Below are 288,358 nucleotides of genomic sequence, written 5' to 3'. Positions count from 1 at the left end.
GGAGTACAAAACATTGGTCTAAAGTAGATTTTCCCTTTTGGAACCCTGCCTGCTCTTCTTCTATTACTGCGTTTTCTACAGCCCAGTGCTCTAATTTGCCCAGTAAATATTTGGAGTACAGTTTAGAGACTACATTAAGGAGACTGATTGGTCTAAAATTATTTGGGACAGCTTTAGAGCCTCTTTGATGAATAGGGACTATTATACTTATACCCCAACCCTGAGGTCTTTTCCCATGCTGGTTTATATATGTAAACATTTTGGCAAGCACTGCACACCACCAGGTGGTATTCGACTTAAACAACTGTCCTGGGAGCATGTCTTCACCAGGAGCTTTGTTGCTGGGCAAAGAGGTGATCAAGTCATTTATTTCATCTGGGGTGACTGGGTCCCAGTCAGGGCAAAATGAGAAAGAGAATGAAAGTGTGCTAAAGGATGGCCCAGAAGTGGAATGACTATAAAGAGCTGAGAAGTAGGTTTGCCATTGTGAGGAGGTTATTTGATTGTCTAAGGCACCAGAATAAGTATTGGTTCCCTTTGACACTAATGACCAAAACCTGGCTGTATCTCTTTTCAAAGCTGCTGCACCTAACTCTAACCAAGATTTCCTTAGGTGTTCTTCCTTCTTCTGCTGAAGCAGGATTTTATATTCTCTGCGGAGCAGAACATGGGAAGAAAAGTTTGCTGGAGAATCATCTCACCTCAGTCTCCTTATTGCTCCTGCCAGGATTCGTTTCTGGGAGGCACACTGGGCATCAAACCATCCCTGATATAATTTTCTGTCTGTGCAAGGAGGCTTAGAAGAAGACAAAAAAGGTCTAATTACATTAACAACTTTGTCAAAAATTTCCAAAGGATCGGAGGCAGTAAGGATTTGTTCTAAGAGGTTGGGAGACATTAGAAATAAATTTATCTGTTCTTGTAAATTTCCAGTCCATCGCAACCTTCTCTCACCATGAACAATCACATTTTCCTTGCATGGCATTATTGTTAATGATTTTCTAATTGATAAAGAAAGTGACAGTTGAATTGGCATATGATCACTTTCAGGCCTACTAAGAACTTTAAAATTTTCAAAGAGCAGCAATACTGAGCATGAAAGAACCATATAATCTATCACACTTTTGCCCTTTTGGCCAATGTATGTGTATAGACTTGAGTCCGGGTCTACCTCTGTTCCATTACATATACTGTATACAGGTGATATTTATAAATGAGACCAAAAAAAAAAAGATTTTTCTGGCTTTATTAATCCCTGGATCCTTAGAATTCCTCTCAGGAAGATAATTTAAATTTTCCGCTGTAAGTGCCAATGCATCTCCTATTTTATAGTTATTTCCCCCTATTCTGGCATTCATATCACCTGCTAACAAGATTAGAGGGTCAATATACTGCTCAAAGAGAGTTACAAGATCCTGATCTAATTCTGATAGTGTTAAGTTATCTTCATGCCTCAAATACTGTGGGGGACAATACACATTTATCAAGAGGATTTTAATGCCTGGTGGCCAGAGAACCTGTAGGATTAGGATGTTAGTGCTGAGACCCATATCAAGTTATAGAATTTCTGGATTACTATCGACTGATATTAAAGTTGCCACACCTCCCCATGCCCAGCCTCTAGTTTCCAGTTTGCTGGCGGGTTGTGCATGAGTGGCAAAACCTGGGAGAGAAGGGAAACCCATAGAGGTCACCCAGGTTTCCTGAATAAAGATAATTTCAAATTGAGAACAGAAGTCTTTAAAGTCTTTGTCTAACAATTTGGAAGGCCAGCCTGCAATGTTCCAGGATATGGTTTTAATAAGACATCTGTTAAGACTTGGAAAGAGAGGTAGTCATTTCTGTTCACTTCTTCCAAGTACATTGTCAATACTACTGGCAGAATTTATATTTTTGGGTTTGGAACCAATTTCCTTGCTGGATGGCTGACCATCAGGGGTCTCAGTAAAGGTGCCATAGAGGCCTTATTGGCTGAGATTCCCTGTGTGCTTCCCACCCAAATTTCTCTCAGCCCCCCACCTTGCAGAAAGTAAAGCAAACAAAGAGTAAGCGCAACTCAGGGCTTTCATTCAGGCAAAGGAACCATAAAACGTTCACTTCTTCCATGGGGAATTTGTTCATGATAAACCATTCTTGAAGACAGACTTAAAGATCATCAAAATATAAGCTCTGCTTGTTTCTGTTTTGAGCTCAGAATTTACCCAAAGTACAAAAAAGTCTCAGAAAATAAAACCCTGAGGAAGACCATCTCCCATCAAACAGCCCAGTAAGGATGAGGGATGCTCATTGTGCACTGAATACTGACTGGCTGTTGGGTGAGAGTCGGCAAACCAGAAGAAAAGGGAGATAAATAGTTGCAAAGCTCAAATGGTGAATGCTTTGTTGTTGTAGAAGGTTCTACTTTGCCCCTTTGATGTCTTGCATTATAATGCTAGTTATGTCATACCAGTGCTTATCGAGACAACCATATGCAGACAGCCTTAAAACACTTTAAACTTCTATTTTAGGATGTTCTCAGCCACTGGCAAAGGTGTTGTTCCTCCTTCTCTTCCACAGGAAAGAAAAGAAGCTTGTGGGCTCAGTAAATAATTTTCCGTTTGCCTGGTCATAGCATAACACGGAATGTGGGTTGCATCACCTTTAGGTTGCATCACTTTACCAGACATCAAATGAGAGAAGGGGATGAGCCGTCCTGCAGTGACTAATGAAACAATGTCTGAAAGGGCTCTCTTTTGTACAGCCTTCAATTAGAGAAACCACATTTTCTAGAAACTGCAGCAACATATGATGTATGTGTGTGTGTGTGTACTTTTTAAAAAAACATAACATTTTGCCACTCAAAGAAAAAAAATAACCATGAAAATCAAGAGTGAATCAATATGAATCATCTAACTGTAGACTGTCCAGTAACTATACTTCAAGATAGGTGACACAAACCTTTAGTTTTTTCTCCTCAAAGTTTTAAATTATTTAAAGTCAGTTATCTTTTAATATTAGCATACTGTATATTCAATGGCACTTTAATGCCATTACAGGGGTAGTATTTTGTTTTGGGGTTTGGTCTTGGAGTTTGGTCTTGGAGTTCAAAATGAAGCAGGGCAATGGCTAATAGAGGTTTGTCAAGAGAACAAGCTGGTCATCACAAACACTCTTTTCCAACAACACAAGAGGTGACTCTACACATGGATATCACCAGATGGGCAATACTGAAATCAGATTGATTATATTCTCTGCAGCCAAAGATGGAGAAACTTTATACAGTCAGCAAAAACAAGACCTGGAGCTGCTTGTGGCTCTGATCACCAGCTTCTTATAGCAAAACTCAAATTTAAACTGAAGAAAATAGGAAAAAACACTGGGCTAGTCAGGTGTAATCGAAACCAAATCCCTTATGAATACACAGTGGAAGTGAAGAACAGATTTAAGGAACTAGATTTGGTGGGCAGAATGCTTGACGAACTATGGCTGGAGGCTCGTAACATTGTACAGGAGGCAGCAACAAAAACCATTCCAAAGAAAAGGAAATGCAAGAAAGCAAAGTGGCTGTCCAACGAGGCCTTAGAAATAGCAGAGAAGAGAAGGGAAACAAAATGCGAGGAGATAGGAAAGTTACAGAAAATTGAATGCAGACAATGCTTACAAAGAATAGTAAGGAGAGACAAGGGGGCCTTCTTAAATGAAAAGTGCAAAGAAATAGAGGGAAATAATAGAATGGGAAAAACCAGAGATCTGTTCAAAAAAATTGGAGATATTAAAGGAACATTTTGTGCAAAGATGGACATGATAAAGGACCAAAATACAACAAGGTTGTATATTGTCCTCCAGCTTATTTGACTTCTATGCAGAATACATCATGAGAAAGGCAGGGCTGGATGAATCCCAAGCTGGAATTAAGATTGCCGGAAGAAATATCAACAACCTCAGATATGCAGATGATACCACTCTGCTGGCAGAAAGTGAGGAAGACTTAAAGAACCTCTTAAGGAGGGTGAAAGAGGAGAGTGCCAAAAATGGTAAGAAGCACAACAACAACAAAAACTATTATGGCCACTGGTCCCATCACCTCCTGGGAAATAGAAGGGGAAGATATGGAGGCAGTGACAGATTTTACCTTCTTGAGCTCCATGATCACTGCAGATGGTGACAGCAGCCACAAAATTAAAAGACACCTGCTTCTTGGGAGGAAAGCGATGACAAACCTAGACAGCATCTTGAAAAGCAGTCATTACCTTGCCGACAAAGGTCCGCATAGTCCAAGGTATGGTTTTCTAGTACGGATGTATGGAAGTGAGAGCTGGACGATAAAGAAGGCTGACTGCCGAAGAATTGATCCTTTTGAATTGTGGTGCAAGGAGAACAAACCTATCTATTCTGAGGGAAATCAACCCTCAGTGCTCACTGGAAGAACAGATCCTGAAGCTGAGGCTTCAAGACTTTGGCCATCTCATGAAAAGAGAAGACTCCCTGGAAAAGACCCTGATGTTGGGAAAGTGTGAAGACAGGAGAAGGGGACGACAGAGGACGAGATGGATGGACAGTGTCATTGAAGCTACCAACATGAATTTGACCCAACTCCAGGAGGCAGGGGAAGACAGGAGGGCTTGGTGTGCTCTGGTCCATGGGGTCACGAAGAGTCATACACGACTTAACGACTAAACAACAACAAAAAATAACTTTCCATTATCTCTTTCACAGAACAGTAAGTCTTTAACGTTTTTACTTCCTTATTTTCCACCAAATATTTATTTTCTTCACAATCTTAATAATATCTTTCTTAATTCTTATTTCATATCCATATTAACAATCTGCTTTACTTTGTTTTTTACTTCTGTTGAGAGCAGTTCTGCTTCTAATTTAAGCCTAAGTCACTTGGAACAGGTTTGGAATCTTTCTTCCATTTCTCTTTAAGATAACTCTTTACTTTCCCCCATTAAGATCTGTGCTCCAGTCTACTCTTTCCTTTCAATGAGTCTGTTAGTTTGTCCATTAATATTAGTTCCTGTAATTGTATTAAACAATCCTCCACCGAAGGTTCCTCCTTGTATTTCCATTGTTTTTCCACTTGAATTCTGGCTGCACTTGAATTCTGGCTGTATAAACAATTTTTTGTCTCTTGTCTGGAGTTTAGCTTTACCATATTGAACAAATAAGTTTCAGGTTTCATCTCCATTTTTATTTTTAAATCTATGGTGATTATTTACTTTCGAAAATTTCCTAATAAATTTGCAACCCCACCACATATGATATGGTGCTTCTTTTATTATCTTACATCTCCAGCATTTATCTTTCTCATTTTTCTTCACCTTTGCCAATTTCTCTGGTGTCATATACCATCTATATAACATTTTCATATAATTTTCATATAATTTCAAATCTGTATTTATTAATAGTTTTTGGTTATCATTCCATGCTCTAAACCAATCCTCTGTTTGAATTGTTCTACCTAATTCCTGCATCCATTTTATCATATTTTCTTTAATTACTTCTTGCTCCATATTTCGTTCCAATAATAGTGTATACAACTTTGTGGTTTGGTGGTTTCCTTTTCCCCATGTTATCTTGTCTAGTTCCATAGATTCTTTAACCAATCCTATTAATTTATTATCCATTTTCATTCTTTCTGATAACTGTCTGTGTAGAAACCATCGACATGTTATTCCTACTTGATTTATTTCATGTTTTGTTCTTAATCTTAGTTGTCCATCATCTTCCTCTATAAGTAGATCTTTATATGTAAACCATTTATCATTCTTTATGTCAATTTCCTTTGAGAAAGCTTCATGGGGGGACATCCACATTGGAATCCCACGATAAAATTTCCCTTTATATTTCTCCCATACTCTTATTAATGCTTTTATTATTATATTATTATCAAACGCTTTGTTCACTTTCTTTTTTCCATACCCTAAGTATGCATGCAGTCCATATTTTAAATCTTTGCTTTCTAGTATTAATATTTTTTTTCATCCTCCAGTCTTATCCACTCTCTTAACCATTGTAGTGCTGCTGCCTCATAATATAATTGGAGGTTTGGGAGACCCCATCCTTCTCTTTTCTTGTCATCTTGCAAATATTTCAATTTTATTCTTGGTTTTCTCCCCTGCCAAATAAAATTTGAGAATTGTTTTCTCCACAAATGAAATGGTTTGTTATTTATTATTATCAGGATATTCTGAAATAGGATTACGAATATTGGTAATACCATCATTTTGATAATTGCTCTTCTCCCCATCAATGAGATTTTTAAGTGTTTCCATATTTCTAAATTTTTCTTAATTCCTTTCCCTTTCTTCTCATAATTTTGTTCAAATAAGTCATTTGTCTTTTCAGTTATTGTTATACCCAGGTATCTTACTTTATTCACTGCTTGATAACCTGTCTTAATTTCTAATTCTTTTCTTTTCCTGTCATATTTTTTGTCAGTATATTAGTTTTTCCTTCATTTATAATTAAACCTGCTCATTCTCCAAAGTCATTGATTATTTCATAATACTACATGATGGGTCTTCCAGAAAGATTACCATATCATCCGTGAAGACTCTTACTTTAAAGTGTTGCTTTTCAATTTTTAAACCTTTAACTTGTTTCTCTTTTCTTATTTTCCTTAGTAGTGCCTCCAATGTTATGAACAAATTCCCCGACCTTGAAATGTTGATTTTTGATGATTTGTTGCTCATTCTGTAGAGGAGAAAATGAATTTGTTTGTGTTCATTGTAAAAGTGTGTTAGTAACACGTTACAAAACAGCTAAAGTGAAGGTGGCACTACATGTAAAAGAAGCAAAAGCCTCAGTCCCAACTGAAAGTGATTCATTAAAATCAATGGCTGCTTAAATTACTTGTGATGAAAAAGTACCACTCATTTCTACTCTATCATATATGTCTACTTTGTTTTTGACTATAACTGTGGATTCTGTCCTATGTTTCAGCTCTGTTGTCTAACTTGCCATGGCAAGATCACATTTGGAAGGCTTTCCAACCACTCTGAGAGATCTTGCCTCCAGCATGATATTAGATGCCGAGTGGTTTGTTTCTGTGTTGTGGCTTCGACAACATTTTATGTAAACCTCTTGGCTCTGTGCACAGTTAGTGCCTGTTCCCCTTCATAAAGATAAGTGCACATAGAAAGAAGGTACAAAAGAGCAGACTGTTTCCTTGCATACTGCTTATTTTCAGCTGTCAGTGCCAAATGCCTGGTGGGGAGTCTCCCAAAGGTGTTATAAATGAAGTTCACCAAATACAATGGATTGGTAGCAAGCAGTTCAAAGGAGCAGGCAATTAGAATGAGCTGAGATTGAGCTATAAATCAGAATCCAACCACATTGTCAGTCCAGGCAAGAGATAGTCAGAAAAGAAGTCAAGGAAGCATCAGGGCTGGTTTGCCAGGATATCCATCAGATAGGAATCTTACAAGAAAAGATTACAAAAGATAACAATGTACTGTCCAGTGTCCTTCATGGTGACACAAGGAGGCAAAAGTTCAGGAAACATCATTTGGTTGTCAGTGTGTTGGGTATTCACAAATGGTTTTTTTTTTTCAACCTCCATCTGATCATCTTACACAGGAGCTGTCTTGTGCCCCACTCAGCTTGCATTGGCTCAGCCGACAATGAGGCCCCTTTTGTCAAGGAGACTCCTTATTCACCAGGAGAGTTTTTCTTCAACTGATGCCTTCCATGCAGCCAGACACTGTGCCAGATTGCTTCAAGTCTGGCTTGTTTCTATGTTCAGTTGTGTTGTCTTGCACTGGAAGAAGACTCCATCTCCTCTGCTAATTCCTGCCTCAGGTTCTCTGGTTCTGCAGGAGGAGAGTCTGCAACTCTCTCTGAGGAGGTGAGGTTGTCAGCTGTGACCAGCCCTATCTGGCAAATCACTTCTTGACCTGCCTTGTCTATTCCCCCTGGGCTGTCCTTAAGCCCAAATCATAAGAGCCAAGCAGTTTTATCATGGAACATAAAATATAATTATTTACCAGGCACTCTCATCAGCTTGAAGTTTCATACATTAACAGTATGATGATGGTGATGGTGATGATGATGATGCCACATTTCTCCCAACAAGGGACCCAACGTGGCTCACAACATTAAAACACACACAAAGACCGTAAGTTAAATACTAAAAGACAAATTAAACAATATATGATTTAAAATACAATTAAAAGATTAAAACATGAAAACATAAAAAAGATTAAAATTTCTGCTGACATGGGGTTCAGCATCGACTTTTCATTTTAGAATAAGTTCTCTTATATTCAAAATAACTATAATAAATAGCTCCCTGGAAGCCCGCACTCCTGTCCTGAGATACACTCTAACTGCTTCTTCTGAACTCTCTGGTAACTGTTAACTGTCAAAACCTCTCCTCTCTTGTTTTAAATGTCTCTTGTCTTCTCCGGATTGGTTCTCCTTTCAGCCAATCATATTATTCTTGATGTTGCTGGGTAGAATAAGTGAGAGTTCCATCACAGAAGTCATCTGCTCCTCTGTGTCTTTCATCCCCAGAAACTTGGGGTCTTCCTCTAAAGAAGATTGGTCTAGCAGAGGCAACAGAAAGGACACAAACAACCCATCCAGTGTTACTATTTCTACAAGCCCAGGAAACAAAACAGCATTTATTACCTTCTTCCATTTTGCATGATATAGAAATGCACAGAAAATTAGTCATGTGATATGCATAATCTCTCCAAGACTAGAATCTTGTGGTTAAGGTTTATGGGCGGCGGCGGGGGGGGAATGCTTCCTTTACTGAGTACTGACTTTGTGAAAAAAGCAAAGATTTGCAATTTCTATGAACATACCTCCTAACAGAGACAAGTTGGGAATATCACAACAAAGACATATTTCAACAAACCACAGCATGGCTTGTCTTGACATGCAAACACATTTATATCAAAATACAATGGCATGTTGGTCCAAAGGAGAGAAAACTAATTCTTCAAAACAATAGTCCTGTGGTACCTTTAAAACTAACAAGTTTCTCTATCCCTACCCTTCCTCCCTACATATAAACATTTTTCCTCCCTCCAGCTTCCCCGCGTCTCACTAATGTTAAACACGCGATCTGGGAGGGGGGGAGACGCCACTCCCACCAGTCTGGACCCCAGCCGAACCTCCACCTCCTTTTCACCCCACATCATATATTTATTCACATATATATATCCAAATGCCTTCCCTTTTTTATTTGTTCAATCCCATCTTAATCGGACAATCCAGAGCAATAACAAAACAAAACAAACCAATAACAATAACCAAAACTTCCCCCCCTTTCTTTTTTTTCTTCCTTCTTTTTTTTAGACCCATATATGTGTGCACATACTTGTAAAACACATGCTTATAATTAGAAAAAGGGGAAAAAAACCCCAAAACAAACACACAAGTTCTTTGTTTATTAAAAAAAAAGAAAATAAAAAAGGAAGAGAGATTAAACAAACAAGCAAACAAACAAACAAACAAAAACAAAGTTTTCCCCAAAATTCCCCCCCTTACCAAAAAGAAAAAAGAAAAAAGAAAAAAAGAACAAAAAGAAGAAGAAAAGAGAGAGGAGAAGAGAAAAAAGAAGAAAAAAGGAGGGGAATTGGGGGGGAAAGGAAAAAAGGGGCAATGGGTAGGAGGGAAAAAGGTAGGGAGATTAGGGAGAGAAAAAAAAAAAACAGATTATTCCAGCATCCTATAATGTCTCTTAGTCTCTTCCAATCAAAAAGAAAAAAAAGAAAAAAAATTTAAAAATAAAAAAAAATTCTAATGGTATCTTCTTTTTCAAATTAACTGTCTTTAAAAAAAGGGAAAAGGGGACAATAGGCAGGGGAAAAAAAGAAAGAAAATAGGAGGGGGGGAAAAGCCAGATTATATCAACATCCAATGGTTCCCTTAGTCTCTTCCAATCAAAAAATTTTCAAAAAAAATAAAAAAAATCTTCTGAGGGTATCTTCCAAATCAGCTGTCCTTACAGAGCTACTTGCTTGCTTGTCTCTTGCACACTCTGGTCCCAAATTCCCCAAGCCAATAACAAATGTTTTCCCTCGTCAAAAGAGTGTATTTTGTGTAGGGTTCCATCCTTCCATATTTTCAAAAAAACAGGATAACCCCAGTTGTATCTCTTGCCATTCTTAGTTAGGATTGAAGTAATAGGTTTCATTGTTTTCCTCCATTGAATAGTTTCAGAGCTTAAATCCTGATAGATCTGAACTGGGTCTGATCTGTAAACTAACACTTCAGGTTTTTCTTTAATGACCTTGAGGAACTGATTTTTCTTGTTATAATTGAAAAATTTCACTATTATAGGTCTTCTGTCTCTTTGAGGTTTTCCAACAAAATGAACCCTCTCAATATCTTCCTCAGCCACATGTTGAGAGTTCATCACTGTGTTAATCCAGTCTATTACCTCTTGTTTTAAACTCACTTCTTTCTTGTGACTAAAGTTCATTATTTTAATGTTGTTACGTCTCGCATTGTCTTCAAAATAGATGAGCTTTCTCTTTAGATCATTAATAGATTCCTCTTGTTTTTCAACTTTGCTCTGAAAACCTTGGCCAAGGCTGCCCTGAAAATCTTCCAGTTGTTGTAACCTGCCCTCTGTTTTATTTAAACTTGTCTTAATATCTGTCTTAGAAAGAGGTGAATTTAATTTTTTTAGTTGTTTTTGTTTATGTTTTGGGAATTGCACAAAGGGACCAACTAAGAAGCAAAAGATTGAACAGATATGGGGAAAAACATAAGAGTAGCCACTTTAAATGTGAAAGGCCTAGGAGCTGTATTAAAGAGAAGGAAAATAGAATTATTATTTAAAAAAAAGTAGAGCTGACATTATCTATCTACAAGAGACACATCAATTAAAGGATGGAGTCAATGAATTGAAATTGCAAAATATACATATATATGAAAAAACATTTGGGACATCCAAATCTAGAGGGGTAGCAATATTAATATCTAAACATTGTGAATTTGTAGTAAAAGAAGTAATAAAAGATAGTAATGGCAGATATTTGATAATCCAAGGACAAATGGGGGAAGAAGAATACACATTAGTAAATGTGTATGCACCGAATATGAACCAAGGAGAATTTTACAAACATGTCATTAAAGAAATGGAAAAAGTTAGGAAAGGATATGTGATTATGGCAGGAGATTTCAACATGGTCTTAGATAAGTTGAAAGATAAATCTACACATAAAAAAGATGAATTGCATAAAAGGGATACCCCCCTAAGTAAGATAATAAATACTACCGATCTGAAAGATATATGGAGAGAATTGAAGGGAGATGAAAGGAGGTTTACATATTATTCTGCGGTACATAAAAGTTACTCTAGAATAGATTTTATGTTTATATCACAAAATTTAATTTCAAAAGTAGTAGACACAAATATTAATGTGATAAAGATAACAGACCATGCATTGATGGTGATGGAAATAAAAGTGAAGAAAGATTATAGAGAAGCTAGGAGATGGAGGATAGACTCCAATATTCTTCAACATACAGAGGTGATAGACAAAGTCAAGAAAGAATGGTTGGAAATATGGTCATTTAATGAAGCGGGTGGGAATAAAATAGGCGTGTTATGGGACACCATGAAAGCTATTATGAGAGGAATTGCTATAAGAGAATCTTGTAGATTAAAAAGATTGAGAGAAGGAAATGTAAAAAGGATTGAAGAATCATTAAAGGATTTAGAAACTAAATATTTTATAGATAGAGACAATAAAAAATTATTAGAGATACAAGCTAAAAGAAAGGAATTGGAAAGCTTAGAATTAGAAAAAGTACAGAGGGACCTGATATACACTAAAAGGAATTTTTTTGAACATAGTAATAAAAATTCAAAACTTTTAGCTAGAATGGTTCATACCAAAAGAACAAAAAACAACATTGGTGTGATTAAAGATAAAACAGGAAAAAACTGCAGTTTAATGAAAGAAAAATTAAAGATTATACAAGATTTTTATCAAAATTTATATAAAAGTAATAGTGCATCAAAAGAAGATATAGAAACTTATATTAAAGAAAATGTTAAGAGTGAAATATCAGAGAACGATAAAAAAGACTTAGATAAAGAAATAAAAGAGGAAGAGATTATAGAGATAATTAATAAACTAAAATATGGTAAAACCCCAGGTTTTGATGGATTAGGTTCGGAATACTATAAAACCTTTAAATCAATATTGATCCCTAAATTAAAAGTGCTTTATAATGAAATCTTGGAAGGAGAGAGGATACCAGATTCATGGAAACATTCATTGATAACTCTTATCCCAAAACCTAATAAAGATCTAACAGACCCAAGTTCATATAGGCCTATTTCTTTACTAAATCAGGATGCAAAGATATTTACAGCAATACTTGCAAATAGAATTAATAAATTTATTATAAAATATATCAAAGAGGATCAGAATGGTTTCTTGAAAGGTAGGCAAATGGAAAACTTAACAAGGAGGGTTTTGAATATTATACACAATATAGAAAAAAATAAACTGAAGGCAGGCATTTTATCATTAGATATATTTAAAGCATTTGATTGTGTGGAATGGCCAACATTAAAGACTTTGTTAAAGGGTTGGGGTTTTGGAAAAAAGTTTAGGGGGATAATAGATCAATTATATTTAGAGAATACCTCTGTAGCAATAGTTAATGATGGGATGACAGATTAAATAGCTCTTGGCTGAGGTACTAGGCAAGGTTGTCCTCTCTCTCCAGTTCTGTTTTGCCTGGTTATTGAAATGTTGGCAAATGTAATTAGGAACGATGATTTAATTGAAGGTATAGGAGAAAAGAAGACAAAGATTAATTTATTTGCGGATGATTCCTTATTGACAGTGAAAAACCCGTTAGAATGTATAGATAAAATTAAAACACACTTAGAAAAATTTGGAAAAATAACCTGATTAAACATAAACTGGCAAAAATCTGACTTAATGTTGTTTAATTATAGTAGAATAGAACAAGAAAAGTTTACTGAAAAACATGATTTTAAAATATGTAAAACAATTAAATACTTAGGAATAGATTTAGCGAAAAATATTCAAAAGATAAAGGATTATAATTATAACAAACTAAAGGAAGTAATTAATAAGAAACTACAAGAATATGATAAGTTCAAATTATCTTGGTTTGGAAAGATTGCATTGGTAAAAATGAAAATTTTACCAAAAATTAATTTTCTATTCAGAATGTTACCAATGCAGTTAACAGAGGATGAGTTGAAATATTGGCAAGGAATAGTTAACAAATATTGTAATGAAGGGAAGAAATCTAGAATAAATAAAAAGTATTGGTATAAAACAACAAAAAAAGGTGGTATAGGTTTGCCAAATATAAGAAACTATTATTTAGCTAACCAACTGAGGTTTATTGGTGAAATTATATATAATCCGGAAAGGTTAATTTGGTGGGAAATGGAATCATCAGAATTACAAGGAAATATAGAAAAATATTTATTTGCTAAAGGTAAGAAAGACAAAATAAGTCAAGTTAATAATCCTTTTTTAAAGACACTGTTAAATATATGGTATAAGTATAAAAAGAATTTATGTTCATCATACTCTCCATTTAGATTAGTGACAGAAATAGAAGATTTTCCTACCAATATGAAGGTGTATATGGATTTATTTAAAGAAGAAAAAGTGATTAGACTGAAAGATTGGCTGTATAAAATGAGATCGATAGATCAAATGAAACAAGTATTTCAAAACAAGACTATTTCATGGTTGAACTATGTACAACTGGAAAGATGGACTAAGGAATGGGCAAATAAATATAATAAAGGTAGAGAACACACAAAATTTGAGCAATTTTTACTCTCATATGAGGACATTCAGATGACTGACTCAGTAAAAGGTACAGTGAGTAAAATTTATTCACTTCTTAATTTAGAGGAAGAAGAAAGTGAGAAAGAAGGATTGAAATTGGTGTGGGAACAAGATATTGGGAAAAGAATAAATGAAGAAGAATGGAGGAGGATATGGAAAATGAGGATTTTAAGATTGATGTCAGTAAGAATAAAGGAAAATTTTTTTAAACTTAGTTTAAGATGGTATTTAACACCGGTAAAATTAAACAAAATCAACACCAGTCATCCGAATGTCTGTTGGAAATGTGAGAAAGAAGTTGGTACATACTTTCATATGTGGTGGGAATGTGAAAAGGTACAAAGTTTTTGGAGACAAATTTTTAAAGAATTAAGTTGTATCTGTGGAAAAGATATAGAATGTAAGGCTGAGATTGCTTTGTTATCAATATATGAGAATGTGGAATATGACAAAATGATTAAAGAATTGATAACTAATCTAATAACAGCAGCTAGATTGATTATTGCTAGACAGTGGAAATAAAAGACTGAATTACAAATTGAAGAATGGTATAAAGAAATATGGAATATAGCATTAAATGATAAATTAACTTGTAATTTAAAGATGAAGAAAGGAGAGTTGAAAAAGAATAATTTTTATGTAATATGGGGCAAATTTTTGGAATATGTGTTAATAAGGGGAAAAGGGAGAGCTCCAAATCAAGAATCTATGCAGTTCTGGAGAGGAGGACAATAGAAGAAGAAGAATGAGAAGAAGAAGAAAAAGAAGAATATGGCAAGAGGTCCCGTATATGGTGGTGGGGAACACTGTTATTGTGTTGTAAGTGTATATGTTTTATGTATATGATTTTTTTGTTATAGTTATAAATAAATAAAAAAATATATTAAAAAAAAACTAACAAGTTTCATCTGAAAGATTTCTGCTAAGCATAAATCACGATTTTAACGCCTTGGAGGAAAAGTGACTGTAGCAACTTGACCTTGCTGTTGCCAGGATGTTTATGTTAGCCACCTCTTTAAAAGTTTATGACCGGTGTTAATAATACAACTGTTATTTTCTGTATCTCATTTCATTCTGTCCCATCCCATAACTAATTCCAGTGTTAATATAAACCTGTGACTTGAATGTTGTACCCCATCCATTTGAAGAAGTAGGCTATGTGAAAGCAAACTCATGTCAAACAAACCTTGTTAATGATGCCATAAGATTGTTTTGTTGTATTTGCTGCAGCAGACAAACAAGACAATTTTCTTGGTAATTCTTAATTTTTCATCTATCATCCTTTGTACACAGGGCAAATTCGTCCAGATTTATCTCTTAGGAGTACATCTGAACTGAGACAGAAAATATCTGTATGCTTTTATTTTGGAAAATGTAAGGGACTGGGCTCATATTCTTCCCTACTCCGAATACATTTGTGTGAGCCTGGTGTGGCGGGCACCACGTTCAGGTTGATGATATTCAAACCTTTCTTGTCATACCTATTTCCTCCTTAAATGCACTCCCTTCTCATGCAAGGCTAAAAAGCAAACCAACACTATGTTTGTAGAGGAAAAATTCAAAGGAGGAGTAAACAGTTTCAAGGTAAAGATTAAGCTCCTGCTATCCATGTATAGGGATCCCAATCCATAGCAGATCCAGGCGTGCTTGCTTTGGAATGTGAAGGAAACGAAGGTTTGGCTACAAAAACATGTTGGTGTTTTGGACTATAATAATATTATGAGGCTTACAAATCAGTTTTTCCACAAGATATTTTGGCCTGTGGATTGTGGTGAAGTTCTTCTACTATTGCTAATCTTTGTTTAGTACTGCATATCTGGATCTACCTGCTCAGTTTCTTGATAACCTCTGTATTGAACTGCAGTACAGCTGCATTGCAAGGTTTGAAGACAAGAAATTAAGAGTAGAGTTTCATGAGCTAAGCAAGCTAGTAGATGACTCCTCTTCTATAAAAATCAAGAAGAAGAGTTATTCTTCTCAGAGTCATCTGAGAAGATTCATCGGAGATGTCACGCCTTCAAATAAAAATGTTTGCGTCCATGCATGCATGTTTATCTGAGCATATAGCTTCAGGGTTGGGGATGTCTGTAGGATCAAGTATATTATCCTGGCTGCTGCAAAAATAATTTAAAAGATTTATAACGGGTGGCAAGCTGGCCACATTTCCTTGATTTCTTGTTCAAGTTACTTTGCAGGCAGCAATAACTCAGCTCTGGATGTGTGGAGCCCTTTCTACCCATAAATTTGTTTTAATTGAGATAGAAGTCCTGTTTTGCCGTTGGATTGCGATTACTTGGGAATGGTGCCAAAGGATGTTAATGAGAAGGAATAATGAAAAAGATGAAACAGACATTTCTGTTACTGTGAATTCCTCTAGTTAAAAAATTGAATAATATTCCAGAAAGTAGAAATAAAAATAATAGTAATATAATATTTACTTCAAAGAATACAAACTTTCTCTCTTTTTTGAAAAAAAATACTAGAGAGGTATGCAGTAAAAATACAATAAAGTACTGTACAAAAAAGATGCAGTTGAAAAGCTTATAAATAAAGCAAAAAGCTTATTGATAGAATGTATTTGTAAAGGAATACAAAAGGCTCGTGGGGATGTGGTGGCGCTGCGGGCTAAACCGCAGAAGCCTGTGCTGCAGGGTCAGAAGACCAAGCAGTCGTAAGATCGAATCCACGCGACGGAGTGAGCACCTGTCGCTTTGTCCCAGCTCCCGCCAACCTAGCGGTTTGAAAGCATGCAAATGCAAGTAGATAAATATGGACCACTTCGGTGGGAAGGTAACAGCGTTCCGTGTCTAAGTCGCACTGGCCATGTGACCATGGAAGATTGTCTTCGGACAAACGCTGGCTCTATGGCTTGGAAACAGGGATGAGCACTGCCCCCTAGAGTCGAACACGACTGGACAAAAATTGTCAAGGGGAACCTTTACCTTTACCTTACAAAAGGTTCAAAAAGGTTTTCATATGGAGGTACTGCCAGATGCCTATTTTCCTCCTTAATGGGTTTTCAAGGGAATTTAAAAAGACAGAAGCAGCAGTAGGAAACTACAGTAGGAAAATAGTGACATCTTGAATGGAACTTCTATAAATTTCTGCAAACATTGCAAGATGATTGAATCCTGGTTCTAGGCTCCAGAAACCCAGTATTGGAAGAAGGCAGGATTTCAGCCAATTAATCAAACAAACATACAAAAGCACACCATTTGTTCTCCTCAAAGTAATAGATCAAGTAGGAAGAAGGTAATCAACTCTATGTCTCCTAATGTGGTATTCAGTAAAACTACCTGTATCCTTTCTTCTCCACTGCTGATAGTATCTTCTGACATTATTTTCATTGGGGATTTTTTTTTTTTGATGGAGGAAGGCTAAATCCCTCTCATACAGTACCATGCCTTTGATAAAACCAGATTCCTTCTGGTTGTTCGTTTGAGGAAAAGAGTTTAGGAGACAGCTCATCCACCCAGGATTTGGGAATTAATTTTTCAAAAATGGCTCCCAGAATATCTCAGCAGCATGGCCACTGGCCATGCTGGGAGGGAGATTCTGAAGTTCATAGTATAAAATGGAAATGTTTCCGAACTCTGCCCATACCAAATTTAAAAGGGCTTGGATTTTTGTTTTATTATTGCAGAATGGAAGTTGAGATCTCAATGTTGTATTTAATCAAAAATATTATGGAGTATAACATCAGCACTTGAATGACATTGCTTACTTCTGTAGGAAAGACTATTTAAAGCTGCACAAAGATATAACATTTCCTTATTTTTGCCTTCCAAATATAACCAACTGCTATCAAGACCAATTATGTTTCTGTTTTAAACAATAAAACAATAAAGATGTCCTTTAAATAGACTGATGCATTGCCCACAAAATCCAAATAACCATTAGGGTGTCTGGAGCAACCCCTGTCCTCAAACCACAAACCAGTTGTGAGATTAGTGGCAGGAATGTTTCCTTTAGACAGTGAACTGAGCGGACAATTCAGCATTATAGAAAATTGTTTGCTAGGGCTTCTCATAAAGTCAATGTCAAGCTCCATAAGCAGGATTGATTACTTTTTCCCCCTGTGATTAATTTTAATAAAGTTAAGGTTGGGTTGCTGAATGTATGCTTTTCTGGCTTTGCCACAAATTTTTCTTCATGTTTGTAGTTCATGCTGAATTCAATACTTCTGAGTACTTTTGATCTGGTATTCCTGGCCATAACATTTAGAGCCCATAGTGTAAACTACATGGTGGCACCAGTGAAAATGACACACTGATGAAGCATTGGCCATGGTGGAAACACTGCAGGCTGGGAAAATGAAAGGAATACGATGGTCAACATTCTCAACATGTAGTTTTGGATGTTTTCAGGGTATAGAAGAAAAATACATACCTAATAGAACTGAGTGGGCCAGAAAAGAGACAGGGTATTTTCACCATAGTGTCCAGAGCAGTGAGATATTGCAGCAGAATGGGGATTGCCACTGCACCACCAAATCCAGGATGTGACATTTTGATAGAACTCCACTTCTACCTGCTTGAAAGAGTCCTGGAGCAGCAAAGGGCACTCCATGATTTGGCACTGGAGACTTCACTGATATGGCTGCCCCTGTGGATAGAGAAAAATGAGACATTACAGGACAAGGAGTCTATGTCCTCCAAAGCTTAAGGGTCCTTAGTGGGGAGACAGCCGTCCTTGATCAGGTGATGCCAGTGTTCCAGAGCTTGGTTGGCATGATGGATGGCATTATGAGGGGACAATCTGGGATGGATGGGGAACTCCATAGAGGGAGAAAAACATTTATTCCATTCTGAAATGGTAGCCCCTGTGCAGCAAAGCTAAGGGACCTGCTTTACTACAGGTTTGCATTCTTGTGGAAAGGGGAAGGAGTACATTCTAGTAACCCTTTTGGATCCCTGAATTAAACAGCAGACAATGTATACTAAACAGTGGCAAGAGGAGGAAGGACAATGCCAGCCAACTTTTCATCACATGCACCAGCAGCTAGATAGCATTGAGGGGGTCAGATAGAGCAGAAAAAAAACTACCAGTGTTCATAGCACCACAAACAGCAGTACAAGCAGTTATATTCTAGAGTCAAAGTTCCCCACCCGTACAACAATAGGGCAAGTCTTATCGGGCACTGTCTGTAAATCAGAGGCCTATCTTCCAGAGGCACCACCCCACAGAAAGGGTATGGCAGAGGAAGGGGTTGAGGCATACATGCAGGAGCTCTGCAAGCCAAAAGAGACAAATCTCTTGTCTTAATGAACTGAGAAGGAGTCTGTTAGGGGAGATCTGGCCAAGATGGCTGTGGGACGGCAATCTTGCCCACCAACTAGTATGCTCTGTGAGACAGCGTTCTCTTGGGCAGGGGACATTGTCAATCTACTTCACTCATGCCTGTAAACTGTATCTGTAGGGTAAAAAATCCTTTAAGGTCAACGTACCATTGCTAGACTTCCCTGAAATCCCTTTTAAGTAAGAGAGAATGGCACACCCTGCTTACAGTACTAGGTATGCCATGCCTCAGTCTGCTGCCCCTTTCATTTTTCCATAATCCAAAATTGTGTTCACTCATTCAACTACCCCTTGCTGTTAGCACGATTCCCACCCATCACAGAGTATCTGCTGCTCCAATCTGCCTGCCAGTGCTGCCCAGGGGATTTGGCCACTCCACAATACAACCTGTCTTCTGCTTCCCCAATGCTGTTGGCATTTCCTGCTGGCATTTCTGCTGTTCAGGGTTCAATCGGTATGCCCATTACAAATACTTCCTAATACCTAAGCACTGTTAGCTGTTGATGTGCACTGTGTTTATTCAGTACAATCACTGCGAAGGTGTGAGAGGACACAGGGGAATCCTTTAAAATGTTTTGCCTGTTTTTGTGTGTATGTTTTTAAGGTGAAAATAATGACCATAATGTTGTTGGTTCAGGACCCTGACCCACGAGTAGATTCTTCTCTGCCCCTTTCTACCATCACATCTCTTTCCTTCTCCTGTCTTTCTGAATCATGCTCACCTCTTATTCACTTTCCATCACCACCTACAGTCTACCCATGTCTGTCTGCTTCCTCTCCAAATTAATAACCACAACATCCATTGAAACAGCATTGTTTCTGTCTTCTTTACTGATTTCTTCACCATCATTCATGTCTACTTTACATTTTTACCATCATAAAACTCTTCTACTTTATAAACTTTCTTTAACAAATGGGAGGAGGGGCCGGTCAGGGTCAGATCCACACTCTTCTGACACCTTGTGGGAGCTGCAGCATCCAGCTATAACCTAAGTCTGCTCCCATTGCTACCTTCCTCACACAGGGAAGGTGGGGGAGGAATGATGTCCATGTACATTCAGGTGGCTCTCCAAGCGCTATTTAAGTACATTTTGCTCCCTTTTCCTGTCTTGCTTTAGAGAGCTTGCATGGGGAGTGAGGCCACGGGCCAAGGCCCAATGATGGCACATTAGCTGAGCAGTCAGTGATGTCAGAGGACATGCTAGCTTCTCAGGTGCCAGCAAAGTGGCTCTACTCCCTGCTCATTGTCTCAGACACTCCTTAAAGCACTGGCAATCAGATGGAAAGAAAACAACCACAATCTCCAACCAGCGAAAACAACAGGGGTGAGAAATTGCATGGACTCTCCATTTCAATATTAGCCATGAGTGGAGGGGCCTTGGGGGGGGATCTTTTGAATTTACCTGACCTGGGGTCCCCCTCCCATTTTAATGTTAGCCAGGTCGTTTCTTGGTAAAAACACAAGGTATACCAAGCAGAATCCACAAGCAAACCAAATTTTGCAGTAAGAGTTTCTGTGACTGTTTCCTCCAAAATCAGATGCCTTTGGCAGGCTGAACTGGAGGCAGTGAATTGTGACCAAATGGTGACCTTCCACTTGCTCCCAAGTTTTTGTTGGCATTTTTCTTCTTTGCAACCTGAAACCAACCCTTCAGGATGTTGTGTCAAAGAACACAGAAACCGTCCCAGCCATTCTCTTGATTCCGTCCACAGGGAAAATGCCTTCATGGTTTTCAAATATACCACATCTCTGAAACATGTTTAAAACTCCACCACAATTATATGGCAGTGGGAATAAGAAAGAATAGCAGCAGGATGGCTCTAGTGGGTCAGCGAGAGAACTTGGTATTTTGAGAGAGACAAGCATTGTCCTTCCCATCACTTCAACAATTTAGTCAAATGCAGCAGAACACAAGGAAGGATTACTATTCTCCCCCCGCCCCGCGCTACTTCTGTTTTCTGCTCAGAAAAATCCCCATACACATTTTGAGCATGATGCACAGAAACACCAATGATCAGCCATAACCCCAAAATGACCACATTGCAGTGGAGAGAATAGTAGATCTGGGTTGGAACAAGATATCTGGATCCTCTCAGCTCAGCTGAGTCTGTTCCTTCTTGTCTGCAACAGAGTATTTCTCTTCCTCCCAAAGATCCTTGCATCTAAACAGATAGTAGACACTCCAGTCATGACCCTGAGTTTCCCATTTGGTCCTTTGGGAAACCATGGGATAATGGAGCCAAAGCAGGACTCGGGATAGGGTCAAATGAGGGCCTTTTTTGGGCGGGGTCTAGGCAAGGCAGGACTCCACAGGCAGTACCACATCTACTGTGGAATTTGCTTTAGAATCCCAGGCTTCCTCCTCCTCTGACACTGTCTTCCATAAGTTCACATTGGCTGGAAGCCTTGCAAAGGCTTGTTTTCAAGGGAAGGAAATGGAATCACTCCAATCTATCCCATGTGGAGAAACAACAGGATAAAAATATGTTTTATATCCGCTGAGCTGTGATCTCTGTAATCTTGGGAACTAGACACTGTGCCTTTACTGTGGCATTTTTACTGCTTTTTCCCCCCACAGCCAAACCAAATTATATTTTGTGTCAAGGCAAAAAAAATCTTAAAATATGGTTATCATCATAAACAGATTAATGCAGAATAAAGGGAAAGATTGCACGGGTCAGCCATCTACAAACAGAACTCTGAGAACACTTCATGCTACCTCAGTGTTTGTCATTGGAATGGAATGGGGCCACTCAGGCATCAAGTGATAAGACGCGAAAAGAGCAGGATGAAGCCTACAGCTCTTAATATTCCTTCATTATTGGCATGCTGCCTGGGATCCCTGGAAGGTGAAGATCCAAATGCCTTGGAAAAAACAAATGTTATTTAGCCCTGATAGAAAATGCATGTATAAAACACCCCAAAGTGAACTATTAAAATGCCTATATCCTTCCCTAATGACCTAGTCCTATGGACCACTACAGAACACAGTAGGTTCGGGCCAGCTTCAAGTTTGACAGGGTATCTGGGGGGGGGGGAAACAGTTCCATTTATATTTGTAGAATGCCCTAGTTAAAGTTTACCTGGCACCAGTGCCAGTGGCAAGAATTAATTTTAATGCCCCTGTTAAAGAACCTTGGCCAATCTGCATGGTAACAGCGGAAACAAGGTGCTTGGCTAGGGGATGCAGGTGGCCAGCCTATCCTGGAGAGTCTGAAGGAAGTGGGGACCTGGAGAGCTGAAATGGAAAGTGAAGAAAGAGTGTAACCGAAGAAAGAGGTTGTGTTTGGGAGCTGGGCTGTAACTGAAGAAAAGCTGATGTTGAAATCTGTTTCCCTAGAAGTTATTACTTTGTAATAAAGAGAATATCATTTTTCATTCTGGATTCAAGCCTTTTAAAGGAAAGTTATTTTAGAAGTGACAAGCCTGGGTAGGGGCCGGTCACAGCCCCAAACATAGGATCTCTCTGGACACCAGGGGGAAATTAAAATGGCCACCCACAGTAGGCAGCCCCCCCCCCCCAGTGCATGCTATCAGGTTTTCAGGACCTGACAGCTGCTAAAAGATCAGGGCTTGCATCAGTCCTGCAACGGATCAGGAGTAACCATGCCTATATGAGGAAAGTAGTAGAAAATAACAGAGTCTGGCATCTCCTGATTTGACTCAATATTAGTCAAGCAATATTTTTACATGTCAGTGTGTACCTCCATGTTGAATTAACTGTGTGTCCATTAAACACTATGGTTGTGGTTGGACTTAGCAAAAAAGAGCTCACATATATGCAAGATAACACATCTGTGCCTCATTTCAAGTTTTAGAAAATAGGTCACTGTTTGCAAATCTACTTATCTGCACCTTAACAGTCCCCGCAGGTATCCCTATCTTCAAAAAGGGAAAAGAAGAAGACCCAAATAATTATCGCCCAGTCAGCCTGACATCAATTCCTGGAAAAATTCTAGAGCAGATAATTAAACGGACAGTTTGTTATTACTTAGAAATCAATGCTGTCATCACTAAACGGGTTTCTCAAAAGTCAACACGGGTTTCTCAAAAACAAGTCATGCCAGACTAATCTGATCTCTCTTTTTTTGATAGAGTTACAGGCTTAATAGATGAAGGGAACACTGTGGATGTAGCATATCTTGACTTCAGTAAGGCCTTTGACAAAGTTCCCCATGATATTCTTCCAAGGAAGCTCGTAAAATGTGGGCTAGATGGTGCTACTGTTTGGTGGATTTGTAATCGGTTGACTGACTGAACCCAAAGGATGCTCACCAATGGCTTCTCTTCATGTGGGAGAGAGGTAACTAGTGGGGTGCCTCAGGGTTCTGTTCTGGGCCCTGCGCTTTTCAACATCTTTATCAATGACTTGAATGAAGGAATAGAGAGTATGCTGATTAAATTTGCAGATGATATCAAATTGGGAGGGGTTGCTAATTCCCCAGAGGACAGGATTAAAATTCAAAATGACCTTGACAGATTAGAGTCCTGGGCCAAAACCAACAAAATGAATTTTAACAGGGAGAAACGTAAGGTCCCACACCTAGGCAGAAAAAAAATGAACTGCACAGATATAGGACGGAAGATACTTGGCTAAACAACAGTACCTGTGAAAGGGATCTAGGAGTCTTGGTAGACCACAAACTGAACATGAGTCAGCAGTATGGTGTGGCTGCCAAGAAAGCCAATGCAATTCTTTCTTCCATCAATAGGAGTATAGTGTCTAGTTCGAGGGAAGTGATAGTACCACTCTATTCCGCTTTGGTCACACCTCACCTGGAGTATTGTGTCCAGTTCTGGGCACCTCATTCAAGATGGATGTTGAAACCCTGGAACGTCTACAGAGGAGGGCGACCAAAATGGTCAAAGGTCTGGAAGTCATGTCGTTAGGGAGCTGGGAACGTTTAGCCTTACAAAAAGAAGATTAAGAGGGGACATGATTTGTTGTTGTTTAGTCATTAAGTCATGTCCAACTCTTTGTGACCCCATGGACCAGAGCACACCAGGCTCTCCTGTCTTCCTCTGCCTCCCGGAGTTGGGTCAAAGTCATGTTGATAGCTTTGGTGACACTGTCCAACCATCTCGTCCTCTGTCGTCCCCTTCTCCTCTTGCCCTCAAACTTTCCCAACATTAGGGTCTTTTCCAAGGAATCTTCTCTTCTCATGAGATGGCCAAAGTATTAGAGCCTCAGCTTTGGGATCTGTTCTTCCAGTGAGCATTCGGGGTTGATTTCATTTGAAATGGATAGGTTTGTTCTCCTTGCAGTCCAGGGGACTCTCAATAGTCTCATCCAGCACCACAATTCAAAAGCATCAATTCTTTGGCAGTAAACCTTCTTCATGGTCCAGTTCTCACTTCCATACATCCATACTAGAAAAACCATAGCTTTGATTATGTGGACCTTTGTCGGCAAGGTGAGGTTTCTGCTTTTTAAGATGCTTTCTAGGTTTGTCATCGCTTTCCTCCCAAGAAGCAGGTGTCTTTTAATTTCGTTGCTGCTGTCACTATCTGCAGTGATCATGGAGCCCAAGAAGGTAAAGTCTGTCACTGCCTCCATATCTTCCCCTTCTATTTGCCAGGAGGTGATGGGACCACTGGCCATGATCTTAGGGGTTTTTTTATGTTGAACTTCAGACCATTTTTTGCACTCTCCTCTTTCACCCTCATTAAGAGGTCTTTAATAACTCCTCACTTTCTGCCATCAGAGTGGTATCATCTGTATATCTGAGTTGTTGATATTTCTTCCTGCAATCTTAATTCTGGCTTGGGATTCATCCAGTCCTGCCTTTCGCCTGATGTATTCTGCATATAAGTGAAATAAGCAGGGGGACAATATATAGCCATGTCGTACTCCTTTCCTAATTTTGAACCAATCAGTTGTTCAATATCCAGTTCTAACTGTTGCTTCCTGTCCCACATATAGGTTTCTCAGAGGATAGATAAGGTGGTCAGGCACTCCCATTTCTTTAAGAAATTGCCATAGTTTGTTGTGGTCCACACAGTAAAAGGCTTTTGCGTAGTCAATATGTTTTTCTGGAACTGTCTGGCTTTCTCCATAATCCAGCGCATGTTAGCAACTTGGTCTCTAGTTTCTCTGCCCCTTCAAATCCAGCTTGTACTTCTGGGAGTTCTCGTTCAACAGACTGCTGAAGCCTACCTTGTAGGATTTTGAGCATAACCTTGCTAGTGTGTGAAATGAGTACAATTGTTGGTAGTTGAAGCATTCCTTGGCACTGCCTTTCTTTGGGATTGGGATGTAGACTGATCTTTTCCAGTCGTCTGGCCACTACCGAGTTTTTCAAACTTGCTGGCATATTGAGTGTAGCACCTTAACAGCGTCATCTTCTAAGATTTTAAATAGTTCAGTTGGAGTGCCATCACCTCCACTGACCTTGTTGTTAGCCATGCTTTCTAAGGCCCCTTGACTTCACTCTCCACGATGTCTGGCTCAAGGTCAGCAACCGCACTATCTGGGTTGTCCGGGACATCCAGATCTTTCTGGTATAATTTTTCTGTGTATTCTTGCCACCTCTTCTTGATGTCTTCTGCTTCTGTTAGGTCTCTACCATTTTTGTCCTTTATCATGCCCATCTTTGCACAAAATGTTCCTTTAATATCTCCAATTTTTTTGAACAGATCTCTGGTTTTTCCCTTTCTATTATTTTCCTCTATTTCTTTGCACTCTTCATTTAAGAAGGCCCTTTTGTCTCTCCTTGCTATTCTTTGGAAGTCAGCATTCAATTTTCTGTAACTTTCCCTATTTTCCTTGCATTTCGTTTCCCTTCTCTTCTCTGCTATTTGTAAGGCCTCATTGGACAGCCACTTTGCTTTCTTGCATTTCCTTTTTTGGGGGGGACGGTTTTTGTTGCTGCCTCCTATACAATGTTACGGGCCTCCATCCATAGTTCTCCAGGCACTCTGTCCACCAAATCTAGTTCCTTAAATCTGTTCTTCACTTCCACTGTGTATTCATAAGAAATTTGGTTTAGATTATACCTGACTAGCCCAGTGGTTTTTCCTACTTTCTTCCGTTAAAGCTTGAATTTTGCTATAGGAAGGTAATGATCAGAGCCACAGTCAGCTCCAGGTCTTGTTTTTGCTGACTGTACAGAGCTTCTCATCTTTGGCTGATTTCAATCTGATTTCGGTATTGCCCATCTGATGATGTCCATGTGTAGAGTCGCCTCTTGTGTTGTTGGAAAAGAGTGTTTGTGATGACCAGCTTGTTCTCTTGACAAAATACTATTAGGCTTTGCCCTGCTTCATTTTGAACTCCAAGGCCAAACTTACCTTTTGTTCCTTTTATTTCTTGACTCCGTACTTTAGCATTCCAGTCCCCTAGAATGACAAGAATATCTTTATTTGGTGTCAGTTTTAGAAGTTGTTTTAAGTCTTCATAGAATTGGTCAATTTCAGCCTCTTCAGCATCGGTGGTTGGTGCCTAAACGTGGATTGCTGTGATGCTGAAAGGTCTGCCTGGGATTCGTATTGAAATCATTCTATCATTTTTGAGATTATATCCCAGTACATCTTTTCCCACTCTTTTGTTGGCTACGAGGGTTACTCTATTTCTTCTTAGGGATGCTTGCCCACATTAGTAGATACGATAATCATCTGAGTTGAATTCGCCCATTCCTGTCCATTTTAGTTTACTGACGCCCAGGATGTCAATGTTTATTCTTGTCTTCTCCTGTTTGACCACATCCAGCTTACCAAGGTTCATAGATCTTACATTCCAGGTTGCTATGCAGTATTTTTCTTTGCAGCATTGGACTTTCCTTTCCTTTCCAGGCACATCCACAGCTGAGCATCCTTTCGACTTTGGCCCAACCACTTCATTAGTTCTGGAGCTACTTGTACTTGTCCTCCGCTCTTCCTCAGTAGCATGTTGGACACCTTCTGAGCTGAGGGGCTCATCTTCCAGCATCATATCTATTAGCCTTTTGTTTCTGTTCATGGGATTTTCTTGGCAAAGATACTGGAATGGCTTGCCAGTTCCTGCTCCAGGTGGACTGCGTTTAGTCAGAACTCTCCACTATGACCTCTCCTTCTTGGGTGTCCCTGCACGGCATAGCCCATTGTTCCTCTGAATTACTCAAGCCCCTTCACCACGACAAGGCAGCAATCCATAAAGGATTGCCATGTTTAAATATTTGAAGGGATGTCATGTCAAGTAAGGGACAGGTTTGTTTTCCACCGCTCCAGACACTAGGACAAGGAGCAATGGTTCCAAACTACAGGAAAAGAGATTCCACCTGAATCTCAGGAAGAACTTCTTGACAGTCGGAGCTGGTCGGCAGTGGAATATGCTGCCTCAGAGTGTGAAGGAGTCTCCTTTGGAGGTTTTTAAGCAGAGGCCAGATGGCCATCTGTCGGGAATGCTTTGATGGAGTTCCTGCATGGCAGTGGGTTGGACTTGATGGCCCCTGTGGTCTGTTTGGATTCTGTGATTCTATGATTCTATGATTATGAAAGTTTTCTATGCAATAAGATACAACTAAAGAACTTCATAATTTACGTACCAGTTCCGTTTGCTGAACCTCTTATACTTGGGCTGGCTATATGGCCTCCTCTAGGGAGAACAATCCTCCATTTGAAAAGCGCACTCTTCCTTTTTGATGATGTAGAAGTGGCTCTTCTTGGATGTACACTATTACGTGATAAAGAGGTTTGAGTGTGTCAGTGTAGCCGAGAGCAATGTCGTCAGGAGATCAGACCCCATTATGAGTCTGGACTGCTGGCAAGGTCATCTAAGGCAGAATGGACACAGCTGAGACACCAAAGATGCATCCTGTCTCTTCAAGGATAACAGTCACATCAGCCTAAGAGAATAGAAAGTTCCAATGGTGATGCAGTGGTGGCTACTGGGCAGCAGTGGTAGCTGAATGTAACACTGGTGAACCAGACAATGGCAATGACATTCAATACAGAGACAGTGGGAAACAGTATACTGAAGATCTATGCAGAAGAGGGGAAAAAGATGACAGACTCCTTTGAAGAGGAAGCCTATGAAGAAGAAGCTGCAGTTCTAGAAAGTGAAGTGAAACCTGATGAGAAAGCACTAGGAAGAAATAAATCTTCAGGGGTAAATGGGATACCAATAGAACTACAGTGGTGCCTCGCATTACGATGTTAATTTGTTCCAGCAAAATCGCTGTAGAATGAAAACGTCGTAAAGCGAAATTTAAAAGCCCATAGAAACGCATTAAAAACTGTTTAATGCGTTCCGATGGGCTGGAAACTCACTGTCCAGCGAAGATCCTCCATAGGTCGGCCATTTTCGCTGCCTGTGCAGTGAGGAATCCGTCCCAGAAAACAGCGGGGGGCCATTTTGTTTACCCGGCGGCCATTTTGAAACCACCAATCAGCTGTTAGAAAATCATCGTTTTGCGAAGAATCAGTTCCCGAAGCAGGGAACCGATCATTGCAAAGTGAAATTCCCCCATAGGAAACATTGTAAAGCGATCGCAAAAGTGATCGCAAAATGTTTGTCGTAATGCAGTTTTGTCATTAAACGGAGCGATCGTAAAGCGAGGCACCACTGTATTTCAATCCACGGAGACTGTAGTTGTTAAAATCCTAAGAAAAATGTGTCAACAAATATGGAAAACAAAAAAAATCACCCACAGACTGGAAATATTAAATATACACTCCAGTCCACATGGAAGGAGATGCTAAGGAGTGCAATAACTATGGAGCCATTGTTCTAATTTCCCATGCAAGCAAAGTGATGCTCAAGGTGTTGCAACAAAGGCTTTTACCCTATATGAAGTGAGAAATGTCTGATGTCTAAGCTGGATTTCAAAAAGGAAGAAGTACTGAAGATTATATTGCAAATATTCACTGACCGCTGAAGTGCACCTAAGAGTTTCAGATCAGACTATGCTTCATGGACTACAGCAAAGCCTTTGATTGTGTGGATCATGAGAAACTATGGGTTGCTCTGAAATAAATTAATGTACCTCAGCACTTGATAGTCCAGATGTGCAACCTATATTGTGGACAAAAAGCTACCATTAGGGCAGAATACGGAAAGACAGAATGGTTTCCTATAGACAAAGGCATTAGAGAAGGGTACATTTTATTTCCTTATTTGATCAATCTGTACCCAGAACATATATGGAAAGCCAGACTAGATTCAGATGAAGGAGTGAAAATTGGTGTAAGAAACATCAATAATTGAATATATGCTGATGACACCATCTTACTGGCAGAAAGCAAAAAATGACTTAAAATGAATTCTGGTAAAAATGAAAAAAGAAAGTGCCAAAGCAGGACTGCAGCTGACCATGAAGAACACAAAAATCATGACTACAGAATATCTACACAACTTTGATGTTGACAATGATGGAATTCAAATAATGAAAGATTTTGTATACCTCGGTTTGATCATCAATCCCAATGGAGACTGTAGTCAAGAAATCAGAAGACTGAGACTCAAAAGAGCAGCAATGAAGGAATTAGAAAAAAAAATTATCAAGTGTAAGGATGTGTCATCGGAGCCAAAACCAAGATAATCCACACACTTGTATTCCTAATCACCATGCATGGGTGTGAAAGCTGGACAGTGAAGAAAGGTGACGGGGAAAAATGATTAATTTGAAACATGGTGCTGGAGGAGAGCTCTGCAGATACATTAGACTGTGAAAAAGATGAATAAACAGGACCTAGATCAAGTCAAGCCCGAACTTATCTTTGAAGGCAAAAATGATGATACTGAGGCTGTCATCCTTTGGGCACATCATAAGAAAGTAGGGTTCTCTAAAAAAGAAAGCCACATCCTTGAGTTTATAAGAGCTGAGCAGGGTAGTTGAGAAAAGAACATTCTGAAGAACTCTCATTCATAGGGTTGTCATAATTCGGAGACAACTTGATGGCAAATTACAACCACAGCACGGCCATTTTACTCCGCAGTGAGTTTCCCTGACTGAGCAGGGAAAGTAGAAGCTTCAGTTGGTAAATGTATGTTGGTAAATCAGCCCTCTCTCATTCTTTACTGTAAGTAAAGCGGTTTGGGGCGTGTGTGTGTGTGTGTTTGTGTGTGTGTGTTATTTAGTACAAAAAGACACACTACTTCAGACATAACTACTGATGAATGGCAGGAATGATATGGCACAGGGCATGTCAATTTTCTATGAACTTCAGCTGTGAGGTCAGTCCCAGAGGTGGACTTTCTGAAAACATTATTCAGACCATTCCTCTAAAATAACTAATTGTTGCTGAGCTAGATTTTCAACAAAATGACAGTGACCTCTGTTTAGTCTCTCTTTATGTGGCTAGGTTCTTACCTAGCAATACTCCTGAGATACTGTGAGTAGTAGTGTTTTTCCACTTATTGTAATAATGTCTAATTGTGATATTTGCATATATTAGCATAACTAATCATATGCAAATGCAATACTGTCACATACAGCACTGATGGTACCTGTCTGTCATGGGTTTGGAGGGAAAGTTCCATCCTATGGGGAGTGGAAGGCGGGACATCAGGGGGGAGGAGCTGTACTGTATATATATTTGGAGCTTGTGTGGAGACGTTTAGAAGTAGGAGTTGGAGTCTGTGTGTCAGACTGAGTACAACTGTGTGTCAGTTAGTACATACCTGATAGGTTCAGGTTTCTATTTAGGTAGCCAGAACTGATAGGTTCAGGGTCTGTGCGTTACCTTAAAGGGTTCTGTGGGAACCAATCTGTTATATGTGTGTGTTTGGGGTTATGCCACGTTACATTATCCTATTTACCTGATTCTTTTATGTACCCTGTTTGTTATTTCAATAAACCTTGTTCTTTTGTTTAGTAAAATCCATTCCTGGTCTGTGTGACTCCTTACAGGGAATGGTTGGTGGCAGCATAAGTACATGGTGGCATACTCCAGTAGGTCTGGGGTTGCTACATTGATTGGTGTCCAGCGTGTGGGATACGACTAGTCCAGTTGTCCAGTGGTCCAGCAAAGCCTTGGCAAGTGTGCCCAGAGCAAGGGGGGTCTAGTCAGGGACAATCTGAGGGCGCGTAGGTAATCTTCTAGGCTTACCTCACGGGGAGGTACGCTAGTGGAAGAACGTGCCAACTCAGATTGGGGGGACTAGATTAGGGAGCTCTGAGGCAACCTGTTTTGGCGGGAAAGGGCTGAGGAAAAACTGTGTGAAGTAACAGTGATCTAGCCTGTCTGCTGAGAGGCCTAGCAGAGGGGGTGGATTCTGCCTGGCAACAGTTGCAAGTTGGTGCTGAAGGAACAGCAGCAGTCTATAGAAGGCTGTTTCTGAGGCAAAAGGAAAAAAAGTCGTCGTTTTATTTTGAGGCTTGACTTTTGAAAGCAGCCTGTTCTGGGGGGGGATTATGCCCTTGACTCGAAGCCAGATGGCAGAAATGGGGAAAGTGAGAGAACCACAGGGAGACCAAGGTTCTGAGGAGGAATTTGGCTCAGTGCAGGATGAGAGCGCGGGAGTACTGACCTCAGAACTCAGAAAAATGCTCCTAGCCCAACAGCATGAACTGAGGGTGATGGAAAGAGAGAGAGAGAGGATGGAAAGAGAGAGAGAGAGAATGGAAAGAGAAGGAAGATTGGAGTTAGAAAAAATGGCGTTTGAGCTGAAGAAGCTGGAGATGATGAGTGGAAATAGGAATAACAATAATAATGAGGGGAACCCAGGGAATGGGGAAGGCAGCCTGTCTAAAACTGACCGGAAGAAATTCCCTGTGTACCACAAGGGAGATTGCCCTGAGGTGTTCTTTTCCCTCGTGGAAAGAGCGTTTGTGGACTTCTCAGTAAGGGAAACTGAGAAGATGACTATTATGCGATCTTTGATCAGTGGCAGCCTGGCAGAAGTCTATGCAGAGATGCCAGTGAAACGGATGAAAGACTTCGCTGAGTTTAAAAAACTGGTGTTTGCCCGACATGGGATAAATGCGGAACAGCTGAGGCAAAGATTCAGGTCACTCACAAAAAAACCAGAGCAGACTTTTACCCAAGTGGGGGCCCAACTGGTGAGGTTGCTAGAGAAATGGCTGTCTCAGGAGGGGACAGAGACCTTCCAGCAGCTCAAAGACCTGATAGCGCTGGAACAATTTTATTCAGTCCTGCATGGGGAACTAAAGTTCCATGTGAGGGAGAGGAAACCTAAATTGGTGGCAGAAGCGGCAGAGATCGCAGATTTTATTTCCCAAATAAGGAAGCCCTTAGGTGCTGAGGGGAAATCTGTGGGTAAGCCCAAAGAAACCTACAGCAGGTACTCTCAGGGACCAGGGAAAAACCAGCAAGGGGGAGGGGCCCATGTTGAAGGGAAGCCCTCAGACATGAAACCACCAAGACCTCAGATTTTGGAGGGAAAACCAAAACCAGAGGAGAAAGACTCCAAGTACAGCAGAAAATGTTATTTCTGTCAAGGAAAGGGCCATCTAATCTCAGAGTGTGAGAAATTAAAGCAGCTAAAGGGAAATTTGCCTCATGATTTGAGTGGAACCAAGCCAAAAGCTGTGTTCTGTGTCCAGACAGAGCAAAGCTCCTTGCCACTGAGGGAGCCTGTTGCCATGGCGACTCAATCTGGACCAGTTACATCTGCTGACCAGGCTGAGGAAAATGGTCCTCTTGTGGAGGTCAAGCGCTGCTTACTAGTGAGGACAGATTCACAATTGTTTGAGACCGCAGGGGTGGACGTAGGAATACTTGACCATCAGTATAGGGGGCTAAGGGATACTTGTTCCCAGGTGACCCTGTGCCATCCAGACCTTATTCCTAGGAGGTATATAATCCCAAATGAGAGCTTGAAGGTGGCAGGGATTGAGGGGCAGGTGATCTCACTGCCAGTAGCTGAGGTACCTGTGTGCTTTCAAGGCTGGAGGGGAGTTTGGCGGCTAGCGATTTCATCGACTCTGCCAGCAGCCGTGCTCGTGGGAAATGACCTGGCTGAACATGTGAAACGGGTGCTAGTGATTACACGCTCACAAGCTACCACGGGGACAGTTCAGGGGGGTACTGAAGAGCCCGAGGTTGAAGCAGATGAGGGTAGTCCCGAAGCCGTGGCAGAAACCTTAGCCACGGACAGCAAATTTGGCCAAGAGCAAAAGGCAGACGCCACTCTCCGAAAGTGTTTTGAAAGGGTGACAGACACCCAGCTAACACCTGAAACCCCAGCGAGATTTCGCGAGGAAAAGGGAATTTTATATAGAGAGACCCTGAGGAATATCTCAAAAGGGGGAGATGGGATCAGAAGTCAGCTAGTGGTACCTGAAAAGTATCGCCCCATGATCTTACAAAGGGGGCACTCTGACATGTTTGCTGCGCACTTAGGGGTGAACAAAACACAGCAGAGAATCACACAAAATTTTTACTGGCCTGAAATAGGGAAGCAGATCAAGGAGTTCTGTAAACAATGTGATGTGTGTCAGAGGCAGGGGAATAACCGTGACAGGACCAAAGCGAAGTTGTGCCCTTTGCCTGTGATTGACACCCCGTTCAAATGTATAGGAGTGGATATTGTGGGACCTTTGCCCAAGGCCACAAAGAGGGGGAACCGGTTCATTCTCACCATTGTGGACCATGCCACGAGGTACCCCGAAGCCATTCCCTTGACTAACATCGAAACTAACACAGTGGCAGATGCCTTGGTGGGGTATACGTCCAGGATGGGATTTGCCTCAGAAATAATCACAGATTTGGGCACATCGTTTACATCAAAGCTCATGAAACGGTTATGGCAAATCTGTGGAATTAAACACAAGGAAACCACTGCCTATCACCCCAAAAGTAATGGGTTAACGGAGAAGTTCAATGGGACTCTGATGCGCATGATTAGGGCTTACTTGGCAGAGAATCCAAATAATTGGGACCAGAAGCTGCAATCCCTTTTGTTTGCTTATCGATCAGTGCCTCAAGCCAGTACCGGGTTCAGTCCGTTTGAACTTTTGTTTGGGAGAAAAGTGAAAGGTCCACTTGATTTAATCAAACAGAATTGGGAGCAGATCACCCAGGATGACCCACAAGATGTTGTGACGTATATAGACACTTTAATAAATGACCTGAAGAGAAACCTAGAGCTAGCAGCAGAAAACCTGCAAGCTCAGAAGGTCAGACAGAAAACCTGGTATGACCAGAAAGTCAGGGAGAGGCACTCTAACCCAGGGGAGGAAGTGCTTTGGCTTAGGCCCTGCAAAGAGAACAAACTGCAGCTGGGTAGCCCAGAAATAAAATACTTGGGTCACATAGTAGGGGGAGGAGTGATCAAACCCCTAGAGGCCAAGATAGAAGCCGTTCGTGATTGGCCCAGACCCAACACCAAGAAAAAAGTCAAATCATTTCTTGGGTTGGTGGGCTACTACAGAAAGTTCATCCCGAGGTTTAGCGAGATAGCGACTCCGCTGACCGATCTGACGCGGAAGAAGACTGATGACCGCATCCCGTGGACCAGCGACTGTGAGGAGGCGTTCCAGAGGTTGAAGCAGGCGCTCATCCATTATCCAGTGCTGCGTGCTCCCAACTTCGATCGGGAGTTCATCATCTACACCGATGCGTCTAACAGCGGGGCAGGAGCAGTTCTTTGCCAGGAGGATGAGAATGGTGACCAGCATCCAGTGTCCTACCTGAGTAGGAAACTCCAGAAAGGTGAGAGACATTTGGCAACCGTGGAAAAGGAGTGCCTGGCCATAGTATACGCGATTCAGAAGGCCAAACCTTACATCTGGGGGAGACATTTTGTTCTGTGCACTGACCACTCACTACTGCAGTGGTTAAAGACAATGAAAACCCATAATAGTAAACTTATGAGGTGGGCTTTAAACCTGCAAGATTTTGACTTTGAAGTGAAGGTGGTCAGAGGGTCAATGAACTGTGTCGCTGACGCCTTGTCAAGAAGACCCGACGAGTGAAGACGGCGAAGAAAGGATGGACTATGTATATTTTGGTGACCAAAAGTTAAATGTACCTGTTTAGTGAACAGGCTTGGTTTGTATTAATAAAGGTAACTTAATGTATTGCAAATGTTAATGTTTAAATGCATAATTGAGATGTTTGACCTAGAGTGAGTAAGTATGGTATTGTGTTATAATGTATAACTGTTTTGTGTTATGATCCTGGTTGTTTTTTTGGAGAAAAGCACTTTAGCTTTTCCCCTGCAAAACAACTTATAAAGAGGGGAGGTGTCACATACAGCACTGATGGTACCTGTCTGTCATGGGTTTGGAGGGAAAGTTCCATCCTATGGGGAGTGGAAGGCGGGACATCAGGGGGGAGGAGCTGTACTGTATATATATTTGGAGCTTGTGTGGAGACGTTTAGAAGTAGGAGTTGGAGTCTGTGTGTCAGACTGAGTACAACTGTGTGTCAGTTAGTACATACCTGATAGGTTCAGGTTTCTATTTAGGTAGCCAGAACTGATAGGTTCAGGGTCTGTGCGTTACCTTAAAGGGTTCTGTGGGAACCAATCTGTTATATGTGTGTGTTTGGGGTTATGCCACGTTACATTATCCTATTTACCTGATTCTTTTATGTACCCTGTTTGTTATTTCAATAAACCTTGTTCTTTTGTTTAGTAAAATCCATTCCTGGTCTGTGTGACTCCTTACAGGGAATGGTTGGTGGCAGCATAAGTACATGGTGGCATACTCCAGTAGGTCTGGGGTTGCTACAAATACAAAATTGAATAATGTCTTTCCTTTTGGTGTTTGTTGTCCTCCTTGTCTTCCTTTTGGCAATGGAAGACTGGCCACCCAATCTATTCCCCCGCGTCAACCCTCATTATCCAATCTTCTCAATGTACAAGAAGCCATAGAACCGTCTTCCTTGAGCTTGACCTGCTTGCTTTTCAATCCCTACAGGCAAGTTTTGTCTCTTTCCCCTTACTGCCTTTCCCAGAATCATCCAGTATTCCCAGCTGGGGAAGATTTTACTGCCAGATCACTTGGAAACTACATGTTACATTTACCACATTAACATCAAAATAATCACTTTTTGCATTAGCAATACGGCCAATATATTATTTCTGAAAAATCACCATCACTAGCCTTGTGCACCATAATTTATGGAACAGGATTTCAGCCATTATTTTAAGAAAAGATTTTCAAAAGATTTGATGCATTTCTCCCATTTAATGCAAAAATAAAGATGTTAACATTAACAGGTTTACTCTAATGTTCTGTTTGCAATCTCTGCAATTCAGACATGGCTAATCCGCCCTGATACCTTCACTGACCTTGCTCTGACTGCTTCTATTGCTCCTTTTATGTTTCCCCAGACTTTATTTTCAAGAAAAATTTTCACACTTTGGGAAAACAACCACTTAATTTTATTAACAGCTGTGACAAACAACTGTGGTTTGCCAATGTGCTGTTAAAAAAGCAAACAGATGTCTGGGGAAATCTCTGGGGGTGTCTCCATGCTGCAGACTTAAACTGATGCATTTGGGAGATGCCGATGAAACACTTTGTTTATTTCTGAGGCTGAAACTCTGTTTGCAGAGGTTTTGAGCTGACAGGGGAATCATGTGCCACTTCTTCAGTCCCTTCCATTTTTAAGCAGCAGCAATTGAACCAAAATGTGCTGAAGAAAAACCTAACCTCAGACAAAATATTTACTTTTTTTGTAGTCCAGTGCTACAAAACCACACAGGAGTGATGTGGCCAGATTCACATATGAAAGCCTTTGACCTCTGACCACATTTCACTTCCTTGGTCTGTGGTGATGCCAGTTAGTAGAGCAGGTTTTTTTTTAAGCAGATGAGTGAAAGGTTACTGTATTTTTGAATAAAGCAAAGTCAGCAGCAAACTGCCGTTTTCAGTTTTAGTGTAGGTGTTTTAGTGTAGTTTGTGAGAATCTGGGAAATAAGGACATATGAGCTCAATACTAGATATACCATGGCATTACACGTTTGGTAATCTTGAGTACAGTAAATGGGCTTATTACTATAGTTTAACTCAGACACTAGACAATGCTTTGGTAATCTATTCAGAAATAAGTCTCTGTGTCCCAAATTCTGTTTCGTGTTTCTTTATATCTATGATAAATTGCATAACTCCCTATGTGGGGCTGACCCAGAGACTGCAATAAGTCCAGAATGCTGCACCCAGACTGGTGTCTGGTATGAGTAAGTTTGACCACATTTCTCTAGTCTTGGCTTGCCTACCTGTTGCATTCCAGGTCAGATTCAAGGTTTTGATGATCACCCATAAAGTCCTTCATGGCTTGGGACCACATTGACGGTCAGAGTGTCTCTTTCCAAGGTCATCTACCTGCTCTACTAGGTCCTCCCAGGCTATGATTGTCCAGGTTGCCACTCCAAGGGAGGCCACCAAGTCATTCACCAGAAGCAGGGCCTTCTTTGTTGTGACATCAGCTCTTTGGAACCAACGGCTGGTGGAGCTGTGCCCAGCTCCCTCCCTCTCAACATTTAAGAGACTCTTAAAAACACTGCTTTATAGAGAGGCCTTTTTCTGGCAACTCTGTTTAATGGACTCCTCTGCATGTTTACATGTCCATGCCTCTTTTTATTTCGCAATCTCTACCTCTTGGTGCTGTTGTTTGAGTGTTCATGCTGTTTTTATTTGACTTTTTAAAATTTTGTTTTAGCCAACTGTAAACCACTGTAAACTAATGGAGCAGCAAACAAAACAAACTCACAAATTTGGCAGATTGCCACTAGTTAACAAGGTGTGGGTCACATTACTAGGTGTGCACCTCTTGAGCAGGTGTCTATTAACAAGAGATAAAGAGCAGGGAAGTTTAGCTAGAGGCAGTGAAAATTGTATTGCTAGGAATATTAAATTGCATTAAACCAGGTCATCGAATCATTGGGAATTTGGTGAGTCCTCTTCTCTCTACATTCCATTGATTTAAACGAGCCTACCCTAGATGTGATATACTTTAGCATAAGTTGCAGTTAAAGTAGGCCCATCTGACTCAGTGGAACGTATGGAGAATTTTATTTACTACCTCTCCATTGATTCAGTGGGCCTACTTTAGTGGAAGCTACAACACTTAGCAACAGGATCTCAATCATTTGTTTTTTCATTCTATTTTATGAAGATTATATTATAAGTCACTTTGGGCCCCAGTTTCTGGAAGAAAAGTGGGATACAAATAAAATAAACAAACAAACAAATTGCATCTGGGGGAAAAAGAGCATTTATTTATGTGGGAGAGGTAGGCCAATAGGTAAGTGAGTGAGGGCAGATAAAGTCCATCTCGACTGGTGAGTGTTTAATGTGGGAAGAAAAAGATCACCTGTGTGGGTGAGAAAGAATAGATGAGGGTTTCTAATTTGTGCAAATGTCTAGCTAGTATTCAGTACTTCAAACAAACAAACAGTAACAGACAAATGACCCCCCTTTTAGATGACCTCTAATATTTATTGTATTTTTGTGAACCTGGGAATTCCCCAACCGTCCTGCTATCTTCCTCTTATGTGTCGTTAGTGTCATAAGGACATAAGCAGGTGCACTGGTGTCTGAACCTCAGAAACAGAGCGGATAATATTTGTCAGACAATAGGTTAGTTGTGGGTGTTCTTACTAGGGCTATCATTTGCAGCAACTGAACTATATTAATAAATATTTTAAAAAATGAGCCATGTGATCAGTTCATAGAACCAGTTGGATAATATCTTTCTTGGATCAAAACATGACAGATAGCTGAGCTTTCTCTAGGAACTCCTCAGAATGCTTTATTAGGAAAGATGATATAACATTTGGAGGTAGGGGGAAAAGCTGAGACGCTCCAAGGCTTTGCCAGATGTAAAGACATGCACATTGTTCTTCAGCGTAATCTCTTGCCAAAGCAAGACAGAGTATCTCATAAAAACAAAACATTCATGACTTAGCAAGTAATCATCCATATTTTAAAGCTGGCTTTATTTTGCCACTAGGGGGAGCAAGCTACAGATATATTTTGCTTCTCCAAGGTTTCTGGAAAATTATTGATGTCAATTTTCTTTGAAAATGTAATCAGTTTCTTGTACATATCTTTTCTACAGCTGTTTAAAATACTACACTATTATAAATCAAAACACAGTTTTCAAGGTTTTTCATAAATCCATGGCTACTGTAACCACTTAGCAACAAAAAAGCAACATGCATCAACACACATGCAACAAAATAAGAAGGCAGGGGTTTATAGAGATCAAGATCTAATGTGACTCTTGGCTAGAATGTTCTTAAGTGCTGTCAGACTGCCTCCAAATTATGGTGATCCTATGAATAAATGACCTCAAAAATGTCCTATCATTAACAGCCTTGTTCAGTCTTGCAAATGTAAGACCACTATCTAGAATAGAACCATTGAAAAGGAAGTGAGTCACAATTAACTTAAATCCCATTTATTTTAATCAGTTTAGGCAAAGCTAACAACAGTTTTGGCCTGTAATTTGCATCTGTTGCTATAACTGTTAAAATCCAACTCCAGCAATAGTAGTAGGCATCCTTCAGTCTCGAAAGACTATGGTAGCGTGCTCTGTATGGGGGACTTGGAACAGCGTCTAGTGTGGCTGAGGAGGCCAATTCGAGAGTTACAATCTCTTCCACACTGAAGACAAATCCAATCTGTCCCCTGTCCAGCTCCCTGGTTTTGCTTCATTTGTGACTTCCTCTTTGCCTCGGCCTGCTGGACAAGGGTCTCTTCAAATTGGGAGAGGCCGTGATGTACCGCCTGCCTCCAGGCTGAACGATCAGATGTCAGAGTTTCCCATCTGTTGAGGTCTATTCCTAAGGCCTTCAGATCCCGCTTGCAGATATCCTTGTATCGCAGCTGTGGTCTCCCTCTGGGGCGATTTCTCTGCACTAATTCTCCATATAGGAGATCCTTTGGAATCCGACCATCAGCCATTCTCACAACGTGCCCAAGCCAGCGTAGACGTTGCTGTTTCAGTAATGTATGCATGCTGAAAATTCCAGCTCGTTCTAGGACTACTCTATTTGGAACTCTCTCCTGCCAGGTGATACCAAAAATCCGTCGGAGGCAATGCATATGGAAGGTGTTCAGCTTCCTCTCCTGCCGGGCACAAAGTGTCCAGGACTCACTGCAGTACAGGAGTGTGCTCAGGACACAAGCTCTATAGACCTGGATCTTGGTATGTGTTGTCAGTTTCTTATTGAGCCATACTCTCTTTGTGAGTCTAGAGAACATGGTAGCTGCTTTCCCAATGCGTTTATCCAGCTCAACGTCTAGAGAGAGGGTGTCAGAGATGGTTGAGCCAAGGTACACAAAGTCATGAACAACCTCCAATTCTTGTGTGGAGATGGTAATAGACGGAGGTGAGTCCACACCCTGGCCCATGACTTGTGTTTTCTTCAGGCTGATTGTTAGTCCAAAGTCTTGGCAGGCCTTGCTGAAACGATTCATGAGTTGTTGGAGGTCTTCAGCAGAGTGGGCAACAATGGCTGCATCGTCTGCAAAGAGGAAGTCCCGCATGCATTTCAGTTGGACTTTGGTCTTCGCTCTCAATCTAGAGAGATTAAAGAGCTTTCCATCTGATCTAGTCCGAAGATAGACACCTTCTGTTGCAGTTCCAAAGGCATGCTTCAGCATGACAGCAAAAAAGATCCCAAAAAGTGTTGGTGCGAGGACACAGCCCTGTTTCACTCCGCTTCGGATGTCAAAGGGATCTGATGTTGAGCTGTCAAAAACTACAGTGCCTTTCATTCCATCGTGGAAGGACCTGATGATGTTAAGGAGACGAGGTGGACATCCAATCTTGGGAAGTATTTTGAAAAGGCCATCCCTGCTAACCAGGTCAAATGCTTTTGTAAGGTCTATGAAGGCCACTAAGAGTGGCTGTTGTTGTTCCCTGCATTTCTCCTGCAGCTGTCGGAGGGAGAATACCATGTCAGTGGTGGATCTATTAGCTCGAAATCCACACTGTGATTCTGGATAGACTCTGTCTGCAAGCACCTGGAGCCTCTTCAGCACAACATGGGCAAGCAGCTTCCCTACAACGCTAAGAAGAGAGATACCACGGTAGTTATTGCAGTCACCCCTGTCACCTTTGTTCTTGTACAATGTGACAATGTTTGCATCCTTCATGTCCTGTGGTACTCCACCTTCCCTCCAGCAGAGACAAAAGATTTCATACAGTTTGGTGATGATGATCTTCTTACCCCATTTCAGCACTTCAAAAGGGATGTTGTCCCTTCCAAGGTGCCTTGCCGGAGGTGAGGGAATCCAAGGCCGCATTTATTTCTGCTAGGGTTGGTTCGCTGTCCAGCTCTTCCAAGACAGGCAGGCACTCAATGTTATTTAATGCTTCTTCGGTTACTACATTCTTTCTGGAATATAGCTCGGAGTAGTGCTGCACCCAGCGTTCCATCTGCTGTGCTCGGTCCTGGATGATCACACCTGTAGCAGACTTCAAGGGAGCAGATTTCTTCTGTAATGGACCTAAGGCCTGCTTGATACCTTCATACATTCCTTTGATGTTACCTGTGTCCGCTGCTATCTGCATCTGAGAGCAGAGCTGAAGCGAATAGTCATTGGAGCATCTCCTGGCAGCCTGTTGGACTTGGCTACGAGCGGCTCGAAGAGCTTGCAGGTTGTACTCGCTAGGACAGGTTTTGTATGCTGTTAGAGCTCTTCTCTTATCCTCAATGGCTGGCATTAACTCCTCCGAATGGGCTTCGAACCAGTCAGCCATCTTTCTGGTCTTCTTCCCAAAGGTGGACAAGGCGGTACATTTACATTAGCTGGACCTGGAAGGGTTTCCTCGAGTGCTTGGGCAAATTCCTTCACTTTTCTTTGATCGTGAGTCTTGTTGATGTCAATACATGGTCTTCCTTCCTTTTTCGTGTGATACAATTTCTTTGTTCGCAGTTTTACTCTACTACACACCAGGGGAGTGATCAGTATCGCAATCAGCACTCTGGTAGCTGCGTGTGATCGTAACACTAGGAAGGCTAGAACGTCTAGTGAGGATCAAATCGAGCTGATGCCAATGCTTGGATCTTGGATGTCTCCAGGAAACTCTGTGTTGCAGCTTCGTATTAAAGAATGTGTTGCTGACACAGAGACCATAATAACAGCAAAAGTCCAGTAAGCGTTGGCCATTTTCGTTCATCTTTCCAATGCCAAAATGTCCTAGACAAGTGGGCCAAGAGTTGTGATCAGCATCAACTCTAGCATTAAAGTCTCCAAGAATGAACAGTGACTCTCTTTCAGGGACTTTTTTGATAGTAGCTGCCAGATCGTCGTAGAATTTGTCTTTCACTTCTGTAGTGGATGACAGTGTTGGTGCATATGCACTAATGAGGGTTACTGGTCCTGCTGATGAGTGGAGCTGCAGAGACAGGATTCTTTCACTCCCCACAGTGGGTGGAACAATGCATCTCAGAAGGGTGTTTCTGACTGCAAAGCCAACACCATACTCCCTGGTCTCATTCGATGGTTTTCCCTGCCAGAAGAATGAGAAGTTTTCTTCTTTGACAGATCCCGAGTCTGGCAGTCTTGTCTCTTGCAGGGCAACAATGTCCATCTGCAGTCTACTCAGTTCCATGTCAATGACAGCTGTCTTGTGCACATCGTCTATTTCTTGCAGGTCGTTAGGAAAGGCGTAGTCAGGAAAGCCAGGGGTCATTGTCCGTACATTCCAGGTGCCCAGCTTTAGGGCAGAAGTTTTCTTATGATTGTTGCATGGTGCACGGTTGTTGATCTGCTTGTCGGGTTTCACCCTAAACCCCACGCACCCCATGAGGTTAACAGACCGTGGCGAGGTAGCACCTTACTGGCTGGGGGCTACCCAGCTTAAGGCGGGCAGTATCTACCTAGTGAGGTGCAATGACCTCTCCCACCGTCAGAAGTAGCCCCTGGTGTCCTGCTCTACGCCAATTGAGCAGAGACTTATAACCGGTAACTGCTACTTCCCGTGTTGTTTCGACTCTGTATGCGAAGCTGGAGTGTCCTCTCCAGAGCACGAAGCCTGGGTAAAATAATATGGAGGATAGGCTGTTACCCAAGCAGCAAATCCCCCCTCTCCACGTCGCTGAAATGGTCCAGTGGAAAGGCAAGAGCCAATACAACTGGTTCCAGCAACGTCGCAGGAGTTGGCAGAATGAAAGAAAATGCCTCCGGGACTCCGGCTCCGGATTTTGCCTCGAGGTTATCTCCTGAAGCCCTTTCCATAAATGGATATAGCCACAAGGCAGTGGAGGTTTAAATTTGGAGTTTTCCTTCTCCTAGATGGGCTGCCTTCCAGGGCTGACGAGCCCCACCTACCCGGCCTGCTCTCTTTTACCAGATTAAGTAAGAGATAGGATTAGGGAACTCCAGCAATACAAAAATTTAAATAGAAGTATAAAGTATCTCATATTACTGGGGGAAAGGATAACTAAATGACTCAAGTGGCTGTCTAGGTGATGAGGCCCCTATTGTCCTGTCTTTTACATTTCATCTACTTTTTAATGCTTTAAATTGAACTTGGACTGAAGGGTCAGTCCACCCAAGAAAAAATTTGCCAGAGGACTGTGGTTCGAAAAGCAGAATACATGGCCATGCAACACATGGATACTGTGAATGAGAGTGGGACAACAATACATGAAAATTGTTTAATTATTGGATTCTTGCTTTCTTTATGGTTATTAGGAATTCACAATACACAAAAATGTACACAGAAGCACTTTGAAGACTGGGTGCTTATTATTTGGGTCATCTGTGAAATCTCACATTTTTCTCACTTCAGTGGAGAGTTGAGTATTAAGTATCTTGATGTCAAAACATGGTATCAGCTATAGGATAAAATTGTGCAGTTACTCAAAGGACGTAAATTTATTCAAACAATGTAACGATAGGTTGAGTGAGATTATGCCTAAATTGGATGCCCTCCTGTTTAGGGGCCAAGTTTGCAATCTGGGTGTTCTTCTGGACCCGTCTCTTCCTAACAGCCATGTTCACATCAGCCTTTAACCAGCTGAGACTCATCAGCCAACTCCTCACTTACCTAGATGAGGGCTCTCTCAGGACAATGGTGCAAATACTGGTCATCTCCCAGATTGACTACTGCAATGCTCTCTACATGGAGCTTCCCTTGACACTGAGCTGGAGACTGCAGTGGGTCTAGAATGTGACAGCTAAACTAGTGACTGGTCCAAGCAAATTTGACCACATCACTTCAGTTCTGGCTCATCTCCACTTGATCTCCCAAATCAAGTTCAAGGTTTTGACACTCATATATAAAGCCCTCCATGGATTGGGGTCAGGTTACTTCTTAGCATCCACCACTTGTTGAATCAAAATTGCATTCTGTAAGCCATTATTGATAGGAGGGGCCATCCAAACAAAAAGTTACAACTTGTGAATGTGTGCTTGAATTAAGAAATTAGGAGAGGAGTGGTAGATAGTATTGTCTTGTTCTGTGCCAAATCTGGAGAAACTTGGACTAGTACTTTTAAACTCCTCATTTTTGTTTTTTAAAAAAGGCTGTCCCCCTCCCATGATCTCATTTTGCTACCAGTTTTCTGTAAATTCTGTAGGTATATCTCAAATGACTATCACTGCTTCCTGAGAAGGAAATTATTCCTGCTACATAATGTTTGAAATTTGAAGTTGATCCAGCTTGTTCTTTAAAATACTGTACACTTGACATTAAAAATGCTTCTTTTACATAAGAAATCTTCCATAAACTCTGGCTGCACATTCTTATTTAAGTATTCCACAGCAGTTGCCCGAGCTTGAGAAAATTAGTGAGTCTCTCTGAGGGGAATGGAGCTTATTTCTGGGCAAAATGGCAGATGAGGGCTTCAGCCTTATCACAGGAACAAGTGCTATTGAGCAAACACACACACACACAGAGGCAGGGAGAGGGAGAGGGAGAGGAAAAAGATAGAGTGAGGGAGTAAGAGAGAGGAGAGCCAAAGGGAGAGAGAAAGGGGGATGGCACCACAAAGAGGGGTCAATATGAACAATATCATATCCATGCAGCTAGAAGGAAAAAGATGCAAAACTTTACATAGCTTTAAAGGCTAATCTGAATGTTGTCTCTTTAGCTTTTTATCAATGGCAAAATCCTCTTGGGTAGCTATGCAAATAGTGTAACTTAGGGAGGCAATTTGTCCCAAGTTCAGAAAAAAGAGGTTACTTACCTGTAACCATAGTTCTAGTGGTCCTCTGTGAATTCGCACAAATGAGTTGTTCTGCGCCTGCGCAGAATGTCTCGGAAGATTCTAGAGCTAAAAGTAGCAATTTAGTGGAATCTTCCCCTATAGACCACCCAAGATTCCCCTCAGTTCCCAAAATGTGTCCGCTGGGCAGAAAAATCATTTAAAAAAAACACCCCGTGACGGACAGAGGGGAGGCTGGGTGGGATGTGTGAATTCACAGAAGACCACTAGAAGAACTATGGTTATAGGTTAGTAACCTCTTTTTCTTCTTCGTGGCCTCTATGAATGCACACAAATGGGTGACTAGCAAGCTTCACTTGCCAGATGGTAGGACGTCACGGTAGGAAGGATGCCAAAACAGCTCTGCCAAATCTAGCGTCACTCCGTGCTCTCACATCTAGACAGTAATATCTCACAAAGGTTGATGGGGTAGACCATGTGGCAGCACGGCAGATGTGTGGTATCTCAATCCCATGCTGGGAGGCAGTAGATGTTGACAACACTCTAGTGGAATGTGCATTCAGATGGTCAGGAGGTGATTTGCCTGACAGTTCGTATGCCAAAGAGATGGCTTGAACAATCCATCTGGAAATGAAGTTTCATCCTTTTCCTCATCTGGCTCAAGTGAGAATGATTCTGGTGCATCGGGAACTGGTGGTCTTTCTCTGTGGGGTACTGGGCATTTAGCTGATGGAATGTCTGAACAATGCACAGCCCACTTTTTCTTCTTTGACACACTCTTTCCAACAGGAAGCACCATGTAGAAGTAACAATTACTGGTATGATCTGTTGACTCTCTTGAAATCATTGGTGCTGCAAAAGGCATAGATTTCCTCTTTCTGTTCAACCCCTAACAAAGATTCATTGCACAAGGATTGCACCATATGTGTGGGGCCCACCTCTTGTCCTGATCTCCAGTTTTGCAGCCAAAATAAAAGCAACAGGCTTCCTTAACCATAGTGGTTATACCATGCCATACCATGAGTACCATACCATAACATGAGTACCATGCTTTTGTGATGCAAAAGGCACTTCATCACAAACATAGCAGAAGTTATTTGTACTGTGCACACAAGTATGAGGCATCTCTTCTCACTTTGGCTAAACAGAAATGTGTCCTTTTGCCAAATCAAACACTGGAAAATAAGAGAGCATGACACTGTGTGATTTTCAGGGCAATTTATTGAGCAGAGTGATGTAAGCTTTATTATGATTGCACCATCCATACCTTCTAGGAATAACATGATGCAATTTATGTCATGTATGGTGGAATACCAGCTTCATTCATTATTTTGCCTGAAAAGCAAGTACTATCCAAACCCAGTCAAAGGTTTATTCACAGATCTAGTCAAAAATGTATTTTAGTCATTTCCTGATTAAAATGAGATCTCTTCCCTTTTAGATTTAGATTAGGCATCCTTCAGTCTCGAGAGACTATGGTAACGTGCTCTGTATGGAGGACTTGGAACAGCGTCTAGTGTGGCTGAGAAGGCTGCTTTTATTCCTGCTAAATTTGGTTCACTCTCGAACTCTTTCAAGACAGGCAGGCACTCAATGTTACAGTGGTGCTTCGCTTAACGATATTAATTCGTTCCAGCGAAATCGCTGTAGTGCAATTAAAAAGCCCATTGAAACACATTGAAAACCGTTCAATGCGTTCCTGAAAAACTCACTGTCCAGCCAAGATCCTCCATAGGGACGGCCATTTTCAGTGCCCGTAAAGTGAGGAATCCATCCAAAAACACAGTGGGGAGCCATTTTGAGCAGCCAGTGGCCATTTTGAAAACCCGATGATCAGCTGTTTTGATCATCGTAATGTGAACAATCGGTTCCCGAAGTAGGGAAAAAAGCGAAAAAAAACCATTTAAAACATTGTCGTGAAGCCGATTCATCGTTATATGGGGTAATCGTTAAGCGGGGTACGACTGTATTTAGTGCCTCTTTGGTTACTACATTCTCTCTGGAATATAGCTCAGAGTAGTGCTGCACCCAGCATTCCATCTGCTGTGCTCGGTCCTGGATGACCATGCCCATAGCAGACTTTAAGGAAGCAGATTTCTTCTGTACAGTGGACCCTCGACATACGCACGGCTCGACGTGTGTACTTTTTGAGGTACGGACTTCTCTGGTCACAAGATTTCCAACTGACATGCGGCCGGAGAATTGACCTATGCGCCAGCAGGGGGAGGCAGGGAAAGGGCCAAATTCAAATTTGGCACTTTCCCCACCTCCCCCTTCCAGTCTGTTGGCCGCAGATCTTGCCCCCGGATGCCTTCCAGGACTTCTCCGCCGCCATGGGAAGCATCTTGGAGCTCCCTGCCACCACCAATTGTGCTTCGAAGGCACTATTGGCGGCAGGGGGGACCTCCGAGATACCTCCCATGGCAGCGGGGAAGGCCTCGGAGGTTCCCCCCTGCTGATGCAGGCTTTCCCAGGGTGGATCAGGCCTACTAGGGGAAGGCTTTCCCCGGTATGCCCGGTCTACTGCCTGGAAAAGCCTGGGGAGTAGACCAGGCCTACCGGGGGGAAGCCCTCCCCTGGTAGGCCTGGCCCACCCTGGGAAAGCCTGTGTTGGTGGGGGCGGAGGACCTCTGAGAGGCCTCCGGCAGCGGTGGCAAAGCCCTTGGAGGCCTCAGGCAGTGGCGATGGCGGCAGCAAGGGACCTCCGAGAGGCCTCCGGCGGCAGCGGGGAAGCCCTCGAAGGCCTCAGGTAGCGGTGTTGGAGGCAGCGGCGAACCCCTGGAAGGCTTCGGACAGGTAAGGTGTCTTTATTTTTTTATGTGTGGGGTTCTCGGGCCTGTTACAGATTATGGGGTTTTCAATGCATTCCTATCAGAAATGAACTCTCGACCTACGGACTTTTCGACCTGCGGCCACCGTTCCAATATGGATTAATTCCGTAGGTTGAGGGTCCACTGTATTGGACCTAAAGCCTGCTTGATACCATCATACATTCCCTTGATGTTACCTGTGTCGGCTGCTATCTGTATCTGAGAGCAGAGCTGAAGCCAATAATCGTTGGAACATCTCCTGGCAGCCTGTTGGACTTTGCTACGAGCAACCTGAAGAGCCTGGAATTTGTACAAACAGGCTTTGTATGCTGCTAGAGATCTCCTCTTATCCTTGGTGGCTGGCATCAACTCCTCCAAATGGGCTTTGAACCAGTCTGCCATCTTTTGATCTTCTTGCTAAATGTGGACAGGTTGGTGTTATAAACAGCGTTCTTGAAACGTTCCCATCGTTCAGGTGCATTTGCATCAGCCAGGTCTGGAGGGGTTTCCTCAAGCACTTAGGCAAGTTCCCCCATTTTTCTTGGATTGCGAGTCTTGCTGATGTCAATACATGGTCTTCCTTTTTCGTGTGATACAATCTCTTTGTTTGCAGTTTTACTCTACTACACACCAGGGAGTGATCAGCATCATGATCAGCACTCTGGTAACTGTGTAATTATAATACTAGGAAGGCTAGAATGTCTAGTGAGGATCAAATCAAGCTGATGCCAATGCTTCAATTTTGGATGTCTCCAGGAAACTCTGTGTTGAGCCTTCGTATTAAAGAACGTGTTGCTGACACAAAGACCATAATAACAGCAAAACTCCAGCAAGCATTGGACATTTTCATTCATCTTTCCAATGCCAAAACGGCCTAGACAAGTAGGCCAAGAATTATGATCAGCACCAACTTTAGCGTTAAAGTCTCCGAGAATGAACAGTGGCTCTCTCTCAAGGATTTTTTTGACAATAGCTGCCAGGCCGTTGTAGAATTTGTCTTTCACTTCTGTTGTGGATGACAGTGTTGGTGCATCTGCACTAATGAGGGTGACTGGTTCCGCTGATGAGTGGAGCTGTAGAGACAGGATTGTTTCACTCCCCACAGTAGCTAGAACAATAGATCTCAGCAGAGCCAAAATAGTTAAAACTAACTATTATTAAGGATAGCTTGGAAGGGCGTAATGGTCTTTTCTACATCAAGAAGGTAGTCCTCTTGTGCTACACTGGATACTATACAGAGGCCGCTCAACTGCACATGAAACTGAGGGTGTGAATCACAATGTATTTTGCAAATTACTGTTCAAGCTTTTGGTATTCTGCACTCTGATCATGTAAAGTATATTTCCATGTTATTTTTCTATAGAAAAATGTAGTAGTCTGGGAAGCTTTAAATGATCCCTCAGACTTGAACTAAATGCAGTTTTTTGGCTTCAACTTACAGTCAGCTTCTGCCTCCTTCCCTATACTTTGCTGAACATGATCTAGCCTTATAGCACATGTGCCACAGCTGGCATGCAGAGCCCTCTGTGGGCACACAAGTCATAAATCACCATCAAGAAACACTTGCCTGTCCTCTGATCCTGGATTTCAGGAAGAACTCTTGGGAACGGAGGGACAACCAAGACTGCCACTGCTGCTACTGCCACAAACACACAGATACACATGCCCAGACGCCAGGCATGGAAACACCCAGCTCCTGCTGCCTGTGCCTTTAAGGACTGCAGCCAGAAGCAGGATGGGGGTGTGTGTTCCGGGCAGGCACTGGAGGTTGTGTGGCCAGAGCAGTGGGACTCTTCAGGACGGTCGTGGTTGGTTTAGTGTTGCAGTTTTGGCTCTCGGGCTCAAAAAGGTTCACCATCACTTATCGATAGGGACATGCAGGTTGAGTGAAGGAGGCAGCAGCATTTTCTCCAGGTTGGCTCCTTATTTTATTTTATTTTTTAACCCGGTCTTTTAAACCTATCTTTTTATACACGGCTATAAATAGCTTTTATCATTTCAGTTTTAGATAGCTTTTAACATCTTTGGTTTTAGACAGCTTTTAAGTTTTTTAGTTTTTAAAATCTTTGAACCTGCTCTTTCTGGAAGAAGAAAAGGAGGGAGTAGCCGGAGACTCTATTCTGTGGATACAAATAACCCAGCTCTTATCAGCGGCCTCGGTAACTTTATGCCTTTGAAGATAAAGGAGCAATAATATTAGGAATACTACTACGAAATATATATTTCTGACCTTGGAAAGAAAGGAACCCAATTACTGGATTATTGGATTTATCCGAATTACAGTGGAAACAAGGAAAAGGAGCTACTTCTCTGTAACAGAACAACACGGCTAAACTAAGAGAACTTGGGGGTTGTGGACTGTTACCAATTTCAGTGGATATTTACATTCTACATTTTTCACAAAATGGAAATACTTGCTCTTACCCTGTCTCCTCCAGTGTTGAGACAGATAAAACGTGGCACTCCAATATCAATTTCACCTGTCTTGGACCTGGGAACCAGCAGGACAGGTGGAGGCAATCATTTTTCTAAAACATCGCAGGCCCAGGTATGTGGCCACAGTGTTTCCAAGCATTCTAGTCCTCCTGGGAACTTTAACACATATAATACCAAACATTGTGTTAAAGTCTACCCTGTTGCCCCAAAGAAACTGAAGCAAACCAAGATAACTGACTTTGTTAGTTCACTGAAACCCTCAAAAATCAACATAGAGAACTTTGTCACTCTTCATATCGATTTATCTGACAGCCTCTTGACAAACTGTCAGTTACTGGAAAGTAGCCAGTTAATAGGCAGCCTGCTAAACAGAACAGTGAATGTAGATTTTGGCAGGTTGAAACTGTCAGATTTTGCTTCAGATCTGGTATTTGGTTCCAATGGTTTGTTGTCACCAGACAACTCTGGGACCCTTAGAGAACAGAAGTTGAACTGTACAAAGGCTGAGATGCCAGAAACTAAAGGCACTACACCAGTAACAGGGGAACAAGATTCTTCTCAATCCTGTAAATTAGTCACCTTGGACTGTGATAAAGCAACTCCACCAAAGGATCCAGGTAGCTGTAGAACACAAGGCTTTTTAGCAGAAATTAGAGACACATTAAAGGAAATAAATCAATCTGTGGCCACCATAGCAGATCATCTGATGGAAAAAAGGTGCTACTTGCAAAAAAAAAAAAAAAAAAAATACAGTAGACCAGCTGAGCCAGAGCCAGGCTGATCATACACGGTGTGTGTCTGATAAAATGATCTATTATAATCTGTCCCCAAAAACTATATACAGAATTGACAAGCTTTCACTAGAAGAGTTACTTCTATGTGTAAGTTCTCAGACAGAGGTTCAGGGAAATCTTATTACCGCTGTGCCACTTAAACCAGACTCTCTAAAACCTTTGTCTGCAACTGTCTCTTCAAGTGCAAAACATTATCCTCCAGGAAAGGATCCCACCAGGATTGGTGGAAAGGCATCTACCCTACACTTAGCGAATGCCAAACCCAAACCTGTGAAGACAAAGGAGGTTCGGAAATGAACATCCAAAAAAAAGAAAGAAAGAAAGAAAGAAAGAAAGAAAGAAAGAAAGAAAGAAAGAAAGAAAGAAAGAAAGAAAGAAAGAAAGAAAGAAAGAAAGAAAGAAAGAAAGAAAGAAAAGAAAAGAAAAGAAAAGAATGAATTTTAAACCTTTATTTAAAGTAATAGAATCAGCAGAGTGTACTGCAAAAGGGAAGGAACTCGGTGTTAATGTCCAGCATGCTGAAAGACAAGCTAAGGACGCCCAGAGAGAGAAACCTAACTCCAGGAGGCCTCTTAAGGATAGTGGCACCGACCAATTTAAGGACACCATAACTTCGGATTTCATCCACTCCTCCAAGCAGAGAGATCAACCCTCCAATAGGGGTTCACAACAGCTACACCCACAGACAAAGAATATTTTATCCACCAACCTACCCAGTGTGGATCCGGATTTGGCTGTAGGTTACCCAATACCTGTCATTATAAGAAATACAGGATTGAATCCAAGATTTAAAAAGAAGAGAAGTAAATGGAATGATGAGACTTTAGGGCAAGCTAACACCTATGGGCTTTTTAAACAGTCCTTCGTCCAAGAAATTGGCTATTACTGCAAGGACTGACATGGTGACAGGAGCAATTCTTTGCAGGTGAAGAACCCATTGGGCCTAGAGCTTGTAGGTGATGGAGAGAAACCCTGTGATGCCAAGCATACTATGACCAATGTCTCGGGAAATGAAGTTAGTATGCAAGCTCATTATAATTCAGTTAGGCCATCTTCTCCCTTTTATTTAGTGCCATCATTAGCTCGTGGCTTGGGTAATGACTCTCTACCTCCTCAGCTATCCGACTTGGAAGATCCCATGTTTTGGCATAAGAGACCCGTAATCAAATTTTTGTCTTGGAATATTGTGGGCTGGCAGACGAAGGCCTCAGATCCTGCCTTCATTGAATGCAGTATATCAGTAATTTTGACATTATTTTACTACAAGAAATGTGGTCTTTAAATGATCCAGTGTTAAATGGTTATGTGGACGCCTCACCCAGTGAACGCCTCACCCAGTGATAGAGGAGGTCGGCCCAAGGGTGGTATGGTCACTTTCTTATCAACAAAGCTACAGGCAACAGTAGTGCCATGGAATTTTTCCAACAGGATAGCTTCTGCCTTGACACTGAAGATTGCTACGTGTTTGTTATTACTTATTAATGTTTATATTCCTCCGCAACAATCTCGTGTGATGACAGATGACTTGTGGGTTAACCTAGAGTACTATATTGAGCATTTAACACAACTGTATTCTGATGCTTCTATAACAGTCGCTGGGGATTGCAATGCCAGGATAGGTACAAATGATGAGACACTTTCTGCACAGTTCAGTGTGACCTTCCTAGAACCTATTCTTCATCCAAATTTTAATCTCAGGCAATTTAAAGATTGTGGCTGTAACTATGCCGGTCTACGCTTGATGTATATGATCAATAATTCAGGTTTATCCCTTTTAAATAGGTGCATAACCGGTGATAGACCTGGTGAATTTACCTTTACCTCTTTAGCAGGTGCTTCCACAATAGATTATGTTTTAGTTTCCAAGGACTTGATGGATTGAATACATGATTTTAACATAGTATATCGTGCAGAAAGCGACCATCTACCTTTGGTTTTAAAGATCTATTTAAATAATTATAATGTGCTTGCGGACCTTGTTTCTATAACACCCATTGCAGCCACTACAAGAGGGGCCCGCATTAAGTGGTCAGAAGAATTAGATGCATCTATGAGACAGCTGCTGTTTTCAGACCCTTATTTATATTTCAGTAATGTAATTAATTCTCTAACCAGTCTTAGAGGCCTATAAACACATGGTACAATGTTTGCAAACTCATCTAACATGTAAAAAGCTAGGCAAACCAACTACTGGTCTTCTCCATGCTGTACAAAACCCTGGTTTGATTTGGAGTGCAAAACAGCTAAAAATGAGTTACTGGTCACCTATAGGACCTACAGAGAACAGAACTTGGCTAGAATTCCAACAGATTGGTTTATGCTTAAGAAGAAGTATAAGGCTCTGGTAAAAAGAAAAAAGCTTCAAGCACAAAAGGAAACCTGGCAATGTTTGATAACTGCATCCAATTTGAAGGACTTGGCTTCCTTCTGGAAGAGAGTAACAAAGGGAATGCTAACTTATACTCCCAAACAAGATTTCTATATATTGCCTAATATATGGGAAGAACATTTTCGAAGTATTTACACAGTCCATTCAGCTAGTACTTTAACTTCTCAGAATGATCTTGATCACATACAGTGGTGCCTCACAAGACGAGCGCCCCGTTTAACGACGAAATCGCATCACGACGAACTTTTTGCGATCGAAAAAGCGAACGCTTTACGATGTTTTAAATGGGATTTTTTTCACTTTGCGATGATCGGTTCCCTGCTTTGGGAACCAATTCTCACAAAACAACGATTTTCGGCCAGCTGATTGGCAGTTTCAAAATGGCCGCCGGGTTAAAAAAAATGGCTCGCCGCTCTTTTCTGGGACGGATTCCTCGCTGCACGGGCAGCGAAAATGGCCGCGCTATGGAGGATCTTCGCTGGACGATGAGTTTCAAGCCCCTAGGAACGCATTAATCGAGTTTTAATGCGTTTCTATGGGCTTTTTTATTTCGCATTATGACGTTTTCATTCTACAGCGATTTCACTGGAATGAATTAACGTCATAATGCAAGGCACCACTGTACCCGAATGGCCCCCAGTCGTTACAAAGGAAATCTTAATGCTAATGAAGCAACTTAAACCAGGCAAGGCTTCTGGAACTGATTATATTCCACCTGACTTTATAATGTCTAACTGACTGGTGGGCTCCAGTACTTGCCTCTATATTCACCTGGATTGACAAGTGTTTTCCTGAGGATTGGGACCTAGCCATTGTAGTCCCAATTTACAAAAGAGCAAATAGAGGGGATCCTGCTAACTATCGACCAATAAGCCTATTAAACACTATTAGTAAACTATATGCAAGGCATTTATTGGATAAATTACTGTACAAGATTGGCTACTTGAGGAGAATATACTTGCAGAGGAACAAGCCAGATTTAGGCTGGGAAGATCCACCATAGACCAGGGTCTCATTCTACACCACCTGGCATCTAAATACTCTGCCCTTAAAGGCGGTGCTTTATATGCAGCCTTCATAGACTTTAAATCTGATTTTTGATCTCATACCAAGGGAATGCTTGTGGTCTAAATTTGAGACCACAAGTATCGATAAACGGCTTCTCCTGTTGATGCGGCGACTTCATTTGCGAGTTCTTTGTAACTCTGCGGGGATCTTATCTAACCAAGTTCCTGTGCTTAATGGAGTGAGACAAGGATGCATAGTAGCCCCCACCTTGTTTAATTTCTATATCAATGGCTTAGTTGGATATTTAAGTAATCCCAAATTTCACCAACCCAAACTTGCCTCTTGTCCAATTTCAGTTCTACTTTATGCTGATGATGCCGTTTTATTGTCAACTATGTGCGTAGGATTTAGAAGACTTCTGAGATCCTTCGCCACCTACTGTAATGAAGAATAACTAATAATTAAGTAATTATTAGCTAAAACCAAGATTATGGTTGTGAGTAGGAGAATAAAGCACAAATGGTCTCTAAATGGACACCCTATAGAGCAAGTAGCATGTTATAAATACCTTGGCATAGTTTTCTTCAGGATCCTGGCTTACTCATGTAAACCAGTAGTTCTTAACCTTTGTTACTCGGATGCTTTTGAACTGCAACTCCCAGAAACCCCAGTCAGCAAAGCAGGTGGTGAAGGCTTCTGGGAGTTGCAGTCCAAAACTCCTGAGTAACCCAAGGTTAAGAACCAGTGATGTAAACCACGCAGCAATGAGTGCCCAGAAAAATACTGGGGCAATAACAAGATTTTTTCATACTGTTGGGGGTAAACATGTACCATTGGTAATACAAGTTTTTAAGGCCAGGATTATTTCACAAATGCTTTATGGTTCTCAACTATTCACTTACACTAATATACAACCTCTGGAGATTGTTCAGACCAAATTTGCAAGAGCCATTCTTGGAGTTCCACATTGTACTTCCAATGTGGCTCTTCGCTTAGAGGTTGGGTTAATATCCATTAAAGCACAGGCTAAAGACCTTATGCTGAAATACTGGCTTCAACTGATTTTTTCATTAGAAGACTTGGCCCCACTGATCCTACTAGATTCCTTTCAGTCGGAGTGGAAGAAGCATATAACTGAAATATTGAAAATTGGCTTTTAATGCGTTCCAAATGGGCCCAAAACTCACCGTTATGCGATGTTCCTCTATAGCGCAGGCATTTTCGTGCCGTCGGTAAGCGAGGGCAGGGCGCGAAAACACTGCGCGTGGCCATTTTGGGTCTTCCAGTGGCCATTTTGGAACCGCCGATCAGCTGATTTTTAAAAAACGCTATGCGAAGATCGGTAATCAGCGATCGCATTAGCGATCCCAAAAAACGGATCGCTATGCAAATTCGTCGTTAAACGGTGCACTCGTTATGCGAGGCACCACTGTATCTGTAAATCTCCTGAGAGATCAGAGGAGGATTATGTCCATTGGCTACTCTCTGACAATACCCCTTATATTACAAATGGCCAATTCTGTGCTACAGCAATGGTTATTTGTAAACAGATGTTTGCGTAGGTGATTTTAGATGGATAATATAATGTTTTTAATATAGCACTGCCTGAGGTTTTACCTATATTAAGGATATATGTTATTAATTGGAAAGACAGGGTTGTTTTATCATATCTAATGGAATTTTATTACCCTGCCTGACTTTACGAAACAATAATTATATGTATCTATTTTATATTGATTTGATTTTACTGGTCTTTGACCGTAATAAAGTATACTACTACTATCACTTATCTAGCCCAATAAAAAGTTCACAACTCAAAACCTTGGTCACAGTTTTGTGACATATTTATTAGCCTAATAAACAAATTAGCCTAAATCCAGTTTTTAGCACCAGATCAATCAGACTTGTGTTACTGTTGGCTTATCAAACTGCCATCAATTCAGAGAGTATGCTCTTGTTGGGACTTGCTATAGGGTTTGGGCCATTACCCAATATAGATTTTTTCCCTTTTTCCCTGAGGCAATATTTACCTTTACCAATGAAGCTCCATACAGGTTTACTCAATAAGCAACACAGCATTCAGTGGGACTTACCTGGATGAAGATGTCTATAGGTTCCTCCTCTTCATATACGTATTTCTATTCACATAATGAGGACCGTTACTTATTTGGGACTTCTCTAAATTCCCCTCCTTTAACTCTGTTGTAACTTCTACACATCATAGGTTTCATTGCCTTTTCAACTGCTTCATCTTTCCTCTTGTCTGTCTACAAATTAATGAGATTGTGCCCCAAGCCTGAACAACAGCCTCCTACTTCAACAGCAACACTAGGATTTTCATCTGCCACTCTAGTCCTTGCTGAGCTCACTCTTGATGTCATAATGATAGTTTTCTGATGTCACACCACAGTCCAAAGCTATGGCAATGAACATTGTCTTCGAATGTCTGTACTGCAGGTCAAAAATATAGTATCTTCAAAATACAAATATGTGGCTTTCAGACAACCATTTGCAGAAACTGATCCTGATACTATATGTGTCGGTGCACTGAACGTTCAATATAGATGACTCGGAAACTGTTATTATCACTGCGTATCAGGATTAGGTCTCACAAAAAAAGAGAAAGACAAATCTATTTTTGAAATGTTCCACTCATACTGCTTCAGACAGAGGTAACAGAAGGCTCTCACCTGATTAAATGCTCCTCCTTAATGACTATTCATTCAATTTACCAGGAGCTGCTGTTGCTGCTACTATTTCTACTCAGTTGCTTCTCAGTACTGCTGGTGCAAAAGATAGCCCAAGGATCAAGCCCAAAAATTAGGAGTCATGTCCTACAATTTATGGGTGAGACAATGTTTGCAAAATCAGATTTTTGAATTTCAGGAAGCAATTTAGCTGTTACTGTATCGGCAATTGTTTTAAATTGGGGGAAAAATCAGAATCAATCTCCTTGTTGAAATTAGTGTAGAGAGGATGGCCTGATCTTGCTTCCACTTTAAATTTCTGCCTTACTGTTTGGTATTTTGCAGTTTTTGTAATTTCTGTACTTTTGAGGTTGTTTGTTGATGGAACTCCCACTTCTACAAGATATGTTTTTCTCTGTTGCTTACCTAGAAGTATAATATATGCTTTGTTAAAATCAGCTGTTTTATTCCTGATAACTTGCTTGTCCTAGTAGTGTAGTTTTGTTTTCTAAAAGTGGTGATGGCTGGAATTTATAACAAGAAGGAAAAGATGTGTGTAATCTGCAAGATTTGGTTACCCACTGAAGGGGGATCTTTCCAATTTGGTTTATACCAGCTCCTATAATTCATTGTTGCTGCTTACCAATAGGGTTCTCTGCATCAATCACATCGTGTTGGATTTTACAGCCCTATCACCATTTTTCCTTTTATTTCTTCAACCTCCTTTTCTTACCGGAAAAGAAAATCTGATCGCCAAACGAAACAGATTAGAAACACATGCCTTTTAATTGTGAGCTGTCGGCGACTTCAGCAGACAAACACCCTAGGGCCAGGCGAACTCCTAGGCGTGTAAACAAACGGTGGGAGAGAGAGCGTGCGCCCCAACAGAATTTTTTTTTTTTTTTGCTGGACTGCAACTCCCAGCATGCCTACCAACTGGTTATGCTGCCCAGAACTGACGGGAGTTGCACTCCAGAAGCATCGGGCCACACTCTCCCATAATTCACTGCGGAGCTTCCTTCTCCGCCCCCTCCCCAATCACTTTTTCTCCCTAACCCTTCCTCTCTTCGCTTGGGCGAACCTGCGACCGCCTGTGGAGCTCCGCCTCCTTAAGAGGCGCTCTTCCTTCTCCTAAGCCCCGCCCCTTGCCTCGCGATGCCGCGACTGGCGCTCCCTGCGGTCGGCCGCTTCGGCGCTGCGTTTGGCCCGCCTCCGCCCGCGACGCCAGTTCGAGGCCGGGCGGGGGCGTTTGGCTGCTGTTAACGGCGGCTGGGACCGTTAGTCAGCGCGTCCGCCTTCCCCCCCCCCGGAGAGCGGAGCGCGTAGCCAGGGTCGCTTGAGGCGAGCTTCTCCCGCCCTTCCGAAAGCGAGCGAGAGCGAAAGCGAGGCGTCCCGGGTAAGCGGCCCATCATCGCCCTTTGTGGGGAGGAGACCAGTCGGGCCCCCGAGAGCGCCCTACCCGCCCCCTTGCTCCGTGTTGAGACCCCTTGTCCGTCGCGGGCCCCTGTTTTGACGTATGTAGAATTGTTTTCCCCCTTCTCTCGCTTCCGTGGGAGGCCTCAAGGGCACGGCCGAGTGTTGTTTGGGACCCTCCCACGCCCCAGGTCATTTCCTCCGGCTTTTCCTTGTCTGTTCTCTCCCGCCCCCGAGGCGAAGGGCCGCAGGAGCCTCGCCCTGTGTAACGTTTTCTGGTCGTGGTCCTCGCCGGCGTCTTCTCTCCCCCGAAGGCAGGAGGAGGGAACGTCTCGAGCTGTTGTGTCAGTGCTGAGGAATCTCGGCTTTTTGGGGGCCATCTTTCTGAAAGTAGCTGAGATGCGACCGGGATAACTGCTGCTTTTTGGCCCCGTGGGAAGCAGAGGGAGCAGGTCACTCACTGCTTGGCTGCAAATAGGACTGCCTACATTACCTTAAGTGGCTGCAAGGCTGCTCTGGGGAACATGAAAAGATGCCTCTGCGAAATGAGTGCCTTCAGTTTCGAAAGTGGTAGCTGTGCTTGACTGGCCATGGTGGCAGCATGGGAAAAAGAAGGGGGGAGAGGCTGGGGAGGGGAAGATAATACAGTATGGTATTATGGAATTTGTGATCTGGTGAATAAAGTAATGGACTAGGGCTCCGGAGACCAGGATTCAAATCCATGTTCAGCCATGGCAGTTCACTGGAGGTGTGGCACTGGTAAAGCCACTTCTTAAATAATGTACAGTGGTGCCTCGCAAGACGAGCGCTTTTACAATGAAATCGCATAACGATGAAGTTTTTGCGATTGCAAAAGTGATTGCAAAATGATGTTTCCTATAGGGGAATTTCGCTTTGCAATGATCGGTTCCCTGCTTCGGGAACCGATTCTCGCAAAACGATGATTTTCCTACAGCTGATCGGCAGTTTCAAAATGGCCGCTGGGTTAAAAAAATGGCTGCCCGCTGTTTTCTGGGGTGGATTCCTCGCTGCACGGGCAGTGAAAATGGCCACACTATGGAGGATCTTTGCTGGATGGTGAGTTTCAAGCCCATAGGAATGTGTTAATTGGGTTTTAATGCGTTTCTATGGGCTTTTAAATTTCGCTTTATGATGTTTTTGTTCTACAGCGATTTCGCTGGAACGAATTAACATCGTAATGCGAGGCACCACTTTCTCAGCTTGAAAGCCCTACCAGGGTTGCTATAAATCAGTTCTGACTTGAGAGCACACACCAGTCAGCCAAAATCTGATCAAAATCTGCTTCTTCAAACACATAGTGCAAATACATGTCCTTTGTATTAATACACCATGAGCAGGTGAGGATATGGTTAATAGATAAAATAATGATAGTCCCATTCCTGCATTAACAAACTATCAAGCTGTTATAGTTACTTGAGATAACTTGCCCTACCAGAGTGAGAAACTCTGTATCAGTTAGATTTGATTCTCACAGGGAGTTCAGAGTATGTCAAGGAAGACAACTGTTTTAAATCCACATGGGCAAATATGTAGTGTGACAAGAAGCATAGACCTCTATTTAGGCTTTTAGAGTTGCATTAGAACTTTTTTTTTCTGCCAGTTTCTGCTTTTGGTAATTTATGCTGGTTATGTCACTCCTGCTGTACTGGCACAGCTCCAGAAAAGCATATTGGCGATTAAGCTTAGTGCACATGCATAGTTCCAGAACGTTATTTAATAATTATATTGTCAAGTTGCTTCTGATTTATGACAGTGCTTTCCAGGATTTTCTACATATAATGTATTCATACATGGTTTACTATTCATTTGTTCTGCGGGCATTCCAGGACTGGTCAGTTTGCTCAAAGCTACACCGACTGGCTCTTCTAGGAAGCACAGTGGAACATTTAACTTCCAAGGGTGGCTTCATTGTAAGGTACACACCTCACTGAGTTATACAGACAGCAACGTTATTCAAGAAAAATAGAAATAAAGTTTGCTTGTTAACAGCGTTCCGAGGTGTGTAACCGGTTGTTTCTTTCTGACATCTTTTACTTTACATAGTCCACTTACTTTACAGAATTTTTAAAAGAAAATGTTTAAGGTGTGAGTCAGTGTAAATATATTTTTGTTACAACTCGTGTTCCTCATAAAGTCAAAGTCCTACTCATAAACATTCGATAGTATACCTAGTGTATGCCAAATGTTGGTTGACATGTGCATGCCAGGTTGGTCTCAGAAATGAGAAAATTAACTCTAGGTAGAATAATCGTGATATTCATGCTATGAAGATGAGGCATAATGTCTAGGCCATATGTTATTCTTTTTGGTTTCTTCATCTGTCTTCCTTATCCTAGCTCTGTTGTTGATTGTCAGGCTGCTGCTTGTTTGAAGTACAGGTAATTGATTAATGAAACCACTACGTAATACTTCTGCATTAAAATGATCATGTTCTCTTCTTTCTCTGGAGAGTTGTTCAAGATCTCGGCTTGTTCTGAAGTTGATAACTGTCATTTTCTGGTTTCAATGAAATAAATGTTGGTTCAAAAGGGAAACATTAGCAGTTGTAGTCATTAGTGATTTTCTAGCTTAATTGTGATCCAGTGAAAGGAGGATGAAAGGAGCTGTATGGTTTGGGTTTTTTGTCCCCCTGCCCTTGATTTTTGTACAGTGGTGCCTCGCTTAACGATTGCCTCACTTAACGAAGAATTCGCTTACCAATGGGTTTCTTTTAGGAATTTTCCGCATCGTTTAACGATGTTCTCTATGGGGGATTTTCACTTAAAGATGTCCGTTTTCATTCATGTAAAAGTGCCTTAAAATGTTTGAAACCTGTTTTAAATGCTTGCAATTGTTAGTCCACCTTGTGCAATGTATGCAAACTTAATTTGGTGGTTTTCTGAGTCTTCGTTAATTTTTGGTGAATTTTTTTCTCTCTCATTGAAAAGCATTACAAAAATTAACGAAGACTCAGAACAACATCAAATTAAGTTTGCATAGGTTTCACGAGGTGGACTAACGATTGCAAGCATTTAAAACAGGTTTCAAACATTTTAAGGCACTTTTACATGAGCGAAAACGGACATCGGAAAGCCATTCAAATGCATTGAGTCGGCTTCAATGCATTTCAATTGGGGAACCGCGTTTCACTCAACGATGTTTCCTATGGTGATTTTCGCTTAAGGACGGCAGTCCGTTCCAATTGGAATGGATTAACCGGTTTTCAATGCATTCCTATGGGAAATGGTGTTTCGCTTAACGATGTTTTCACATAACGATTTTTTAATGGAACCAATTAACATCATTAAGCGAGGCACCACTGTATTTTAGAATGTGTTTTTATGATTTTTGATTTTGTTTCTGTACACTGTCCAAAGTAGCTTGCTAGATGGGTAGTATAAAAATCAAATTAGATAAGTAGGTAGATAGATAGGGAAAGACATAGGCATATTTTGGTTTAATAAGCTGGAATGAACATCTAAACTGAGCCCTTGAATAGTTAGGAATCATAGTGGGTTTTTTTTTTAATTTTCAACTAAAGTGGGTAGTAAAAGTATCTGGATCAGTGTTAGCAGCTGCTGGGAAATTGTGGGAGAAAAATCAGGATGATGCCATAACAGAGTCATTAAATGGTTTAAAGCAGAGTGTCTGCAGCCATTAGAAATAGAGCAAACAATTGTCTGCTCAAATAAAGCAAGATATGTTCAGGTTCTGTGAGCATGCATTTGTATTTTGGTCAGTTCCCCCTCCCCAGCTGAAATGCTACAATTGTTTATTTGTTCTATTGATCATAAACAGAGATGCAGGGAGAGTTTGTGTTTCTGTGTAAAATAGCAGTTCTGTTTCTTAATTTTATAAGGAGATCTTCAACCAGAGTATAGTGGTGCCTCACAAGACGAACGCCTCATGGGACAAAAAAAACGCAAGACGAATGGTTTTTTTATCGCTATGGTGCCTCGCAAGACAGCTTCTTCTATGATCCTGCTTCGCAAGATGATATTTTTTCCGAGACTGATGTCTCGCATTCCTATGGGAAGCTGTTTTTCACAAGACGATTTTTTTTGCAAGACACTGCTTCTCAGGGAACAAATTACATTCATCTTGCGAGGCAGCACTATACAGCAGTGGTCTCCAACCTTGGGCCTCCAGATGTTCTTGGACTTCAACTCCCAGAAATCCTGGGCAGCAGAGGTGGTAGGGAGTTTCTGGGAGTTGTAGTCCAAGAACATCTGGAGGCCCAAGGTTGGGGACCACTGCTATACAGTATAGACTTATTGGAATATGATTTTCTTCTGTGTACATTGCAGACTGTTATTTCCTGTTTTATGTTGATAGTGATTAGGTTTAGATGTCAGAACCACAAAGTTGTGATTCTCTACTGCAGAACAGTCCTAATGATCCCAACATGTAATAGGGAATGAACTGTATTAGATTGGTGGGAAAACATAAAAAATGTTAAACTCAACAATTATTTTCTCATAAAATAAAAATCTGAAATGGGACTAGTTGAGACATTGATAACATAAAAAGAAACAAAAAGATATTTCTTTTTAAGATAATATGGAATTAACTTTCATTACATCCTTGTGTAATTACATTACAGCATTGTGTTGGTCCTAGAAGCTCACTAAGTCATGTTATGGGCACTTACATTTTTATTTATCTTTGGTCATATTATATATTTACAGACTTCACAATATTTGGGGAATACATCAACCATATATGCCACCTCATTTTAGATGGTCTTGTGTCACTTGACTTCAGAACCCAGTGGCTGTGAGTTTGATTCCCCACTGTGGCCGCTAGGAGAAGAGCCGGCCTCTGTAACTTTGGGCAAGCTGTGCAGTAGCAAAGTGCCCCTAGGAGAAAGGAATGGCAAACTGCTTCTGAGTACACAGAAAACTCTGGAAAGAGCCTCCATAAGTCAGAGTAAGATTAGCAGCACACAGTCATTATTGTGTCGCCTCCAAACTGATAGGTGATTGCTTTGTTTTGCTATTAGGGAATAATGATTTATTTTATATATATGATCAAGTGGAGCTCGATTAGTAATTGTCAGATGGACATGACTAAGTGTGGAATTTTCCTTTTGTAGATAAACCTCTATGGATAAGCCTGGTAGTGATGCTGAAAGTGGAAAAAGATTGGTGTAACCGAAGACAGAATGAATCGGCTGCTGGATAATGAAGAAAATTCATTAGGTAGCCGTTTGGGCTCCCATCCTTCTTTACGGGATGTTCATTCCATCAACCCAGCACAGTTAATGGCCAGAATTGAATCCTATGAAAGCAGAGAGAAAAAGGGCATATCTGATGTCCGAAGGACTTTCTGTCTTTTTGTGACCTTTGACCTCTTGTTTGTAACATTGCTGTGGATAATAGAGTTAAATGTGAGTATTTTTTTTTTAAAAAAATATCCTCTGAGAGTTAAAAGGTTCAAGAATAGTGAATTGTCCCAGATATAATTAAGTTAGGTTGCAGTCCTGTGCCTGCTTACTTGGGAGTATGACATATTGGCCAAAATCATGTTGTTTAGGATAGTGAGTTGCACTAGAGTGGGCCCACTGAATCAGTGAGGATTTAATGTGTCACCACCTCTGTAACTTTCATTGATTTGAATGGTCCTACTCTAGTTGGGACTTTAGCATGATACTGTAAATTGTAGTTAGAGAAGGCTTATACGAATACTAGAACTTTTGTAGGAATTGTCTTACTAAATCCCCATTGATTCGGTGGGCCTACTATATTGCAATTTATTGCACTAAAGCAACAAGATTGGACCACTGAAATTAATGGGGATTCTGACTATTTATGTATAATATTGCAATTTTAATGCTTTTAAATTGAACTTTATTTTGGAGCTGCTACTGTAAAATAAGCAGCATTAGTTTCTGTGTATAAAAAACAAAAATAAAAGAACTGTAAGAATTGTCAGCTCTTTTTGCATAAGATGTTTTAAGTCCAAGTGAATGCAGATGAGACAATTTTGTGTTCAACTATGAAGTTTGATTGAAAATACATGAAGATACAGGTTGGACAAAATATAATTCAAACGATGTATTTTTATTTTACTTATCAGGTGTAGATTTAGAGCTGGTACTTGGAAACCAGCAGAATTCTGACCTTGCAGGAGCTATTGTCTTAAGTCTCATTTTAAAAAATTGAATGCAGTTGGAATGTCTAAGAAGGCACTGTGCAGCACATGGAAAACAATATTTTTAAAAAACAGAATAGTGTAAATATTCCTGACTCAGTAAGCTGTCATGTTGACAGAATAGGATGGCAATAATTCTGTGTACATAGAGCCCAGAAATGCACTACCTGATTAGTCAGAGTTAACATTTTCATAGCATTTTAGAGTGTTTAGAGTGTTTTTTTCTGTCACTTTAATAATTTTTACCAGCCAAAAATAGCCTAGGGCTGTCAGGAATTTTAATCAGGGACTCTTCTGCATAGACTTTCAGCACTGTACTACAGTTACAAGATCGGATTGTAATGGTAGGGCTGTTTGTCCAAGTCAGCTGTATAAACAACATTACAGGGGTTGTTTAAACTTTATGGGACATTTCAGACTCCTTTGATTGCTGAATGAACACAGACCTAGATTTACAGTATAGGTGTTCTGTCTTACTATCACCTGAACAGTTGTAGACATTTCTCCCAATTTAAACTTCTTGTTGTGTGGTTTCTCTTAATAAACTAAAAGAAAACAAAACAAAACCAAATACCTCAAAAACACAGACAGAACAGGAAGTGTACCCAGAACTCTCCCCCATTCCCTAAAGTGCTTTAATTTTTCCAACCAGTAAAATGAATTAGGACAAAAAAAAAAAAAATACCATGCCATGCTTCCATTAATCGTGATCAGGGCTTGAAAAATTTTAGAATGTCTCACCTGTCAGTCAAAAATTTCATCAGTCAGCTTGACCGGACTATAGCCTTGCAATTTATGTTAACAAATTAAAACTAGGCACTTGTTCACTTTTATTTCTATTTAACAATGCGTACAAACCAAAATAAATATACCCTCAGACTTGGGTTGCTTTATTACCTGCGTGCCTGTGGGGTCATGAAGCTTGTATTTTGAATGCCTTTCTTTTGAATGACTCCAGCAAAAATAAAATTGAATCAAAAGCGCCCAGCGTCTTAAGGAGCCATGGTTCCCTCCCACCCCAGGATGTGTCCTCATTGGGTTGAAATTGGGAGCAGGGAATTTCCATATTCTCCAGCATGGGACTACTCTACATTCTCCAGCATAGCTATGTATCTATGTGTTGCTCAAACTCTCCTCTCACAAGAAGAGGGCTGTTTTCCTTTTGCAATGGGAGGGGAGAAGGGAGGACTGCAGGATCATTGAGGGAGACACAGAGGGTAAGGAGGCAGGGAGGGAAGGAGGGAGGTGTGGCTCGTCAAGCAGCATTTTTCACTCTTCACAGACAAGTGGATGAGTGCATTTTTCAAGCCCTGATCATGATGCAGCAGAGCTCTTGATTGTCAGTAGGCAGCCCCTGTTCAAATCAAATGGAGAGTTGTTTCTTGGGGAACACTGGAGAGTGGATAGAAAATATCCCATTACAAAAGGTATACAGTAGGATCCCTGTATCCGCAGGATCAGTATCCGTGGTTTCACTCTTCTGATGTATGAAAATTTAAAAATATTAAAAGAAAAAAAAACCTAGAAATACATATTTTCACAATGTATTTATCAGAACTGGCCACTAGAGAAAGCAAGTTATGTGTTCTTGTTGAAGAATATATACCGTTTCCCCAAAAATAAGGCCTAACCTGAAAATAAGGTTAGGTCTTATTTTTGTTTGATTTTTCAAGATGCTTGTAATATAAGCCCTACCCCCCAAATAAGCCCCAGTTAAATGAAACCCTGCCCTCCACCATTGTGCAGTAACCAGAAAAAGATGACATGACTGTATTTGAATAAATGTAGATTGTGGTACATGAAAAAAATAAACATCCCCTAAAAATAAGCCCTAATGCGTTTTTTGGAGCTAAAATTAATACAGTGGGGTCTCTACTTAAGAACTTAATCCGTATTGGAAGGTGGTTCTCAAGTTGAAAAGTTCTTATGTTGAATCTGCATTTCCCATAGGAATGCATTGAAAACCATTTAATCCGTATCTGCTCTTTTCCGTCCATAGAAACTACAGTGGAACCTCTACTTAAGAACTTAATCCGTTTTGGAATGGTGTTCTTAAGTTGAAACGTTCTTAAGTTGAAGCAAAATTTCCCATAGGAATGGACTGAAAACCAATTAATCTGTTCTGGATGGGTTTTTTTTGTTATGTAGAGGTGCGTTCGTACATTGAAGCATTAGTTCCCATAGGAACTAATGCAAAGCTGGTTAATACGTACTCTACCACTAGGGGGAGAATTTTTTTTAATCTAAGATGACCTTAAAAAAAGAGCAGGAAAGGTTTTTTTTCCTGTTCTTATCTTGGATTTCTGTTCTCAAGTAGAAACAAAATTTAGCAAATGGAGCTGTTCTTAAGTTGGATTGTTCTTAAGTAGAGACGTTCTTAAGTAGAGACCCCGCTGTATAAGACCCTGTCTTATTTTCAGGGAAACACAGAAGTATTGTCTCTGGCTTCCTCTATTGACCAGTTCTGGTAATACATGATGAAAATACTCCTTTCTTGATTTTTTTTTCTTTTACCTTGCTGTGTATAGTGTTTGCTATTATCTGTGGTTATCAGCATCCATGGGGAGACTTGGAATCAATCCTCCTTGGATACAGGGATCCTACTACCTTATTTCTGGTCTGATTTCTCAATTAGAATTATCACAGGAATTACAAAAGCCTCTAGAACTCATTCAGCGTAATCTTTAAAAGAAAAACACTCCCCACATCTTTGCATGTCTACTCAGAAATAAGTCCCATTCAATTCAGTGGGGTTTGCTCCTATGAAAATGAGTATAGGATTGTAGCATAAGAAAATAACCAAGGCAGGATCTGGTAAAGTGCTAACCTTACATTTTGCTGTATTATATCATTATTGTAGCTTTTCCTGATGATTGATAAATTGTTTAAAATTCAGATGGCATTGTGCAATGCCATTTTAAATGGCTGCCTTCCCATTTCTGGTAAAAAATGAAATAAACCTGGTAACCATAAGGTTTAAAAACGTCATACTTCATGGTGTATGCCATCCAATTTAAGAAAGTGTTTAGTGTTATGTTAGTTATGATTTGTGTATGTATAAGTTAAATTGCATAACATGGCAGTGAGTTGCCACTTATGAATGGGGTACTTGCTGAGTTATCAGGTGCATGTCCAGTTGCATAAGCATGCATGGGAAATGCAGCTGGTCCCTGCTAGTTTGTGGCAATTCACTGTTTTGAGTTTTGCAATTTAATTTATCAATGTATACATTACCAACAGGATTTTGGTTGTTATATAATAGCTTTAAAAAAGGTCTGATGCTTATTATATAGTAATTTTTATTTAACATGCTGAGAGTTTGTCTAATAATAACTGATAGAAATTTGTTTTTGACAGTAGTGTTGTGTACAGCAAGCCTAAATATATTTCCAGGGCCCAAATATACTTGCTAGTTCCAACTGGAGTAGACACTAAATTAATTGCTAGATGATTGATCCACACTTAAATCCTTTTGCTTTACTTAAGTAAAGTAAATGGGTTATCACCATTTATAACCAAGACCTACTAAATCCAACAAACAAACAAACTGCTAGTCCCAACTATTGTGAATAGAGATGGGGATATTCATATTTGTAAATGAATACAATTATCCCTATCCCAGATGGACCTAATAAGGCCCATTCACTCATGCATCCCGGCACTGTGCAGGTCCCACTCTTCTCACTAGTTGTGCCAGGAGCTCTGCTGTCTCCCTGCTTGGCTGGCCACTCAGCAGCCATGTGGGTAAAATCGTTCTCCCGCCCCCTGCCGGGAGTGGCCAACTGAGAAGGAAGACATTTGTAGCAGAGTTCTTGTTTCATTTTTGTTTTGCATTCCTACACTTTTTTTAAAAGATTCTTTAATTGCACTGGTAAATTCATCAAGTACCTTGCAAGGAGTAATAGAGAGACCATTACAAATATGTATATTATGCTTATGAATGCTCCATTACACATGAGGGTCAAAGTTACCTGACCTCTAGTATTGTGTTCCTCAAACACCAGAGAGAACTTTAACCTATCCTGTGAATTTAAAATCACTGATTTTTACATTATGTCAAAGTTGCTTTAACTCATATGCTGGGCATGCGTATGCTAAAATGCTACTTATGCTGATGCTATCCTAAAATAAACAGTGTAGCAAAGCCCTGAATTAACTCAGTTCTGCAAATTCTCTTATAGTTGCAAGTTGTGTTTCAGATTTTGTTTTGGTGGTAATTCAGCTATGTTGCTGCATGTTCTTGTAGCTCCTAAGTAAGCTTGCTAATGTGTGCAGAGTTTTTATGTAAGACTTTCTATTTTCCCTCATGTCAGGTCTGATCTGTTGTTTGAACCAAATGTAAAAGTCTACCAAGACAGTAACAAAGTAATAAACTGTCTTTTAAATTCTGTAGTAGTTTTATGAGTTGGCTAGCTGGTTTAATGAGATGAAGCACTTAGCTGTGGAGCCATGGGTCAGGGGTTCAGTTCCTCACTCACTCTACCCGTGGGGAAGAGCCAACCTATTTGGTCTTGGGCATACTACACGATCCAAGAGCACCCCCAGAAAAAGGGAATGGTGAACCACCTCTGAGTACAGTGGTGCCTTGCTTATCGACGTTAATCGGTGCAGCAAAAATCGCTGCTAAACGATTTTTAAAAGGCTATAGAAACACATTAAAATGCGTTTACTGCATTCCTATGGGCTTAAAAACTAACCTTATGCGGAAATCCTCCACTGCGGTGGCCATTTCGGTGCCTCTAAAGCGAGGCTAAACAGCGGGTGGCCATTTTGTTTACCCGGCGGCCATTTTGGAACCGCCGATCAGCTGGCCGAAAATGGGGTTTCATTGCTACAGGAGCGATTGCTATGTGAGGCACCACTGTACTTTGTACTTAGAAAAGCCTGGAAAGAGTAATTGTAAGTCAGAATTGACTTAATAGCATGTACAGTGGTGCCTCGCTTAACGAGTGCCCCGTTTAACGAAAAAATCGCATAGTGATGGCAATTTTTCCCCATAGGCACCATTTCCCCCCAGCTGAGCGGCGGGAGCTTTGAAGCCCCGCCGCTCAGCTGGGGGAAAATGTTGGCAGTGGGCTGCGGCCTCGGAAGGACCCCGAAGCCACCGTCCCCTGCCGACAGTTCCCTTCCGAGCTCTCAAAGGGCCCCCTCCGATATTGGAGAAAGCCCTTTGAGAGCTCGGAAGGCTCTCAGCGGCGGCGGGGGAAGGGTACGGGGGTGTCGAAGCCTTGCGGACACCCCCCCACCCTGTCCCCGCCGCCGGCAGCCTCCCCGCGCCGCCTACCTCAGCCGTTCTCGGACGCCTGGAAGTCCGAGAACGGCTGGGGAAAGCGGTGCGGGGAGGCTTCAAGCATCGGGGACAGGGTGGGGGGTGGATCGGGAAGCTTGAAGCCTACTCGCGCCGCTTACCCAGGCTGTTCTCGGACTTCCAGAAGTCCGAGAACGGCCTGGGTAAGCAGCGCAGGTAGGCTTCAAGCCTTCCCGATCCACCCCCACCCTGTCCCCGCCGCCGGCAGCCTCCCCACGCCACCTACCCCGGCCGTTCTCGGACACCTGGAAGTCCGAGAACGGCCTGGGTAAGTGGCGCGGGGAGGCTTCAAGCCTTCCCGATCCACCCCCACCCTGTCCCCGATGCCGGTAGCCTCCCCGCGCCGCCTACCCAGGCCGTTCTCTGACACCTATGTGTCCGAGAACGGCCAGGCTAGGCAGCGCAAGGAGGCTTTAAGCAGCGGGGACAGGGTGGGGGGGATCGGGAAGCTTGAAGCCTACCCGCGCCGCTTACCCAGGCCATTCTCGGACTTCCAGAAGTCCGAGAACGGCATGGGTAAGCGGCGCGGGTAGGCTTCAAGCTTCCCGATCCCCCCCCCACCCTGTCCCCGCCGCTTAAAGGGTAACCGGCGGTTGGTGGGATCTAAGCCCGGGATGCCTGGAAGGCATCCCAGTCTCACCACCCTCCCCCCGCAGCTTGGATCTGAGCCGTGGCGGCTACCCCAGCCATGGCCGGACTCTAGGGAGTCCAACCATGGCTGAGGTAGCCGCCGTGGGTCAGATCCAAGCCGCAGGGGGAGGGAAAAAACCGGATAATCCGTTCCAATTGGAACGGATTAACCGGTTTTCAATGCATTCCTATGGGAAATGGTGCTTCATATAACAATGTTTTCACATAACGTTTTTTTTCGGAACCAATTAACATTGTTATGCGAGGCACCACTGTAATGGTCTTATTCCTCTTATGCTGAAAATTGTAATTTAGATATAGCTTTTTCAGCATATATATATTGAGGTTGTTGTAGGTTTTTCGGGCTGCTTGGCCATGCTCTGAAGGTTGTTCTTCGTAACGTTTCGCCAGTCTCTATGGCCGGCATCTTCAGAGGACAGGAGTCAGAACTCTGTGCTCTGGTGAGGGCATGGACAGAGTTCTTATTCCTGTCCTCTGAAGATGCCGGCCACAGAAACTGGCGAAACGTTAGGAAGAGCAACCTTCAGAGCACGGCCAAACAGCCTGAAAAACCTACAACAACCATGGGATCACGCCCATGAAAGCCTTTGAGATTATTTATATATTGAGGGTTTCTTTTTATATTAAATTGCTTTGGAATGAATGGAGGAGTGAGTGAATGAATTAATTAATATCAAATTTAAACTTTACTATTTTAACAATGTAAAATATAGTATTTATACATTGAGTATGTGACTAGAGGTATGCTTGCCAATTAGTTAACAGGATAATTTTGTCTCTTATTAGGTAAATGGGGGTATTAAGAATACATTAGAAAAAGAGGTCCTTCAATATGACTACCGTTCTTCATACTTCGATATCTTTGTGAGTATTTGCTTCCTATAATTTAATTGCTTTAAAGAAACTTTAACCCTGCTCTTTGCTTGAACCAAGTCAGCTTCACCAATACGAGAATCCCTTAAATACAGTGCTGCCTCGACTTACAACCATAATCCATTCCAGAAAATGGTTGTAAGCTGAAATGGTTGTAAGTCAAATCAGTATTTCCCATTGAAATGCATTGAATCCTGATTAATCAATTCTAGCTGTTTTTTGGATGTATGTAGAGGCGCCGGTTGTAAGTCAAAGCATTTGTTCCCATAGGAACAAATGCAAAAGCAGTTAATCAATCCTCTACCACTAGGGGGAGAATTTTTCTTCTTTTAACCTAAGATGACTCAGGTTAAAAAAAAGGGCAGGAAAGGAGGGAGGGAGGGAAGGAACAATGGGGAAAAGAGGAAAGAAAGAAGGTCATCACTGGGGCACCCAGACCCCTTCGACAAAGGTTTGTGTTAAAAACACAAAAAGAGAGAAGATAGAGAAAGAGAAGACGGGGGGAGGGGAGAAAGAGAGTTTGGAGTCTAAAACACATTTTAAACAAAACACTTTTTAAACCAAACACATTTAAAACCAAACACCTTTTAAACAAAGCACATTTTAAACCAAACACCTTTTAAACCCACCCACCAACACCTTTTAAAACAAAAGAGAGGTCACTTAGCTTCCTGTTCTGTGGCTCCTAGGGTACACAAACCAGCAACCATTATTCCAGTAAATAGACCCCCTCAGCACAAAAAGAGAGCATAGTGAGAGAGAGAAGACTGTAAGCTCTCAACTCTCCTAAGAGAATGCTGAGGCTGGAATAGAGAGGTTCAGAGTCCAGTTGACCCCTATTTAAGTTGAGATGAGTCCTTGTCTCAACCAGGCTGTCCCACTGGCACCCTTTTTCCAAGTCTATTCCCACTTAATAAATCACTGAGAAAACCAAGTTAAAATCATGAGTCTTAGAGTCATCCAGAGCTCTCAAAACTCAGGCAATTACTGGACTCAAAGTAGCTTGATTTGTGGCCTTCAAGAAAAACCAATTAAGTAATGTAGCAGGTTATCTGCTCAAGAGACCAAGCATAAGTTTTTGAGTATTATTGTTTTATTAGAAAAATAAAGAATTAGAGATATTCAGTTTGTTGCAAAGCAACAAAAGTTTGTTGCAAAGCATAGCCGCCTAGAGTGGTCGAAATGACTAGATAGGTGGGGTATAAATACAATAAATAAATAAATAAATAAATAAAAATAGCATTCTAAATCATTTCCATAATCTATTGTAGTTAGAAATCTAGCAAATTCCAGCTACAAAAATTAAAATAAGAAAATTCTACTAGCTAGAAAGGCAGGTAAGGCTAAGCCCCCCTTTCTGTTCTCCTACTATGAACTACATCTTAGCATTGGGAACTCCAAAGTCCATTCAAAACTCAAAAATCCATGGTAACATCCAATAATCCAAAAATGAATCTAAAAAGAGTCTCTCTCTCCCTGTAACATCCTGTCATTTTCTTCACATGCTGGTAACACCTCCTTCTTCACTCTCCACTGACGTAAGCCAATCAGGACGAAGGACTGCCCATCTCTCTCCACCTCCTCTTCTCATGGGATCGCAAGTGTTGTTGACATTCTTCCTCGATGTTATGGCTCAGCTCTTCGTCTTCGGTCTTGGCCAAGCTATCTACATGATAACATTCCTAACTAGCTGCAAGAGAAAACAGCTTGCTTCTAGTAAAATGACACAGACTAAGATGGATTCCTTCTACACCATTCCATTACAAATCCCATTTAGAATTACATTTCAGCTTCAATATCCTAAACCATGACAAAGACAATTTGGGGGGGGGAGACTTGAGCCTAAGTCACATTTTACAGCATGCCAGCCAACACAGATCCTTGCAGAAAATGTTCTGATTTCAAAACAAAACAACTTTGGAGTCAAAACTCCATTTTATAGCATGCCAGCCAACACAGCAGCTCCTCACAGAAAATGTTCTGATTTTAAAACAAAAAAACTTTGGAGTCACATTTTAAACCCACACATTTTAAAACAAAAGAGAGGTCACAGTACATAAACCCTAGGAGCCACAGAATGCAAAAATAAATAAATAAATTTTACATTTTAAAATTACAGTCTAATTTTCACATTTAATTTTAATTTAATATTACAGTCCAGTTTTCACATTTTAAATCCACACTGCAAGACCCATCAGAGCACAGAAACATAACCCCACCTAGCCCAAACCCAAGCTGCAAAAACCCTGTACAGTACAGTAAATACAGTGTATTCACCCAAAACAGGCAGTCTCTCTGTTTTAAAAAAGTCAAAAATCTAAAAAGCAAAAATTAAAAAAACAAACAAAACAAAACACCAGTACATACAGTACAGTGCCAGGTAGTCTGAAGTCTCTCTCAGTATCCCATACACTCTAACCACTGGGGTGAATGAGGTAGCAGACAAGCAGCCTCTTCACTGACCAACAGTTAACTGAAAGTTCAAATTTCCCACTTTCCCCACCTTCCCTTTCTCAGTCGTAAGTCAAAGCTTTGGTCGCAAGTCGAAGTACAATTTTGTGACTGGAGCTGTTTGTAAATCGAAATGGTCATAAGTGGGGCGTTCATAAGTCGAGCCACCACTGTAATACATGTTTAGTCAAAAATATACTGCTACCTCTAATATGCAGACACATATTGGAATTAATTGAGTGTTGTATACAGGAGAGAGGTTTGTTTCTCCAAATATCTATTATTTCTCTTGGTGAGGCAAAAAAAAGTTATATGGTAACAAAATAACACATTTCTCTCCCCCCACCCCCACCCCTTGGCCTTCATATCTGTAACTTATAAGATAGCTGTACTGGGTATTTGAGCAAATTGCAGCAGTATACATCACTTGTTTATGCTTATTTGACAATGTTGACATTAAATAATCCCACTTCTCTTGAAATTTGTGGAAGGAGGACTGTGAACTGAGACATTGTCTAGAGGGGCGGGGTAAAAATCCAATAAATAAATACATAAATAAATAAATTTAGTTCTGGTAGCCAAAAACAGTTTGTAATGCTGTAGTTGTAAGTTTATTTAAAATGTGTCTCATAGACCTATCTTAAAATTTGATATTCCATAATGTTCATGACCACTGTTGCTTGTTAGAAAATCAGGCTCTATCTAAAGTGGTTTGCAGCTTTTGCTGAAGGAAATGAAAACTCTTTTTGGTTGGAGAAAAGTCTCTTGATGTAGCAAACATTAAAAATGGAACCTCTTGTTGAGAAAGGCAAATGAGGAAGGGCCCTAGGAGAGAGGCTGAGGGGCAGGGAGTCAAGGGACTTGGTGGCTGAGAGCAGAGTAAGCTTGTGACTGGAACTAATATAACGCCAGGTTCAGCTTATTGCACTGAAGATTTTTATGACAGCCAAGACTGTGAAGAGGGGAAGTCGTGCATATGTAGAATACTGTCCACATAATGCTTTGGGAAAAGAGAAGTGAAAGAGTGAAGAGGACACAGATATGATTTTAGCTTAATGAATTGTTGCTTCTTGTTGTTGCTTTTACTGCTTTTTAATATGGCTGTATTGACTTTTCTTTCCCATTTATATTCTGTGTAGCTTCTGGCAGTTTTTCGGTTTAAGATCTTGATACTTGCATATGCATTGTGCAGACTGCGACACTGGTGGGCAATAGCAGTAAGTAGCAGACTTTTGAGTTGACTTTTAAGTTGGGGAAAAGTGGTTTTTACATGTTACCTTGTTTGTAGTGTAGTATACACTTTGAAACTCTGCTGCTCCATTTGTATTTACAATGGATAGGTTTATAACATTATGTACCAAATTACAGCATACCTGTTACACTGTGGAATATAAAAGTGAATCTGAAAAGAAATTTGCATTCATAATAATTAACATTTCTTTCAGTTTACAACTGCGGTAACCAGTGCCTTCTTATTAACAAAAGTAATTATCTCAAAGGTATGGATAATCAGTGAATTATAATTTATAATCTTTCAGTGGTACAACTTTTCTGTTGAATTTTCTACATAATGCATATTCTTTCTTCCTCTTCTCACCTTAAGCTGTTATCTCAAGGTGCTTTTGGCTATGTATTGCCCATCATATCTTTCATTCTTGCCTGGATAGAAACCTGGTTCCTAGATTTCAAAGTTTTATCCCAAGAAGCAGAAGAAGAAAATAGTAAGTTTCTTTCTCATATATACTATTGGTCTCAACTACCTTTTGGAAGTTCAGAATACAATAGTTTTTGAGAGATTATGCTACTTTGTGGTTCACAAAATGTAAATGTAATATGACTTTCCTTGAAGTCTAATTGTGCAGGAACTCATGCTTGTGATCTCTTTGTTGAACTATATGCTGATAGTGGTGGAACAATTAGATTATTCCGATTTTCCTTTTAGGACTGCTATTGGTGCAGGATGCGTCTGAGCGAGCTGCACTTCTTCAACCTGGACTCCCTTCTGATGGACAGTTTTATTCCCCCCCTGAATCTGAAGTGGGTAAGTGAAAAATGTGATTTTTCAGAGACCTAGATAGTGGAAGGAACAATTTGATTTGTACTTTTCTCAATTTTGAGGCTGCAAAAAGAAGTCATCTAAAAAAACTGAACCTCAACAATATGTATAAGCTATTTTTAAAGTCAGTATTTATAAATATTGATTCTGTTTTCCATTCATTAGGTCATTGTGGTTTTGTGTTACTAAGAAAAGGTGATACTGGTTGGAAATGTCCAGAAGGTTGTCATGATGGCAAGGAGAAATGCTGCCCTCCAACATTATTTTCCTCAGTACCTTCATGTCTCACATAAAGCCCAGTGGCATTCTCAGCAAATAAAAAGGATAGTTACTACAATCTCGTGGTTGGTTCTGAAGCAGGGGGATACAATAGGGCTGGAGGAACAAGTATCTTTTGTGTATTTTCCTACAGGGCATAGCGGGCTGGGTTTTGGGGGGCATGTGGAACATGCTCGTAATGGAAGAATGTAGAGCATGAACCTTGCAGAGCTGCTGCTGAAGGGCTGGTGATAAGTAGCTTCTTTCTCTCTAAAATAACACAAGAGGAGGGCTGGGAAGGACATGAAAACAGTCTGACACAAACTTTTCTGCAATCTGAAAGGTTAGAAATTCTAAAGCTCTACTCTCCCCTAAGAAGTTCCTCTTAACTAGGAAATCTGAGTATGCTGTCAAGTTCTGCTCCAAAAAGAGCATGTGCAAAGATCTTTATCTTACAGATTTCTGTATGCCTCTCGATTTAACATGGGAGTGTATTTAACTTGATACATGAAAAGTGGAGTGGTCTGTTGAGATTTACACTTTTGAAAACTTCACTGATCTATAGTACTTCCAAGAAAGGAGGAATAGTTTAAAAATAAAAGAATGTGTGGTACAATAAATAGATCGGTTAGAATCTAAATAGCAGTATAAAACTCTATGTTGGAGCAATGTGTCTGTCAGCTTTGAAAATCCTGTTTACCCGCAGAGAAAAGGCATTGAGTTTTTTAAGTTATAAAGTAGTAGTTCCTAAATCTTCTGGTATCAGGCTTAATGTAATACATTTGTTAAATATGTGCCATTGGCATAGAAAAGCTGTTAAAGTGTTGTGTATTATTGTTAGTAACTAGAAGATGTGCAATATGAACTTTGGATTGATTTTACCAAGTTCTGAAGAATTGTGAGAAAATTGTATTTAATTTAATAATGGCATGATTTCTCTTTAGCTCCATCTAATGGTGATGAAAGAATAGAACACATAGAAGAATATAATGCATCATAGAGAGTGGGAATAAACTTTGGGGATATACATCTTTCCAGAAAGGCTTAAAAGTAGTATCACAGGTTGCTTTTAATTTAAAAAACTGCTGTAAATGTTATCAGCATATAGCAAATCATTCAGTTTATTTCCGCTGAGCAGCTGCAGGAAGATGATTTTGAATGAGAAAGGGGGATAGTCCAGTCTGAGGTAATTTCTGCCTTACCGACTGAGGGAATGCGAACTGAGATGTTAAATAAACAAAGGATGCACATCGTTTGTGCATCCTTTGCTTGTCTAATATCTCAGTGCCCCCCCACTGCCATTAACAGTAAAATAGCAAAAGCCTTCCATGTATGGTATTTATTATGTACTCATAAACGAAACAAAAAAGCTTTTGGAATTGGCTTGTAAACAAGTCAGGACAGATAAAAGAAGTGTGTGACTGGAGAGCCACTTTTTGAGCATTTTGAGGAAAATCCAAATCCTTTCCGCTTTTATTTCTTCAAACATTTCATAAACTCCTCTGTGCTTTGATTTGAAGCTTGAGAAAGACAAAAGGAGATATTTCCCAGGCATTTCATCATAAATGTTTTTTTCAGCTGCTAATCAAATTCTTAGAAACGGTGTTCATTATTCTATTGGATTTCATAATTTTCAGCAGTATTAGTCACTATAGATTTTATTCACAAGTAGTTACAATGGCATACACTTTTCATTGTCAGAATTGAAGAAAAAAAATCTCCAGTTTAGGAACAGAAGTCTAGAGCATTTTTTGCAGTGAGGGTTCCAGTGTCACTCTTTTTTGTTGTTGCTCTTTTAAGTTTAATGTCCTTTGGTGCTGAGAGATAATGAATGCAAAAGAGCTGCATGTTCATTAAAACCATTTATCAATATTTCTGGATTATACTAATTGAGAATTGAAGAGGAGAAATGTGGCGTTTGCTGCTCGTGGCCCCTGCCTGACTCCCCAAACCCAGAGCACATGAAGAGAAACCAATACTCCTTTTCACACACTGCCACCAGTTGATCCCTAAATCAACATACTTTACTTATGGAAGGATGAAGGTCCAAACCTCACTGTCTTTTAAATAAATCAAGCTTATTGATTACAGATCTATTGATTATCATTCATAAGTATCTTCTTCAGGTTTGTCTTTAAGCTCGTAATCTCGAGGTTAGATCACTGTAATGCTCTGCATGGGGCTACCTTTGAGATCAATGTGGAAACTCCAAATGGTGCAGAATGCGGCGGCCAGACTTATTAGTGGGGTGAGGAAACATCATCATATCTCCCCCACTTTGTCCGCCTTACATGGGCTGCCCATTCGGTTCCGCATTGATTTCAAAGTTCTAATGATTGCGTATAAAGCCCTAAATGGTTTAGGGCCTCAGTACCTGGCGGAACGCCCCTCCTCCCACCCAAATCTACTGTATCACTCGGTCTAGCCAGGAGGTGAGGCTGAGGAGCCTAATGCCAAGGGAGGCCTGGAAGGGAAAAACAAGAAACCGGGCATTCTCAGCAGTGACTCCTCGCCTTTGGAATGGCCTCCCTTCCAAGATCCGTATGGCCCCTTCGCTAGGCATTTTCAAATGCCAACTGAAAACCTGGCTATTCACGCAAGCCTTCCCTCCAGCCACCTCTTGATTTATTTTGTTCTCTCACCTTGAGTCTTTGTCTATTGATATATTATTTGTACCATATTTTAAATGAATTATTTTATATGCTGTTAGCTGCCCAGAGTAGTTGGTTGACTAAATGGGCGGGGTACAAATTCAATAAATAAATAAATAAATAAAATAAATAACAATCTTCTATTTGATATAACAGTTTTTATTCACTCTTTTCACTAAACACACCTCTCCCAAATACCACACTCTATCTCCCTCTCCACTCGCATCTACCTCTTGACTCCGACAGACTCACTCTGACTCCGCCTCTTTATTACATATCTCTCGGCTCTGCCTCTCGGCAATATTAACCTGCAACATGAATATGCATGACTACTTAACATAATAAAGGTGAACGCTACAAGAAAGATTTCAATTTATGTATTATGCTAAATATTATTCTGACCCTCTTCAAGCTTAATTTATGTTCTATTTTAATCTTTATTTCCCTTTTCAGGATCTGATGAAGAATCTGAAGAAAAACAGGATAGTGAGAAACCAGTTGTACAGTGAATACAGCAGAAACAGGCAAGTTGTTTATGTTTTAAGATTCTTTGGAAATGTTAATTTTGAAGTAATAATAAATCCTAGATTCATACAGAAATGAATGACTGTAATCAAGTTTTCATACCCTCCTATGAAATGCTCTATGATTATGCTGGTTTAGAATGCGCTCTGAGAATTAGATTGTGCATTGCTAAATGTTTCAGCAGTTTGCAAGAGTTAAAATGCTGGTACATGTTAAGCATTTTCATGGCAATGTTTTATTTTTGTGAGCTTTACTTGCTATGCTTTTTGTAAGGATATAGTTTTCAATTGTATTCAAGAAATATATAAGGATGGTTCCATGTAGATACCAGTTTCTCAACAGTATAGTTACTACAACAGCATATCTGTTGTAAAACAGCACTAAGTCTCTGGATCATTTCAGATGGCAGGTATGAGGTTCCTATAGGTGAATGTTCCTCCATACAAAGTAATCCCATGTTCAGAGAAAATGGGTATGTCTGGGAAAAGGCAAGAGTTCTTCTCACTGAAGTTTCCAGTTCCCTGTGTATAGAAGTTTTATTGCTGTCATCTTCTGCTATTAAATATATGTTTGTGGCTTTTTTCAGAGTGGAAGCCAGAATGTTCAGAAGTGGCTATTCTTGGGACTTTAATAATGATGCCAATGGCTCAATTACTGATGGAACTCACGAGAGAATTTATTTATTTATTGATCAAGGGAAATAGCTCCTGTGCTTTGTAATACCTCACCAAGTCTACATCACATCTGTGTATATATGTTGGACTGAATCATGTCTGTTATAAATATGTATTGTCTATTATATATTCAATGACGCTTGAATGAAACTGACTTGTAATGATCAGGAAGCCACTGGAGGGTAGTGTACTTGTAAATCTAACTTACAGATCTCATGCTACATGAAGTAATATAGAGTAAGTCTCTGTTTAATGATGATTTGAACTTGCTATGTGTTGTTAATGCCATTAATTTTACATTTTATTTTTTAACATATCTTTTTTTAAATATGGACTTATGCACTCTTTGTAAATTAAAGGAACACATTAATAAAATGTGGCATTACAAATATGAGTTTAGATTTTCAACATGCATGAGAGGGTTTTTCCTCTTATATATAATTTTAAGTTGTATTTTGCACACAGGCTGGGCTGGGTCTGAGGCCAAATTATAAATTTAATTAATTGGCAACCAACCTATTAACGATGGAATTATGTTAACGTGGTATGTTGTATATTGTTTTGTATAGATATAAGTTAAAAGACTTACAATAGCTTTGAAGGGCAATATCTATTATTTTTTTAAATAGCTGGTGAATAGGTGTGCTTGTGTGTGCACAATGCAGGGTGCATTGTGTTCAATATTTAAATCACAGTTTGATTTTAGCATAATTAATAGATTAGATTCTTAGTTTTTAAACACATACTTGTCGAGATGTTTGCTATAAAATAATGAACGTTCATATATTTGTTTTTACATGGGAAATTATGTTGAACATAACATCTTTTAGACCATAACTGTGCAGGGTTGAGCAACTTGTGACCCTGAACAACATTGTGACCCTGAACTACATTCATCTCAGTAGTAGGTAGAATACTGGAATTCGGAAGGCTTTCTGGTCAGAAAGAACAATAAGCTGGATGGCCTCATCTGTGGAGTAATGTGACTGTGGCTGAGAAATGTTTAAAAGAGAGTTGATTTTGTGATTCTATATTCATCTCTATAATATTGAATTCAGCAGTTGCTAGTCCTTATATATGACACACAGGCATACAGTAGAAAAAAAATGTGGCCCTTTGGGATGAGGTTGGCTTGCATGTCCTAGCAGCCTTAATCTGTGGTGAGAGGCACTGTTAAAATACTTAGCTCATACTTGTGCTTAAGAACAGGTAGCATTAAAGTCTGCACAGATTTTCTTGTTGCCTTCAGGTTGCATCTGACCTATGGTAACTCTAGTAGGATTTTAAAGGTATGTGTAAAATTTAAGGAGTGTTTTACCCACTGCCAACTCCCTAGTGAGTTTCTGTGGTCAAACGAGATCCTGAATGCAGGACTGATTCAGAGTTCTTCACTCAATTGTCCACACCACCATCAGCAGCGGGTACTATTTTTGGGGAAGTGTCTTTCATTTTCAACTGGATGCACAACAGGCAAACATGTTTCACAAATTCTATCATCTACTTATTTTTGTTGTATATGTAAAAAGGTGATAATGATTATAAACAAGCAAGCTTCTTATGGAGCTGATCAAAGGTTTATTTTTGAATGACACAACACAAAAACAATAGTTACATATGACTTTTTGATACAGGATACATATTTTACTTTCAAAGGATTGTTCATGTGCTGCATAAATACGTATAGTGAAAATATAGTGTTCATTCATCTTTACCTAGATTTTTACTTACTCACCCAGCTGGTTAAATTCAGAACGACAATAAAATTACAAATTATAGTCCCCTTTATCAGAATTGTCTCATCCCTAGCTGTAGCTATTGGTAATATAGAGGCGACTGAGCCATGCCTTCTCTTGGTGGTTTAGCAGCTTTGAGTGTCAGTTTGATAATTTCTTTGTCGGTTTCAAATGATAATTTTGCATTATGGATATAGATAGTGTAGCCTAATGGTTTGGCAATGGAGCAGCTAGTTTCCACTTGGAACAGAACTCTTTACTGTAATGCCAGACAAGAGCAAAAGCAAGTGTGAACAATACAACAATGAATGGGTTATATGCTAGTGCATATAATCAGTGGTGGTCAAACAAACCAAGGCCAGAATATGATAGTACCATTCCAGAATGCATTACATACGTAATTTCACATTCCTTTCTACTCTGTTAAGTTGGGAAGCAGAAGCAGATAGAAATATACGCCTAACTGTGTACCACAGTTAAGTGTATAGATCAGCCAGTTTCTGTCTAGCTTTACCTTGAACCTTTCCTCACCTTATCTTCGACATATATACAACTAGTTGGCTCCTTATGCTCTATATACACATACAACACATCTGCAGTTGTGTGTGTATGTATATACTTATATGTATGTATTTATGTATTTTTGAAAATAACATTGAAAAGTTTTGTAATTTTTTTAAACACATTGAAATTAGAATAGTTTGAGCTTAGTACTACAAGATTAATAAATCAAATCTTTTGCAGAGCAACAACTCAATACAATACACTTAGTGCAGAGAAGTTAAGGTTCTGGTATTGAGGCTACTGAGATTTGCAAGGGAAAGGATCAGATTACAGGATCACCATAGCTCTGACAAAGTACAAACAAACCTGTTGCCACGTATATGTGCACAAATAAGGACATTTTCTCCACATACTGCTTCGGAATATGCTAGCTTGTAACTTCTTGCAATCATGCTCATTTGATATGTATCACTCAAGTTTTTTTCTGACGTCAGTCTGTAAACCCTGATGGCTCATCTATAAAAGTGGGCTCCTGTGCATTGGAGAGGTTCAGATGTAGGGACTGAGCTTCCTACAACACTTTTTATGCCTCTTGAACTGAGAATTACTCCAAACGGTGGGTGAAGTTCTCAGGGAAGAGTCCCTTATAAGTAGCAACATCTCTGTATTGAAGCCAGTCACATTCCTTAATGCCTGTTAACCAGCCTGCCTCCTACAAGATAAAGAGAGTTTTTCAGTCTTAACATGAATCCATTACTGTAAAAACCTCACAGATGGTGTGTGTATATTTGTATAGTTTACACATATCAAAGGTTATTTCTTTCTCCACTCATCAAACAGAATGTTTTTAAAGTTTATGCACACTTTCTCTGATATTTTGAGCTAAAATATGTTATGGTACTGCTTTTGATTATTTTAAGTAATAATCCTGTAAGTGATCTGTTTTTGTTTTTATTTCCAGCATTGCCAGTCTAAAATTATCTATGCTATTGCAGGCAGGTATATTTGTGATTGTAAATGTGTTTAAAACATTGCAACCTTTAAGTAACACAAACTATGAATTAATGCAAGCAGTAAAACAGACTTTGAAGAGACTGTTTTAATATGCGGCGAAGTAAATGTGTTTTGCTCTCACCTGATCAGCAGCTGCTTCAGATGGGACTACTAGTACAATATCGCCTCGCACCAAGTTCAGCTCATCACTGTTGGCTGCCTCAAAGTCATGTAGAGCTTCGACCTACGAAGCAGAGAAAGTAGATGGCATTGGATTTGAGCGTATGTTCTCAAACATATGTCCTTTCCTTTTCAGTCCCTTCTCTGTCCATTCCAGAAGATGATGATCGGTGCCTAAAAGCAAGTGTTACTGTATGTGCAGGTCAATACCTGACTAGTGAGTGTGGTCAGGTACAATTAGGCTCACCTTTGGGATACGTGAACGCACCTATCACGTAGCATGACACTTTGCATAGAAATCTCCAGAAGGATAACACACTTCTTACTTGGCTCCATGTTTTTGGATACAGTGGGCACAGAAGAGCTCGGGACAAATTACTTCCAAGATTTCCCAGCTAGTATGACTACTGTAGTCCTTAAAAGTAACCTTTCCAAGATGCAGACTATAGGGAATTTGCCATCCTTTTCTAATCTTGTTATTGCAGACATCTGGTATCTCTTAATAGGTATGCTGTAAGAATGTAGATTGTGTTTTAATCATCATAATTGTCTTACAGTTTTGTACTATTAAAGAGATTTTGCATCTCGCTGATGTAAATTGTGTACCCCCAAAAAAGGGACTATCTGTCTTACGGTCACCTTGATCAACAGGCAGCACTCCACACTTCTTTGCAGGGAAGTTCATCCTCTGGCAGGAAGCAGCACTCAATAGTCAGTCAATTGTTCAATTGGGGAGGACTGCTGTCCCACCAAGATTAAATTGGAACTGCAGAAGGACCCCTTCACCCTTATTCAGTCTAGTCACATTCTACTTTGCCATGAAGCAACTACCAAAGAAAAGGTGGGAACTACAAAGACCAAGGGCCCAAACAGTGGCTCTCTGGAAGACAGCAAACAGTAACTTAAAAGACCACTACCAATCTTTCTCAGATTACTTACCTTACAATTAGTGGACAATCTTTGTTTGTAAAATCAGTTAAAACATTTTAAAAACATTAAAAATGGTAAAATATTACAATACTATTACATAATTATATTCAAAATCACTGTTTAAAAAACATAACCCTGAAACGACTACCATTCCATAATGTCTCACCTTAATGCCTCTATAACAAATCAGTTAAAAGCCAGCCTGTTGAACAAAAGACAAGAGGAAGGGGGGGCAACATGGCTTCTTAAAGGAGTGCATTCCATAATCTAGAAGTAACCACTGAAAAGGCCCTCTCTTGTTTCCTCATTAAATGAATTTGAGAGTGGTAGGAATGAGAAGGCTCCTCCTCAGAATATCTTAAAAACATGAGAGGTGATACACAGTGCTTTGTAGTCTGTGTATGGTGATGCGGCATCAAAGTAAAGTATAAATAATAAATGCTTAAACCTTAAAGAGGAAGCCAGGTGGCATGCAATCATCTGCTGAAACAGGCTGTTCCTCAGAAGATGCAGGCTGGACTTCTTTGATTATTTTTGGCTCATTTGTAGCCTCTAATGGTTCACCAGCTTCAGTGTCCTGAGTGCCAGTATCTTCCACAGCATCTTTAGATTCATTCACTATAACCTCATGATCTTCTCCATCCCCTTCATTGTTTGATGCAGGCTCTATTACCACTGAAGGGATGTTGCTGAGGTTTTCCTTTGGGAGATAAAATGGGAGGAGACAAAAGTTTGAAGGTTTGTTGACATTCTGGAAGAGGATCTCAATCAAATACACCATTGCAGTGCACAAATTCACATGAAGACGGACTGGTTTAACTGTTTCTCTTTCCCAGAGAAACCTGGGAATTACTGTATGTGGTATTGCTGGGATGTTAAAGATAATTTTCAGCTCCTCCTCTAATCGCCGCCACCCCCAGTTATTTTTGGCAACCCCTGCCATCTGAAATTGTCTCAATTTGGTAGGGGTTGGTACAATTACGGTTTCCTATTATTAAAAGGCCAGAATCCTATTGGCAATATGTCTGTGCATTAAATGAAATTGTGTAAGTCACAGCGGTGTCTTGTTATTAGTTAAGGTACCAGTTGCACTCCTGTTGTGCAAAAGGGCATGAGACCAAGAATACAAGCAGCACCTTGTTTATTAGTAGCAATTTGCTGCGACATACATAGTTTCATCCGCACACAGGTACAGTTGTAATAAAAATTATTCAACCCCATTACAAATCAAGTTTATTGTCAAAATTTACAGACTTTCAGCTGCTTGCAATGAAGAAATCAAGCAATTGAAATAGCACAATACGACGAACACATGAAATGCCTGAACTGGCTAGGGGTTGGGTGACTGTCACGTTTGACTTCATGTTAGAAATGTGACTAAGTCAAAAGAGTGGTCCAAAAAGTTACGAGATCATCGCCCTTCACAAGCAAGGAACAGGATAAAAAAAGATAGTGAAGGTACTGAATGTTCTTAGAGATAACATTGGAAGCATAGTTCGCAAGCTCAAAGTTAAAACGAACGGGGGTTACAGTACCTGGAAGAAAGAAGAAATTTAAGCCAGAAAAAGAAAGCTATCAACGGCTACAATGAGATTTTTAAGAAGGCAGGTTGATAAAACTTTTGAGTGACTGCCAAAGCCCTGTAGGAACACTTGGTGGCAACAGGCACTGAGGTTTCTGTTTGTACAGTAAGGCGCATACAGTACTAAACACAGAAAGTTTCCATGCCAGAACTCCCAAGATGTACACCACTGCTGACCCAAAAGCACAAGAAAAGTCTGCTCCAAAATTCTCAAAACCATATAAATAAGCCACAGAAGTTTTGGGATTCTGCTCTGTGGAGTGGATTTTAAAAAATGAACTTTTCTGCCTGATGGATCAGCGGAACAGAGGAACAAGAATGAAGCCTATGCTGGAAAGACCACTCTGCCTACAGTTAAGTATGGTGGGCTGGTGATGCTCGGGCTGCTTTGCATCCTCTGACACTGGAAACCTGCAGTGTGTGGAAGGCAAGATGGATTCATTGAAGTATTAGGAAATCCTAGGAGAAAACATCATGCCTTCTGTGGGGAAGCTGAAACGTGGGCATCTTTGGACCTTCCAACAGGACAATGATCCCAAGCATACCTTAAATTCCACCAAGGCTTGGTTGCAGAAGTAGTCCTGGAAAATTCTACAGTGGCCATTAGTCACCTTACTTGAACCCCATAGAAAATCTCTGGTGGGATTTGAAGAAGGCAGTTGCAGCATACAAACCCAAGAATATTACTGAACTTCAGACCATTGGTCATGAGGAATGGCCTAAGATTCTTCAGGAATGCTACCAGAGCTGGTGGCTGGCTATGCATCTCATTTGCAGCAGGTCATAACAGCAAAAAGGTGCTCTACTAAGTACTAAAGATGCTTGCCATGAAATGATTGAATAATGTTGAGATTGCAGGATTCCAGTTACATTTTCAATTGAATTTGGGGAAACCACTTGAAGCATTAATTGTGTTGAGCTATTTCAATAGCTTTTGTTTGATTTGTTCATTGAAAACAGCTGAAAGTATGTAAAGTTTGACAATAATTCTGATTTGCAATGGGGGTTGAATAATGTTGATTACAGTTGTATATTGCCAATAGGATTATGGTGAAATAAGTTGGGGAGGGGCTGCTCTTGGGCTTTACCTGAGATTCATCTGCCTTTTCTTCAGTGTGAGGTATGTCACTTTCAGCAACAACAGCAGCTACGCTACCTTCAGGTACAGGAGTGACATCAACACCCATTTCTTCAGTAGGACCAATCACAGAATCCATCTGTAACTAAAGAAATTAAAAACAAAAAACAAATATTCTTCATATAGATCCTTTTGGTTATACTCTACATTGCAGCGTGCCAAAAGCTTTTGGAAAGAAAGAGCTTCACACCTCCAAGGCCTGGTGCTGATTCAGTTCTGTGTATTTTGTCTGAGAAGTGAAAGGGTCAGAAAAATTCTAGATCTGCTGGGGAAGGTGAGTAGAAAGGAGCATCAAATAAAGTTTAATGTGTCACAAACTTTCATAGAGCTAAGTCTATTATTAAGCTGAGTGAGGCAGCCACCTCAGCTGGCAAGCAGTGAACAGTAGAGAGGCTTGGCAGGTAACCAGGGAATAAATCTGTTGGTCTATGGTTTTCTTGCACTGCTCAGACTAGCCAGCTACCTTTGGGTGGAGTAAAGGACGTTTCATTGGCAAGTGTTGAAAAAAGATCCAACTTTCTTTGTGCTCAGCTTTCCAGGGTAGGATGGGAGGGGAATCACCTTGGGTTTTTTGTTTTGTTTTTTGTTTTGCTTCAGACAGCAAAACAGCTTGGGGTGGCCCTGCTATCTCTCCCCCCCCCTTTACACAATTTGTCTGACTCTGTGCATTATTTCTTATAGAAAGCTTCTACGTTGAAAACTTGTTTCAATATTAATATAGAGGTTGTCCATTTCTGTATTTTCTGGACTACAGGGTTCTCCAGAAAGTAGCTGAAATATATTTTACTGTTCAGAGATTATCAGGACACTATTATGGGCCATCATCCTCAACCAAGCAATTCTTGGCTGGAGAATACACAAAGCAAAAGGGATGTAACGAATATAATTTTCTTATGAAAAACTGAAAATGCATAAGAATTACAAGAATCTCAAGTCAAAATTTGTTGGTGCTGAAAGCACAAGAAGCTGAATAAAGTGGTTTTGTTGACCACATTTTGCTCATGGGCTGCCAACTGGCTATGCCTGCTTCCTACAAAATGGCAGCACATGAAATGTATCATCTCTTTATCATGCAATTTAGAGACCAAGGCTCCAGCTCAGACAATTGGAAGTTGTATACAATACAGTGGTGCCCCGCAAGATGATGTTAATCTGTTCCATTGAAATCGCTGTTTAGCGAAAACATCGTCTTGCGAAAAGCGTTTCCCCATTGGAATGCATTGAAATCCATGTAATGCGTCCCAATGGGGAAAATAGTTGTTTTGCAAAAATTGCCCATAGGGAAGCCATTTTGCGAGTTGCGGACCTTGCTGTCAAAATCGTCTTGCGCAGCATTGGCCCCGGAAAAAAAAAACAGTCTTGCGAAGCATGGACTGAAACATCGTATAGCGAAAATCACCCATAGGAAACACTTTTGCGAAGCGCAATGGCGATCGCAAAACCTCATTGTCATGCGGATTCGTCATTTTGCGGGGTAATCGTCTTGCGAGGTACCACTGTATTGAGAAATCTGCATATAGAGAAGTATCTCATGCCCATGCAAACCACTTTATATACTGAGTCGATGCCTTAAGGGGAGGGCACAGCCATTTCCTGTGTGTGTCCCCAAAGTAAGGTGCCTCCTTGATATCTGCATACAACAAATACTATAGTAAATATTCAGCATCATATTTATAGAAGACTGTGGTCTGTGAAACTGCAGCAGGTCACTGCATTAATGAATAGGATACTAACCTAGTATTGTCAATTCTGCTTTGGAATACAGGTGTCATGGAACTATATAACTGCCCATAATATTTAGGTACATATGAAAAGAAGTTTGTGATCAGGTGGAAACTAAGAGCACAACCAGCCAAACTAAAACACTCGAGAGAAACAGAAGTTACATGCTCCTGTACTAAATTTTATCAGAATATTAAAGTGCTTTACCCTTGGCTGGAGATTAAAGAAACAAGAATTCAACTCTTCTCCAGATACAATAAAGCATTCTCCCTGCTGCACTTTCTCAACTGTTCATACATACCTCACACGCTTTCTCAGTATGGTCTGGTGTCTCCTCTATCCCTGATTCTATAGCATCCTTGATAAAATCAAAAACATTATTTTAACATTTATGTCAGGCTTTTTATGAGAGAAATACCAGTATTGTTAAAAGAACTGCATGAAAATGGGAAGATGACAGCCAAAACATAATAAGCAAGTGGTCCAGATGGTAGAGAAGCATACTGAAAAGCTGTCATGTCAAAGGCAAAATAATGGAAGCTCTGCAATGAGAAAACAGTACAACATTCATTCATTATGTTACTGATAATGGTAGTTTATGATGTTGCAAGGAAACGTAAGATGTCTGTTTTACAAAAACAGTTTTCTCAGTTATCTTCATATTAATACCATATGTACAAACTGGTAGGGCTTTCTCCTGCTTTTTAATGGAACCTAAAGGCCAGTGACTGCAAAAAGAAAAAATTCAGTGACCTGAACTATACACAGGCATTTATCTGCTGGGAATGGGGACATGGGAAGGCACCACCTTTACAGGTTGCTGTGGGCCATAAAGCATTCCAGAGCTTCATTTGCTGAGTTCAAACATCTGTATTGGACTCTGTAAGAATGTTCTGAAAAGCCTCATATCAGAAGAACTCTGAAAGTTGATTCACAAGTGTTGACAAAGCCCTAAATACAGACCTTTGCATCTGGGAGGGTACACTAAAAATTGTGGGTGTGGTCTGCAGGGTATCCATGCCTGTCACTTGTTTCTACATGCAAGCAACACACTTGATCTCAGCCAAAAGGCTGCTAAAAGTTTCACCCTAGCTCTTTGAAACTGATGCTGTCAACTAATGGTCAAACTAGTCATTAAGGAGACTGCTTATTTCATGTGATTATCTTGTTTCCCCCTCTCAGATTTCTTCAGCGATGCATGCTTCAGCAATCAGATTAGCAAATTAAGCCAGTACATACCTTGCACTGACTGATCACAAAAACAACACACACTAAATACAAGATAAAGACATCTTTCATGACTTGAAAGAGCATCTCTTTTTTAAAAACATGTTAAATGTATCATCTGAAGTAACAAATGTATCATCAACAATCTCAGGAACTAGGAAGCTGTTTATTAAATAATGAATGGAGCTATTTCCATACTTGAATGTATGGTGGCAAACACTTAGGAGCTATGGTCAAAGATTGTGAATACTATAAATGTGTTATGACCCTGAGAGAATTGCTGTAACTAGAGATGAGCACTTTCTGCAATCTGGCAGTTCAGCACAGTGTGGTGGATTGGACCTGCAGGTTATTGCACAGGCTCCCATTCAAAGGAGGCAGAGGCGGGTGGGGCTGCTTCTGAGGAGGCAGACAGCAGGATCCAGGGCACCAGCGCAACACCAGCAGGCCTGATCTGCATTGCGTTGAACCACCAAACCATGGTAAGTTCCCATCTCTAGTTGTAACTTTTGAATTCTAACAGAACACATTCGAACATAAAAGCCAGTATCCATTCAGAACTATCTGTGAAAGCTGCCATGATGAGCTAATGATGTGCTGTTTGTGCATCTAGTTGCTGAGAAGGAATTTCATTGTGTTCAGTGGCGTTTAGTCCCAAGCATGTGCATTAACACTACAGCCCTCGTTATTTGGGATACAGAGGACCCACAGAAAAAACTACATTTCAACCTAATGCTATCGTTTCATTGATTTCAACTGAAAAAAGCTAAGCATGTATCTAGTTTATTCAGTCAAATCATAGGGCTTAGTTAGGCATGGTTGACCTCTGCTTTTTGGAGAAACCCTTAGTCAGCAATCATCCCCAATGTTTTTGGAACACATCTGGAAAACAGCCCATCAAAGTCTGTGCATGAATACAGAAATATATCAGATATTTGAACTGAAGCAATTCTCAGAATTAGGGCTGTAATTCCATCTTTCCAAATTCCAGAAATAACATTCCACAGATTTTACTTAAAGCTAACCTGGGTTTCCATGGTCTTATGCTTGCAAGATCTGAGCACAATGGTTGAGGTTATTATTTCACAGGGTTGCCATAACCTGGAAACAACTTGATGGCACATAACACAAAAATCTTTTTTTTCATGTATAGAACACTGTTATATACTATTTTTAATACAGAACTGTTAAAAAAATCATCGAATACCAGAACTACTAAACTGCAAAGAACCGCTGTTCCTATGGAAACTTCTCACAGATTTATCCTGTTAAAAATTAGTGTTATATAACTACCCCTGCCCCCAACAATTTATGTCAGCAATTCCCTTTCAGAGATGTGACAGCTGAGGCCCTGGGCTATTCTCATTTAATTTCCACATCTGAGTTAATTGCAGAAATACCTCAACAAAACGCATGATCATATGTAGTGCCAACATATTATAAAATACATGTGAAATGCTAGCACCTCCTAAGCCAGACAAGAAAGACTTTATTTCCCAGCACAGATCAGAAAAAGCATCTCTCTAAGTTTGAAGGGGGTGTCTAGGAGCCACCTCTGAGAACTGCTTTGGGTCTGTAGAAGAACAGATGCTTTGCATGTAGAAGGTCCCAAATTCTATCCCTAATATACCCTGATGGGGCAGGGAAAGACTGACATCTAAGAGATGAGTCAACCAATCGCCTGATTCAGTATAAAGCAAAATTGCTATGGTTCCACATGACTGCTACGGAAAGCAAAAGCTCTGCAAATCAACCACCTCTGCGAAAATAGCACTTAAAAACATGCAGTATAGCGGTGCATCACCATGTTATGAGCTTTCCCATCCAAACTCCATTTCAAATGGTAACCATCAAAACTACCTTCAGTAACTTCAGCCTCTATGTGTGGGGTGTGTGGAGGCAGGGAGATCAAGAGACATTGAGTATGTGTGTGTGACAGAGAGAGAGAGAGAGAGAAGTGTGTGCACATGAGAAAGAAGAAAACCCTTTCAGATCAATGACTCTACAAAACATTTCTGATGCTAATACATTTCACCATCATGGAAGGATGAAGCAGAAAGGTTGCTTTAATTCACAAAGGTAAGACAGCAATATTTTGAAGCCAGCTGGAAGCCTTGCCAAGAGCAAACGGATCTAAAGTTGTGAAGTCCACAGGGAATTAAACAACTCCTCTAGAACAAATGAGCAACTTGATCTATATTTGAAGTCCCTTCAGAAGATGACCTTTTAGTCTCTTATGAAAAACATCAAGAGAAATGAAATTCTCTCAAGACTTATTATCTAGTGGGATTACTGTAGTTCAGGGGTCTCAAACTCAATTTACCTGGGGGCCGCTGGAGGCAGAGTCTGGGTGAGGCTGGGCCGCATCAGGTTTTCCGGCAAGCGGAGCAAGAGCCTGAGGAAGCCGGCCAGGAGTTTCCTTAGCCTGGCTGGGGCTCCGAGGAGGAGGAGGAGGGGCATGCGAGCCCTCCTCGCCAGCCATGACCCCCTCCTGCTCCTTCTTCACTACCACCACCAGCAGCAGCAGGATGAAGAAGTGGAGAAGGGAGGGAGCGCCAGCAACCGCCTAGCGGGGGGGAGGGCACAATATAAAATTTTTTAAAACCCTCACAGAATCACCTTGCAAAGGAGAAAAGCCCCCATCGGTACCCATGAAATTAAACATAATGGGGCGCCCCCACAGGTGTTTGCAGGCACGCGCACATGCACAAACACACACACACACATGGAGGTCCAGCAACCTTCCTCTGAGGGCCCCCCCTAAAAAAAAAAGCGCACTCAGCAGCAGCAGCAGCTACCCCCACCACGACAGAGGAGCAAACTTTGCGGGGCGAGCCCTGGCAGCCTCCAGAGCTGAGGTGGCTGAAGCAGGACGAAAAGGAGGAGGAGAAAGCTGGGCTGGTGCTGGGGGTGCCAAGAGAGAGAGAGCCACCACGACGCTTCCCTGGAAGAGATGGTGGCGGCAGCTGCTGTTGGCGGTGCTGTTGGAGGTGCTCTTTGAGGATGGGCCAGGAGTGAGCTCCGCTCTCAGGCATCGCTCAGCAGCAGCTCAGGCACTCGGGGAAAAGGGCTGGCAGTGCACCTCACTCACCAGCTCTCCCCCAAGACAGCGCCTCTTGCGCCCTCCTTCAGGAACTGCAGCCTGCCAGTCGGCAGACAGGTGGGCTGGCTGGCAGACTGCAGTTCCGGATGGAGGGTGCAAGAGGCGCTGTCTTGGAAAAGAGCTGGCGAGCAAGGCGAGTTGTTTTTCTTTTTTTACTCTTGACAGCAGAGGACCTGTGGGCACTTTGGGGGGGCAGGCAAGACGGGGGCCGCAAACTATCATCCAGTGGGCTGCAAATGGCCCCCAGGCTGCATGTTTGAGACCCCTGCGTGCAGTTCAATTGAAAACATTAACTCAGAAGTTGTAGCGAAGCCACACAGACATTAGTAGATACTGACTAAGCACTTTAAGCTTGTAATTTTCACCTGAGCACTTAGTTCTCCAAGGACAGTCAAGCACATACATCCTGAAAATACAACACGTAGCCATGAACAATCACAATGTAATAAAGTCTGGTACAGTTGTTCTAGACCAAAGTCCCATTATTTCAGAAGTTATTCCAAAGTCTCACCACTGAACACCAATTTTCCAGACTAAATTATTCACCCATTTTTCTGCCACTAAGGTTTATGCCATCAGTTACTGCCATCAGTAACAACAAAGGTTGCAATACGATGCACACTTTTCTAAAAGACCCTATTGAACCTATTTACTTAAAGTAGATGTAAGATTGCACTGTTAGGTTGATTCTCTACAAACACTTGTCACAAGGAACAACCTCTAATTATAGTACAGTGGTGCCTCGAATAGTGAGTGCTTCTATTAACGACAAAACCGAATAGCGATGAGTTTTTTGGGGCTTTTTTTCGCTTTGAATAGCGATGTTTCCTATGGGCGATTTTTGAGTAGCAATGGTTTAAACAGCGCTGTGTGCGCTGACAGGTGAGTAGGCGGGCAGGCGGGCTGGCCGGCCCTGTGGCCAAGCCACAGGCGAGCCCTTCCCACCTGCCTCGTCCTCCCCTGGACGCGGGCTGAAATCACGCGGACGGGATGGGGCTGGGCTGCCAAGACCGATACTGGGGGGAATCCCCAGCCACCAGGCTTCTGAGGCGCTGCCGGCGGCAAGACCAGCCAGCCCCTGCTCGGCGTGCTGCTGCCGCTCTTCCCCCCGCCCCACTTGGTGTATGGGCATCCTGGACGGCAAGCTCACTGGCCAACAGTCTGCACCCTTCCCTGCCTCCAGATAAGCGCCGATCGTGTTTGGCTGGCAGCAAGACTAGCCAGCCCCTGCTCGGCACATCGCCGCCGCTCTCCCCCCACCCCACTTGGTGTATGGGCGCCCCTGGCCCTTTCCCGCCTCCAGATAAGTGCCAACTGCACTCGGCCAGTGACGCACGGACCCAAATCATCGAGCTCGGCTGGGGAATAAGAGGCTGGGAGGTGCCTTGGCTGGGCGGCGGAAGGCAAACCAGCGACGCACCCAGCCCGGCTGCCTCTTCGGGCCAGATCCTGCTTTTCGGGAGTGATCCGCCATGACCCCCTTTCAAGCAACAGCTGTTGCAGCTTCCCCGGCACCACCAACTCTTCCCCCTTCTCGGTTTCCCTCCTTTAGATAAAAAAACTCCCCCACTGAGATGCATTGAATAGGTTTCAATGCATTTCAATGGGGGAACCGTGTTTTGAATAGCGATGTTTCCTATGGAGATTTTCCATTAGCGATGGCAATTCATTTCAATTGGAACGGATTAGCCGGCTTTCAATGCATTTCAATGGGAAACCGCATTTCTAATAGCGATGAAATCCAATAGCGATGTTTTTTGCGGAAAGCATTAACATCGCTATTCAAGGCACCACTGTATTTTCTTTACAGTAAAAATACAACTACATTGTGTCCAACAGATCCCCAATGGGTCACCTTTTCAACATGAAGCTATTAATAATCACATCACTCTCAGCCAGAAGTGTGTTCTCTCCATATTAAAAGTCAGAGTCATAATCCCATGGACAACTCATGTTTAGGATGGGGCTGGAATTTAGGAGCCATGCCCAATACTCTTACTGCCCCATGTATGGTCCCTGCAGAGGTGGCTGCTTTGCTAAGACAGGACATTTGTACGCCCTAGTTCTAAAACCCCATGAAGATAAAAATGAACAAAATGGATGAAATGTGACGTGTATAGCAATGTCAAAAGTGTGAGGGCACATGAGCACCAGTCACTCACCACTGCTTCAGATGCTGGCTCATCAGCTGCCTCTACAGGCTGTGCTTCTGGCTCAGTAATAGCAGCCGCAGCCGCCGCAGCGGGTTCACTTGGGGCTTCCTCCGCGTGTAGTTCTAAAGACGGAGCTTCTTCTGCCTCAGCCTTTTTTTTTTTTTTTTTTTTTGGTTTTTAATTATTGGAGGGAGAAGTAAACAAAATAAATCCATTGAAGGACAGTGGAAATTGTGAGACCAGGACTAGGCCAATATTAGAATTCTCTATTAACAGAAAGTGCCCCAAAGAGTTATAAGAAAGAAGAAGAAAGAGTAATTTATGCTTCCTTTGCCGTATATGTACTTCTGCGGTGTGTGTGTGTGTGTGTCTTCCAGAGACAGATGATTCATACTTCCTCTACAAGAAGGTACAGCAGAGATGAGCAAAGTGTGGCCTCCAAGGGCTGTTGGAGCCCTTCTATCCCCCAACTCTAATTTTTTTAAAAAATATATATTAATTTTTATTAAAAAAAATTTACCACCTAAGTTCCTTTAGCCCATGAGGATAGGGGACTGTTTCAAAATGACAGGTTACCCACCTGCAATTGTAGTTCTTCGAGTGGACCTCTGTGATCCACACCCTGGTGAATTGCGCCTGCGCAGAGCCTCATTGGAAGATTCTAGAGCTTCTGCGGTACCAATGAACACATTAGAATATGCCCCTCCCCAGCCATATAAGTACCTTAGTGCCAAGCATCCCCTTTCAGTTGTGTCAAGCGCTGCTTAATAGTAAGCAAACAATGGCGTGACGGGGAGGACAGGCAGGATGTGCGAATCAGAGAGGTCCACTCGAAGAACTACAATTACAAGTGGGTAACCTCTTTGTGGCCTCTGTGAATCACACCCTGGGTGACTAATACGCTGTCTTACCTAGAGGCAGGGTGTCACACCAAGTTAGAGCATAGAATAGCATGTCCAAATGCTGCATCAGACTTCTGCCGGAGGTCAAGTCTATAATGATGGATAAACGTGGACGGCTGTGCCCAAGTGGCAGAGACACAGACGTCTGGAAGCGGTACGCTGTGGAGAAAGGCTGTAGAGGCTGCCACTGCCCTGGTGGAGCGAGGGCGAACCACTCTAAGGACTGGTTGTCGAGCAAGTTGATAAGCCAAATGAATGGTAGAGGCGACCCATCTAGAGGGAGCTTGGGATGGCTTGATGGCCTTTTGTAGGTAGCTGATGGCTTATGAAGAGACGAGAACTGTCTAAAAGATTGGGTACATTGGAGATAAAAGAAAGAGTTCTTCTGACATACAACATACAAGTATGGAGTATTTTTTTTTCTTGGTTTGAAGAAGGTGACGGAAAAAATGAAGGAAGGACAATCAGCTGGGAAAGATTAAATTGACAGACAATTTTGAGGAGGAAAGAAATGTCCATGAATAACTTCACCTTATCAGGAAAAACATTGTAGATAAGGGTAGTCATAGCTTAAAGCTCCCAATTCACTAGCTCGCTGAGCTGAGGTGATGGCTATGAGAAAAGCTGTTTTAAAGGTGAGGAGTCTTAAGTCAGTTGTAGTTAATGGCTCAAAAGGAGCTTTGGTAAGCTGTTTGAAGACGAGAGTTAGTGACCATTGTGGAGAGGGAGGTCGAGTGTCAGAAAATGTTTCATTGTTGGATGTTTGAAGAAGTTTGCTGCTGGAGAATTTGGAGGTTGGTATATTATTGCTGAAAGTTAGACTCTCAAGGATGAGATGGAGAGGCCTTTGGATTTGAGATGTAGGAGGAAGCAGAGAACAGTGGAAAGTGATGGATTGATGGAGGATGATGAGGAAGATTTGGTAAAGGATTGAAATTTCTTCCGTTTGTACAGGTAGGCTTTCCTTGTGGATGGTTTTTTGGCATGACAAAGAACGTTCATTAATGAGGGAGAATCTTCCACGTTGCCAGGTGCAGAACAGGTAAGTCTGGGTGTAGGACTTGGGAGTTGGTCTGTGTGAGAAGGTGTGGCAGGCAGGGGAGATGGTGGATGTCTGATGAGAGACTGTGAAGAACTGGGAACCAAGTCTGTCTCAGCCACCAAGGGGCTATAACAATGGCATTGGTTTTGTCTTGTTGTAGATGGACAACAACTATGTGGAAGAGAGGGAACAGCGGAAAAAGGTAGGTAAGAGTCTTGGGCCAATGGCCAACAAACGCGTCTCCCTGGGAATGTTTTCCTGTTTCTGCTCAGGAGCAATATAGTTGGCATTTCCGATTTGCTCGGGAGGCAAAAAGATTGAGTCGGTGTGCCCCATTTCTGACATAGTTGGCGGAATACTGATTGATCTAGTTCCCACTCATTTTTTTTTAAATTTTATTTTCAAAACTATTGGGTAATGGGGAAGGAATACAAAAGGCAAAGGGCAGTGGGGGGGAATGGAAAAAGGGTTTTGAGAATAAGAAAACATCAAATGCATAATCATTCAATCTTACATATCAAGTATATAAACATCTAATCTATTCATGTTCCAATAAAGGTTCATCTTTCTTCTTCTTTTTCTTCTTCTTCTTTTGACTATTTTGTCTATGTATTAACCTCTTTAGCTTTCAACTTATACGTGTAATACAGCTTAAATCTATGTTATTCCCACAGCATCAGAACACCAAGGCCAATTGTGAAATATATCCCCTCTTTCACCCTCCTTTTTTCTTGAGAATACACTCAGCAGACCCAAAATAATATAAATCCTGCTCTCCCCTCCCCTTTCCTCCCTGTGCTTGTTTTGTTTCTGCGACTCTTTTTTCTTCCATATTTTAAAAGGGGAAACAATATCATTCAAAGTTTGCTTTTCAACCTCAATTTCCTTATCTGCTATCGCTACATCTCTTACTGGGTGGTCCTCCATCCCTTGTATATTATCTGATATCTTCATCAATACAACCGGTTCTGAGATCTCTTTTTGGTGTAATTTAACCTCTGCTACCTTCCCTCCCCTAGAGCCTCCAATCACGTCTTCCATCTGGTCAATATAATAATTTACCTGCATGAATTTTTGCAACAGTGACATCTGAAAAGAGGTTTTCCAGTCTAGCCACCGATCTGTAATTTTCTCAGGGGGAGGTTCCATTTTCTGTTTCCACTATTTTCACTTAAAATTCCCTCTCCCCTTTACCCCAGGACACATCCAATATTTCTAATATTTCACCTTGCAACTATACCATATTAGCAATAAGATAGCAGGTACATTCAAGTAAGAGATGGAATCTAAAACATAAATCTCTCAAGTGTCTTTGTAGTCCAGTCTTTTTACACGTCGCTAATATCTTCAGACCGGTTTCTTCTTTTCCCTTCTTTTCCCTTCTCCAAGTTTGTTTTAACCTTCACCCGGCAAGACTCTATTATTAGAATGTCATTTGTCAAGATCCCAGTTCAGTTCAAACCACATAGCCCCCAGTTCACAGCTCACAGTCCGTTTCTTCCTTTTACTTCCAAAGACTTCCTTCTCCTCCCCCGAACAGGGAGATCCAGCAATCAGAGTCCCGGCAATATATTATCCATGGAAAGCAGAGTCCCACACAGTCTAAAAATATATAACCACAGAGGAAAAGGGGGTCCAAAGTGAACAGCTTGCAATAGAATTTATTTTTTCAAGGCCCGTCAGTTGATTCTTCAAGAGTTATTTTTCCTCCTTTAATGGAGACACGAGCTATTTCTGCCTGGCTGTTCCTTTCGAAATAGCTCGACCTTCAGCTTGGGTAAAGCTGGAATGCTAGGAATGCCGCTCCTTATCTCATTTGGTCATAAATTTGCACACAATCACTTGTTCTTCATTTAATGAGGTTTTTCATAGAACAAGGGCTTCCACTTACTTTGATGTATACTTTCGCCGTGCTTCTGTTTTCTTATTCTCGGCGAACGGAGCTGTCTTTGGCTAGTTGCCAAAAATGGCACCCATCTTCGTCTGTGCTGATGTGAATTTCCAGAAGAAAGACAAATCGAGTTGCTGCCCAATCCTCTAACTTCTGTGGCTCACCAGCTGCTGCAGAAGGGTCTCTCCTGACTCTTCCTTGCCCCCCCCCATTTCTGGAAGGGTCCCAGACCGAAGTGGTTCTAGCTTTCCCCGGGAGCTATTCCCGAGAGCTGCTAGCTTCACCAAGACGAAGCTCCTCCTCCGATCTAGTTCCCACTCATGAGCTTGGGCATTTGTACGGCTGGCTGAGTGAGTCTGCTTGGTCGTTGTCTTAACCAGCAATGTGTAAGGCTGTGAGACAGGTGTGATGTTGCAGACATCACTCCCAGAGGTTGACCGCTAGGTAGAGGAGACCTGAAGAGTGGGTGCCGCCTTGTTTTAGGATATAGTACATTGTCGTAGTGTTGTCGGTGGCAATCTGTACCATTTTTCCTACAAGAAGTTTTCTGAAAGCCTTCCAGGCCTTTATGATGGCTAGTAGCTCCAACTCGTTTATGTGGAGCAGTTTTTCTCTGTGAGACCATTTGGCGTGGACTGTGAGGGATTTGCAATGAACCCCCAAGCTGGTGTGACTGGCGTCAGTAGTGACTTGTATTTGTGGGCGAGGTTGTTGGAACAGTTGCCCGATAGAAAGTTGGCATGGGAATGCCACCATTGAAGGTGAGAGGCCAATTCTGGAGTGACTCTTAGGAGAGTGTGGGGAGAATCTGTTAGTGGATCAAATAGGGCCAGAAACCAGGATTGGAGAGATCTAATGTTGTACAACTGACATCATAGAGGCCATGGTGCCTAGAACGCATTGCACCATTAAGGCAGGTATCAAGGCATGTGGAGTGAAGCTGTGAAGTAAGGTGAAGAGATTTTGTTTCTTTTCTGCAGGGAGGAACGCGCGAGCTCGTGTGGAGTCTATGAGCACGCCTATGTAATGTATTGTCATAGATTTTAATGTGGATTTTTGTTCATTGATAGACTGAGATCGCAAAGAAGGGTGAGCGTGAAACGGGTATTTCATCAAGCTTTGTGATGGGAGTGTGCTACAAGGAGCCAGTCGTTGATATATGGAAAGACAAGAATGTTTTGAAGTCTGAGGTAGGCGGCTACCGGCGCCACGCACCTGGTGAACACTCTTGGAGCTGTTGCAAGGCCGAATGGAAGTCTTTTGAATTGGTATGCTTGTGATCCAAGTTGGAAATGAAGGAATTTTCTGTGTGCGGGATGTATTGCAATATGAAAGTAAGCATCTCTTAGGTCTATGATGTTGAACCAGTCATTTTTTCGAAGTAAAGGAAGAAATGATTCTAGAGTAACCATGCAGAATTTTGTGGTGACAATGTAGTTGCTTAAGAAACCTTCTTCTTGGAAGGTTTCTGCTAGTATCTTTTTACCCTCTGGCAGGGATTCAATAAAGGTGGACACGTTTGTCCCAGAGAAAGCATTTGTAAGCTCCCATAGCGCCTTGATAATTAGCGACTTGCATGGTGAAGGCTGCAGAAGAGTAAAGCCATCTACCCATGGAGTCTATTCGTTGGCTGTCCTTATTTGGTTGTATGAGAGATTGTCAGTGTCAAGCTCTCAATTGAGATGCTTTGACAAATATAGAATTTGGAGCTGATTGTTTTTGGAGGAAAATGGCTCCTGGGTCATGGATTCTATAGAGGTTATCAATCTGCTTGGACATAGTATGGGAGGAAGATGGTTTTGTCCAGGATCTCTGCACAGTACTAAGGAGAGATGGCAACATCAATATGTGTACTGGAGTGGTTGTATTTTTAGAGATCGGATCATACAGATGATTGGCTGGTTCTGTCGATTGTCGGTGGATTTGCAGATCAAGGGATTTAGCCATGTGAATCATAAATTGGGCATAGGTCTGGAAATCCTCTGCCAGTGATGGTGGGTTGGTATCAACAATGGAGAAGTAAGTAATGCCGATGGAGTTTGCAGTCGAGATCCATGGTCAGAGCCATCGAGGTCGCATCTGGAGTCGATGGACTGCAGACTTCAGTGTTGAGAGGCTGAGTTTTGTAGTATTGCCAGTTAAGAGTCTAAAAAGATGGAAACGGCATCAAAAGATGGTGGTTGAGCTTCGATGGACCTCGATTGGTAGGGATAGACCTTGGTGTCGAGCTCAGCATCGTAGCAGTGCCTTGGATTTACTGGAGGACGGGAACTGTGTTGATGTAATGGAATCGAGCATGTGTCCATGGACCAGGATGGATATTGAGGATCGTCAATATCAGAGCTTGTGTCTCTGTGATGTCGAAATGGAGGTTGCTGATGCGATGGCATAGCAGTAGAATAAATGGACGCTGCTGATGTCAAGCATGAAGAGTGATTTCTGTCATCTATTTTAGTAGGAAAGTATCGGGAGGCTGGGCATGCAAAAGCCTCATGTGTGGATGAAATCTGCTCGACGGTTTGAGATTTTCTGGATACCAAGTGGGGAGCAGGTTGAGGTATAGGTACCTCTTGATGATGTGGCTGCTTCGACACCGAAGGTTGTCGAGAAGTAGGCCGACTACTAGATGGTATTATTGAACCAGGTAAAACACCTGGTCGACTAGCTGATCCGTTTGTCAAGTAGAGCACTGGTCGGGGCAAATGGCAACCCAATGCGCATGTTGAGTGTGGGTCTGAACCACACACAATGAAGCGAGCTGTCAAGTTTGTTGATGTTGACAGTTCTGGTTAGGGATCGCTGGGCGATCTGAAGGCATCAAATATGGAACGGTGTCAAACTGTTTGGGATGGGAATCCTCAGGCGATGGAATAACCGAAGGATTGCTGAAAGAAATGGAAGGTTGTGGACTGGGAGGAGAGGATGTTAGTCGGTCGACTCTATCATCCCATTCTGGGGACTAAGAACAGAAGTCTGTCATCATCCTAGGGAGATCTGACTGAAATTGATTCAGAGAGCTGTGGTTGTGGTGGGATGTCTGTAGGCTTAGACTGTTTATCTCATTTAGGAGGAACGGGCTCTGGAGCTGGAGCAGTTTCAGTAGGTCTCTGATGTTTAGAAGTTGTTTTCGAAGTAGAGGACTTTGGTATCGAGGATTTCAATTTGTGTGTCTTCGAGATCTTAAATGATGCAGACGGAGAATCGGAAAGAGCTGGTGTAGCTGATGGACATTGTTTTGATGATTCAGTAACGGCTTTTTCCATCACTTTGGTTTGGGAAGTGGCCCTACAGGGAGGTTGGGCTATTTGAACTGGCTGTAAGGATTGCTCCCAAACTTGGAGTTTTAGGCTCGAGAGACGAGATCGAAGAACTTCACGCTTAAAATTTTTGCAATGGGTACAGGAGGAAGTTTAATGTTGTTCTCCCAAACAGAAAAGGCACTTAGCATGTCCGTTGGAAAGTGCGATCTTATTATCACAGACAACGCAGTGCTTACAGTAAATGGGCCCAAATGGGCCATGAATAGGAGAAATAATAGAGAAAAAAATGATTAAAGGGGGGATGCTGCGGCTGGAGGCCAAGCGAGGGGAAAGGAAAAAAAAAATCTCTGATGATAATGAGTTTAATCTAATAGTATTTTTTTTAAAAAAGATTGATAACAGGAAGGAATCAAGAATACACTTTCTTTCTCTTTCACTCACAGAATTAGAATTATGAAGCTCTCAACGCAGTGGTTGAAAGAAACTGAAAGGGGACACTTGGCACCAAGGTACTTATATGGGTGGGGAGGGGCATATTATAATGTGTTCATTGCTACCGCAGACGCTCTAGAATCTTCCGATGAGGCTCCGCAGAGGCGCAAATCACCCAGGGTGTGAATCACAGAGGCCACAAAGAAGAACAAAAAGTAACTTTGGAGGGAGAAGATGTACAACCACCAGATCTCTGGAAATTGTTCACTCATAAAATACATGTTCTATCTCTGCATAAGCTAAATAGAGAAAGATGTGTAAAACGATTGTCCAAAAATAGGCAAACCTGTGCAGTTCTATGCCAGTGAATTTTGGCAGAGATTGGAATGAATTCTTTCAACTAAAATTTCGGAGTACCTAGAATGATCTTCAGGACCCACCTTTCCCTGAACCTGGGATGCATGAGGGAGGAGCTAGTGCACTCAGAGGCCAATGATAGGCTCCAGTGCATCCATGTCTTAAATAGAAGTAGGAATTTTAAAACTTCTCAGAACTGTGGATGAGTGGAAAAGCATTGTAACATACTCTTTTGTTCTGCTCTGACTATGGCCATAAAGCAGCCAGCTCTGGATTTTTTATGGAAATACTACAACCTGCATTGAAAGCAAAGATTCCAGCCCCAGTTCCAGTGAGGCAAAGTCTTCCTCATTCCCTATCCACCTATTCCCATAGCACAGCAAGGGAAAACACAAGTAACTTGCGCCTTGTCCTTCTGCTGCTCTTACTGTAGAACTTTGCCTGATAGCTGTCACACAAACAAATGGCATATATAGTAGAACAGGCTTGACACACTAGAAGATTAAATTAGCACAAATTTTAAATAGCTGTCAACAAAATGTGAAACTGAATGCACAACTTTAGGATCTTAAATTCAGCAACTTACCAGATATATATATATGTGAAGCTTATTCATAACAGCATCTACAACCCATCTTGTTGATTGTCATTAACTTGCAGTAGCATGAAACATGACTGGCTCAGCTAGTACATGAACACCAGTGTGCCTGTACACCAGGGGTCAGGGAACTTTTTTACATTTTACCCCCCCCCCCAAAAAAATTTATATACACCGACATTACCCCCTTGATTCGAAAGGAAGAAAATCATACATTATTTGAATTAAAAATATTATTGAATCTACACAGGCTGTGTACAGAACTAGCAGGATGCATGAAATTTGATACAGATGTGCACTATTTTTGCTGGAACACATTGCACTCCAGCCATGGTGTGGTATAGGGAGTAGTAAGGTGTCCAACGTGCCTAGCAAGTTGCATTAAATATTTGCTAGCTCACAGAGGATTTAATCATCATCAGTGGCTACCAGTGGTGCTAGCTGTTACATACAGCACTGATGTTACCTGTCTGTCATGGGTTTGGAGGGAAAGTTCCATCCTATGGGGAGTGGAAGGCGGGACATCAGGAGGAGGGGCTGTACTGTATATATATGTGAAGCCTGTGTGGTGAAGAGTAGACGTTGTGCAGCAGACGCAGCAGCAGCTGGGAAGAAGAAGCTGGTGTGGGAGTCTGTGTGTCAGACAGGGTACTACTGTGTGTCAGAGTACCAACCTGATAGGTTCAGGTGTCTGTTGGTTAGCCAGAACTGATAGGTTCAGGGTCTGTGCTTCAAGTTAAGGGTTCTGTGGGAACCAAACTGTATGCATGTATGAATGAGAATAAGCCACGTTACTATATCTTATTCACCTGATCATTTTATTTTCCCTGTGTGTGTTTTAAATAAACCTTATTCTTTTATTTGTTTAAAATCCATCCCTGGTCTGTGTGACTTCTTAAAGGGAATGGTTGGTGGCAGCTTAGTTAACGTGTGGCAGATCCCAGTAGGTCTGGGTTTGTCACATTGATTTCTTCTTCCCAGCTGCTGCTTTGTCTCCTCGCTCTCCCCTCTTTATAAGTTGTTTTGTAGGGGGAAAGCTAAGGTGCTTTTTCCCAAAAAACAACCTGGATAAAACACACAACAACAGTTATACATACCATATCATACTTACTTATACTTACATTCTAAGTTAACCATAGCAATTAGGCATTTAAACATTTACCATATACATTACATCAATTTACCTTTATTCATACAAACCAAATTCAAAAAACAGGTACATTTAACTTTTTGTCATCAATATATATACATAGTCCATGTTCTTTTGCCGTCTTCAATCTTCAGGTCTTCTTGACAAGGCGTCAGTAACACAGTTCACTGACCCTCTGACCACCTTCACTTCAAAGTCATAGTCTTGCAGGTTTAAAGCCCACCTCATAAGTTTGCTATTGTGGGTTTTCATTGTCTTTAACCATTGCAGTGGTGAATGGTCAGTGCACAGAATAAAATGTCTTCCCCAGATGTAAGGCTTGGCCTTCTGGATTGCGTAGACTATGGCCAAACACTCCTTCTCCACGGTTGCCAAATGTCTCTCACCTTTTTGAAGTTTCCTACTCAGGTAGGACACTGGATGCTGGTCACCATTCTCATCCTCCTGGCACAGAACTGCTCCTACCCCGCTGTTAGACGCATCGGTGTAGATGATGAACTCCCGGTCGAAGTCTGGAGCACGCAGCACTGGATACTGGACAAGCGCCTCCTTCAACCTCTGGAACGCCGCCTCACAGTCGCTGGTCCACGGGATGCGGTCATCAGCCTTCTTCCTCATCAGATCGGTCAGCGGAGCCGCAATCTCGCTAAACCTCGGGATGAACTTTCTGTAGTAGCCCACCAACCCAAGAAATGATTTGACTTTTTTCTTGGTGTTGGGTCTGGGCCAATCACGAACTGCTTCTATTTTGGCCTCTAGGGGTTTTATCACTCCTCCCCCTACCATGTGACCCAAGTATTTTCTTTCTGGGCTACCCAGCTGCAGTTTGTTCCCTTTGCAAGGCCTAGGCCAAAGCACTTCCTCCCCTGGGTTAAAGTGCCTCTCCCTGCCTTCCTGGTCATCCCAAGCTTTCTTTCTGACCTTTTGAGCTTGCAGGGTCTCTGTTGCTAGCTCTAGGTTTCTCTTTAGGTCTTTCCTTAAAGAGTCTATATATGTCACAACGTCTTGTGGGTCATCCTGGGTGATCTGCTCCCAATTTTGTTTGATCAAATCAAGGGGCCCTTTCACCCTTCTCCCAAATAAAAGTTCAAATGGACTGAACCCGGTACTGGCTTGTGGCACTGATCGATAAGCAAACAAAAGGGATTGCAGCTTCTGGTCCCAATTGTTCGGATTCTCCGCCAAGTAAGCCCTAATCATGCGCATTAGAGTCCCATTGAACTTCTCAGTTAACCCATTACTTTCAGGATGATAGGCAGTGGTTTCCTTGTGCTTAATTCCACAGATTTGCCATAAGCGTTTCATGAGCTTTGATGTGAACGATGCGCCCAAATCTGTGATTATTTCTGAGGCAAATCCCATCCTGGACATATACCCCACCAAGGCATCTGCCACTGTGTTAGTTTCAATGTTAGTCAAGGGTATGGCTTCAGGGTACCTCGTGGCATGGTCCACAATGGTGAGAATGAACCTGTTCCCCCTCTTTGTGGCCTTGGGCAAAGGTCCCACAATATCCACCCCTATGCATTTGAACGGAGTGTCAATCACAGGCAAAGGGCACAACTTTGCTTTGGTCCTGTCGCGGCTATTCCCCTGCCTTTGACACACATCACATTGTTTACAGAACTCCCTGATCTGCTTCCCTATGTCAGGCCAGTAAAAATTCTGTGTGATTCTCTGCTGTGTTTTGTTCACCCCTAAGTGTGCAGCAAACATGTCAGAGTGCCCCCTTTGTAAGATCATGGGGCGATACTTTTCAGGTACCACCAGCTGACTTCTGATCCCATCTCCCCCTTTTGAGATATTCCTCAGGGTCTCTCTATATAAAATCCCCTTTTTCTCCAGAAATCTCACTGGGGTTTCAGGTGTTAGCTGGGCGTCAGTCACCTGTTCAAAACACTTTTGGAGAGTGGCGTCTGCCTTTTGCTCTTGGCCAAATCGGCTGTCTGTGGTTAAGGTTTCCACCACAGCTTCTGAACTCCCCCCACCTGCTTCCGTCTCTGGCTCATCATTACCCCCCTGAACTGTCCCCGTGGTGGCTTGTGAGCGTGTAATCACTAGCACCCGTTTCACATGTTCAGCCAGGTCATTTCCCACGAGCACGGCTGCTGGCAGAGTCGATGAAATCGCTAGCCGCCAAACTCCCCTCCATCCTTGAAAGTTCACAGGTACCTCCGCTACTGGCAGAGAGATCACCTGCCCCTCAATCCCTGCCACCTTCATGCTCTCATTTGGGATTACATACTCCCTAGGAATAATATCTGGATGGCACAGGGTCACCTGGGAACAAGTGTCCCGCAGCCCCCGATACTGACGGTCAAGAATTCCTACGTCCACCCCTGCTGTCTCAAACAACTGAGAATCTGTTCTCACCAGCAGGCAGCGCTTTACCTCCACAAGAGGACCATTTTCCTCAGCCTGATCAGCAGATGTAACTGTTCCAGATTGAGTAGCCATGGCAACAGGCTCCCTCAGTGACAATGAGCCTTGCTCTTTCTGGACACAGAACACAGCGTTTGGCTTGGTTCCACTCAGATCATGAGGCAAAAAAATCTGCTTCCATTTCTCACACCCTGAGATTAGATGGCCCTTTCCCTGACAGAAATAACATTTTCTGCTGTACTTGGAGTCCTTCTCCTCTGGTTTTGGTTTTCCCTCCAAAATCTGGTTCCTGGACTGGCTCTGCCCAGAGGTTTTATCAACAAAATGGCTGCCCATTTTTGGCAGGCTCTGAACTAACCCTTTGGAGTACTTAGGGTCCCATGTTTCCCTCATGTTTTCTTCAGAATAATTCAGGTTTTGAGGTTGTGCCTTAACCTGTGTGCCTTCTTTTGGTTTCTTTTCCAGCTCCTTTTGCTCAGCCTCAAACTCAGCCCTGATCTGTAAAATTTCTTCCTCAGCCCTAGCTTTTATCTCTTTTACTTTTTCTTCAGTCTTATCTCTGATTTCTTTTAATTTAATGTCTTTTTGCTGATTATATTTTTCAAGATCTTGCTCACTTTGTCTGGCCTGAGCCTCATACTTTTCTCTTTCCGCAATTTCTTCAACTGATAAATTGTTGTTTCTCTTATTGAGGAATGTTAATTCTAATTGTGCCATTCTAATTCTGTGTTTCAGTTCCATCTCTTCTATCCTCATGGCCATTTCCCTTTTCCTGGCATCTGCCTCTGCCTGACTGATTTCAGCTCTTTCTCTGGCCTCCCTTTCCATTCTCTCTATTTCAAATTGCCTCATCCTCAGTTCATGATGTTGGGCTATGAGCATTTTCCTTAGTTCTGGGTTCTGTTCTCCCCTGCTGTCCTCCTGCACTGAGCCAAATTCATCCTCAGAACCTTGGTCAACCTGGGGGTCTTTCACTTCACCCATTTCTGCCACTTGGCTTCGAGTCAAGGGCATAATCCCCCCTCAGAACAGGCTGCTTTAAAAAGTCAAGCCTCAAAATAAAACGACCACCTTTTTTTTTTCTTCTCTTTTGCCTCAGAAGCAGCTTTCCCTATAGAATGCTGCTGTCCTTCAGCACTTAACTTGCAACTGTAGCAAGTTGGAGTCTACCCCCCTCTGCTGGGCCTCTCAGCAGGCAGGCTAGATCACTGTTACTATACAGTTTTGCCTCAGCTTTTTTTCCCGCCAAAACAGGCTGCCTCAGAGCACTCTAATCTAGTCTCCCCAGTTGGCACGTTCTTCCACTAGCGCACCTCCCCGTGAGGTACACCTAGAAGATTACCTACGCGCCTCAGATTGTCCCTGACTAGACCCCCCTTGCTCTGGGCACTCTTGCCAAGGCTTTGCTGGACCACTGGACAACTGGACCAGTCGTATCCCACACGCTGGACACCAATCAATGTGACAAACCCAGACCTACTGGGATCTGCCACACGTTAACTAAGCTGCCACCAACCATTCCCTTTAAGAAGTCACACAGACCAGGGATGGATTTTAAACAAATAAAAGAATAAGGTTTATTTAAAACACACACAGGGAAAATAAAATGATCAGGTGAATAAGATATAGTAACGTGGCTTATTCTCATTCATACATGCATACAGTTTGGTTCCCACAGAACCCTTAACTTGAAGCACAGACCCTGAACCTATCAGTTCTGGCTAACCAACAGACACCTGAACCTATCAGGTTGGTACTCTGACACACAGTAGTACCCTGTCTGACACACAGACTCCCACACCAGCTTCTTCTTCCCAGCTGCTGCTGCGTCTGCTGCACAACGTCTACTCTTCACCACACAGGCTTCACATATATATACAGTACAGCCCCTCCTCCTGATGTCCCGCCTTCCACTCCCCATAGGATGGAACTTTCCCTCCAAACCCATGACAGACAGGTAACATCAGTGCTGTATGTAACACTAGCAATGACATGCTTGCTAGAGACAGCCAACGCAGAATTGGGGAGGGGGCTTTCTCTACCACTTTAATCATTCTATGTGTGGTGTGCAAAAAGGAACAAACCAGGCTAAAGGCCATGTCACCCACCCTGGTGCCACAGCCCAATATCAAAGGACCAGTGTGCTTTTTTATCATCATCAATGGAAAACTCAACTGTGGCCAGAGGACTGGAAAAGATCAGTCTACATCCCAATCCCATATAAGGGCAGTACCAAAGAATGCTCCAACTACTGTACAATTGCACTCATTTGACATGCTAACATGCGCTGGATTATGGAGAAAGCCAGAGAGTTCCAGAAAAACATCTATTTCTGCTTCATTGACTATGCAAAAGCATGGCAGAAAGTGAGGAGGAATTAAAGAACCTCTTAGAAGGAAAGCAATGATAAACCTAGACAGCACCTTAAAAAGCCACCCTTTCCCCCGCCTTAATTCAAGGTTTCTCTTGTTCCTGCCTTTTCTTTTTCATTGTTTTGAGTCAGTCTCTCTCACTCACTCTCTCGCTCTCCCTCACACACACACACACATCCATCCATCCATCCATCCATCCATCCACCCTCCCTTCCTCCATTTCCTCCCTCCATTTTCTACATACATTTAAATAAGCTTGATGAAGTCCTCGGTCTCTTGCACCTTTCTTCCCTCCTTCCCTTGCTTGCTCCTTGATCCTTTCCCTCCTGCTGCTTCTTTGCAGTCATTTCCGGAGGAAGCAGTCATTCAGAAGCTCTGGATTGATTGATTGATTGATTGCTAATACACAGCTGCAACCAATCAAGGAGGCTTATCTCCGATCTAACGGAGGATTTACAAGTGCCCTGCTGCAACCAAGGAAGTAACAGGGAGAGATGGCTTACAATTTGAGGTTTGGCTGCAGAGAGTGGGAGTGGGAGGGAGGGCGTAGCACTCTGCTCATTACCCCAGGATTTTGACTTTTGCCCCATTTGGGCTAATTTACCCCTGTTTCCCAATCTATGCTGTACACAGTCCTGCAAACTGTTTCTTCCATTGGTATGAGACCTGACCATTCTTTTCCCCCAATCTATGCACTATGTATGTCCATGCTCCTCATCTTCCTTGCTCCAAGAGAACAGGGCAGAGGATGGTACACAGAATTCAATGAATGGAACCAAATTTTTCAAAAGTTAACAGAAAAGGTCCCTTTTAACAAACAACATAAAAAACAACTTACCACATTATCTATCACATTCTGTGTTGACTGCATTGAGAATAGTGATGTATCCTAGGAAAGCATACACATATGAAAAAGATACATGGAAGTACATAATGTTAATAAGGGAGAAGGCTGTAAAAATTTACCAAAGTCAAATTACACATTGAATGAAGTGTCTATTACATATTCTTGCATTCTTATGCCATTGTATATGCCACTGTATACTCAAAGTTCTCTAAAGAAGGATACAACTATTTTATGTTGCCTATTTGTTTAGTGTCATATTTGCCTGCTCCTGGTCACCAGATGAAATCTTGGAAGGTTGCTTGATTGCCTTGCTTATTGCAAGTCAAATGAAATCACATTTGGCAGTTCTCACCAAATCAAGTGGACTTTTAAAATTCAATTTGGGCATTGTGGATTGAAATTTTTTTGTTTCAGCATTTCTTAGAGCAGTGGTTCCCAGCCTTGGGTCCTCAGATGTTCTTGAACTAAAACTCTCATAAGCCTTCACCACTAGCTATGCTGGCCAGCATTTCGGGGAGTTGTAATCCAAGAACACCTGGGGGCCAAAGATTGGGAATCACTGTCTTAGAGGTTCAAGTGGACTTAGGAACAGACTACTGTAATGTTAAAGATCTGCCATCAAATCTTACACTCTATGTAATATTGAAATATTGTTTACATTTTTAAAAAAAAACAACCCCTACTTTATGAACTTCATCAGCCTTAATATACTTCTACAGTATTGTTGGTAATACTCTATTAGAAAAAGTGGGTTACATTAAGTTCTGATTATTTTCAGACCAGCCTTTAATGAATGCTCGGATTACATTTTTATTTTTGACATGTGTTTGTTAAACTCTTCCCTTGTCAGCATCCCCAGCTCTCTTGCCTAGGATGACGGGGTAGGATGGGCAGATCTAGCTGAGAGTAGGCCTTCTGCCAGGTACCGAGCTTTTACAACCTTATTGTAGCAACCCCAGACCTACTGGAGTATCCCACCCTGTAGTTATGCTGCCACCAACCATTCGCTCTCCCAAGTCACCCAGACCAGGAATGGATTTTAATAAACAAGAGAACAAGGTTTATTGAAAAAACAAACAGGGTAAATAAAAGGATCAGGTAAATAGGATACTGGAACTTGGTATAGTCCCAATCATACAAATACAACAGATTGGTTCCCACGGAACACTTTAAGGTAACGCACAGACCCTGAACCTATCCGTTCTGGCTACCTAGATAGAAACCTGAACCTATCAGGTATGTACTATCTGACGAACAGTTGTACCCAGTCTGACCCACAGACTCCAACTCCACTTCTCCACGTCAGCTCCCTTACGAAGGACTTCCCCCAAATATATACAGTACAGCTCCTCCCCCCTGATGTCCCGCCTTCCACTCCCCATAGGATGGAACTTTCCCTCCAAACCCATGACAGACAGGTACCATCAGTGCTGTATGTGACACCTCCCCCCTTTATAAGTTGTTTTGCGGGGGAAAAGCTAAAGTGCTTTTCTCCAAAAAAACAACCAGGATCAAAACACATAAACAGTTATACATTATAATACAATCCCATAACCCATACTTACTCACTCTAGGTCAAACATATCACTTATGCATTTATACATTAATATTTGCAATACATTAAGTTACCTTTATTAATACAAACCACGCCTGTTCAATAAACAGATACATTTAACTTTTGGTCACCAATATACACAGTCCATGGTTTCTTCGCCGTCTTCACTCGTCGGGTCTTCTTGACAAGGCGTCAGCAACACAGTTCATTGTCCCTCTGACCACCTTCACTTCAAAGTCAAAATCTTGCAGGTTTAAAGCCCACCTCATAAGTTTACTATTATGTGTTTTCATTGTCTTTAACCACTGCAGTGGTGAGTGGTCAGTGCACAGAACAAAATGTCTTCCCCAGATGTAAGGTTTGGCCTTCTGAATCGCGTATACTATGGCCAGGCACTCCTTTTCCACGGTTGCCAAATGTCTCTCACCTTTCTGGAGTTTCCTACTCAGGTAGGACACTGGATGCTGGTCACCATTTTCATCCTCCTGGCAAAGAACTGCTCCTACCCCGCTGTTAGACGCATCGGTGTAGATGATGAACTCCCGGTCGAAGTCGGGAGCACGCAGCACTGGATGATGGATGAGCGCCTCCTTCAACCTCTGGAACGCCTCCTGTTCTATAAGGTAGTTCAGGTCCGACATCTTGGAAATGACCCTGTATGGTCCTGCCCATTTGAGCTGCAGTTTGTTCTCTTTGCAGGGCCTAAGCCAAAGCACTTCCTCCCCTGGGTTAAAGTGCCTCTCCCTGCCTTTCTGGTCATACCAGGTTTTCTGTCTGACCTTCTGAGCTTGCAGGTTTTCTGCTGCTACCTCTAGGTTTCTCTTCAGGTCATTCATTAAAGTGTCTATATACGTCACAACATCTTGTGGGTCACCCTGGGTGATCTGCTCCCAATTCTGTTTGATTAAATCAAGTGGACCTTTTACTTTTCTCCCAAACAAAAGTTCAAACGGATTGAACCCGGTACTGGCTTGGGGCACTGATCGGTAAGCAAACAAAAGGGATTGCAGCTTCTGGTCCCAATTGTTTGGATTCTCTGCCAAGTAAGCCCTAATCATGCGCATCAGAGTCCCATTGAACTTCTCCGTTAACCCATTACTTTCGGGGTGATAGGCAGTGGTTTCCTTGTGTTTAATTCCACAGATTTGCCATAACCGTTTCATGAGCTTTGATGTAAACGATGTGCCCAAATCTGTGATTATTTCTGAGGCAAATCCCATCCTGGACATATACCCCACCAAGGCATCTGCCACTGTGTTAGTTTCGATGTTAGTCAAGGGAATGGCTTCGGGGTACCTCATGGCATGGTCCACAATGGTGAGAATGAACCGGTTCCCCCTCTTTGTGGCCTTGGGCAAAGGTCCCACAATATCCACTCCTATACATTTGAACGGGGTGTCAATCACAGGCAAAGGGCACAACTTCGCTTTGGTCCTGTCACGGTTATTCCCCTGCCTCTGACACACATCACATTGTTTACAGAACTCCTTGATCTGCTTCCCTATTTCAGGCCAGTAAAAATTTTGTGTGATTCTCTGCTGTGTTTTGTTCACCCCCAAGTGCGCAGCAAACACGTCAGAGTGCCCCCTTTGTAAGATCATGGGGCGATACTTTTCAGGTACCACAAGCTGACTTCTGATCCCATCTCCCCCTTTTGAGACATTCATCAGGGTCTCTCTATATAAAATTCCCTTTTTCTCGTGAAATCTCGCTGGGGTTTCAGGTGTTAGCTGGGTGTCTGTCACCTTTTCAAAACACTTTCGGAGAGTGGCATCTGCCTTTTGCTCTTGGCCAAATTTGCTGTCTGTGGTTAAGGTTTCTGCCACAGCTTCGGGACTACCCTCATCTGCTTCAGCCTCGGGCTCTTCAGTACCCCCCTGAACTGTCCCCGTGGTAGCTTGTGAGCGTGTAATCACTAGCACCCGTTTCACATGTTCAGCCAGGTCATTTCCCACGAGCACGGCTGCTGGCAGAGTCGATGAAATCGTTAGATGCCAAACTCCCCTCCAGCCTTGAAAGCTCACAGGTACCTCAGCTACTGGCAGTGAGATCACCTGCCCCTCAATCCCTGCCACCTTCAGGCTCTCATTTGGGATTATATGCTTCCTAGGAATAATGTCTGGATGGCACAGGGTCACCTGGGAACAAGTATCCCTTAGCCCCCTATACTGATGGTCAAGTATTCCTACGTCCACCCCAGCGGTCTCAAACAATTGCGAATCTGTCCTAACTAGTAAGCAGCGCTTGACCTCCACAAGAGGACCATTTTCCCCAGCCTGATCAGCAGATGTAACTGGTCCAGAGTGAGTAGCCATGGCAACAGGCTCCCTCAGTGGCAAGGAGCTTTGCTCTGTCTGGACACAGAACACAGCTTTTGGCTTGGTTCCACTCAAATCATGAGGCAAATTTCCCTTTAGCTGCTTTAATTTCTCACACTCTGAGATTAGATGGCCCTTTCCTTGACAGAAATAACATTTTCTGCTGTACTTGGAGACTTTCTCATCTGTTTTTGGTTTTCCTTCCAAAATCTGAGGTCTTGGTGGTTTCATGTCAGAGGGCTTCCCTTCAACATGGGCCCCTCCCCCTTGCTGGTTTTTCCCTGGTCCCTGAGAGTACCGGCTGTAGGTTTCTTTGGGCTTACCCAGTTTTCCCCTCAGCACCTAAGGGCTTCCTTATTTGGGAAATAAAATCTGCGATCTCCGCCGCTTCTGTCACAGATTTAGGTTTCCTCTCTCTCACATGGAACTTTAGTTCCCCATGCAGGACTGAATAAAATTGTTCCAGCGCTATCAGGTCTTTGAGCTGCTGGAAGGTCTCTGCTCTAGCAGCCTCACCAGTTGGGCCCCCACTTGGGTAAAAGTCTGCTCTGGTTTTTTTGTGAGTGACCTGAATTTTTGCCTCAGCTGTTCAGCATTTATCCCATGCCGGGCAAACACCAGTTTTTTAAACTCAGCGAAATCTTTCAGCAGTTCCACTGGCATCTCTGCATAGACTTCTGCCAGGCTGCCACTGATTAAAGATCGCATAATGGTCATCTTCTCAGTTTCCCTTACTGAGAAGTCCACAAACGCTCTTTCCACGAGGGAAAAGAACACCTCAGGGCAATCTCCCTTGTTCTACACAGGGAATTTCTTCAAGTCAGTTTTAGACAATTGGCCCACCTCAGAATCTCTATTGTTATTATTGTCCTGGTTCATCATTTCCAATTTTCTTAACTCAAACGCCATCCTCTCTCTCTCCAATCTTTCTTCTCTTTCCATTCTCTCTCTCTCTAATCTTTCTTCTTTTTCCATTTCTAATTGTTTCATCCTAAATTCATGCTGTTGGGCTAGGAGCATTTTTCTGAGTTCTGAGGTCAGTTCTCCCGCGCTCTCATCCTGCACTGAGCCAAATTCCTCCTCAGAACCTTGGTCTCCCTGTGGTTCTCTCACTTCCCCCATTTCTGCCATTTGGCTTCGAGTCAAGGGCATAATCCCCCCAGACCAGGCTGCCTTCAAAAGTCACGCCTCAAAATAAAACGACGACTTTTTTTCCTTTTGCCTCAGAAACAGCCTTCTATAGACTGCTGCTGTCCCTCCAGCACCCACTTGCAACTGTTGCCAGACAGAATTCACCCCCTCTGCTAGGCCTCTCAGCAGACAGGCTAGATCACTGTTACTTCACGCAGCTTTGCCTCAGCCCTTTCCCGCCAAAACGGGTTGCCTCAGAGCTCCCTAATCTAGTCCCCCAATCTGAGTTTGCACGTTCTTCCACTAGCCTACCTCCCCGTGAGGTAAGCCTAGAAGATTACCTACGCGCCCTCAGATTTTCCCTGACTAGACCCCCCTTGCTCTGGGCACACTAGCCAAGGCTTTGCTGGACCACTGGGCAACTGGACCAGTCGTATCCCACCCGCTGGACACCAACAAATGTAGCAACCCCAGACCTACTGGAGTATCCCACCCTGTAGTTATGCTGCCACCAACCATTCGCTCTCCCAAGTCACCCAGACCAGGAATGGATTTTAATAAACAAGAGAACAAGGTTTATTGAAAAAACAAACAGGGTAAATAAAAGGATCAGGTAAATAGGATACTGGAACTTGGTATAGTCCCAATCATACAAATACAACAGATTGGTTCCCACGGAACACTTTAAGGTAACGCACAGACCCTGAACCTATCCGTTCTGGCTACCTAGATAGAAACCTGAACCTATCAGGTATGTACTATCTGACGAACAGTTGTACCCAGTCTGACCCACAGACTCCAACTCCACTTCTCCACGTCAGCTCCCTTACGAAGGACTTCCCCCAAATATATACAGTACAGCTCCTCCCCCCTGATGTCCCGCCTTCCACTCCCCATAGGATGGAACTTTCCCTCCAAACCCATGACAGACAGGTACCATCAGTGCTGTATGTGACACTTATGCTTTATTAACAACATTCCACATGTTATTTATTGTTGATTTGTATAGCAAAAAACACCTTCCTTGGCCAGGTATGTTGTTGGAATTAACAAAGTTTTGTTTATCATGACCTTCAGGTAACAGAGTTGGAAAGATGCTACATGCTGCTGACAGTATTATGGCAAAATAGAGGATGATTAAGTTTAACAGGTTCAGCAGAATACAGATACACACGCGTGCATTTGGGAAATGGTAAAGTAATAGTTGGTTTCAAAGAATAAAGGAGGTAAAGATGCTGTTTCGATTGGCTGTGGTGTTAAGAACTGGGCCTTTTTCCTGAGAACAGATCATACAGTGAGGTTTTGTTGGTGGCTGACAGAAGACAGCAAGCTGTTTAGATAGTAGGAACCTGGGGCTTGATTGCACAAGAAAGCATTGTCTACCCTAGCAGCTTTCCTTGACCAAAGGTAGTTGCTGTTACTTAAAAGAAAAACTGTGTTGAAATGGAGGAAGGTTAAGGTGTGCACGGATCTGTCTCTTTTTCATGACAGTTCCTCCAGCTCTCTAAAAAATACTACACAGAAGGCTGGGATACCCTGCTGTTGTATGGGAGGAGAGGGAAGAGCCTCATATATATAAAAGATAACAAGACCTAGTTGCCATGAAGGGACCACTCATAAAAGGTGCCTCTCTGCCTGGTTATGAGGCTCTTCCCTCTCCTCCCCTACAACAGCAGGGTATCTCAGCCTTCTGTGTAGTATATATATAACACTACTAATATATTAGGGGGTAGGATGGGCAGATCTAGTTGAGAGAATGCGTTCTGCCAAGTACCAAGGTTCCAAATCATTTAAGGCTTTGTTGGTTAAAACCATCACCTTGAAGCCGGCATGGAAACGGATAAGTAACCAGTGTAAGGTAGCCAGGACTGAGGATACATGTTGATATTTATTAGCTCCACCGAGTAACCTGGCCACCATATTCTGGACCTGCTGGAGTTTCTGTATGGGTCCCATAGGTAGCCCTGCATAGACAGCATTACAGTAGTCTATTCTTGAGTCTGTTATTCAGTGTAGCTTGGACAATGTCTGCTCCTATTTTATTATATCTGGCAGTTTTTACAGCAGCAGTGGAGCTACTGTGGCATAATTCTGAGTGTAGAGTAGCATTAGAAGATTCCTCCATGGATGGCAGAAGGCTGGAATGGCCAGCAGTTTATCTTTCACTCTGACTCTCCATAGGGTTAGGCATTATGGTGATTATCTTACATGGATCATGTAATTCACCCTGAGTTTTCCCAACAGCTGCTTCTTTATTTCCATGCCAGGAATGTACTGCACTCTTCACAGGTGTGAATTTATAGGTCTGTCCACCAATACTTTCCTTCATTGACAACTTCCACCATGAAAAGTTATAGCTATAAATGGCAAAAAGAAGACTGGTCGTGCTATGCATTAGCCAGAGAAGGAGCAACTGCAAGGACAGCTAAGCCGCTTTCCACCAGAAATAATGCACAATCCCAATGTCTACTTACTCTGAATTGCAAAACTGATGGAAAGAACACTCTAGCTTGGAGCATCAGTCAGAGGAATAAGGGCTGCTCAGTATTTTGGAGTATGTGTGTGCTGGGGTAGAGGGATTTTTCATGTACGTTGCTTTGGAGATCATTAGATCGAACATATAAAACTCTAAAAGCAAATTTACTAGCAATATAGACTACATTGAGTTTCCTTTGAAGATAGCCCAGAGATCTCAGGTGGCACAGAAGGCTGCTGGTAATAGGAAGACCATAAATGAACACAAGACACTTCTACTGAAACATTTGCATTGATTGCCATAAAGCTATTTGGCAAGGCATTACAAAGCCCTAAAGGGCTCAGGACATAGGCACTTAAAGAACCATGATTTAAGAGCTGTTGAAACTCCACTGGAGGTTCTCCATGTTAGGCATCCACAGGCTATCCCAATGTGGCAGGCCTTTCTCAGTGACAGCACCGCCCTCATGGAATTTTTCATATGCTAGAGATTTGGTCGTCACCCAGAGTCCTATCTCTCAGATGTTAGTTTCTACTTTGGTTTGTTTGTGTTGCTTTTTACTTGTTTTGTATTTCAGAAAACATTTTAAATTCATTATTTTAGATATTTGTAACATAAGCTATGTTTTATGTAGATTAATTTAAAATATGCTACTAATAAAAACATATTCAAATAGATATCAGAAACAGCCTAATTAAACTTAGATTTGTACTAGCTCTATGAAGTCTAGCCTGAAACTGCAAATGATTCATCTTTTATCACATCACCCCCAAATTCTGAACTTCAGTGATCCTCTCTTAGATCTTGACAAGACATGGTTTCTCCAAAATTAAAAAGCAAAACAAAAACCAACTTCTTACCTGTGTGAATCCATTAAAAGCACTGGTTGAGGCCTAAGCAAAATTGGAAATCAGAATAAAATCCTTATTAGTATTACCTTAATATCAAACTTTTGTTTATTAACCACAAAAGCACTTGTTTCAAAAAACTATAAAGATAAATGAAGGGAAAGAATGAACGTTCTGGCAAGCAATGTGACATGACTGAGTACTACTTTAATGGCTACCAAAAAAGAGAGAGAGAAAAATAACAATACAAATTAAGAATTTGAAAAAACTGAGGCACAAATATCATGTTAGAAAACAGAAAATTCAAAGGTAATGTGCTATAGTAAAATTCAGATGGTATGTTCAACAGCCATTTCTTTGTAATCAATCTTGTATATGGTTGAACTATACCAAATCTGGCATGTTTGTATAATCTCTAAAGTTAGCAAACAGGGACAGGGAGGAGAACATAGAAAACACAAGGTTAGATATACATATATATGACCTAAGGCACTCTTGTTTCTAGACTATGCTACACATTGGAGTAGGTACCTCTTCTTTATCAGCCTCTATTTCCTGGTACAACAATCCATATCTCCGGTTAGCAATTTCATCTTCAGATAAATCTGAGCTGTTGGTCTCATTTTCTTTGGGGCTAGTGGAGCTCTCCGTGCTAGCGTTTCTGGAATTTCCCATTTGGAACAGAAACAACGGCCTGCCTATCTCCTTGTTGGGTCCACTGCTGCTAACATTTGCCTGCTCCCCAGATGATCCTTGCCTTAAAGGTGCTTCCTGATTCTGGTGGTTTGGTGGGACACCTACAGCTCCCCAGGATTTATCAAGACCTCCCAAATCTTCTGTAGACCATTTATCATTAAAACCTGACCAGGGATTCTCCATGTTTCCATCCACAAATTCTTGTGTGGGAGGAAAGGGCCAGTTATCAAATCCATTTGCCTGGCTAGAAAACTCCCAGGAATCAGTATTAACTGTTGGATCCCAATTGGCTTGCCAGGGATCTGTTTCCAATGCTTCAGAAACACTATCATTATCGTTAAGTTCCTGGGGCATACAAAATGCTTCGCTGTCTACAAATTTCTCTTCCACATTACCTAGCCAAGAATTATCGAGATTTGCATTAGCAGGCTCAGGCTGCAGAATCATATCCTTTTCAAGGGGGATAAATGTAGATTGAGATTCACCAGCAACATTATTATTTTGAGGGATGTTGTGGCTATGATCTTCAATCTCTTCTGCACCACAGAACTCCTCACCATACACAGAATTTTCAACTTCTCCAGTCGATCTGCCTCTGACAACAAGGTCAGCCAATTCTGTAACATTTGCCATTTCATTTTCATGTGGCCCTTTAATAGTTGTATTTGCAGCAATGGGCAAGTCATCCATGAGCACTGTTCCATGATCCTGAGTCCAAGAACCTAAACTACTCTCCATTTCAAACTCACCATATTCTACAGTCGTACTTATGCTTGCTTCATACCCCAACCCTGTGTTTACTATATCCTCAGTATATCTGCCACCTGTTTTCTGAATCATAGTAGCCTCACTAAATTCTGAACCAGATTCCTCTGGCTGTCTATTATTATATTCTGAATCCTTTATAGTTTCTACATCAGTGCTTTTTATGGTTTCATAATCTGTTTGTGCTAAGTCCTCAAGATGATCTACTTCACTGTAGCCTTTATTGTCACAACATCTCTCTCCAGATTCATCTGTGTAGTCTAGTTCCTTGTGGTTAACATCTCTGGTTTCTACCTTTTCACATGGCTCCACATTTGCCCAGAAAGAGTCTTCGGTTTCCTTTTCCTCCTCTTCTGTCTTTTCCACACTAAATGGGTCATCATCCCAAAAGCTATCAGTTTTTCCTCGAGAGCTTTCAGACAAAGTTTCACCTGCTAATGGCTGGTTATTCTCCACCAGATCTGTGCCAGTGTCCATCATGTGGCTAGAGTCCAGGTATGTTTCCGGGAAAGTGCTTTGATTTTCACAAATAGAGGTTGTCCAGGTTGCACCATCGTCTTGTTTCCCTATATCAGGCCAAGTAGAAGTATCCAGTGCAACAGATGATTCTGCTGAGGTTTGCTCTGCCTGAGGGAAAGGCAAGGGTACACCTGTAGCTCTTTCCTCGCTCTCATTGGCTGCACTACCATCTAGGCTCACATTGAGTGAACCTATATCAGTTTGGGGTTTGTTAACATCTTCTGCTGACCCACTTTCTGGGTTTTCCTCCATGATCAGGTTACACAGTGAAAGACTTTTTGAAGAATCAGGCTTTAGGCAGACAGAAAAGTAAAGAAAAAAACAAGATGAAAAAGATAAAGGTGGTCTTGATGAGAAACACATAATTCAATATTTTACTATGACAATTTTAGTGCAGAAATGAAGCAATTAGCCACATATTGAACTATTTTCAGGAATAGCATATATTTAGAGATAGCACCTATCTATCAGTAGCTTTGCCAGGGTAAATATAGAAGGTCTACTTACCGGCTGCACCAGTTCATTGCTAGTCTGTATAGAAGAAAAGCACATTAGTAAAACAAAAATCATGACAAGAGGCATCATATCATGCTACCAATGTTAAACAATAGCTTCTTTAAGAAGAAATTATCATACTGCTAATTAAGAACATCTAATTACATTAGGCTGAATGTCCTCTTTATTTAAAGGTAGCTTCACAAACATTATTTTACACAGCAATTTGGAAAGTATTTAGAACTACTGTTATTGTTTTGGTCTGGCAGTACCTGCTTCACCTTTGTAAGTTAGCTAGTCCATATAGTATGGCAAAGACTACAATGGTGTTGCACGCGCACACACACACACACACACACACACACACACACACACACACACACACACACACACACACAATTCTCAAAACTTGTACATAAACATCACTGAGATTCAAATGGCCAGTCACCAACAACTTCACTTGAAAAGAAGCATCAAATGTATTTAGATTGAGTGTCCACAGAATTCTGGTGTTCAGTAAGTAGTCCAAGACAGTCTCTGTCTCTCAGCCATGCAGGACTTTTGTGCAGAAGACAATGAAAAATGCCAGTTATGTTACCATCAGCTATTTGAATGAATGGCAGGATACAAAAGGTGATAAATGGCAGTCTAGCCAGCTTATGAATTGTAGCAGAACCTAATGATGACAGTTGATTCAGATAACTGGCTTGACCAAAGAATCAATACACTTGTAACTTTCAAAATGCCTGGTAAAATGAATAGATCCCCTTCAATTAACTGGCTTCCTTGGGGACTTCAATATTCTTCCATATCCCAGGACTTCATGGCACAATAGAGTCCATGGTCCTGTCCCAGGTTCCAGTGGGCCATACACATGAAAAGGGACATATACTGGATCTACATTTCTATACTGAGCAGCTTGTTGGTGATCTCAGTGTTGGAGTGAGGATTCACCTTGTTTCAATGTCTGATCATTTCTGATCAAAGGCAAAATAAAACATAGCCCCCAAGCGTGCAAGAGTGAGGAAACTGTCAGGATGTTCTGTCCCTATAGACTAATGGATTCAATTGGTTTTGCTGATACCCAAGCAGATTCTGGAGTCATGGATATTGTTTTTTAAACATATTATTAATTTTTTAATCTATCTATATTTAATTGTGCTTGTTAAACATTGTGTTACATGGGTTGCTTTCAATCATTTGCTCTTTGCTTCTTGGTGTCTTCTCAGTTGTCTCTTCAAAATCCAGACATTTTTTAAACATTTAAATTGTTCATGTGTGTGTTTTAGTATACAATATTGACTACTTTTATACAAATTTTCTTTATATAATTGTTTAGCTATTTCTATCTCCACATTTTCTATCATGTCGATATCAACATCATATCTAATATATATTCAATAAATACTATTTGTTTTGCCCCATCTTCACATCAACTTACCTTAAAACCCACGTTATGTCTTTACCCTGATTAATTATCCCTTATTTCAGTTTAATTCCCTTTTTTAATATATAAGATATGCCACTTTACAATTCCAGAAGTTAAATACAGTGGTGCCTCGCTTGATGAGGATAATCCGTTCCAGCTAAATCGCAGCAGAGTGAAATCCTCGTCAAGCGAAATAAAAAAGCCCATTGAAATGCATCGAAAACCGGTTCAAAGTGTTCCAATGGGCTAAATACCTCAGTGTCCAGCGGAGATCCTCCATAGGGCGACCATTTTCCATGCCTGTGGAGCGAAAAATTCCTTCCTGAACACAGCAGGGAGCCATTTTGAGCAGCTGGTGGCCATTTTGAAAACCCGTCGATCAGCTGTTTTGATCGTTGTAATGCGAGGAATTGGTTCCCGAAGCAGGGAACTGATCCTCGTAAAGCTGTTTTTGCCCATTAAAACATTGTTTTGCGATCACAAAAACTTCATCGTGAAGAGGATTTATCATCAAGCGGGGTAAGTGTTAAGTGGGGCACCACTGTATATACATTCTTTCAACCATGAGGTCACCTTAATATTTTCCCTTTTTTCATCTTTTCTAAATGATTCCTTCTCTTATTTGAATGTTCCCAATTCTTGTTTCTATCTCCCTAAATATTCTGCTGTCCCTTGTGTAATCTGAAAGCATTTTGTACACTTGATCAATCTCCAATAGATCTTTATGCATTTGATCTATCTCCAATAGGTCTTTCGGGCAATTTTTAATTAATGCTGCTGGTCCCCCCCCCCCCGCAATATTCCCTTAACACAGCTAAGATTCTCCTCGGCTCTCCAGAATTTCCCCCTCTAATTTCCTCCAGTCCTTCCTTCCTTTGGCATACATTGTCCTGAGCCTTCACATTTCTTTGTTTGATATTTTCTGTCTCTTGTTGAATGCAGTCTTTTTTTAGTTCCGTGAACGACTGCATGTCTTGGTTCTGGGATATCACTATTTCTAAGATTGCTTGCAGGGTAGATTTTGTTTCCTCCAAAAATTTACCTTGTTGTGACATTATGTGCTCAGATGTCAGGTACTTGTATTTCAAATGAAAAATGTCTAGTAGCTTAGAGCAGTCAGTCCAGTTCCATCAATAATTGCCTCAGTAGGTTGATCACCTTTAGAGTGAATTGAATCCAGTCTCTGATGTAATTTGGCAGTCCCATTCACTCAATGTTTGTATTAGACTTTCCAGAGTTAATTGTCTATGTTTTGGTCAGTTCTCAGAAGAAGAAAAGGGAAAGACAAAACAGAGTTTCAAATCAGGTTTCCAGGTTTTTTCAAGGTCATGTTTCTAGGCTATTTGCCAACACTGTAAATAGACATTACTCTGAGGGTTGTTTCCAAAAACAAATTTAAGAGGAAGATTTTTTAAGTTTAACACCAAAGTAATACAGAACTTCTTTCCTTGCAGTATAATTGTTTAATTGTCCAATTTATTTTCTTTGCTTCTCTTTGCGTCTCTTTCCCCTTCTCCAGATCCTCCGCTGCTTAATTTAGAGTTGGGGCTAAGAGACCCTCTTTTTCACCTGTTAAAAGGATTATTCCATCCAGGAATAGTTATAGAGTAGTATAATTAAGCTTTTCTATCTCACACAATGTTAACGAAGATGTTTAATTTGGCTGGTTTATTGCTTCTTCTTTGGCTGACTGCCAACAACTTGCAGGCAGGCTTATTCAGCTGCTTGTTTCTGCCTGCTGGTTGATTGGGGAGTTTCCTGGATTAAACATGGGTGACCGCCGTCTGTCCCCCGTGATCAACAGGCTTCTCCCCCATTTCACCACCTCTTGGGGTGGGGGTTAACCCCCTGGGGGGTCCCAAACAGGTTGGAATTCAGCCCAAGAGATGGAGCTCCGTCCTCCTCCTGCTGTCTTGTTACAGCGTCAAGCCGGAAGTCCTGGAGTCCTGGACGTTGAGGTGATAGATGGCCTAGAAAGCCATTGGAACGAGAGACTACTATAGATCACATCATCCCCTAACAGGGAGACCTATGGAAATGAATCCAAATTCTTGGTTTACGGAGGAGCTAGATGAACTGGAAAGTTAAATGCCTAAAATGAAAATGGAGTGAAACCTTGCCCATTTCAGACAAATAACAGTATAATCAATTTAGGTATGTCTATTCAGAAGCAGATGATACTACTCTGATGGCAGAAAGTGAGGAGGAATTAAGGAACCTTGTAATGAGGGTGAAAGAGGAGAGTGCAAAAAATGGTCTGACGTTCAACATAAAAAAACCCTAAGATCATGGCCACTGGTCCCATCATCTCCTGGCAAATAGAAGGGGAAGATATGGAGGCAGTGACTGAATTTAATTTCTTGGGCTCCATGATCACTGCAGATGGTGACAGCAGCCCCAAAATTAAAAGACAACTGCTTACTGGGTGGAAAGTGATGACAAACCTCGACAGCATCTTAAAAAGCAGAGACATCACCTTGACAACAAAAGTCCGAATAGTCAAAGCTATGGTTTTTCCTGTAGTGATGTACGGAAGTGAGACCTAAAGAAAGCTGACCACCGAAGAATTATGCTTTTGAATTGTGGTGCTGGAGGAGACTCTTGAGAGTCCCCTGGACTGCAAGGAGAACAAACCTATCCATTCTAAAGGAAATCAAGTCTGAGTGCTCCCTGGAAGGACAGATCCTGAAGCTGAGGCTCCAGTACTTTGTCCATCTCATGAGAAGACTCCCTGGAAAAGACCCTGATGTTAGGAAAGTGTGAGGGCAATAGGAGAAGGGGACGACAGAGGATGAGATGGTTGGACAGTGTCATCGAAGCTACCAACATGAATTTGACCCAACTCCGGGAGGCAGTGTGAGACAGGAGGGCCTGGCATGCTCTGGTCCATGGGGACAAAGAGTTGGACACGACTAAACGACTAAACAACAACATTAAGAAGCAGCTGCAAATGAGCATATCATATAGGTAGATCTCTAATGGCTCAATAGAACCATTTAAAGCTGTACATGAACTGGTAAATGTAAGATCAAAGTATGTATGGCCTGCAGAGGACCATCAGCAAGGTAATTATGAGCCTGATGAATTTTTTTTATCAGATAATCTCATTAGTGTGGGATGACTTGGACTCTGAACTAAGAGATAGTTCTGAAAGTAGAGAGTCCAAATGCACTGTCTTGTCACTGTTCTGTGGACTGATTCCATTTGCTCCCCTCTGCAGACATTGGTAAGATTATTTGGTGAGTGAAGTCTTTCGCCTATAGTGTAGATCTTTGTCCTTTGTGATTGCTGAAGGCTTGCTTTGGGAAAGTAAGAGACCCTCTGCTGACTCTAATTAATACCTCATTGACAGCACTATCTTCCGAGAAGCTTTACAAACAGTGGTCATACAACCACTCTTATTTTTTGTGCATGACTAAAATGAACACATTCAAATTATTTCTTTAGCACAGAGGCCATAGTAAATTACATAATAGAAACAACACAGCACAATACATTACACTATAAGAAAAATTGTATTAAACTTCTCTCCTGCTTTAAAATTTTAAGATCTAAAACAGATCATACATATCTAAACATAAGCATTTAAATAGTCAGTAACCTTATCTATAAAATAGTAATTCAGTGACAAGAGAACCTAAGTGGCAATAATCAGTTTGGTTAACGGCAGAGGATGTAAACTTTGTTTTTATAAGAATGGGGGAAAATGTGCCATTTGAAATGTGAGAAGCTGCTCTTTATTTGAAAATAACACCCTAAGTTTGTCTTGGTCAGGTCTTCTGGGAAATTGTTCCAAAGTAGATCTCAGTAGTCTTGCATGCTATATCTAGAGGTGCCTTTGTGAAGGTTTTTCTGCAATCAAAGCTCATGTATGACTGTATTTGGAAGGATAATTTCATTCCCCTTTCTTATTTATAGGCACAACCATTGGTAATGACAATTCCGTATCTATGTAAGTGAATAAGATGCCTAGGATGACAGCCCATCAGTCCTGGGAAGTTCTGAGTATATCAAGGGAGTGAGCTTTTCCTCTGGAGCTTTATTGCTCTTGAAATTACCAATTTTAACTCTATAATTACAACTGATGGCTACCTTGGTTGTTGTTTTTTTAAAGGGGGTTACTGCCTTCTCTCCCGAGTGGATAGTATAATAATAATAATAATAATAATAATAATAATAATAATAATAATAATAATAATAATAATAATAATAATAATAATAATAATAATAATAATAATAATTTATTGTCATTGTAAGTATATACACATACAACGAAATTCACAGACACCCAGAGACCAGACACATGCACACACAAAATTCCCCAAACACTCCCCACCCACTAAAAGTCCCCCACTAAAAATACAAACATCTACACCGCAGGCCAAGTAACACAGTCCAACTAATTATTCACTACTGGTGGTCTTTAAGCTCATTATTAATTGCAATTATAGCTCTGGGATAAAAACTATTCAGAAAACGTGTGGTCCGAGTCTTAATTGTTCTATATCTTCTGCCAGATGGTAACAGTTCAAAAAAGTTATAAGCAGGATGGGAAGAGTCTCTCAGGATGCTATGTGATTTCCTTAGACAGCGGAATGTGAAGATGTCATCCAGGGTTGGTAGCTGGAGCCTGATGATATTCTGGGCAATTTTAATGGTTCTCTGTAGAGCTTTTTTGTCCGCTACAGAGCTACTCCCAAACCATGCCAGAATGCCATAGGTTAGGACACTCTCAATGGTGCTACGATAGTAGGACAGAAGTAAATGCTGAGAAATTTAACTTGCCGAGCATTCTCAGGAAATACAGCCTCTTCTGTGCCTTCTTCATTAGCATGTTGGCATTTATAGTCCATGAGAGGTCCTCTGAGATGTAAGTACCCAGAAATTTAAAACTACCAACTCTCTCCACTTCCTCACCGTTTATGTACAGTGGTAAATGTACATTTCTCTTCCTCCTAAAATCAATTATGAGTTCTTTAGTTTTTTTGATGTTAAGTGTGAGATGATTTTCTTTACACCAAAGTATCAACCTTTGTACTTCCTTTCTATAAGCAGACTCATTGTTCTTATTTATGAGCCCCACCACTGTCGTATCATCTGCAAATTTAATAATTGCATTGGTGTTATACAGTGGGGTGCAATCATGTGTGTACAGGGAATAGAGGAAGGGACTTAGCACACAGCCCTGGGGAGCTCCTGTACTTAGTACCAGGGTAGAAGAATGGTGAGATCCCATCCTTACTGACTGTGGCCTATCTGTCAGAAAATCCTTTATCCACCTGCAGATCTCCTGAGGTAATCCCAGGTTGATCATTTTAAAAAACAACCTATTTGGTAGAATGGTATTAAAAGCAGAGCTATAATCCACAAACAACAGCCTTGCATAAGTTCCCTGATGTTCTAAGTGGCTCAATACAGTATGGAACACAATGGACACAGCATCATCAGTAGATCTATTTTTCCTGTATGCAAATTGCCATGGGTCCAAAGAAGGTGGAAGACTAGCCTTAATGTAATCCAGCACCAATCTCTCAAAACATTTCATAACAACAGATGTTAAAGCTACTGGTCTATAATCATTGAGAGATACCACAGCTGACTGCTTGGGGACTGGCACTATAATAGATGTCTTCAGGCAAGTGGGGACTGAACACTGCAACAAGGATATATTGAAAATATCCATAAAAACTCCAGCTAATTCTGCAGCACAGCCCCTAATAACTTGTCCCATGATTCCATCTGGTCCAGCTGCCTTTCGAACGTTAATATTCTGGAAAGCGCGTCTCACATCTGAAATCTGCAGTACTAGTGGTTGTCTGTTGATGGTAGATTCTAGTGATGTATTATAGACAGTAGGTGCTGGAATAATGGTTGTTCCTGTTTCCACCTCAAAACGGCTGAGAAATTGATTTAACTGCTCAGCCAAAAAATCACTGCTGCTACACAGACTGTTTTTGTTACTCTGCCCCGTGATTTGTCGTAGGCCATGCCATACTCGACGAGTGTCAGAACTCTCAAGATGTTGCTCAATTCTCTGGCTGTACATAGCTTTGGCATCCCTAATGCCCCTTTTCAGTTTAGCTCTGGCCTCTCTGTACTGTAGTTCATCACCAGAATGAAAAGCAGCATTTCTGGCTTTTAATAAAAGGTGCACTTCTCTATTTAGCCAAGGCTTGTTATTAGAAAACACTCGTACTTGTCTGGTAGTAGTAACAACATTGATGCAGCTTTTGATATAAAACAGTACTGTCGAGGCATAAGTATCAACATTGTCCTCCTCAAACAGTGCCCAATCAGTGCTCCTAAAGCAATCTTGAAGTTGCTCAGATGCATCCACTGGCCACACTTGTATTTCTCTAATTGATGGTCTGATTCTTTTAACAAGAGGTCTGTATGATGGAATCAAAAAAAGAGATATATGATCTGACTGTCCCAAGCTAGGCAATGGTTTTGTCTTATATCTATGCATGATGTTACTATATACCTGATCCAAGGTATTTTCCCCTCTAGTGGGACAGTCCACATACTGATAAAAGTTAGGGAGGACGGTCTTTAAATTGGCTTGATTGAAATCACCTGCTACCACCAGCACTCCATCTGGGTAGGCCTGCTCCTGTTTGCTGATAGCAATTAACAAACAACTCAAAGCTGTGGTTGTGTTAGCATCAGGAGGTATATATACTGCTGTTATTATAACAACATTGAACTCACGAGGCAGGTAAAAGGGGCGGCATTTCACTGCCAAACACTCCAAATCAGGAGAACAGTGAATGTCCATTATTTTAACATCTGTGCTCCAATTATCGTTTGTGTAAACACAAACCCCTCCACCTCTACTCTTCCCAGATTCAACAGATCTGTCTGCTCGATGTACTCTGCGTCCTTGTAGTTCAATTACCTCCCCTGGGATGGAAGAATCAAGCCATGTCTCTGTAAAGATCATAACGCAACAGTCTCGAATATTTTTCTGTAGGGAGATAGTAGGTTCCAACTCCTCAATCTTGTTGGGTAGAGATCTAACATCAAGAGAGCCTCGTGGCGCAGTGGTTAAAACGCTGTACTGCAGCTAAAACTGTGCTCACGACCTGGGGTTCAAATCCCAGGTAGCCGGCTCAAGGTTGACTCAGCCTTCCATCCTTCCGAGGTCGGTAAAATGAGTACCCAGCTTGCTGGGGGGGGCAATGTGTAGCCTGTATAATTAAAAATTGTAAACCGCCCGGAGAGTGCTTGTAGCGCTATGGGGCGGTATATAAGTCCAATAAATAAATAAATAAATAAATAACATTTGAGACAAAAAGACTTGGCAATGCAGGCTTGTGAGGATTTTTGCCTAACCTCAATCATAGACCGCCCCTGCAACCTCTTTTCTGCTTGCGTTTTCTCTGTGTTCTTTTCTTCCTGACAGGGAGAGCAGGGGGAGTAACCCCTGGATATGCAGGCCGTCTTAAAAGCTCAGCTGGGATGTTGTAAGTTGAGACCGTCGATTCAAAGTTGTAACCTTCTCTGCCAATAGATAATAATTCTTGTCGACTGTAAATTACTTGTGCCTGAGCATGTAGAGTCCATAATAAGGGCTGATCTCTGGAATGCCTAGCCACTGCAAGTGCTTGCGCCCCCATCTTGACCAACTGTCAACTGTCAACATCATTAAATCATTTAAAATAATGTTCTTTCTAACACTTAACAGATATGCTGGAATCAAGATTATGGTGGGCCTTCCTTTCTCTTGTTGCTAGCCATTGTCAAAACCTAAATATAACTTTCTGGGACAAGCCAAAGTGAGTTCCTGGTATGTTTCTTTTTTGAGAAGCTATTTATAATTACTGCAAAGCTTAAAAAAATATCTTGGGTTGGTTCTTAACTTTCCTTATGCCTAAGAGAATTGCTGCTTCATAATTTCACATTTTTAATAAATTCAGCTGTTTGTCTCCTTTTGGGTGCTGATCTTAGTCAAGAAGGGTCTTAGAGCATTAATTAATTTGCTATATAGTGCCAAGTCAGTGCTAATGTCTTGGGATGCCAAAATTTCCCCCCTTTATTCAAGCATCAGATTGCTGTTCAGAATTTGTTGTATTTCAAACTGAAGTGTAGAAGACTTTTCCAATCTAATGCCCCCTGTCACGTCCACCTGGTTGATCGGCAGGGAACCACCTGCGCCAGTGTTTAATAAAACTTCAAGAATGCAGAAATAAAATATAAGAGCTCGGTAGTCACTTTCTAGTTGTGATGTAAATATAAAATATAGTCTAATAAAGGAAGAGTGATTGCTACAAAATCAGACTAATCCCTTTGTAGCTGAAATACACACATTTTCCGTGCTGCCTTCAAATTTGCCATTTAGTTGTACTAGATTAAACTTATCAGTTGCTAAAATTTTTTCCCAGATTTATTCAGAAGGGGATCTTTTGTATTTCTCCATTGATTATTGAAATCACCAACGTGATTTGACTGAGGCTTGATGATCCATGGGGGTTCCTTCTAGCTTTGTGGTTCTAAGATAAGGGGGCCCAAAGCGGCCATTGCTTATATGTGCATTAAAGGCCCCTAGCAGTATTGTTTGTGCCCTGAGGTACGTTGTCTCAAGATCATAGATATTCATTTGTAAATCAGACCAGCAATGTTCAAAATTAAAAGGAGACGAGTGGGGTAGAATATAAACATTCACGGCCAAGATTTTCCAAGCTTTGAAAGTCAAGGGAACAGCTATTCTTAAGGGTCATAACGTTGGCAGCATTGAAACGGGACAAGCTGATACCAAACAAGCCAATCCTCCATTTGGATGTCCTGTGGTAACTGGAGAGGTGGCAGTAAGAATATAAAGTGTAAACCCATCTGTGAAGTTAACAATGTCTCTTGCATAAATAATATCAAAACTTCCCACAAATTGCAGGAACATTGGGTCTTGGATTTTGTTTAGCCAGCCAGTTGCATTCCAAAATACATTTTGGATAATGCTCTCATTCTGGGTCCCAAAATGTCAGTTTAGAGTCAAGTACTGTATTCTAAAGACGATTGTACATCTGGCATTGAGTTATCATCTAGGAGATGAGATTAGTCCATATTTGATGATCTAGTGGAGGAGTCTGCTGTGATCCTGAAGAAGGCCTGTCAAGGTCTAGCAGACTGCTAGAAGTCAGGTAATCAGACAGTGCTGTTCTGTCTTGGTCAGGGCAAGGATGTATCTGTACCACTGCAGAGCCATCTGTCGATTCAGTGTTGTTTGAGATGTAGGCTTTGAGTAGAAAGCTGTTGAATTCATGTGATGTTTTCTGCTTTTGGCACGCTTAGGCTCTCTGAAGTAGACTTCAGTGTAGAATTTGTTTCAGTGTGATTTAGAACATTTTTGAGCAGAATTGTTTTTGTTGATGTTTTGGACTGTTCTTCTTGTCAGCAATAAAATTGTTCTGAGTAGCCAATAAATTATGTGGTAGTCCTGACTGCTTATTTGTTGTACACTTAGGTATTCCTTTCCTTAAGGGGAGAGTGTTGGGAGTCTCAGCCGCAGAGCTTGCATTCCGGCTAGCATTTTTGAGACCCTTCAGACTTTCGTTGATCATAAAAGAAGGTCAGTTTCTAAAGGATTAAGTTGTTGCAAGCCTCTGTCTTCTGACGAATTAGGTACTGTTGGCAGCTGTGCCATTGCTTTATCAACATCCTGAGATAAAACTGGTGTTTTGGTAGAAGAGACTTACTGATGTTCAGTAATTGAAAGCAATCTACCACCACTACTTCCAAATAGGGGGCAGATACCCCAAACACAGATATACCAAAGAAAGAAAGAAAGGAATCTTCATTTTTAATAGCATAGAGAGTATTATAGTTGATAAAAAGACAAAGACTCTCATTCTTGATAACTGTCTTGGTAATTTCTCACTTTTCCAAAAATCAATAAGACATATGTCTGAGTGCAATAATTGTTGCAGTTTTTGATTTGTCCATCATCCCTGATTTAACTGGTTGCTGGCAACATACAGTAATTAATTAATTAAAAATAATTTTACCACACCTTTCTCTTTAGAAAAGGACCCAAGGCAGCTTATAGCATTTAAAGACAATATTTAAGAAGAAAACAATGAGTATACAAATGTGATATACATCATTAAAAGGCAATATTTAAAGCTAAAAATGCTAAGTATAGAAACATTAAAAAGAAACAACAAAATATACTTCTTAGAAATGGGAAACACACGCAATACTAAAAACTCAGTCAAAGAAGTGATGCACAACAATCCATCTAAAAAGATCACAGTCAGGCAGCCAGTCAGGCAGCTTGACTGAAGAGAAAGGTGTTCACTTGCTTGCAGAAGGACAACACAGGTGGGATCAGCCTAGCCTCTTGTGGGAGGGGGGTGCCAAAGTCCTGGAGCAGCGACAGAGATGGCCCTCTCTTGTGTTCCCATCAAACACGCTAAAAGAAAGGCCTCCAGTGATGATCTTAGTACTCAAGCAGGTTCATAATGGGAGACACCGTCTTTGAGGCAGCTTGAGCCCAAGCTGTTGGGCTTTATAGGTTAAAACCAGAACTTTGAATTGTGCCTGGAAATGTATTGGCAGCCAGTGGAGCTGTTTTGGTGGCGCTGTGGGCTAAACCGCAGACGCCTGTGCTGCAGGGTCAGAAGACCAGCAGTCGTAAGATCGAATCCATGCGATGGAGTGAGTGCCCGTCGCTTGTCCCAGCTCCCGCCAACCTAGCAGTTCGAAAGCATGCAAATGCAAGTAGATCAATAGGGACCATCTCGGTGGGAAGGTAACAGCGTTCCGTGTCTAAGTCGTACTGGACATGTGACTACAGAAGATTGTCTTCGGACAAAACGCTGGCTCTATGGCTTGGAAACGGGGATGAGCACCATCCCCTAGAGTCGAACATGACTGGACAAAAATTGCCAAGGGGAACCTTTACCTTATGTGACTCCTGTAACCCATCCCAGTCAGCAGTCTGGCTGCTGCATTTTGGACCCATTGAAGTTTCCTGACACTTTTGACTGGCAGCCCCACACAGAGTGCATTATGGTAATCCAGCTGGGGTGCAATTAAGGCATGTATCACCATCACCCCTAACCTGAGCTCTTGTATTTTCAGAGGGAGTGTAACCCTATCCAGTACAGGTTGATCTGCCTTTCAGCTGACCAGGATTACCTGTCTTGTCTGGGTTCAGTTTCAGTTTATCCATCCTCATCCAGTCTATTACTGATGCCAAACACTGATCTAGAGCCAATATTTAGTTGTTCTGTGGACGTTGGGTCTTTCCCACCTGTTCATCCCTCCAGGCATTAACCTATCCTGAACCAGTATCTTATAAGGCTTGTGCCTTCCAGAAAGACAGTTTGGGGTTAGGTGTAACATAATTCCTCTGAGCAGTCAGTCGAGGCAGACTGTCTACAAGCTTTTGGTTGCAAACATCAAATGCTTGTCTTAATGAGTCAGTTTTCCCAGAGATGAGAAGCTATTTTTAACCTTTTATTTATTTATTTATTTATTTATTTATTTATTTATTTATTTATTTATTTATTTATTTATTTATTTATTTATTTATTTATTCATTCATTCATTAATTCATTCATTGTATTTATACCCCACCTATCTAGTCATTTCGACCACTCTAGGCGGCTTATAAGCAGCAAGGGAGCAGCACTCTGATATTAAGCCCACGAGAAAACAAAACACTCCAGACAGATAAAGGTAAAGGTTCCCCTTGAGAATTTCTCCACTCGTGTCCGACTCTAGGGGTGGTGCTTATCTCTGTTTCCAACCCAAATAGCTAGCGTTTGTCTGAAGACAATCTTCCGTGGTCACGTGGCCAGCGCAACTAGACACAGAACGCCAATACCTTCCCACCGTGGTGGCACCTATTTATCTACTCACATTTTTGCATTTTGCATGCTTTAGAATGGCTAGGTTGGTGGGAGCTGGGACAAGCGACAGGGGCTCACTCCATCGTGTGGATTTGATCTTATGACAGAGGCTTCTGCAGTTTAACCCGCAGTGCCACCACAAGGAAACAGCACTCTGATATTAAGCCCATGAGAAAACAAAACACTCCAGACAGATATGGCGAGTTACAACAGACAAATTAAATAAAGCTAGTGGAGCACCTAAATGCTGCTGTTCATGCTCTGCCATCTTGGCTTTTTTCAACCATGACTTCTATTAAGGAAGCCTATTATGGACAAGAGAGAAATGTCTGTTTCGCTCCCAGTTTCTAACCTGCCCTTTCTGGATAAAGTTACTGAAAAGGTTGTATAAGAGCAACTCCAGAAATACCTGGAGGAAACATTTGCACTTTACCCCTTCCACTCTTGCTTCCACCTGGGCTGTGGTACCGAGACAGCTCTGGTGACCCTAGTGGATGTTGTCCATTGTCATTTGTACAAAAGTGAGTCATCCTTGTTAATATTGCTAGACCTTTCAAGCAGTCTTTGATACAGAAGATCATAATATATTATCGAAATGATTGAAGAATAATCTGGGGTTTGCTGGAAAAGTTATCTAATGGTTTTTGCCTTTTTTTGTCCAAAATCACTCAGAAAGTGATAGTGGAAAGCTGCTTATCAATGCCAGGCAACTGTTTGGTGGCATTCTTCCAGGTTTAGTTTTAGCACAGGTGGTGTTCAACAAATAAATGAGACACTTGAACAGATCATTCATAGATTTAGAGTCTGAATGTTACCAAGAGTTATAACTCTCATTTACCAAACAGCCAGATGCAGTTGTAACAGTGCCTAATTGTTGTCCACACATAAGGGTCAAGTGGCTGAGAGTCAACTGAAGCTGAATCCAGATAATACAGAAGTGATGTTGGTCACTCAGCAACCACAAATCCAGGAGTCACCTTTGTAAAGGTTGATGGAATAAAGAGTCCCCTTGGGAACCAGGTAAGGGCATGGTGTGTTTCATTAGACCCCAATAGGGAAAAAGATGGTTGCTATGGACAGGTTAGCGTTTTACCATCTGTTTCTGATTTGCAAACTTTCTCCCTAGTTGGAAAGGGCAGATGTGATAGATGCTTCGAGATCAGACTACTGTAATTTACCTCAGTGGTTCTTAACCTTTGTTACTCGGATGTTTTTGAACTGCAACTCCCAGAAACCCCAGCCAGCACAGCTGGTGGTGAAGGCTTCTGGGAGTTGCAGTCCAAAACTCCTGAGTAACCCAAGGTTAAGAACCTAACCTGCAGTTACCCCTGAAGATAGAAGCTTTAACTGGCACAGCACAGTCACTAAATTACTGACAGATGCCTCCTCCCCATGTGATCATATGACAACTATTTTGCATCAATTACACTTGCTGCCAGTGGTTTTCTGGGTTTGATTCAGGGTGTTAGTTTTTTAATACTCGGCTTGGGATCTAAATACCCATTTGGCTGCCTCTACCAGTATAAAGCCTTACACCAGTTGAAGTTGTCTGCCACTGCCCTTTAAAGGTGCTGCCTGTTGAAGTTGTTCAGCTTGAATATAATTGGTAAATATTTGTCATATTGCTGTCCCTGTGTTCCGGAATTTGTCAGGATTTGTTCCTTTAAGTGAACAAGAGGTTAAATTTAATGATGTATTAGGTATGCAAAGCCATGCCTGTAATGCCAAGTCAATGGATGACTGATAGCATACAGATGGGACAAGCTTAGGTAATGCTTGTCAACCATGTTCAGCTGCTATGTCTGCAGTGATAGGCTGCTCTCACTATTTAAGCAAGAGATGAGAACAGCACATTGCCACTCAGTTGTGAATCTGGTGGTCATTACTTCTGTGAATATTATGTTGCTCTGAGATGTCTATGCCAATGTATATATTGCAATGTATATATGTCTGATCAAGTCTAATATATTATGCTATAAGTATTATTAGAACTCTCTTCATGCATTTTCTTATACATCCATGTCTTTACTCTGCTCATTAGGGGGAGGATTTGAAGCTACCAGATAAGAGACTCTGTGTAACGTGTTATCATAAGCTCCAAGGTTTGTTTTCCCTAACAGAGTGCCCTTGGAAGCTTTACTATCCAAGCTTTTGGAGAGGCAAACACCATATCAAGCCATTGGAGTTGGACCCACACCAATAGAATTCTCTTTTTGAGTCTCTGTGAAATATGTTCTTACAGGAATTCCGGAATGGATGTAAGACGGCACTGTTTCAGCAGGTCTTTGAATACTGATTCCATTTCTTGGGCTACCAAATTGGCCCTTCATAATTTTTAGACAAGAACTGTGGGTAACCTTGACTCCTACTTGCCAATACATGGCTTAATTTTTGTCTATAGAACCACCACCTTTTATTACTCCTTCAAGTCACAGCCAGATCTTCTTTCTGCTAGAGGCAATTCTTTCCAGGCTAAACTGCATTTGCCTTTGAATTATCCAAGGTCTATTAATCTTCTCTGTCATTTTGAAAAGACCTTAATATATCATCAAAGACTTTGCAGGGTTTCTATTATGTGGCTGGTTGACACAATCTTTGCAGAGGACATATGCAGGCAAAACCAGATTTTACTGTACCGAGAAAATGGCTGGGAATATAGTAACACTGAAGTACTAAATTTAGTGAAACTTAAGATCAGTTATACTAGTTTACTGCATTTACATGTGTTACTTATATATATATATATATATATATATATATATATATATATATATATATATATATATATATATATATATATATATATATATATATATATATATATATATATATATATATATATATATATATATATATATATATATATATATATATATATATATATATATATATATATATATATATATATATATATATATATATATATATATATATATATATATATATAAAAATAAGTTAAAGCCTTCACGATGAAACCATGCAACATTACACACTATGAGTATTTGTACTGTAGAACTGGAAGGTGAACATTTCAAGAAAGTTCCTGGTCAGAGCTTAGGATCTTCTATATAAAAAGTTCACCAAAATCATTCAGTATCAAGACTTTAGGGCAGAACCATCAAAATGGGGAAATGGTATTCAAAACAAATGGATTCTGTGTTTTCTGCTTTAAAAACCTTAATAATTTCTCATGCTCTATAGAGTAGAGGTCCCCACCCCCCAGTCTGTGGCCTGAGCGGGACCGGGCTGCGAAGACAGACCTCCTGCCCCACCCTCCGCACACACTCACCCGTTTGCGCCTGTGCGCATGCTTGTGCACATGTGTGAATGGCGGCATCGTGCTTGTGCGGGTGCTCATGTGCATGCACAAACGGTGCTGGCACAGTTCATGCATGTGCATGAGAGCGAGCATCCCCCACAAGCACCATGCTGCCATTCACACATGCACGCAAACACAGGGGGTGCCCCGCCTTCCCCAGCCGGTCCGCAGACAGAAAAAGGTTGGGGACCACTGCTATAGAGTATTCCCCCACATATATGTAAAATCTTTAATGAAGTTGATTTCAAAGTTTCTTGCTCTAAAACACAAATGTGCATGCACACAGAGAAAACCTATCTGTATATATCCCAAACAAAACCAACCAGAATCTAAATACTCATAATTGCATTTGTGCAAAATAATCAAGTTATCATTTCCCATCATCCTCCATTGTCAAAAATGTAGACTGCAAGCTCTTTGGAGTCAGAACTCTTATTTTGCCCCTTCCCTTACACTGTTTTGTAGAACACATATATTGATGAAATTAGAAACAAACAAGCAAGCAAATGACAACATGCAAAACCAAAAAGCCACCTTACCGTCCATAGATCCCATGGTAGTGTCTGACAAGAGGGGAAAGAAGGACAGGGTTGAAAACCTCATTTGTACATCTTTTAATGTGCTGCAAAGCATAATTAGACAGCAGTATGATTATTCAGGTGGTCAACAGAGTTTGGCTTAGAACTGTTTTATATGATATAATGTATACATTTCACAACTTTCTCATCTTCTTTTTTTCATAGAGATCAAATCACTAGCAAAACTGCCACTCTTAAAGCAAAATCTTCCAATTTTTTTTACCTTCATACCATCCCAATGGAAATGAAGAAGAACTCTTCAAAAGAACTTAGCGTAACTTCTCACTGTACTTTTAGGTGTCTTCCAAGATTTTTTAAAGAGCATACTTGAAGAGTGAAGCAACCATGCAATAAGTACATGCTATTAGGCACCTGCACCATAAAGATGCAGTTGTCAAGAGCTATAATGTGTTGCACCTTCTTGTTCAGCATCACATTGACAGAAGATCAGCATTTGCTTATGTAATGTGTGAAATGACCAACTGATGTTGTTCAAAATAACAGAGGCTTTCCAAACACAGGCGGGACAGAATTCAATGGGCAACATGACCAAGGTCAAGGTCCAGCTGTAGTGCCTGCTCATGGAACAATGCTTCAAGATTCTTTTCAGTGTTACTAAGGCAACATTCTTAACTATCAACATTGTTCAGAATGTTGAGACAATCTTGAAGTATTCTAGGTTTTTCCATGCTAAAAAGGATGAACAAGTACGTACAGTAACTTTCACTGACTACACTAAAATTCAATTTCCACACACAACTGTACAATCAAATGACAACGTCTTACTGTGGTATGCTGTACAGTGCCCCACATTTATTTTCTCTCTTAAATGAATCTTCATTGGCCACAAGCAGAACAACTTTGATTTGGTTAAACTACTTTGTGACTTCCTAAGAAAGCCATATACTGTATTACGTCTTAGTAATCTTAGTTCAGTCATGACAGTGCGCTACAACAAGATTTGACTTCTCTAAATGGTTCAAATCTAGGAAAGCTTAAGGACAGTGTCAGCATACCTGTTTCTTAAGAACTTCAGGGAAAGCCTTTCTCTGTCTCCTATGGTGGCAGCAGAGGTGGGAGTATTTTTCCTGAGACCCTGCCTAGTCTATAGAACTTTCTAACCTGGGAGATCTGCTTTATAAACCTTGCACAACCTACTGAAGATTTTTTTTTATTCTAGCAGGCATTTCAACTGGTAAGTTGAGGTTTTGCTGAATTGATCTTTGTCCCCATTACTGCCTTATGCTATGTTTGTCTTTGGTTTTTACTGATTTATGGTATTGCTTAACTTTACAAAACATACGTCAGTTTTCATTTTCTGCAAGCATTCTTTGCATCAACCCCCTTTATTTTAAAAGATAATTATTTTATGGCAGGGTGACACTATCTACCATTCACTGTAATAGTGTTACATTAAACATAAGTTTGTCTAACTGAATGTGATTCACAGACTGAAATCCTGTTTGACAGTTAGGCAAAAAGCAAAGGAAGTGAACAGCTGAAAGTTAAGAAATCCCTATAGATATCTGTTGCTTGCTAAGTCATGTGCAGCTTCTTAACTTATGGCAATATATTCCACAACTTATGCTTTTTGCCTAACAGCGCAACAATATTTCAGCCATTGTCTTTGTGCCTGTTCTACGAAGCAGGCTCAATGTCTCTGGCATTGTAGAGCAGGCACAAAGACAATGGCCTTTGTTTCTTTAAATGGTCTTGTACACGGAGTTTCCATTTATCCATTGTAAGAAAGCAACCTGACAGGTCTGATGGCTTGGTCCACGGACATGTCAAGAGTGAGGCCTCTCCTCCACAATAGAATGGGGTAGAGGGAAAGCTGTCATTTAAGTACAAAGAAAGGGAGAGGGAGTATAACTGACCACTAGCTAGGTGAGAGTGGCAGTTAACCTGAGAAAGTAGAGTACTGTATAAGATTCAATCTAAACCTGTTCTTGTCACATATATTTAGTTGTATCACTGTGACTGTCCTCAGTAAGTAGTTAAGGCTTGTAGCAAGTTTAATACTTTCCTCAATTCCATCTGTTCTGAATTTAATTATTATTTTTTATTTCTTTATTCTGTTTTTTACACATCTGAAAAATATGCTTATTGTAAACATGCCTGTATCACAATAGGTTATAGGCAACAGGACTGCCAGTCTATTTCTGGACCCAATTCAAAGTGCTGGTTATTATTTCTAAAACTCTATGACTTTGGTTCAGGCTTTTTGAAGGATCATATCACTGCATCGGAGCCCACTAGGTTTTAAAGATCATCTAGGATGGCCCTTCTCTCAGTTCCATCACCCTCCCAAGCTTGTTGGGTGAGGGCATGAGTGAGGATGTGAGATGGGCTGCTCTCAAGCTTTAGAATGCAGTGCCTGAGTCAGACTGGCCCCCTCCCTTTTGTCCTTCTGTCATCAGGCAAAGACCTTTCTTTTCAGACAGGCTTTTAAGTGATAAATGTCTAGTGAATGCTGTATTTTTGTTTGACATTTATATATTTTTAAATGTTTTATATATTTTCAAAACTGTTTTCAAACTGCACCAAAGTATTATTGTTTTTAATATATAGGGTTTTTTTGGCATTTTGCCTTATTATTGTATGATTTTAATTATTGTGAGCTGCCTTGGGTCCGCTAGTGGGAGAAGCACAGCATAACAATAAAATAAATACATACATAAATATTCAATGGTTGAAATCCTGTTTTGTAAGTTACTCTGCATAAGGCACACCTTGGGTATAATCAAATATCTGTTGATACTGAAGAGACTTGCGATATTGAGTATGTATCACAACTCCCATGGACAACAGCTCATCAATTCATTCTTGGTGAATGAAAGTTGGGTTACTTACCTGTAACCATGGTTCTTCGAGTGGTCATTCTGTGAATCCACACGAAAGGGTTAAATCAGCGCCAGCGATGATCCTTTCGGAATGTTCTAGAGCTAAAAGAAACAACATTGTAGATTAGGCATACTGCGCATGCTCCTCCCACCCAGCCTTAGTTCCATTTATCCGCCACCTAACAACAGCTATGAAAGCTGAGAGTAGAGTACAAACATACAGTGACGGATTGAGGGGAGGCCGGGTGGGATCGTGTGGATTCACAGAATGACCACTCGAAGAACCATGGTTACAGGTAAGTAACCCAACTTTCTTCATCGTGGTCTTCTGTGAATGCACACGAAAGGGTGACTAGCGAGCTGACTCACCGGATGGAGGGACGTCACTGAAGGACTGATGTTAAAACCGCTCTACCAAAAGAAGCCTCCTTCTTAGCTCTGACATCCAGTCTGTAATGTTGGATAAACGTAGAAGAATTGGACCATGTGGCAGCTCTACAAATATCTGGAACCTCGATGCCACGCAAAAGAGCTGTAGAAGAGGCCACCGCCCTGGTGGAATGCGCTCTAAGTCCTTCCGGAGGGTCTTTATGTAAAAGTTCATAGGCTAGCGAGATGGTAGCAACAATCCATCTTGATAAGGTAGACGGTGACGCCGGTAACCCTTTCTTGACACCAAAGTAACAAAGAAACAGTTTATTAGATAACCGGTATTCCTTGGATCGAAATACATAAAAAGCCAGTGCCCTTCGAACGTCCAATGTGTGAAGCATGCGCTCTGTGTCGTTAGAAGGATCAGGAAACAATGTCGGTAGAACAAGGGGTTGGCCCAAATGAAAATCAGACACCACCTTGGGCAGAAAGGAGATGTCGGTATGGAGAACAACTTTCTCACGAAAAAACTGCAAAAAAGGGTGGTCAACCCTAAGCGCACCCAATTCGCCGGTACGCCTGGCGGAGGTGATAGCTACAAGGAAAAGGGTCTTAAGTGTTAAGAACTTCAGATCACATTGAGCCATAGGTTCAAATGGAGGTCGCATAAGGGCATGAAGGACCAATTGTAAAGACCACTGCGGAAGCGGTGGAGGAACTGGAGGCCTGAGATTAGCCAAACCTTTCAAAAACGCCTTTAGTGTTGGATGCGCAAAAAGACGTGAAGCCGAAGAACCATAAGGTTGAAAAGAGACCACAGCTGCTACATATACTTTCAACGTAGAGATGGAAAGGTTAAAATCGAAGAGATAACGAAGAAACTGGAGCAGGGTAGATAAGGTCGTCGGAGACGGAACCAATCCCCTGGAGGCCGTAAATTTCAAGAAGCTTTGCCACTTATAAGAGTACAGTCTCGTGGTAGATGGTTTCTTAGACATCGCTAGGACTTCTTTGATTTGCGGGATATCCTCCACGCGTGGAGGTGAAGCGCTTCTAGGTCGGGATGGAGCACTTTGCCCGCGTGTTGCGTCAGTAGTTCCGGGAAGAGAGGAAGACGTAGAACCTCCCTGGACATGGACCGTAACGTGTGAAACCACGGTTGCCGGGGCCAAAATGGCGCTATTAGAATGGCTTGCGCTGCGTCGTCTATGACCTTGATCAATGTCCTCTGAATGAGTGGGAAGGGCGGAAACAGGTATATGAGGCCTTTGCCCCAATTGATCATGAACGCATCCCCGGCTGAACCCGCACCTCTGCCCGCCCTGGATGCATAAGCAGGGCACTTGCGGTTGTGTACAGTGGCGAATACATCCATGGTCGGCGTGCCCCAGCGTTGGCAAATGCGTTGGAAGGTCGTGCTGTCTAGTTGCCACTCGTGTGTCTGAGTGGTACGTCGGCTGAGACGGTCTGCTATCGTGTTGTCCTCTGTGGCAATGTGCACAGCGACAGGAAAAACATGATGGCGGTAACACCATTCCCAAAACATTACTGTGATGAGAAGCAGAGACTGCGAATGTGTCCCTCCTTGTTTGTTCACATAGTACAGGGCCGTGGTGTTGTCCGTGACTACCTGGACCCCACGACCCTGCACCAAAGGCAGGAATGCCTTGAACGCCTTGAAGATGGCCATAATTTCTAAGTGGTTGATGTGTAGAACCTTCTCCCACTCTGTCCACAGGGAATGTATTCTGTGGGGGCCGCAGTGTGCACCCCAACCAGTGGTGCTGGCATCTGTGGTCACCTGAACCGATAGCCGGAGGGAGCGAAATGGGCGACCTATGGTCAAGTGAGGTGTGAAGGCCCACCATTGGAGCTGTCGAGCTAGCTCCCGGGTAACCGGGATACGTTTGGATTGACGGTCTGTCTCCGGGTTGAATTGGGCTAGCAACCATGCTTGAAGAGAGCGAAGTTTCAGCCTGGCGTGAGTCAACCCTGGGGTGGTTGAGGCCATCAGACCGAGAAGGTGTTGGGCAAGCTTCGCTGTTACCGATGCCCCTGGACGAAACTCTCGTACCGCTCGACAGATCTTCCGTATACGCTCTGGTGGCAGAAAGATGCGGCCCACTCTGGCATTTAACTGCGCCCCTATGTAATCGATGACCTGTGATGGCACTAGCCGAGACTTTTTGATGTTGACTGTTAGACCTAGGCTTCGCAGAACATGAAGGACATATTTTTTGTCTTTCAGGGCACGACGTTTGGAGGTGGAGACTACTAACCAGTCGTCGATATACGGGAATACCTGGACCCCATTGAGACGCAAAAAGGCGGCCACTGGCGCCATACATTTTGTGAAAGTTCTGGGAGCCGTGGCCAAGCCGAAGGGAAGGGCCAGAAACTGGTAAATGGTGTTGTGAAAAAGAAACCTGAGGTATTTGCGATGGTGAGGGTGGATCGTTATATGGAAATATGCATCCTTTAAGTCTATGACCAGAAACCAATTTCCTTTCTTTAACAGGTGGATTATGGTTTCCAACGTGACCATGCGGAATCTTCGAGGTCGGAGGTAAGTATTTAGAAGTCTTAAGTCCAAAATAGGTCTGACGCCTTCGTCTCTCTTGGGGACGGCAAAATACCTTGAATAAAAGCCGTCTTTTATGTGAATGTTGGGAACTACCTGAATAGCATTTTTCTTTAGCAGAGAAAGAACTTCTTTTTCTAGAACCGGATCTGATGATGTAGACCGTACCTGCCCCAGCGGAGGTGAACTTGTAAACTCCAGAAGATAACCGAACTGGATGATATTTAGCACCCAAGAGTCTCTTGTAATAATTGACCAGTTTTGGAAATAAGGAGAAAGTCTTGTAGTGTGTTGCGTTGGAACGAAGGCAACTGGGTCAAAGATACTGTTTTGCTTTTTTGGCAGGCGGCTTGACACCTTGACGGCGCTGGGAATGCTGCGGACGGTAAGTATGTGAGGATGAAGCAGGGTTGGCTGACCTTGCTTGAGAATGCGGCCTAAACTGTTTGTATTGAGAGCCTTGGGAAAACTGATTGTAGGGCTTCTTCCAGTTGTATCTCGTATATCTAGGCTGTGGTTGTATATAGTACGACCTAGCAGTCTTCTTGGCCTTGTGTAACTCTTCGAGATACAAATCGGTCTTTTCGTTAAAAAGGCCAGAAGCGTCGAAGGGGAGATTTTCCACCTTCGCCTTGACGTCGTCCAGTATGTTGGCCTCTCTAAGCCAAGCATGTCGCCGCAGAGTGACGGCGGACATAAGGATCCTAGCTGAAGCTTCAACAGAATGTTTTGTGGCTATGCGAAGATGCTTGGAAACTGTTTGAGCCTCTTCGTAGGTGTTAAGGAAGTCCTGTTTAGTGTCCTCAGGTACCATCCGCAAGCCTGGTAAGATTTTAAGCCAGAGCTGCTTCTGATACGCCCCCAGAGCAGTCTGATAGTTGGCCACTCTCAAAATAAAGGAGATTAGAGAATAAATTTTTCTACCCAGCACCTCAAGTTTCTTTCCCTCCTTGTTAGTGGGAGTGACATGTGACCTCCCTGTTGGTCGGGTACAACTAGTCTCCACTATTAACGAATTGGGAATCGGGTGCTTAAGAAGAAATCTGGCATCTTCTCCAGATATTCGGTAAAGATTTTCAGTGCGACGAGATAAAGAAGGAGTGTTCGACGGTTGTTCCCAGAACTCCTTAATCATAGCAGCCAACGCAGACAGGTAAGACAACGTAGGCGGAGGAGACCTCTCACTGTTGATGTCTCCAAATATTAAGTCCTCCTCAGCTATAGTTGGTACATCAACTTGAAGCTTAAGAACCTTAGCGAGCCTGGTGAGCATCTGGGAATACGAAGAAAAATCCTCCGATGGCGAGGAGGCATGTGGGTCACCCGTATCTGAGCCCACAATTTCAGCAAGTGGCAAGTCCCCTTGATCATCCTGTTGGGGTTCGCCTTCTGATTCAGAACAACTGACCGAAAAGGAGGAAACGTCCTGAGAGGAGGGTGAATGTCTTCCCTTGCGTGGTACCCTGTGGGGCTTCGTCGGTTCTTCATCCGGTCGTTGCGGGATTATGGATGAAGGAGCAGAAGAAATAGGAGCAGAAGCATCCTTCGGTTGCCCACGAGGTGGAAGTGTGGGATCGACGTCGACACGATGTCGGCGTCGACGACGACGCGGCGACGAAGAGGAAGAGGAGGCATAAATGTATCTTTCCTTCCTTCGACGTCGATGCCTCTCTTGTGACGTCGAGGACGATGTAGGTGTATAACGCCTCCGATGTCGACGTCGATGCTTCCTTGGGGGCGAATACGATGACGAGGAGTCCTCCGAGGAAGATCTGTGATGGCGCCGAGAACGCCGATCGGGCGATCGACGTCGGTGTTTAGAAACATGCTTCGTCTTGCGCAGCCGTTTCCTCGGGGGCGAAGAATGTCTCGACGCCGATGAGGAGGAATGAGCCAAGGACGCCTGCCCGGTAGACACAGGGCTGTGAGGCGGAGATACCAAGCTTGCAGTGGCACTGGCAAGCTGGTTCGGTGTCGGGGATAGAACCCGAGGAAGAATCACTGGCTCAGCCTGTCTGGGAGGTAGCGAAAGCGGTACCTCCGACAGGGACTCTCCGTCTCTTGGGAACTCCTCCAGAATCGGAGAAGGGAGGGAAGCAGAAGCAGAAAGTAGCTGCTCTGTTGTCCCGATGTCTTTGACCGGCTTTTTCTTTTGCTGTTTTGCAGGCTTCGCCAGTGGAACCTTTGCCGCAGATGACTTCTTTGCAGCCTTCTTAGGTTTGTCCGTAATTTTGCTCTGAGCCTTGGGACAAGGTGGCTGGACAAGGCTAGAGGAGGTAGAGGGGATAGCCGCCGAGGCAGGAAGCTCCATAGATGAAGGTTTTGAAGCAGCCAGCGTGGCGTTCCAAAGGTGGTATTTCAAACGCTGCTGGCGCGCACGCAGGGCAGGTTTAGTAAAAGCCCTACAGTGCCTACAATCTTGCGGGGAATGTGCCTCCCCCAGGCAAAAAAGGCACTTATCGTGCCTGTCCTGAAAGGGCAGCTTCCGATCGCAGGTCACACAGCGGCTGAACGGACCGGACGGGGACATAAGCCGCAAACAGGGAAAAATCCGGCCGCCCGGAGACCGTTGGTTTAGGCGGGAAAACTACCCGCTTCACCAAAACAAGGGGAATCCGAATTGCAAAGTCCGAAAAGCCAGTCCGTGTCAGGATAGGAGATTTAAGGGTGGTCTAGGCAGTCCGAGTCAGAAAAAAAAACCAAATTTAGCCGAAAACCAGATAAAGAAGCAGGAGCTCTAGCCGAAAGGAACCACTTCGCACGGCGGAGAAATGGAACTAAGGCTGGGTGGGAGGAGCATGCGCAGTATGCCTAATCTACAATGTTGTTTCTTTTAGCTCTAGAACATTCCGAAAGGATCATCGCTGGCGCTGATTTAACCCTTTCGTGTGCATTCACAGAAGACCACGATGAAGAATAATCTTTTTTAACCCTCATGCATTAGGAAAAACTGCATTGAAGAGAACTGAGGGGTGTTGTCTGACTGCGGTGAAAACTGAAATGTACTGAGGTTTATTACTGAGGTTAGCACTGTGGCTTTTTTTGGAGAGTGGAATATAATTTTTAAGATTAAATACAACCAAACTACAAAATCAGTACTATAATTATACCATGGATAACAGAGTAACATATTTGCATTTTAGACACAAAACATTATCTATCTGATAAAGTGTTACATATTATGTAAAGTCAGAAAAAAACAGCTGCCTGGCATGCTCTTTGCTTGCCGTGAGCAATATTTTTCCCCATTTAGGCAAAGTGAGACGTTCTAAACTGCTGGAAACCATAAACTGAACTGAGCTTTCTATATCTTGCTCTATTTGCATCTTTCTTGGGATCGTTATATTGATAATATACCATTACAATCAAGTTAATAAGTCTGATTTTACCTCAAGAAACTTTCCATCACGCCAAGGTTATTTTATTCTTCTTTATTCTCTCAGAGAGCAATTCATTTTTTGCTCTAGAAGAATTCTGGAAAATACAGGCTGAATCTAATTGGCAGTTTTCCTACTAAAGTAGACCTAAGGAGTTAATGAGCTTTACATTACGTCCCTCAGGCACTGGGTGAGAGACAGTGAAGCTGTGCTGCTGCCAGTTGCCAGCCTTCCTGGGGGAGTTTGGTTTGGACTCCCTTGGCCTTGCAGGACTGGGCCCTTGCTTCTTCTGGCTGCTCCACCTCCTCCTCAACATCAGCTACCTGGCTCAGAGGGGAGAAGGGGCTTTTTTTTGTTTTAATTGTGGTTATTAATCGCCATCAGTTTACATAGAAAACCACAGTGGATCTGATGGAACAGGAAGGGGGGAGCCCTTGAGGTGGTGCTGGGTAGGGGAAGGAATGGCAGTGGGGTAGAACATGCCCACGTAGGAAAAGAGAGGTTAGATATCTTACATCTATCCCCTCTTCTAGTCCTACCCCCAACCAGATGGTATCAGGTGACCCTATCATCAGACCCTCGAGCCACATGGTGCTGTTGATGAATGCCAGGACAGTACAAAATAAGACTGTCCTCATCCATGATGTAATTCTGGATGAGGGTGCTGACCTGGCGTGCTGAGACCTGGGTGGGAGAGAAGGGTCGTGTCCCCCTCTCCCAGCTGTGTCCGCCTGGGTACTTGGTGCAGCACCAATGTCACTCAGAGGGTCGAAGAGGGGAAGCTGCTATAGTCTATAGGAGTTCTATCTCTTTGACCAGGCTTCCTATCCCTTTGAGAGGAGGTCTTGTGTGTTGGGCTTAGGAGACAGATTGGAGATTTGGATGTGGAGGGGCTGGTTGTGGCCCCATTGTCATGGTCAAACCACTTCCTGGTCAAGTTTAGTCTTATTAGTTTATTCTCCCCTCTGCAGGGGTGGCAGACCTATTAAGAAGATCCGGCCTCAGAGACTAATGGATCCCGATGGTTTCCTGAATGCTCTGGGGGATTATGGTTGGTGCTCCTGTCGAAGCTAGAGTCACCCTATGGAATAGGGAGATGACCCGGGCGGTTGACACGATTGTGCCTAAGCACCCTCTCCCTGCACACAGAGCCCAGACAGCTCCTTGGTATACTTCTGAACTGCGGGCAATGAAGCGAGAGGGGAGACGGCTGGAGCGCAGGTGGAGGAAATCCTGCTGGGAATCCGATCGAACATGACTTAGAGCCCATTATTGGGCCTATTTCGTGGCAATATGGCTGGCGAAATGGCAATATTCCTCTAGATGTATTGCTTCCTCAGAATGTCGTCCAGCAGAGCTGTTTTGGGTGGTCTGGGATCTTCACTGGGAAATCCGGTGGAAGTCCCGGACTGCTCATCAGCTCCCTGTGATGAGTTTGCTATTCATTTTGAGGGAAAAATCGCTCAGATTCTCAGTGGGTTGGACTCCAACGTTACTGCAGAATTGGAGGATGTGTCCAGTGTGCCATGCTTAGGTCAAGTATTAATGTATGAGTTTCAATTGTTGAGACCTGAGGACAGGGTGCTTGGATCTGTCCGTTCTACCACCACTCCACTCGAACCTTCCTCATCTTGGCTAATTGGAAGAACTGTCGGGGGGGGAGGGTTCGCACCTGGGTCCAGGAGGTCATGAATGCCTCTTTGGGAGAGGGAGTGGTCCCCACCACCTGGAAAAAGGCAGTAATTCGGCCAATCCTTTAAAAGTCTAACTTGGACCCAAGGCTGGTGGTTAACTACCGACCAGTGGCAAACCTCCCTTATTTGTAATAGTCAAGCAGGAGAGAAAAGCCAGACAGAGTAATAGAGTGTGTAGTTTGGGAAATTTAGGTGTGATTAGCTACTGATATTTATGAATCTCTGTAATCAATAAACCAAAGTTTTATTTAAAAGAACTTGAAGTGTGGACCTTCATATGCTCAGAGGCTTGAAGGTCAAGCAAGGGGCACGAGGGTGGACATCACAGGCGGTTTCTGTGCTGAACTCGTGTCTGAACCTGATAATGGACTGGATAAGGGTTAATAAATTGAAACTCAATCCAGACAAGATGGAAGTGCTGTTAGTGGGTGGTTGTCAGACAGGTTAAAGGACCATTTCTCTGCCTTGAATGGGGTTACACTCCCCCTAAGAGACAGGGTCCAGAGCCTGGGGGTGCTCCTGGACCCCAGTCTGACTCCGGAAGCCCAGGTGGACTCGGTGGCCAGGGGCACCTTCCTTCAGATGCGGAAATTATACCAGCTACGGCCCTAGCTGGACGAGCGGAGTCTCATGACAGTTACACATGCACTGGTAACATCTTGTATAGATTACTGCAATGCACTCTACGTGGGGCTGCCTTTGAAGACAGTCCAGTGACTGCAACTGGTCCAGAATTGAGCTGCACGGCTGGTGAGTGGTAGGGCTGCTAGAGGACATATCAAGCCGATTCTGTTTAAATTACATTGGCTACCAGTTGCTGCCCGGGCCCAATTTAAAGTGCTTGTTTTGACATATAAAGCCCTAAACAGCTTGGGCCCTGGATACCTGAAGGACTGCCTCCTTCCATATGAACCTACCCAGCAGTTAAGATCTATCCAGGGGGCCCTTTTGAAAGAGCCGTCCCTCAAGGAGGTAAGAGGGATGGCTTGTAGACAAAGGGCCTTTTTGGAAGCTGCCCCCATACTATGGAACGCCATCCCAATTGAGATTTGTCTGGTGCCAACGATGACATTTTGGCGCCAGGTCAAAACCTTCCTGTTCCAGAAGGATTTTAATTGAAATAATATCAACTGTGGGTCCTGATGGCAATTTTTAGAGTACAGTATATATTGTAATTGTATTTTAATTGTTTTATCTTTGTAATTGTATTTTAATTGCTGTAAGCCGCCCAGAGACCTTTGGGTAGAGTGGGCGGCATATAAGTTAAATAAATAAATGTTATTATGGTGCAGATGGAAAACTGGATGTAAGACACAGATTCTCAAGACTAATAATTTCACAGCAGACCACTGGAGGTTTTTGTTATACTCTCCTACAGATCTAGATGGAGGTCATATCTTAATAACATCTTCCCACTACTTCCTTCTGCAGTTAAGGTTTAGTACACTGGTTCTTAACCTTGGGTTACTCAGGAGTTTTGGACTGCAACTCCCAGAAGCCTTCACCACCAACTGTGCTGGCTGGGGTTTCTGGGAATTGCAGTTCAAAAACATCCGAGTAACGAAGGTTAAGAACCACTGGTTTAGTATACATTTGCTGGTACTGTCTGACTCCAATGAGAATTTCAGTGTCCCCATCACCATAAATGATGCTCAGCCTACTTGAAAACCAGAACATGTCTTTTCTGCTTCACTGAATAATGGTGTGGTGAAAAATGGGAGTTCTTGTCCCAACACATTACATTGGCTGAAATAAAAATAGGACCCATGGACACCATGGACAATGCAATAGTTTCCTGGACTTCTCTTGATGATGTTCTGGCTATTGTTTGTAAGAAAAACAACCATTGCACATGGCAAGCAGATGAAGCTTGGAGGAACTGTTTACAACTGTACAAATGACACAGCCTATCCAGAAGGACAGAATGCCTGTGTGAGACACAGATCTAAGTCTGTGTGACTCCCGAAATGAAATATGGCTATAGGGACTAAAACTATCCTGTCCCTGTGCATGAAGGGAAATTAGTAAAAACAGGGAAGAAAGATAAACCATCTCCTCTGGATGGTCTAATCAGTTTGCAAGTTTTCCTTTAGAACTATGTTCCTTAATCTGTTCTAGTTTTGCAAGTTATGGCTGCAGAAGAAGAAGGATCGACATAAAGATCTGCATCCAAACACTGGAAATTTTATTTAGCCAACCATCTTGTTCCTAAAGCTTCAAAAAACATTCATACATGTGTCTAAGAATATGTCAGTCCTGACTACAGTGTGCTTTCTGGCCCTACCAGGGAAGGGTGGCACGTCATATCAAAATTGTGAGGCAAGACACCACTCTCCTAGCTGCCCATATCATGAACTGTTGGCAATATTTTAAAAAGTCAATAAATCAATACATAAATCAGGGAAACAAATACCTGGGACATTGGTGAATGGGCTGGCACAGTAGCTGCAGTGTCAGGCTTAAAAGGATCAAAGTCCAGATCTAACAAAGACTCTTCTTTTTTAGGTTCAAGAACTTCATTCTGCTAGAAAATAAAACTGAATTACAATCTCTTTTAAAAAATCATAGTTTTATTGAAACAATATTATTCTCAAATGCATTTTTTTATATTCACTAACCCCTTCACGGATTTCTGCCTTGTCGTGGCGAAGGGGCTTGAGCAATTCAGAGAAGGTATGGGCTATGCCGTGCAGGGAGACCCAAGACAGACAGGTCATAGTGGAGAGTTTGGACTAAACGTGAACCACCTGGAGCAGGAACTGGCAAGCCACTCCAGTATCTTTGCCAAGAATACCCCATGAACAGAAACAAAAGGCTAAAAGATATAAGGCTGGAATATGAGCCCCTCAGGTTGGAAGGTGTCCAACATGCTACTGAGGAAGAGTGGAGGACAAGGACAAGTAGCTTCAGAGCTAATGAAGTGGTTGGGCCAAAGCCGAAAGGACGCTCTGCTGTGGACGCGCCTGGAAGTGAAAGGAAAGTCCGATGCTGCAAAGAAAAATACTGCATAGGAACCTGGAATGTAAGATCTATGAACCTTGGTAAGTTGGATGTGGTCAAACAGGAGATGGCAAGAAGAAACATTGACATCCTGGGCGTCAGTGAACTAAAATGGACGGGAATTGGCAAATTCAATTCAGACAATTATCATATCTACTATTGTGGCAAAAATCCCGTCGAAGAATTGTAATAGCCCTCACAGTCAACGAAAGAGTGGGAAATGCTGTACTGGGATACAATCTCAAAAATGATAGAATGATTTCAATATAAATTCCAGGCTGACCTTTCAACATCACAGTAATCCAAGTTATGTACTAACCACAGATAAAAAGGGGCTGAAACTGACCAATTCTATGAAGACTTACAACATCTTCTAGAACTGACACCGAAGAAAGATATTCTTGTCATTCTAGGGGACTGGAATGCTAAAGTAGGGATTCAAGAGATAAAAGGAACAACAGGGAAGTTTGGCCTTAAAGTTCAAAACGAAGCAGGGCAAAGGCTAATAGAGTTTTGTAAAGAGAACAAACTGGTCATCACAAACACTCTTTTCCAAAAACACAAGAGGCGAGTCTACACATGGAAATCACCAGATGCGCAATACCGAAATCAGATTGATTATATTCTCTGCAGCCAAAGATGGAGAAGCTCTATACAGTCAGAGAAAACAAGACCTGGGGCTGACTGTGGCTCTAATCATCAGCTTCTTATAGCAAAACTGAAGCTTAAACTGAAGAGAGTAGGAAAAATCACTGGGCTAGTTAGGTATAATCTAAACCTAATCCCTTATGAATACACAGTGGAAGTGAAGAACAGATTTAAGGACCTCGATTTGGTGGACAGAGTGCCTGGAGAACTATGGGTGGAGGCCCGTAACACTGTATAGGAGGCAGCAACAAAAACCGTCCCCCCAAAAAAAGGAAATGCAAGAAAGCAGGCTGTCCAAAGAGGCCTTACAAATAGCAGAGAAGAGAAGGGAAACAAAACGCAAGGGAGATAGGGAAGGTTACAGAAAACTGAATGCTGACTTCCAAAGAATAGCAAGGAGAGACAAGAGGGCCTTCTTAAATAAACAGTGCAAAGATATGGAGGAAAAGAAGAGAAAGGGAAAAACCAGAGATCAGTTCAAGAAAAGTGGAGATATTAAAGGAACATTTTGTGCAAAGATGGACATGATAAAAGACAGAAATGGCAGGGACCTAACAGAAGCTGAAGACATCAAGAAGAGGTGGCAAGAATACCCAGAGGAATTATACCAAAAAGATCTGGATGTCCCAGACAACCCAGATAGTGTGGTTGCTGAGGCTGAGCCAGACATCCTGGAGAGTGAAGTCAAGTGGGCCCTAGAAAGCATAGCTAACAACAAGGCCAGTGAAGGTGATGGCACTCCAGCTGAACTATTTAAAATCTTAAAAGATGACACTGTTAAGGTGCTACACTCAATATGCCAGCAAGTTTGAAAAACTCAGTAGTAGCCAGAGGATTTGAAAAGATCAGTCTACATCCCAATCCCAAAGAAAGGCAGTGCCAAAGAATGCTCCAACTACCATACAATTGCACTCATTTCACACGCTAGCAAGGTTATGCTCAAAATCCTCCAAGATAGGCTTCAGCAGTATGTGGACCGAGAACTCCCAGAAGTACAAGGTGGATTTCGAAGGGGCAGAGGAACTAGAGACCAAATTGCTAACATGCGCTGGATTATGGAGAAAGCCAGAGAGTTCCAGAAAAACATCTACTGCTGCTTCATTGACTACAAAAAAGTATTTGACTGTGTGGACCATAGCAAACTATGGCAAGTCTTTAAAGAAATGGGAGTGCCTGACCACCTTATTTATCTCCTGAGAAGTCTATATGTGGGACAGGAAGCAACAGTTAGAACTGGATATGAAACACCTGATTGGTTCAAAATTGAAAACGAGTATGACAAGGCTGTATATTTAACTTATATGCATAATACGTCATGCAAAAGGCCAGGACTGGAGGAATCCCAAGTGCTGGAAGAAATAGCAACAACCTCAGATATGCAGATGATACCACTCTGATGGCAGAAAGTGAGGGGAATTAAAGAACCTCTTAATGATGGTGAAAGAGGAGATTGTCAAAAATGGTCTGAAGCTCAACATCAAAAAAACTAAGATCATGGCCACTGGTCCCATCACCTCCTGGCAAATAAAAGGGGAAGATATGGAGGGAGTGACTGAATTTACTTTCTTGGGCTCCATGATTGCTGCAGATGGTGACAGCAGCCACAAAATTAAAAGACTCTTGTTTATTGGGAAGAAAGCAATGACAAACCTAGACAGCATCTTAAAAAACAGAGACATCACCTTGCCGACAAAGGTCCGCATAGTCAAAGTTATGGTTTTTCCAGTAGTGATGTATGGAAGCGAGAGCTGGACCATAAAGAAGGCTGACCACCGAAGAATTGATGCTTTTGACTTGTGGTGCTGGAGGAGACTCTTGAGTCCCCTGGACTGCAAGGAGAACAAACCTATCCATTCTAAAGGAAATCAAGTCTGAGTGCTCCCTGGAAGGACAGATCCTGAAGCTGAGGCTCCAATACTTTGGCCATCTCATGAGAAGAGAAGTCTCCTTGGAAAAGACGTTGATGTTGGGAAAGTGTGAAGGCAAGAGGAGAAGGGGACGACAGGGGACGAGATGGTTGGACAGTGTCATCAAAGCTACCAACATGAATTTGACCCAACTCTGGGAGGCAGTGAAAGACAGGAGGGCCTGGTGTGCTCTGGTCCATGGGGTCACGAAGAGTCAGACATTGAGTTAACGACTAAACGACAACCAACTTATTTTTGATTAAATGAAATCCTAAACAATCTGTGCAACATGCAACAGAGGTAAAATATGCAAACTATAATTATATGCTGCAGAGTTGAAGTGGAATCCAGCCTTGCTGTTTATGGAATAGCTTTTGATGGAGCAGAAAGCCTTTGCTAATGTAAGAAGAGGAAAATTATTTTCTTTCTGCCATTTCAATGGGTCCCCCAATCGACTGGTACCACTTATCAAAGGATGAAGGGAAAGGAGATTCACAGCAAGTTACTTCACTTTTTCCTACATTAATAGAAATGTTAATCAAAAGCCATTCTGTAACAGGGATAGTAGTCTTGGATTTTACTAATACAGCACAGGTTAATTAGCATATTTGAGTGCAATCTTAACTAGCTAAGATGGTTAAGGACCAGCTAAACTGACATTTTGCCAATTGCGGTTTTGCTGTATCCACACATACCCTCAATCCTAGGGATGTTGGAAATTTCATAGAATTATACTTGTCCAGGACTACATTTATTTCAGTGCAGTGGCTATGTACCTCAGCTAGAGGATGTTTAGATCTGGCATAATTCAGCTTCTGTTGTGCTTCTTCTGGGACTCTCTTGTCAATAGATTTTATCTACCTGTAGATCCTAATGTGACACATGTTTCAGAGTGGCTAGCAGAAGATGGTCTTGCTGAAACCGTGTAGGCATCCTTCAGTCTCGAGAGACTATGGTAATGTGCTCTGAATGGTGGTCTTGGAACAGCGTCTCGTGTGGCTGAGAAGGCCAATTCGAGAGTGACAATCCCTTCCACACTGAAGACAAATACAATCCGTTCCCTGTCCAGCTCCCTGATTTTGCTGCTTTCAGGACTGCCTCTTTGCCTCAGCTTGCTAAACAAGTGTCTCTTCAAATTGGGAGAGGCCATGCTGATACTATTCAATCAGAATAAGGGGATTTTTGCTGGCAGAAGATGCTTCAGCCTGTTTTAAAGCCTCTATGGCTGGTGCATGTTCAGTTTGGATTGGATTGTTAACCTGTTGCATATATTTTATGGCTTTAGAGTGGTTCTATCTACACATGCCATGTTTCTCTTCAATAGATTCTATATAACTAATTCTGCAATCACTCATTTATAAATCTAAATGTTTCATATTCATTAATAGTTGCAACATGTATCTTTTTCCCATCAGTGCGTATATCCACAAATGCAGTGAAGATTAGTGTATGAAGCTATGGAAGCCATAGCGTTTGATAGTTGATCCTGGACCAGGTTCAAATTCTTGCTCAACCATGAAGCAAATAGATGTTCATTGCAGTGTCACCTAAACTAGAATTATTCCAGAACACCAGTGAAAAATATAGGAACCCTTTTGAAGTTAAATGGACATACCTTCTAAAAGACCAGAACAACCAGCCTAAGGCCCTTCAAATGTGTTGAACATGACTCTCATCATTCCTGAACAACCCATCCATGCTGAATGGGGATGATGGGACTTGTAATACAACACAAATGGAGGACCAAATGGAGGACATCAAGCTAGGAAAGGATGACATATTTAATTCTTGACTCACCTGTGAAGGAGTTGTCACATTTACTTCTGGAATAAAGTTGTCATCAAACAAGCTGATGATATTCTCCTGTTGCAGATCTATTGTTGGTGTGAGCTTAGGCAACGGTGGGACAGGAGGCCCTTTCCTCAGCTAGACAAAGAAGAAACACCTTGAGAAAGAAGATCTTAGGAAAAGCGGTGCAACAAGATTCACTTGGGGTGGTGATAAATACTGTGGTGAATGATTGTAGCAAAATGACTAGTCAAAGAAAGAGGCTGCATATTTGATAAATACCAGGAAAGGAATATGATATTTGGATCTTCTGCATACTTCAACTCTGTGCCGCACAGAGCATTATTAAAAATTTCATCTGCTTGCCAGCTCCTCAACCAAATCTCTCCAGCTGCAACAAGCATGCTGTGCCAACACATTTCTTACAGACTAATAGAGAGCCAGTGACAAAAGAAATCAAATCACATTTACCCTGCGGGAAAGGAAATTATATTCCTTTTATATCAAGGGGATAAAAATAGCCATGGTAAATCCATAGCTTGGAATGATGCCAGAGGCAGTTGAAAACCTCAGTCTTCAGAGGTTTCATCATGGCAATAGTAAAAGAGGCAACAGTACTGTTCTTTATAAGGAAATAAGGTGACTCGAACTTTTAAAAAAATGTTCTTTAATGAAATAAACTTACTTTAAAAATGAGCTAGTAGTATACAGTCCCTTCTTCTCAAAAGCTGGCCAGATATCAGGTGGTACATAGGGTCAGGGGGAATTGAAAGAGAAAGGAATGGGCAAATTCCCACTTTCTCCTCTATTTCTCACCATCCCTCATAGCTATCAGCGCTTCCACAGCATTGCCTCTTTGTTCCTTCTTGGGTTTCATGGAGGAAAAGACTCTCAAAAAGGATGTCAGGTTGCAGTCAGTCCAGCAAAATGTTTCCAAGTTACTCCTTACAAAATGTTTACCCTTTTTTTTTGTTCTGATGGCACAAAGCCATTATCTAGTCTTTTGTTCTTCCTCCATGCTATCTCCTCATCAAATCCAGCACAATGGAAGGCTACTACTAAATTTGTTCCGCATTTCATCATGCAGTGCAACTGATATCCCCATGAGCATGCACTCCAAAACAGATTCATTTCCTATGCATTTGGCGTGCGGTCCCATCTCCCTCACCTGCTGTGTTCAACTCTTTTAATTAAAAAAAATAATTTTCAAATGGGAATGTCAGAACATTGATATACTTCTGTCAAATACAGAACATCAGTCCCCCTGATGTCTTTTGACTGTCACTGCAGTGTGCTGTGGGTTCTCCTCCATAGAGGGTAATGAAGCACAGAAATAGGAGAAAATGGCCCAAATCAGTATGTGGCCAGCAAAGGTGTTTTGCCAACACAGCAATGTACCCACACTTTTTAAAATAAAAAGTGGGGAATGGGAGTTGAGAAAGGCACAAGAAAAGGAAAGGATATGTCCCACTCATGGGGTATAGACAAATGTACTGCATCTAATTCACCCCCCCAAAAGTGGAATAGTTAAAAAATGTATCAACCACTATCACAGGATATATGCCACGTGACCACAATGTGTGACTATACGGGAAGCAAAAGAAACAAGAAAGAAGGGGGGGCATTTCTTTTGTGTGGCCGCAGCCTCAGTGTCCTTATGGCTTAAGGCTTTCCTGGAACAGTGATACCACTCTGAGCAGAGAGGGCTTCACTATGGAAATCCTGACAGATGCGGAACATTTGCACTAAGTAATTAGACAGAAGAAAACACCGCAAACATTGTTACACAAATGACTACACCATTAAGAGCAATTTCTCTGGCATAGCTCTTCATATTGAATATCAAATGTTTCATACAGCTGTATTTTAATTACAGCTGTTTGCTGTCACAGTTAAAGCCACCACTGGTCCATCATCTGCCTTCATACATTTGCTACATATTTTGTGGTGTCTATTCCTATGAAACGTATTATAAAGAATGCACACAGACAGGTATATCTCCAAGGACTCTTGAACCTAAATATAAACTCAAATATTAATACACAAAGACCCAGACCTCCCCATAATTCTGTTCATACTACCTGTGAGGGAGATTTAGGCCGTGCTGGTGCTGGAGAAGCTGGTGCTGCCAAAGTATGATTTGGACTAGCTTCAGGACTAAGGGGAGGTGAGGCCTCTTCAGGCGGTGATGGAGTTTTTGCAATGCAGAGCGGACCTGAATCACTAGTGGAATGTATAATATAATTTTATAATGCATAAAACACACTGGGGTTAATACCCTAAATTGCTTTCCTATGCTCATGAAGTACTTTATGTACATTTCAACTTTATATGTGCCCATCTATGAAAAGTATTTGATCCTTTTATGTTATACATCAAAAATATTAAATATTAAATTTTTGTCCAAATATTTGTTTGAAAGGAACTCTGTTTTTCAAACTTCTGAAGATGCTCATTCTGTAGATCATATGATATTCTGATCTGATATATGGGATCTCAAGGGTTCTAAGTTTTAATCTGTAAACTGCCCACAGTAGTGCTTACACTAACAGGGTGGTATATAAATCAAATCAAATCAATAAATGTACATTTTCCTTGCTCACCTATTTTCTCTAAGGCCCAATGCTTTATTTGGAAAAATGTTTCACAGGCACCTGATGACCAGTCTTCATGTGATTGTCCAAAATGTGGAAGAATGAATTCCAGTCAGATTCTGTGAATAGCTGCAATAGCTGCCCTTCCCAGTTCCCATTATCCATGAGCCCTGATAATTATAGGTGATTGCTTATGCTTAACTATTTATTTACGATACTTGACATTCACAACACTTATAAACAGCTTTAACACCTGAATATCGATATTCACCACATTGTGGACATTCCTGATATAATATTAGGGTCTGTGTACATATCTATTTGTACCATACCTATGAAAGAGATAATTTAGTTCCCATACTGGTATCACACCCATTCTACCTAAAGTAATTACAAGAAAGGGTATCTTGAAAAATTAAAGTGTCTCCAGACTCACTGTCTACACTGATGCTGCTAAATACAAGAAGCTAGAGAACCCAATGTCTAGAAATCATTCAGCTGTCTAAGAACATCTAAAATCTATGGTTCATAAAAATAATAGCATTGCATTTTGAAGAAGCATACAAGTGTTAGATTCTATAAGCATCCTAATCAGTAAGATCAGACATAGACTTCAAGGGTGTTTGTGGAAAACTAAAATAAATACATGATTGACTAGAACTCAATCATGTTCTCAATTCTAAAGCAACTGAACATTATTTTAAGAATAAGATATTTCTTAACTCACCACCAATTTCTGTGGAAAATATATATATATTGAAAAAGAAAGGAGACATTAACATATTCTTTCTTTTCTGTTCTAAATTCATGGAGTCCACCCACCCACCCAAAGATGGTACAACCTTGAAGAGCTGTGGAACATGTTCCTCTACAAACATTTGTTGTTCAGAGTGTAGAGGATTGGGGGACAAGATGTTTTTGAACCTATTTATCTATTTTTCAGTTTATATTTACAGTATCTCAGCCCCTTTTGCTGCTGTACCACACTTAGGATGGATGTCACACTGTGGTGTCCACCCAGGTCATGAATATTCATAGGCTATTTGCACAGACCAATGGGAATGCTGGAGGGGCGGAATCACGAGATATAAGAGACTCACCAGGAGGTGTAGGAGTGGAGAATTTAGATAGGATTTTGAGATAGTGAAATAAAGTTTTGAGATAGAGAGATTAAGAGAGAGTTTTGGAGTTTGGGTGGGAGAGTGGTGGTTGAGAGGAATACAGGAGAATGTTTGTTTAAGAGTTAACAACATTGCTTGTTCTGTCAACACCTGTATCAATAAACAATTTCTATTTGGTTCTTTTAAAATGACATATGGCCTGGACCTTGATTATTAATAATAGGTATTGTTGATGAAATCAACTAGTGGCAGCTTGAGGGGTGTGTACTTTGAGCTCTTTGTTTAGTGAAACAAGCATGGGCCACATGGGAATCGTGACACACACTGTATTTCAAACCCATATCTATCACAAGTATTCATTCTAAATATTTTTTCCCATTTCCCTGTTAAACTGTGAGATTTTGTGTTTGATTTGCAGTAATCTGCACAAAAATCTGTAACTAAATTTATTATGTTTGGCCATTTTTTCCCATGCTGGTTGAAGTTTGATCTGAAAAAAATGGGACTTCTACATGTATTTTCTCGGAAAACTCATTTCTATATACATTTTATTGTCAAATACACTTTATTTTTTTTAAAAAATCTAATTGTATAAAGATTTTAGTTCAATTCTCAGCCAAGAACTGCAGTGCAAAATTTGGATATGTGCAAAAGCCAACATAAATAAATAACAACTATGTGTGTTGATATGTACACTACTCAGAGAGACATAGATTAGGTCAGCCTCGATAAGAATTCACATCCACAATAAACACCCTATCAGTTTCTGGTGTGATAAAATATAATTAGACCAATTTATAAATAATGAAACTTTGCTTCCAACTCACAAATAAATTGGTATAGGGTGACATGCTCATGCTCAATAGAAATAATTGTTTACTCCAAATCCCGGATTATTTTTAAGTCATGTACACTGCAGTTGTATAACAGAGGTGTACCTGGGTGCTCCTAGAATGGTGAAGGCCTTGTCAGCATGCTGTTCTCCCAGCTTAGTCATCACCTCATAAAGTTTGTGGCATAACTGAAAACACACACACACACACACACAAACCCAGCTGTTATCTTAATAAAGTTATCTTAGCAGGAACAAATGCAAGCTAAAAATCACAAATACCCCCCACAATGGACTAATGTTAATTACCATTTATAAATGAGACATTATTATAGTGGCACATATCACATGCAGGTAGAAAACGTCACAACTGATAATTAAGACATGCTACACTTATTCTTGGGCTTAAAGGGAGTGCTGCATGCTGGGAACATGGAAACATTTAATTAAAAAGTACTACATTAACTTGCTATTGTTAAAAGAGACTATAGAATGGATTTGATTTCATAGTCAGTACCCCATACTTTTCAACCCTGAGTCTAGATCAAACAAATGACTTTAATCTACTCCACTATGATTCAAATGCCTTTTTGTTTCCTGCAATAGGGATGTGTAATTTTAATACCACATAAATATAAAAAGCTTATGCATCATTTATAATCTCCACAGGGCAACACTACTGGAAAATTGGGGTGGAAACTGGCATAATAATTTCATGACAGTGGGAGTCACTTTGGAAGCATCGTTCTCCCTAAATTAATCCAAATATACTTTCCTCTCCAGGGTACTCTGAAAATGATGAATTTTATGATTAGCACTAGACATGGGCTATTCATATTCATATCCCGGGTGTCAATTCTCTCCCCTGAGCAGTGCACCTTCTCTTCTGCACCTCCCCCTGCAGCTGACCACTCATCAGCTGAGCAGGGAGACTCCCCTTCCCATCTTCTTTCTAGAGTGGTTAGCTGTGCAGGGAGGTGGGGAAGAGACAGTTGGTCTCCTTCTGTGATTGGCACAATGACAACCATGATAAAGGACCCTGGTTCTGGGAGAAGGGAATGGACTCCATGGCATCTGTGGTGCCACTATTCATATCCCCAGGGATATGAATATGAATAGCCCATGTCTAGTTAGCACTGAAAGTCAATTATGATTTGTGCTAATGGGCTAGCATGAGATTTCATGGAGCAACTCTGACATTCAGAGATGCTTTGTAAATGTTTATAAATTGCTTGTGGTTTTAAAACATACACACACTTTAACAAGGAACGGAAGGAGAACCAAGACTGATTCATGAAATAGTGTACATTTCAAGTCAATTCCGATTGTGACCATCTCATTGTGTAGCTTGCTCAAGACATCACAGGTGGCAAGGCATATAAATCTATCATACATGTTCTAGGTCAGGGGTCTCCAAATATTTGACTGTGAGGGCCACACTGGATATTTTAAACATCTTTGCAGGCTGAAGGAACAGGAGTATACATGTGTGCATACGTGCATATGCATGCCTGCACCCCCACCTGCCCACACACCCCACCAGCCTTCCCATCCAGATGCCCGCCTGCCCGGGCTAAGGGGAACGGGGTGGATAAAATGGCAAGGCAGGCCGGATGTGGCCCATGGGCCATAGTTTAGAGACCCTTGCTCTAGGTGATCATGACTGGCTCCTCTCCTGGGATGCACAACAGAGATTTGAATAGTTCTGGGTTCATTCCCAAGAGTCGAAAGCAGTGGTGTATTTCAGTGTTTCAGGCTTTATTAGAATCCATACTAAGCTCCCAGACAATTATAACAATATGTCAAAAGGGGAAAAAAATCTATGCTTCCTTTTGTAATAATGTTGCTGATTCAACATAAGAGCAGGATGAAGAACAACTATGCAGTAATTTTATGAGGTAAAACAATACACCAACACCTCCTAGTTGGTCTTGGGACTGGAGGACCTTTGGCCTTCTAAATATTTTAGACGTCAGTGTTTGGAAACCCCAAACAGCATGGTCAATCCTAAGGGGGTTATAGAAGTTGTAGTCCAAAAAAAAAAAAAGTGAGTCAAAGTTTCCCATGCCTGCATTAGGCCCATATCAAGCACCTTAAACCCCTACTGCTGAAAGCTTGGTGATTTTATTGCACAAGATCATCTAATGACTTTCAATGTAACCATCACAAACTTCTACGATAAAAGGTGGGATACAGTCACAATAATTATATTATTCTTAATCCATTAATTAACAGTTGAGCAAGAGAGATGTATTTTTAATAACAGGAAGATACTTATTTAGCCAAATATTAAATATGTACATCTTGGCATCTGTCTTTCTTTACACTTAGTTGAAAGCTTTCTCCATCACTGACTTCATTTTACTCACCAAAGCTATTTCTTTGTGAAATTTGGCTTCAAGGCTGGAGATATTTTTGAATGTGTTCACATAAAAACCAACTCGTCTAAGTAGGAATGACAAAGTAGTAGACATGAAAAGGTTGTAAAGAGAAAGAGGGAGAATAACTGAATATATTTCTACTTTGCTATGGTTTTGAAAACTCCAACAAAAAAGAGAGGAAAAGTATTCCAGATGGACACAACAGTTTATTCTAATGCACAGTATTGATTCTGGAAATGTAAAAAGAATTTTAAAAGCATAACTTATAAAGAGGAACACAACCCCCCACTAGCACCCCTCTGCAATTTAAAGGGGAGACCTTTAAACACCCACCCACAACAGCATGACCTTTACTTATTCTTGTACAGCCCCATACCACAGATTTTACTATGGATCTCAATGACTTAATCATGGAATCCAAGGTTTTGCCCCTTAAACCTTACAATTTAAATATGCTATGAGTGAATATGAGTGAAGTGGATCTAAGGCACCATTAATGTCCTGCGCATTACACATTTAGAAGGATTCCTCTTGATCTCTGTGATGTTATTCCCTGAGAAGAACACTAGCAAGCCACACATTCCTCAGGTAGTCCTGGGCACTTTTTTCATACCGTCACCTTAAATCTACCTACCACTTCTTTGTGCTACTAAGACAGGCATTACCCTAAAAAACAACCACTTCCCAAACTTCTAACAAGTTTACTGTGCACCAGTCAAAATTTCCTTGCCCCAAACTGACATATATTTTACATTTAGATGCTGACTGAATATATTTCTTTTTATTTTATTTAATCAGTTCTGTAACCTTGTGTGACATTGGTGTAATGCTTTCTTACTGTAGACTACTTAGTACCTTCTAAGTAATTCATAACGTTAAATAATGAGGAAAGTTTGGTTCTGAAAAGACAAAAGGGTTTTATTCAGATAACACAGGTAAATGTAGGATGAGAACGGTAAGATTCAAGGGTATATCAGACAACGGATAAAATTATAGAATATAAATATATTCCTCTGTATTCAGATAAAAAAAACTACTTCCACAGAACACTCTTAATAAATTTCCTTTCAGTTCTCTATTACAAAAGAGTCTCTCTCCTTAAATCTTTACCAGATTCTTCAAATGACCCTTACTAATTGACCCTCAAAACTTGACTCCATAAAGCAGATTGACTTCATCTCAACTGTCACCTCCTATCATAACTCTTATCATATCAACCAATCAATAATCAGCTCTACACTCAACATTCTATCTGCCAATCATACTAGAAATCATCCTATACATGTCTTCTATTCAGACATTACATTACTTCATGTAAATTTTTTATCTATATTTTTACAATTATATTTACAAACATGTATCACTTCAGCTTTCATAGGCAGTCTCCATGAGGATAAAACAAAGATTAAATTTCTTGAGGATTTAATTTTTTTAAATCAAATGTGGTCTCCTTCTGCTAAATAAAAAAAAAACTGAGCATTGCAAAGAGATGATAACCATGCTTCTCTAGACAGTTGTGAAAAACTGAAGCATGCGAACTATTCACAGTATGTACCTTGACCATAGAGTTGGTAGCTCTTCTTGCAAATCAGTGTTGAAGTCTTCAAATACTTTCTGTGCTTTCTGAAATTCTTCTTCTGCCTAAAAGAAAAATGAACAGATTGGAAAGAATTTAGTCAAAAATTTTCTTGGACTGACAGTCCTTTAAGGCTGCCTGAAAAGTTGAGAACATTATTACTTTCATCCAGTCCAAAAGCTCAGTCTGTATTTTCTTGGAGTTAGGCCCAACCCATGCATACAGCTGTACCCTTTGCTTTCATTCTATTAATTACAATCAGTAGAGAATCAATTGTTGCGGGATTAATCAAATACAAGAAAAAGATGGTTTCCCAGGTATGTACCCACAACCTTGTAGTTCTGAACATGCACAGATGCTAGAGTGTTAACTGTGGTTGTAGAATAGAGATGTGAAGGCCAGACATGTGTGTGTGAAGGTGTATTTCCCCCATTTTTTCCTGAAGCCGTGCCTTTTTTAACAAAAAGATTGAAAAAATAATTTATTAAATATTTTATTTCAGAGTAATGAATAAAGAGAAATGTTCATGCATTTGCTCCCGCAAAAAAGTTTTCTAACAGATGTAAGATATGTTTATGGAAGACTATGTACAATATCAGATGACATAATTATAGTGCACTTAGGACAGGGGTGGGCAATTAATTTCTATAGGGGGGGCCACATGAAAAATCTGAACTGTGTTCCAGGGCCAAACCAACTTTACTTAAAAATAAAATGAAACAGTGACGTTATGATTGTTTTTATTTTAAACTTTTTAATCTTAACAAATACATCCACTGCCACCATCGCCACTTCATCCTCCTTCCCGGGTCAATTAAGTGCTAGCGACTACCCAGAGAAAGGGGGAAAGGGAATAAAGTAGGGGACCGGAGCAGAAAAATCAAAAAAGTATTATTGATTCTTCCTTCCTTCCTTCTTTCCTTCCTTCTTTCCTTTTCAGAAATGAGATTTAGGGGGCCGGTTACTTACCCAAAGGCTCTGCAACCCAAAAAGGCTTCTCTGACAAGTGCAACTTTTAAAATAACTGGGATCGGGTGCTAGATATTGGATGGAAAAAGACGCGGAGGAAAAAGGCACCAGCGGCTATCAGACCCAAAGTAAATTACCTGCGATGGCTAGACTAGGGTGGGTACAAGGGAAACCAGGGGACTTATTGGCTCCCTGGGCGATGTGAATGACCGGTAAAGGGTGTCTTTCCTATTACTCCCGGCTTTCTGCTCCTCTCCATCTCAGTTGGTCTGTGCAGGGAGGAAAGCCGGGAAGCCTTTCTCTCTGACCCTTGCAATCTCTTTCTGAGCCAGCCGGAGCGCTCCTGTTTTCTACTGAAACATGAGTCCACCACCACCATCACCACCAATCATTCTAAATGGTGGCGGGGGAATGGAAGACAACTATATGCTGTGCTTGTTTGCACAGATCCACGAACACATCTTTCTCAGGGTGTCATGTTTTTAAAAAATGGATAGCCCTTTTCAGTGGGGGCGGGTAGTTGTTAGCCAAGTATCCCGAGGCAGGCAGGCAGGACGGGTGAAGCTGAGGCTGGGGTGGACTCTATGCCCCCACTATCCGCTCCCGGAGCCCCAGAGGCGCCTAGGTGCTGTGCAGGAAGGCATCAGGTGTACCGGCAAGTTGAGGAAGCAGGTGCGCTTCACTGAAGCACTGGAGCCATGACATCGTGGAGGAAGAAGTGAGTGTCTTCCGCTAATGGTTGCGAAGGCTCACCCCTGGGGCAGATGCTTCTTGCAGGAACGCTCTGCTTTCCAGGCAGCGTGTCTCCTGGCTGGTAACAGCTTGCAGACATTGGGGGGGGGGGACAAAGGGGAAGAAGGAAGAAGAGTGGGAAGGAACCCGGGGTTGCTTGCCTTTGCTTGCGAAATTGGGCTCGCCCAGCGCTCGGCGCCTTGCAGAAAGCGGCCCAAGAGCAGCCCGGGCAGCTGCAAGGGATGCAGCCACCTGTTCCCTAAGCCAAGAGGCTGAAACCAAAGACAAACTAGCACAGGGGTTACTCCGGCTCACTCAGCAGTGACGGACTAGAGCGACGACTGGCGGGCCGGACAAGAGCAGCTCGTGGGCCGTATGTAGCCCGCGGGCTGCACTTTGCCCAGGTCTGACTTAGGATGAGGAAATTCTATCTAAGCCATTAATTTAAGACTACACCTCTCAAATGCCAGAGCAAGATGCATTTCTGCCTCTAGGGGGCACTGCCATTAACAAAGGAGAAAGAAAAAGAGGTTCAGTTTCTACTGCGCTTGTGGACTTTTCTTACTATTACAACTAGATATGGGGACAAATAAAAAAATGAATTGCAATATTCATGAAATATTGCTGATTTGTGGGATATCTGTCCCTTAGTATTCATCAGGAGACCCTAACGAATATGAAGGGATTAATATTTACCAATTTCTTTGTGCAGGCAGGCTGTGGGAAGGGAAACCCCAGTTTCCCTTCCCACAGCCTGCTTGTCAATTTCACAACCATCAGCTGATCAACAAGACATTAACAAGCAGGCTGGCTGTGTGAAGGGGAACCCCAGTTTCTGTTCCCACAGACAGCCTGGTTGTCAATGTCCTGTCCATCAGCTGGTCGATGGGCCACTGTGTTTTAATGACCAATAAATGAATATTCATTGATTTGTTGCTAAAATTTGGTGTTTCATCAATTTGTCCATTCATAATCTTTGACGAATGACAAATCACCATTTTTTTCTGATTCATACCCATCTCTAGTTATAATTGGTGGATCTGTTTCTATCCACAGGCCCAGGCATCAGATGACTTGAAGAAAGTACAGAACAACAGAAAGGAGTTGAAAATACACTTGTATGAAGGGTAAGATTTTAAAAATATTTAAGTTCAGGAAAAAAGGTAAGATTTTAAAAATATTTAAGTTCAGAAAAATGAACCAAAATTTTACCTGGATTAGTTTATCTTCATAATGTTTTAGTACACTCTAAATTAACCTCCTACTAATCTGATTATTTTTTGCAAACACACAAACACCCACTTAGTAAGCTGGCTACTAATTTCTTTTCCCCTTTTCCTGTGCTCAGGAAAATGGTACAACCAAGAATCTAGTATACAAATGCATTTCCACATTGCAAGGTCTTCTAGAGAGGGGAAAGAGATTCACAATTAATGTCAAATTAAATAAGCATTTCCAAATGTCATCCAAACTATGATAACAAAACCTATCCTTGTGTAGACATTTAAAAAATCTGTCAAGTATAAATTATAGGCCTGACCAGAATCAGTGCTGTAATGAGCAACCATGTCTGTCAGGTGTGCTGGGAATGAGTCAGGGTGACTCAGCAAGGATGATGCAACCTAGAGCTGATGTAATGCTATGAGGTAATCTCTATTGTGATTGGTTGTGGAAATGTATATATGTAGACTTGTACAGTCAGTATTATCTTCACTTGGTTGGAGATCACATATGCCTGTCATGCCGCTGCTGTAAATACACTTTTGCTGCACGAAATGCTGCTGGACTGTGTGTGTTTATTACTGGACTGCCTAGACCGTCATATACTGCTGAAACTGCTGAAAAACGTAATTCCACGAGGAAAACCCCAACAAAATCCTTCAAATCAAAGAAGCTGGGCTATAATGCTGAAAGCACAAGTAGCTTTTCTTAAGGTTCTCATTCCAGCAGTCCCCTGCAGAAAGGGTACAGATTTTATTCAGAAACAAGAAATATGTTGTTGCTATCTAACTGATGCTGTTGCAATCTGTTTGATCCAAGATTCAAAGGCACAAATATTTAAGTGAGGACAGTAGCACCACAGCAGTACAGGAGTGTGCTCAGGACACAGGCTCTATAGACCTGGATCTTGGTATATGCTGTCAGCTTCTTATTAAGCCATACCCTCTTTGTGAGTCTAGAGAACGTGGTAGCTGCTTTGCCAATCTGTTTATCAAGCTCGACATCTAGGGACAGAGTGTCGGAGATCGTTGAGCCAAGGTACACAAAGTCACGAACAACCTCCTATTCTTGCATGGAGATGGTAATAGAGGGAGGTGAGTCCACGCCCTGGCCCATGACTTGTGTTTTCTTCAGGCTGATTGTTAATCCAAAGTCTTGGCAGGCCTTGCTAAAACGATTCATGAGTTGTTGGAAGTCTTCAGCAGAGTGGGCAACAACAGCTGCATCATTGGCAAAAAGGAAGTCCCACATGCATTTCAGCTGGAATTTTGGTCTTTGCTCTCAATCTAGAGAGAGTAAAGAGCTTTCCATCTGATCTAGTCCAGAGATAGACACCTTCTGTTGCAGTTCCAAAGGCGTGCTTCAGCATGACAGCAAAAAAAGGGGTCGGCGGGAGGACACAGCCTTGTGTGACTCCACTTCGGATGTCAAAGGGATCTGATGTTGAGCCATCAAAAACTACAGTACTCTTCATTTCCTCATGAAAGGACCTGATGATGTTAAGGAGTCAAGGTGGACATCCAATCTTGGGAAGTATTTTAAAAAGGTCATCCCTGCTAACCAAATCAAAGGGCTTTGTAAGATCTATGAAGGCCACAAAGAGTGGCTGTCGTTGTTCCCTACATTTCTCCTGCAACTGCCTGAGGGAAAATACCATGTCAGTGGTGGATCTATTAGATCGAAATCCACATTGTGACTCTGGACAGACTCTGTCTACAAGCACCTGGAGTCTCTTCAGCACAACACGGGCAAGCAGCTTCCCTACAATGCTGAGAAGAGAGATGCAATGGTAGTTACTGCAGTCGCCCCTGTCTCCTTTGTTCTTTTACAATGTGATGATGTTTGCATCCTTCATGTCCTCTGGCACTCCACCTTGCCTCTAGCAAAGACAAAAGATTTCATACAGCTCGGTGGTGATGATCTCTTTACAGCAATTCAGCAGGGATGTTATCCTTCTCAGGTGCCTTGCCGGAGGTGAGGGAATCCAAGGCTGCTTTTATTTCTGCTTAAGTTGGTTTGCTATCCAACTCTTCCAAGATAGGCAGGCACTCAATGTTATTTAGTGCCTCTTCAGTTACTACATTCTCCCTGGAATATAGCTCAGAGTAGTGCTGCACCCAGCGTTCCATCTGCTGTGCTCGGTCCTTGATGATCACGCCTGTAGCAGACTTCAAGAGAGCAGATTTCTTCTGTATTGGACCTAAAGTCTGCTTGATACCGTCATACATTCCCTTGATGTTACCTGTGTCTGCTGCTATCTGTATCTGAGAGCAGAGCTGAAGCCAATAATCGTTGGAACATCTTTTGGCAGCCTGCTGGACTTTGCTATGAGCAACTCAAAGAGCCTGGAAGTTGTACTCACTAGGACAGGCTTTATATGCTGCTAGAACTCTCATGCTTTCCATGATGACTGGCATTAGCTCCTGCGAATGGGCTTTGAACCAGTCCGCCGTCTTTTTGGTCTTCTTGCCAAACGTGGACAAGGCGGTGTTACAAACAATGTTCTTGAAATGTTTTCATCATTCAGGTGCATTTGCTTCAGCCAGGCCTGGAAGGGTTTCCTCAAGCACTTGGGACAATTCCTCCACTTTTCTTTGTTCGTGGGTCTTGCTGATGTGTGATCGTAATACTAGGAAGGCTAGAGCACCTAACTAGGATCAAATCGAGCTGATGCCAATGCTTGGATCTTGGATGTCTCCAGGAAAGTCTGTGTTGAAGCTTCATATTAAAGAACATGTTGCTGACACAAAGACCATTTGTTGTTGTTGTTTAGTTATTAAGTTGTGTGTGACTCTTCATGACCCCATGGACCAGAGCACGCCAGGCCCTCCTGTCTTCCACTGCCTCCCGGAGTTGGGTCAAATTCATACTGGTAGCTTCGGTGACACTATCCAACCATCTTGTCCTCTGTTGTCCCCTTCTCCACTTGCCTTCACACTTTTCCAACATCAGAAGTAGATGTTTATCTGGAACTCTCTGGCTTTCTCCATAATCCAGCACATGTTAGCAATTTCATCTCTAGTTCCTCTGCCTCTTCAAAATACAGCTTGTACTTCTGGGAGTTCTTGGTCCACATACTGCTGAAGCCTACCTTGTAGGATTTTGAGCATAACCTTGCTAGCATATGAAATGAGTGCAACTGTACAGTACTTGGAGCATTCTTTGGCACTGCCCTTCTTTGGGATTGGGATGTAGACTGACCTTTTCCAATCTCTTGGCCACTGCTGAGTTTTCCAAACTTGCTGGCATATTGAGTGTAGCACCTTAACAGCGTCGTCTTTTAAGATTTTAAATAGTTCCATTGGAATGCCATCACCTCCACTGGCCTTGTTGTTAGCCATGCTTTCTAAGGCCCACTTGACTTCACTCTCCACGATGTCTGGGTCAAGATCAGCAGCCACACTATCTGGGTTGTCCGGGACATCCAAATCTTTGTGGTGGAATGCCTCTGTGTATTCTTGCCACCTCTTCTTGATGTCTTCTGCTTCTGTGAGGTCCCTGCCATTTTTGTCCTTTATCACAAAGACCATAACAGCAGCAAAACATGGCCTACATGGTTATTCTTTATAAACAATATCTGGGCAGTATGGTACACAAAATGTTTCCCTCAGGAGAAAAAAAGCTCCCGCAAGATATTTGTTATGTTTTAATTGGGTTAAGACAGTCCACACACCCATTTGTACTGCAGTTATGAAGAGGAAATCTTGCATATCCCTTAGTAACACTGGCCTCTCCTCTTAAGGAGACCTGGTTCATATTTAGAAGCACAGCTCTAGGCAGGGCCTATGTCAATCTCAGCTCCAGAAAATATACAGTCTATTTCATAATCCAAGATTGAAGACAGCTGAATTTTCTGGACTACTCTTTCCACAACATAAAATTTTTGGTTCAGACAAGTAACGATGACAACAACAGATTCAGGTGATATAGTAAGCACTTGGCAGGGAGTAATTTGACTCCCATTTGTAGTGCTGTTTATAATTCAGAAATGTATATTACCTTGGAAATTCTGCTTTCATCTTTTCTCTTTGAACTCTGTAGTGCTTCCAGGTGATGCCTTGCACTGTCATAGTCCACCAGCTTTCTGCTCCGTTTTGCAATACGGTTCTGTAAACAGAGATATTCCAATCAAGTTAATCACAGTTCCTGTTATGTAGGCTGTTTACAATTCAAATTTTTTTGAAGTGCTGTTTCAATCCCCTCTCCCCATTTTTTTATTTTAGCACTTAAGAACCAAATATTGCATGATACTAGTAGGGTAAAAAAAATCACTAAATCACTACAAAATTTTCAAATAACACATAGCTTCATTTCACCAAAATCTGAAGGTGAATTTTCTAAATTTCATATCAGATTCACAGAATATATATCAGAGAATATTTGTTTACAGAACTTATTTTGAAACCTATAAAGTATTCTTTGAGGAGGAAAAACAGGTCTAACACACAGCACCCCTGAACGCAATTTGTGCTGAATTTTTGTCTGTCTATGTGTGTATGCATGCATGCATCCATTTATCTACCTATGTAATCTTTACCCCAACTTTTTCCCTATAGAGGAAGTGAAGGTGGATTCCAAGTAAGTTTTAAAAACTAAATTATTAGACAATTACAAATAAAATAAATTATACCATTAAAAACAATCAGACATGTTAATTATTAAAAGATAGTAAAGAAAATCTCTTTACATATTTAAAAACATTTAAAAAGATAAAATCCCAATCCCCTCCCTTAAAATCCCACCCTGGGCAGGAGTTTGCACATTAAAATCTGCTGGAAAAGAAAAGATTTTTCCAGCCGGCTTTCCAGCCTTAGAGCACTCCAGAGAAGTCCTGTGCTGTGTCTGCACCAAGCCTGCCTGTGAGAGTCTTGGAACTGACAGAAAGACGTCTCCTGATGTTCTCAGCACCCAGAGAGGCTCCTATGGAAATGTACAGCCCTTCAGATATCCTGGGGATTATGTATATTAATCAACAGAGTGAATATTCTGTCAAGAAAGACTGCCACGGATGTTTAACACTGGAATTATACCCATCACATTTCATTTTGGCATATATTTGGAATTCAGTTAATTAATTAAGCAGTGTGGCATCTGACTTGATAGTATCTCTTGCAGTGTTTACTAGTATTTCTTGGTAATGGGAACATTACTATTGCCATCATAATAATCTCTTTCTACAGAAAGAAATTAATACAGCAACATAACATAAACATACACAACATGTAATAGAAACAAAGAGGGGAAAGACATCAAGATTAAGCTCAAAGACAACAGGAACTAAAACCACCTGAATGGGGAGAGTGAGAGAAGGCTTTTGCAGCCTGCAGCTAACAGAATTAAGTTGCTAAACTGGGAACTGGCAACATTTCCCTTTCCGCCCCTTCCTCTGGATACCTGTAAGGTGGTTTAAATAGAAGACTTTAGAGCAGGGGTGTCCAACCTTTCACCTTCCCTGGGCCACATCAGAAGATGAAAATTTGGTTTGGGCCGCATGGGGGGGCAGCCCTAGCCATCCTCCACAGCCCCGCTCCAAGCGCGCTTACTGGCAGCTGCGATCTCAGACAGCAGAGGCTGCCAGCTTCGACTCCAGTGGCTTTATGGAGTCAGGAGGGGGTCCACCTACTGATGGGGATGGCACAATGCAGTCATGCAGCCCCCCTCTCCCCTCCCCTCCCGCTCCTTCCTTCCTTCCCTCTCTCCCCCCACCATTGTGACATGCCCCAGCTGCATTCCGACCGCAAGCGCCGGCAGTGTAACTTGAAACATTGGAATTTCTTTAAAAATAAAAAATTGCACTGGGCCACATTATGAGCCGACCTGGGCCGCATGCGGCCCTCGGGTCGCAGGTTGGACAAACCTGCTTTAGAGGGAAGACCAAAAACTCAAGCAAGCTCAGTAAAAAGCCCACATGTATTAACCCATATGCCAAATGAACATATAGGCCAACCCTGACATAACTAGTAGTGATACCCTGATGGGGATGGGCAGACAAAAGTCTGGAGGCAATCACAGTGGGTCAAACAAACAACAGTTCTTTCCGAGCACCATTATAGCTGCTCCCAGAAAACTCTAAAAATACAAGGAACTTAAAACACGGTTAATTCAAACAGCTACTAAACAAAACCAAGCAAACAAAACTATTGCACTAAACTACAGGGCAGTATTATAGCAGTAGAGCGAAAATAATGGTTATTCAGGCTATTCTTTTAAAGAATCTTTCATTCAGAAATATTCCAGGAGATGATCCTGCATATAATTCAGATCATGGTGCATTACTAAGTGGACAAGGAGCAAATCCAGAAAAACAATGGCAGATGGCCTCAGCTTTCAACTGGATCACATTTTTCAAATGGTTATGGATCAAGGGATAGCTCAGTGTATGGATTGTGGGATAACTGGGAACCCCTTAAAGCTGGTTCACAGGGAAGGAAATGCAAAAATACTTTGTATAGTGTATGAGTACAATATCCTTTCATTCTTTCCACTATGGCAAGATCACAGGAATTGAGCAAATGTGTACTTAAGTTTACAGTCAGTTATCATAGTACCTTTATATCAGGAAACTGTCCCAGATATGTATCCAAAGTTAGCAGTGACCCATCTACTAGCTTTTGATGAAAATCTTCCCACAGCACATCACATTTCTGGACAGAGAGAGAGAGAGAGAGAGAGAGAAGAAATATATTACAAGCATAGTTAAAACAAAAGCAATTAACATCTATAACCAAAACCAGACACTTTTCATTTCATAAAAAAAAAACCCAGGATGTGCAAATACACTCTTTAGTGACTTGATTTTACTCAAATGAAATCATATTTAAAACATTCAAAGCAACAGTACATTTCACACACTGCTGCTTCTTATGGCGTGACCAGATATTACTGGCATGTAAAATCAAACAGCAAGGGCGGAAAGAAAACCTCTGTAGTACTTTTCATCCTTTATACCAGGAATATAACCTAAATACAGTACAGGCAATCTTGAATATTATCAATGGCAGGAATAGTCTTCCTCTCAACATCTATTTCCTCCAACATCATTTTTCAACCCAACAAAAGGATGGAATGGTCAGGCATACTTTCTGTTCAGAGGAACACGGCACTACCAGGTCAAATCTCTTCATGTGGTAAGAAAACTGTGAGAATGCAAGAGCTGCCCCACAACATCTGGCATTTTATTTATTTTTTCTGTTAAATCGAGACTGACCACACAAAGAGCTCTAAAACAATGAAGAAAATGTGAGGCAGTGAAAGGTGACAGACTACATCTGCCAGAAAACAGGAATATATTGTTCTCTAACACATAGCTTGCAAAGGAAAATGACATCTTATAAATATGGGGGGGGAAAGCCTTGAAATACATAATAGATGGCAAGCTTAATGACTAAGCCTTACAGTGCACAGTATGGGTGATGGTCTTAGAATACCATTCATTTTGGGTAAATATGTTAAAGAGCTGATCCACATTGTGCAATATCTCAACAGCCTGAGATGGACATGCTTCACGTACGCAGTCCATAAAGAATTGGTGGCAGCAGATGAGAGAGATGGAGACTGCACCATATTTCCATTGTTTTCCTTCCCGCATGTTGATTCTACAGAAGGAAGTCTATTCAGGACTAACATTTCTTTGGAGTGAAAGAACTGACTCTCTTCTCAGCAGAGCTGGTCCAAAATAGTTGTCCAAGCCAATGGCCAAGATCAAGCTCCAAATCTGAAACTGTACATGTACTGATTATCCTGGCAGTTGAATATTATTTTAACATTGGGAATGGGATAGCACCTTCCACCACACTTCAGAACATGAGACTAGCTTGAAGGTGCAGAACAATCCATGTAGCACACAAAGCTCTGTCCTCTGAAAGAGGAAAATGAGGCAGCTATCTTCCTTTGCCTACTGGCAGGGCCAGCTCTGACGCCTGCATTCCAAGAAACAAACTTTGTTAGCCAGATCAAAAGTCTTCTTTAATTTAGAAAAAGGAAATGCAGATTGGGGCATTAATGGTATAACTTTAAAAACCTGGAAAGTGATGATGAAATAAATATGTTTAGCCAGTCAATTTGAACTACTTATGTTCTGGAAGTAGGGTATTAAGATTCTGACATTTTTTTCCTGTAATTAATAAAACGTAAAAATAGTCAAACCTCTTTCTTACATCTGTTAAGATGTACACATGTCTCTGCAAAAATGCAGATCTATGCAGACTAGATAAGAAATGCAGACTAAAATTTGTACTGGAAACCCAGATTCCAGCCAAGGGAGAAGAACAGGACCCACCACATTTGAGCATCAGCTGGGGCTGCTCTAAAAATAGCAATGAGGACTCAGCACATCCGAGCTGTGGCTGCTCCAAAAATAGCAAGTCAGGCCTTGTGTGGCACAGAGCCATCTCTTGGTTATCATAAGCCTTGCCTCCTTGCCTGCATACTCAAGATCTCTAGAATGGCAAGGAGCAGATGGCAGCACAGAGCATGTATTGTACCTGGGACTTCTGTGCTTGTGAGGGAAGGCATGAGCAGCCTTCCCAAACTGTGCTAAGCCCATTGTCTTTCCCTATGTTAATCTTCAGACATGGAGACTTTCTAAAGCATGCTCAGCTTCCCTTTAAATGTCCAAGTACAATGCACTTTGGATTCCGCAATCCGTTCTAGAATTCAAGAGAAGCAATATAAATATTTCCAAGCAGTTATTTTCATGTATAATGCCTAATACAACCTAAATGTGTGTGTGTGGGCACACACATCTACTTTTTTCTTTCCCATTTTCTAGTACAGAACTTTGAAAATATTAAGCTAAATGAAATAATCTATGATAGACCATTTTATCTCTAACATTAGAGATTGAAAATTAGCCATTATAATTCAGAACACTAATGAAGCTGTTCTTTGACAGTCTATTCTACCAACAGTTGACTACAGATGATGGATGGGAATAAGGGAACAGAGAGCCTCTCCTCATCCATCCACTCTGTTCATCTGCTCCCCACTTTATCTCTCTTGTTTGGTTAATTTCCCACAAATAAGGCTACTGTTCTCTCTCTCCACTTTTCTGTAAAACAAAAGGCATTGGCCAACTTCATTGAGCTTCCTACACTTTCCCATATCTGAATTGTAATTCCCCCTTTACTCCTTTATCTAGGAATTCCCATACACTTCACCTGAAATACAGGCAAGTCAGTCATCTACATCTGGTGGGTTTAGTGAACCAAACTGAGGTTCTCCTTGAGCTTATCTGATATCTAAGGCTAGCTTCCCAGACTTCCCTTTAGAGAGAATGCCTTCTCTGTCTCCCTCTGGAGAAAATGTGCTTTTCATCCTGTCTTTCTAACCTTGCTTTTTTCCTTTCTCAAATACTGTAGGTGGGCACTAACCCACATGGTCAGAAGACCAGCCATCGTAAGATCGAATCCACGTGGCAGAGTGAGCTCCCGTCACTTGTCCCAGCTCCTGCCAACCTAGTGGTTCAAAAGCATGTAAATGCAAGTAGATAAATAGGCACCACCACGGTGGGAAGGAAACAGCGTTCCATGTCTAGTCACGCTGGCCACCTGACCACGGAAACTGTCTATGGACAAACGCTGGTTCTACGGCTTGGAGACGGGGATGAGCACTGCACCCTAGAGTCGGACACGACTGGACTAAATGTCAAGGGGAACCTTTATCTTTACCTAACCCACACTACCAATTCTGCCCCTTCTTTCTGACCTCTGCCTCTACCAGGAAATGACACTTTGTCCTCACAGCTGCTGCATCATTCAGAACATCTTCATCTAATGTTTTCTTCTCACAAGAAATAAGACATTTCCTTCCATCACACTGAATTTGGATTTAAGCTACTGCTGCCCTGCCAGATAAAGAAGAAAATTCTTAGCCTAAACTGCTGCTCATCCCTTTGCAAAACCCTAAGAGGAAACACTCATTGGCACTTTCCTACCCTCAGGCCTCTTTAGCATGGGCTGCTACAGTGATGCATGACATATAATAGCATTGTGTCACAGCAGATTAAAATAGCATTTCCCATTAAATTTAAAATGCATAGATGCTGCTGAAATAAAAGGCCATTCAAATCCCTTTTAAAATGATTTCTAAAGTACAGCACATGCTTCTTCTCCCACGAGAGACTGGAGAGAGGGATTGAGGGAAAATGAAAAGGGGAAAAATAGAAACCAGTAATGGGATACCACTATGATGGGTAGTGACTGGCAATATTGATGCCCCGAGTTCATCTAAAAATAAAACATGGGTAGGTAAGCTTTTGTTCTTCAGATATATTGACTAACTATCTATTGGCTAGACGCTACTGTGCTTTTGTGCTGTCAGATTGTGGCTGGAGAGACCCAAGTTCAAATCCCTGTTCAGCTACAAAGGTTATGACTTTGGACCCAGCCAATATTTCTCAACCTAGCCTGTCTTACATGGTTATTATTAGGATAAAACCAGTAGGGAAGAACCATATGGGCTATCCTGAGCTCCATGGAGGTAAGTCAAGATATTTTTTTAAAAAAAATAAACTTAGTTAATACTATTAGAATAGGGATCTTCCCAGTTCACACTCTCACCCACTACAGTACATTATGCTACGGTTGTAACAAACATGATCTTTCTGATGTTACCAAAGGGAAAAAATCTTAAATAGACAGGGAGAGGAAAAAATCCTAGTAGACAAAACATTTGAGTCTCACTGCAGTGCAGAAGTGCTTATTCATATTCCTTCCATTCAAACAGTGAATCAGAATTTCTGAATAATTTCAGTGCTGTGATGTTGTTTATACTGTAGACAGAGCACATGGTGGATGGATATGGATGTTCAGTTCATTTGGAACTTGACTCCTGCTTTAATTATAGGCCAGAAGTAATTATTGCAACCTATTAATCACTGCTGAGAAAATAAATTTTTTTAGTAACACAGTGTTTAATCACACTGGTACTTTGAGTGTCAGTGATTACTAGATCAGAGCACATTAAGAGCAATTCCCGTAGTTTCCAATCAATTTAGAAGGACAGCCTTTAGCTAAATCAAAGTTTGGAAAGTTTCCTATACATTAACAAAACTAAAATGCTTTTGCAATATATGTACTTTATAGTATTTATGTTCAGTACATTTTATTTACAATTATTTAGTTAATATTTTTCTCTTTTTTGGATTATTATTTGAATTATCCGCACTTCAAACTATTTTTGTTAATTTTATGGAGTGGAAGGCTTGCACTCCCAGCGAGGGGCCATTGAATATCCGGGTGATTACGGGTAGAGGGAGATATGGTGCTGACAGGGCCCCTACTCGTGTCAGAAGAACAGTGAGCAGATGCTTGAAAGCTGTACACTGTTCTGGGACTCTGACCAACCGTCAGGATCGACGTAGCCAGATCAGCCATCCCTCCACTTTAAAACTGGTGCTGTTGAATGCCAGGTCTGTATCCAATAAATTCCAGATTATTTATGATCTTATTCTGGAAGAGGATGCAGACCTGGTGTGCATCATTGAGACATGGATTAGTGGGGAAGGGGGTCCACCCCTGGCCCTTGTCTGTCCTCCCAGTTATGTGGTCCAGTACCAGGGCAGACTGGAGGGACTGGGGGGGGATAGCCATTATATAAAAAAAACACTCTGGAGGTTACTAGGAGCTCTGTGGTGGTGAAGCCGGTCTGGAGGCCCTCCACATGTCGACAGGGGCCAGGGATGGTATTGGCATTTTGCTGGGTTACCATGCTCCCCGTGACCCAGCCATCTCCCTACCAGAGCTGGCGGACTTTGTCTCCGCGGCACTGTTGGAGTCCCCAAGACATTTGATCCTGGGTGACTTCAACATCCATGTGGAGGCAGAGATTTCTGGTCCAGCTCTTGAGCTTTTGGAAATCATGGCTTCCCTGAACATGTCCCAACATGTTAATGGCCCCAGCCACATGGGTGGTCATATGCTAGACCTCGTTTTTTCCTCCAACTGGAGTGAGCACGACCTGATGGTGACAGACCTTGTATCTGTCCCCTTGTCATGGTCAGATCACCACCTAATAAAATGTAACCTCTCAGTGGCCCTCCCACCTCACAGGGAGCAAGGATCTATTGTAATGGTCTGCCCTCAAAGGTTACTGAATCCTATAGGATTCCAGGATACCATGAGAGGGATTCCGGCTGATCTGGCTGGTGCTCCTGTCGAGGCTCTGGTGGACAGTTGGATTATGGCTGCCACTAGGGCTGTCAACATGATCGCTCCTAAACGCCCTATCCAATGCAGAGCTCGGCCAGTGTCCTGGTTTAACCAGGAGCTATGGGTGATGAAGCAAACTAGGAGAAGGCTAGAGAGCAAGTGGAGAAAGAAACCGATGGATCATAATAGAGAAGCTGTCAGGGTTGTGACTAACCATTATCTGGCCAAGATAAGGGCTGCTAGTTGAGCTCACCTTGCTGACCGGATAAGCAAGGCTTCAAATCAGCAGGCGAAAATTTTCTGTATAGTCCGTGACCTATCCGGAATTGGTTGGGATGAAGGGGCTCCTTCTAGTATCTCATCTGACCAATTTGCAGCATTTTTAATATCTAAAGCGGAGGCCATCTGCCGAGAGCTTTTTCCCTTTTTGGTGACAGCAGATCGAGCAGAGATGTCCAGCACTCCGCCTTGCCCAATGAGCTTTGAACATTTTCAGCCTGTGGTGCCAGACATTGTGGACAAGGCACTAGTTTGCTGTCGGGCCACCACTTCCTCTCTTGACCCTTGCCCGGCCTGGCTAATCAAAGCAGCCAGGCCTATAACAACTGAATGGGACACAGCGATAATTAATTAGTCTTTCCGGGAGGGCAGGGTTCCCCCTGCCCTCAAGGAGACACTCATTAGACCCATTAGAAAGAAACTCAATCTGGCGGCAGATGATATTGGCAATTACAGCTCCGTCATCAACATTTCTTTTACTAGCAAAGTGGTAGAGGTGGGGGTGGCCGATCAGCTTCAGGCGCACTTGCATGAAACAAATGCCCTGGATCCATTACAGTCGAGCTTCAGGCCATGCCATGGTACAGAAATAGCATTGGTTGCCCTGTATGATGATCTATTGAGGGAGGCTGACACAGGAAAAACTTCTCTGTTGGTCCTCCCCGATACCTCAGCCGCCTTTGATATCGTCAACCACGGTATCCTCCTGAGGAGGATCTCCAAGTTGGGAATTGGTGGCTTGGCGTTGGCCTGGCTCCAATCCTTCCTGGGAGATCGTCCTCAGAGAGTTCAGCTTGGGGAGAGTGAGTCAGCCCCGTGAAGCCTCAATTGTGGGGTTCTGCAGGGCTTGGCTATCTCCCCAATGCCCTTTAACATCTATATGAGGCCGCTGGGCGAGGTCATCAGGGGGTGTGGAGTGGCGTGCCATCAATATGCTGATGACAGTCACCTCTACATCTCCTTTTTTCCAACTACAGTGGATGCTGTTCTGTCCCCAAGACAGAGGTCCTGAGGGTGGGCAGACCTACCATCAGCAGTTTTGGAAACGCCCTCTCTTTTGGAGGGGTGACCCTCACCATGAAGAGTGAGGTTCGCAGCTTGGGGATTCATCTGGACCAGGCGCTTACCATGGAATCCCAGGTGGTGTCCATGGTCCGATCCGCCTATTTCCATCTGTGGTGGATTGCCCAACCGCGTCCCTATCTAGATGGAGGGTCGCTCACCACTCTAGTCCATGCATTTGTAATCTCAAGGTTAGACCACTGTAATGCTCTCTACGTGGGGCTACCTTTGAGATTAATGTGGAAACTCCAAATGGTGCAGAATGCGGCAGCCAGACTTCTTAGTGGGGTGAGGAAACATCATATCTCCCCCACTCTGGCCGCCTTACATTGGCTGCCCGTTCGGTTCCGCATTGATTTCAAGGTTTTAATGCTTACATATAAAGCTCTAAATGGTTTAGGACCTCGAAATCTGACGGAATGCCTCCTCCCACCTAAATCTACTTGTATCACTCAATCCAGCCGGGAGGTAAGGCTGAAGAGCCTAACGCCGAGGGAGTCCCGGAAGGAAAAAACAAGAAACCAGGTCGTCTCAGCAGTGGCTCCTCACCCTTCTGAGATTCATATGGCCCCTTCGCTGGGCATCTTCAAAGGCCAGCTGAAAACCTGGCTATTTAGGCAAGCCTTCCCTCCAGCCACTTCTTGCTTTATTCTGTTCTTTCATCTTGAGTTCTCGTCTATTGATGTATTACTTGTTATATATTTTAAATTGTTTATTTTATATGTTGTTAGCCGCCCAGAGTAGTTAGCTGACTAAATGGTGTCAGCGTTTCTTAGCGCAAATCTCTGCTTTAGCAGAGTGATTCGCAGTCCAGGCAGTCCAGAAATAACTCACGCACAGTCCAGCAGCATTTCCTTCAGCAACGTGTATTTACAGCAGTATTTACAGCATTCTGGCAGCATAACGTGTACTGTAGAAGTGATCTTCAAGCAGGAAGATACAACTGACTGTACAACTCACACATATATAAATATACATAACCAATCAAATCACACATTGCATCGTCCCTGAGTTGCATCATCCATGAGTTGCATCAGCACTGCTGAGTCATCCTGACTCAGTTTTAACACACCTGATCATTATGGCTTCTCATTAATACACTCCATTCTGCTCAGGCCTGTAATTTTCCTTGACAAATGGGAGGGGTACAAATTCAATAAATAAATAAATAAATAGATAGATAGATAGATAGATAGATAGATAGATAGATAGATAGATAGATAGATAGATAGATAGATAGATAGATAGATAGATAGATAGATAGATAGATAGATAGATAGATAGATAGATAGATGAAGTTTTTGCTTGAATAAAGAAATAAAGTTTTATTAAATACTTTAATAAAGTATTGAGATAAATGCCAAGATCAGTTGGAAGAAACAGTATGATGCTAACTGCTTAGAGAACCTTTGGACTGAATCTTAGGTATTTATCAAATACCCTTTTTCATCAACTCAGGTCACCATCTGCTCGGGCAATGCTGCCTTGTTGATGTCATCAGCCAGCCCATCCACCAAATGATATTTTGTGTGCCAAATAACAATTTGGACCTTGAACTCAATTGTCGTTAGCACAATGGTCAGAACCAAGCTGTAATTCTCAAAATGGAAATACAAGAGCATTTTGCTAAAAATGTTATCAGTAATACAATCACAGCCATCTACTGTTAAACAGGCAAGAAGCTCTGGTTTTTTCTTTGGCTCCTCTCTCAGCTTTAGCTTCATTTTTTTTCAGTCATGTTGCATCACTTTGAGCAACATAAAAATACTCTGGCCCTCCTTGTTCTCCACCTTCCTTAAGAACTCTGGTTTATAACCTAGTAATCTTCAGAGCTAGGGAGTAACATGTTACAATGTAACACATTAGATGTAACGAATTCCTTTTGGAAAATAACCACCACTATATGCTGTTAGTCTCCTCCATACTGCCCCACACCAGAACAGGCCCTTGAAATCTCCACATTATTCATTACAGGATGCAGCCATCCATGGACCCTTACAATGAAGCTTGCTGAATTCTTCTGTTTTCATGAATGGCTCCCATTTAAAGATTTTTTTAAAAAAAACACCCTAAAAATTGTGTTTACAGGAGTGGAAACTACAGCTTATGTCAAGCTTTGTTGATGGGACACTTTTCAACTTTAAAAGGGTGGGCAGAATAATGTCATGTGATATTAACATTGAATGAACTTACCGTATTTTTCCGTGTATAAGACAATGCTTTTCTCTAAAATATTTAGATTGAAAATTTAGGGTCATCTTATACATGGAAGTAAGGAGGGGGAAAGCAAGACTAATGAAAGCGCTTTGATTCCTGATTTCCCCCTCCACTTTTTGTGCTTTCTTGAGAGGAAAGTGCTTTCCTCCCCCACTTTCTTCGGAAGAAAGTAGGAAAGAAAGAATCATCAAAGCATGCCTTCCCCCTCCACTTTCTTGTGAAGAAAGAAATTCTGGGTTAGAAAAGGGGGGGTCTTATATGTGGGGACGTATTATACACAGAAAATTATAGCAATTACTATCCTTGATCCATTAATGATAACCCAAGCATCCTGAGAATGTATATTCTCAATTAATATTTTAATTAATGCTCCAGGTTCTGGTAATCTCTTACTCTGACTGCTGCTCAATCTTCAGTTGACTCACTTCAGCCTCCTTACCATCATCCAACACTATTTTGCCAAAATAATTTACCTCTCTCATTGCCATGATCATGCAATGCCTATCCTTAACTTCCTAACCTGCTTTTATGTGCCCTTCAAGATCAAGCACATGTTCTTCAGCTCTGCCTTGAGAGCAATTGCACAACCTTCCCTTTCCCCCCAGGTGACATACAGAAAGCCGAATGAGGATAAAGGGAAGGGAGCAAAATAAAGCTTGACTGGCTGCACAATGAACTTCACAAAATGATGTTTCCTATGGGGGATTTTCGCTTTACGTTGATTAGGTCTTTGCTTCACGAACCGTTTGTTTGCAAAATGATGATTTTTCCGGCTCCGCAAAATGACTTCCCTTCACAAAATGGCTGGCTTCCCTTCACAAAATGGCTGTTTTCCGGACAGAAGCTTCGCAAAACAATGATTTTAAACAGCTGATCAACGGTTCTCTATGGGCAATCTTCACTGGATGATGAGGCATTTCCCCATTGGAACGCATTAACTGGTTTTCAATGCATTCCAATGGGTTTTTTTCAAATAACGACGATTTCGCTGTACAGCGATTTTACCGGAATGGATTATCGTCGTCATGCGGGGCACCACTGTATGTGAGGACACCCTATAGCCTCTTCTGCCCACTCTCTGTTGCCTATATTATGATAGAAAACCCAAGAAGATGGGGCATTAATGATAGTGGAGCTTGGTAAAAAGAGGTTACTTACTGTAACCATTGTTCTTTGAGTGGTTCTCTGTGAATTCACACATATGGGTATTGTCTGCGCCTGCGCTGACTCTCTCGGAAGATTCTAGAGCTAAAAGTAACAATTTTATGGTGTGATCCTCCATGAGGCACATGATCCTCCCACACACCATTTTCCTCAGTTCCAAACTTATCCGCCAGGTGTGAAGAAAACAATTAAGTAGCCAATTAACCCGTGACGGATAGTGGGGAAGGATGGGTGGGTTGTGTGAATTCACAGAGAACCACTCAAAGAACTATGGTTACAGGTAAGTAACCTCTTTTTCTTTTTCGTGGTCTCTGTGAATGCACACATATGGGTGACTAGCAAGCTGCATTTACCGGTTGGTGGGTCGTCATGGTAAGAAGGATGACAGAACAGCTCTGCCGAATGCAGCATCCTGGCGTGCTCTGACATCCAGCCGATAGTGTTTGACGAACGTCGACGGTGTGGACCAAGTGGCAGCACGACAGATATCAGGAACCTCGGTGCCACGGTGAAAAGCAATAGAGGTGGACAGCGCCCTGGTGGAATGAGCTGTCAAATAGTCCGGAGGGGACCTGCCCGCCAAGGTGTAGGCAAGGGAAACAGTCTGTACAATTCAGCGTGCTATTGACTGAGAGGAAGCTGGGGTCCCTTTATTTGGGCCATGGAAGCAAAGAAAGAGTTTATTGGACTTTCTGAAAACTTTTGTTCTTTCGACATAGAAAGCCAGGGCACGTCTGACATCGAGATTGTGGAGCATACGCTCGAGGGGCGACGAAGGAGAGTTGAAGAAGCAAGGCAGTATGACGGGTTGGTTGAGGTAGAAATCAGAGACTACCTTTGGAAGGAAGGAAACGTCAAAATAAAGAGTCACTTTATTGGGGTGGAACTGGATAAAGGGAGGATCTGCTCGAAAGGCAGCGAGTTCACTGGCCTGCTTGGCTGATGTAATTGCTACGAGGAAAACCGATTTAAGGGTTGGGAATTTGAAGTCAATAGATGCCATGGGCTCGAACAGGGGCCGCATCAAGGCATTGAGGATGAGTTGTAGAGACCACTGAGGGGTGATACGTTGTTGAGGGGGGGGCGAATGTTGTTAAGCTCCTTGAGAAACTTTTTGACAGTTGGGTGAGAAAACAACTTGGAGGAAGGGGAATCATCAGGTTGGTGAGCCATGATTGCTGATAGATAGACCTTCAACGCGGACTGGGATAGTCTGAAGCTGAAGAGATGGAGGAGATACGCGAGGAGAGTCTCCAAGGAGACAGGTATGGCAGGTAAGTTATTGTCCTGGGTGTACTTTAAGAAGGAGTTCCATTTGTTCTCGTACAGGAGGGTCGTGGAAGGTTTATGGGCCCGAAGGAGGACGTGCAAGATGTCGGGAGTATCCTCCATGCTGCGAGGCTGAGAGAGGCGATGTCTGGGTGAAGAACGAGGCCGTGGTCGAGCGACAGGAGATCCGGGTGGAGAGGAAGGTGGAGCATGTCTGATGACATCAACACCAAGTGAGTGAACCACGGCTGGCGAGGCCAGTACGGGGCTATGATGATCGTGTTGCCCCTGTCCTGTCGAATGAGAATGATTACCCTCTGGATGAGAGGCAGAGGAGGAAATATGTAGAGAAGGTCTCGGGACCAGTCCATTAGGAACGCATCTCCCAGAGAGTTGCTGTTCTGCCCCGCTCTGGAACAGAATCGGGGACACTTCTTGTTGGCATCGGTTGCAAAGAGGTCTATTGAAGGAGTGCCCCACCGTCGGCATAGCTGGCGAAACACGACATCGTTGAGACCACTCGTGCATCCTGGCAGGTAAGCGATTCAATTGGTCCGCCAGGGTGTTGTCGTCCATGGAAATATGGACAGCAATGGGGAAAACATGGTGGAAGTAGCACCATTCCCAGAGGGTAACAGCCAGGTAGAGCAGAGAGGGGGAGTGGGTGCCCCCTTGCTTGTTAACGTAGAAGAGTGTGGTGGTGTTGTCCGTCGCTAGCTGCACGACTTGGCTCTTGATGAGGGGAAGAAAGGCATGGAACGCTTTGATGATTGCCAATAGTTCTAGGTGGTTTATGTGCAGAGACCGCTCTCGGCTGGACCAAAGCCCGTGAACTGTGTATTGAAGGCAATGGGCACCCCACCCCGTGGGGCTGGCGTCGGTAGTGACCTGTATGGAAGGTCTTAGAGGCGAGAAAGGTCTGCCGACCAGCAGGTTGTGTGAGTGGAACCACCAGTCGAGTTGAGCGACTAGTGCCAGTGTGACTGGTAACAGAGCCGATGGGGGGGTCTGTGGAAGGGTTGAAGAGGGAAAGGAACCACACCTGTAGGGGTCTCATTTTGAGCCTGGTGTGCTGTACAACGGCTGTTGTCAATGCCATAAGTCCTAGGAGGTGCTGGGCGTGATGTGCCAAGACATAGTGGCGCGTTTGAAAGGGGTGGATGGCCTTTTGGATTTTCTCGATCCTGTCCAGCGGCAGGCATGCCTTTGCCTGAACGGAGTCCACCTCCATGCCTATGAACTTGGCCGTCTGTCACGGGGTGAAATGCAACTTTTCGCGATTGACCTTGAGGCCGAGATTGTGCAGAGTATGGAGAGTTATATCTCGAGCTGTTATGGCGTCGTGGTACGATGCCGCTACTATCAACCAGTCGTCGATGTAAGGATAGATGTTTACTCCCTGTAGCTGAAGGAAGGTGGCTACTGGTGCCATGCACTTCGTGAAAGTCCGTGGGACGGTGGAGAGCCTGAATGGGAGGGCACAGAATTGGAAGGCGGTGCCGTTGAAATGGAACCGGAGGAATTTTTGATGATCCGGGTGGATGGAAATGTGAAAGTAGGCGTCCTGGAGGTCGATGATTATGAACCAGTCTCCCTGAGAAAGCAAAGGGATAATAGCACCCAGAGTGAGCATGCGAAACTTGCGAGGGGATATGAAATGGTTGAGATGAGTGAGATCAAGGATGGGGCGGAGGCCTCCATCTTTTTTAGGGACAGTAAAGTACTTCGAATAGAAGCCCTTAAGAGAGTCCAAGGCGGGGACTGGTATAATGGCATGCTTTTGGAGAAGTTTAGTGACTTCGCCCTTCAACGCAGAAGAATAGGGGGTGTATCGAATGAGTCCCAAGGGAGGTAGCTTGGAGAACTCTATAAGGTATCCAGAGAATATGATGGATAGAACCCATTTCTCTGAAGTGATGGATTGCCAACGATGGAAGAATGGAGCCAACCTGGTCGAGTTCACTGGGCAGGAAGGAACGTCGGAAAAGGGAGGTATAGATAATTGTCAGTATTGCTTACCCTTTCTCTGCCCTTTGCGATATGGGTGGCATTGGCGAGGTAGGATCTGAGGACGGTACGGTGCCATGAGAGGTTGTGGGGCAGGTAGAGCCCTGTCAGGTTGATTAGGGCGATACTGCCTGTAGGGTTGATATCTCTGGGTTTGATATTGTCGAGACTGAAATTGGGTAGAAAGGCCATTGGTAAGTGGAAGACAGCTGAGTAGAATAAGAACACGCAGTCTTGCGCTTCTTATGAAAGTTCTCCATGGTATCGTCAGTCGTGGAGTTGAACAGGCCGGCACCATCAAAGGGCAAGTCCTCAATACATGACTTGGTGTCATCAGAAATGGTGAAAGATTTAAGCCAGGCATGGCATCGAATGGAGACAGCAGTGACCAGTGTTTTCGCGGCCGCCTCAGCAGAGTGATGCGTTGTAATTCTTTGGTACTTGGCCAGAGAAATAGCTTGTGAATGTATATTGATGAGATCAGATCTCATGGGTTCAGGAGAAGCCTCAATGAAGGGGAGAACTTGGTTCCAGAGGTGACGCTGGAAGGCACCCATGGTCACTTGATAACCGACGGTCTTAAGTAAGAAAGCCTGCAGGGAATATATCTGCTTGGACATGGTGTTGACTTTCCTGCCGTCCTTATTGGCAAGGGTTGGTTTGGACTTAGTCTGGGTCCGTGTCTGGCTGGATTCGACTATGATAGAGTTGGGCACTGGATGCTGGTTGAGGAATTCGGCATCGACACTGTGGGTTCGATAGAGGCCATCAGTGCAGTGAGATATTTGCATAATGGAAGGAGGTTTACCCCAAGTGTCTTTAATAAGACGAAGAATGAATTTGTTAAAGGGGAGACTTAGAGGAACTTGTCTCTCCTGATCAATGTCGTCAAATACGGGGTCGACATCAGTGGATGGAGGTTGTTCAACATCGAGATTGAGGGCTTGTGTCATTTGAAGCAAGAGAGCCAAATACGAGAAGTCATCCGAGGAGGATGAAGCGTGGCTGCCCCTTGTATCTGGGATAGGCGGTGGTTCGGGCTCATGGGAGGACTACGATTGGTGTGCCTCTGACGATGCAGGAGAGCCTGGAGATGAAGGATAGTCTGATGGACCAAAGCCCTCCGCGGGGGGAGCTTGATGCTCCTGGATCGGAAGGTGTTCGAAGGCAACCTGAGATGGTATCGGGTCAGACAGTTCGGGCTCTGGGGGCAAGGCCTCGCGAACTTTGTCACACATCCGCTTGGATGGAATGCGTGGGCGAGCGGACGGGGCCGTAGTGCTCGAGGCCAGGGCAGTCACATGAGGGCGAGCCGGGTTTAGAAAGGGAGTGGCATAGGGGAGCTCCGATGTCATTCTTGGTCACTTAGCTTGGTCAGGCTTGTATCCCCCGTACCAGGATCGCCACATGAGGGGGTCAAAATGGTATGGTACCATTGGAAAAGGGTAGAAGTTGCCATGCGACGGGGCCGATGCCAGGGGAGAGATATGCTTTCTCTTCTCCGTTTTCTTTCTTGGAGGCGAGGGAGGAACCTCCAGGTTGGATGCCAAGCTTTCAGGTGCCCTCCCTGATTCAGGGTTGGAATGGGCTGAGGCCGGGCTGGACTATGGTGCAGCCACGCTGAGGCCAATGCTCGGAATATGGGGCGGCATCGGGGAGGCGCCGCATCATGGGCGTCATCTCCATCTGAGACTAAGTCGGGGACTTCTCTGGACGATTCCTCTAGGATAGGGGAATGCAGAGAGGACTGCGGGAGTTCCGCCCTGGGGTTTGTCCTTTCTGGGCTTTTTAGGAGCGGGCTTGGGCTTCTTCTTCGAGCCAGCATCATGCGCTCAGGACTTTTGAGAAGGTGGCAGCTTGTGCTTACCAGATGCCTTTGCTTTGCCAGCAATGTCCTTAACTGGTAGCACAGGAGTAGAATCAGAAGTGGATTGGCCTGCTGGAAGTCTATCGGCAGAAAGAGCTGGTGATCTGGCCGCTTCTGAGGATGAAGTGGGATTCATGGCTGCTTGCCAAAGGTAAGACCGAAGTCTTTGGAGCCTCTGTTTTAGTGCGGGTCTGGTGAGGCTTTTACAAGCAGGGCACGAATGGGTAGGATGATCCTCACCCAAACAAAAAAGGCACTGGCTGTGAGCGTCTGAAAGTGCGATTTTATTCGCACAAGTTGAACACCTTTTAAAATGAGACGGAGAGGCCATAAGCGAAAAGAAAACAGAAAGGACGGGGGGGGGGAAGGGAAAAAATAAGAACCGCAGCCAGTCGGTTAAGCAAACAAAGGCTTTGGAGGATCACTAAGTAGTGTAATTAAGGTAAAGAAAACAAACAGAAGCTCAAAAGAGCCTAGAAAATAGCCAAAAAGGCGATAGCGAAGCGCTCTATCTTTCCTGAGAACCGTTCAGCTCGGTGGAAAAAAGGAACTGAGGAAGATGGTGGGTGGGAGGAGCATATGCCTCATGGAGGATCACACCATAAAATTGTTACTTTTAGCTCTAGAATCTTCCGAGAGAGTCAGCGCAGGCGCAGACAATACCCATATGTATGCATTCACAGAGACCACGAAAAAGAAAGTTATCTTTCTGGATGACATCCTTTAGAACCCACCCACAGTACAGTCACTGGACATGCTGACCTGTGGGAGTCTGCAAATCATACTACAAAAAGTAATTTTTGGTGGCTTTGACGGCTAGGATCCTCAATTCATTCCTGCTGTTTGGCTTTGTCATAATTTTCTTTTAGACATTTTGTGTAAATGTGTATTTCAGATTGGATAGGGAAGAGACCAATTATATATATATTGATAGTATAGACAATCTTTTTAATGCTTATATCATTATCTTACAAATCATATTCATATAATACTTTATTTTACTGTTAGTCATCTCTGCAGGAGGGAGCAGACAGAAGGATGGCATCCAAAGAATGAATAATATCCTAAATAAAACAAATTCTCACCTCTCCAACCATTTTTACATCTTCCCGGCCATACCAGTCAGGCTCATATACTTCATGTAGAGACTCTGTAAGCTTCGTTGAAGCATCTTGCATACCTAGAATGTTGGGCACAAAGAACCCATTGTTAACAATCGCTTATGTCATGAGGGAATTATTACTTCATCTAGCTTAGGAACTGTCAGTGTTGACGTGATTCAGCAAAATACTTCTTGTTCAAGCTGCCTTTGGCCATCCTTCACCTAGCAGAAGCCACTCCAGAAGGTTATCTGAACTGATCTCAGCTAGCTGGTCATTGTAAGAAGAGAGCTTGTTTTTTTCTTTTTTTATTGTTTTGGTCCTTCCTGCTGTCACTAACAGAGAAGCAGAAACAAATGGGTTGGGAAAATGGGTTCCTCCCCCCACGCCCACCAATGGTTGATATTGGTTGTCACAGAATAGAATTTAGGACTGAGATCTCACTGAAAGGGAAATTTGAGGTTCCCAATTCTATAATTCCCTGCAAACACAAATGAGAATAGCAGAGGGGAATCACTGAGGAGTAAGAGGGGGTGCTTAATCCACATATGCATTTTGATTCTTCCCTATTCCCCAGATGATTTAAACTATTTTGATTCTTCAACCAGATTTCAAAATCAGAAAGAAAATTACCTCAAGTGGAGATGTTTGTAAGGAGAAAAGGATGACATATTAAACATTCCCCTCACTTCTACCTGCAATTCTCCCCTACACATGTCTCAGGCTTGACATTACGTTATCACACACTGTCACGTTCCTAGGGGTTCCAGAAGGCAAAAGTCCAACAAGCCAGTCCATTATCAGAAGTCCAGAAGATACAAACAGATGCCAAATTGCCAAAGCCAAAAACACAAACCGTAATCAGAAGCCAAAGTTCAAAGCCAAGGGTCAAGAAAGCGAGGTCCAAGATAAGCATGAGTGTGGATGCAAGCCAGAGTATTGACTTGTTGCTTCCACGCCTTTTGGATGCAGATTATATAGCAGCAGTCATCAGACTCCTAGAAGCCTTCCATCCTGTTAAAACCCAGGACTGGTTGACCTGATGTTCCTGTGGGAAGCATCCATGCGACCTTCAGACCTTCATGTCATGAGTCTTTGCAGAAGCTTATCCCTCACTCTGGCTACTGGGGGAGGAGAATCTGGTAATGATTCAGTTGTCTGCGATTCTGATTGCCCAGCATTATCTTCAGCTGTAATTAACCCCTCATATTCCAGATCTTCTTCGGCTGAACTCATGACACACACACACACACACACACACACACACAAATAAGCTTGGGGAGATGTTCCTTCCATTATTATATAACACACTGTCACATTAATCTACCATACTTTTGGGGAAGGAAGGTTTCAGTTTAGGTTTAGGGGGGTGTTTGGTACTTAAGTTGTACCATTTCTATAAGTAAGCAGTGACATTTAGCACAAGATACTTCAGGATGTGTTAATGGGCCAGTAATTACATATCAACAAATGAGAAACATCAAACACTGGTTCATGCACCCATTTAACATCAGACCAACCAACAGCTAGACCTTCACTGCCCATGTGGGCACTGTGTATATAGTACATACACTGGTAAGTGTCTGTCATTTGTCAGAGTGGAAGGTCTAATCCATTTGCCATTTTTTCACTTGCAGCAATACATGGGTGCTTCACATTACTGAATGCCTCTGAAAAAAAAGATACACCCAATAAGAGGACAGCTGAATAATTAAGCAATATATACCTAAACAGGCTTGAGCTGCTTTAATAATAGTTATGTGCTATCAAGTGAATTCCAGCTAATGATGACCCTTGCCAATGTTTTCTATGTGTACATTATGCATAAGTGGTTTATCATTCCCTTCTTTGGGGAGCACTCTGGGAGTGTGCAGCTTGCCCAAGGCTATAAACTCTGTGTCTTCTCCTAAGGCGCAGTAAGCTGAGCTATCCAGCCAGCCTGGGGGCGCTTTCGGTTAGTCATTTTGTAGACTATCACCATGTTAGCACTGATGTAACCTTTTGGGCAGCAGAGAAATCGAGCAAAATGGAAGAGCCACCTATGGATACTGAAAACCATGGATAATAGTGAGTGTTTTGATATACAGTGGTGCCTCAACTTATGAACGTCCCTACTTACGACCATTTCGAGTTACAACCAGCTCCGGCCGCAAAATCTGTCACTGTGATTGATGGGTGGCCACAAGGACCAGGGATTACTACACACAAAAGACCAGCTAATGACACCCATCAATCACAGTGACAGATAATCTTTCCTCCTTATCACAACAATACACCCACAACAAAACACACTAATCACCCATCTCCTTAAAAGGACAAAAGCCTATTTCACAGCCATATATACTCAACTCCCAAGCAAACTACACCAGAGCACAGAGTGCTGTCCTCTGAAGATGCCGGCCACAGAGACTGGAGAAACGTTAGGAAGAACAACCTTCAGAACACGGCCAAAGAGCCCGAAAAACCTACAACAACCAATTAATTAAATACATTGGTGTTCAACTTACAGCTTTTTAAATGTTTCTGAATAATTTTTAAACTTGATTTTTAATCTTAATACATGTTTAATTGCTTTTTTAACTATCATATTTATATAGTATTTTTAAGTCTGTTGTTTTATCTGTTATAAGCCAGAGTCCCCTATGGGGAGAAAGGCAGTATATACGTAAATAATTTATATAATTTACATAAATAAATAAATTGTATTTCAAACAGTACGCAGCATAACAGCTCTTACTCTGTATGTAGCAACCTGTACACACAATTATCATATAACCATACAGTAACTCTCAATAATTAGCTTGAGGGCTAGCACTAAGGGGAATGCCATGCTTCTTGGAATGTAGAGTGGCAATGTGACTAAGGAATACAGCCACTCTCTCAAATCTTTCTCCCTATATACAAACTCTGTCTTAGGGTGAGGGTACCTGGGTTTGGAGCAGCGGTCAGTAGTTCTATTATCATGGACAGATCACGACCTGGTAGGATGTAGATGTACTAGCAGCAGTAATCAGTAGCACGATAACAAAGATAGTCTGTTGCTGGAGGCTGATCTCTCAAAAGATGAAGCAGGGAGAGACTTCCCACTGTCTACCTTCCCCTGCCAGATAACATTCTTTCTGAACTTCAATAGCTCATTTTGGCATAACTGGCCTGCATGCACTTCACCAGAACTAGAATTTGGCGACTGGTGGAAGCCAATGAAATTTACAGCTTTCATCATATCCCATGCTTGGATATTTCTGCCTTCCTGTACAGCCTAAATGCAATTTGTGGAAACACCCAAAGTACAGTGGGTACAATAAAAATGGGGGGGGGAGCATCCCTTCCTTTGCTACAAAAGTACTTTTATAAAGGAGATACGTTATCATTGAATGTTATGAGAAAAAGTTGCTAGTTGTTGCTTTCATGTGGCACCAACTCACTTTTGGCTCACAAGAGAACCCACTGGGTTTCTTGAAGTATGTGAGGTGATTCAAGAATAGATTACTATTGCCATCCTCATAGTGAGTTTCTATGACTAAGCAGGGATTTGAACCCACATCTCCTGAGCCCCAGACGAACACATCATCCACTGTTCCACACTGGCTCAATAGCAGTGCCTTTCCCCACTTTGCCAGCCTTACAACCCCATGTAGATCAGCAGCCTCATCATTCTACCTGAATGTGTAATTTATACACAATCATCTGCTGTAATACAGTGACATCTGCAAACAGCAACTGTATGGAAGCCACTTAAGCATATATTATAATCTTCAAAAAATAGCTGATTAATGAGAGCACTTAACATTTGCCAAAAAAAGGGGAGAAAGAAAAAAAAAGCATTTTGATTACAATTACCTTTGATTGCAGCTAAATATCCTCTGAGTTCTTTCTGGAGTCTGGAACCTTCTGCCTAAAATATGAAACAGAAGGGAAATCACATCACATTTGCAACAGAGTGGAACAAACAAAGATAAGTCAGAGAGAATAATTTAATTCCCATATTAATTATATAATCGGTTACATACATACAACACGTATTTTAAAAAACTAAGAAATTCAGCAGTTATTTAATGAGTGAAACATTTGTGTAATTGGTTACTACAGTACAAAAACAATTCTATACTGCTCACACAAGTTATTCATTTCTATATAAATACCATAATGTTGCAGTCACACACTCTAATGGCCAGAGAACTACAAGCATATAACAGCAACAAATGTACCCCTTGCACAGATGAATACTATATTCCTTTTGTTTAATGTAAGAGTTAGGTGCAGAGCAAAAGCTGTGCACACATAAATTGTATTGTATTTGTGAATTTCAGTGGACAAACAGTGTTCTTGTGATAAGGAGTTTGTCAAGGAAGAGATCTGAATTAAACATGAGAAGGTCTACATGGAGAGGGGCCCTAGGAGGCAGCTTACATACATCGCTTCTTCTTCACCACCCATTTACTCCTACATGGATTCAGACATAACCCTATGTGAGCCAGCTGCAGCTGGCTGGGGGGAAGGAGCTAAATGCCAGCATGGGCAGGCCCCCTCAGCAACTGCAGAAGGGTTGTTGGCCTTGAAGGAAACACCTGAGGCAGATGAGGGTGGAGGCCCTAAACCCTCCCCCAGAGAAACAGCTGTAGCTGAGGTAGATATAGAGGGGAGTGAGCAAGGAGAGGGGAAGGATGCTTAGGAGTTTCCCTCAGCTTCAGGGAAGAGAGAAAATAGTCTGCCGGGGGAGACACTGAAAGGAGCTTCTAAGAAGTCTGCATCTCTGGAGGACGGCTGGCTTATCTGAAGGAAAGCTGAAAGATAGAAGCTCCCAGGGTTAGCTGGTGCTGCACAGCCTCCTCTGATTGCTGGACGCTCTGCTGGGGGACTCAGCTGGCAAAGATTGTTTAACAGTCTGGACCTTTCAGCCAAGATGAGCTGCCATGGGAGTGAAGTAACTCCCTCGAAGCTGGGGCCAGGGACAGAATATTCCCTCAGCCCTGGAAGGATAGAAAGCTACCAATTCTATCCCTGCTGCTTGGGGCTAGAGGCCCCATCCTGCAAAGGACTACAGAGACACAGTTTCTCCTTCGTGTCCTCTGTGAAAACACATTAATGGGTTAATCTGCACCTCAGCAGAGCAGTCTCCGGAAACTCCCACAGCTTTAAGCACTGGCTATATAACTCCGCCCAAGGCCCAGTGCTTCAGTTATTTTTCTGACCGCCGCTATACCAGCAGCTTCATTTGGAACTTTGCAAGTAAAAACAATTCTTTCTTTTTCTTGCCTTCCTTTGTCGCCCTGTCCCTAGGAGAAGGGCCTCCTGCAGCGCCGGTCACCTTCCCTGCCTATCAGTGATTCTCCTGGCATGGGAAGAGCCTCTGCGTGTGACTGCTGCAAACCAACCCTCCTTCGTGCGCCTGCTCATGTATCTGTGACTTCCGGAGGGAGCTGCATGCCGAGGCTGTAGATGTACCGGTATACCTGGCATCGTTCTGAGCCATGGCCTATGGAGTGCTTTGTGCCTCCACATACGCTTCACAGGTGTAGTGCTCCCTTGAACTCAGCTCCAGCAGCACAATGTTCACAGCTTCGACCGAACCTGCTGTTAACCCATTCAGCCTTCTCCGTCCTATAACTGTTGAGCCTGTGCTTGGTCAGGCTCATGCTAGGACAGTCATCTCCCCTGTGTGTCAGGAGGGCTTTCCTTATTCAGGATTGGGACTCACATGAGTCACAGGGGGGTGGAAGATTTTCCAACCAATCTTCCTACACCCCTCTCGGTTGTCACAGATGGTCACACTCCTTTACTGCTAACAGAGGAGGAGTTCTTTGGTTGGCGTTGTTATTTGTCTTTGGCCGCCATGTAGCCACTTACTCCTCTGCCATGGGGGCTTATCACAGTTTGGTGCTGCCCACCCTGCAGGTAGCTCCTGTGTACCCTTACAGTTCAGGCCTCCCACATCACTAGGAGGCACTGTTGCAGGTGCATCATGAGCGCACTGCTGCTCAATACGCCTTAAAACCAGCATCTAAGCAACTGATGGGTTAGGACCTGCCATTTGTTGGTGTATGGCTTTTTAGTCAGAAAACGGTTGTTATTCTTGATAACCTGCGCAGGCTTTAGAAGGCGACACAGTCATTTGCGCCATAACAACTGCAAGAGCCTGAAGATGTTCCCATCAGCATACAGCATCCCGGGAACATTAAATACCTCAACCCCAAAGTTACCAGCCGCCACCCCTAGACATGTGGGCAAGCAGTGCCCTGACTGGCAGAACTGCAGGTAGGACTGCAAAACTGAGCGGTCTTTTTACTTCTCTGTTGTTGACCAGTCAATCAGTTTGACTCCTTGGTAGTATCTATCATAGCTACCAGCTTTGCCACTATCTTCAATATACTCCGTCACAGGCTGCGTTATGTCCACCTCCACCCCAACCCCCACCCAAAAAAAGTAGAGAGAAGGATGGAAGCCTTTGGCCCATCCTTGATTTTGGAGGCCTGAATTCTTTATTACTCTACGCAGTTTCCGTATGGCTTCCTTGGACTCTGTTACTCACTAGTTACATCCAGGGGGTTGGTTTATCATAAGATGCTCGTTTTCATGCTGGCATCTGTTTGGACCGTGACTGCTTTCTCAGGACTTCATTTGGGGAGATCACTGTTTACCCATAGTTGGTTCACTGGCCCCTGGTCAGAGTCCAAACCACAGGCTGGTGAGCGCACATCCTTGGCACTGTCTCTTTTGTCAGTGTGAGGACTATAGGTCAACACAGTGAAGCTGACTTTGCAACTTACACACTGTGTAAATTGTATTAATGTGCCTTTGGATGCTTTCTTATAGCAGGATTTTTTTCCTGACAACATGTTTGTGGCAATGTTTGGTTATGCTCCTTTTTTCTTCAGGCGCTTGGTTCCTTGCCCTACAGGTCTGGCGACTCCTTGGACTGATGGCATCTTCTGCAGCTGTGGGACAGCTCTCTTGACTGAGGCTGCAGTCCCTTTAATCCTGGTTTCTTTCACTTATTCAGGTATCTTGCAACAACCAATCCATGTTGCTCCAGGTGACTCCGGAACTCGCTGCACACCTGAATTGGTGGACCCTCCCTCCTCACACCCTACAGTTAGGGAGACCATTTGGTCTCTTGACCCAGTTGGTTTGGTCAGTAGCGGATGCCAGCCCGCCAGGCTTGGGGGGCTTGTCTACGACACCACGTTGCCCTTGGCCGCTGGTCCATGATGGTAACCATCCTGCATATTATTGTGCTGGAGCTCCTGACACTCACCAAGGCCTTTGGGGCCTCTGAGTCCCTGCTCTGGAGTTGGGTGGTCCAGGTTGCATCAGACTCTACCACTGCAGTTTCTTATATGGACACGCAGGGTGGCACTCACTAGTTACGCCTTCTTTGGAATGGTGTTATGCTCACCACATTTATCCAGTGGCTGTACATTGGGTAGGTGAGAACAATTCCATGGCAGTCCATCTCAGCAGACTACAGTCCTGCTCTCATGAGCAGGCTCTTGACTGTTCCATCTTTCTTTGCCTCTGTCATTGATGGGGGACTCTAGACATTGATGCTTTCGCATCTCGATTGAACAAGTAGTATGCCATGTTCGGCTCCTCAGCTGGTGAAGGCCGCACCTCCCTAGGGGATGCCTTCCTGACCAAGGGGCATGGGGCCTCCTTTACTGATTTCAACCTTTTCCCCTCTTCAGGGCCGGTTGTTCGAGTCTGCCATGGATGTGCAACCGTCCTGCTTGGTTGCGTCACTAGCCTTGGTTCTCGATCCTTCTTCCGGGACCTGCAGGATACAGTACATCACATTGAACATGGTCCCTTACCTATGGTCTCAGGACACGGATGGTTGGTTCATCCGGGTATCGGGTTCTCCTACCTGTCGGCTGGGAGTCTTCCCTGACAGTAATGGACGTGCACCATCATCTTGGCATACCTTCTACCACCTTGACCTACTCCTTTCATGAGCAGGTGTTCTGTCCCTTTGCATCAAGATGACATTGGCCTACTAGGCCACTATCTCTGGACACACTCCTTCAGTTTCTCCTTCACTTGTTTTGCCTGGCACTGGCCCATTCTACCTGCAAGCTATTTCTCCGTGGCCCAGAGAATATGAGCCCTGCCTATGGACCGCTGACACCTCAATGGTCTCTCCAGTTAATTCTTTGGCAACCCTCCAGGCTGCCTTTCTCCTGGCAGTATCCTTAGCTTGCAGGGCTGGAGGACTGGCTACACTAGGAGCCGGTCCTCCTTTCTGCAAAGTACCCCTACGGCCAGGCCTTACCTTCTTGCCTATGGTATTTTCTGCCTTCCATCTGAACCAGCCAGCTGTCTTTCCTGATTTCTTCCCCACACCAACTTCACTGCTTGAGACAGCTCTGCACGCTCTGGACATGCAGCGTGCTTTGTCATATTATGTGCATGGTACAAGCACTTTTTGGGCCTCACAACGTTTCTCTGTCACCTTTGCTGGCTCTCCTTTGGCACACCGGCTTCCTCTTAGACCATGTCTAGCTGGATAGTCCAGACCATCCGCCTTCCCTATGATTTGGCAGAGACTCTTCTTCCAAAATCAGTGAGAGCTCACTCTGCTAGAGCTGTGGCATCATCAATGGCCTTTCTCTGTCACATGAACATCGTGGTTGTCTGCTGCGCTGCCATGTGTGCCACTCCATCTCCCTTCATCTTGCACTACCACCTGGCTATCCAGCTGAAGGTTCAGGCTGCGGTAGGGCGAACTGTCCTGGTATCTGCACTTTTGTGACATCCCTCCTCCTGGTTGGTCAGCTTGCCAGTCACCCATTAGTGTGTATTCGCAGAGGACATGAAGAAGGAAAGAGGTTACCTACCTGTAACTGGTTTTTTGAGAAGTTTTCTGTGAATTCACACATCCCACCCGCCCACCCCCACTGTCCGTCATGTGTGCCACAGCATATTGTGCAGCAGCGGCTGGTTCTTTAAGAACTGAAGCACAGGCCGGGGGCAGAGTTATATAGCCAGGTGTTGGGGAGGTCCCAGCGCTAAATACTTAAAGCTATGGAAGTTTCTGGAGACTGCTCTGCTCAGGCACAGATTAACCCATTAGTGTGCATTCATAGAGGACTACTTGAAGAACCAGAGTTACAGGTAGGTAACCTCTCTTTTTTTCTTTTCTTTGTATGCTGAGTCCAATAAAGTTTAATTGATCACCAGTACCTGCTGCCTCATCATGGGTACAGTGGCTGGGGCCACTCAGACCCCTAAATAGGGCTCATTAGCAAACTGCTCAAGTATTCTGAAGAAAAAATCCAGCTCATCCTGCAAACATGTTGATAATAAAGATAATTCAGTTTTTTTTACAGCAGAAATGGGAAATCTCTATGACGGATATAGGTTGTGGAGGTCCTTTAAGTGACCCACACCTTCTTTTGCTGTTGCCCTTGATCAATGAGTAGGAAGTGGGATCTAGGGAACTAAATTCAAGCTTGTAGTCCAGGGAAACACTGAATGGATCTTACTGAGACTGAAGTTACTGCACAAAACTATAGTTTACAGAGACAGTGGAATAATTCTTTTTTTTCTTTTTTCTCTTTTCTTTCTTTCCTTCTTTTCTTTTTTTTGGGGGGGGCAGCAGTAGGAAATCTGGATCTACAAGATCCTGCCTAACCAACAAGACAAGACTAAATGAACTCCAAACCCCCTAACAGTTCTACATGTCTGTGATTTTAGCAGGCTAACTGGCCACATGACTTGCTACACGAGTAACTTTTAGATAAATTGTTATGCATTGCTGCTCTGACTGGGTTACTATTTATGTTTACCATCCTTCAGAGTGGTATTTGTTCCTTTTTAGTATTTGTATACTTATTGTTTTAGCTTTAATATTGTCTTTTAATGATGTAAGCTGCCTCTTCATACTCACTGTTCTTAGCTTTAAATGTTGTCTTTTAACGATGTAAACCACTGTTGTATACTCATTGTTTTTAGCTTTAAATATTGTATCAAGGATACAAGCTGCCTTGGGTCCATTTTAAGGAGAAAGGTGGGGTAAAAATGTCTTAAATAAGTAAACAAACATTACTTAGTCTGAACTGCATAATCTTCATGAATTGGCATTTCAAACAATATCAGGAACCATGAGCCAAAAGCAGGAACCCCTGGCTCTTTATGATGCTCTGAATGAAATCCTGCTCTACAGCACCATGTGTGCAACACAAAGCTATGGCAGCTTTAGTCACAAGTGTGGTAGAGTAGACGTGTTAGTTACAAGGCACCTGTGCATGCATGCTGTACAAAAGTTGTGACAGGATTGTGCAAAGCTGGTTGTCTGGGCATGACACCCAGCTGCTTACACTGGCATTGTTTTATGTTATGTTAGAATTTACAGAATTTCTGCTTCTGTATGGCTGGCTACCGGCACTGCAATGTGAGTTTCTTCTTGAACAGAAGCATGTTTTCAGGCTGTAGACAGGCACAAGCCACCAATACCCAGGTGGGCTTTCTAGGCTGAAGGAAACACAGGAGGCTTCACGTTTGGCTGGTCCTGCTGTTGTCTAGGCAATGTCTTCCAGCTGTGTTCTCGCTCTGATTTGCTTCCGGCACATAGCTCTTTTCTTTACTTCTCAACACTGATTTCTGACTCTACAGGTGCTCATAGTTTACCCCTGACAAGCAGCAAAGTAGGAAACATGTGAGAAATTAAAATTATACAACTCCATGAGAAAAGAAGACAGAGGAATGGAATTCTATTCACTATGTTTTGCTTTGGTATCTTCATCTATTATGAATTCTAGCTGCCTACATCAAAGAAATATTTACAGCAACAGCAACAGAAGTACACAAAATGTCCATAAGGCAGTGGTCGGGGAACAGGGGTAAATTACCCTAAATGGGATAAAAATTAAAATCCTAGGGATAATGAGCGGAGCACAACCCTCCCCCACTCCCACCCCTTGCAGCTGAACCTCAAATTGGAAACCACCTCTCCCTCCTTTCTTGGTTGCAGCCCTCCTAAATCCTCCCTTTTACAGATCAGAGATAAGGCTGCTTGATTGGTTACAGCTGTAGAACAGCCCAGGCAGTCAATCCGGCTTGTGAATGACTGCTTCAGCCGGAGGTGACTGCAAGCAGGAGGAGGGAAAGCTCCAGTTAAGGAGGGAAGGAAGGAGCAAGAGGCTTCATCAGCTTGTTTAAATGTATGTAGAAAATTGAGGGACGAAGGGTGGAGATATGTGTGTGTGTGTATATGAAAGAGAGAGGCTGACTCAAAACTATGAAAAAAGGAACAGGCAAGTGTAGCGTTCAGCCCTGCCCTCACCTGCCCGTCACAGCTGAGCAGGGGAAAAGGAGCCAATGAGTGAATGGAAGGTGGTGCTAAAGGGAGAGGGGCTGGGATATAAAGGGGGGTGTATGGAGTATGAGAGGGGAGTTTTGAGAGATCTGTGAGTCTGTGAGAGAATGAGCCAGAAAGTCAGTGAGAGTAGGGTTCTGTGAGTTTAGTGAGATTTATTATTATTATTATTATTATTATTATGATGATGATGATGATGATGATGATGATGATTATGATTGATTGATTGATTGATTGATTGATTGATTTGATTTATATCCCACCTATCTGGACCACAAATTGATTAGCAACTTTTGATTTACCTATTATTTATTATTGATCAAATAAACAAATTTAAGTTTCAAAGGAATACATGTCTCAGTAAATATTTGGTACTTAATTGGTATTGGTGGCAGCAACTTGTGAAGAAGAGTGAGCACCTCCTGAAGGCCTGAGATTATAGAGGCTTCAGCGCGCTCGCAACAGCAAGCAGGACGGAAGGCTTGAATTAAGGGGGGGAAGGGTGGTTTCATCAAGCTTGTTTAAATGTAATAAGAGGAAATGGACATAGTGAACTGAAGCAACTAATTGTTGAAAATTGAGGGAGGAAGGGTTTGTATGCGTGCATGTGTGTGAGAGAGACAGAGACTTGACTCTTTCATAAAACCATGAAAAAAGGAACCTTCTAAAATTTTATCTTCACTGCATTTAGCTCTGCAGTTTCTGCTGAGAACAGCAGAAGTTTGAAGTGTGTAGCAATCACGTTTCTCTATTTCTCATCCCCAAAGCAAATAAGAGTATCATAGTTTATTCCCAAAATCAGAACCCCGGTCTTTCTGCTCCTGGTCCTACTTTGACTGCAGCACCAAACAAAAGACTATGGGTTTCTTTATTAAGTCAATCCATCTCATGTGCAGACTTCCTCTTTTTCCTACTGCATTCCACTTTTTCCTGCATTGCTGCCTTTTCCAATAAGCTTGTCTTATGATGCCACTGTAGTACAGTACCCTTTGTTTGGTTATTTTAGCTTCTAGTGAAAGCTCACACTTAATTTGCTTTACTTATATTTCTGAGAAGTCATAATAGGTTTGTCACCACTTTCCTCCCAAGAAGCAGGCACCTTTTAATTCTGTGGCTGCTGTCCCCATCCAGTGATCATGGAGCCCAAGAAAGTAAAATCTGTCACTGCCTCCATATCTTCCCCTTTGATTTGCCAGGAGGTGATGGGACCGGTGGCCATGATCTTAGGGGTTTTTTTTTAATGTTAAGCTTCAGACCATTTTTGCACTCTCCTCTTTCACCCTCATTATGAGGTTCTTTAATTCCTCCTTACTTTCTGCTATCAGAGAGGTATCATCTGCATATCTGAGGTTGTTGATATTTCTTCCGGCAAGGGAGTCTTCCAGTCCTCCCTTTTGCATGATGTATTCTGCATATAAGTTAAATAAGCAGGGGGTCAATATACAGCCTTGTCGTACTCCTTTCCCAATTTTGAACCAATCAGTTGTTCCATATCCAGTTCTAACTGTTGTTTCTTGTCCCACGAATAGATTTCTCAGGAGGTTGATAAGGTGGTCAGGCACTCCCATTTCTTTAAGGACTTGCCATAGTTTGCTGTGGTCCACACAGTCAAAGGCTTTTGCATAGGCAATGAAGCAGAAGTAGATGTTTTTCTGGAACTCTGTGGCTTTCTCCATAATCCAGCGTATGTTAGCAATTTGGTCTCTAGTTCCTCTGCACTTTCAAAATCCAGCTTGTACTTCTGGGAGTTCTCAGTCCACATATTGCTGAAGCCTACCTTCTAGGATTTTGATCATAACCTTGCTGGCATGTGAAATGAGTGCAATTGTACAGTAGTTGGAGCATTCTTTGGCACTTCCCTTATTTGGGATTGGGATGTAGACTAATCTTTTCCAATCCTCTGGCCACTGCCAAGTTTTCCATTGATGATGATAAAAAAATAGCGCACTGGTCCTTTGATATTGGGCTGTGGCACCAAGATGGGTGACATGACCTTTAGCCTGGATTGTTCCTTTTTGCACACCACACACAGAATGACTGAAGTGGTTCAAAAAGTCCCCCCCTCCAACTCTGCCTTGGCTGTCTCTAGCAAGCATGTCATTGCTAGCACCACTCTGGCAGCCACTGATGATAATTAAATCCTCTGCGAGCTAGCAAAAATTTAATGCAACTTTCTAGGCACGTCGAACACCTTACTACTCCCTATACCACCCCATGGCTGGAGTACAATGTGTTCCAGCAAAAATAGTGCACATCTTTATTAAATTTGGTGCATCCTGCTAGTTAGGTATGTAGCCTGGCAGCCATTGATATTGATGATAAAGCCTGCTAGTTTGGTACACAGCCTGTGTAAATTCAATATTTTGAATTCAAATAATGTATGATTTCCTTCCGTTCAAATCAAGGGGGTAATGTCGGTATATATATATTTTGGGGGGGGGGGGAGAGGAAGGTAAAAAAGCTCACATATCTCACAAAACACCACCAAGAGAGGAGAAATCAAACACCTTCACTGTTTTCACACCTTGCCTCTGCACACTGAGCAAAAGATCTGACAGTGCTGTTGGGCTTCCTGATTGGGTAGGACACCTACATGTCTTCACCTTTGTCTCTATAAGTGCAGTTTTTCTGACCTATAACATGACACATGAAGGAAGAAGGGGGGCCAGTGGCATACTGCACCTCTTCCTTCTGTGTATCTCCTCTACACATAGACAGAATTAATGAAATAGACATGTGAAACCTTACTACCTTTGACCTCACATAGCAAAAAAGGAAGCTTCCTTTCCCTTCCCCAATATGAGCCACTGCAGAATGGCAATATTTGGGTGAGGGCCTGTCTCAGACAAAATGTCTGCACTTTTGCAGGTGGCTTTTGTGCATTTCTGTAAAATGTTCAGTACTGGAAAATGTGATAACTTTTTCATGGTTACATGCTCTGTTACATAAAAACAATATCACTAGATGGGTTATTTGTGACTGTGATGAATTACGGTAGCCTAGCCTGTTGTTATATGTTTGTGCTTAGCTTCCAACAGGGGAAAGACCTTAGTCTTCTGCAGAAATACAAGTTTTAAATTGTGTGTGAATTACAAAAATCATGACAGGAAAAAATTGGTGTCTTGATGTCATGCCAAAGAGGTACAAGAATCCTCAAGGAGCAGTCTTGCCATGCCACTCTTCTGTAGATTCTCAGCAATAATGAGGTTTTCTTTGCACACCTAGGCATAAATCCATTCAGTGATTTGTGTCTTCACTGTGCCAGTTGGTAACTCAAGTTACTGATTGACATTTTATGTGGCTTTTGGGACCATATTACAGTTTCAAACTGCAGACCTGTCCCTTACACACTGCAGTTCCCTTCCAGACTAAGAGCCAGCCTTTTATCTGGCTTTAAGCATTGCAGTCTTGTTGACAGACAATAGAAACTATTTCTGCCGAGCAATGAAGAACTTTTTTGTCCCTTGCACCAATTGCCATTTTCTGTCACTTTCATATTGAGAAAACTGGTACACTATACTGTTAACCAGGTTAGTGTTACATCTGGTACATCTTCTTGTCGACTTGGCTGCAAAAGCAACTGCCGTGGGAGGCTCCTATGCATATAGGGTGAGTAGAATCAAATACTTGGTGGGCAGACCCTTCAGTTGTGATGATTCACAAACCTCCACCACCCCGTATTTAAGGCAGCATACCCTCAAAGCATGTTTGAGGAAAATATCATAGAATCATTGAGTTGGAAGGGGCCTATAAGGCCATCATGTCCAACTCCCCCTGCTCAAATTAAAGCAGATCTGACAGATGGTTGTCCAATTTTCTCTTTAATGTCTCTAGCATTGGAGTGCTATGAACAGCCATGTCTCTGTATGCTTCTCCTCCCAACAAAATAGGAGCTGTTTACTTTGACACAAGACAAAGGGGAGTGCAATATGAGAACGGCAACCCTTTCTCTGTAGAGATGGGAAAGACAATTAATCATGGACATCTGAGAAGAAACCAGAGACGAAACCATCATCATATACCTGACATGAATATAATGCAAAATGTGACCTGGTACAAAATTAATCAGATTGAACCTGTCCTCATCTAGTTCTGAAGAAAGATAATTATTGGACCCACTGGGAATGCTATGTTTTCAGTTGGCTTATACAACACCACTTCTATATCTTTAAGTGTCAAATTCATCAAGTAGGTGGTTTGTTCTTTAACCCATTTTATGTTCTTAGACTAGTTTAATGCAACTTGGGAGGAAACTGCACATTCCCAAGCTAAAAACTTCCTATGCATTGCAAGGTATAAGGGGAAGAAAAGATAGGAACAAAAAAATCACAACTCTTTCTTTCCTAAGTACTAGTAGTATTGTGAAGTTTTTCCTGTAATATAATATTCAAATATGAGATCTTCAGTGGAGGTCTTGTTGCATGCCCAACCACTGAGATGTGGGTCTGATGGTGAGTACACAAAAGAGTGCTTTTTCTGCAATAGGCAGTCAGCTGTAGAATCTCTTTTGAAGGAGCATCAGGCTGGCTCCATCCTTGCTGGACTTTCAATGGGCAGTCTTGAAAACTCTTTTAAAAATGGACTTATAAAGTTGTTTTTTATCTGCTTTTACCATTTTAAAAAGAATTTGGTTTTTTTACAATGTTTTTTTAAAAGTCTTTTCTTGTGCATTGCTCTGCCCCCCCCCCAAAAGAAATAAATATTTTCATTAAACAAACAAATAATGAAGGGAACCTCTTGAGTCTAAGGAATAGTATTTCATTCCTCTACATGTAGTATTTATTATTTATTAGTAATATTTATTTACTTCCTCTAAACATTATGTTTCCAGTGCAGGAGCTATGGGTGCTCTCCTCAAGCTATCTTGACAATTCTGTGAGATCAGACTGAAAGAACAGGTCACCCAGGATTATCCAGTGTTTCATGACGGAATGGAGGCCAGAGATTAAATTTGCCCAAGATGGAGTCCATTGTAGCCCCATCTGACTTATGACAATGCTTTCCAGGTTTTATGAGGTAGAGAAGGCTCAAAAATGGTTACCATTCTTTTCAGCAGGGGCCATCCTGGGACTGTACAGCTTGCCCATGTTTACACACGGACTCTACTTTGGGATCTGTTCCTCCATTTCAGAGCTTGTTTAGCACAGCCGTGTACTCAACAAGCTCCTGCACGTTTGGATGGTATCATTAATCCCAATGGCAGAGAGAAGCTATAGTCTAGAGATACGCCTATGTAGTGAATGAAGCAGACCTAGCTGGTGAGACAGCTCCTCACATTCCTTTCTATCTGAGCACTCTCTATACCCTGCCAGAGTCTACTGTTATGCTGAAAGTGGTATTAATCCAAGGTAAGGCAATTGGCAATTGGCAAAAGAGACCTTTTTTTGGTAGCATCCTGTCTTTGGAATTCTTACCCCAGTGTGGCTGATCTAACATCTATTCTGATATTGTTCTCTCATGCCTTTTACATTTCTTGATCTGGTTTTATTGCTGCTTGGAAATGGCTGTTTCCATTCTTTTCTGTTTGATTTGTTTATGGTCATGCTTTTTAATTTTTATCTGTATACAGTATATGGGAACCATTGGTAAAGCCTAGAAAGAAATAAAAGCAAAGAGACATGCATAGTGAATCATCCTCCTCATCTTCACCAGAGCTTTATCTGAGTGCTAGTATGGAATATATCAGCCTCCACGTTTTTTCAATGGCTATTTAGGTGAGTTGACTCTGGAAGGAGGTTGCAGAAAAATCTCACCTTTAAAAGACAGATCTTATCGTTTGTGACAATTAACAGTTATATTTTTCCAGACAGAAAACACAAAGTTCAAACAGCCTAATTACCTTAGAAACACCCACTTATAGTTGGAGTAATCATCTGAGAGATAAAGAAAAGTATTTTTTAAAAGATGTATGCAATTAATTCTCAGAAGTCTTACAAACTGTGTATAATACAAAGGCTTACACTTAAAAATAAGAATAAAGGGATTTGGTCTTGAAGTGAACAAAGGAAACAGGGAACAAATTAGTACTGCAAATCTTCCAATGACCCTGCTTAGGGGATTGTCCCCAGAAACATTGCGATGGTAGCTCATCCCAAAAAGAAATATCCTAAAGATATGATTTATTTGATTATTTTTTTTTTTTAAAAAAGGATCATATTAGAGGTGTATGTTATGTTGAAATTAGCCCTTTTACTCTCTAGTTAATAGGATGTTTCAAAATATGAGCTATTTGACCAAATATAAAATGTCACCATACTGCAGAATACTCCCTGAGATCCGTTATTAGTGGCATTACTGGACAACATCCAAAGCACAGTAACTGATAGACAAGAAACACTGATACGGGATCCTCAGTGGGAAGATCAGCAATGGCAGACATACTTTGCTGAAAGTTCACTTGACTGCTAATATTCCCTGCCAGATGCAGCTAAAAGGACATGTCGAGTGCTTTTTAGACACAATCCGTCTGGGGTCACAGTGAGGCCCAAGAGATTTAAGCAGCATCTCACAGACAGTTTAGAAGACATTTCCAGAATTCTTCTGCTATATCTACAAATGCCCTGGGCAAATGGGCAAAGCATGTATGGCAGGGAAAAAATGATATTGCAAGTGTGGACTCTCCAGGTCTAGCATTTCACTCTAACGTCGGTTTCTTCTGCTTTCCTACAACATAGCCTGCAAATATTCCTAAATTGTATATGTGATGATCAAATAAGCAACAATGTCAGAAAAACTTACCTCTTGCCTTTTGAAGTTCTGAACATACTCTTCAAACTGTTCATCTTTTGTTTCATCAGCTTTACCCAGCTTCTGAAGTACCTATAAGAGAAAAAAAGACAGAACAGTGCTACCTTGAAAAGAACATCCAAAATTTTCAGTGGAATAATAGCATTATTTTAACTCTCTGATCCATTATCTTCCTGTAGCATTTTCGTTTATACTGTGCTATGAATCTATAACATGCACGGCAGTGTAAAATAATCTCAAATGCACATCCATGACTCTATAGTTTGAAACTCAAAAGCCCAAGAGGGGAATAGATATACAAAGCATCCGCCTGTTTTATGTGCCTGTGTGGGTGTCTTGGAAAGGATCTTGTCTTGTTTTTATAAAGCAATAGATCTTCCTGTCAATGAATAATCCCAAAGGTTCCATTGCAGCCGAGGAAGGGAAAAGTTCTGTCAGAATTAATAAACCTCTACGCCTGCACATGGTGCTATGAACCAAACTTCATTAGCTTTTTCTCTACAGGTTACAGTTCATTAGACAGGACAGTAACCAACATTAGTCTAATCTGGATGGAATTTTAAAGACACAGTAGTGAAGAAAGTGTAAAATCTTTAGAACTATTTGACTTCTAATGAGGTATGAAATAATTTTAAACACAGATAAGTGAGCTTTTGCGCTTGGCATCCTCATTTCTCTGCAAGATGTTTTCATTGCACTTAGTAATAGGTACAGTGGTGCCTCGCTTAACGAGCGCAGTTTAACGATGAATAGCGACCTGTTTTTTGTGATCGCATTGCGATGTTTTTTAAACAGCTGATCGGCTGTTCCAAAATAGCCGCCGCATCCACAAAATGGCCGCCCGCAGCATTTTTGCGCCCCGCCCTCGCTTACCAGGCAGCAAAAATGGCAGCCAGATGGAGCAGTGAGTTTTTCCCCAATAGGGGAAAAACTGTTTAATGCGTTCCTATGGGTCCCCCCCCCCGCATAGCGACGAATCCGGATAGCGACGTTAATCCTGGAACGGATTAACGTCGCTATATGGGCCACCACTGTATAAGCTAGTTATAACTACTGCTACTGTCACTCCTATAAGGTGGAAGAGCGAAGGCTGAAAACCTACTGTTCTGGTGTTCAGAAGTATCATGCATAGCCCTTGTTCATCAACTTATTGTATGCATTTCATGTTTGAGAACTTATAGTAGAACAATATAAAAATACTGCACTCCCAAGCCAACTACACCAGAGCACAGAGTGCTGTCCTCTGAAGATGCCGGCCACAGAGACTGGCGAAACGTTAGGAAGAACAACCTGCAGAACACGGCCAAAGAGCCCAAAAAACCCACAACAGCCAATATAAAATGATTTAGCTTTAAAAAGTATTGTATACTAGAGTGCAGACTATTAAAACAATATATAACAAATTAAAATGCATACAGATTTCTTGCCTCCCAAAAGATGAATGAATAAGACAAACTTTTGCATAAATGATAAGATGTTTTCTGTACAGCTGGGCACAAATAAAAATAATAATTGAAAAATTCATCAAAAATTACTAATTCATTGATTCATATTCATCTGAATCGATACCCCTGACAAATACAATCAATACATTTTTAGTGGTTTTTGATTTGTTGATTCGGTCGGCTATAAAACATTGCCCAGGCACCAGGAGATATCAAAATTGTAGAGAGACTTCCCCTGACTCTTCTCTACAATACCTCCACATTTGGTGAAACTGGGTTTCAGATGACCAAGTTATACACCCACAAAGAGGCCCTCCCTAGGAAAGTTCTCCCCAGGCACTTAGAGATACCAAAAACACAGAGAATCTTCCCATGACTCTTCTGTACAATCTCTCTGAGTTTTACTGAAAATTGGGTTTCCCCAACCCCATTGCTAAAGGGAACCTTCCTGGGGGGACCCACTTTGGCGGTGTATAACTTGAATGTCTAAAACCCAATCTTCACTCAACTTGGAGGGATTGTAAAGGATAGTCGAGATAAGCTTCTCTGCAATTTTGACATCTCTAGGTGCCTGGAGGGAACTTTCCAGGGGGGGCACTTTGTGGGTGCATAACTCAGATGTCCAAGACTCAATCAAATTGCTGGGTTGTAGGGGAGTCAGGAGATTCTTTCCTGCAATTTTGGTGTCTCTAGGCGCTTGGGGGGGCTATTTTCTTTGGTATTAAAGGAAATAACAAATTGACAAATCAATGCATCAGTTCATCAGAAAAAAATCTTTAAATTCGTTATTTGCGATTCTTCAACCTTGATGACTCACAAATCAAAACAAATTGCCCTTTTTCTGATTCATGCCCATCTCTAGTTATGTGCAGTCATGTTGCATCCAAATTATGGTGAGTCATGTAGGGTTTCCAAGTTATGTGACGTATTTAAGAAGCAGATTTACCACTGTCACAGACCCCAGTAAGCTTCCATTACCAAGCAGTAATTAGAACCTAGAGCTCCTAAATCCTAGTCTGACATCCCAGCTACTGGACTTCACAAGCTTTCAAGTTCACATGGATCACGAGAATGCACTTAGGAGTAGAGCCTGGAAATTTGTTCTTTATGGAATAGAAGTTCCAGAATTTCCCAGCCAGCACAGGGAGGTTTGTTCAAATTTTTAAGCTATAGAGAGGCTAAGAGCTGGAAGTTTGGGAGAGACCATAGCAAAAGGTACAGGAGACAGAGACACCTTGTTAAAAATTTTAAAGGTGACTCCCAGGAGGGGTCCTGAGTCTAATAAGGTTAAAAATTACAGCTTTAAACATTGAAAGGGTCTGAAAATGTCACTGGAGGCTGTTCAACTTTTTAATGAGTGTAATATCAGTTGCCGTTTAAGGGAGATTGTTCTTTCTATACTAAACAAATACATTTTAATTCTATCAAATATTATCCTGAATATGCATACTTAGTATAGGACTGAACATGTTTGCCATATTCCTAAAAATCTCTACATTGATTAATGGGTGGTGCCACATGGGCAACACACAGCACCCTTGCAAAGTCTAATGGGATAAAGGGATTGTGATAGCTACCTGCTAATGTGATTGTCAAAAAAACTGGGAGCAAAACCTAGCCTTTTCAGCAACAGAGAAAAAACCAAAAGGGAATCAAGCAAGATGTAAGAGATAACATTTCTCCTCCACCAACTTCTAATTCTTTCACAGTATATACAAATAGCATTCTGCAAGGAAGAGTAGATGCAGGGAGCCACACAGTCAAATCACTGCATGCTTTCTGTATTATTAAACTTTACAGAGAGAAGAGGAGGAAGATTGGGGGAGCTATTGTTTTTGGAGCAGTCCGACATGTCCTATAACATTTTTCCAAGGTTCATTCAGAGAATTAGAATATCACACTCTTCCCTGATTTTATATGGTTTCATGTGTTGCCGAAGTAGACTGAGTAAGTTGTGTATTTATTTTTCTCTAATACATCTGGGATAAATCTAATATTCATAAAGTACAGGTAGCGCCCCCCTCCCAACATTTAAGATAAACATGTTCCCCCCTTGTGTCTTCTCATTCAGCATTTCCTCATAGTCTTGTTCAAAACTGCTTTTAGGCTTTCTCTCCAGCCTGGTGATCCTGAGACACACAAAACTTTCCACTCTAAGCAGTGGAAGAAGAAAGAGAATACTTAAAAAGAGATAAAAGACATGCTTGAAGACAGAAAAGAAAGGGCAAGATAATAGTGGAACAGTAGAATGAAGGAAAGTACAGTGTGGATGAGAAAAGGGTTAGAAAGAAAAAGCATGAATAAATAGAGAAATGCTTGTGTTAAAAAGCAAGCTGACTAGAGCTGAAGGCAGTGGCTCAACAGATGTTACAGTCAATGCATTCTGTGTTCCTCACTAGCATGTCTTCACTGCTCTTCAAATTGAGATTCTAGGACCTTCTTTTTAGGTATTTAAATCAGAGCTGTCTTGAGCCATGACAACCTCTGTTTTTCAGTTTGGAATTTGGCTTGAAGTTAATCTTTTCTTAATTCAGAGACTGTTTAGGGCAATATCAGAACAACACTCCTGTCATCACCTAGCAAAGCTCTAAACCTAAAAACTAGAGATGGTGTTGTATTGTATATATATTTAAGTATGCAGTAAAAAAAAGCAGTGGAAGGTTCTTCTCACAAGAAAGGTGGGGCAAACGATGGTGCTCAGACTATGGAGGAAAACATAGGAAATGCCCTTTATGAAAACCATGGGTCTCAAAGCCTGACTCACTGTAGTTTTCATCAAATCATACTCTTCTTGTACCTTTCCCAACTGTCACTAGGGAGCCTTTCCCCTTAGTTAAGAGAGATAGAAGTTCTCTCCCACCCACCTGTAATCTGAGAAAAGGGCAAGATGAAAGGCAGATGGCACCTAGAAGCTACTCCCAACCATTTCCAAGAAAGAGAACCTTCCCCCCCTTTCCCACAGACTACTACAGACAGAAGCATCAAGGCCAAACCAGGAGATTTGCTTGAGACAAAGCAGTAATTGGTACTTTTCCACATCCAAGGAGCATATACCCAAGGTCAACCAAGTTATTTTGATACCTGAGGCAGAAAAAGGCATAAGGGTCTATCACTAGCCCTCAACAGGAAAAATTACACTAGCAAGAAAGTAAATACTTAATTATTTAATGCTTCTTTTCAACACCCAAAACATACTGCAAGGCAACTGCCTCACTCTGTCTAACAGCAGGGCTAGATTTCAGAGAACTGGTGGTGAGAAGACTTCATACAATGCATTTCTTCATTAAGAATATATATAAAACTCTTGGGGACATTCACATCAGCTCTTCCTTTCGTCTGCAGGCAACCTGTATTTTCCTAAGTAAGGCCTAGAAAGAAGCCAGAATACACGAACATGAAAGAGGAAATGGGCTGATATGTAAAGCCAGGGTTCGTGTGTGCTAACATGGTCCCCTAGCACTCATATTCTTGTGCCAGTAGCTTCTGAGCAAAGTGGATTTGGGTTGCTTTCCAGACTGTTCAGTGAACATCACACATCACCGACTGGCCTCTGAACACTGGGCACAGATCTCTATAGCAACCTAGCCATGTATTCTTCCCCTTAGGTAAGTTTGGCTCCCATCACCCATGAGGCTGAAAAGAATGTTGCTTTCAAATCTGTATGAATCTGACAGTTCTCTTCCAATTATTCAGCAAACTAAATGATGCTTTAGATCTTCTTCCTTAAACAGAAACACAGCTCCGAATTATAAATGCACAAGAACAGGCGGAAAACAAGGAAACTGTCAAAGTCAAGAAACAAACTAAATAGGAAGCCGCAACGCCAGCGTGGGTAAGAATAATAAATTGGCTTGGATGAAAGAAAGAGAACATGGATTTTACCTCCTATATTCGGACAGAAGCAAAACCAGTACTAAAAGGCTTTGATGTTTAAGACAGCATCATTCTAACCCTAAACACAATTCAATTTTGGGGAAGACCATTTGTCATTCCTGGTCAACACTGTGAGTTTTTTTTTTTTTTAAAGGGTAAAGGTTTAGTGAAATCAAAGATCCTAGATAACAAAAGGCAGAATTGGATTGCAATTCCCATCCAACCTAGCCCATACAACCTAAGGCCAGGTACTATAGGAGTTATAGTTTAGCAACATCTGGAAAATCAGAGGTTCTCCATTCCTGTCCAAGGCTGTCTATATTAGAAGCTACCATTAGAAAAGTACAACATATTTGAAAAAATTACCTATAGTGACTTTGAATGGTGCAGCTTTTCAGCCAGGCGAAAGGAATTATAACACAAATGAATGTGTCAAAGGGCAAGACATATGATTTATTATTGTTCATCAGTACCTTATCTGAGAATACAGTGGTGCCTTGTTTAACGGGCACTCCGTTTAGCGAAGAAATCGCTTAGCGACAACTTTTTTTGAGCGTTTTTGCACTTTGTTTAGCGATGGTCCCTATGGGTGATTTTTGCTTAGCGATGGTTGGGACCAGGCTTCACATAGCGATTAAATTTTGGGTCCCCTGTTTCGCTTAATGATGGTTTAAACAGCCTCATGTTTGTTTTTTTTAAAATGTTTTTCTGTCATTTATAAAGTTAAAGTTTACTGTTTAAAATGTTTGAAATCATAAAGTGCACTTAATAAATCCTTTCTTAACCAAATTTGACTTTGTTCTGACTCTTTTTTAATTTGTTGTATTTTTTCCCCCATTGAGAGGCATTGAATAGGTTTCAATGCATTTCAATTGGGGAACCGCGTTTCGCTTAGCGATGTTTCCTATGGCGATTTTCGCTTAAGGACGGCAATTCGTTCCTATTGGAATGGATTATCCGGTTTTCAATGCAGTTCAATGGGAAACTGCGTTTCGCTTAGCGATGAAATCGCTTAGCAGCGATTTTTTGGAACGAATTAACATTGCTAAGCGAGGCACCACTGTATGTCAAAACCTTCCTAGATTCTGGACTGTAGGATTAAAATCTGATGGTTGCCCACAATACAGGTTTTATACAGTAATTCCACCCAGTGGGAATGACAATATTGTGCATGTTATTAATGTATTCGTGCAATGTTAATGCCTTTTTGCTCATAGTGAGATTTATTTTGCTTTATTATTTTGGGGTATACAGCACTATCAATATACACCCATTTTCAGCCTGTAGTTCCAGATAAAGGAGGAATAAAGGCTTTCCAGAATTTTTCAGAGTGATAGAATAAGGATTGGACTCCAAAGGGATGGTTATAAGGCTATGTTGTCCAGCTACACACTCTACAAAAATGCTCCAGAAAGCCAATAAAGTCTGTGCTGCATGGTTACATCAGGAATCATATCTACATACCAGTGAGACTCAATCAAAGAAATCAGAATGAACTTCTTTCTGAAACATTTTTAAAAAACCTTTGTTTAACATCATAGTGCTACAGCCTTATAGTGTAAGATTAAGTTAATAATACTCTTATCTTTTTATTCTTCTCCCTGCAAAGTAAAAAGATATGGGTCAACACTGTGATGACATTATAGCAAAGACTACTGTCATTGCAATTGCTATGCAATTTTCCATTCCTAGGATAAGATACTGCCTAAGTCATAATGAGAGCCTGTATCTCTAAGGTAGCCTACAATTTAAAGTTCTGGTTAGTTTCCTTCTAGAGGGATCTGGAGATAATCCACAATTACATCTATTTAACAAGGAGGAGATTTCTTATCAGACTCCTAAGTATCTTCCATATATTAATCCAGTAGGAGAAAGGTTGATAATGAACCACTAAGCAGCAGATGTATCATTCTTCTAGGTCTGAAGTGTTTTCCTTCACACATGTGAAGCTAATCCACTCCTGGGTTAGATAACATCATCTGAAAACTGAGCTTAAATGTGGATGGGGGAAGACTGCAGAAACTGTTCCTGTCTGTTTTGACAGAGAGCAAAATAATGTGCACAGGTAGATGTGATCCACCAACAGGGGGGATACTGATGAGAAAAGTTAATGGAAGAGGATCTCCAGCAGTCACTAGGCCTGGGGTAAGGACCATGTGGTCTAGATGATGCTGTTGGAATGCAATGTAGCTGTGACATTTTCCACATGGCCCCTGCTTGTTTCACCAAACATAGAGCTCACGCGCTATATCCTCCCACCAGCAGATATCAATCGTGATGTTCCCTCTTTTTCTCACTACTACCAATGAATTTCCTTTATCCACAATGTAAAAGGCTTTAGTCAAAAACTTGTCTGGTTACTACCAACAGAATATATTTATTGAAGTGTATTAAATCAGAATCACAGATGTTCTTTATTCAGTGCATACAATCAAATCATTAAAATATCATATACCTTCCCACATACTCAATCACCACCTGCTCTATCTATTAACCTTGACCAGTTTATCTCTATTAGTATATTTTCTCACTATCTCTCTCTCTCTCTCTGGAACTTCTATCTCCTCTCTCTGCCAAACCTTCTTATGTCTCCTGACTCCGCCCTCCACTCCTCTCATAGGCTCATTCAAATGAGATCTTGAATATGAGTGACAGGAGTGACGTGGGGCGATCGTCACACTAGCCTACACAGCTAATGGTAGGTGATGATGGAAGTTGCCTGGGTGGCTCTCAACACATTTCCGCCTCTGCATTATGCTATCAGTTTCATTCAACTATGTACCAGTTTTGTTGAATTCAAGTAAAAACCTTGTTAATGCAATTTTATAAGTAAAGGAGTATGAATTGTCTATTGGAAAAAGGGTAAAGTTTGGAGCAGTATAAGTCTAAAATGGGGGAGGGGGATAGTCTCCTGCTACATAATACAACTGTATTTCATCACATAAAACCCTGTTCTTACTTTTGTATCTCCAGGCGTTTTCAATAATAAATTACTTGTGGTGGCTCAAGAACACCTTTTCGAGTAAGCCGCTCTTTCACCTAGCAACAACTCATGAGAAGGGTGGGAGGCATGCCCTGAAATTTTGGGGTGATGCATTCACATCCAGTCCATGAGCTATGCATGCTTTAATTCCATATATGTATATGTTTGTTCATCCCTGCTGGCTACACATGGCTGTGGAAGCCCTCTGTGCTGGCACTGCTTTCTGAATTCAGAAAGACAGTGGCATATGAAACCATACTGCTACAAAAGTTGGCTTGTTACTAGCACCAAATTGCTACTTGAACATTAATCAGAGATTATAAGGCCTTCTGAGGTTGTACTTTGATGATGTAACCACATTCAGTCTATAACATTGATTTACAGTATTTGTTCTCTACATCTTATTTTCCCATCATCTTAATCAAATTCATTGAACATATTACAGTGGTGCCTCGCATAGCGATGTTAATTCGTTCCAAAAAAAACATCGCTATGTGAAACCATCGCTATGCGAAACACCATTTTCCATAGGAATGCATTGGAAACCGGTTAATCCGTTCCAATTGGAACAGATTGCCGTCGTTAAGCGAAAAAACCCATAGGAAACATCGCTAAGCGAAACAATGTTTCCTCCATAGGAATGTATTGTAGCTGACTCAATACATTTCAATGGCTTTGCGAAGTCAATTTTTGCAATTTTAAATGTGTCATACAAGGGGCAAAAATGGTTTTAAATGCTTGGAATAGCTTCTGCACCTTCTAAAACGGGTGCAAATGTAATTTGGCTTAGATCTGACTTTTCATTAATTTAGGGTGAATTTTTCCCCCCAACTTTTGACAGCTGTCAAAATCTGACAGCTCCATTATTTCCTATGGGGGAAGAAAAAATTCACAAAAAATTAGCGAAGACTCAGCAACTGTTCTAAATGCTAGGGTTCGTTAGAGGACCCCCTAAGTCGTGTGCAAACCTGATTTGGCTTTGATCTGAACTTTCGTTAATTTATGGCGAATTGTTTTCTCCCCCATAGGAAAGCAATCTGGAGCTGTCAGATTTTGACAGGTCCATTGGTTCCTATGGGCCGAAAAAAAAATTAACCATAAATTAACAAAAAGTCAGATCAAAGCCAAATCAGGTTTGCACATGATTTAGGGGGTCCTCTAACGAATCCAAGCATTTAGAACCGTTTTTGACCCTTCTAAGACACTTTTCTAATTGAAAAAAAACCATCGTTAAGTGAAGCAGGGGACCTAAAATCGCATTCGTTATGCGAAGCATGGTCCCAAACTTCGCTAAGCGAAAATCGCCCATAGGAAACATCGTTATGCGATGCATATTATTTTCTAAAAAAACACATCGTTATGCGAATTCATCGCTAAACAAGGCAATCGTTAAGCGAGGCACCACTGTACTTGCAAAGGAATTCTGGAGATGTACTGAATGCAATCCTCCTTCATGAATTGCAGCATTATCGTGGTGAAGGGGTTGAGTAATTCAAAGAAGCTATGGGCTATGCCGTGCAGGGACATCCAAGATGGACAGGTCATAGTGTAGAGTTTCTGAATAAACGTGATCCTCCTGGAGCAGGAACTGGCAAGCCACTCCAGTACCTTTGCCAAGAAAACTCCATGGACAGAAACAAAATGCTAAAATATATGACACTGGAAGATGAGCCCCTCAGGTCGGAAGGCGTCCAACATGCTACTGAAGAAGAGCGGAGGACAAGTAGCTCCAGTGCTAATGAAGTGGTTGGACCAAAGCTGAAAGGACGCCCAGCTGCCAACATGCCTGGAAGTGAAAAGAAACTCCGATGCTGCAAAGAAAAATACTGCATAGGAACCGGGAATGTAAGATCTATGAACCTTGGTAAGCTGGATGTGGTCAAACAGGAGATGGCATCAATAAACATTGACATCTGGGCGTCAGTGAACTAAAATGGACAGGAATGGGTGAATTCAATTCAGATGGTTTATCATATCTACTACTGTGGGCAAGAATCCCGTAGAAGAAATGGAGTAGCCCTCATAGTCAAGAAAAGAGTGGGAAAAGCTCTACTGGGATACAATCTCAAAAATGATAGAATGATGTTAATACGAATCCAAGGCAGACCTTTCAACATCACAGTAATCCAAGTTTATGCACCAACCACTGATGCTGAAGAGGCTGAAATTGACCAATTCTATAAAGACTTACAACACCTTCTAGAGCTGACACCAAAGAAAGATGTTCTTGTATTATAGGGGACTGCAATGCTAAAGTAGGGAGTAAAGAAATAAAAGGAACAACAGGTAAGTTTAGTCTTGGAGTTCAAAACAAAGCAGGGCAAAGGCTAATAGAGTTTTATCAAGAGAACAAGCTGGTCATCACAAACACTCTTTTCCAACAATACAAGAGGCGACTCTACACATGGACATCACCAGATGGGCAGTACTGAAATCAGATTGATTATATTCTCTGTAGCCAAAGATGGAGAAGCTCTATACAGTCAGCAAAAACAAGACTTGGAGCTGATTGTGGCTCTGATCATCAGCTTCTCATAGCAAAATTCAACTTTAACTGAAGAGAGTAGGAAAAACCACTGGGCTCCTCAGGTATAATCTAAACCTAATCCCTTATGAATACACAGTGGAAGTGAAGAACAGATTTAAGGAACTAGATTTGGTGGACAGAGTGCCTGAAGAACTATGGATGGAGGCCCGTAACACAGTACAGGAGGCAGCAACAAAAACCATCCCAAAGAAAAGGAAATGCAAGAAAGCAAAGTGCCTATCCAACATGGCCTTACAAATAGCAGAGAAGGGAAGGGAAACAAAATGCAAGGGAGATAGGGAAGGTTACAGAAAATTGAATGCTGACTTCCAAAGAATAGCAAGGAGAGACAAGAGGGCCTTTTTAAATGAAGAGTGCCAAGATATAGAGGAAAATAATAGAAAGGGAAAAACCAGAGATCTGTTCAATAAAAGATCAGTCTACATCCCAATCCCAAAGAAGGGCAGTGCCAAAGAATGCTCCAACTACTGTACAACTGCACTCATTTCACACGCTAGCAAGATTATGCTCAAAATCCTACAAGGTAGGCTTCAGCAGTATGTGGACTGCGAACTCCCAGAAGTACAAGCTGGATTTTGAAGGGGCAGAGGTACTAGAGACCAAATTGCTAACATGTGCTGGATTATGGAGAAAGCCAGAGAGTTCCAGAAAAACATCTAGTCCTGCTTCATTGACTATGCGAAAGCCTTTGACTGTGTGGACCACAGCAAATTATGGCAGGTTCTTAAATAAATGGGAGTGCCTGACCACCTTATCTTTCTCCTGAGAATTCTATATGTGGAACAGGGAGCAATAGTTAGAACTGGATATGGAAGAATTGATTGATTCAAAATTGGGAAAGGTGTACGACAAGGCTGTATATTGTCTCCCAGCTTATTTAACTTATATGCAGAATACATCATGCAAAAGGCAGGACTGGAAGAATCCCAAACCAGAATTAAGATTGCTGGAAGAAATATCAACAACCTCAGATATGCAGATGATACCACTCTGGTGGCAGAAAGTGAGGACAAATTGAAGAACCTCTTAATGAGGGTGAAAGTGGAGAGCAGAAAAAATGGTCTGAAGCTCAACATCAAAAAAACTAAGATCATGGCCACTGGTCCCATCACCTCCTGGCAAATAGAAGGGGAAGATATGGAGGCAGTGACAGATTTTACTTTCTTGGGCTCCATGATCACTGCAGATGGTGACAGCAGCCACAAAATTAAAAGACATCTGCTTCTTGGGAGGAAAGCAATGACAAACCTAGACAGCATCTTAAAAAGCAGAGACATCACCTTGCCGACAAACATCCACATAGTAAAAGCTATGGTTTTTCCAGTAGGGTTATGGAAGTGACAGCTGGCCCATAAAGAAGGCTGAATGCCGAAGAATTGATGCTTTTGAATTGTGGTGCTGGAGGAGGCTTTTGAGAGTCCCCTGGACTGCAAGGAGAACAAACCTATCCATTCTAAAGGAAATCAACCCTGAGTGCTCACTGGAAGGACAGATCCTGAAGCCGAGGCTCCAATACTTTGGCCATCTCATGAGAAGAGAAGACTCCCTAGAAAAGCCCCTGATGTTGGAAAAGTGTGAAGGCAAGCGGAGAAGGGGACGACAGAGGACGAGATGGTTGGATAGTGTCACCGAAGCTACCAACATGAATTTGACCCAACCCCGGGAGGCAGTGAAAGACAGGAGAGCCTGACATGCTCTAGTCCATGGGGTCACGAAGAGTCAGACACGGCTTAATGACTAAACAACATCAACTGAATGCAGCAGTACATTTTTTTCTACAAGCAGTCTTCTCACTAAAGTCTATCTGGAATAGAAATATGACAGATCAGTGGATTTTTATAGGCCAAGGTACAAGACAAGGCTGTCCACTTTCACCAATACTGTTTTGTATGGTTATAGAACTGTTAACTAATGCAGTAAGAAATGATGAATTAATTAAAGGATTAAGTAAAAATGATACAATTATGATTAATTTATTTCCTGATGATTCATTATTCACCATTAAAAACCCATTAGAAAGTATTGATAAAATTAAATATCATTTTGAAAATTTGGGGAAATAGCAGGATTAACTATTAATTGGCAAAAAACCAAAAATAATTATGTTTAATTACAATAAATATGAACAAGAGACGTTTGTGAATAACTATGGTTTTAAAATGTGCAATTATATTAAATATTGAGGTATAAATATAGTTAAAGTTACTCAAAAATTAAAAGAGCAACATTTTAATAAATTAAAAAGTGAAATTGAAGATAAATTGCAGGAGTATTCTAAATTGAAACTATCATGGTTTGGGAGAATCGCTATGATCAAAATGAAAATATTACCAAAAATTACCTTTTTATTCAGGATGCTCCCAATACAATTAGAAGAAGATTTTAAGTATTGGCTGGGATTAATTAATGGATTTTGTAATCAAGGTAAAAAATCAAGTATAAATAAAAGATATTGGTATAAAGCTCAAAAAATGGAGGTTTAGATATTCCTAATATAAAAAATTATTATATAGTGAATCAGTTAAGATTTATTGGAGATATTACATACAACAAAGGAAGGTGTGTGTTTTTAAAATGTTTTATTACAGTAATTGACCAGCAAAAGTAAGGAACATTATTTAAATTAGGAGACATAAAATCAATCTAAAAACACTAAAAACATCTACACACACACACACACACACACACACACACACACACACACACACACACACACACACACACACACACACACATATATATATATATATATATATATATATATATATATATATATAACTACATTCATCATACATTCTACTAAATATCTTCTGCCTCCCTATCATAGGCCTTATCTATGGGCTATTACAGCTTGCATAGAATGACAGAATTGTTACTTTGAAGCTCATAGAGCCCATGTGATCAATATACGAAATTGGTATACACCAATTTACAGATATTATAGCTGTGATTTAGGTAGAATCTTTCCTTCACGGTTTTTTATTGCAGCAGCACAGAATTTAGCTACTTTTTCAGCATATCTTAATTTTGGTTTAGCCTAGTACAGTGGTGCCCCGCATAGCGACGTTAATCCGTTCCAGGATTAACGTCGCTATCCGGAAACATCGCTATATGGAATGTAAAACCCCATAGGAACACATTAAACTCTGTTTAATGCGTTCCTATGGGGGGAAACTCACCGGTAAGCGAAGATTCCCCATTCGGCCACCATTTTCGCCGCCTCGGTAAGCGAGGGCAGGGCAAGAAAACGCTGTGGGCGGCCATTTTCTGCACCCGGTGGCCATTTTGGAACCGCCGATCAGCTGTTTTCTAAACATCACAATGCGAAGATCGGTAAGTGAAACGCTTACCGATCATCACAATGCGATGTTTTGCCACCTAAAACATTGCAATGCGATCGCAAAAAAGCGTCACTATGAGGATTCATCGTTAAACAGTGCATTTGTTAAGCGAGGCACCACTGTATATCTGCCAGGGCATCGTCCTGTCAGCAAAAGCAGTGCGTAATGTGCCTCTGATCATCCAGGAAATGCCCTTATGTAAGGGTTAACAAGGACTTCTCAAATGCCAGAATAAAAAGCACATTGAAGTAACACATGGGAGATAGAGCTGATCTCACCAGAGTTATAGGGGCATAAACACCGAGTGTAAGGGGTGTTGTTATACTTCCCTTCCTGGACTGCTGACGGAAGTGCATTGAAGCGGGCCAGAGTAAGAGCTTTGCGTTGTTTAGGTGTTAAGGGTAAGTAGAGATATTTTGCCGGTTTGGGTGGAAGCAGTGCATTGTCAAGTATAAGCCTATTTCTGATAATACCAGATTTATTGAAGATACTATATACAACAAAGGAGGGTTAATTTGGTGGGATATGGAATCCTCAGAAATAAATGGGAATATTGAAAAATATTTCTTTAATGTAGTAAAAAGAAACATAAGAAATCAGGTGAAGAACCCTTTTTTAAGAAACATGTTAAATATCTGGAACAGAAATAAAAAGAAGTTTTGTCCCTTTACTTCACCTCTAACATTAGTGACTGAAATAGAAAATTTCCCAGCGAACTTGAAGGGTTTAGCTGATTTTTTTAAAGGATACAAAAGTTGCCAGACTGAAGGATTGGATGACTAAAATGAGACTGAAAGATCAGATCATAGTTGAACTTGAAACTAATAAACTAACATGGTATAATTGTATCCAATTATATCCAATTGGACAAATGAATGGTTGAAAGCTAATGGCAAATGTAAAGAATGTACTTGGTATGAACAATTCCTATCATCACATCAAGGCAAGCACAAAAATGCTTTGAGGAAGGGAGTAGTAAGTATAATTTATAACCTAATTTTGGAACAAGAGGAAAGAGAGACAGAAATGGAAGGTTTGAAATCAATTTGGGAACATGATTTAAAGACAGAAATTAAAACAGGATTGTAAAAAAATTTGGAAGATGAGAGTTTTAAGATTAATGTCGGTAAGAATAAAGGAATTTTTAATTAGTTTAAGGTGGTACATGACTCCAGTGAAATTGAATATAATAAATTGAGACTATTCTAAGGCCTGTTAGAAATGTGATGAAGAAATTGGCATGTATTATATGTGTTGGGAGTGTAGGATTCAGAAATTTTTGAAACTATTTTTTAAGGAAATATGTGATATAATTGGAAAAGATATCGAATTCAATGCTAAAATTGCTTTGCTGTCAATTTTTGATAAGACAGAACTTGATTATTGCTCAAAGGAATTGATTTCCAATTTTATGATAAGTGCTAGAATATTAATAGCTAGATTTTGGAAATATAAAAATTATATTAAATTAGAAGATTGTTATAATGATGTATGAGACATTGCATTAAATGATAAATTGACTACTAAACTGAAGATGAAAAGAGGGAAAATAAGTTCAAATATTTGTATGCTATTTGGGGTAGATTTATTGAATTTGTATTAGTGAAAGGAAAGGGGAAAGCCTCTAAACAACCATCAATACAATTTTGAAAAAGAGGTTCATATTAAAAGTATTGCTCCAAAGGGTCCCATGGATATGGGGACGTGCTGTGGTTTATAGTGTAATAGTAAGTATTTTGTATTCTTGTATTTGTTTTTGTTTTGGAAAAGGTTAAAAAAAATTAAAAAAAGAAATATGATGGATCATAACTCCACTACTCTATGTTATTTTTCTCTCTAGCATGGGGGAGCATTGCCTTCAATTAAAAGGTTATTTATTTGATATCAAAGCAGCAAAGCAGGATTTTAGGAGAATGAAACTGAAAAAAGCTGCAAATTACACCAAGGGCACTGCTTATGTGATTCTGAAATCAAACGGATAAGCTAGCCATTCTCAGATGTTCTAGATGTAAACTGTACTGATGGAGAAGGGGTATGGATGAAAACTGGATGCAGAGCGAAAGCACAGCACATCCAAGATGAGAGTGATTTAATGCAGCACCACGAAATACAGCATCTTGATGCGTCCTAGGAAATGTTAAGATCCATTCCCTTATTAGTAATATTTGAAACTACTTTATTAGCATTGCTTCAACTATTATCTCCATCTAGCCATAACCTCTACCAAGAGTCAGTCATGTTTCAAGGCTTTGCGGGTGCAGATTGAACCAGAGACCTTCTGGTCCTGAATTACTGAATTCTGGCCCCTCCTCAACAGTTTAATCACACATGTCACGGTCTGTTAACTAACAGCCTAGCATGTTAGAATAGCAGAGAGCACTTCAACATCTATTTCATAATCTTTGATTTTTTTAATAGCAGATCATCAAATGCAAACCAATCCTCTCTCCTTTCATGTGTGCTGAAGGAGAGGAGCAGACATACTGTATTATCATATTTAACTTCTTTCCAGATCCTTGAGAAGGCCATGTGACAGAAAGCTGCTTTAGTGAAGCCATCTGTTTGATCAGGTCATTGTTACATTAGGAATGTTTTTGGCCTTTCATTAATAGCTATTTGTTGCTCTAGGTGCTCTAATGGTTGCTATTAAAAATATAGTTCACATTCACTATCAGGAAAGCACAGATCAGAATTTAAAAATAAACATTCAAGCTGCATGTATGCCAGAGTTACCACACCCTCCAAGTTCTTACTGAAAATATCCGATGGGCATAAAAGAAACCCTTTGGCTGCTAGAAAGCCACATAAGCAAACCACCTTTCAGTTGTGTAAATCAGCACTACAAGAATTCAAACACTTCTCAGCCGCAAACATTTCTGCTTTTAAAAATTAGCTGACAGGAAAAGGTTCCAATAGTCCTAAATGTTTAAGTTCCGTATTTTCTCTGGTTTTCCATATAGCATCTATCTCTCTATTAAACCTTAAAGGCACTAACCTGTCAACTCCAACTTTCTTCCAAAGAACACAACTCTAGTACAGTCACCATCTCCTCTTTCATTCTGTGAACAACACTGTGAGGTTGATTAGTCTGAGAAATAAGCAGCTAAATTGATGAAAAGCACCAAGAGTGGTTCATGTGTAGAATACTGTAATGCTCTCTATGTAGAGCTGTCCTTGAAATTAGTATGGAAACTTCAGCAGTGTCCACAATGTGTTGACAAGATCACAGGTACCATCAAATTTGAACAGACATCTCCAGTCTTCTTATGCCTTCATTGTTTTCCTGCTAGTTTCCATGCTCAATTCAAGTGCTGTTCATTACCTATAAAGCCCTTAAAGGTTTAAGACCTCAATATTTGTTGGATGTCTCTCCTATAAAAAAGCTGCCTGTCCCACCTGCCCCTTAAAGTCCAGTCCATGATGTTAAAAATGGTAACACCTATGGAAGTCAAAAGAGTTAAGACTAGGAACCATGTTTTCTCAGTAGTGGCCCTTCCCTATGGAACCAGCTTCCAACAGAGTTTGTCAAGTGCCTTGCCTCTTGGTTTTTTAGAAATTAATAAAATTAGTACAGTGGTGCCTTGACTTACAACCATAATCCATTCCGGAATGATGGTCGCAACTCGAAGCACCATTTCCCATTGAAATGCATTGGAACACGATTAATCCGTTCCAGCCAAAGAAAAAATCACCCCCCAAAAATTACTGCAAGACTCACTGGAAATGCGATCAATCCCTTCTGGCCAAAGGGGGGAGAAAAGCAAGGGAAGTATGCAGGACCCATTGCAAAAGCACAGGAAAAAAAACGGAGCAGATTGGAAATGCACAGAGAATGAAGGGGCAAGGTTGGAAATACACAGAAAGAAAAGGAAAAAGCAAGGGAAGCATGCAGGACCCATTGTAAAAACATAGAAAACAAATGGAGCAGATTGGAAATGCACAGAAAGCAAAGGAAAAAGCAAGGGAAGCATGCAGAACCTATTGCAAAAGCATACAAAGCAAACGGAGCAGATTGGAAATGCACAGAGAAGGGACATGGTCAGAAATGCACAGAAATCAAAGGGAGCAGATCAAAAATGCAAAGAGAACAAAGCAAAAAGCAACAGAAGTATGCAAGACACATCAAAAATGGGGGGAAGCCCCCAAAAGCAACCAACCCCCCCAAGACCCATCAGAAATTGGGGGAAATAACCAAAAAATAAACAAATCCCCCAAGACCCATCAGAAATGAGAATAAACACTCCAAAAAGCAACCAACTGCCCCATCAAAAATGGGGGGGAACCAAAAAAAACAACAAACCCTCCCAAGACCCATCACAGCACAGAAACATAACCCCCCCAGTTGAAAACCACACTGCAAAAATACCAAGAACAGATTTTAAAAAGCATAAAGCAGCACCATACCTTAGCAGGCAGCCTCCTCGGATTGCACACTCTCTAACTGCCGGGGCGAAAGAGCTACAAAGAAACAGCCTCTTCCACCACTTACAGTTAGCGATTTGAATTTCCCGCCTTTTTCCCTGCCTTTTTTCTGTTAATAAGTTGAAGCTCCGGTTGCAAGTAGAAGCAAAATTTTGCGACCGGAGTTGTTCATAAGTCAAATTGGTCATAAGTAGGGGGCCCTCCAGATGATGGAGAACCAAAAAGGAGACTAGAAGTCTCCCTGAAGTAGTTGGTGAACAACAGAGGGGAAGAAAGCCAGGCAGCAACCTGCTATTTCTTCCCTCTGAAGAGATCACCCGAGCACAGATCGGATGCGGGAGCCATCTTAGGCAGTTAAGCTGTGAGTAACTGTCATGAGTTCAGCTGAAGAAGATCTGGAATCTGCGGGGTTAATTACAGCTGAGGAAAATGCTGGGCAATTAGAAGCACAGACAACTGAATCACCACCAGATTCTCCTCCCCCAGTAGCCAGGGCGAGGGCTAAGCTTTGGCAAAGACTCATGACACGAAGGGCAGAAGATTGCATGAATGCTTCCCATAGGAATATCAGGTCGACCAGCCCTGAGTTTTAGCAGGATGAAGTGATCACTGGTTCTTAACCTTGGGTTACTCAGGAATTTTGGACTGCAACTCCCAGAAGCCTTCATCATCAACTGTACTGGCTGGGTGTGGGAAGTTTTAGTCTAAAGTTCCATCTTGTGGCTATTAAGGGATACATCACTGGTGTTTAGCATAATCAAGTTATTGTAGTTTAAAGATGCATTGTTCTATGATTCTCTCTCTGCGCATGTGTGGAATGTGTAGAAAAGATAAGTTTCTCGACCCTCTTTGGCTAAATCTTCTCTTTATGTAAATGATGGTACTTAATAAAAAAAGACATGCCTCCGGAGAAGAAGGTAGACATTTTGTAGACATTTTAGAGACATTTTGGAGACATTTTACAGGCAGATATCTTCTTCACCGGTGACATGCATCATAACTAAAGACTGTAGTCTGTCTTCATTTATCAGAGATCTCTCCCTGGTTTTCATGCAACTGCTGCTTGGCTGGCTTCCAAGCAGGGTTCCCTGGGGATTTTCCCCACATTTGGTGCCCCGTGTGAGGCAAGAAGCACGGGACAAGCTGAGCAACGCAACAGCGCGGCAATTCACACTGCCTTCACCCTGCAAGGGTTCCAGACGTCACACATCCGCAAGGATCCCGGGTGAGTGTTGAATTTGTCAAGTTAGACACCTAGACTCCTAGCAACATGGGGAGCTTTGTATCTAATCTTCAGGAAGTACAGGACCTCCACTTCTTATTAAAAAGGAATGGTCACACGACCACACGCACAGAAGTGGAAGATTTAGTTCATACTATTCGGGATGTATGCCCCTGGTTCCCCGAAGAAGGGACACTGGACCTCAAGGAATGGTCTAAAATAGGCAGCTGTTTACAGGGACATCCAAGAGTTACAGCAAAAGTGCTTTCTACATGCTGCAAAGTGCGTACTTGCCTTCAAGGCTTGGCACCACCACGGAACATTCTTTTCGACCAAGAATTTGAAAATAATCTGTTCAAACAACTCCCTCAAATTTTGCCTCCCCTTCCTCTCACACCAGCCCCCTCGGTTCCACTGCTGGACTCTCTGTCTCATTCTGCCCAGCCAACTGAGCCTCAGCCTGGGAACACCTCAGCATTGTCTCCCAGTCCTGTCATTTATCAGGCAACTGAGAACAAAATTTCTAACTGTCCTTTAATGGATACAATGGGTGCTGCTTTAGAAACTGCATATCCTGGCGTTCAGGGAACACAAGCACAGGCACAGGGAGATGCCGCGCCAGTTTCTCATAGTTCTGAACTGCTCCCATATCAAGGCATCCGTGAACTGCAACTCAGTCTCAAGGACAAACAGACACAGACTCTCCCGGAATCCTCATCCGCCCAACGGCCGGCCCCTAGTGACTGGAGTAGGGGTCTCCTTCCACCAGCAGAAGGACTCATTTGCCTTCAAGGATGGCAAGATTTAGCAACTAAGCAAGCAGAAATTAATGCTGTTGGTTCTGTACGTCAGCCAATTATTATGGGAGAAGGTATATTCACTTCTGCTGTTCAAGTCCGTCTCATGGACGCAGTTCTCAGTCAGCCAAGGTCACAGGGGAAATGGGATCCAGGGAAATGGGACCCAGGGCCGCCCCCAGGCCAAGAGAGAATAATAGGGGATCTGCAGGATTCATGTGATGTCACGGGCTGGTATACAAAAGAAGCTTTACAAGCATGCCATGTGTCTTGTGAGACATCAGAAGGGGAGGAGGAAGAAAGTGTAAGGGGGGCAGCCCAACAGGAGGCCTGTTTTGAACTGCCACAATGGGTCTATGTTTCTAAAGCTAAATGTGCCGCTATTCCTCAAGGCTACACTGTTCTGGTTTTTACATGCGCTGATTTTGTCTGTTTCAGCTTGAATGTTGTGCCAGGACTGATAACTTGCATGGCAAATATTCAGGTTTGGGTGAAAAATCCTACTCAGCTGGACAGTCATAGCTGAGAAAGATTGGCCCCCCACCTGGCCAGTAAGAGAGAAAAATGCGTATGGGGGTGGGAGGAGGTGAACCAACTCCTTAAAGTGCTTCCCCCATCACCTTCCAATCTGGAGAAAGCATTGTTACTCTCAAGCCACTTGTAACATCCTGGACACTATGTTCCATGTTCTTCCTAGAACTACAACTTCTATCACACCTTGCATTGCTTAGCAGTTTCCTGAATATCTCAGTGTGATGGGACCTCTAATCTCATCCACGGATTCAGTGCAGCCTGCTAGGACATAAAGTCTGTATTGTTTTCTCTGCCTCTGTGAAGTAACAAATTCAAGGTCCATACCTGGCGCAATGCCCAGACTTAGTTCTCTCCTCTTATCAGCGATTCTGGGCGTTCTGCCAAAAGAATGCCATTGTGTTCGGACAGTCTAAATGGAGAATCATTTGGCAACCTACAGTCTTCTTGCAGAAGGGTTTTTGTGCAGCCCAGAAAAAAATCAACAGACTGGGCATAAACTTTTGCATCTATACCATTAAGATATCAATTGGGCACGTCAGTTTTGGTATTGTCTACAAATGATCTCTCACCGTTGTTCTCTGCACTTCCTGGTTGTTCATTTTATGCTGGTAACTTCATCGATGAAGGCTTCTTACAGCTGATCTCTCAGCAACTTCGACTGCAAGCTCGCCTGCCTACTGAGAGCATTCCTATTTCAAGTCCAATCTTAGCTACGCCATGGCTGTCAATTGCAGTTCTCTACACCCCTGACAAGGATAGGATCACAATTGTTGAATGGATGCACTTGCCACACACTCCCTTGAACTTGTACTCCTGTGTTAAAGCAGTTGCAGATTTGTTTTGCCAAGGCATCATTCCAGATGTTGCCACAATTGTCAGGGACGTATTAACTCTATTTTTTTTTCTGCAGGGTGATGTTGAACTCTCCAAAAGACAAGCACCTGCTTTCCTGTATTTTTTATCAATTAACCACTTGTTTTTCCACAGACGCTTTTTTCAGACGGTTTGTCTTTCCAAGGTGTTGTCACGTGGCAGCGTTTGAACTTTTTTCTAATGATGAGTTTAACTTTGTTGTAGACACACGTTTATAAGCTTTTTAGGCATTTGCTTTTTTTAATATCTGTCTCCTTCCATAGATAAGGATTTGTTTTCACTGTTTTCCTGACTTTGTTACTTTAAAGCAGAACAGCATTCTGTTCCATTGCCCATATATGTTCCCACCCTCAACTTCCGGGATTTTTAACTGAAGGGAATGCTGTTGCTGATTCAGCTTTCAAGCAGAATTCATGTGCTTTAGTCTTTTTTCTGATCCTATTTGCTTCTCATGACATGTTTCATTACTCTGTAAATATTTTTCACAGAATGTTTTCTATCCCAATGACTCAGGCAAGAGACATTGTAGTTGGCACGTGGATGTCACACAAGTGCAGGTTTTTGCCTAAATTATATTTGACTGTGGATACATTTTCTGGGTTTATTTGGCATCTCCTCTTCATGGAGAGACTGCAAGACAAGTTATTCAACATTACATTTGGAACAATTGCTGTAATGGGCCATCCTAGGCCTGAAGGCTGGACAATGGACCTGTCTATATATCATCTGCCTTTCAAGAATTTTATGTTCAATAAGGACTCTCACTGAAGCATGAGATTCCTTTTAATTCCACAGGGCAAGCAATTGTGGAAAGAGCACACTTAACCCTTAAATTTCTTTTGCAGAAGCAAACCTCAGGCAGAGGGGTTTCTGGGTCAGATTGTTCCTATGGTTGTTGCAAAAGTTCTGTATACTTTAAATTTTCTGCTTTTTCCTCATTAACAGGGTTCACAACCCAAGTTAAAGTTCATTTCAGGGCAGAAGAGCAACTTCCTCGACCACCTGAGTGGTAAGGGACCAGTTCTATTGATCACCTGGGGACAAGGATGCTGCAGTCGCACTGGACAAAGGCGCTGTTTGGATCCTGGCAAGATGGTGTGTATCTCTGCCATCCGACTCCTAGGACTGCTTGAACTGTTCTTGGTTCCACGTATTTCTGCTCCGGACAATCAAGGCAATTCTTGGGTGCAACATGCTCAGTATATATTTGATGTTCATGGACAGAATGTTTCTCTTTTATATGAATCATGAGCTCACTGCCTGGTCTTATTGATGGTCCAACCTTAATTCTTGCCTCTTTGCAAAGTATTTCAGAACATGGTCAATCTGAACTTCTTTTCCATGCTGTTCCTCCTACTTCTAATATTTCAAAGGTTCAATTTACGCACCACATCTGAGCTTTGTGTTTCTGTTGTATTCATGCAGGGAACTGGAATGCCGAGGTTCCAGGTTTCACTTGATCTGGACAATGTTTTAAAAGAATGCCTCCCTTAATCCCAATGGCCTAGAACATTCCACATTGGGATAGAAATATAGTGGGCACCCAAATCTTATTACAGGTGCGCTCACATTAAGGTCATATCCAGGCATTATTGCACAAGAACAGGCATAACATTTTGGGTCTGACTTGTCGCCTGGAAGAAAAACAGTTAATGCTACTACAAGAATCATGGTAGCTCTGCAGAGTGAAATAGACCAGTTAAAGCAGCTTTCAGTTAAAGCATCGCTAATTGCTTGCACATACTTATACTATGTTTTATTGTAATAGATACTCAAAGTATTATTTGCTTCCATAACTTGCAGTATTCTATTGATCGTATATTAGCTGATTTGAGTGATACCATTATTACCAATAATATTAACACTTCCCTATGGGATGGCTTTGCACACTACTAATGCATGGTATTATTTTACTGAAAATTTGTATTTGCCTTATGCTTGTTTTAATCAATGTATTCCTTCATTGATTACTGTTTTCACTAAGTGATATCAAACATCTGTACAATCAATGTCTTTATCTGCTAAGCAATTGTATCAATTCTAATATCATGTGTTCCTTTCTAGAGTAGGTGATTTTTATGGTGAGGCTGATGCACGATATACAGGTTGAGATGACATGGCTGTTGCCCTCCATCAATGAAGAGCTTCTATGGACTCCGAAACCATCAGGAGTTTTACTGGCAGCAACTTGCTCATCCAAAATGAAATAAAAACGGAGGGAATGTGGGAAGTTTTAGTCTAAAGTTCCATCTTGTGGCTATTAAGGGATACATCACTGGTGTTCAGCATAATCAAGTTATTGTAGTTTAAAGATGCATTGTTCTATGATTCTCTCTCTGTGCATGTGTGGAATGTGTAGAAAAGATAAGTTTCTCAACCCTCTTTGGCTAAATCTTCTCTTTATGTAAATGATGGTACTTAATAAAAAAAGACATGCCTCCGGAGAAGAAGGTAGACATTTTGTAGACATTTTAGAGACATTTTGGAGACATTTTACAGGCAGATATCTTCTTCACCGGTGACATGCATCATAACTAAAGACTGTAGTCTGTCTTCATTTATCAGAGATCTCTCCCTGGTTTTCATGCAACTGCTGCTTGGCTGGCTTCCAAGCAGGGTTCCCTGGGGATTTTCCCCACAGCTGGGGTTTCTGGGAGTTGCAGTTCAAAAATATCCGAGTAACAAAAGTTAAGAACCATGGTTTAGATGACTGCTCCTGCTATAAAATCTGCACCCAGAGGCTTGGAAGTTTGTGGAAGCAACAAGTCAACACTCTGGCTTGCATCCATATTTCTGCTTGTTCTCTGGACCCTTGGCTATGGACTCTGACTGCTGATTATAGTTTGTGTTTTGGCTTTGGCATTTTGGTATTTGCTTTGCATCTTCTGGACTTCTGATATTGGACTGGTATATTGGACTTTTGCCTGTTGAAACCTCCTGGGAATGTGACAGTAACCCATCCCCTATGGAGGAGAGGAGAACAAACAGATACAGCGTTGTATTGACAACAATAAAATAAGTCGAAGCCTTTGATCTATGAATAGCCCTATAAAGCAGAAAGAGAAACTAGAGTGCTAAATATTTGGCTGAAAGAAGTGGAGAAGTGGCAAGCTGTTGAAACTCTCTCAAAAGTGAAACTAACTTTCATTGTTCAAGGCCAACAATGGAAAAAAACTACTTTTATTGAGAATGTTATTAGAAGATCTTGAGAATATTGCACACTATGATAGTAATATTATGATACTAGCCATATTATATACTAAAATACATACATGAACGGTTTGAATGTTTGAAAGATGTCTGGAATTTGGGGAGACAACTGGGAAGACACTGAGGTGTAAAAATCAAATAATTGTAAGCAAATCATGTAACACAATGTTTGATAAGCACAAACCAAATGTAGATAGAGTGAAAAACTAATAAAATGTTTAAAAAAGGAAGAAGCTGAATGTAATTCACATCAGACAGATACTTTGGATATAGCCTTGCAGTTGATCCTAAATCCCCCCCTCCAAAGTCTACCATTTAAGAATTCTCCCAAATGTGGCACTAATCAGAGAAACTCAGCTGGGGGCTAGAACTACATTCTACTAGCATAGTTCAATTTGCCACATGAGACCCTATCTGGAAAAGATGACCCTCGTTTTACCATTTCCTCACTTTTCATCTTTCCTCTTACCTGTATCTATCTTGACGTGTATCTCAGGAAGAGAGCACCACATTCAAGGACAGCAGGATAGTTTATGGGCATAGGATGGGCTATGTGGCATAAACTGCTCTGTCTTCCATAAACAGATGTATTTCCCATGCTTACCTGGAGAAAGCATTGAATTTGGGACTTTCTGTATAGAAAGCAAGTATTGTCATTGATCTGCAATTCCTCATAACTACAACACACATCACAATGGATTTACGGCACCCAAGCTTTGTTCAGATAAATTGTTCAATCATGTTACATTTCCATTCCACCATTCTAAAACTGGTTCAAAGTCTCTGCTTGGATAGAAAACCAGACAGAACGTCATAATCAGAATGCATTGTGAGGACTATTCAAAACACAACATCTTGTTATAGGGGTTTGTGTAGAAAGAGGTTTTGAACTGTTTGTTCGGTGTTGAAATCTTGATATGCTTTATGGTTTCCATATATTTCAGCAGCTACTTAGAACAAACTATTCCTAAGGAAATCAGGCCTCCTAATCAGGATACTAGTTCCTATTGCTTGTCACACTCCTGTATTGTTGCCACGTGCAATGATGTGCCTCTGCTTCTGCTACTGCAGTCACCTTTGAACCACACACTGGGAGGGCTGCCAAGATTCTGCTGCATTGCTACTTTATGAAATTCAAATGAATGGTGCTGAAAGCAAGAAAAAATATCACTACCTGTGCTTCTTCAAAATGGGTTGCATAAAAAAATGACGGAGGAATTAATTTGATGTCCAAGACATGGAAACTCAGCAACCCAGAGATGTAAAATCCCATTAAATTCTGGTTAGATCCTGTAATATGTGTTGAGCATGCAGGTTTAGGCAAGGATCGAGGTTAAACTAATTCCTTTAATCAAGGAGAGCATTAGATATCCCTCAAAATAAGCACATCCCAGCAATGGAAAAACTTTCCAGATTTCACAAATGCAACAGAATTACTCAGCCAAGCTATATTGTCCTTCCCATTCTCCCTCCTAACATGGCAAACTGGGCAGCTATTCACACATACCATCGATGATCTGTTACCTTACAGCAGAATGTACAAACTGTGCTGAAATGACCCTAATTTGAGAAAGTATGAAAGTTTACTTGGGGCAACTATTCCCATGGAGCTCTTACTTGCCCTTTCTCTGTCCATCTTTCTTCCGCCACCCCCGCCACATCATGAACTGCAACTAAAAATGATGAATAAATGTCTGAATCAGCATCTCTGTCAATGTTGACTAGAGATGTAAAATACCTGGACATTTATTGGCTTTTTCTCCTGTTTTGGGGGGTTGGCAGGGCGTGGGAGAAAACAGAGTTTTAGAGACAAATATATGCAATACCTATTTGCTTATCAAACCCTTAACATATCGTGTTTCCCCAAAAATAAGATAGTGTCTTATTTTTGCTCCAAAAAAAACACACATTAGGGCTTATTTTCAGGGGATGTTTTATTTTACAGTCATGTCATCTTCTGGTTGCTGCACAATGGTGGACGGCGGTGTTTCAGTTAACTGGGGCTTATTTTGGGGGTAGGGCTTACATTACGGGCATCTGAAAAATCATGCTGGGGCTTATTTTCAGGTTAGGTCTTATTTTCGGGAAAACAGGGTAGTTTACTGCTTAAACAAAGTAAAATGCTTCATTTGTAACTATGCACATAGAATTGTAACATTTTGCGTATTCATAAAATATAAAAATGCAAAAGTCTTATTTTAAAGCTTGTCTCCAGGCTGTCAGCTTGCCCAATTATAAGATGCTCAGATGGGCCTTTCTTTCTGTCCCACCACACTCGTAGGCATGTTTGGTAATGACAAAAGATAGAGCCTTCTCAGTGGCTGCTCCCAGGGTATAGAACTCCCTTCTGAAAGAAGACAGGCAGGCAGGCTGGGCCTCTCTCTCCCTTCCATCAATATATGAGAAGGCTGTTTTGACTCTACATCAGTGCCTAGTATCAGTAATGGGGTGGATGAGGGTGAATATGCTAACACCTAATAGAGACAAGACAGAGGAGCTCCTGGTCAGTCAAAAGGCAGATAAAGGAATAGGTATGCAGACTGTGCTTGATGGTATTACACTGCCTCTAAAAACACAGATGCGCTGCTTGGGAGTGGTCCTGGATTCATCTCAGAGCCTGGATGCCCATGTTTCAGTAGTGGTCAGGAGTGCCTTTGCACAATTAAAATAGTGTGCCAGTTGCACCCATTCTTGGAGAGGTCTGCTCTGCCTGCAGTGATACATGCCTTGTTACATTGGCTGGGTTACTGTAACAAGTGTTACATGGGGTTGCCGATGGAAAGTGTCCAGAAGTTTCAGCGGGTCCAAAAACGCAGCAACCAAATTGTTAACTGGAGTCTGTCACCGGGATCACATACCACACCCACCCACCCCCCAGCAGTGCCACTGGCTGCTGATCCATTTTTGGACACAATTCAACGTGCTGGTTCTAACCTGTAAAGCCCTGTTTGTATACTCATAGTTATTACCTTTAAATACTGTCTTTTAAGAATGTAAGCCACCTTGGGTCCCTTTTAAGGAGACAGGCAAGATGAAAATATTTTAAATAAATAAATAATTTTAAAAAAATAAATAGCCTGGGTCCGAGCTATCTCAAAAACGGTGTCTTCCTTTATGAGGCTGCTTGGATGTTAAGCTCATCAGGAGAAGACTTTGGAGGGGACACAGGAGAGGGCCTTCTCTGTTGCTTCTCCCAGACTTTAGAACTCCTTCCCACAGGAGGCCAGACTGGCCCCATCTTTGCTGTCCTTCCGCAAGCAGGCAAAGACCTTTCTCTTCAGGTTTACTTTCCTTCAGTTGCTGGCTGCATGAGCAGGGTTTTTAAATGGATTGTTGTGCCTTACTGCTTTGAATGTGTTTTTGGTTTTGCTTTTGTTCACTGTTTTTTAGTATTGTTTGTTTGATCCTTTTTAGCATTTGTATGCTTACTTTTTTTAGCTTTAAATATTGTCTTTGCAGGCCAGACTCCAAGGATACAGTATCATCTTTGGGTTTGTTTTCTTTTTCTTGCTTTACTTTTGGATTTCATGATACATTTGCAGTGAAGCATGACAACATCAGTGCATATTATATGTGCATGATTCCATAATGATATCGCAGGACAATTCTGTTTTTTGAAGACTTCCATGTGAAGACCTGTCCAGTTCAAGCTTAAGCAAAAGAGTTATGAGGAAGGAGATCAGGGGCCTTGCAGTTGCCCATCCACAGCCACCACCTGGACAACAGACACAGCAGACACACAAATCACCTGGCCACAATCTTCCTCTCTCGACTGAGATGCACCTTCATTCTGTTTGAGGTTAAAAATAATTTCTAGTTTTGCAGCTGTAGATAAACATTGGTGTATGCAATTTTATGCAAACCAGTGCCCTCTTTCGTCCTTCTCAGTGATGAATAGCTTTCATTTGGTGACATGCGATTAGGGAACCTAAAAAGCCCCTGACATGGTGGGTGGGGCAAATTGCGAGGCCTATTAGCACGGATACCAGTTTGCCAAAATGGAAAAAAATGCTCCCTTTGAAAATGCAGCACTAGAGCACATGACCACTGTTTTTTAATCCAAGACCCTGGACCTCACTACCGATGCACATGCTACAGTTAAGGGCCCATAAGCACTGGGAATAATGAAAACATAGCAGCTGAGAGCACTGCAAAGAGATGTTCTAGGCCATGTGCTTTTGACCCACCAGGCCATTGGGGGTCAGGAAGACAACAGAGCTCATTCTTTCTGCTTATTGCTTCAAACTGCTGCTGCAGCAGGTGAACGCTGACAAGAAAAGCCACTAGCGGGCAACACCAGGCCCCATCAAACTAGACAGCTGCCTTGCTGGCCTGTTTGGAGGCCTGTCCCAAAGGCTTGGTCTAGTCACTACTGCAGTGTAGGGAAAGTACATGTTTTCGGTCAAAGTAATTGGTTTTAGTTGACTTAAATAAATTTAACGTGTTTTAATATCCCCTTGTTTACTGATTTGCTGCTGATTACATTTATTTTGCTTGTTAACCGAACTACCCGCCCAGAGTAGATTTTGTCTAAAAGGGCGGGATAGAAATATAATAAATAAATAAATAAATAAATAAATAAATAAATAAATAAATAAATAAAATAGTTTCCTATTAGGCGTTAAACTGAAATATTCATGTGTAGGTTTATGAGAGTGTTTTGTTTTCTGTTTCTCTTTTAATATTACCATGTTTGGTTTTGCATGGTGATGCTAGCTGCTTTAGACTTCCTTTTGATGTACATGCAAATGATGAAATACAATGAAGCAAATTAGAAAAATACCCAAATAATCACCTAGGAAAATACTGCATTAAAATATTTTTAATACAAAGAACATATATGATCAGAAGCAAGGACATTTGAGATCAGTACCTTAAACAGTTGCCTTATAAACACTGCCAAGTGGGACTGTTGTGAAAATACTGTAAAAATGCTTAGCACCTTACACATCTTCCCCATAGGGAAACACAGTATTTTTTTTTTTCTGGTCAGACTTCCCTTTGCCTTCTGCATGGCTGACTGCATGCCTTTGATCTTTGGCTTTGAAATATATTATCTGATCCATAATATTTTGATAATCACTTTTGATCCTGGATATGTGCTGGAAGGCTTATGTATGTTTTCAAGCTTCTGATCCTTTTTATGGTACACAGTCATATTTTGCTTCCAATGACTTCCATAAACCACTAAGACAATGTTTGTCCTTCCACCACTAACAATGACTAATAAGTATCTATGACAAAATAATTCCTAAGCACCTTCAAAGATCCACATGCTACAATGTTTGGTTTTTTGTTGTGTTTTGTTTTAATGGTTTTTAGTTAGCTTCTGGTTCAAGCTGACCACATTAAGAGACTGCAACCGAACATGCATTTTGAATGATTGTTATCTGAGGATACTATTTGTAGTACAATATTATGCTATGCTCCGAATGTACAGTTCCATAATCTATATTTTATTTCAAAATGTACTTTAAATTTATTTCTGATGAGATCATTTTGACATGGTATGCTTTATATATCTTCCTTTATTATTTTGTCCTGTACAGTTTTAACTCATAAAATTAAGGAAAAGAAGTTAAAGACCTATCAAGTCCTCACACAATATCCAGAGCCTGTTACCAAGTAAGAAATAGTGGAATTGAAGATTATCCCTAGATAATGTAAAATATAACTCTAAAGGACATCCAGATCACAACAGACTATGCACCATACTTTTAATTGTGCCCCCAAAGAAGTTGGCCTTTATTGCTTCCACTGTTTGATTCCACTGTCACCTTCCAAGATTTATAAGCTGACAAGAAAAAAGTTCACAAGGTTCCTTCCTTCAGAAGATCATGTGTTCACACCATCATTGCAGGGGTGCCAAGGCAGGAACTGGTAGACCTCAGTGTTCAGGATTGCTGCAATCTGTAACAATCCTTCTAGGATAAAATATGTTGCTCTATCCAGTATTACATAAAGCAATGTCTCAATGGCGTCAGATCCATCGCTGAAGGCATCACAGATCTTTCACTTTGACCTGGTAATCCGAGATTGTTTCACCTACAAGCCCTGCTTCGCCAAAGTTTGTGATGAATATAGCCCTGAAGGGAGCATATGAGAAGTTCAATTTCTATGCACTGAATAGAAGCACAATAATTCCCCATTTATCTTTTTTGCCATTACACTGTGTGCCTATCAAAATAATCGGCTAGACCTGCATTCCTGTGTCTATTTAGCTAGGGGTAAATCCTGTTTAACATATGGACGAGAGAGAGAGAGAGAGAGAGAGAGAGAGAGAGAGAGAGAGAGAGAGAGGAGAGGGAGAGGGAGAGAGAGAGAGAATTGATCCGGATGAGAATCAAATTCCTGTTTTTCCGGGCTACAAAGGGTGACTGCTATATATGATCTGGCAAGACTACGTTTGGATTGGGACTGTCAGTCTGTGAACTAGAAAAGCAATTTCATGCTATGCTTGCTTTGAGTTTAATAACACTGAGGTCACCAATTTGGACAGATAGGTTCCTTCCTACATTTGTTAAAACTCTGCAAGAGTGACAAATGGACAGAGGGAATAAAAATAGCAAATGTTTCTGGTATCACCTATCTGCCTTGCTCAGTACAGAAATAAATTGATATCCCTACCTCATTAGGGATCTAGTACATAATAGTAACTAATCAGATCTGATTCTAATTATACTAAAACACAGCCTTGAGAAGAAAGTCTATACAACATATAGCTTAAATTTCCTTACTGTAGCACCCATCCATAGAATTCCTGCCTTTGAGCTGGCTGGATGCTTGGCCGCTCACCCCCGGCCACAGCGGAGGCAGCGGAGCATGGGGAGGCTTCAGACTGGTAAGTCCTTTTTTTAAAAAACTTCTGTGTGGGTTTTGGGGGGTGGGCTTGGACTGGGGGTTATGTTTCTGTGGGGTTTTTTTTGTGTGTTTGCGTGTGTTTTTTTGTTTTTTGTTTTTTGCAGTCCTTGCGCGTGGGACTTTCTCTGTTTATTTTTATTTTGGCTTTTTTTTTGAAACACTGGAATGGATTAATCCCATTCCCATGCATTTCAATGGGAAATGGTGCTTCGACTTATGAGCATTTCCACTTACAAACATTTTCTGGGACGGATTAAGTTCGTAAGTTGAGTCACCACTGTACATTTGTCTGACACACATAGTTAGTCAAAACCTATTGTCAGGTACATATACCATATAGAAATGTCATCTCATTCCTTCCGCTTAAGTCACAAATATCTTATAGAGATGACTATGCCAGGTAGGGCAGGTTACATTTACTATAGAGGCAGAATGCAGTCCTGAATATGCTTAGTTAAGGAAGGTAGATGTCCATCAGACATAGTCAAATTTCTACATAAAAATACACTGAACTACATCATTATGCTGCAAACATGCACATGGTCACCTGGAGTAAGTCCCAGTGAGATCAAAACACCTACTTTATGCAAATGTTTTGACTGTACTCTTTATCTGTATTTTATTATTTTTATTTTCTGTTCTGATAAATTGTGTCTTAATTATGTTGTTTATATATGTTGTAAACTACTCAGAGTGGCCTTTGGCCAGATAAGCAGTAAAAAATTTTAATAAATAAATAAATCTGAGCAACCTTACATACTCACACAATAAGTGTCTTTTGCAAACTTATTTGCTACAAGTCATATGCAATATTCATAAAGAACACAAAACAATTGCAAGTTTGAATACAGTGAAAGGCACAAACAATAGCTATGACTAAAATATACCGTATTTTTCGCTCCATAAGACGCACCGGACGTTAAGACGCACTTAATTTTTAAATACTGAAAATTAAAATAAAATAAGAATATATAAACAGAGCAAGTTCCACACTGGGACTGCCAAAAAAAATCACCAAAAAACAAAGCAACATAGAAACATGCATCCCATCCCAAATCTACCCTCCAAAACCCACCCAGAACATTTTTTAAAAAGTAAAAATTAAAATTATTTAATTTATTTAATATTTAAAAATTAAATACCAAAAAATGAAGTAAAAATAAATAAACAGAGCAAGTCCCATTCTGGGACTGCAAAAAAATCACCAAAACACAAAGCAACATAGAAACATACCCCCAGCCCAAATCTACCCTCCAAAACCCACCCAGAACATTTTTAAAAAAGTAAAAAGCAGCAACTAATGTTTAAATACCAAAAAATAAAGTAAAAATAAATAGAGCAGGTCCCATGCTGGGACTGCAAAAAAATCAACAAAACACAAAGCAACATAGAAACATACCCCCAGCCCAAATCTACCCTCCAAAACCCACCCAGAACATTTTTAAAAAAGTAAAAAGCAGCAACTAATGTTTAAATACCAAAAAATAAAGTAAAAATAAATAAACAGAGCAGGTCCCATGCTGGGACTGCAAAAAAATCACCAAAACACAAAGCAACATAGAAACATACTCCCAGCCCAAATCTACCCTCCAATTCCCACGCAGAACATTTTTAAAAAAGTAAAAAGCAGCAACTAATTTTTAAATACCAAAAAATAAAGTAAAAATAAATAAACAGAGCAGGTCCCATGCTGGGACTGCAAAAAAATCACCAAAACACAAAGCAACATAGAAACATACTCCCAGCCCAAATCTACCCTCCAATTCCCATGCAGAACATTTTTTAAAAAGTAAAAAGCAGCACCTTACCGGTCAAAAGCCTCCTGGAGGTCCTCAGAAGCCAGCAATGGTGGTGGTGGGGGACTCCCCATGGGGCCTGCTGAGGCCTCCGGAGGCCTGGGAAGCCAGCAAGGTGGCGGGGGGGAGGCACCCACGGGGCCTGCTGAGGCCTCCGGAGGCCTGGGAAACCAGCTAAGGTGGCGGGGGGGAGGCACCCACGGGGCCTGCTGAGGCCTCCGGAGGCCTGGGAAGCCAGCGATGGTGGCTGGGAGAGGCCCCCACGGGGCCTGCTGAGGCCTCCGGAGGCCTGGGAAGCAAGCGATGGTGGCTGGGAGAGGCCCCCATGGGGCCTGCTGAGGCCTCCGGAGGCCTGGGAAGCCAGCGAAGGTGGCGGGGGGAGGCACCCACGGGGCCTGCTGAGGCCTCCGGAGGCCTGGGAAACCAGCTAAGGTGGCGGGGGGGAGGCACCCACGGGGCCTGCTGAGGCCTCCGGAGGCCTGGGAAGCCAGCAATGGTGGCTGGGGGAGGCACCCACGGGGCCTGCTGAGGCCTCCGGAGGCCTGGGAAGCCAGCGATGGTGGCTGGGAGAGGCCCCCACAGGGCCTGCTGAGGCCTCTGGAGGCCTGGGAAGCCAGCGATGGTGGCTGGGAGAGGCCCCCATGGGGCCTGCTGAGGCCTCCGGAGGCCTGGGAAACCAGCAAAGGTGGTGGTGGGGAGGCCCCCACGGGGCCTGCTGAGGCCTCCGGAGGCCTGGGAAGCCAGCAATGGTGGCGGGGGAGGCCCCCACGGGGCCTGCTGAGGCCTCCGGAGACCTGGGAAGCCAGCGATGGTGGCATGGAGGGGACAGTATTTGCTCCATAAGACGCATGCACTTTTCCCCCCAGTTTTTTTGGGAGAAAAAGTGTGTCTTATGGTGCAAAAAATACGGTAACTTAGTGCCACTATGTCTCTTCCATGGCATGTAGTCATTTATTGATAGCAACATGTTTTGTTTTTTTAAAATCATGGTTTAGACTAATCAATGTGGGTAAAGCCAAACAGTTACTTTTCTTGAGAAAACTGAAATCTGTATTATTTTCTCTAGGATCCTAAATTCCTGGAATGCAGGTCTGAAATACAGCAGGACCCTTGTATCCACGAGATCAGTATCCACAGTTTCATTTATCCATGATCTGAAAATAATCTTAGAACTGCAAAGCTGGAAGGGACCCTCTGGATCACTGAGTCCTGCCCTTGTCAAGGAGGCATAGTGCAGAATCGAACTCACAACCTCTGGTTCCACAGCCAAATGTCTAAACCACTGAGCTTTCAGTGGATCCTTATTAAAAGTATTAAAATATAAAAAAACCCAAATAAGGTTTTCCACCATGTAATCACCAGAACTGGCCACGAGATGGGATCAGAGACAATACTAAAACTATTATCCATGGGTTTCTGAATCCATGGGGGAACCTTGGAACTGATCCCCTGCAGATACTATAGTCCTACTGAAATTCCCGACCTGTATTCCAGGAATTTAGAATTACTGTACTGGCATTAAATCTCAATCACCTGAAACCCACTAATGGCAAATGAAAGAAGAAAGTGCAAAAATAAGATGATAGTCGAATGTTATGGCGAAAATGTTTATGGAAGAATTCTGTAACTTTACGGCTGACAATGAAGACACCAGATGTTGTTTATCTTGGTTCAGTCCTAATGGCAAATGGCGTCTACGGCCAAGAAATCAGAAGACTGAAACTTGGAAGAGTAATTATGAACAAACAAGGTAGGATGTTCAAATGTAAGGATGTGCCACTGGCGACCAAGGCCAAGATCACCTATACTATGGTATTTCCAATTACTATGCATGGATGTGAAAGAGAGAGAAAAATGATTTCTTTGAAATGTGGTGTTGGAAGAGAGATTCACATATTTTATGAACCGCCAAAAGGAGATGTAAGTGGGCACCAAATCAAATTAAACCTGAACTCTTATTAGAAGCTAAAGTGATTAGACTAGGGCTCTTGTAGGATTGCCCATTGTGGTAATGATAGACTAGGACTCAGGAGGCCTGGGTTAAAATCTCTGCTTAGCCATGGAAACTCACTGGGAGTGTGGAAACTGATAGAACCATGCCTTAAATACCTCATTTACCTTGAAAGCCCTATTAGGATTGCTATACATCAGTTCAGATTTGACAGCAGATAACAAGAAGTCTATCTTACCTTGGGGAAACATACAGTATTGAGAAGACAAGACTCACTGGGAAAGACTATAATGCCAGGACAAGTGGAAGTCAGTATGAAAAGAGGAAGCCCTAATATGAGATGCATTGACTCAGTAGCTCTGCTCATTATCCCCAGGATTTTCACTTTTATCCCATTTGGGGTAATTTACCCCTGTTTCCTGACCACTGCTCTAGAGCCTTCAGTTTGGAAACCACATATCTCGAATACAGCTGCGTTTTAAAATTGTAAGCTTACTGAAAGAGAATTAGAAGATACTTTCCCTTGGGTGTTCCAGGGCAGTGCCATTATTTTGGGAACTATGGCTTCATTATTTGGATTGACTCTGTCTGACTGCTTGCTACAATCTCTTCCTCCCTTGAGCAGACCAGTTGGTCTTCTATCAGTAGTTGTACAGAATCACAAAAAAGGGGAAAAGATCATTCTTATCCAATATGGGATTGTCTTGTGTATGAGTTTGATATTGTTGCAATTCTAGCCTATTGGACATTATACTTTTGAGATTTGTAGGGCTCTCCTTTTCTGCTTATTTGGTAGCTCTTCCATTGTGTTTTATACTGCTGTGAGTTATTTTATATGGAAAACACAATTTATAAACAAACAAAAAAGCATAATAGTATATTATTCTATTCTATAGACAATATCAAGTGGGTTGCTAACTTTTCAATTGGCTGCTCCAAGCTGTGCCTCTAGCAGCAACCTGAGCTGGTGACATGAGCAGGACCTGTTACTTTAGGCATTTACAATACATAATGTACCACGCATTCCATGTGGTCAAAACTCTTGCAAGAGAAAATGAATGTTATCTGCCTCATCACCAGATGTGAAGGAAGAGAAATAATGGATGAAGTGAACACTGGAAGTTCTCATTATCCATTTCAAATTTCTGTCAGAAGAATCACACATAACCAGCTTGAACAGCCTGCCAACCACACTGTTCACTGTAATGCTCTAGTCTTCTATGTGGTCTGTCACAGTCTTGTAAATAGACTACATGCCTGATAAGAAGTGGTAATTTGCACTACACCACTATTTACATGATGAGAAAAGATTCCCTCTGGGTTTAAATTTGTTTATAGACCACAAATGTCTTACATTGTGAAGGTAGCAATAACTTTCATGAACTATTAAATTCCTTCTTCCTGGAAGAAGACCCAGCCTGTGCATGCTTGGGCATGCTGCACAATCCCAGAATGCCCCCAGAAGAAGGGAATGGTAAAACACTTTTTCCCTTTTTTTAATTGTGATTTATAAGATCAATCCATACTTGTTTAACATTGTATCACCCGGAATTCCGCTTATAATTATTTCTTAATACAACTACAATACATATTAAGCCCTTAATCTATACAGCGTGCTTCTAACCACTGATAAAACAGATTCCACGTTTGATAATATTCTGAATGGTAAAGCACTTCTGAGTACTCTATACCTAGAATACCCTGGAAAGGGACATCCTAAATCCAAATGAACTTCATGGTGTGAGGTTATTTTTATCTACTAATTTTTACACTACTTGTGTTATGAAAAATAAATAAAGCTGAACAACATTATTCTAGGACATGGAATCCTGTAGTACTAGAAACCATTCTTGACATTGCTAATCCAATGGCATTATTTGTCAAGTGTGGAAATATCTATATACCCGTATTTTTCGCTCCATAAGACACACCTTTCCATAAGACGCACCAAATTTTTAGGAGAAGAACACAGGAAAAAATTTTCTGCTTTCCTCTCCTAAAATTTGGTGAGCCTTATGGAGAGGTCCATCTTATGGAACACACCCTAGGGTCCTAAGGTCCTAGGGTGTGTTCCAGGACCCTTTGGAGCCTTCCCCTGCCTCCCTCGGGGGCCAGAGGGGGTGAAATTGCCACCTTCTGGGGCTCTTCTGAAGTTTCCCGAGCCTCAGAAGAGCCCCCAAAGGTGGCGACTTCATCCCCTCTGGCCCCCAGGGGAGGCAGGGTCAGTCTCCAAAGAGTCCTAGGGTGTGTTCCAGGACCCTTTGGAGACTCACCCTGCCTCCCTCGGGGGCCAGAGGGGGCAAAATCGCCACCTTCTGGGGCTCTTCTGAGGCTTCCCAAGCCTCAAAAGAGCCCCAGAAGGTGGCGATTATGCCCCTTCTGGCCCCCGGGGGAGGCAGGGTGAGTCTCCAAAGGGTCCTAGGGTGTGTTCCAGGCTCAGAAAAGGTCCTGGAAGCTCCCGATTTTGCCCCCGCTGTCCCCGTGGGGGGATGGGGGAGCCTGGCAAGGGTCCTGGGAGGCTCCCTTGGACCCTTGCCACGCTCCCCCACCCCCCCATGGGGCCAGGGGGGGTAAAATCGCCAGCTTCTGGGAGGGTTTGGAGGCTTGGGAAGCCTCAAAACACTCCCAGAACCTGGCGATTTTGCCAGTGCTGGCCCGTGCATGGGTGGGAGGAGCGTCGCAAGAATCTGAGTGAGCTTCCAGGACCCTTGCGACATTCCCCCCACCTGGAAGCTGGCGATTTCGCCAGTGCTGGCCCCGTGGGGGGGTGGGGGAGCCTCGCAAGGGTCCTGGAAGGCTCACCCGGACCCTTGCGACGCTCCCCCCCACGGGGCCAGCAGCGACGAAATTGCTGCATTCACACCATTAGATGCACTGACTTCCCCACCCACATTTTGGAGGGGAAAAAGTGCGTCTTATGGTGCAAAAAATACGGTATTTGAGGTGACTGATGTGCTTATTGTACTTTTTCGAAGTGCAGGTTTTCATAGACACATTGCTGCACATAATCACATAAAAAAGCTGAACACTGAAATGTTCACACTAAAGATAGTCATTTTTACTGGTACTTGTTTTACAACGTACATTACTTCAGATGCTAGAAATGCATTTCATAAACAACATTAGAACCACTGTTGTTGTTCACAGTATTATCAATAGCACTGAACAGCATAAACATTTTCATAGCACTTTCCCCAATAGTAATCCTTCATATAACAATTTAACATAGTTAAACCACCAGCATTACCACCTGAGAATAGGATGCTATCTTATTCCATGCTGGCATATTTAGCCCTCTACTTTTACTTTAGCTGTGTGTAACTCTCAAGCATTTGAAGCAAAAGTCTATCATATTGGTCTTTTTAATTGAAGATGCCAGACTGAACCACCAAACTGTGCATACAAAGTAGATTCTCTACATTAGCAATGGTGCTTCCTGATTTACAATGCAGATAGTTGCCAATGCCTGTGAGCATATACAAACTATTTTTTGTTCCAAAGGTTTAGCTAAGGCTATTCAACCCATCTCTCTCTCTCTCAGTTCATTGGCAATCCAGACACTCTGCACACAGGTCTATCTGGTTGCATTATGACCAGCCACCAAATTAAGCTGAATGTCTGCACCTGAATCTCCAAGAAGCACAGCACACCATCTTCCAAAGGGACAAAGTATCTCCTTTCCCCACCAAAATAAAAATAAAAAATAAAAAGAAAGTTGGAGGCAAGACCTGAAATAGGACAAGGACCATTAATCAGACCAGATAATTCCAGTTCATTGTTACTATATACATGGGCTAGAACCCTGTTTGCATTGTAAATGAAATTACAAAATCTTTTCCTCACTGCAGTGAGACTGTGACAAAATGGGGAGGTGACCACAGCATGAGGAACAGTTATGTGACTGCCCTTCTACAGGTGCATGAGGCATCAGAATACAGCCACAGTATAAAAATGTATTTATCAAGATGCTGTACTTGTTTTCTCCCAGACTTCCATATCTCCATGTCTTCCTATCCCATAACCTCTTCAATATTTTGGTCTTCTGAATGTAAAAGCACTGTACCCCAAGTTAGGGTCTTTCTCACTTAATAATTTTGTGCACTGAGAGCACGTACTCATTGATAACAAAATACCCTTAGCTGCTTAGGCTAGGTTACTACAGTATATTAAATGTTTGTGGTAGCGTAGCACATAAAATAGAATTAAATATTGTTTGAGAGCCAGGGTAATACACTGGATAAAATGAGAAAACTGGGGTTCAAATCCCTGCTTAGTCATGGAAACTCACTGGTTATGGCAATGATACACCCCTCCTTGAGCATCTCACACACCTTGAAGACCCCATTAGGGGCACCATAAATCAGAAGTGACTGGATGGCTTGTAACCCCAGCAAATATTGTTGAAGCACTTCCAAGGGAGGGAGGGAAAGAAAGAAACAATTTAACTCTGGATGCATTGTAGGCAGCAAGGAAAGAAATATTAGTAAGATTAAATGCAGTAGCAACAGACGGCTTCACGCAGATGTATTAAGCCCTTTGGATGTGTGCGTGGGTGTCTGCTTGGGGAACAGCAAGCCATGAGCTGAGGCGGATGGATATGCGCTCTCTCCTTGTAAATATTTTAGCAGAAAGCTTGGTTTGGGCATTTTGCTGCAGTGGTATATACTGCAGGGACGAGCTCTCTTTGCTCTGCAGGCAAGAGGCACAATCAGTCAGGTCCCTTGTGACCTCAGCAAAACACAGGAGTGCTGAGAAGCCAAATGTGAGATTGACTCATCATTTCTAAATGAATAAGTAAAACAAAAGGGGGCATGTTTACCTACAGCTGATACAAACTGAGCAGCGAATATTATATAGCCCCATGGGCAGTTACTGACGCTCCAAAAGCATTTCTGAACAAATATAATTTCTTGTTAGTATCCACGGAAACCTAGCTCTCATTCAACAGAACAAAATTAAATCTCCAGCACGTACTGATGAAGAAATTGGCTCAGAAAATGCAATGACACTACAGTGGTGCCTTGCTTGCCGAGGATAATCTGTTCCAGCAAAATCGCTGTAGAACGAAATCGTTGTCAAGCAAAAGTAAAAAACCCACTGAAATGCATTGAAAACCAGTTCCAATGAAATACTCATCGTTAAGCGATTTCCTCATCTAACGAGGTAATCGTCAAGTGGGGCACCACTGTACATGCAAAAAACCCCAACTGCTGGGAGCAGTCATTCAGAAATGTGAGCGCCAGTCTTCACATGATGACAGCTCCACTTCTTCATCCTGCCATCATATCTTTGGAAAGCAGTGGAAATTCTGAACAGGTGCCTTGAGGTAGTTTTGCAGTGGATGAAAGGGGAAAAAACAGGGGGAAAATCTTGGGGAAAAAACTGAGGTCCTCTTAGTTGGGAAGCTGAATGGAATGGAGCTGCCCAGCCTTTATAAGACAGCCTTCCTCTCCCCCTGAAAAGACAGGGCGCATCATTTGAGGGTCAAGACTCTCAGGCAGGAACAACCAGTATCCACACCATGGTTTTCACCAGCTTTGGCTGGTTTGCCAACGACAATCCTTTCTTTCTGGGGAAAGCAGGTCTAGCGACTCATGTGCTCGTAACATTCAGAGTTGACTGATCTAATGCACTCTGTCTGGAACAATGCTTCAGAAACCCCAGTTCATATGTAGAATGTAATCGCTACAGTCTTTGGAGGAATCAAGCAGGAAGAACATACTCCATACAATAGTGTTGCCCAGTTTATTTCAAAGCCAATTTAAAGGACTGGTGTTGGCCTTTAAAACATTAAACCAGGAGCAAAAAACCTGCAGCCCAAAAACCGCAAATGGAAACCACAGCCTAGCTGTATGGAACCATGATCCTAATTTCGTGTTGCCCATAGAGAAGGAGTGAGGAGTATAATACAGTCCAAGAGTGTTGCAATCCTCACCCATGTCAGGTGTTATATACAATGTGGCAAAAAAAAATGTAGCAGGTGCTATTAAAATCTATGAAGGTTTTAACGAATTAATAACAGGCTTTAGCTACCAGTGGGAATCCTTGAAAGGGATTTGACCTATCACTTCTGTTAGGATAGTTTAACTTTTACAAATTATATAGGAGAACGTAGCATTTTGTTGTTTATTTGTACATTTGGAAATTGGTCTTTGACCATATTAAAGGTGATTTGATTTGAACCTCACCCATGTCTGGCTTTGGCTTTATCTGGTAGAAATATGTGTGGCTCCCTCACAGTTGTTTTTCTTTAAATGCTTTCAAGACTAAAAATTTCAATGTGCATTTTCTTCACAGCTGCACTAGAATTAATTTCTACCATTTGTTTTAAGGCGTGTGTGGTCTTTTAAAGTCTGAAGACATATTACTTTGTTACATTTGTTTTTGAATTGTATGTTACCATTCTGAGAGGTTTGCTGTCCAGCAAGCAGTTTAGAAATATATTAACAAAAGGAAGGGGAAGGGGATTCATGAAAACAGAAGAAAATTTAAAAGTAGCACAAACATGTTATTTCAAGATGACATACAAGTTAAAGGCATTGTGTTGAAAAGGAATATTGAGGATGTTTATACAAAGAATTGCTACAAAAATTTGCTTATTAGCATAATACTTAACCATATGAAGACACTTTTGAAAACTGCTATATATGCCAAGAATATAGAAACCAATGAGATCCATATGTTTTGAGCTGTCATGATTTGGCAGAAGGAGGTTTGCTTGGAGTAAGATCATGGCCACTGGTCCCATCACCTCCTGGCAAGTGGAAGGGATATGGAGGTAGTGACAGATTTTACTTTCTTGGGCTCCATGATCACTGCAGATGGTGATAGCAGCCACGAAATTAAAAGACACTTGCTTCTTGGGAGGAAAGTGATGACAAACCTAGCCAGCATCTTAAAAAGCAGAGACACCACCTTGCCAACAAAGGTCCGCATAGTCAAAGCTATGGTTTTTCCAGTAGTGATGTAAGGAAATGAGAGCTGGACCATAAAGAAGGCTGACCGCCAAAGAATTGATGCTTTTGAATTGTGGTGCTGGAGGAGACTCTTGAGAGTCCCCTGGACTGCAAGGAAATCAAACCTAACCATTCTGAAGGAAATCAACCCTGAGTGCTCACTGGAAGGACAGACCCTGAAGCTCAGGCTCCAATACATTGGCCATCTCATGAGAAGAGAAGACTCCCTGGAAAATAAACTGAAGTTGGAAAAGTGTGAAGGCAAGAGGAGAAGGGGACAACAGAGGATGAGATGGTTGGATAGTGTCACCGAAGCTACCAATATGAATTTGACCCAACTCCAGGAGGCAGTGGAAGACAGGAGGGCCTGGGGTCACAATGAGTTTGACACGACTTAACGACTAAACAACAACTGAATGTAGCAGCACATTCCCCCCCCCCAGGGATCGTGGGGGGAGTCAGCAAGGTGAGGCTGGACTGGCTGGCATCAATCTCCATGCAGACCTGTTCTCCCTATTAGGTGCAGTGTGTCACACTCTCAAGGCAGGTGAGTGTTGAAAAGGGGGTTGGATGGCCAGGACACGCTGTCCCTTCCCCCAACCCCATGCAGCCAGGTGGGGGGAGGGAGAAGAGGAGGAGGAGGCATGGAAGGAGGGCCAGGCCTAGTGGGGACAACCTACTTGGCTCCTCCCATCCCAGGCAGGCAGGGAGGCAGCCAGAATGAGGATAAAAGCTGGCCCACTGACCAGCCCTCTGAGGGTGCCAGAGCACTTGTTGGGGGCTGGGAAGGGGTCAGTGGTGCTATTTTTTATTTATTATTACTCTTTTTTTTTCCTTTTGAAATTTTGTTCACCTCTGAATTTTGTGCCAAGGGCAATGACCCCAATTAAGCCACTGATGGAAACAGTTGCAAAAATCAAAGAAATACTTCTGGAAAATAACAAGCAAATTTATGCATAAGAAAAATGAGGAACACACTATGACATAGGCAAAGGAGACTTTATGCTAGAAAACAAGAAAATACTATTCTGTCCTGAAGCTGAGACCCGCTGTTGCTTGTCTCAGCAACCTTAGGGTGGCTAGTCTACTTCTAGGTTTCATCCCTAAAGTTCTCTCTAACTGTAGGCATAGCTAGAAGCCCTTTCTCCAGCTAAATTATAAATAGTCATCACATTCACTCCTTGTCTCCCCCTAGGTCTGGAATTGTTTCTTCTAACTAATTCCTAATTCATTTGGTTTCCTCTCTATTCAGATGTATTTCAAGGTCTACTTCTAGCCATTTGGTTGGCTCAGCTTTTAGTATCCTGCCTGAATTCCTTTTTGTAATGCCGCCCAGAGTAGACCTTTGGTCTAGATGGGTGGGGTAGAAGTCAAGTAAGTAAGTAAGTAAGTAAGTAAGTAAGTAAGTAAGTAAGTAAGTAAGTAAGTAAGTAAGTAAGTAAGTAAGTAAATAAATAAATAAATAAATAAATAAATAAATAAATACTCCTTTGATGTCCAGTTTCCCATTGGAACTAATGCTAGCTAAGACACATCATTTATACAAGGAATCAAAATTATGCCAAAGAATCATTAGGTGTCCTATCAATTTTTTCACACAAAGTCAAAGGGAAACTTCAGAATCTGAGGTGGGAAGGAAACAAGAAACTTTTAATTAAAGATAAAAGGTTGCAGTTGATGACACCCATCAGCCTTATGTGAGCAGAACTGTGCCAACAAGATTTCAGCTATTTATTCCAGCTGTTATTTATTTAAAACCATATTTTATCTTTTGCTGGAGGAAAAAATCCCTCTTTCATCTACTTTTCTGTAGCAAACATCTTCCATTCACTTCTGTAACTACCACCATTCAAGTTTCCTCTCCATTCCTCTGCCCTAAAGCCTTGGAGCTTGCCTGAGCCTGCGGAAGTAGGAGGTGGCAGCAGTTCTTCCTGGATTCCACCATGCCTTTTTCTGCAAGGGACTAGTGTTACCAATCCAAGATCCTCAAACCATAAAATGTAACCATCTGTATCACTTAAATTAGAAAAAAGATCATTCAGAAATATAACCAATCAAATTTACAGTGCCTTTAATAAAACGTTGTAACTGTGAGGGTTCGCTGTTATGAGATTGGGGTTCTTCCCTTTCCCCAATAATTTCAGTTGACAACATTTGCAGTGGTAACAGTGGAACATTTATATAACTGACAAATAAACCTTTATCCTGAACTGGTGCAATGTCTCTATCTCCTTCCTCCAACGGGGAGAGAAGGGGCTTCCATTCTTTTAAAATGAAGGGGTTGCCATAACTGTTGCCCGTCTGTACAGGCAACAGGGGCACAGACACGTCTCCAATGAAATCTTTCCACTGGGAACCCCTCCCGGGCTTCAATGTCTCCCAGACCTTCTCCACCCCTCCATCCTCCTCATCTCCTGCACTAGCCATTCACTTCTCTCTCGTCTTTCCTGCTCCACTCTGTCTCTCTTTTCTCTCAGCTTTCTTCTCCACTCTCTCGCTTCAACCTCCCCCCAATAAGATGGTTGAGGAGGAATCACTGCCTGTCTCCTATGATCTGCTTCTTCCTTGGGTACTCTCCAGACACTAGGACAAGGAGCAATGTTTTCAAACTACAGGAAAAGAGATTCCACCTGAATCTTAGGAAGAACTTCCTGACAGTCAAAGCTGGTCGGCAGTGGAATATGCAGCCTCAGAGTGTGGTGAAGTCTCCTTCTTTTGAGGTTTTTAAGCAGAGGCTGGATGGCCATCTGTTGAGAGTGCTTTGATGGAGTTCCTGCATGGGTTGGACTTGATGGCCCCTGTGGTCTCTTCCAACTCTGTGATTCTATGATTCTTAATCTCTCCCACTTTTGGGTCCATGGACCTTGCAACCAGATCCATTCCCAACCAGGAGGTAATGTCCCACTTCTTCCTATCAACTCTCCCTCCCCTGATTCAATCTCCTCCTTCTCTTCTCTTGTCTTTCCTGCCCTTTCCAACTGCTCATCTTTCACTCCCATCCCCCTGAAGCCCTGGACTATCTATTTCTCTTCTGCTCCTTGTAAAGACTCCTCAGGGACTTTCTCGGAGTCGTCTGGAATTGACCATTCCCTCCACTCTCTGTTTCCTTGGTGAGAAGGGATGGTGCTCCAGCAAGCTCCCCGACTTGCCTCCTGTCTCACAGTAATATTAACTTAGATCCCCCATATTTTTTCCATACATCTCTGAGACAGCAAATCATTTCATTCAAAACAGTCAAATAATTAAGTCTATTGTTGTTGCAAACAGCTTTAAGAGAAGTCTTAGCATTTTATAAGAAAAATTCAGCACTCTGCTCCTTTCCACTAAAAAATAAGTAGGATCTTTATGTAGTCAATATGTACTTGTGTATGTGAAGTGTGGAGCAAAAGGGGAATGCCTATTGGGAACAATTTAGGCAATGGATGCCCAAATAAAAGATGTTTAGGGACTTTGCCAAAAGACAGAAGCATTTTCCCTGTAAGCAAGGCAATCAGTGCAGTAACTAGCTACACAAATCAATGCAATCAGTCCTTATTTTCATTGTCACATTCACAATTTGACCCAATTGTCTTGGGAAAAGTAGAATAACAAGGCCTAACAGAAGCAAATGGCACTACAGCACAGAAAGCTGTGGGCAAAACTGGCACAGGGGAACATCAAGGAAAAACTTGACCGCATATATACAACCTACAGTTTTGGCTTTAAAAATGAAATAGGTGAACATTAGGCCAAATCATAACATTCAACAAGAATTTAGATTTAAAAAAATACTTGACAACAACACATTAACATCTTACATTGCCTAGTGTTAGAATATAGCTATGGAGATTCAGATTTCTGATCATGGCAGCTCAGTTAAGTACATTATTACATGGTTATGAAGCTCTCTGGAAGCTACTGCACACAGAGTGAATTGGTCTAGTACACTCCTGGATACAAGAAGTTTAGGAATGAAACTTAGCATGTTTTTGACACCCTTTTACCCTCTACTGGTGAAAGGTTTGCATCTCCCACAACTCAAAATAAAAGGAAACCATTAATTAGTCTCTGTATAGTTTTCTCCAACGTTCTAAGTGCTGTACACATGCTATTTCACTGTGATCATTCCAGCAACTTTGCAAGCTAAGTGACCATTAGCATACTTCAGCTGTGAGGGCTCAAGCAGAGAGGGAAGAAGACTGACTAGGGCTCATCTGGGCAATTAATGAAGAATGAAGCTGTGGTTAAGGAAATGAATCTGGTTGCTCAATCTCTTATCAAAGAGCTTCTAAATATACAGTAATTGATCTGTTGCCAGCCTAAGCTCATAAAACAGAAGACAAAACTGAAAGCGTGCCCTCAACCCTTTAATAAGCAGCACCAATTTTCCCTGACACTTTTTCACAGAATTCATAACACATTAACAGGTAATATTGGATACAGCTTGCATATCAATACTTTTTTGGACTTTGGTGGGTATAAAAAAAAAGCTAATTTCAAAAAAAGAGAGGAAAATTTTACTTTCTGGACTACAAATGCCAGAATCCCAAAGCTAGAATGATCAACTCCCATGGGATTTTTTGTGTTACAGGGTTATTGTTGTTGTTGTTGTTGTTGTTGTTGTTGTTGTTGTTAAGAATAACTCCCATCTCTTGCTAGTTAGATATGGAATCTGCAAGGTTGTTTGTGTTCTGATCTTCTTATAAAGGGTTGATGGAACTGAGAGTGCCAATGTGGTGTTATGAATGGAGAGATGGAATAGGACTCAAAAGACAGCTGGGTTTAAATCAGCCATGGACACTCACGGAAGGTTGGCAGTGATAAAGCCATTCCTTAAATGTCTCACAAGCCTCAAGAACTCTATTAAGGTTGACATGTCAGATATAATTTGACAGAATATGACAAGAACAATATGATCAAACCTGCTCCTATAAAATCTCCTCCTTAGTTTTTGGAAGAGGTTCAGTTGTTGTTGCTGCAGTCAGAACAATAACAGGTAAACTTGGACACAGATATTTTTGTTCCCTACACTACTTCCTCCAAACAAAGGCAGGTCAAAAATGTTCACCCATTACAACACTACACATAAGAACCAATCAGACTATCTTAACAATGAAGAATTTGTCAGTATTGGTAATTTAAAAAAAAAAAAACACCAATAACAACCTGAAACTAAATTCTCTCCATCTCTATGGGAGAAATTAAGTAAATACACTATTCCCAGTATGTTATATCTGTCTGCCATACAGGCACAAAAAATGAAGAATGTCTAAGTAGATCTTGGAAAAAATATTTTTCCACACTAGAGCTTCCAGAGTTACTCAGCCGTGATGTCTACCAGACATGTTGGCACTTGTAATCCAAAAGTTAGCTTTTTCCAAGCTCTGCTCTTCCTCTAGTAATCAATCCACATCACATATCAAGCATATCCTGTTTTCTACCCTGATTGTTAGGGGGGAAATCTAGTCATAAAAGCTTTGGGTGTTTACAGAGAAATGCATAATGCTTATATGTGGTGTTGAAGTCTTTTTCTTTTCATTGCACAAATTTGTATTCAACGGAAGTCTTATTTTTAGCACAAAGTTTGAGTCACTGCACCCTACAGCGCTATACGTCACAGACTACCAGATGCCATGGATGCAGGAAGGGTATGCAATCCCAGCTCTGCAGCTGCAGAAGAACTGGGGTCAGTGCTATAAAATGAGGTTAGCTCCTCAATTTGTGAAAGAAGAGCATCCACCAAATGACAAAGAAAGGATAGAGTCTGGATAATAATTAGGAGGAAAGGTGGATACTACAATAATTATAGTCAAAAGGGATTCCTTCATTCATTAATTAGTCGGAGTAATCATCTCATTCATAGGTTTTATAGGTATAATTTGGCATGCCAATAAACTACAGAGGAAACTGATCTCTATTGTCAATTCCCATATTAAAATAGATTTGTGGAAGCTCAGTTCTAGCTGATAGCTAACCACTGCACTGCACTTGTTTTCAAAAGCATATCAATCCCCAGAACCACTCAGAGACTTCTAGCAATAACATTCTGAAGCAAGAATAGTGGGCAAATGTAGATGTCCCCAGTGTTTTGGACTGTAGCCTCCTAGAAGGCCCAGCCAGAATGGCTAATAGTCAGGGACTGTAGGGATCCCTCACATATAAAGCGATTTTACAGAACCTCTGGAGAACCAAACATTCCCACCCCACAGATACAGCCAAGTGCTGTGCCTGCCCTCCCAGAAGACAATTCACAAAATCTAGCAGGTATGAGATAAATGTAAGTCTCTACATGCTCTTAGTGCTTGCAATCCATGCATGCTTATAAGGATCTGAGAGAAGCTCCTGGTTTCTGATCAGTCACTGGCCAGGCCCAGATCTACTAAATGTCTCAGGGTAGTTTCAGGCATGGTTATTATGCCGGAATAACCTTGTCTTGTAGCCTTCTTTCACATGCTGCTTATGTGCAGCACTGTTACAAGCTTGTATGCATACAGAATTGTAACAATTCATGTCATATCACACAAAATTCTTTCTCCCTCTCCAAAGCAATTACATGTTGTGCAGCTGAACAGTATTTGGAATGGTGCTTCCATAACTTCTTATGTTGGGGAAAAACTGGAAGAAAGTCAAAGAGGCAGAAATTGGAATTGTTACTTTTTTGGACTATACCTCCTACACCTCCCAGAACTCTTTCAGCATTGCTCATGCTGAAAAAAAAAGGCTTGAAAGAGATGGAAAGGAAAGGAAAGTGCCATTCTCAAAAAGTAGAAGAGGAAATGCCCATTTACCTGGAGAGGCAATAAAGGTGTAGTGAAACAAAAGAGGAAGAGCAGTGTTGTGGTAAAAAAGAGGTGCTGATCAGGTAACCCTCCACAATAAAACAGGAAGAACAATACAAAAGCAGGATATGCCATGTGGAATACAAATAAAAAGCCCATTTGCATCTGAAATTGGCCCACTAACAAACAGCTTGAGTTATGCAATATTAATGATATTATAGGACTAAAAATAAAACAGAAGGGCCCTCAAACAAAATTAGCCTGCTCAACAACCCTGTTCCCCTTGACCAAGAGCAGGCAACCTTCAAAGGTCTCAGAGTCACACACCCACACCTCCTTCTACACCCTACCTTCTGTCAAAATCTTTCTCTTTAAAATATTTTTTTCAGCTGGGAAAAAAACTAGCTGTCAATTTTAACAAAACATTGTTATTGTTTCATCTTCTAGATCACTCAATAGTGCTAGAACACTCTCTCGGCAGTTTATGAGAAATTATGTAAAGAAAACTTTGGCCCCCAGTGAGCTGGGTATTTGTTTTTACCAACACTGGGAGGATAGAAGGTTGTCAATCTATCTGAACCTGTTGGGAGTGAACACAGGTCATGAGCAGAGGTTTATTTTTAGGTGTTTGGTAAGATATTGCTACTACTATTGGTGGGTACTCAGTTTAGTATAGGGGATACAGTAATGGGCTGGGACTCAGGAGACTTGTGTGCCATTTTCCAGCTCTGCTGTGGAAACTCACCGAGGGGTGGAATCAGTAAAACAACTCCTAAAGTACCTTATTTACCTCAAAAACCCTATTGAGAGTCAATATACGTCATTTCCAACTTGACGGCACATAACAATTTGAAAATAAATCAAACAGTTGGAAATATAAACCATTACACAGACAACATCTGAGAAATATCAATGGAAGGAATGATAATAGTTCAACGTGGGCATGGCTAAAACTGGGGAACATTAAGGAAAAAACCAAAGGCTTGATTTTTGCTATACAAGAACAAGCATTCCAAATTAATTCTATGAAAGCTAAAATTCAAAGAATTTGTACTAATAGCAAATGTCGACACTGCCAAGAAAAAGATGAAATTGTGTTACACCTCATCTGCAAATGTCCAAAAACAAATTACAAAATTAGACACGATAGAGTAACAAAATTAGTGCACTGGTCATTATGCAAAAAATATAACTTGATAGCCTCTAAAAAAAACTGAAGGAAAATCAAGTGGAGAAGTTGTCAGAAAATGACAAAGTTGAAGAGCTTGTGGGATTTCTGGATCCAAACTGATAGACACCTTGACCGTAACATACCAGACATAGTAGTACAGGTAATAGAATGAAGAAATGATGGCGGCGCAAGTATTTGCAGCGGCTAGGCATTCCAGAGATCGGTCCTTATTATGGACTCTACGTGCTCAGGCACAAGTAACTTACAGTCGACAAGAATTATTATCTATTGGCAGAGACTGTTGCAACTTTGAATCGAGGGTCTCAACTTACAACATCCCAGCTGAGCTTTTAAGACGGCCTGCATATCGGGGGGTTACTCCCCCTGCTCTCCCTGTCAGGAAGAAAAGAACACGGAGAAAACGCAAGCAGAAAAGAGGTTGCAGGGCTGGTCTACGAGTGAGGTTAGGCAAAAATCCTCACAAGCCTGCATTGCCAAGTCTTTTTGTCTCAAATGTTAGATCTCTACCCAACAAGATTGAGGAGTTGGAACTTACTATCTCCCTACAGAAAAATATTCGAGACTGTTGCGTTATGATCTTTACAGAGACATGGCTTGATTCTTCCATCCCAGGGGAGGTAATTGAACTACAAGGACGCAGAGTACATCGAGCAGACAGGTCTATTGAATCTGGGAAGAGCAGAGGTGGAGGGGTTTGTGTTTACACAAATGATAATTGGAGCACAGATGTTAAAATAATGGACATTCACTGTTCTCCTGATTTGGAGTATTTGGCAGTGAAATGCCGCCCCTTTTACCTGCCTCGTGAGTTTAATGTTGTTATAATAACAGCAATATATATACCTCCTGATGCTAACACAACCACAGCTTTGAGTTGTTTGTTAACTGCTATCAGCAAACAGCAGCAGGCCTACCCAGATGGAGTGCTGGTGGTAGCAGGTGATTTCAATCAAGCCAATTTAAAGACCGTCCTCCCTAACTTTTATCAGTATGTGGACTGTCCCACTAGAGGGGAAAATACCTTGGATCAGGTATATTGTAACATCATGCATGGATATAAGACGAAGCCATTGCCTAGCTTGGGACAGTCAGATCATATATCTCTTTTTTTGATTCCATCGTACAGACCCCTTGTTAAAAGAATCAGACCATCAATTAGAGAAATACAAGTGTGGCCAGTGGATGCAACTGAGCAACTTCAAGATTGCTTTAGGAGCACTGATTGGACACTGTTTGAGGAGGACAATGTTGATACTTATGCCTCAACAGTACTGTTTTATATCAAAAGCTGCATCGATGTTATTGCTACTACAAGACAAGTACGAGTGTTTTCTAACAACAAGCCTTGGCTAAATAGAGAAGTGCGCCTTTTATTAAAAGCCAGAAATACTGCTTTTCATTTTGGTGATGAACTACAGTATAGAGAGGCCAGAGCTAAACTGAAAAGGGGCATTAGGGATGCCAAAGCTATGTACAGCCAGAGAATTGAACAACACCTTGAAAGTTCTGACACTCGCAGAGTGTGGCACGGCCTACGACAAATCACTGGTCAGAGTAACAAAAACAGTCTGTGTAGCAGCAGTGATTTTTTGGCTGAGCAGTTAAATCAATTTTTCAGCCGTTTTGAGGTGGAAACAGGAACAACCATTATTCCAGCACCTACTGTCCATAATACATCACTAGAATCTACCATCGACAGACAACCACTAGTACTGCAGATTTCAGATGTGAGACGCGCTTTCCAGAATATTAATATTCGAAAGGCAGCTGGACCAGATGGAATCATGGGACGAGTTGTTAGGGGCTGTGCTGCAGAATTAGCTGGAGTTTTTACGGATATTTTCAATCTATCCTTGTTGCAGTGTTCTGTCCCCACTTGCCTGAAGACATCTATTATAGTGCCAGTCCCCAAGCAGTCAGCTGTGGTATCTCTCAATGATTATAGACCAGTAGCTTTAACATCTGTTATTATGAAATGTTTTGAGAGATTGGTGCTGGATTACATTAAGGCTAGTCTTCCACCTTCTTTGGATCCATGGCAATTTGCATACAGGAGAAATAGATCTACTGATGATGCTGTGTCCATCGTACTCCATACTGTATTGAGCCACTTAGAACAACAGGGAACTTATGCGAGGCTGTTGTTTGTGGATTATAGCTCTGCTTTTAACACCATTCTACCAAATAGGTTGTTTTTAAAAATGATCAACCTGGGATTACCTCAGGAGATTTGCATGTGGATAAAGGATTTTCTGACAGATAGGCCACAGTCAGTAAGGATGGGATCCCACCATTCTTCTACCCTGGTACTAAGTACAGGAGCTCCCCAGGGCTGCGTGCTAAGTCCTTTCCTCTATTCCCTGTACACACATGATTGCACCCCACTATATAACACCAATGCAATTATTAAATTTGCGGATGATACAACAGTGGTGGGACTCATAAATAAGAACAATGAGTCTGCTTATAGAAAGGAAGTACAAAGATTGATACTATGGTGTAAAGAAAATCATCTCACACTTAACATCAAAAAAACTAAAGAACTCATAATTGATTTTAGGAGGAAGAGAAATGTACATTTACCACTGTACATAAACGGTGAGGAAGTGGAGAGAGTTGGTAGTTTTAAATTTCTGGGCACTTACATCTCAGAGGACCTCTCATGGACTATAAATGCCAACATGCTAATAAAGAAGGCACAGAAGAGGCTGTATTTCCTGAGAATGCTCGGGAAGTTAAATTTATCACAGCATTTGCTTCTGTCCTACTACCGTAGCACCATTGAGAGTGTCCTAACTTATGGCATTCTGGCATGGTTTGGGAGTAGCTCTGTAGCGGACAAAAAAGCTCTACAGAGAACCATTAAAATTGCCCAGAATATCATCGGGCTCCAGCTACCAACCCTGGATGACATCTTCACATCCCGCTGTCTGAGGAAGTCACACAGCATCCTGAGAGACTCTTCCCATCCTGCTTATAACTTTTTTGAACTGTTACCGTCTGGCAGAAGATATAGAACAATTAAGACTCGGACCACACGTTTTCTCAATAGTTTTTATCCTAGAGCTATAATTGCAATTAATAATGAGCTTAAAGACCACCAGTAGTGAATAATCAGTTGGACTGTGTTACTTGGCCTGAGGTGTAGATGTTTGTATTGTTAGTGGGGGATTTCTAGTGGGTGGGGAGTGTTTGGGGAATGTTATGTGTGTGCATGTGTCTGGTCTCTGGGTGTCTGTGAATTTCGTTGTATGATATACTGTGTATATACTTACAATGACAATAAATTATATTATTATTATTATTATTATTATTATTATTATTATTATTATTATTATTATTATTATTATAAAAAAAATGTTTGGATAACTGACATTGCAATTCTGGGGGATGCCAGAGTTGAAGATAAGGAATTGGAAAAACTAACAAAATATGGAGACCTGGCAACTGAAATATCTGGCTTGCAGGTGAAACATACCTTAGTGGTCCCCATTGTCATTGGGGCTTTGAGAACAATATCATTACATTTCACACAGTATTGTAAGTAGTTGCAGACCATCAGAGCTACAAAAACAGCACTATTAGGAACAGCATATATAATATGTTGATATTTAACAGATATTTAATTTTTGGTTAAAACCTGTATCTGTTATATAACACCAATCAATGTTTTTTATAATTTAGATTGGCTATGCCTGGTATTTTTTAATAATAATAATATTCCGTGGGCTAGGGCCTGAATTAGGGCCCCTGTGGACTACATGCAACCTACAGTTCATGCTTTGCCCAATCTTGTGTTATACTGAAATATTTATTTTTGGCTTCTAATCTTCTTCATTCACAAACTGTATGGATGACAAATAAAGCCCAAAACACTTTAAAATTAAACAAAACCTTGTTTTAATGATAATGACAATAATTTAAGATAAACCAAACAGCTGGAAAAACAAACCACTGCATGGACAACATCTGAGAAAAATTAATGGAAAATATGATAATAATTTAATATGGGCATGACTAAAACTGGGGACCATCAAGAAACAAATCAAAGGCTTGATCTTTGCTGCACAAGACAAACCATTCAAAAAGGAATTTTATGAAAGCTAAAATTCAAGGAATTAATGCAAAAAGCAAATGTCGATTCTGCCAAGAAAAAGACAAAACTATATCCCATCTCACTTGTGGATGTTCAAAGGTTTTACAAACACGGCACAACAAACAAAACAAGGCACAACAGAGCAGCAAAATTAATACACTGGCCACTACATAAAAATATAATTTGCTAGCACCCAAGAATATGTGGGGACAGGCAGAGAAGGTGTCAGAAAATGACCAAGTCAACATCTTATGAGACTTTCAAATTCAAATGGAAGACTTCTTCAGCATAGTACACCAGCCAAAGAGTAATGGAAAGAAAAAATGTCTGGAAATTGATACTGCAATTCCAGAGGATGCCATAGTTGAAGATAAAGAACTGGAAAAATTAACAAAATGCAGAAACTTGACAATAGAAGTAACTCACTTGTTGATGAAACACATTTCAGTAGTTCCCACAGTCATTGGGGCATTGGGAACACTGCTGCAGAATTTTGTAAAATATTATAACCAACTGCAGATATCTGAAATAACTCCACTAGAGCTTCAAAAAGTGACAATATTGCACATTATACCAATATTTAACTGAGATTTATGTTTTTTTATCAAAACTTGTATCTGTTATATAATACGTTTTTATGATTTTGCTTATTTTTCACTATTTTATATTTTTGAATATTATTATAATAGTTTAACATATTTATACACTTTTTTCCCCTTAAGAGGACCCAAGGTTGCTTACAATGCTAAAAAAAAACAGTATAAAAACAGGAAGGGGAGGAAAAACATACAAACAAAGGCATAAACAACAGTGCTCCCTCTTAGGCACCCAAATTACTGAGAGAAAAAAAAACCTGCCTGAAAAGAAAAGTCTGTGGAAAGAGCAATGAGGAAGCCAGCCTTAACTCCCACGGGAGAGAGTTCCACAGCACAGGAGCAGCACCAGAGAAATCCTCTTCTCACATCCTCACCAAATGCACTTTTGAGGGTAATAGGCTTGAGAGAAAGGCCTCCCTCCCCTAATAATTTTGAAATCCAAGCAGATTCATAAAAGGAGATGTGGTCTTTCAAGTAATTTGGACCCAAATGCAAGGGCAGCCCTTCCATTAGCCTGACCGAGGCAGTCTCCTCAGAAGACTGGGCACTAGGAGGTGGCAAATTCAGAATTGCCCATTTCCCTTCCTGGTAGAGCCACTGCTGCACTGGAGAGCTGCTTTAAGATCTCAAACGCTGCATTTCTGGCATGGTTTTGGTGGCAGTGGCCATTGGCTCTTCAGCTCAAAGAAGAACGAAGAGGCAGTGATGGCAGTAGAAGGGTAACCCGTACTATCTTCAAAAGCCACCTTCCCTCCCTCACTTTAATACTCGCTATGAGTGGTCTTTAAGCTAAACATTGTGGGAAGGGTATTTTAGAAAATTGCCAGTGGAAGCTATTTTCCAAACATCCCTCCCGTGCCACTTCGCTCAAGTATGCCTTGCAGCTCAGCATTAAACGGAGTCTGGAAAGAGGCATAGCAGGCTTCTGAAAGTAGCACTTGGGTACAAGAGGGTTTTCTGCTCCGGCCACTACCGCTGCTGCATGCAGAAAGAGCTCTATGTGATACAGCTGGCCTGTCAGCACAACAAGTATATGGTCGCTGTGGCTCCCTCCTGCACTTTTTCACCATCATCCTGGTCACAGCCAGGATGACAACACATATGTTTGTTTTATGTTTTATGTTTTTGTTTGTTTGTTTGTTTGTTTTGGTGGACAAATAGGTGCTGCCCAGCTGCTTCCTGCTATTTCCTATCTAGGGCTGACTGTAGAGCTGCTGCTGTGGCATGTCACTTCCTACCTGAGGCTGGAACTACACTTCACAACAATCCTGAGAAAATACATTCACTGCAGATTAACTGCAATTAGGCACAAGATCACTTATAACACATGCCCAAGTTGCAGCACATTTTTCTTTGTGTTTAATCCATTATGGGCAAGCATGCACATTGCCTCAGGGGGCATGCTGGAGACTGGGCACAATGTCACAGGATGTCCTGCTCCTGCCCTCCTTTTATATACATTTTAAAGTTGTTTATGCATATCTTCAGACATGCAATTTAATTACAGGTTTTAAAAAAGTGCTGACATACCTAGAAAGATCAGCATCCAGGTCTCTACTTACATCAACAGACCTTATTTGTACCACAAGCCTATACATGTTCATTCAGAAGTCAAGTCCTCCTTATTTCAGTGAGGCTTGTTTAGTGAGGTAAAATGAAACAGAACTGCAGCCGGAGTGGCTGCATGTAAGTCTCGCCCACTCAGCCTCACAGGATCATATTGAGACTAAAAGTAACATACAACCTGATTTTGTTGGTGGAAGAGGCAATATACAAATGATTCAAAAATATTATAACTGTAACATCATAGAACCATACTATGCAATCTAGAGTATAAACAGGTAAAAAAATTTAACACACCATGGAATTTTAATTTAGAAGCTTACAATGTTTATTAAATATTCAACTGATTTTACTGAATATTTGACTGCTAACACTTCATTCTTTTTTCTAACAACTAATATGGATCTTGTATTTGGGTGCTAGGTAATTATAACTTCTTTTCTTTGCAGAGGCAATCATTAATTTCCAAGAGTCTAAAATAAAGAGATCACAGCAATCATTTTCCATGGATAATTACACAACATCATTCCAAAACCTTCACACTCATTGGAAACAGAACTGGTTGCCACTGAGGAAAAATGAATTTTCTCACAATAATGCATATTAGCCATTAACAAAGAATATATAAACTAAGTTATGAGAAACCCAAAGCAGGATTCCAAAGAAATTTCAACCAATTTGAAAACATAGAACCATGCCATATAATGACTTCTCACACTGAGGTGCTCCGCTCATTATGCTGAGCCATGTTTCAGCATCACAAAGATCAGTTACATAAAGCCTTACGCCACACATACTTCTTCTCTTCTCCCCCAGACAAGGTTTTGCTTCCCATATCAGTTATAGCCACAGCTCAATGGTACATCCAAACTATGAAGTCATCTGTCTGAACTATGGATTGAAGTTGGCTTGTTTTGACAAACCACAGTTAAAATGAACACTTATTTGTTGAGTATTAGTAGTATAGCAAGCTGATATTAATCAAAAACTGATGTTTTGGGGGTTATGTTGGAGAGGAGGGAGGAAAGATTTAAAGTCTGAGGCTTGCTTATGCTTGATCTCATAATGATAAACTATGGTTTGACACCACATTCAAATTAGACCATCAGAAAATCAAATAGTCTGTGGTGCAAACTTACATACTAGTGGGAAGGAGAATCAAATGCTTATGAACAATTCTAGCCAGCTACTTTGACATAAGAGAAGAGGACTCATCTTCTGTCAAGTGGTGTGGATGGAAGCTTGCACCTCCGTACTGTACAGATTTTCTGTGATGGGGACCACCTACTGATCAACATAATCTTTACTGAAGGAATGGATCATATATCCTTGTCAAAGGATTTGACATGCATTAGGAATCTTGTTTTAAGCTATGACCTAACTCTTAAATGATACAATGTTTAAGAAATTGTTCCACTTTTGGCAGAAAATGTTTTTATTCATTTTTAATGTAATGAATCAATAAAAGGTAAAACAATATCCCATCTCTTCCAGTCTACCATATAGCTTTCTCTAAATACTAAAAAGAAACAGAGTTCATATCTTACTTATTAAATCTCAAATGAATTATATACACATTCACTGCATACACCTGTCTGTCTCAGCTGAACAGTGGAGAAGGAGCCAATGAGAAGACGGAAGGTGGAGCCAAGGGGGGAGGGGGCTGGATATAAAGGCTGGTGGATGCAGTCTGAGAGAGATTCTGGTAGTGAGAGACAGTGTGAAACTTAAAAAGTGAACTGGTAGAGAGTTAGAGATCTGTAAGAAAGCTGAATGGAATAGAGAGTTAACAGAGCTTTAAAGTTAAAGTAGAATTGACTTAGATACAAGTGATTAGCAACCTGTGATTTACCTATTGAATATTAATCATATGTTAACTTCCCTGATCTAATAAATGAGTTAAGTTTTAAAAGGACACATGTTTCTTTGAGTGAATGGTATTGAGGCAGCAATGCCTGGTGGCAGCAAAGAAGGGCGAGAACCTCGTGAAGACCTGAGGGGATAGGGGCTTCAGAGGAGATCGCCACAACTATCCAATCCAATTTGTATCCAAGCATGTACTGTACTACACAGTCTGGGAATGACACATCTCAAATTAATTTAAAAGTGACCTGAACTTCTTTGCTCTGAGATTTCTGCATATATTTATATGTATGTGTAGATTTCTGGATCAGGAGGGGGAAATGTAGAAAATAAAGGGTTATGACTTGGGATGAATGATGCTACAATGTGCCACCAACACTGGAAATGAGGTGGTCCTTCAGATTATAGCCAAAGCTCCTTCCAGTTTCCTTTCTTCTGTCTTTCCCTGAGGTGACAACACATATGGAAAACATACCATGGGGGTGAGTGGAAGACATTCCCTTAGTACCCTGGACAGCAACTTAGCTTGTCCAAATGTACCCACTCACTGCTTTGTACAAATCATAGTGCTGCCTATTTGGCAGCCATCCACTGTGGAACATACACAGTCATCGACAACAAGAGGTGGGGGGGACTGTTCTGCAAATAAAGGACAATAGCAGGCATCACAAATTAAAACAAAGTTGAAAAAAGAGCAAAAAGAGATAGTTTGCACTTCCAGGAGAGATTTTGGCTTTCACTGGGAGGTCAGCTGTTTCTGTTTTTGTTATAGCGAAAGATGCCAAGTATTTCACTATTCTAATGCCAAAACAACAGCAATTTCCAGTGATCTATATGGATGTCCAAACTAAGTGTGCTGAAGGCTTCCTGAAACACCCTGTATACACTCCAGTAATGTACAGGTATCTCTGTTTTGTCATTTTTTCTGAAGCCAATGCACATCTCTAATCATGAAAACACGCATATACATATCAAGCAGTATCCTGTTCATTCCTTGTGCTCACATAATGGCACACTATGTGAGTAGCGAGACAGTTTTCTGGCTTCTGCAAGGACATATTACTGGACTCTTCCTTGAAAACTGTCTAGTTACTTGTTCAACAGATCCTTGCAGAAGCAGTGAAAAGGAGTATCCCTTCTACCTGCATCTGTATCCAATGCCTTATTTTATATGAAGTCTGCCATTTTCAGTTCTATGTTTGAGCTGAACACAAAATCAAAGGAGAGAAAACATTAGGATAAGAGGCCAATTGGGAAAAAATACCATAAAAAAAGAACTTCTAGTTAAACAAATGACCACTCTGTCTTCTGAGCTAACCAGATGTAAAACATAGTTCCAGCTGTAAAACACAAGTGTTTAGGTTTACTGAAGTGCACAACAACTGAAACATGCCATGTTTTTGATCATTAACAACCCTACTCACATCCGTGAGTTTCAGTAATTGACATTTTTGGAACCTATCACAATCATCTGATTTTTCCCCTCCTTTGTTTTATCAGGAAAACAGAGCTGCATGTTACTTTTGGGGTGTGGATCAACATCTCTGTGGCAAGAATCTCACACTCCACCTACATGATTCAGCACAATATGAACAGTTCATGAACTCCCACTCTGCTGATGATAACTGCTCTCAATTTGATGTGCACTGGATTAAGGACACAAAATCTCACATTATGAATTCTACTCAAGAATAGGGCTGGGGAAGTAGGGAGGTAAAGTTAGATTTGATGTGCCTTATATCTAGACCGGCTACCACTGTGCTTTGCAATACTGTAGGGTTGTGCTTGATTTCATACTACAGCAGCATAAACATAGCTTTCTGAACTCTTTGGGGGTAGATATTAATAAAACTGAAAGAAGATAATCTACTACCTTTTGGGATTGTACAGATGATAAACTGCCCATTATAAAGAGGCAGGATAAAGCTCAGCCAAATGATTAGAATATTGATTCTACTGAATCTACTCACAATGCAACATTTTGTGTACTATATGAGGTGGGCAGTTGTTCCAAAACTGAGGAACCACCACCGAGAAGGCCCGATTTCTGGTTCTCTCTTTCCGGGCCTCTTTCAGGTTCAATACTCTCAACCACCCAGCCTGGGAAGATCGCATGGAATGGGCAGATCTCATTGGGAGGAGGCGTTCTGTCAGGTACTGAGGTCCTAAACCGTTTATAGCTTTATACGTTAACACCATGAAGCTGGAATGGAAACTGACAGGTAACCAGAGCAGGGCAGCCAGGATGGGAGAAATGTGTTGATGTTTCTTAACACCACTGTTTAATTTGGCTACTGTGCCCTGGACCTGCTCAAGGTTCTGTAACAGCGTTATGGGCAACCCCATTTAGAGAGCATTACAGTGAGCTGGGCAATCTGCCTTAGCTGGAAGTAGGTGGAGTGGACCACAGAAGCTACTGAGGCTCTATTGACAGCACTGGGTCCAGTAGTATACCCAAGCTGTGAAACTCATCCTTAGTGGAGACAGCAGCCCCCCTAAAGGAGGCACCCAAGCCACAAACACTAGGGGCACCCACCCACAGAATCTCCATCTTGCCCGAGTTCAGCCTCTAGTAGCAATATGCTGTTAAAATGACCCAAGGGGAAGGAGAAGATGCTGCCATGATACAAGACAGAAAAGGTAACATAAGCGTGAAATGCAATGGCCACAGTTACTGGATTTTGGGAATCTCATTACTGGGTTATCTGGTGCTGTTTTCAAGTTATCAGGCCGTTCAAGCAATGTTTGATATTAATCAGCTCTAACTATCAGTTCTAGAATTGCTAGAACTTTCAAAACTTTTGAAGATTTTGATCTATATTTTAAAAGTACTTCAGGAGGGTTTTTTTTTTCCTGCTGCCACTATTTTAGGATTTTTGAATGTTTTATTTATTGAAATGTTGATATTATACCAACTATAATTGTTTTTGAAGCCATTAGTTTAGGGTTTTGTGGTGTTTTTTGTTGCTGTTGTTCATTGAAATGTTGATACTAGGCCTACTGAAATTAACTATAACTAAAGTGTTTCTTGAAATCTAAATATTGAAATAAATGGAGCAAGTCAGTTTGTGATTTAAGATCTGAAGATATCAATGGGAATTAAGTGCAACCAATTTTATCTGGATTCACCTGTAATATTTTTACATTTATTGTTGTTGTTTCAGTTGCTGTTTTCCTGTATTGTAACAAGTAATGCTATACAAACTAACCTATAAGAGTTACTAAAAATTTATCTAAGTTTTCATAGTAAGCATGGTAAGATGGCATGGTATGGTAATACGTGTTTGCAAGTCAGCAAAAAGTCACATAAATGGGAAGCAGAAATTACTGGAAAATGAAAATTATTACAAATTATTAAGTAATTATTAAGACTCACTGAAAATTTATCTACCATATTTTTTCACTCTGTAAGATGCACCTGACTATAAGACACACATAATTTTTAGGGGAGGAAAACAGAAAAAATATTCTGAACCAAAAACTCTCTTCCCATGCTGCTGGGTTGAGAAAGAAGGGGAATGCCGGATCCAAGTCACCGAGACCACCTTTGCAAAAGCAGCATGGGGAAAAGCTATCCCCTCACCTGCACTGCCTTTGGAAATGCAGTGGGTCTCAGTCTTGGATGGCATTCCCCCTCTTTTTCTCCCCAGCTGCAAAGGAAGAGGGCAAAAGGACTCAAAGCAGTCCCCTGGCTCCTGATCACGGTGACTCCTTTTGCCCTTTTCTTTTGCTGCTGGGGAGAAAAAGAGGTGATGTCCACCCTCGTGCCCCTTTTGCTTAACCTCAGAGCACCCAAAGGCAAAGACTCTCTTCTTTTACACTTGCTGCCACCAGGTGATCTCTAAATCACCATTTACTTCAGAAAGATTCAGGTCCACACTTCAAGTTCTTTTAAATAAAACTTTGGTTTATTGATTACAGAGATTCATAAATATCTTCAGTAGCTAATCACACCTAAATTCCCCAAACTACACACTCTATCACTCTGTCTGGCTTTTCTCTCCTGCCTGACTCTTACATTTCTCTAACTGACTCAATCTCCCTTAATCTGACTTCTGCCTCTGCCTCTTATAGCATCTCTCTTGGCTCCGCCTCTCCGCAATATGAATATTCATTAACCATTACATAATACAACAAGAACCATAGATCTAATAAATGGAGAACGTTACAGAGGGGAATGCAATCTAAGACATCACCAGGACTCGCTGCCTCTGCAGTGGGTCCTGGTGAGGGGGAAAGAGATCAAATTGATTCTAGAAAGACCATGGGAAAGCACAAACACAGTCCCCCACTATCACAAATTATGCAGTCAAGTTTCCCACATTTGGGGAAATCATAGGGATCAGCATACCCAAAGTGCAATGGGTGAGCCTCAACCTGAGAAAACCACTTTCATGATCATGGTAACTCCCCTGCCAGGTAAGTATGAGTTGGAGTGGCCCCTGCACCTCCTGCCCCTTCTGTGCCCTGCCCCCCCCAAGGCATGGTGACCCCCTCAGCTGCACCTCCTGCTCAGAACAGGGCTGCACAGCCCCAGTCCCACCAGAGGCCAAGAGAGCTCCTCAGTGTTTTGGGGTGCCCTACGGGACCCCCATTAGGGGCCGGGTGTTCCTCCCACAATCCTCCAGTGCGCAGGCATTAGAATCCCTGACTGCATCTGCCTGCTTACATCACCCAGATGGCTTCTCTATTGGAGAAGCAAAGCAGGAAGGAGTCTCTTTCTGTTCACCTTCTACGGAGAAGACAGCTGGAGGCTACAGCAACTCTCTACAGATGGCAGCTTTATTCTTTGCAATCTAAAGATTTGCAAACTAAAGCCCAAACAGCTGTGGTTTTTCCCAATATAAATAAAGGATAATAAAGCCTTTTCTGTATCATTATTTGTTTTAATAGTTTTAAAGTCCTGACCAGCTTTGGTCTTGAAATAATGCAGGTTGGTCCAAGTGTGTTAGATACTGTTGAAGATGCCATTAAACTCTCATGGGGTGCTTCTAAATTACTGTTGAATATATACTCAAGCACAGGTACATGGATGATCTCAGTCGCTTCCCATTGTGAGAGACTGGAAGAGCTAGCTTTGGCCGTGGCTTTGTCAGTAGGTATTATTTTGTCCCAACTGGTTAGGTCTGGGCATTCTTGCAAAATTAAATCCTGTTGTGGTTTAAGTAACATGCTTGCAGATGCACGGTATTTGCTGGTTTGTTGAACTTGGTTAAGATCATCTGAATATACAGCACTTGGTGAAACATCCATAGTGGGTTGTTTGATAGTTGTGTTGGACTGGCAATTCTTAGAAGGTGAATGGTTGTAGTCTGAACTATTTCCTCTATTTAAAAGGGGGCAGATCTTCTCCTTTTTCTGCTTCTCTGCTATTCCTTGAATGTTTCTACCTTGCAAAAATCCATCCGTCATTGCCATGTCATTATCAGAATCTTGGAGGTGAATGAGGGTATCTTTCAAAACCGATATTTTATTGATTATTTTATCCTGAGTCTGATAAGATAATGCCGTACAGGATTTTAGCAATTCCTTCTCTTTTGGTATCTGAAATATATCTGTGTCTTTTGATGGATATGCTGATTGCTGTTTCCCACGTTGATACATGCCATGTTCAGGGAACTGACCATCTTCAAAATTAATATGACTGTACATTTTAATTGAATTTTTGAATCAGACAGCAGTACATTTTGATTGAATTTTTGAATCAGACAGCAGTACATTTTGATTGGATTTTTGAATCTTTTTATAAGAGGCATGTCTGTGTGATGTTCTCAAAGAATCTCATGACAACCAAAGCTGCCCTCAGGAGTTCATTCTTATGACCATATACAGCCCACATGATCTGACAGTTCCTAAATGTCACCACTGCACGTGTGTTGAAATAGTCTGCAGACAAATATTCTATGTGTATTATATCTTTTATGGTGATCTCTGGGACAACTGGATGTAGCTGCTGCAAAAGATGGATTTTACTTTTAAGCTGGGAGAGTCTACCTTTGGGCTTTGAAAGAGTTTAAATAGCCAGCTTTTCCCAATTAAGAATCATTTCCCATTGTGGTGGTGCTGTTAGTTTGCTTCCCTCTTGGTTAGAATGGGACCTCTCAGCTGCTAAACTTGGTTTCTCATGGGGGATTTGCTGCCGTGAATCTTGCGCAACCTCTTCCTTGTTTATTGATTTACTTGGCATGTTTGTGGACACAACTGGTCCCAGATTATTGGATCATACAGAACAAACCTGATCAGGCTGATGTATGTCATGCTTGTGGTCTCCCTGTGTAGATGATTTGAGTGAGTTTTGTGTAGACTTGTCCAGGAGTCTAAAAAGTCTTTGGAAGTTCATTTTCTTAAAATTCCCCAAATCTCAATGGATCTAAAATAAACCAAGCACTTGAGATTACACTTAAAAGAAACATACTTGTGAATTTGGAGGTGACCCATGATAATGGTCCCCCACATATGGAGAACATCGCAATAAATGTACCTGTGGGTGAATCTGTTGGTGAGAAGGAAGGCATAAGCAATAAGATCTCAAGGAAGAACACAGTCGTAGCTGTGCTAGAGAAGTGGAAGAAATTGCCTAACCTTCTGACAGCTGAGAAAATTAAGCCACTATTCAGTAACAGAACAGGCTTAACCCAGAAGAGGCGAGCCGAGGACATCCAGTGGACGTCAGAGTGCCCAATGACCGTCAATCATCAAAAGAGAGCATGGACTTCAAAATCTGGCGTTATTGCACCGGACTTAGACCAGGAGTTCACTGTGTACCCTGATCTGTCAAGTGTGGGTCTGGGAGCCATGCTGTGCCAAGCAGATGACAGCGGGAATCTGCACCCAGTGACTCGGATCAACAAGAGATTGGAACCTGGTGAGAGACATTGGTCTGCTATCGAGAGGGTGTGCCTATCGACCGTTTGAACACTGCAAAGACGGAAGCCTTACGTTTGGGGGAGGAGGTGCATCCTTTCCACTGACTCTTTCCCTCTGGTGTGGCTACAAACTATGAAATACACTAACTTGCAAGATTGCAGGATGGACACTGAACCTGCAAGACTTTGACTTTGAGATCCGCAGCATAAAAAGGACTCAGAATATGGTTGCTGACGCCTGGTCTCAAAGGCCAAATAACTAATGGGTGGATAAAAGACTGTAAAGTTGTATTCAATGTTCTGTTTGTGCACTATTTATGAAATGCAATTAAAATGAAATGTCTCATTGAATGCTGATGAACTAAGAGGTGTACAGAAATGGGAAATAATAATGGTGAGTAGAATTATTAAGGTAGACGTAATTTAATTTGTCTTAATGCGAGTAAGGCAAATGTCTATAATTGTATTGATTGTTTTTAATGTTTAAAGTAGTAATTTTGATCTAGTAAATATAGTAAGAGAGAGAAAACTAGTATAAGGTATGTATAAGTATATGATAAATATAATGTGTTATAGGTTGAAATATGGTATATGATTTAGGACATAGCTGGTAAGCATATTATTATGATAATGTTTTGTAGGTAAAGTTCCCTGTATGTTCTGTTGTTCATAAGGGTAAACTGTAAGGTTTTCCCTCATGAAACAAACTTTTTCTTAGTGGGGAGGAATGTGACGATTGCCCATGTCACTTATGCTATTCATATTCATGAGCTGATTTGCATGAACCTATGGGAGGACTGGAGAGGCGGAGTCAGCAGCTACATGAGGCCTGGCGGAAGAAGAAGGCAGATAGGGCTGGTTAGTCACAGAGAGAGGGAACAGATACTGAGAGATAGAGCTGGTTAGGAAATTAGGTAGAGAATGTGGTAATGATATAGCAAGAGAAAAGAAGTATGTACAGTGGACCCTTGACTTACAGACGGCTTGACTTACAGACTTTTTGAGTTACAGACTTCTCTGGCCGCAAAATTTAGGTTTGACTTGCAGCCTGAGAATTGACTTACAGACCAGAAAAAAACCAAAATGGAACAAAAACGGCCTGTTACGGGATTAATCGGTTTTCAATGCACTGTAGGTCAATGGAGACTTGCCCTACAGACTTTTTGACTTGAGAACCGCCTTCCAATACGGATTAAGTTCTCAAGTCAAGACCCCACTGTACTGAGAGAACTGTTAATGATTTGCTTGTGTACAATGTTTATCTGAAGAACTTCTGTTATGATTAAATCACTTCAATAAATAAGTTCTGTTTTGGTTCACAAGTCAAGTGTTCAGACAAATGTCATTTATATTGTGGATTGAGGTAATCCACTGGTGACAGTGAGAAGAAAATGTGACCTGAGCCTTTGTGAGGGAAAAACAAGCAGGGGCCACAAGGGCGAACACCACAGTCATTAATTTTCATTTCTTAAGAAATCACTCTAGGATCTTGAGAAATACATTTCACTTTCAATTATTTCCCTAGCAAACAGAAACCTAGTCTTTTGCTCTCTATTCTATAGGAGTAAATAGGACTCAAAATCTTAGGAATTATTATTACAGATATTCAGAACGATCAAATTCAGATTCTGGTATATTCAGAACTACATGAATATGACATTACTTGATGAAATCCGAACTTTTCTGAATCCAAATGCATATCTCTAGTATTTTATTGTTAGTGAACTTTACAATTATTTTTCGTGGAAAGGCAGAGTATAAATTTAATAACCAAATGGGAGGCAGCACATGTCCTTTTTTCTTCAACTGGAATCGCTGACTTAGGCACTGAAGTGCAAGAAATGACATAAATACACAATATGGGATAGCTGACATGAAGGATTTGCTAATGGTCAAGTTCCAATTTGTGGAACTTACAACTGAGGGTTCAAAGCACTCAACTCAGTAACAATCTAAGCATCCCTAAGAGGGCTATGGAGGTGGGAAAGAATGCTCAGCTCCAACTCCCTCCATTAGCAGAGAACTAAATTAAACAATCATATTCTAGAGACTCAAAATGCACTGTTCAGCTACTAGGAACCTAGGAATTTTATTCAAACTTAGGAAACGATCCTACTTTTTTGAGACAAGAAAGAGTGCTTTTAATTAAGGAAGAGCACTGAAAATGTCATTTTCCTACATAATGGGCATGAATTAACTGCTGGGTTACAACTCTTATAATTAGACATGGGGACGAATAAAAAAGATCATGATATTTGTGAAAAATCTGATTCATTAAATATTCACCCCTTCATTTTTGTCTGTCTCAGAGACCCCAACGAATATGAAGGGATGAATATTTACCCATTTTTTATTCATCCCCGATACGAGGCTAGCCTTCCCTCTCTTCCTATGGCTTTCCCATTCTGCCTCTGGGCAGCTGATAGGTGGGCTAATAGACAGACAGACAGCCCCACAGCCTATCCCCCGCCCTCTTCCCCTCCCTACCCTAGCCGCTGTGGCAATCCACCACCACCTACCTCCATCGTCATATACTGCCACTGTCATCAATCACCGTCCGCTGTGGTGGCCTCCATAGCCACGGCCTGCTACAGTATAAGGGACAGTGGTTGCCCTTTGCAAAGATGGCAGCTGCAACTTCTTTTAGGGTAGGGAAGTTGCAGCCGCCATCTTTGCAAAGGGCAGCCTAGACTCCCTTAAGGCAGGCCATAGTGGTGGGGGCCATCGCAGCAAGCAGTACTGGATGGTGACTGCGGAGGCCACCATGGCACAGGTCTGCATGTTTGGTGGCAACAGCAGTGGCGCAGACTGCGGCAGCCAAGATAGGGAGGTGACAGTGGGAAGAGGGCAGGGGGTCAGGCTGTGGGAGTGGAGGGGTCAGCTTTTTTTTAGACCCCCCCCCCACAAATCAACGAATATATTCGTGCTTCGTCAGTTCATGGGGAGGTTATTCGTGCTTTGTCAACTTTGACCCATCGGGAAGCAAGACGCCAAAATGGCGATTCATTCCCATCTCTACTTATCATGCCTCAACAACAGCTCGGCTGGCTTGGGCTGACAAGTCCAACAGCATCTGAAGGGTCACATGTCTCACAACCTTACTTGCCACCTGGAGTGGCCTTGTCCATTCCAACTGACTTGCCATTTTGAATCATCCCATCACTGCTTGTATTTACTTGGCTGTTGTGTGGACAACTGGCAGATAAGCATCTAAATCATTAGGACTAGACATGGGGACAAATATAAAAATTAATCGCGCTATTCATGGGAAATTGCTGATTTGTTGCATATTCATCAATTCCAGAGCCCCTGACAAATATGAAGTTACAAATATTTACCAGTTTTTTATTTGTTGCTTCAGAATAGCAGCTTCCCTCTCTGTCTATGCCTCCACGGATCAGCTGTTCCTCAGGCACATAGGCAGAAGGCAAGGCTGCTGGAAGGGAAGCTGCTGCTGCCATCTGCAAAGATGGTGGCGGTGGCAGCGGTAGCAGCAGTACAAGGTAGGCAGGTGACAGGGGGAGTGGGGAGGAAGCAAGGGCAGGCTCTGGGGGGGGCTCGGTTTTGTTTTGTTTTTAGACAACCATCGGTAGTCTGAAAAAAAAAAGACAAGCACTGACAAACTGACTAACTAATTAGTGGTTTGTTGATAAAACATTCATAAATTTATGGTTTATGGTTCGTCAGCTTTAAAGAAACAAGAACTAAGATGAACCACCATTTTGGCAATTCATCCCTGTCTCTAGTCAAGATGTTTTACAATATGGATCTCCAGTGTCTTACTGAACATTTTTAATCTATCAAGAATAGAATTGCATTTCTGAATACTGAGCTATTGATTGTGCTAACAGAAGCTCCTACGGAGACACTCTGTGAGGGGACAATGTGGCCCATATGATTTAGAGAAGGCCATTCTTATCAATCGATTGCTTCGTTCTCCAAAGGAACACAGTGAAGAAGATCACATTAGCTCCTGATGCATTTGGGTGGATATTTAAAGAAACACAATCCTCTTACAACATGGAGAGTGTGCAAGCATGGAGGTGGGGTTGAGGGAGAATTAAATCTTTCTTTCCCTGAATAGATCAGAACTATACATGCAATCCGACTTTGGCACTGCAGCTTACATTCCCTCAGTGGTTACTCCAGCGTTATGGGAGGTAGGGGAGAGAGACTATGGGGAATGCAAACTCACTAGCTCAAAGAACTTTTGATGACCACCCTCTGGGCATTTTCTCCTCCTAATGAAAGAACAGATCAGGTCTCAAAAGCTCCTATTGACAGCAGTGAATATCATTACAGTCAACTGGAGGTGGTTTGGAAGCAATTATTTTGAACTCCTGGCAGGAACTACAAACGTGCTTCGCTCAAGTGTAAGTGCCATTACAAACAGAGATGGGAGAAATGTAGAAATTGAACTTGTTGGCTGACCAACCATTTTCAGCCTGTTCTGGAGGGTGATGAACTCATGTTTTCAGAGGGCCCAAGAACTTGCAAAGGATCACCGGAGCCATAGCACTGGCTTCCCTGTCCCCTTAGCACACACAGCTCAGAATCACCACTGGAGAATTTTCCCACTGCATATCCCACCTTTTCTAATTCTGTGGCTCACTGAGGGAACTTTGCCTAAGGGACCTCCATATGCTCAGGCTGGCACTGTCTATCTGTATAGTTCGGTATGTGCACATACCACCAAACTAGTCCAGCAATTCATTGAGGTTAGATCCTTTCCTCATAAGGATCTAACCTCAACTAATGACTGAACTGTAAAACGCAGTCTGTGGCCAGGGGTGCCCAAAGAAGACACCTCTCTCTCTCTCTCTCTCTCTGTGTGTGTGTGTGTGTGTGTGTGTGTGTGTGTGTGCGTGTGCGTGTGCGTGTGTGCAACTGAGCTCTTGGCAGTGGTGCCACCACAACACAGCTAGACAGCCACTGACAGAAGAACCAGACCGACTCTTAAGTCATGCCACTGCATCCTTTCATCTGGTAGTATCTCGAGATAATGATGATTAAATTAGACATGGGATATTATTACATAACATTAGGGACAGATGAGGGCAGCTTGCCAGCAGAAAAAGAGAGGAAGAAGAAGAACCACTACCATAATTATTAGGCACTTATTTGTCAAACGTTCCTTGGAGAAGCATTTCCCCCGTTCAATAATGCACTCGCAGGGATTTATGCTCCGGTCAGGCCGCGCTGCAGGCAGACACACACACACACACACACACCAGATCACCACGAGGAACGAGGTAAAACGTGGGCCTTTTCGGGTACTTCCAACCCTCAAGTCAGTCCTTCCACCCCAAGGATTTCCTTGACCTTCCGAGGAGAGCATCCATTTACCGCGTGAAACGGTCCCCAGAGAGAAGCCCAGGTGCGAGGGAGAGCCTCAGAGAGAGATGCTGCAGCCCTCCGCCCCCCCAACACACACGCCTTACTTCTGGAGGCGCCGGCGACAGGAGAAAGCGCCGGCTCCCCCCCACCCCTCGGGGACTTGGGACCCTCTGCCCCTCGCCGGGGTTGTTTTAGTGTAACTAGAAATGGAGGCAGGGTAACAGAAGCGCCCCAGCCCGCCTCTTCGCTCCCCCTAAGGAGGCCAGTATGCGGAAGGGAGGGCGGAATTCTTCAGGGGGGGAATCCGCTTCAGGGAACCGGGATCCGGGGGGGGGGTGGAAAGCGAGGGACTGGAGAGCACGGGGAGGGGGGTCCGCCGGCGCAATGGCTGCAGCAGAACGGAGGGAGGGAGGCCCGGAGCGAGAGCAGCGGCAGCACCGGCGCCACGCCACGACCTTGCCCCAGAGGCGGCTTGGCAACCCCGCGACGGTGCGCCTTCCTTCCTTCCGCCGCCTGGATGCTCCCGCGGCCGGCTCCGCCGCACCTCACCCGCCGCCTAGTGCGGCGTAGGCAGGCCGCCTGCCTCTATTCCCGCCTTTCCTAGCCACCCCTGCCCAGCGGAATCCGCGCTGCGTTGGCCCCCATCATCATCATCCTACCCCCCCCCCGCCCGCAACACTAGAGAACATTTCCCCGCATCCCGCTATAAACTGCTGCAACCAACATCCCCCCCCCGCGCGCGCGACCTGCCCTCCTTCCCCCCCCCCCGATAAAAGCGTCTTCGGGCGCACAGATGGCTCCAGCCGCCCCCCCCCCCCCCGCTTACCTTTTCCTGCGCCCGGTTCAGTCGCTTTTGGACATTTTTCGCGAAGATCCCTGTTTTCATGTCGGCCATGGTGGCTAGTTCGAGGAGCCTGCCGGGGAGGCAAATCCAACCGAGCCCGGTTGCGCGGGGGGGGGGGGGGGGGGGCGAAGCAGAAAGAGCGAGATCGACTCGGAGGAAGGCAAGGGAGGGACAATGGAAAGAAGGCGGGGGGGGGGTCTTAAAGATACAGCGGGAGAGAGCAGCGCGCGCCAGCCAAGGGACAGATGGGGCGAAGCGGGAGGGCGGGCTCTTCAGTCGTGTTCACACGTGACAGTCAAGGTTGGCGCACGCTTACCTAGGAGTGGCTCGGCCTCGAGCATTTTGACCAAACGCTCCAGAAGACCGCGTTCAAAAGAAGAAAATTATAGGAATGTTATCTGGAAAGTAACTTATTTTTCGGAAAACTGGGTTAGGATCGCACTGATTTCCTAAGTCTTATCATAGTGAAAAGTGAATATACCTTGACTTAATGTCATTTGTTATATGTGACTTAACGTGTTGTGAACCTCCCAGAGAGTGCGTGCACCATGGGGCGGTATACAAGTTGAAACAATGAATAAATAAACGAAGCCCCCATTAACCGCATACATAATCGTTTTCATATACTGTACTGTATAGCCTGAGCTTATTCATATTTTTATTCTTGTGCTAACTGTATACTCCATATTAATCATTCCTGCCAACCTAGCAGCTCGAAAGCATGCAAATGCAAGTAGATAAATAGGTACCATCAAGGTGGAAAGGTAACAGCGTTCCGTGTCTAAGCGCTGGCCACATGACCATGGAAACTGTCTTTGGACAAACGCTGTCTCTATGGCTCCGAAACGGGGCTGAGCACCGCGCCCTAGAGTTGGACTCCAGTGGACATTTGTCAAGGGGATCCTTTACCATGTTCATAATTACCAATGTACTTAAATGCTAATGTTTGTCGAGTCCAAGCATCAAGGGACCACTTAAAATGAGAGAATTCATACCAAGTCCAGAAATTTATTTCACTGCTTACAGCAAGGACAATCAACTTCTGCCTTCTGGAGGGAGGTCCTGTTCTCCAGATCAATGCTGGGCAGAACTATTCTTGGGATCTCCGGGATTCCTCCTCTTCTCTGCTGAGATCAGCAGTGCAATTTGATATGCATATGCACTTTGAGCATTAAGATAAAAATAAATAGATACCGTACTAACCATTTAAAATGAGAGTTCTAGTCAAATTGCATTAATCTAGAATAATTTATGTTATGTGTTGTCCTTCAAATATCCTGGATTAAAGTTTAATTTTAATTTAAGTCAGATGGTATCATCTGCACTGATAGTATCCAATCAATCTATGATGCATGCTTGTATCAACACATCATAAACAATTTGCTTCCATTATATGCCAAGCATTAACACACAATAAATTCCCATAGGTGCTTTATGGGCTTCTTCTACATACATTTACTCAGTGAAAAAAAAAAGACTAGGGGAAAAGAAGGACTCTACATGTCTCTCACATAGTCTTATCCACTTATCAGTCTTGTATAGTGTAGTCATGGCTAAATACAAGCTGAGGTGAGAGAGTTTGAAGTCAGGGAGTTTGGACTAAAAGAGTGGAGGTGCCTATTGTGTACTGAAGATCTTTCCTTGGATTTTCTTTGAGGAATAAGCAGTATGGAATTCCAGGAACTCTATAGATCATGACTATGTTTGAAGCACAAGAGTTCATCAAGATACCTCCCACAGCCAAGCTCCCAAAGAGAGTCCAAAAATGCAAGTACTTGTAGAGATATATGTAGGTGCCTCTTTCTAAAGGCAAATACATAGCATAATATCCGGTGTCAGGATAATTTGATAATTGCCTGATATGCTTGATAATCACAGAATAGTTGGCAAAGGATGGTGCAGTGGCTAACATGTTGGAATTGGCTAGAGGGATCTGGGGGTCACATCCCTGATTAACTGTGAGATTTGTTGAGTTGTGAAAGGTATGGATTTGCCTCAGTCCAAAGGTAAGAAACATTTGACTTTTCAGATGTTTTGACCTGTTCCTAGAGTCTCTTCCTGTTAGTGGGTTAGAGCTGATGGGAGCTGTAGGCCAAAACATCTGAAGGGTCAAAGGTTCACCAGACTTAAAGCAGGGGTAGGAGTGGCCCAGAACCATTTATGTTCCCTTTAGTTCACTGAAAGAGAGAAAAGATACAAAAGTACTATGTAGTGCAGAACCTCCTGGTCACATGGTGAGGAGTCTCATTTGTAGCTTTTTATAAGAGAAACAAACTGTAGGACAATTGTGTTACACATTGTGTTAAACAACACTCTTTATGCAATATACAACATGTAGTTTAAAATTACTATCTCTATTACTCTATTGCTCATAAGTAAGTGGGGGAGGAGTAAACCAACTTGAGCCAGCTAGTAGGGAGATGGCCATTCCTTCTTTCTTAGCATGTTTACCTTCCCTACTCCAGCCCTCATGTTTAGAGCTAAAAAGAACCCAAACCCCAAAACAAAACAAACAAAAAACCTGGGGAAGGAGGTGTGAGGAGAAGGTTTGAGACTCATCCTCATACATGGTGGAAAAATAGGGATCAGGCCTATGCAGGTTTACACGGGACTGAAAAATTACAGCTTTAACCCACATGCTATGCATTTAACATAGCATACAAACATGAATCCTGAAACAATGCAGAAAGAGCTGTTAGACGAATGAACATAAGGTGTCCTCTTCTTTATGTTCCAAGTTTCTATCTGGCAGTAAGTTACTTCCAGGTATGCGTCTTGCTTTGCTGATTTGTTTCTTAATCATATGGAGTGGTATTGTAATCTGAGGAATGCATTGAGTTTGGAGTCTATTCTGTGAGTCGGAGCAGATGAAATTGCATTTTCGGGCTTGGCTGTACATGATGGATTTTATTGTGTTTTCAGGATTGAAGCTGGAAAAGTGCAAGTAGGTATATCGATTGGTAGATTTTTGGTACAATGTGGTGCTAAGATGTCCATGTTGTAGTTCCAGAATTGCACCTGTTGTGTAGATTGTTCCAGTGTAAGGTTGGTGTTTAGATGAAAGTTACTGAAATTCTGGTGGAATTTTTCTAGGGATTCATTTCAATGGGAATCAGAAAAATGTCATCAATGTACCTCAAATAGAGGAGTGGCTATTAAGTGCAGCAGTTAAGAAAACATTGCTCCAGGTCAGCCATGAATATGTTTTCATATTGTGGGACGATGCAAGTCCCCATCACAGTTCTACCTGTCTGGAGGTAGGTTTAATTGTCAAAGGTGAAATACTTCTGTGTGAGTACAAAGGCACAGAGGGTGGTAATAATGTGGGCTTCTTCCTTGTTTTGACTGGTGTTTATGATAGCTGAGAAAACTTTTCAAAGGATCATGTAGCTGTCCAAGGTGCTGATTCATAATGCTTAACACAGGAGAAATGGTGTGAAGGCTCTAGCCCATGTCTTGCAAACCTTTAACACTTCAGATGTTTTGACAACAATTCCCACTGGTAATACAAGCTGGAGATTTTGAGAGTTGTAGTCTAAAACATTTGGAGTGCCAAAGGTTCACCACTCCCTGCTCTAGCCTATTCCCAGCTGCCTGGGAGTAAGACCTGTTGAAATTCATAATTTTTATTTCCAAGGATAAGTGCATATTGTTGCATTTTGTTTTGTTCTGTTTTAATCCTGGAATTAAGTCAAAACCTAAAGGGTAGAGGAAGCAAAAGAGGTTAGCGTGAGTATCAAATGATGCACAGTGATCTAGTTAAAGTGATGCAACTTGAACAGATGGATAGGATAAATTTTTCAAAGTGTCAATGCAAAGAAACTGTAGTCAGAACAGTATTGAATGAGGCTGATGCTTCACATTTTCAAAGGGCCCTGTCAGACAATAATTTAATAAATCTTAAATTAGACATAAGCAATGTTTGTCTTATAAGGTTGGTTAACTATAACACAGTCCAAACATCAAATCAGAACTTTTATTCTGTAGTCTGATATACCCATAGGAGTTTCCCTCTTGGGCTGACTCAGTGCTTAAATTGATACATGAGAATATTATAATCTTAAAATGTTTAGTTTTCATTGTGGATGGAATTTGACACAGCAAAACATTTATTAGTCCTGAGAGATGTTCTACATAATACCAAAATGAGCAAAAAAGCTGTTCATTTATATCATTCTAAAGCTATGACATGGCAAAACATGAAAAATTAGAACAAATTTAACCTTTTTATCCTCTGGGATTCTGTGAGGGAAACTTGTTTACCCACGCGTTACTCAGAGGAGATCCTCTGACCATTCAGTCACATTACCTTCTTTGTTTGGCTGGATTTTGTCCAGGAGGTCAGCACGCTAATGGTTGGGAAAAGCCTCCTGAGGTCTGTGCCTTCCTTAGCACACTCTGGTACTCCTACTCCCGGGTGCTCAAGAAATAAACACACACAAGCAGGTTATTGCTCCTAGTTCCAAACCAACTCTGCACAGAACTTAAAGCAACCCAAAATACTTGAGAATCTCCAAGCCTCCTCAGACACGAAAAAATACCTTCAACCCCACTCAGCTATCTAAACAAAACACAGATTGGGTAAAAAAATTATATTTTATTAACAGCAAAAGTTGCAAAGCATAAGACAAACGTTCCAAAAATTAGCAGTGATTACAAATTCCATCACTTGGTAGCATAGGTAAACTTTATAGAGCTCAAGGCATAATATCCCCACAGGAAATAAAGAACAGCTAACTCTCTGAGCTATACTTATAAGCATGTACAGAGTTCTTCATAGCAGGACAATCTCTATTAACATCAAAGCATGATCTATTATTTTAATGGAATTAATTTCAGTACTAGCTATCTTAGAAATTAAGTCTTGAGATGTGAATATATAATCTATTCTAGAGTAACTATTATGTACTGCTGAAAAACAAGTATATCTTCTTTCATCAGCAGCTTTCAGTTCTCTCTAAATATCCTTCAATTGGTTATCTTCTTGCTCAGTATTGTATTTCTTTGATAAATATCATTCCGACCATAAAAAGTTTTATCTTTTATCTTATACATAACCATATTAAAATCTCCTGCCATAATAGCATAACCTTTTTTTGCTCTTTTCCATTTCTTTAAAAACTGTATCATAAAATACGACCTGTTATCATAAAATACGACCTGTATTAAAAACATTAACCAAAGTATATTCTTCCAACCCCATTTTACCTTGTATTATTATATATCTACCATTACAATCTTTTACTACTTTTTACACTTTAAATTCAGTTTTTAAAAACTATAATTGCTACACCTCTAGATTTAGAAGTTCCAAAAAAATTTCCTATATGTCTATATAATTAATTCATTGACTCCATTTTCTGATTGATGTGTCTCTTGCAGAAAGACAATGTCCACCTAGTTTTTCTTCAATAGTGCTTCCATTCTTCTTTTTACTGTTGATCCCAGGCCTTTCATGTTTAAAGTTGCAAGTCTTTTACCCATGTAAATTCAAAATCTCTTTCCCGAGTGCAACCTTTCCTTCCACCAAACTAACAAAAATAAACTAAAACTTAAAATTAACATAGAAACACCCAATAATTGACCACTGCCAACCTTGTGAACATACAATTTTTCACCCACTCCACCACAGTCTTACGCCATAACCACTGGCGTGAGCAAAACGTGGGGGTGGGGGGACGCCACTGCCATCTGGCAGAACTACAACCGGAACCTCGCCTCTGATCTTTTTGTTTAGCTTTTGCATTTCTACTTAATGTTTAAAAAAATTAAAAAAACCTTTATGAACTCTCCTGAGAGTTGTGTTACTGAAGAGTGACTTCTGAATTGAATTGAATGAATGAATAGTAAGACAATCACGCAAGCTATCTTATTCCAATGCATTTTCTTCACCACTTGCATTTCTCATCAATGAATGGGATGCCACCATCTTTGCTAGTTCTCTCATACTCTTTAATGATCACTCTCAAGTATTTCAAAAGACAGTGTTATTTTCCTTACCACTCTCCATGATTTTCTCAAGAATAAATATTCAGCTTTGCATATATGTTTAGTTTTAGATGAATGTCAGTGGCAAATTAGGGGATGTGTCTGTGATCATTATGTTGCTGAAGCATTAAAGATTTGAATGAATATTTGTATATGACATTTCTACTTACCATTTAAATGTTTAAAGTGATTGTGAATTAACTCTTAACAAGAATATTTAGAAAATGGCTGTTTATGTACCTTTTCCAGAATAAAAACACAAGATGATATTATTTCTTCTAAAAAGCAATGTAGCCACAAGTAGAGAATTTAAGCCAGAACAGAGCCACTGAGGAACCAGAAGGCAACAGCAATGTGTTTGGGGAAGCCTGAAATTTATAGAAGGGCACAAAACAAAAACAATTAATATTACATGTTCATTAGCTGCAAATCTTCAGTATCAGTTCAAAAAGAAACACAGAAAAGAACAGTGATGGCATAATGCCATGTTGGTTAGCACGTGTAGCAAGTCCCATTATGAACATTAAATTCATAATTCTATGGGCAGCTGCAAGCTTCCCAGTATACTTACGCTGTGATGAGATCGGGATTTGACCTGTGGTTTGGTCCGCACTGGGGACGGTTTCACTCCTTTTCCCTGCAACCATATGATGTAGGGACCACTTTGTACCAGCCTATCCTTGATCCTTGCCTACCTGCACCTTTTGGGGGTCTCTGTGAGAAACTACTGTTTTGGGGTGTGTGTGTAGGATCACTCCATTTAGGGAGAAAGAGAGAACAGAGGAGAGGATTTGTTATGTCCCAAAGCAGCACTGATGCAATATACTCTTGGGGGGGGGGTAAGAAAGTTTCCTAATGCTCTCTGTCCATGGGGGATTGGGAGGAAGTTTTTGATTCC

At 41.8% G+C, this 288,358-nt stretch overlaps 2 protein-coding genes and 1 non-coding gene across 10 annotated transcripts; 1 reads left to right on the top strand and 2 right to left on the bottom strand.

Moving 5' to 3' along the window:
* The first annotated feature begins 57,383 nt into the window (after window positions 1–57,383).
* STARD3NL (STARD3 N-terminal like) lies at window positions 57,384–83,584 on the top strand. 3 transcript variants are annotated; one of them, XM_020788184.3, is made up of 9 exons: window positions 57,384–57,402; window positions 63,751–64,044; window positions 71,554–71,631; window positions 75,231–75,308; window positions 75,537–75,590; window positions 75,695–75,812; window positions 76,034–76,132; window positions 79,510–79,580; window positions 80,168–83,584. In XM_020788184.3, the coding sequence occupies exons 2-8, from the start codon at window positions 63,820–63,822 to the stop codon at window positions 79,563–79,565; spliced, it is 708 nt and encodes a 235-aa protein (XP_020643843.1). In that variant the 5' UTR covers window positions 57,384–57,402; window positions 63,751–63,819; the 3' UTR covers window positions 79,566–79,580; window positions 80,168–83,584. The 3 variants fall into 3 exon arrangements, with proteins under 3 accessions (XP_020643843.1, XP_020643841.1, XP_020643842.1); XM_020788182.3 differs by lacking the exon at window positions 57,384–57,402 and adding an exon at window positions 58,394–58,638 and having other exon boundaries at window positions 80,168–80,644; XM_020788183.3 differs by lacking the exon at window positions 57,384–57,402 and adding an exon at window positions 58,616–58,756.
* On the bottom strand, window positions 81,808–281,744 carry AMPH (amphiphysin). Of its 6 annotated transcripts, none has more exons than XM_073003769.2 (23): window positions 281,455–281,740; window positions 209,537–209,617; window positions 195,325–195,379; window positions 191,470–191,564; window positions 174,919–175,014; window positions 172,370–172,477; window positions 165,428–165,513; window positions 163,861–163,936; window positions 161,598–161,680; window positions 159,026–159,167; window positions 156,954–157,082; window positions 152,015–152,125; window positions 138,696–138,719; window positions 121,569–121,592; window positions 120,837–121,352; window positions 119,094–119,126; window positions 110,745–110,795; window positions 95,530–95,670; window positions 89,339–89,395; window positions 87,266–87,400; window positions 85,044–85,295; window positions 83,628–83,729; window positions 81,808–83,204 (listed from the first exon to the last, which is right to left on the bottom strand). In XM_073003769.2, the coding sequence occupies exons 1-23, from the start codon at window positions 281,521–281,523 to the stop codon at window positions 83,097–83,099; spliced, it is 2,574 nt and encodes an 857-aa protein (XP_072859870.2). In that variant the 5' UTR covers window positions 281,524–281,740; the 3' UTR covers window positions 81,808–83,096. The 6 variants fall into 6 exon arrangements, with proteins under 6 accessions (XP_072859870.2, XP_072859871.2, XP_072859874.2 ...); XM_073003770.2 differs by having other exon boundaries at window positions 152,015–152,122; XM_073003773.2 differs by lacking the exon at window positions 120,837–121,352 and having other exon boundaries at window positions 152,015–152,122; window positions 281,455–281,744.
* On the bottom strand, window positions 272,689–272,852 carry LOC140701483 (U1 spliceosomal RNA). Its single transcript, XR_012080414.2, has one exon. It is a non-coding gene; the product is annotated as a U1 spliceosomal RNA (small nuclear RNA).
* Window positions 281,745–288,358: the final 6,614 nt, after the last annotated feature.

The sequence above is a fragment of the Pogona vitticeps genome, chromosome 6 (assembly GCF_051106095.1).
Source record: "Pogona vitticeps strain Pit_001003342236 chromosome 6, PviZW2.1, whole genome shotgun sequence".
In the NCBI taxonomy this organism is placed as follows: Eukaryota; Metazoa; Chordata; class Lepidosauria; order Squamata; family Agamidae; genus Pogona; species Pogona vitticeps.
Note: the sequence above shows the minus strand (reverse complement) of the source record. Positions and strands in the feature narration are given on the sequence as shown.

What these genes read in the sequence shown, in the direction of transcription:
- AMPH (XM_073003769.2), bottom strand. Translation starts at nt 281,523, where the DNA reads ATGGCCGACATGAAAACAGGGATCTTCGCGAAAAATGTCCAAAAGCGA. An exon ending in ATGTGACAACTCCTTCACAG is followed by an intron (nt 152,126 to 156,953) that starts GTGAGTCAAGAA and finishes TTTATTTTCTAG; the next exon opens with CAGAATGAAGTTCTTGAACC. An exon ending in CACCTGGCTTCCTCTTTAAG is followed by an intron (nt 83,730 to 85,043) that starts GTTTAAGCATTT and finishes TCTGCTTCGTAG; the next exon opens with GTCGAAGCTCTACATGACTT.
- STARD3NL (XM_020788184.3), top strand. Translation starts at nt 63,820, where the DNA reads ATGAATCGGCTGCTGGATAATGAAGAAAATTCATTAGGTAGCCGTTTG. An exon ending in GACACTGGTGGGCAATAGCA is followed by an intron (nt 75,309 to 75,536) that starts GTAAGTAGCAGA and finishes CATTTCTTTCAG; the next exon opens with TTTACAACTGCGGTAACCAG. An exon ending in AGAAGCAGAAGAAGAAAATA is followed by an intron (nt 75,813 to 76,033) that starts GTAAGTTTCTTT and finishes TTTTCCTTTTAG; the next exon opens with GACTGCTATTGGTGCAGGAT.